We start from the raw sequence: 202048 nt of genomic DNA on the forward strand, positions 1-202048 counted from the left end.
AATTTAAAAAAGATTAAGGAACAGATTCTGCTTTTGATTGCATTAATGAATTTCATATAAATGGAGGCAGAACTTGGCTCAGTAGAGCTGTAGTTCATAAGACTATTTCACTGTTTTAATGTTACATTAAACAGAGTGGCATCCAGGCAGCTTTAAATACCACCCCTTGTAATCTGCAGAAACCAGTGCTACCGAGTAGCTTTGCCAGTGCTCTGACCTGGCCGTGCAGGTCCTTGCACACCATTATTTATAAACTGAGTATAGCCCATGTAAATTAATGTTTGCTAATGTCTGTACTTTAGTACTTGTCCCTTGATCTGTGACTCCCAATAAATTGTTGTTTCTGAGGTTTGTTTCACCACAGTTTTCATCCCAGTATGTGCAGAAGGCTGCCCTGCAGTGCTGGTGGGTTCTGCAGGAGAGCCCTGAGCTCCAGCCTGTGCCAGCTGTGCCAGGCTGGAGAAACAAACACACAGCAGCAGCTCCTGGGTGCACTCCTCCCCAGCAAACACAGGATGGCTCCCGGGCTGTGCTGAGCTGTGTCTGCCTTGTGTGCTGCTCTGTTGGAGCTCAGAGAGGCCCCTTCAGAGCAGCGACTGTGTCATCAGCAATTGGACCCTGGTGAGAGCCAGCGCTGCCGCTCTGTGTCACTGCAGTGCCACCAGTGCCAGGGTCAGGGCTCTCAGGGCTGGCACTGAACACACCTTCAGCGTGCCCTGCAGCCCGACCAGAGCCTGCTGCAGGGATTCACAGAACCCACCGGCTGTTTGCACATGAGAAATGTGGCAGGGGAGGCACCGAGGGGAGCGCTGGGGGTGTCACCTCTCCGGTGTCCCTTGGCCTGTGCCTCCCTTTGGACACAGCTCTGCCTGCTGGGCCACCCCACCGGGCTGTGCTTCACCAGGAATGCAGGGAGAGACACAGCTCCAGGCCTCTGGATCACAGATCTAGATCCAGATCTCATTCTGGATCAGCATTTCCTTCACGTGGATAAAGTGCAGCACCTCACTCTGGGAGCCCAGGCAGCCCTTTCCGAGCACAGAAGCCACCAAGGTGGTGAGTGCCACCTCCCAGCTCGGGAGGGTGCAGCTCCCTGCCGGCAGCAGGGCTCTCCCCGGCAGGTGATGGCAGAGCAGCCCCGGGCTGCACAGGTAACCCGGGATCCCAGCGCTGGTGAAGAGAGACCCCTAATGTTGGCTCTGGACACAGCCAGCCCAGCTGCTGCTGCTGCACCCAGCACTGTAAATTCATGGATTTACACCTTTACAAGCAGCACCTTCTGCCGGTGCTTTCCAAACAGCTTCCTGCAGCCACGCATGCCTCTGTGAAACAGCAGTGGGTGCACCTAGCCAGTGGTTCTGTCCAGCAGTTACAGCTCAGATTGCTCTGCAGGAGCTGGAGATCAGCCCCTCCTCGGGAGCTGCACAACCACAGCCTGCACCAGCCCTCACTGGGCAGCACTGGCACCACCAGGACAGGCCAAGTCCACGGCCCCAGGGCTGCAAGAACACATCACCAAGCCAAGGAGCTGGGAAATTATCTAAAAATATGCTTTTTAAACAATGTACTTAATTCGCAAAATAGAAAGGGAAATGCTTCTCTAAGCTGGTATAAATGTCTGTTACCAAAATGTCCACATTAAACTGATAGCTTTGAGCTGATACCCAATAGTTAACTAAAACTCCATAATTAATCCTTGGTTTCATCCACATCCACTCCTCTTCCCCATTTGAAAATGTGCTCTGATTGATACTAACTGAACATATACCCCTTATCTCAGTCTCCACAGCAGCACCAAAAAATCTAAAATAAGACCTCTAACCACTGTATTCTTTAGCAATATTTTATTAAAAATAATCACCTGTACAAATATAAAATATCCCCACAAAATTAAATTCCCCATATTTGTTTTTTGCTGCAAGAAAAATATGTGAGGGAAGGTCAGGGTGCACTTCTCCAGTAACACTGGTGGATGCAGGAACTCTGTTTGGACTTGGTTTCTTAATTATTCTGTTTCATATCCACCTTTTATCAAACTTTTTTTTAACAAAAAAGAGTTTACTCCCAGCTCCCCAAGGCATGGAAACACTGCAGATTTTTGAGCATTTTCTTTGAAAAATAAGTAAATGAACTAAGAAAGCTTGTCACTTGCTCTCCAGTTCCTTAGGGGTGTGTTTCACCAGAGGTTTCAGAGGAAGGGCTGGATTCTGTTAGTGAACACACTGAAATGACCCAGTGTGCATGACCAATCAGGTTAATGACTGATAATTACCACTACAACCATCAGGAACTGCACCCCAAGCTTTACAGCCCACAGTGCTGATCTGTAGCTTCACCACAAGACTGTTCAAGCTGGAACATACGGAGGAATAAGTTCATTATTCCTAAAAGGAAAAGGCAAAACCAAACCAGAATCCAAGAGGCTTTAGAAAACACCCACAACTCCTTTAATAAAACAGCCACTTGCTGTACTCCTGTTGTTCCCAGCTTTACAGTGCACCAGGCAAGTTTGGGAGGCAAACCGGGAAAATGAGGGGACACAGAAAACCAACAGTTCCTCTGCAGCTTGCTTGATTTTCTGGGTCCGCTCTCTGTCGTCAGCACTGGAGTGCAGCAGTGTAGCAGGAGAACTCTTTGAGAGGCTGGAGCCTTCAGAAAGTGACAACCTTGGGTCGCTTGGGCTGCGCTCTCTGCGGCGCCGGCGCGGCCGCGACATCCTCGTGGTCCGCGCTCAGGCCGGGGGTCCAGCGCCCGACTGTCACCTGCTCTGCAGGGACACAGGACAGCAGTGCCAGGCCCGCCCTGCCAGCTGCACAGCCTGGGCTGAGCCCCAGCAGGGCAGCACACCCAGCACTGCACATGTTGCCTCATCAACATTAATTTCAGCTGCAGAGTGGCCTCCTCTGAAAACACAGCCGGGGATTCACCCGGTTACCCCTCACTGTGCCCAGGTGAGACCCCACCTGCAGAGCTGCCCAGCCCTGGAGGAGCCCTGGGGCTGCTCTGAGGCAGGGCTGGGACCCCAAAGCCTGGGCTGGGCTGAGCCCAGAGCCCAGAGCCCCGTGCTGGGCTGAGCCCAGCATGGGCAGCAGGGCAGGGGGATTCCGCCCTGCTGCCCATGGGAAACGTCACGGGAACCCACATCAGCCTCTGAGCACTGAGGCTGGCCCAATGTGCCTGAGGAAACTGGAATCTGTAGTGCCTGAGCTCCTTTGCCAGCTCTCACCTGTCTTCCTGTACCTGAACATACCCTGCACAATGCACACATGATCTTAAATATCACAATTCTCACAATTCCTGCCAATGGTGTCACAGTTCCAAGAAACTCAACTGCTTTTAGCCAGAGGTGCTAGTTTTGAAAGAAGTCCCTTGGGAAAATAAACAGCACTTACAGCCCTCATTATGGATGCTAAACCTACCAGAAAAAGGTAGCAAAAGAATCTACTTACAGCCTTCTAAAACTCAAGTGGGCACAGCCTTGCTACTTGCAAAAGAGTTTGGGGAAATTTCAGAGTCTTTTGGTGTCATAAACTTCTGTCATACCAATTCAGACTGAATCTGACCCATTCTAAACTGGCAAAGCAGTACATACCTAGAATCCTACATATGGTCTCAGATCTAAAAATATCATTAATGTAGGATCAGATATAGAGAATGCCATAAATATTTCTTACATAAATTTCACTGAAGTGGCTTATTATTCAGTGGCACATTAACTAAATGTCATAGAAACAAAGTAGAAAAATGCACAAGTGTATCACTCTAGTAACAGGATCATTCTTCAAACCCTTTTTGGATGCTTTTCGTCCTATAGGACAGTGGGGGTTTGGGGTACCTAATTTAATTTTTCCACCCACATGGACAGCTGAGGAACATGTAAGGAAGCAGCTCATTAGCTGTGAATCCAGCAGGACAGATCTTCCTTGTCCTTGTCCTGGGTGCCTGACACACCTGCCTGCACACATCACCGCCCTGCACCTGGCACTGGGTTCAGCTCCAGCACTCCACACCACTGAAATCTGCAAAAAGCAGCAGCCAGTTCTGCTGTACAGCTGCCAGACTGTGAACAGCAGCAAATTACTGGCCAAAAAACCCCCCAGATTATTTCATATAGCTTTCAGATACACACAAGTTGAACTTTCCGTTTAAAAAAAAAGAATTATTTTAGTTTTGCACTGCAACTTGCTGCCTCCTCCACACCCTCCCTGTTGCTGTCCCAACAAAAGGTCACCTCTGCTGCTTCCAAGCCCTCTTCCCACAGCCTTTTCCCTGACCAGAGCCATGCAGAGCAGCAGCTGAACCCTGCTGGACCCACAGCCACCCCACAGCCCTGCAGCTCACCTGCGTTCTGCTTCTCCGGGCAGTCTTTCTTGAAGTGCTCCACAGAGCCACACAGTTTGCAGCCCCCACCTGTTCACACAGAAAGTTGTTACTCACCTGAGGGGAAAAACCACCATAAAACACCCAAAAAACACCCAACCCAACTCCCTTCCCGTGTCTGTGAGGGACAGAGCTGTTTGGGATCACACTGTGCTGTACAGCATCACATGCCACAAACTCCAGCCACTGCTCACTGGGTATTTCTGATTTGCTGGAAGCTCTCTTTTTGAGAAACAGGCTGAATTCTGCTGAAATCCACACTCAAATGAACTTATAAAATTGACAGGGGCTCCTGAGAGGCGGGTAATCCAACTGCAGATACTGAGATGTGAAATTCTACACAACACAAAATCCCACAATACAAACACTTGAAAGCAAGGTGATTTTTGTTCCACTTCAGCTGTGCTGCAAGATCACCCTCTGGAGTTTGCCAAGACTCCACATTTGTGCTGGGAAACACCAGGAGATGGAATGCTGGTTGTTGGAGCCAATGGAGGAGGGAAACCTTCACTTAGACCCCATTTCTCATTAAAGTTACTCAGACTGAAGATGCTCTCCCTTTAGTGAGAGCCCATGTTTTGTAATTCCCAGAATTTTAAGCTAATGTGTAAGAATGTTCCTGCCACCTACTCGGGTGCATGTAAATACACACTGCCTACATGCACACAGGATTTTGTTCCTTGGTGCATGTCCTGATGCTGAGGCACAAGCAAAGTCTCACACTTTGCACCTCATCCTGTGATTTAATACTAAACCTACCCTTAAAACAGAAACCCACAGGTAATTATTTGACAATGAATTCCCCAGAATTACTCTGCTTTTACTGAAAGATACACAGGAATTCCTTTTAGTCACATTCTCATTCTCTTGCAGAGTTACTTTGTTCTGTGTCAGGTAGGAAGGACACAGAAATTTAATTTCACTAAATTTAGTGAATCAGAACACTCACCTTCAGCATACAACCCCTTGGGATTATCTGGACATGACCTTGACAGATGTCCCATCTCACCACAGATGAAACACTTTGCATATGGAAATGGCCCTGCAAAATTCCACAACAGGGTTTATGGTCCACATCAAAACCCTGGGGAAGTCACAGACCCAACACAGTGCAATGACAAAATTTTAATCACTTCATGCTATAAATTACTGTCAGGCTCCCTGCTAATACTGCAAAAGTTAAATTTCTAGCACACAAAGCTTCGGGGTCAGCACTCAGACAATTCAGAGCCAAGCACTTCTCTACAGCAAAAATTCCTGAGACCCACCAGCAGCTGGATCCACCTTGGCTCTGCATTTGCTGAGGTCGTGCTCCGTGGATCCGCAGCGGTAGCAAATCCCCGTCCCCATGTCTTGGCTCTCCAGCACTGCAGGACAATCAGCCACGCCGTGGCCAGGTTCTCTGCAGTGGAAACACACCTTGGAAGAGGAGAATCCAGTGATGAATTCTGTGAGTGGCACTGAAAACCTGGAAATCCCAGCCTCACAGGGCCTAAAGAGCAAACACCATTTTGTCCCCAGGAAAAAGCAGCCAGGAAGAGACTTTATGCTCTGCCATCAAACCACAAAACATGGACACTTTTCTCCTTCAGCCAGCCACACACAGCTTCATGAATCACACATGGAAATTAGTTTCACCCAGGAACCAAGAGGGGCTGGGGAATCCTCAAAGGGGCAGGGGGAACAGTGCTGAGCCAGCAAAGCCATGCTAAAGGCTATAACTGGAGCTGAAAGCCACCTTTTGTTCCAAACTTCACATCTTTCACCTGTGCCAGGAAAGGGCTGAGCTCTTGATGAGCCCCACAGCAGCACCACCACAGGGAAAGAGAGAGAGCTGTACCTCTTTTAACAGCGTTGTGGGAAAACGACTGGGAGTTAAAAGGGGAAATTTCAGGGGAAAATACAGTGGCTACTCCCTGGATGGGTCCCCCCCCACACACAGCACAATCCAGGCAGGACTAACAGGAGGGTGGAGCAGGGCAGAGACCCCACAGTCCTGCCAAAATCCTTGCAGAGGAAGGAACCTTGCAGCTGATCAGCCACAGAGCAGCCGAAAGGCAGGGGAGATAAAGGAGGATGTTCTGTGGGATCAGCAGCTGGGGTGAAATCCCTGTCTTTGGACTGAGCACATCCCAGCCCAGGGTTGCCCTGAGCGACCCACTCCCCACGTACGACCACCCCTAACTAAGATGTGTGACTGAAATCACTGCATCTCCACCTAAAAGTAAACTAGACAGTACAAAAGTGAGTTAGGAGCAGGGAAAAGTTTGGGAAGACTCCATCGTAATCTGTGGGATCAGCTGAACCTACTGTCTCTTCCCCACAGAGTGAGGACTGTGCACTATGTGAGCTTTACTAGGAATCAGAGCTTGTTATTATTGCTTTGATTAGACTGCTTTGGACATGCTGTCACGGGCATCCCCCCAGCCTTAACCCGACACAATTTATTACAAGGTGTGTAACTGTGCTCACTGTTCCTGCCAGCTGACACACTCCCCAGACGCTGAGCAGAAAGGGTTTCTCCCTTTCTCCCGTGCCTGCAGGGCAGGACTCACCATGGCGTTCTTCTTCCTCTCCTGCCTCCTCAGCCTCCTGCTCTCCCGCCGCCTGTCCTTCCTCCGCGCCTCCTCCTCCTCCTCCTGCTGCTGCTGCTGCTGCCGCTCCCCGCAGTACGCCGCGAACCCGTTCACGTCCTGGTTCTCGTACTCCTTCTTCCTCCTCCTGCTCCGGGCTGCCCGCGGCGGCTCCGGCTCCGCGCCCGGCGCCAGCTGCTCCCAGGGGGTGGCGGGCAGAGCCCGGGCCCCGGGCGGGGCGCTGCGCCGGGCCCAGCGGGTCATGGCCCGGAAAAGGCTCCGGAAAAGGCTCCGGAACAGGCTCCGACACCGGCTCCGGCACGGCCAGACCGCGCACGGTGATGACGGACAGGAAGAGGAGGAGGAAGAGGAGGAGCGGGAGCCGGGGCAGGCGGAGCGGGAGCTGGGCGGGAGGCGGTGCGTGAGGGGCTGTGGAGAGCCCGCCATGGCAGGGACCCCTTTACACTGCCCCAGGCTGCTCCCAGCCCCAGTGTCCAGCCTGGCCTTGGGCACTGCCAGGGATGCAGGGGCAGCCCCAGCTGCTCTGGGCACCCTGTGCCAGGGCCTGCCCACCCTGCCAGGGAACAATTCCTCATTGCCAAGATCCCAGCCAGCCCTGCCCTCTGGCACTGGCAGCCATTCCCTGGCTGCTGTCCCTGCAGCCCTTGGCAATTGTCTGTGTCCATCTTTGCTGCAGCCCCTTGAGGCCCCGCAAGGCCACCCTGAGCTCAGGCCAAAGCTTCTCCTGCCCAGGTGAGCAATGGCAGCTGTGGCAGCCTTTGCTGCCAGCAGAGCTGCTCCATGCCTGTGCCCATGCTGGAGCCTCCTGTGGCCTGGCTGCAGCAGCTCCAGCTCCTTGCTGGGCTGGCCCAGGGCTGGGGCAGCTCTGCAGGTGTGGGCTCACCTGGGGACAGTGAAGGGTGACCGGGTGAATCCCCAGCTGTTTTCAGAGGAGGCCACTCTGCAGCTGAAATTAATGTTGATGAGCCAAATAATGCTTCCACCTTGCCCCAAACCAGGCTGCTGCATCTTGTGTTTTTAGCATTTCACTGGATTCCCATTGTGAAAAACGCCAGTCGCTTGTTTTTAAAATTTTAAAAGTTTAATAGGAATGAAATGGTTAGAAAAATAGTAATACAGTTAGACTAATAATAATTTGGACAATTTGGATTAGGATAATATGAGATAATAGAGACAAAGAGTTACGGATGTCTGGGTACCTTTTCTGGGCAGCACGGGCCCGAAAAAGGACCCACGTTAACAGAGGATTAACCCTTAAAAGCAACAGCCTGTTGCATATTCGTACACCTCATCTGTGATGCATAAATTCCATTCAAACACAGGATTCTGTCTGGTCATCGTCAACTTCTTCCTCTTAACCCTAACAGCACCCTCGACACGGGAAGAAGTTCGTTTCTTCTGATAAGAGGACAAGGCATTCTCTGAAAGATTCAGGTGTCCTGTGGCTGCTATCTCACTGCAAGTCCTTTCTTTAAAAAAGTATCCTACATAGCATCGTTTCTATTTTAACATTTTGTTATAACCTAAAACTATATTTAACACACTACTTAAGAGAAATAATACAGCATCACTTTCTAACACAACACATATAATATTCATTTTAATATTTGCGAAAAGCCAATCATAAAATACGCATTTTTCACACCCATGACGCTTCCTGGTTGGTGTTATAAATGTATGTGCATTGGACATACGCTATATAAAACATATAATGAATATTACACTTCCTCCGGTAGTTATCCCGAACATTTGAGTCTCCCTAGAGGAATTCGCGGATTTTGCCGATTTTCCGAGGTTTTGAGCCCACTAGAGGGAGGTGTGCACAAGGAGTTTTCTACACTGCACCGCTGCCTGGCAGGACGAGCACGTGTTTAAGAGCAATTAGCCCTGACTGCAGATAAATAAATAACTTATGAATGCCGTTTAAAAGCCAGGAAATAAAACCCAGTATGTCCAGTATGTCTTCTTAAAATTAAAACCACCTCCTTTGCTGGTGTAGTTACAGCTCAGCCACAGCATGAGGTCCTTGTTGCTCCTGCAACTTGCATTCTATCTGCTTTGATGAAGTCCTAAATGTGCTGTCCTGTCTTTCCCAGCCTGGAATTTTATATGTGTGTGTATCTAGGCAGGATCAGCCACCCTCAAGATCCAGCTTTGCAGGCAGTGGAAAAGGGTGTTTAACACCTTCCTGCTCAATCAGTCAGACAGCATTTACCTCCAATATCACCTATTTGGCAGAGGCCACACCTGTTTAAATTTGCACTGGTGTGGGATTTGTTCCAGGTTGACATTACTGGGCTGGGAGCTCCCCAGGGGAGTTATGAGCAAGCCAGCAGCAGTGCAAATAATTGTAACTTCTTTTTTTTTATTATTTTTTTTTAATTTTCCTAAGAAACAGCAAACTGTCCGAACACAGCACAGTGTTCATACGTTCATGATCCTCATACCCCAAACAGGAGGTTTTGTCTGCTGAAGGGGTACCAGAGGCTGTGGTTGCCCACACACACAACTGATGTTATCTTTGTTCACTCTTCTTTGCCTGTATGGTTTGGGTAGTTAATTGCAGAGCGTCAGGGTGACATTTTCCTGGTTGTTTTAATCTGAATGTAAGCCTGGGAAGAGAAAGGAAAATCAGGCCCTGTTCCCTCTTAAATTCTGTTACATCTGCAATAATCTGAGGCTCCTGGGCAGATGGTTCCCTTTGATTTATTCTCCATAAGATGAACAGAGTGCTTAGCATTTACTGCTCTGCTTTCTTGTCAGTGTTAAATGATTACCTATGCTATATTTAATCTTCAGGGAAATGTTTAAGTGCCTGGATGAACTGAAGCCTTTGAAGGTTAAGGTCTGTGGTCAGTTATTTTATTGGGCTGCTTTCCACTGCAAAGCTGCTGTTTGTTATTCTTGTATCAAAATGACAATCTGAGAAACTGGCTCAGGTGGGAATGTTAGACATGCACTGTCAGGATACCACAAGAATATTCCCTGATTTCAGCTTTAGGTGGCTGCCTGTGGAGCAGAAAACACTGTTTTCTCACAGGAAAGTGTAATTTTGTTTTTTCCAGAAAACCACAGTGAGGAGATGAATGAATTTAAACTGGATTTGCACAGCACTTCGCTTAAGTTTGTGTCTTCAGATCACAAAGTTGTAATTTCTAGGGTTGAAGGTATGGATGAACAAAGGAGGAATGGGTTATCCTCCTGTTTGGATACAATCCTTTTCTGCAGGATTGGCTGTATTTTGGAAAACTGCTGCATTTCACAGAGAAAAGGAGAAGGAACAGGCTGAAACTGCAGGCAGCAGCAGAGGTACAGATTCCTTGGCAGAGGGATCAGCAAGGGAGAGTGCTCAAGTCTTTTCAGTCTCATTAATTTCTTATATTCCTCTTGGTCAAGAAAGGATAAATTCCTCATTTCTACAGAAAAATAAAAATAAATACAAATAATTTTTTAAAAATATGCCAGTAGTTCATGCAGGTATGGCGAGGTACCAGGTAGATTATCAGCAATTTCAAAGCCCAAATGCTGGTTCAGAAAGCAGAGCATAAAACTGGAATGAGAGAATGAGAGCTAAGATACCTCTTAAAGGTGTACACTGAAAACTTACAGCATATTCAGAATAGACATAAAGTAGATAAAAATTAACTGGCATAATTTATCAGCTTTTTTTTCCCCCTCTGCTGGGTCCACCTAAGTTCCCTGAACAGTGAGTAGATAAAAAAAATACTTTAATTACCCTTGCTTACTGATAGACTTATTACTGTAATATAACTGATATTGTCTTATTAGGAGCCCAAATATTTTTGTGTAATAATTTAGAGTAAATTAAAAATGTGGTATCAATCATCAGCACTAGGCTGGGCAGTAGGTGACTCTGTGCCCTCTTGGGAGGTTTGGCTTGGTAGGACTTCTGTGCCATATGCAGTGCATTTTGGTGTTTCCCACAGGCATTTTTGCAGGCAAAAGAAGTGACTGTTTAAGTCTTTAATCTTTTAATTAAACCTCAGGGTGAAGGCAGACCGTAAGAGGCATTGCAGGAGAGAGATGAGCATGCAGCTCTTAAATTGCATTCCAGTGAATCTCATTAGTAAAAAAATTCTGCATATAAATATTAGCTATAAGTCATTCCTGATGTTATGTGCTCCCTTCTGGTTTTGATGTTTCCAGAGAAACATTATGTCAGGCACGCTCAGGTGTGTGTTGATCCTGCAAGAGTGACAGAGTCGTGAACCTGCAGAGCTCGTTGTCAGTTTTTGTCGGGGCAGCCAAGGATTTCAGGTGTGAAGTGTCACATGTGAGATCAGGTACACCTGCTGTAGCTACAGACTGGTTTGGGTTGGGAGGGACCCTAAATCCCACCCAGTGCCAGCCCTGCCGTGGCAGGGACACCTTCTCTGGGAATCCACAAAATCAGAGGTTTTGGGAAAGCTGCAAAAGGCAGGCCTCAGAGACAGCAGAACTGGGATTGGAGCTAAGCAGCAGCCATGAGATTGGTCAGCAGAAAAATTATTTAAACTGTAGAAAAGGACAAATAGAGCAATGGTCTGTGTATTAACGCTTGTCTAGAATAGCTCTCCAAGCTACAGAAAGTTTATCTAGCAAGATATTAGGAAGGTTGAAGCTTAATAATGGAGCTCTGTGTGTTGTGTTTGAAGGCTCACAAGCAGGTATTGCATTTGAAATAAGCAAGCATTGTTTAACCACAGGTACCTGTGCTTACAGTGGTTGGACAGAACTACTGTCAATATAGAATAGATACTGTACAGATATAAATACTGTCAGTGTGCTTGTGCCTTGTGTGATTGGGCAAAAAACTCATCAAGTGAGTTGTGCCATTGAGTTCTGTGTCTGCTGCCTGGGATGTGAGCTGCTGGCAGCTTCCCATTGTCATCACCATGGAATGAGAGTGATGCTGGAAAATCAAACAGCTCAAGGCACCTTCCCTGCAGTCCTGTCCTGTTTGGGATTTGTGCACAGACCCAGCCAGCGACACCTCCCACTGTGCCAGTGTCCAGCCTGGCCTTGGGCACTGCCAGGGATGCAGGGGCAGCCTCAGCTGCTCTGGGCACCCTGTGCCAGGGCCTGCCCAGCCTGCCAGGGAACAATTCCTTTCTAATATCTCATCTCAAGTGGCTGTTTTCTCTGGTCTTGTAATGGGAAATTCCTGCCCAGTTCTCACTCTTCATGAACTGCCTAATGGAGCACAGGTGGGCTTTGATGGAGCTTGACCTGAGAGATTATTTCTGCTGATCCTTAGTTGCTTTGTCAAGAGCATTAGAGAAGTGCTTGAGGCATGGCACATAGCTCCTGGGGCACGTAATCAAATAAATTTCAAAGATTTATAGAGAATCAGAGTCTATCAGCAAAGAGTTTTATTGGCAGAAAAGGGGCTCAGCAGTGCAGTACTTGTGCCATGGGGAAAATAAAAATGAGAAACAAGAAGTAGCATTTTATGTCAAGAGTTAGTGCACAAACCCAGCTTTTGAACCTTTAATATTTTCTTGTTGAGTCTTTCATTATCTGTATGCTTTTCTTCCTTTGTGTGGGCACACAGCCTTTCAGGTTGTTTGTTTCCTGCTGCAGTATTCAAGGAGCAGCAGGAAACAAACTGTGCATGGTGCATGGTGCTCTGCTCCACAAGGAGAAGTTCATTCTCCTGAACATATCCCCGTGGAGCAGAGCGGCCACCTTCCAGTCACTGTCCAAGTTTAATTTAAAATATTAATTAGGGATGTGGCGTGAAGAATGAAAGCACATCATTCATGTGAAGCAGCTGAGTTGCTGGCTGCATAGAATCATGGAGAGAGAGAGAGGTCTCAGAAGTGGAAAATGTGGATGACAACAAGCCTTTGCAAAATAATCCCTGTGAGGAGGAGTGTTTTGGTTGTGAGGGACATGCTTGGAAGCCAGCAATACAGAGAATGCCGCAGTTGGAGCAGGGCAGGGAGTAAGTCATACCTGGGTGTTCCTATTTTGTGCAGACTCACAATTCCCTGTCTGGTCAGAGCACAGCATGGCCAGGGCATTGCTCTGGGTCATTTGCTCATCTCAGGCATTTTGCAGTGGTTGTTTCAGCCAGGGATCACACCTTTGTGTAGGCTGGGGGTCTGGAGGGGTTCTGTCCCAAAACACCCACCAATCCTTCCCCAGCCCCAGTGTGGATCAGAACCTTGCTCCCTGGGTTCTGGGTGTCTCTGGGTCTGTTCCAACATTTGACCACCTTCACAGGGCAGAAACCCTCTCTAATAACTAACAGGAATTCCTGGTGTCCCATTCTGAGTCTGTTGCCTCCTGTCCTGTCACTCTACATCCCAAGGACAGCCTTGAGCCTGGTTTCCCCTGCTGCAGACAGTGGTGGGCATCATTAAGATGCCCCCTTAGCCTTCTCCTGCCAGGCTGTGCCTCTGCTGGACCCCACGAGGTTTCCAGCAGCCCATTTCCACTGTGAAATGCTCTCTGAAGGCAGCTCTGCTCTCCGGCTCTCATGTAGTACTGTCACAGACACATTTTATGAAGAATCCTTTCCTTAGGACGTTTTCTCCTGAGAAGCTGAGAGGCCTCAGGAACAAAATGTAAGCAATGATTATCTGCTGCTGTGGAATGCAACAGGTGCATCTGTGATTGGTCTCGTGTGGTTGTTTCTAATTAATGGCCAATCACAGTCAGCTGGCTCGGACTGTCTGAGGTCACAAGATTTTATTATAATTTCCTTTCCTTTTCCTTTCTTTCCTTTCTGAATATTTCCTTTTCCTTTTCCTTTTCCTTTCCCTTTCCCTTTCCTTCTTTCCCTCTCCCTTTCTGAACCTTTCCTTTCCTACCTTCTGGTGAAATCCTTTCTTCTATTCTTTTAGTATAGTTTTAACATATCATTTTCTTTTAATATCATACATATCATAAAATAATAAACCTGAAACATGGAGTCAAGATTCTCATCTCCTCCCTGGTCCTGGGACCTCTGCAAACACCAGCACATAGTTCCGTCAGTGGACTGGCTGGTAAGTGATGCACCTCATCCCCCAGGCTGTTAAAGGCACTGAAAGAGCCACCAGCCCCACAGCAGCCCCTCAGGATTGCTGTTAGCAAGGGACAGCCCACTGGACATTCTGCTGCTGCCCATCAGCAGGAGAAAAGCAAATACAGGCTAAAATTTGAGGACACTTGGCCCACAGCTGGATTTAGTGTTGACCTGAGAGTTTTGGAGGGCTAACAGTGAAGCCTTTCCAGTTTTGCTTATTTGCCTTCTATGTAAAATCAGCAATAGTCTGATTCCCTCCCCCAGAATTACCATTATTAACTACCATTTGGAAAGCCAGCAGCAAAATGCTAGGGAATGTGCCCAGCATAGATGAGGAAGTAACAGTAATCACACGGAAGCTCCAGCCTGCTCTACACTCAGCAGCTCTGCTCCTCAGCTGCTGATTTTCAAGAGCAGCTAATTCACCATCTAGCTCTCAATTAGCTTCCAATTGTGACTTTTAAAAGTCTGTAGCCAGTTATGGACCAGCTATCCAGCCACAGCTCTGCAGATATGACTCACCCAGGGACCTGCCTGGGAACTGGTGTTCTGGCTGTGAAACACTGTGTTTCCATATGCAAAAAAGCAGCAATCAGTGGGATTGTCAGCACTTGCTGGTTTTTTCCTTTCCTCTGTGCTGCTGAGCACGTGAACCGTGGTGAGCATGGAGATGTCCCTTGGAGTGGCAGCACATCCTCAGGGACTCTGGGGAGTGGCAGCTGAGCCAGACCCTGTTAGCTCTGAAGCTGAGAGCTGCAGGAGGGGACTGGAGCTGGGCAGGTTCAGGTGGGATGCAGAATATCAGCAAGCTGGTTTGCCTGCTGGGTTTTGGGCCAGGTTGCTGCAGCCCAAGGGCACAGGGCAGAAATGAGCAGGATGGCATTGTAAATATGTCCAGAAGTGCTGCACAGAATTAGAGATTTGTGCTTTTTGCACAGCTGAAGTGGTACTTTCTTATCACCAGCCAAGAGAGGGAAGCAGTCCCCCCAAAAAGAGCGTCCCAAGGTTGTTGTGTGGGTGCACCCCAATGAAGCTGCACCCAGAGCACTTTGTGCCAGTGCAGCCAGGCATGGAGGAGACATGAGGTGTCAGGCAGTGTTTTATTACACAATGCATTTATACAGAGATGTACAGGGGTGCCTTCCCATCACAAAGGCAGCCACATTTGCCCTCAGCTGCGGCCATCACCAGCAACTTCATCTCCTGCCAAACTGAGGCAGGGGGGGTGGCACCTTGATGTCTTGGCCTCTTTCCAGTTTCTTCTCGCAGTCAACCAGGTAATTGACCCCGTCGATGACAATCTGGACTAGCTCCACCTACAACAACAAGAGGAGAATTGTAGTAGCAGAGGGTTTAGCTCATCTGTTATAGCAGAGTGGGAAGCTGGCTTGTGCTGTCGCCGCAGAAGACAAAGCTGAAACTGAGGAGGGTCGCAGACTTCACACCTCCTCTGGCGCAGGGAGTACCCGCTGTGCAAAGCCACAGTCATTCCCTTCTCCTGTTTGCCCTGAGCAGCAGTCTCTTTCAGTTAGGTCCCTAAAGCTATTTCCACCAAACTGTGCTCCCACAGGAACAAACCAACCGCGCAAAAGTCCCTGTATGAAGTGTTCAGGCAGGAGCTGAGGGACCTGTTTCAAACATGACCCCGAGAGGGTGCAGGGGGCTGCTGAGCAGGGATGCCTGGCCCCGAGTGTTCCCCACTCTGCACGAGGGTGAGGGCACAGAGCAGCTGTGCTGTGAGTGTCCAGCCCTGCCAGCACTGAAGTCACTGCTGTGTCTCCCCAGCTCCCAAGCCCAAAACACCCCGTGCTTGCAGGATGTGTGAGCACAGACACATGCTCCTTGCGCCAGCATCCCTCCCAATTCATTTTCATGTCTCTGTGCTCACACATCCTGCAAGCATTAAACTGAGGAGCTGGGAGCAGGCTCAGCACACAGCTCAGGGCTCATCCTGCACCCAGCACTGCTTTGCTCCCAGCTCCTCAGTTAATGCCTTGGGATTTAGCTTTTATATTTTTTAGATCCTGTACGGCTTTATTGTAAAATTCTAAACTCCACACCCTGTTTTCGCATTTTAATCAGACAAAACAATTCCTCTCTAGGCCTGAAACTCAAGGACACATTATTGTCTCAGATGCAAACAACAGTGAATTGAGGGGGGCACACCTGGAGAAAATGACTTCATTGCCTGAAGCTGTAATTGGAGGATTAACCCCTGAAATGCAAATGGACCAAAGTTTTACCTTTATGAAAAACTCATGACCATCAACCACCTTGGGTGTAGCCCACTGGAGGCTTTTGACAGCCCAGACTGTACCTTTTGAAGGCCTCTAATAAATTGCTGCTTTTATTCCCTTAATCTTGTCTAGCCCCTGTTCTAGGCAGCCACTCCAAGCATTAGAGTGACACTGCCAGGGGTGGGATTCACTCCAGGCCCAGAGCAGCACCAAAATTCATAATTCTGTATGGCAAGGGGTGGTGGTGTCTTTGTAACCTGTTTCAACAGGGCCCTGTCCCCAGCAGACAGGTGACATTTAAGGACCACGGACCCTGTGGCACTGTGAGGCAGCAAGGTAAAGCTGGTATTTCTTAATCTCCATGAAATGGTTCATTAGCAACCTTTAATAACTGGCTTGTTGAGACTAAGTGTGAAGACCAAATCCCATTGTCTCTTTATTGTGGTAGTTGCTGATTTTCAAGGGATTTGTTTTTACTGTAAAGCATTTCAGCAGCTTAGCAGTTTATTTTATTGTCTTTTACAGACTAGCTGTGTTGGGAATTCAGAGGTCTGAATTTGCAGCCTCCATAAGAAAACAAATTTCATATTAAGTTTGCATTGACCAGTAACTGAAACAGAACAGGAATACAAACAGTTTTATCTTGCCCCTTTGGGTGCATAATTCAGTTCTGCAAACACATTTATCACATAATGGCATTTATTTAATTATGTACTGAAAAAATTTATCCTATGATAAAACTTTTCTTATCCCCTTGAGTATGTCTTGTCTTATTTAGATTTCAGAATCTCCAAGGTAGGGCTTGTGTCTTATGTGTTGCCTTAATCCTTTGGACCCTTGCTGTAGGAGGCATCACTGACTTCCGTGGAACTCTTCATGTAAGCAAAAATGTGTAGGCTTAGGCTGTCTGTCAGCAGGACTCAATTTGTCATCCTGTGTAATCCTGGTTTTTGTTATTAATGTTACTTTAATATCAAACACACATGATGATGTCTCAGGTGTTAATAGATGTGTTTGTCACAGGCTGTTTTGGCAAATAATACCGCTTAATAGTATTTCACTCTTACTTATTTTGTTTCCCGTTACTTATGTCATTCTAGATCCAAAGGAGCACAGAAGCTTGCATTAAACTTCCATGTCTGAAGTTTCCAGACATCTGTCCATGGCCGTGGGGACATCCAGAGGCACATCTGGATCGGAGAGCAGTGCTCACCTGGCTGGGCTGTCCCCGTGGCAGGTGAGCCAGGAAGGGAGGACGCTGTGGGCTGGGTTAACATTGCTGTCACCCGGGTGCATTATCCCAGGGATGTTTTCCTGTTATGAAAACCTGCCTAGAATGGGGCTAGCCCCAGGTCTTGGGCTGCAGCACCAGGACCAGCCTGCATCCATATCCAGCCTGCCACAGCCACGGGGTTTGGCTCAGTCAGAGCTGTGGGAGGAGCAGCACTCATTAGCTGTGCTCTTAGGAGCTGCTCTGGCTCATAAAATCATTAGGCATGAAGGTGGAATGAGGTGTGGGAGCTGAGCTGCCAGGAGGGGAGCAGCTGCTCCAGGCTGCAGGGTCATTTCCACACTCTGGCCCTACAAATGTTCCTTCTCTCTGAAATGGCTTTGCAGCAAACATCTGAGGTGCACCCACCTCACTGCAGCCTGTGCCCTACAGGGAAGGCTCAGGGCTCACTATTAAATCTTCGCCCTGATTTCAATCTCTGGTGTAAACACATCTGCAAGATGTAAGCAGAACTGTGTATTCTACCACCATCTGTTAAAAACAGGTGGGGCAGTGTTCTTTATCTGTGCCACAGCCAATCCTCCCTCCAGGAGATCTCTGCTGTCCGTGGGCCATTAATTATTAATTACCTTCTGTCCATGGCCACTGAGTGTCCCTGCAGGGCTGATCCAATTCCAGCATCCCATGGGGAGATGCTGCGCCCAGGGGAGGAGCCAAGCATTCCTACCTGGATCCAATCTGAGCTCTGGGACACCCCAGCAGCCTTTGCCCCCTGCATTGCCAGAGGAGCAGCTTTCTGCTGCCCTGCATTGCCAGAGGGAGCCCAGGCCCATCTGCAGCAGCCCTGGAGCTGCAGAGGAAAACTCCCCCCTTGTGCAGGATCCCTGCTGCAGCAGCAGCACAGCTGGCACTGCAGGAGGGCTGAGCCCCCATGGGATGGGGCTGTGACACCCCTGACACACAGGGGGCAGCTCCTGTTCTCACTCTGACTGTGGTTTGTTTTTGTTGTTTGTACTATTTCATTTTTATTTTATTTTTCCTAGTACAGAACTGTTATTCCTGCTCCCATATCATTGAGAGCCCCTTAATTTCAAAATTACAATAATTCAGAGTCAGGGGGTTTGCATTTTCCATTTCAGGGGAGGCTCCTGCCTTCCTTAGGAGACACCTGGCTTTTCACACTAAGACCGCACAGCTCTCTTGTCTGAGAGCCACAGAGGACGTGTGAAAACAGCCCCAGCTCCTCAGTCGCTGTGGGTGGAAGCCTTGTGCTGCTGTGTAACCGTGGAGGAAGCGTGTGACTCAGCAGTGAAAGGAACACAACGCCCTTCACCAAGTCTTGCTCTAGTGCCTGAGTCCCTGTGTGGGTTAGGACTGAGCACCTGCATACCCTCATGGAGATCCTCAGCACATGGCCATATTTGTGCAGCTTGCTCAGGGTTGGGTTTTTTCACTGCCAGGACAGGAGTATTTATCAAGCACTTCATGCACGTTAACAGTTCTCCTTTCAGTGAGCATTTCCACTGGACCAGATTCACGAGCAGTAAAAACTGCCACGGTGTCGCAGACATCTTTTATGAAAAATCCTTTCCTTAGGATTTTTCCTCCTGAGAAGCTGAGAGGCCTCAGGAACAAAATGCAAACATTGATTATCTGCTGCTGTGGAATGCAACAGGTGCATCTGTGATTGGTCTCATGTGGTTGTTTCTAATTAATGGCCAATCACAGTCAGCTGGCTCAGACTCTCTGTCTGAGACACAAGCCTTTGTTATCATTCTTTGTTTTTCTATTCTTAGGTAGCCTTCTGATGAATTCCTTTCTTCTATTCTTTTAGCGTAGTTTTAATGTATTAATTATCATGAAATAATAAATCAGCCTTCTGATGCATGGAGTCAGATCCTCGTCTCCTCCCTCATCCTCAGACCCCTGTGAACACGGTCACAGCCATGGATCCACTGAGCTCAGCAGAGGGAAACTGGCCCGTGTCAGTACAGATCTCAGCTGAAAAGCAGGGGGAAAACACAGAAGGGAACCCCAGGAGGAGCAGTTTACCTCAGAGCGCCCGAGGCGGTCCAGGTTGGAGATGTCGTAGATGTCAGCCACAGCTGCCGTGTCCACCCCGCCGGTGCCACGCTTCTGCAGCCGCAGGTTCTCCAGGATTTTGGAGAACCTGGGGTCCTGCCAGGAGAAACAGCCTTGAGTTTCCACTGTGCCTCCCACTGTGTGTTTGAGCAGAGTCACTGCGATGCTGTGATCCTTACAGCGCTGCCGCAAGGACAGGCAGAGCTGGAGCGTTCTCTCACTCCTTCAGTTTCAGCCCCTCTTTGTGGCTTCCCACTAAGCAGATTGATTTCCACAACAAATGCAGCAATTTGCAGGATTACAGCATGCTCCTTTAGCCATGCACTATCCCCAGGCCTTGTTACACGCATCCTTTTAATGTGCAGTTCCGTAAGCTGTCATTTCTCCTCTGCTCCCTTACACCCCAGGAGAGCTGGCTCATGTCGCATTTAAACCATGTCACTTTTATGTCACTTTTGTCCCATTTCAGAGCCGTGTACCTTGCTGAGCCTGGGCAGCTTGACGTGGACGCCTGCGCGCAGCCCCGTGCCCAGGTTGGAGGGACAGGTCAGCACGTAGCCCAGGCGCTCGTTCCACATGAACTCCCAGCCCCGCTCCTTGATCAGCCTTTCTACCTGGGTGGGCACAGAAACAAAACAGAAAGGGGCAGATTTACAAGTGTCTGATTGCCAGGTGCCAGTGGAGTGGCAGGAGTTTACAGCTGGGTGCAGTCTGGTCTAGGTGTGATACATGTTTGCACTCCTCAGGTAACCAGAAGGATTTATTCACCGCCTTCTCATGACTACTAATGTGGGAAATGGATTTGTAGTGTTCTCAAAGCCTGACAGAAGGCTCACACAGTGTGCAAACTTTGAGACAAGAAATGCTGGCTTGGAAATGCCATGGAATCGGACAGACACTGCTGAGAGAGAAATGAAGCTAGAAACAAGTTTCAAAGGGTGGCCTTGTAAATAAGATGCTTTGGAGAAACAGAACTGTGAAAGATGCACTGTAGTGACACCCACAAGGGGTGATTTTAGCTAATTGGCTTTAAGGCATTTACAGCATGGCGTGGCTAAAGCTGGCAGGCCAAGAAATGCTTACAGTGTATTGTAATTAGGAAATAGATGGCTTCTGATTGTGATGGAGTGAATTATAACATCTGTACTGTCTCACCCTTCAAATGAGACTGGAAATGGAATCAAAGTTTTGAAAACACCTCTCAGTTGCCCCATCTCTGGGTCAGAAAAAAGTATAATCCAAGAAATTATCTTGCAGGCTCTTGGCCACTTCACCAGAGAACTCCCTGTCGACGTGTTTTGGTAAAGCCTTGGCCCGTGGAGCCAGGTCTTCACTTAAGAGTTGTGGCTTTTGCCATTTGCTTATAACTTAGTAATTTTGAACCAAGTTTGAAACACAGGGCCCCAAAGGACTCAAACACTACAAAGCAAACAAAGGGAACTGAACATGAGTTTTGTGTTGTTTTCTAGCTGATGTCATGACTCCTTGAAGAGAACATTTGGCCTCTAAGTGCCACACTTCCATTATAAGGAGACAATACAGCTTGTAGATAAGACTTCTCATTAGTAGGTCTCTGACCAGAATTGACAGGAGAGTGAAAATCACAAGGGTCTACTGCCCTTTGAATAACCTGGTACTCTGTTCACCCATCTGTGCTTGTGCAAACCCAGTACAATTTCTGTTGAGTTCTCGTCTCCCCCTGAGGAGAACTGGATGCATAAACCAGCTCATGCCCACAGGAGTCCTATGAACGTAGCTAAACACTTCAGGTCTGCAGGAGGATACAGAATAAATTACTCTCCTAGGATAATATCTGTGTTTTGTGATGGTAACACGATGGATGTTGTGGGAAACTAGACCTGATTTTCTGCCCCAGACACCTGCTGAAGGCACAGCTCCCAAAGCTGCCCCACCACTTTCCATGCCCATGTCCACAGGCTGGCACGAGAGGCAGAGCACCTGGGGGCTGTGTCACCACCTGTGCACTGCTGAGTCTCACAGGTGTGCCTGCAAACCCACCCTGGAAACTCTCAGTAACCACCTTGCTGCCAGCAGAGCATAAATCAGATGGCTTTGTTTTTCTGTGCCCCAAAACCCACCGCAAACCCTAACCCTGACCCAAACCATTACAGGGTTCCTTGATATTACCTGTGGGGCACAGTAAAGCTCTATTTCTCTGGTAAATCATCTTTTTTTTGTGCTAGAGCAGGTCAGAGGGCTGCACCAGGCCCAGACCCAACCTGAGTCATACCTGTGTTGTCTGGGCAAAACTGTTTTAACCCACACCCTGTCCCAGGAAGCCTTTCTTATCATTGTGATTAGCTATACCAAAATAATACCCAGGAGCCTTGACTATCAGTTCTTAGTATTTTAATCACAAACCCCCATATCTCCCCAAAATAGTGGGTCCTGAACCCTCAGTCCTGTGCACAACCTCAGCAGCCTCCACTCTGCTCCCAGCCTCAGAAATAAGAACCAGCAGGATGGGCCAAAGGAAGTCTTCAATCTAGCAAATCAAACAACCCAAATAAAGTGCTTCTTTTATGATTTCCCACAGTCTGCAGGCACAAAATGGAAGAGAGAGGAAGGAAGGAAGGAAGGAAGGAAGGAAGGAAGGAAGGAAGGAAGGAAGGAAGGAAGGAAGGAAGGAAGGAAGGAAGGAAGGAAGGAAGGAAGGAAGGAAGGAAGGAAGGAAGGAAGGAAGGAAGGAAGGAAGGAAGGAAGGAAGGAAGGAAGGAAGGAAGGAAGGAAGGAAGGAAGGAAGGAAGGAAGGAAGGAAGGAAGGAAGGAAGGAAGGAAGGAAGGAAGGAAGGAAGGAAGGAAGGAAGGAAGGAAGGAAGGAAGGAAGGAGGAAGGAAGGAAGGAAGGAAGGAAGGAAGGAAGGAAGGAAGGAAGGAAGGAAGGAAGGAAGGAAGGAAGGAAGGAAGGAAGGAAGGAAGGAAGGAAGGAAGGAAGGAAGGAAGGAAGGAAGGAAGGAAGGAAGGAAGGAAGGAAGGAAGGAAGGAAGGAAGGAAGGAAGGAAGGAAGGAAGGAAGGAAGGAAGGAAGGAAGGAAGGAAGGAAGGAAGGAAGGAAGGAAGGAAGGAAGGAAGGAAGGAAGGAAGGAAGGAAGGAAGGAAGGAAGGAAGGAAGGAAGGAAGGAAGAAGGAAGGAAGGAAGGAAGGAAGGAAGGAAGGAAGGAAGGAAGGAAGGAAGGAAGGAAGGAAGGAAGGAAGGAAGGAAGGAAGGAAGGAAGGAAGGAAGGAAGGAAGGAAGGAAGGAAGGAAGGAAGGAAGGAAGGAAGGAAGGAAGGAAGGAAGGAAGGAAGGAAGGAAGGAGGTATATTGTGGCAGCAGCTCTCTGGCGACAGAGCAGTGCACCACTTTCCCAGGCATTGTCCTGGGGAAGGCTGTGAGAAGCTCACAGAAAATGATGATAACCAATTCTTATCTGCACTTGCTGCACCCGTTGTTGTGCACATGTGGAATGTGTTATGGAGATTTGTTTACCAAAGGGTGGTTTCCTAATTGCCCAATGGTGATGGTGTTTGGATTCAAGGACCAGTTGGGTCCCCCTGTGTCATGACTGTCTGTAAGGGTAAGGAGTTTCTTAATAATTGTGGTATAATAAAAGATTGATCAGCCTTCTGAGAATCGAGGAGTCAATGCTAATTATTACCCAGCTGGGGGCCTGCAACTACAGGATATTTATTTATTTTCCCCTACAACTCAGCTATTAATCTGCCCATGTTTCCTGCTTTAGCTGTGTTGATGTGGGTTGTTGCATGGATTGATGTGACTTCATTTCTTCATTTCATTGCCCCTGGAGATGTCAGCTCAGTGGGAACCACAGTGAGCAGGGGTGACAGCAGTGAACAAGCAGGAATGATGAACTCACTGAGACACTACCTCTTTTAATCCGCGGCAGAATCTTTCAAAGACACGCTTCATGTTGCCACCCTTCTCCATGGAGATCACCCTGGTGTGGTCCTCTTCATTAATCCAAATGAGAAATGTCTTCTCATTGTTGTGCCTAGCCAAGAGGGGAGAAAAAAATTAATATCTTTAAAAAGGCAAGCCCTGAGAAATAACTGTCAGCATCCTTAGCTTTATCACAGGCTTCCCAAGCAGCAGAGATGTTAAATGTGTCATAATCAAACTGCTGTCTGGAGTGAGGGACTGGGGCTGGTTCCACCACTGGATCCCTCATGCATCCCTGTGGCATTACAGGGCACAGTGTGAGGAGAGATTTCTGGTCAAATCATGCTGCTGGGACCCTCCCTCAGGAGCACAGCTGGGGATGCAGCCAAGGGAGAAGCCAAGCTCTGCCCTCTCTGTCCTCAGGGAAGGGTTCTGCTCAGAAAACCCAAACACCTGCATGCTGCTGGGACCCAAGGAATGTGTACTGAGTTAATTTTTAATTTAATTTAATTTAATTTTGTCCTCCCCTGCCTCAAACCCCAGTGTCCCTGGGAGCACTGGGTGTCTGCATCCCTCAAGGGATGTGTCAGGATCCCTCAGTGACCCTGCTCAGCCATAAAGGACAGAACCCCTGCACACCCACTCCTGCCTCAAACAGGCAGTCAGGGCTGGCTTTGTCAGGTGCTGGGTCACTTCTCCTGCCTTCTCCTCTGCTTGGCCAGTCTCCTACTCCTGCCTTCCTGTCGGGGCCTCTGCTGCTCACAGTGACCCCGAGATGTGCTAGGAAGTGTCTGTTCCCAGCCTGGCGCTTGAAGAAGGAGTCAGAGCTCTTCATTTCTCAGTCTCAAGGTTGTTTATTGTTCCTTATCTATAAAATTCTTTCTCCTGTCCTGCCCAGGTCTGCTCAGCAGGACAGTCAGAGGCACTCTGCCTGCCCCGGGGTGGTGTTATCTTTTTATACTAAAAACTACGTGTACAATATTTACAGTGACTTCCCAATACCTGTCACCTATGTTAGACAGTGAGCTTCTACTCTAAACCAATCCAAAAGTGCCATCATCACCCAGAGGATGGAGGCCAAGAAGAAGAAGAAGGAGAAAGGCTGGACATGCCCAGATCCCTCCATCTTGCCTCCTGAACCCCCATTCTAAAAACCCCAAACTCTTCTTTTCCACCCCATGATAAATTCACTAATATTCTACTTAAACTGTTGTGCCTTGCAGATCTTCATCTAGGGTTGGTAACTTGCTCCATGGGTCACAATCAAACCCACAGGGGCATTCTGGGCTCTGTGCCAGGGTCTGTGAGCCCCCTGGCAGGGTCTGGGCTGCTCAGGACAGACAGAGGGAGGTGCTGGCTCCTGACACCTTCCTACAGCGCGTAGAGGGGGATGGATGGGATCAGACTCATTTGTGCCAGCAGTGAAATACCACCAGGTTTGAGGCACATGAAAGTGAAAGTTCAAGATCACTGAGAGCCTGACTTTCAGCTGGTCTTTTGCTGCGTCTCCTTTTTCTTCTTGCAGCTGAAGCTGGCCAGGGCAATGCTGAGCAGGTGCAGACATCCTGTGCCCTGACACTGGGGTCAGGCCAGGCCCAGCCACCTCCTCCTCAGTGCACTAATGCTGAGGGAGGGTTTTATAAATAGTCTGAGCTTGGCCTAACTCCCTTCCCCTTTTAGTTCAGCAGGTGTCCCCATTGCTGTCAGGACCATGCATTTAAACTGTGCCATTGCTGACAGTGCTGTTGGTGGAAATTGTCCTGCGGCCCATGACATGGACAGGAGCATCAAAAGCAAAATTATTTCCACAATGTACCCGCTTTTTGACAATAATTTTTTGCAAGAGAAAGGCAGATTTTCAAGATGTGGCTTACAGAAGTACTTTCCAATCACACTAATTTTTTTCCTTCTGTTCTCCCTGATATGTCACATGTAAAAGAAGCCAAAACCCAGGTCTGTTTTATTCAGGAAATCCCTGGATAGCAATTATGCTGCTGGTACTTCTGTTTGTTTGTAGAGACAATGAATGGATGCCTCAAGCTTTATCCTTTTCCTCAGACTTCCGTGGGGACCAAGGAATCTGCACCTTGTTGAATCTCATAGGAAGATGGTTGAAATTAAAAAAATCCTCACAGTTTTCCAGCAGGTCGCTGGGTTTGGGGGTGATCAGGTTTCACACTAGGTGATTCCTCAGAATGCTTTTTGCCTGTGTTTCCAGGGTTAAAGCACCTGGCAATGCCTGCAGTGTAGCAGGATGGATGCACTGCACAGCTGTCCCATCCTCTGCTGTGGGTTTGGGCTCTCATCTCAGAGCTGCTACCCCTTCATCTCCACAGCAGATATTGTATTTGGGGCCAATATCAAGTGTGTTGGGGCAGTAGAAACAAACCTAGAACAGAGCAGGAAATCCAACTTCCCTTTTCATCCAGCTCGTTTGGAAGGAAAGGGGTGCTTTCAGCCCCAGGAATTAAAAGCTTTCTCTTTTTGAAGCAAACTGGGCATGCTGTGAGTGAGGGGCCTGAGCTCGTGCAGGGTTAGGACAAGCAAGGGGGTTTGTAAGACAATCCTTGGGCAGGACACAGGAGCCTGCAGGGCACAGAACCTACCAGATCCCCCTGGCGTCCGGCCAGTCACGGGCCATCCCAGCACATGTCAGCAGAGGGGACACAGGCTTGTCAAAGAGAAAGTGATCCTGGGCACAGGACAGGGCCAGAGGGAGGCAGAGAGACAGAGAAAACAGAACACAGCTCCAGTTTATCCAGGAAGCACTGTAATGCTGTCCAGTACATTCTTGTGAGGGCAGTGGAAGCACCAGCAAATCACACAGTACAGCCTGGGAATCTGGTTCCTTTGCTGAAAATTAAAATCTCTTTACCCGGGGGATGTTCTTAACTCTCACAGATGCTGGCTGATATGTTTTGCCAAAAACATTTTTCAAATGTAGAGAGGGATGGGTGCTGGTGCCTAAGTCAACATGGACACAGCAAAGGATGCTCTGGAGGACCTGGCTCCAGAGATCTCTGCATTCAGACACATTCCAGTATAGGAGACGTCAATGAGTTCTTAAAGATTGGGGGAAAAAATAACAAACACCAAACGATAAAAAGTGCTAGTTCTGAAAAGATACTTCTCCAGCATGGAGATTTAGATATTTATGCTGAGCATGAACTCAAAGTAGGAATGGAATCAGTGCTAACCTCAGCCTTTTGGAATCACAGGCTTGTTATGTTCCTTAACAGAGACGCTGTTTGTGACTTAATAAATGTAGCATATGCTGTGCCACCAGCTTGCCCCGTGCCTAATAGTTTAGAATTTTTAAAACTATTTGCTTTGGGTTCTTTCCCCCTCAAAGAAAAGACGTATTTTATATTGATTTTCATGTGTGTGCTAAAAAACTAGTATTTCTTAATTCCTGGAACACTGCCATATCAAATGTCGAGGGTTTTTTGCTAGCAGTGTTGTTGGTTTTATTCTTTTTTTTTTTTTTTTTAACCTAGGGCTTAACTAGAAATAGTGAGGCAATCTATCCAGAAGGCATATGACATGGTAGACACATTGATGTGCTTCAGTTAATTTTTCCCTTAATGAAGAATGAAATAATTATTTTCCTTATTTCACTTAGATTTTCATCTTTGAATGCTTTGCAATGGACACGGTGCATGCCAAACTCCAACCATGCAGGAAGAAAAGGTGCAGAGTTCTCTTTGTTCTTCAGAGGGACACCAGATTTCCTTCCTCAGCTTGCTCCAACTGACACTTTGCTTGAAACAAAAATCCCCCTTTTTGCGAGAAAAGAGATGTTACTTTTCCTCATGAGCATATGGCCCAAATCTGCAAAACACCGAACACCTTCTGTGCTGAGTGCAATTCAAGTAGCCCTGATTTATCTCACTGAAAAAAACTCTGATCTTGCAGAGCTGAGATGGTGCCTTTGAGGCTGGCAGGAAGCCTGGTCCCACAGAGGTGCCAGGTCCTGAGGTGCTGGAGGGGTAAGCGCTGGTGTGAGGTAAGGAATGAATCTCAGGTTACATCATCAGTGTCTGATCTCTACGAATCTGTGTTATCAATCATGAAACAAAACAAAATGAGATAAAATGCTGAATCAGTGAAGCCTATTCAGCTTCCCACAGGATTTAGCCTTAAACCATGAAGGAATTACATTTTCCACGCTCTCGTTTCAACCTCTACATCCTGAGGAGCTGTCTCCTGCTTAAAATAAAACCTGCAACAGGTCATCAACATCTTGTCATTAAACATATCACCAGGGACATTCAATTTAAAAAGTTATTGACCTTGCATAAATTCTTAACTCCTGGTTAATCCAGACACCTGGTTCCAGGGTTATAAATAGTTATGTTACTTCATCAGCTCCCCTTTGGTCGATGTTATGGAATAATGTGCCATGAGTATAGCTAAGAGGGTACAGCCATTCCTTTGGACACTTAAAATGCACATTCAAGCTTTGTTTGACACGTCACATGCTGTGACAAAATCCATGATGAAAATCCTTGTCTTTCCATCTGTGTGACCATGAAAACTCTTGTGATGGGCCTGGTCCTTCAGTTCCTTGAGCACAATGACAGGGCTGGGAAAGGGTCATCTGGGTGCAATAGGCTATGGCCACTTTTGGGAAATTAAAATTAGTGTAGTGTTCATTTATGAAATTACAGCCAAATTTTGGGAAAGTAGAATTAGTAGAGGAATTCCTCTACATTTTGATGTAGAGGAATCACAGGCAAAGCCCCCCATCCCCACAGAATGGAATAGAGATACCATGTAAAACCTATCTCAGTGTAATACATTCAGTTAGAATGGTTAATATAGAAAGTATCAGTTTGCTCAAGGAGATGACCAAGGAGATGATCCTCAATTTACCTCTTTACTTGTCCACAGAGGTGGCAGCAGCCACGTGGATTTGATTTGACACTGGCCTCACTCTCTGGAATATAAATCCACGTCTCAGACCCGCACACTGATGTGCTTATCAGAAACACAGACCCTGGGTGGCTCGCTAAATTACAGACCTTGACAGCCCATTAGGCACAGGTTAATGATGCTGTTATCCCACTGGGCTCCGCAGCGAAGTGTGCCGCGGGGCAAAGCGGAGATTAAACTAAACCCGAGCCTGCGCAGGCGCTGCTGGCGTGGTGGGGAAGATGAAACAGGAAAGCCTTATAAATGTGATTGTCTGGCAAAAGACTTTGGGAATATGGAAACTATAAGCGAGATTGAAATGAAAGCAAGCTTTGAGATCCCTCAGTTACTGAACAAGTGGAAAACAATGGTGTGGCTGGGTGAAGGTGATCCCCTTTTGATGGAACAACACCCTCTGCCTGCAGACAGGCCCAAGGGTCAGAGCAGACCCTGCCAGCTTAGCAGAAGGGGCCCAAAGAGGAGTTTTTAGGGTTTAAAATGTAACACAGTATGGTAATGTAGTGATTGTTATAGGCTGTATGGAAATGCTATATGAGTTGTATGTTGTCCTAGATTGGTTAGCGAGAATCAGAATATTCAACACAGAAGATTATTTATTGTATTGTAACGGGAACATCACACTCTTACCTCTTGTCTCTTACCTCTTGTCTCTTAGCTCTTGCCTTTTACGCTCTTACCCCTTTTACTCTCTTATGCTTTTACTCTCTTACCCTCTCATCCTCTCTCATCTTCTCTCCCTCTCTCTTCTCTCAGGCCTGCTCCAGCTGTGGCTGGCAGCTCCCAGCAGGGCCCTGCACCCAGGGCCCTTTGCAATAAACCCCAAATTCCAAGCCCTGGCTTCAGAGATCTCTCATCTCTATCCATCCCGACCGTGCTGCCCCTGTCAATCCCACACCTGGCGGACTTACATCGATGAGCTGCTGCTGCTCACGCTCGGTCATGCTGGTGAGGCTGTAGTACTTGCCGGAGAGGTCGCCGCGCAGGCCGGAGAGCGCGGTGACCACGACGTTCTCGACCTCGCGGCGCTCGGCGCGGCTGCAGGCGGGCGGCAGGCTCAGCCCGCGGATGCTGCGCCCCGTGCGCACCCGCGACGACAGCACGTAGCGCTCGTCGAACTGCCCGTGGGTGATCTGAGGGGGAAAACACGGTACTGGCTTTCACACTTAGGTGTGCGGTAAATCGGTATGATTGGTGCTGACAAAATCAGAACAGTGATCAATATCGATGCAGGAATTAACATTTGGAAATAATAAAACAGTTAAAAGGTGTAATGCCAAGAAATGCCCTTTTCCTGCAGATGTTCAAGGCAGGAAAAAGCAAGAGATAACAGTTACTAAAAATTAACAGAAAGAAAGGAAAATTTTGTTGGGTCCCAGGAAAATGTTAATTATATGAGATTTATTGCTTTGATGCTTAAATATAATATTATCTTATATTATGTTAGTTTTGGCTAACATTATACTAGCTTGGTGCGCGTGTGTAACCCAAAGGTGAATTAAAGGACATCGAGGAAGAGGAGAGGCCTTCATCAGTGACAACCCCCAAAGAGTGGTGCGACCACCTGAAAGAGTGGTGGAGCATGCGCGGCAAAGGTGGTGATGAGGATGGAGGTAGAAGTGTGATAAATCGAAAATGGGAGGAGATGGCATTGACATATGGCATAAAAGGGGGAATTTTTGCTTGACAAGCTTGTATGTGAAGTGACAAGGGTCCGAAAGCCCTGCACTCTGTACCCCATGTGGTTATTTTTTTTTGCTTATGCGCTATTATTGGAACCAAATTATTCCTTATTTTACCCAAATTATATTGTCAATATTTAAGTGTATCTGATTTTATATATTCTAAGCTATTCAATTAAAATTGCTGCTACCTTTAATATTGTTTGGGTTTTTTTGATGATGGGATAATTGGGCAAATAGAACATGTGTGTGATAAATCTGCGGTGGAAAACAACCCAATAATATTGGCTTTGCGTTCACATGCGTGATAAACCAGTGTGATTCACGCTAACCGTTGTAACTGTATCGGTTATATATTTTGGAAAATATTTGTTAAAAAGTGTGGCATTCGCATTTTCTGAAAAATCTCTTTTGTCACCCTGATTGTTAAAGATTTTCTAAGCTTTCTGATGTTTACATTCTTGTAACGAACTTTCTTGAGCACTTTCTGTAAATAACTTATTGTTTTGTGTTCTTTTATGGAGGAGAAGTTTGATGGACTGTTTGTTTGTCCAGTGTCATTGGAGAGGTGGCACTGTCAGCCTCCAATCCACTGTCACTCTCCAATCGACTGTCACTTTTGGAAATCTATAAATGTTGTAATCAGAATTAAACTTCCCTTTTTTGCCTTGAGAACAGCAGGGTGTCCACATCGTGTTATTTCATGTAGTGACACCCTTCACCCAGGATTTCTCTCTGGGGAAGCTGAGAAGCCTCAGGAAAAGGAAAACAATATTATCTGATTTGCTTCTCTTGTGTTTTGCTGCTTTGGAATGTGTTTGGAGATTGTTTATCCAACAGATGATTGTTTCATTGGTTTCATGTGAGTTGTTTTCACTGTTTGGCCAATCAGGGCCAAGCTGTGTTGGGACTCTGGAGAGAGTCATGAGTTTTCATTATTATCTTTTTAGCATTCAGTAAGTATCCTTTCTGTATTCTTTAGTATAGTATAATTTAGTATGGTTTAATATAGTATAGTATCATAATATAATAAATTAGCCTTCTGAGAACATGGAATCAGATCCATCATTCCTTCCTTCATCAGGGCACCCCGCAAATACAATAAAAAAGTAATAGAGGAAAAGGAGATGTAATTAGTGCCACAAAACAGATGTTTTCAGATGTTCACGGGAAAATAGAAGGCAGGATGTAGTATGACATAAGTAACATCCCAATAAGCCTAGGGATAATTAGAGAATCAGCCTTGAAATTGACAAAACTGGGATGATTCCAGGTATCTATGAAATAATGAGGCTTATTTTTGGAATATAATGCTGGCTTCTATAACACAAGACTTGGGGTGCATGTGCAGCCTGTGGGGTTGTTCAAAGGACAGTGATGATGAGGAGAATCCTTCATCAGAAGAGCCAAAAGACCCCTAAGCAACAACTGGAGCATGTGCTGTGCAGTACGGTGACACAGATTTCAAGAATCAAAAATAGGAGGAGATTTACAGGAGAATATTGATGAACATGTATTAGCATAAAGTACGTAAGTTGTGTTTGGATCATTTTGCCTTTTGTACATGAGTCAGAGTGAGAAAAAATCTCCCCCATGCCCCAATCAATGTTTTGCTTATGCTTTACCCAAACCACCACCAAATTTGTTTTTGTATCTGCTTGACCATTTTTGATTGTACCATTTTATATAAAATCACTGCTCGATCAAAATTGCTGCTAAATTTTAATTTCTTGATTTATTAAATTAGACATATAGGAACCTCATTCATAACATGTATTAGTCTATGCATGTTTTTAGTGATTATAACTCTTTCGATATAGTATCAATTTTAACTCCTTTTAGCTGCATGTTAGTATGATATAATCTATCAGCTTCAGTGTGCACTGTGTGGCTCGTGGAAGTAGTAGTGTAATGAATATAATATCTGGGAAAAAAGAAATTCACTTGTGTAAAATTTTAGAAGTTTAATTGTAATGAAAGCAGTAATAAAAATTAGGACAATAAGAGACAATAAAAAGCAAAGAATTATGGATGTCTGGGTGCCTGGTACTCTGCTACAAAGCACACCTTGCTAACAAAGGATTACTCCTTAAAAGCTATAGCCTTTTGCATATTCATATATCTCATACATGATTCAAACATTCCTTTCAAACCAGGGTGTTTCTGCTTAATTTTAGCCTCCCCCCCATCTTGTAAATCAACCTTCTTGGTTCCTCAAAGTCTGAGCTTTCCCAATAAGGAGGCAATCACTAATTCTTTTCTTGGGATCTTTGTGTCTGTTTTTGTTATCTCTATCCAGTTAGGATAATGCAAAGAATTTCTTGGTTATCTTTTCCATTCCTTGAGCTAGTTACAAAAAGTATCTTACATCACATAGTTTCTATTTTAATGTTATGCTATCACCTAAAAACTGTATTTACCACAATACTTAAAAAAGATTAATCCAGCATAACTTTCCAACATAACACATATAGTATTCACTTTAATATTCATGAAGAGCCAGTCATATAATATGCATCTATAACAGTATCTATGTATTGCTTATGGAAATAATAGTGTGAGGAATGTACTGTGTTGTTGGAACCCTGGATGCCGAGAATTTTAAATTTTCTGTGCTGAAAGGCACAGACCCACAAGGGAACACTGCATTTGACTTGAGGCTGTGGAAAAGGTTTTCAAAATTGATTAATAGCACAGGTGTGTAGTTGGTTAGAAATGTGTGATCTCACAGGGTGAAAAAACTTAGATTTGGGGTTTTAGTATATGGGAGCCAAGATGGAGAATTTTGGGTGTGGGCTAGGTGTCTTTTTTGCACCTTCTTCGTCCTTCCCCTTCAAAAATCTGGGTGGTTTTCTCTAATAGGGTGAAAGATGTCTGCATTGTGGATTTTGAGTGATCATAATTGGGTTAGAAGCAGAAATAATATGGATGTCAACTGTTTATTGGGTAATTTTCAATAATTTATTACTATTATTGGGTAAATGGGACTTAAATAGCCTTTAACAGGCACCGTTTTGAGGCACTTTCTCAACCTGTTAGGGAGAGCTCACATCTCATGAGTTTGTAATAGATAAGGATAATAAACTTCAGAGTGAGACTGCAAAGACATTTCCTGAATATTATTCACCCTGACCCTTGGTGCAAGAGAGAGCCTGGCATTCCAACACTGTGTTACAGACCTTAGCAAAACATCAGATGTAAAAAAGGCTTTTGTGTAACTAAAAGCAGTGTAAGGCCATCCACTGACCAACCTGTCCAAGTGATATTATATATATTATATATAAAACTGTGACACAAACCAGAGCACTGGAGGACAATTTGAGAATATCTTGTTAAATTTAAGGAGGACATACTAAAATCTTATCAGAGGATGTGAAACAGCAGGATGGAGACACGGGAAGAAATAAAATATATTGACCTGACACCCAGCATGTCATGCAGATAAGCTGGAGTGTGAAGTCAAACAAAGGAGTTCCCTGCTGAGAACAAGGGATGCAGCTGGCAGGGCCATGACTGGCATCCCAATTTCATTAAACTTGAAATTGAGCCTTCACAGCTGGATCAAGGAAAAGGAAAGTACTGCTGCACACAGCATCATCTCTGGAATAAGCACCTCAGAGCCTTTCCTGTCTCGTTGTTGTATTTCAGTCCTACCTTGGATGCATCCAGGTCCGTGTGGTGCCTCATTGTCCGTGGATCGTAGCCATTGTGCCTGGCTTTAATGACAGGGTCAAAAATCTCAGCAAACACCTGAGGAGGCAAGAGAATCTAGAGAGAGTCTGCAGCATCACAGAAACATCCTCACAGCAGCTGCAGGCAGGCAGAGTTTCCTGTCTGCCGTTACCACAGACAGGGACCCAGCTGCCAGGCTGGGGTTTGGGGTGCACTGCCAAACAGAACACACCCCCAGAGCCCCCGGCCTCTTGCCTCTTGGCTCTAAACCATGCAGGAGCACCCCTAGTCTTCCCTGCTGTGGGGACAGTCCTGGTTAGAGCCATTTGGCTCAGGTGTGCCCCAGCACAGCCGCTGCAGGGGAGCAGAGGTGGCACATCTGCACAGGCACCCCAAAGCCAGGGGCTGGGAGTCTGGAGTGGCAGATGCCCCAGGCCACCCTCACGGGGACACTGGAGAGGCTGCAGAGGAACAGGCCATAGGGTCAGTAACAATGAGGCCTTTCTTTTGCTTTCCACTTCTCATTGCAGAGCTAAATGACCTGTCCACCCTGATGCTGTTTGTCTTCAGTTTTCCTCGTGACCCAAAGTGATGCCTGGCACTGCCCAGAAGACATTTCTGCTTGCTTCTGCCTCTGCTGCTTCGCAATGTGATTTCCACATTAGGTTCATTTGGTGTGCCTCAGAGTTGGACAGTTTTCCCATAAATTGGGTTTAGTTGCAGGAAGGAGGAGAGCTGCTGGAGGCAGGTAGCAGCTGCTGCCAAGCAGGTTCATTTTATTACCTTCAGCTGCAGCACAAGGGGGCACCTGTGGTAATGCCACATGTTCCTGCTTTTCCTAATGTGGAAAAGTAGGGAGAAGTGGAGAAAACAAGCCTGCCCCCAGTGTACCCTCAGGGACACAACTTGTCTTAGGAGCATGTTCCTTCCTGGGAATCTGTGTCCATCTGATGGGAACAGCAGCACGAGCACAGACCCGGCCAGTCCCGCACAATCCTCTTACCTCGTAGGACTCCTCGTCCCCAGCCACCATGCCCACGGTCTTGATGAAGGGGTGGCCAGGGTTGTCCACCCCGGTCTGGATGCACTGGTCCAGGGTGTACCCGTTGGGGGTCATCTTGTCCCTGAGGCGGGAGTAGATGGCCGGGGTCAGGCACTCGGCCATGCAGTTGTTGTGCTTGCGCAGGTCGGGGTAGTCAGCGCTGCAGGGACAGAACGCAGGGTGTGATGTCGTGGTTTGCCTCAAATAACCCAGGTTTCTCCCTGAAGATTCCTTCCCCAGCTGTGTCAGCCACCTCTCCTTTCCCTTGCCCCCTCCCAGCACTGTCTGTCAATCCTGGCATTACAGAAGGGCGTCGAATTCCAAAGACGCCCTCTACCCCTGGGGGACATTGGGCCATCCAGGTGTCCTTTGTCCCTTTGTCCCTCCCCTCCTGTCCCTGCTTGGTGGCTCCCCACCCCTTCCCTGCCCCTCTCCCCGGGGTTCAAAGGAGCAGCAGCCACGGGCTCAGGGAGTTCTGCTGGAGCTGCTGCTGCATTCAGAGGCCTGTGGGCCAGGATAAAGCTCTGGATCCAAACCCTCCATCAGAACCGACTCCTTTCCTTCACCATGGCCTTAAAGCTTCTCCACCAAGGTAAAGCTGAGCTCCTGCAAGCCTGGGCTGGTCTCCATGCACCCAGCTGCAGCATCCAGCTGGCCAAAGGTGTCTCTGGGGTAAAACACCACACACCAGCCAGCCAAAGGTGTCTGTGGGGTGAAACACCACACACCAGCCAGCCAAAGGTGTCTGTGGGGTAAAACACCACACACCAGCCAGCCAAAGGTGTCTGTGGGGTGAAACACCACACACCCAGCTGGCCAAAGGTGTCTGTGGGGTGAAACACCACACACCCAGGTGGCCAAAGGTGTCTGTGGGGTGAAACACCACACACCCAGCTGGCCAAAGGTGTCTGTGGGGTGAAACACCACAGCTGCTGCCCTTGGTCAAGCAGCAAGGGCCAGACAAGCCAAGGCACATCCCATCCAGCTATATTGGTATTTTTCCAATACCAAGGGATTACTGTGTGCCCTGGACAGTCACCTGTGAGTCTCTGTCCGAAGTTTCTCTCATCTGCCTCACGATCTGTGAAAGGACAGAAACTGGGACCACCGAAAAGACCCTGGTGGGAATCCTGGATGGTTGCTTACCAAGATCCTGAGGCCTGAGCAGAGCTTCTGGCCTGCCAAGCTGTTGTTTCCAGGTGTGTTTGCTGCCATGGGACACTGAACCCAGTGAAAGGAGAAGGGGCACCTTGCTTCCTCCCTCTCTTTTCCCTATTCTTTCCCTTTTTCCCCCATCCCCCTTAAGGCATTTGCTGTGGTCATTCAATAAAGGTGCATTTTTTTTTATATTATTACTGCAAACCCCTGTGCAATGTCGGTTTTTTGCACTCTGAGATCAGTTAATGAACCATCATTAATCCCGTTCGTAAGGGTGGATTGTGACACCGCCCCAGACAATTTGTGAAGCTAAAAGTGTCATTATCCTTGCTTTACATGCTGCATTGGGCTTTAGGAGGGACGGAAGCTGCTGGTGCTGAACAAACCCCGTGTTGCACTGTGCTTTGTGCTGTGGGGCCGTCAGGGAAATGGGGCACAAAGAGATCTGAGAGGGCACCGAGCCCCACTGGGACATCTCAGCCAGGCAGGAAAGAGCCCCAGCACTGATTTGTTCAGCCAGACAGCGATTTAAGTCCAGGTGAAGAGGTGCTCTGTAGCTCACAGCCCAGGTGGAGATCAGAGGGACTGTGTGTCCTGCCAGCTGGGCAATGCCTCTTCTGAAATACCAGGGTTTGGTTTAATTTGGCATTATTATGTCCAGAAAGCAGCAGGGTGAATGAAGCCAGGGAAAATAAAGATATTAGGCTTTAGCAAGGGATTTTTCAACTCTGTCAGTCCCCAGCTATCTTGTACTGGTAGTGATTTGCTTTATGTACAACTGTGGCTAGAGGCAGGACCCTGAAGGTCAGACTCAAAGAACAAGGGATTTCCCAATGCTCTGGTGAGGGCGGAACACCCAGCTCTGCCCACGGACCAGTGGACAAAGTTGCCTCTTCCTTCTTCTCCTGGGAGGAGGAAGAGTGTGGTTTTGTCCACTGGTCAGGACGAGTCACTCCTGGGAGCAGCGGAGGCATGAGCATGGATCAGTTGGTTCTCTGCACCCAAGCTGATCGCCTTAAATAAAGGCATTAAAAAGGAGAAAAGTCTCCTGCCCGTGTTCATTTCAGAGGCGCTGTCAGCAGCGCTGGCCCTGCATCCCACACCCACAGCTGGGGCTGTGCTGCTGTCGCGGCCCCCCCTCCCTGCCCGCCTGTGCTTACCTGGGCGGGAAGAGCTTCCTCTTCTCCTGCACGGCGGCGCTGACGGAGTTGTGCTGGCCCAGCAGGTAGCCCGTGGCCAGCGCGCCCGTGCCCGCGGCGGCCAACAGCGCGGGCGCCGCGCGCCCGGCCAGCAGACGGCAGAAGGTGCCAGCCATTCCTCTCTGCAAGGAGCACAGCCGCGGTCAGCCCAGCCCCAGATCACTCCCTGCTCGCAGCCCGCGGGAGTCAGTGCAGTGCAGTTGGTGTGCAGTTTGTGTGATAGGTGGTTGGCACAGACGTGTGTTGAAGATTGCAATGCAAGATGTTTTCCATTACCATTTCTATGGCAGATTACCTTTGTCAAGTGGGCAGTTTGCCTTATCTCTCTCTCTGAGTGACCACATCACACCTTGCTCGGGAGGGGACATTGCTGATAACAGCCATTGAATGTCCCTGCATGGCTGATAAGGACTACAGCATCCCATTGGGAGATGTGAGCCCAGAGGGAGGGGCCAAGCATTGCTACCCGGATATAATCAGATATTTCAAACATTGCTACCTGGATACAATCTGAGGCTTCAAACATTCCTACCTGGATATAATCAGAGATTTCAAACATTGCTACCTGGATACAATCTGAGGTTTCAAACATTCCTACCCAGATGTAATCCAGAGGTTTTTGAGACACCAGCACGGCTTTCTCCATGGGATTCCCCAGAGGAACAGCAGCTGCCTCTCCTTCCCCTGGATCTCCAGAGGAAGAATACATCCTTCTCTACAGATCCCCCTTGCTCCAACAGAACCACCCCTGACACTGCGGGAGGGCTGAGCCACAATTCCAATGGGACTGCCACCAACGCCCTGACCCACAGGGTGTCAGGTTGGGTTCTGACTCTGTCAGTGCTGTTCTAGTGCACTGCATTGTTTATTTTATCCTTTCATTTTTTCCTTTCCCTATTAAAGAACTGTTATTTCCTGCTCCCATATTTTCTGCCTGCGAGCCCCTTAATTTAAAATTTATAGCAATTGGGAGGGGTGGGGAGGGTTTACATTCTCCATTTCAGGGGAGGCTCCTGCTTTCCTTAGCAGGCTCCTGTCTTTCCAAACCAAGACAATATATTTTATGAAAAATGTTTTTGCTGGGATCTTTTCTCTTGAGAAGCTGAGAAGCTTCAGCTTCTCCCTGTTTTGCTGCTTTGGAATGTGATTAAGAGAATTGTTTACTTAGCGTGTGAAACTGTTTTTACTTGATGACCAATGACAGCCAGCTGTGTCGAGGCTGTGAGCAGTCAGATTTTATCATTAACAAGATTAACAAGATTTTATGATCATTCTGTTCTTTTCTTTTGCTAGCTTTCTGGTGACTCTTTTCTCTTTTCTTTTAGTATAGTCTTAGTAAATATGATATGATATGATATGATATGATATGATATGATATGATATGATATGATATGATATGATATGATATCATGACATGACATGATATGACATGACATGATATGATATGATATGACATGATATGATATGATATGATGTGATACGATACGATATAATATAATATAATATAATATAATATAATATAATATAATATAATATAATATAATATAATATAATATAATATAATATAATATAATATAATATAATATAATATAATATAATATAATATAATATAATATAATATAATATAATATGCCATGATATGATACGATATAATATATATAAAATAAAATAATACAATCAGCCTTCTGAAACATGGAGTCAAGATTCTCATCTCTTCCCTCGTCCTGGGACCCCTGCAAACACCACCCCAGGTGATGTGTATAAATTCGTGCTGAGGCTGCATTAATCTCACCTGGTGGAAATCCTGGCATGCCAAAGGAGGGTTCTGGGAAATTCCCTCTGATGAGATTACAGTGATATGCACCAAAAAATCCTAGCCTGAATATTCATCTCCAGAAATGTTGATTCCAGAGGATTATTTGTCTGAGCAAACGCCAGCAATATGGGTTCGATATGCATCATCCGTAAGATAAATCTGTGTCTCCTAGAATGTATATTGCAGGAGATTTACATCTAACAAAGTGAATTATTTACCAGTTTCAGGAAACTCTCAGCAAGAGCGGCAGCAAGAAAGGAAAAACCACATGAATACACTAAAAGGATAGGATCAAGGATAGGAAAGCAAGAAACCCTCCCTGGCAACCCTTGGAGCTTGGAAATGTATAAAAAAGACTTTGTGAGAGTTGTGTCTTGGTGGTGCACAGAGGAGAGGAGCCAGAGTGCCCCACCTGTCTCACCCAACTCCATTAGCCTGGTCTGAGCTTTGCTTGTGGCCTTTTTACAATTGTATTTTAATTATGGAATAAATTCTCCTTATTAATCAAATTGGCTAATTCATTTATAGCAGTTTGCAATCACTTTTTATCTGCTTTTGATGTCGTGTAATTTGTTAATCCTGCGTGGATTATATGTTTTAGTGTGATGAATATATTGTGGTTTAGGCTCTCTCAAAATATCAAAATAGAGACTACATGCTGTTATTATGCCATTAACTGTTGCAGAAGTAGTTAATGCTTTTGTTTGTGTCACAAACTGACAGTGGTGAGAATATTTTGGATAGTTGCGTGAAATAGCTAATGTTGATTTAACGTACTGGTGGAGTATCTTATCTGTATGGTAAGATAACATTGAAAAGAATCAAGTAAATAAACATTGGAAGAATGCAAAGAGAAATTTACCACTGACCCTTCAACTATCAAGAGTTGTCTAATCACAGAACAGGGGGCCTTGTGAGGAAATGAAATTTATAAATTTCATCTGCAGTATGACATGCACTTTAAAAAGACCAGTCAAGAGTCAGACCAAGCAAAAGAATTCCCAGGACATGTAAACTCAAAGGAAAGTTTGAGTATAATACTCATAAATATGTATTTAACCAATACCATGAAAAAGTATATAAGAAAAACTGTTGCAGTTTACTGCATGCCTCTGGCAGCTGCCATGCACCCAGGGCTGCAAAAGTCCCTTTTATCCCTTATTAAACTTGTCAACATTTTAAAGAGTGAGCCTTGTTTCTCTCAGCTCCAGCGCTGCAGCAGCAGCCCGACCTCACCCCAAAAAAACTCAGCAAACTCATCTCCCTGAGCAGCTCCTGCTGCTCTGGGGTGCTCAGAGAAATTTGGGGGAAAATTTGGGGGTTTACACGTGTGCTCTATAACTTATATTTGTCCTGCTTGGTCCTGCTGGGACTGTGCCTGAGCTCTAAGGCTGGCCAGGAAATTGGCACCTGGGGGTCTGAGGGAGGCAGGGAATGTTTTTCCTTACAGGAATCAGATTTGGATGAGGATTGCTGGTGGCTGTGAGTTCCTTAGGGAGATACAACTCCTGTCCAAACAAAGGAAAATTCTATGAATCTAAATTCTAATTTGTGTAACTGACAGGAGCTTTTTCTTCAAGCTGGACTCTGGTGAGTTCACCTTTTGGAAATGAGCATGGAAGGTTTACAAGAAACCCATGACATTTCTCCCAGGATCTGCTGTTTCAGTTGTTTTACCAAAAGTTTTTTTCAAGTGTGATTATTTTTGCAACCTCTTCACCATTTTTTTGGAGGTTATACTAAACTCCTCAAAGCATCTGATTTTATTTTCAGTGAGAAAATTCCCAATAATTTTCCTATAGATTTGGGTTAGTTACACCCAAACTCTTTACTTTGTCTTTCTCTCTCTTGCCCAGACAGATGCAATATGTTGCACCTTTATCTTCTCACTTGGTAAAAAGTTCTTCTTTTTGTACTTGCATATTTTTAGTTCTATATTTTCATTTGTGTTTGCATATTTATAGTTCTTCTATGCTTGCATATTTTCATGTTGCAAACCAGTATTTTCTTTCTATGCCAGTCACATTTGTGACATGAGGAACACGGTGTGTTCCAAGTTTGGAGTAATTTGTTTCGTGTCCTCTGTTGTGCTTCTGCAATTTTTTACCAGAATATTTTCATTCTGTCCCCTCCACGCCTTTGAAACACAATATCCAGTTAATATAACTGCATTTCCAGAGAAAGGTGCTGATTGTTTGACAGAAATGTCAGTATTTTTTCACTGAAAGATTCTCCCTGGATCTATGAATTTGTTTAGGTGAGCTTCAGGACAGGCTCTGGTGACTGCGACAGGATTTCCCTTCCCAAAACGCAGTACCAGTGTGTTCGGCTGTAAATAAAGATCAGTGAGAGCTTTCTGGTGGAGGTTTTTCTGATGGCTTCTTTCCTGCGTGTTTAGCAGATCGTTCCTGTGCCTTTTCGCAGTATAGCACCCTCATCCCACACTCTGGAAATATTTCCTCCCGACTAACCTGCGCAGAGCCGTTGTTGCCATGCCCAGCTGCCGGCGAGGCACCGTGTGTGTTCTCACAACAGCTCCGTGTATTTACAGCTCTGTGTCACCATTGCAGGGAGCCGGCCGGCAGTCAGAAACCTGTCCTGAGAGCTGCCAGCCGCATCAGAATCCCACTGCAGATGATGACATCGCGACCTGAGCAGCCCCAGGCACCCACCAGCACCTCCACCAGCATGTGGATTTTTCGGAGCCCTGTGTTGTTCAGGGGACAAATGCGGCCTGTACATCTGATGAAATCAGAGGAATCAGGTGCAGGGTGGTTTAGGAAGGAGCGTGAGGCAGAGCAGGGTAATTGTGACCTGGAATCCCCAGAGCAGGCCCAACCCAAATCTGTAAGAAAAGTATTGGGAATTTGCTCACTGAAAATGAAATCGAATGCTTTCAGGAGTTTAGTATAACCTCCAAAAGAATGGTGAAGAGGTTGCAGGGGCTCCGTCTGCTCCCCCTGAGCTCTGCTGAGCTGCACTGTGGGACACAGGGTGCGAACAGGACCCAGAGCCTGTCAGCAGAGAGGGAGAGGAAACACCTGGGAGAAGGAAGAGATGAGCCCTGGAGGGAAAGGTGCACTTTGGAAAGGCAGAGAGACCTCCTTGGTGACCCCGAGGGCGCAGGCTTCGTGCCATGGCTGAGGTGGGAGGCTGTGGCCGTGCTGCTGAGTGAGCTGAGGACCCTTCCTCGCTCTTATTTCTCACGGGGCTTTAATCCCCACAGCTCAGGTTGATTTATCACTGTGTGGTGTCCCAGAGCCCAGGCGTGTCCCCTGTGGGCAGCACTGTGGCTGCAGGCTCAGCCCTGGCCCACGGGGAAGGTTTTCCCGGCCCTCAGGAGGCTCTGCTTTACCTGACAGACGCTTCTCTGGCAGCTCCTAGAAGCCTCCCACACTGGAGACACCGCAGACTGTGCAGGTTGTCTACCTAAAAACACATAAAACAGAGTAAAACAGGTTTTAAAAAAAACAAACAACACGGTGGCTAACCACACACCTCTTGTTACAGTGGAAGGTACAACCTCCTGATGGCAGCAGGGAATCGCCAGTTTGTGACTGCCTAGCGCCAAGGGGAAGGTGAAAGGACAAGGAAAACATCACCTGGAGTGCTGTGGTGTGAAATACAAAGCCGTGTTTCGTGTCAGGTTCATACAATGTGTGTATTTGTGATTGTGATACGTGTGGAGACCAACAATGGGACAGTTGCGAATTCTGATAACAACTGTGGCAAGTAAAGCATGGAGGAAGGCCTTTGAACCCATCCTTTGTTTGAAATTAACCCTGGTTAATTTAGGAGCATTGGAATTAAAGCGTTAAGGATGTTGCTTTTTGCTTGTAGTTAATCCATAAAGAGCTCTGCAATAATAACCATTTGAAGTATAATTTTAGAATATTGCTTGTATCCTTGAAACTATAGCTTTGGAATGTATATAAAGGAAATATGCATTTCTCACGCCTTAATAAAACAGAGAAAAGCAGCTTGAGAGAGGAAGATGAGCATCAACTGAAGGATTGATGGTTTCGACCAAGGGAAGCTGGACATCACTGTTATTAGATTTATAGTCTCTGCAGTTAAAATAGTGGACCCACATCTGGGGAGCTGGACTGCACCAGATGGGATTCTCCTCCTTCTGTTGGAAACTGGACCACCACCATCTGGGGATACTCCTTTAAAAACACATCCTGAGAAAAACTAAATCATAGTAGTGTATAGAATTGTGATGTAATAATTTGGAATAAATATTGCTGATGTATAAAAAATTGGGAATACAAACTGCTGAAAAAGCTGATGAGTGCCGCTATAAATACCTGTAATCCTCAATTATCAGTGTGCAGTTGGAGGGAAAACTTCCCCCACTGTACCCAGCGCTGTATGGCTCAAGCTTTACCATATTAATTAATAAATTGATTGCTGCTTGAATATTGGCCTAGTCAAGCTTCTTATTCATCACAGTGGGAAGGTGAGTGTGACCCTTCTCAGCCCAGGCCGTGGCTCCTGGCTCTCAGCTTTGGCCACACGGGTGGGCTCTACTCCTGAGAATGTCCTGCAGCCCAGGCAGCGCCACAAAAACTGCACAGAAACACGGTGCACAGCTCAGCAAAACCAGGTTTTTTACGAAATGAGGGCACAAAATGAATAAAAACTTTATTTGGCAAGAAACAATGTCATCTGTGTGGTGGGGGGTGTGGTCCATTCTTCAAGAGATAGAATTATTTTAAAGTAATGCATTGCTTCAAAACAAACATTTTAAAAGATTCATGTAAAAGAGTCCGAATGGAATGGCCCCAAACTAAGGAAAGATCTTCATGAAAGCTTTTTTTGTGAAGTCTGACCTCAAATCATTAATAAACTGTCAGCCTGCCACTGCAGCAGGCTTGCACCCTCATTACCTCTGATTAAAGGGGTCTGTTTTCCCCAGGAGCACTTTGCTGGAATTGCTGTGCTGCCATTCAGGTTTCACCACACACCATCCTTAGGCCTCCACTGCAAGGATTTCACTTTCACCAGGGTAATTTGACCTAAAAATTGAAACTTGCAGGACTTTCCTCTTGCAGGACTTTGCTGAGTGCCTTCCCTTGTGCTCATGATAGAAAATCCACGTTCCTGTGAGTGTCTGTGGTGCTGCCGCAGTGCAGCTGGAAGGGGAAAGAGCAATGTTTCACGACCAGAAGAATTTTTGAGGGTATCAGTTTTAACCCTTGGGAAGGAATTGAGTGTTTGCCTGAGCTGTGCTGGAAGGAGAGCTCCTCCCTTAGCAGCACATCTGTTCTGTGCTCAAAACCATTCAGAGACAGTGCGGACAGTAAAAGAGAAATAAATTCTAAGGATTAATCAACCAGAGGTTACAAAAAAACCCCAAAACCTCTAAATCCTGGCCTGCATATCTGTTCAATTGGAATCAATGGCCTGTGATGGGGTTGTCTGCAACCCTCTCAGTCCCACCAAGGCTTTTTTTACCATTACTTTCATTTCCTCCTTAAACTGGAATGCCTCCTCATAAGCAAAGGAGTTTTCTTCTCTGCAGGAGGATTCTGAAGGCACTGACAAAAAATTCTTACAGGGCTCTTGATGATGATTTATTGATGTCTGCTCAAAATTTTATCTGTGGTAAGTGGTTCATTAATTGCACCAAACTTCTGTAAGTTTCAAAATTTTTCAGTACGCCACAACTACATGAGAATTTGGGCTTTATTTTAGACCGGACTAGCTGCATCTAAACTTGCACTGATTATTATTACTGAGTCATTTGTCCAGGAGAGAACTGAGTCTTATGTCATTAGAGACAACACCTTTTTTGGGTATGAACTGTAATAATTTTATTTTTTAGATTTAGATTTTTTTTTTTTTTTTAGATTTTTTTAGATTTTTTAGATTTTTTTTAGATTTTTAAAAGATTTTTTAGATTTTTAACAAGACTGCCAGGATTCCTGGCACGAGGCCTCAGTCATGTAATCAAACTGGGCTGTCCCAGGGCTGAGCTGCTCTGCTGTGCCCTGCAGCCTCTCTGTGCTCCTGTCCTGGGCAGGTGGCACAGCCCTCAGCAGTTCCCCCTTTTTCTGCTGGGGAAGGAGGCTCGGATTTCGTGTCCCAGCCCATTTTCTGCACCAGGTGTGTTTCCTACAGCTAGGGCTGTGGTTGGGTTTTCCTCTCATTCCTCAAGCTTTTTCTTCCAAGGTGTTTTAGGCTGTGTGAGCCTGTCACCCTAGTTTTTAAGATCTTCTAAGTCTTCTGACGTTGGCATTCTTGTAGTGAACTTTCTCACATGCTTTCTGTAAATAACTCATTGTTTTGCATTCCTTTATAGAAGAAGAGAGAGTTGATGGACTGTTGGTTTGCCCAGTGTCATTGGAGAGGTGGCACTGTCCCCCTCCAACCCTGCTGTCACTCTTAGAAAACTCTAAATGTTGGAGTCAGAAAATAAACTTCCCTTTTTTCCTTCACCTTGCCAAAACGCTTGCAGGGCTTGCCTTGTGCATTTTCCCCTTTTTTGCCAGCCTGCTCTGCCCCAGGCTCCTGCTGGGGATGCCCCTGTGCCCCAGGCCAGGGGATGGAGCTCAGCTCGCTGCCCTGCGGCTGCACAAAGCCCTGCAGGGTTTCGCTCCCAAGGTCGCCTGAGCTCGTGCCACCTCTCAGAGAGGCACAAGGGCAGCTGCACAGGGGAGGGCACACAGCAGCTGTCCCAGAGACACCCTCCCTGCAGCAGGTTCCCTCCGCAAGGAGCAGTTCTGGGGCAATTCCATGCCGCAGACATCTTCTCATGAAAAATCCTTTCCTTAGGATTTTTCCTCCTGAGAAGCTGAGAGGCCTCAGGAACAAAATGCAAACATTGATTATCTGCTGCTGTGGAATGCAACAGGTGCATCTGTGATTGGCCCATCTTGGATGTTTCTAATTAATGGCCAATCACAGTGAGCTGGCTCAGACTCTGTCTAAGCCACAAACCGTTGTTATCATTCCTTCTTTTTCTATTCTTAGCTAGCCTTCTGATGAAATCCTTTCTTCTATTCTTTTAGTATAGTTTTAATGTAATATATATCATAAAATAATAAATCAAGCCTTCTGAAACAAGGAGTCAAATCCTCGTCCCTTCCCTCATCCAAGAACCCCTGTGAACACGGTCACAATTCCCCGGGAATCCTCCAGGTCAGGCAGGTGCAGCGCAGATCCAGACCAGCTCCAGGGTCTGCAAACCCAGGGCTCCTCCTTGCACCCTCCTCATCCTCACGGCGCCACAGAGGGGGAGCCAGAGCAGAGCCAGGGCAGCGCTGCCTTTCCAAGGCAGGACTCCCGTGGCCAGAGAGCCCTGTCCCTGCGCTCAGCTCCCTGTGACCTGCCCTCAGGGCACCGCTCTCCTGCCCTGGGACAGTTCAAACCCTGGGCTTCAAACTGCATTCTCCCGTCTGTGTCACCTGCCATGCGCTGGAAATGGAGACAGAGGTTTGGAAGGAGTCACTACAGCAAAGCTAGAGCTGGCTGAAGAGCAGCCCAGAGGACTGCAGGTGTCACTTCAGGTGCAGGGGCTCTTTGTAGCCACAGCTTGAACCCCAGGAACCTCAAAACTTCTAATATTTCTAATTCCAATATTTCTAATTCTAATATTTCTAATTCTAATATTTCTAATATTTCTTTAAAAATAACATAAAAAAGTTAATATTCTAATATTTCTTTTAAATTCTAGTATTTCTTTAAAAATAACATTAAAAAGTGTTTTTCCTCTTAATACTTCACTCTCTTGAACTTGGTTTAAAGAGGAAGTTTCCTGCTCCACCCTCCCCCTGGGTGCTTTTAAACAGGTATTGGCTATCCAGTATTTCTCCTTGCCCGGAGGGCAGGAAGGTGCCAGGGTTACAGTGACATTTCTAGAAATAGAGGCAGATTAAACATTTGAGCCGTGTCAGGGGTGGTATCAGTTGCCGCCCCATGTGATGCTGAGTGACATTTTGGAGGAATGGCAGAGTCGCAGCTGCCCCTCGGGGGCTGCGTGTGCACATCCCAGCCCACAGAGCCCCAGCCAGACCGTCCCCGTGCCCCACGTGCCGCGGGGACACGCAGCCTGGCCTTTCCTATTGGAGAAGCAATTCCTCCAAGCCATCCCTAGCTCGAGCTGAGGCCTACAGAGGGCACTGGAAAGCTTTTCCCCGCCCGTCCATGGAAGGTTCTGGAGCCTCAGAAACATCTGCAGTGACTGTCATGAGTCACTGCTGGCCTCAGAGGCCATTTTTAGACACCCAAAATCAGTTTACATCCCCCCTGGTTTGCTGCATCGCCCTGCAGCTCAGAGAGCACGACGCACATTACAGCAGCCAAGCCCAAGGAGCAATATTGGTGATTTTTTTTTTCAGTTTCTCCCCGCTCACCCTCGGCATCACTGAAACCCTTTTGACTCATCCGGCTTTGGGATGCAGTCTCCGAAGTGCAGAAACACCACCAAGGGCAGGCATGGCTCTGACAGTGCCTTAATCACAGCGAGGAGCATCTCTACCAAAAAACATCAACCACATTCCAGTTTCTTCCTCCTCGTAATTCCAGAGGGACAGCAAAAGGTTAGAAAGACTGACTAATTTGGAGGGGGAAAAAAAAAAAAAGGAAAAAGGAAGAAAAAATGATAAAATTCCAAACTATGCACCTGTGGCCAGATTCGTGTGGGTAGAGCAGGCATGGTAACTCTTCACAGCTCAGACACAACCCCTTGGTACCACCATGATTTTTGGTTTCTGTCAGCTGAAGGTCTGGCTGGTCACACCCGACCAGGTGAGACCCAGATGCCCAAATTCTCCTGCCAAAGCCCAGCCAAGGTGCAGGCACCGCTCACCCTTCTGAGCCAATCTGGTGCCATTTTGCAGTATAAACCTCTCATCTTCGCAGTGCAGAGAGCTACAATCAAAACCACAAAAAACTCATGTAATAACATTTTCTCTGAACTTGTTACACATCTGCAAAGAGACTTATCTTTCTCTAACTAAAATTGTTACTTAAGGGTCAGCATTAATGTCTGGACTTTATGATCCTAGGGGTCTTTTCCAAACCTTAATAATTCTGTGATTAGATTATTTGAAGCAGCTGCATAGTGGGGGCTGGCACATACTTCCCTGCACCAAAGTACTTGCACCAATCAATAAATTACAACCAAATTAGCACCACCGTCCTGTGGTGCTTTGAATCACTTTTTAACAACCCCTTGCATTGGAAATGCTACAGTTTGAGGCTAGAAAAGTAATATATGTGCAGTCTCACTGACCTTGGAGCTGGAGGTAGGGACGTCCTGCTGCCTGCAGCGAGCCCAGAGTGTGAAAGGAGCCGGAGCTGGGCACAGACAGGAGCCCAGGAAATCTGAGACGGGCAGGAGGAGGTGAGGAAACCAAAATAATTGCTGCAGGGGCCAATCCTGCCCGGCTGGGTTACGTGAGTGGCATTTGCCTGGGCAAGGGTGCCCTTGAGGGTGTGAGCAGAATGTGGCAGCAACCTTGTGAAAAATGTGTATTTTGTGATTGGCTTTTCACAAATATTACAATGAAAATTATATGCGTTGTGTTAGAAACTGATGCTGTATTAATTTGCTTAAGTAGTGTGTTAAATATAGTTGCAGGTTATAACAAAATGTTAAAATAGAAACTTTGCTATGTAGGATACTTTTGTAAAGAAAGGACTCACAGTGAGATAGCAGCCACAGGACACCTGAATCTTTCAGAGAAAGAGAATTTATTGCTCCATTATCAGGAGAAACGAACTTCTTCCTGCCTCACTCAGCCCTGAAGGCGCTGTCAGGATTGAGAGGAAGAAGCTGACACTGCCCAGACAGAATCCTGTGTTTGAATGGAATTTATGCATCATGGATGAGGTGTATGAATATGCAGCAGGCTGTTGCTTTTAAGGGTTAATCCTCTGTTAACATGGGTCCTTTTCCAGGCTTATTTTGCCCGGAAAGAGGTACCCGGACCATCTGTAACTCTTTGTTTCTATTGTCTCATATTGTCCTAATTCAAATTGTCCAAATTATTATTACTCTAGTTATATTGCTAATTTTTATAACAATTTCATTACTATTAAACTTTTAAAATTTTAAAAACTGATGCCAAGTGATTGACGTTTTTCACAAACATCATCCCCCGAACGCCTCTCAGTGCTCGGCACGGACAGACAGACGGACACGGGCAGGGATGGACAGAGATGGACACGGGCAGGGAGGCTGGTCCTCCCCCAGGGACCCGCTCAGGAGCAGCCAGAAGGGAAAGGGAAAGGGAAAGGGAAAGGGAAAGGGAAAGGGAAAGGGAAAGGGAAAGGGAAAGGGAAAGGGAAAGGGAAAGGGAAAGGGAAAGGGAAAGGGAAAGGTCAGTCCTGTCCAAAACTTTCCAGAGGGACACGAGGGCAGGGCAGTGCCAGAATTCCTCACTGCCGTCCCAGTGGGAACGGGTCAGGGCAGGGAGCTGAGCTGAGGTCACAGCAGGGAATTTGGGGCTGTTTCTCCTCCCCTTCACTTTTTAATTCATGGCATTAATTCCTGACTGTAAGGCAGAGGGACCCAGAAACGTGAAGTGGCCTCTGAAGCCTCTCATGTAGAATTACTGTTATTATACTACTATATTGCATTTAGAATTGCTGTATCTCTATAGCTTTGTAGCAGTGAATTACAGTAGGAAATAACACACAATGGTTTGGAAACCATGAAAGAATAATCAGTTTCTTTCACCTGGCTCTGCTCCCACCAGAGCTGAGCATGTGTCAAGGCTGATAGAGGAGCACAGAGGCCAGCACTGTGCAGATTAAAAAAAAAAAAATTTCCTTTTGTTCATTTATTATTCAATTTTACATAGGATTTTCCTAAACCTGCATTTCAGAATTTTGAAACTTTGCAAAGCACAGGCATCTCTCCCCTAAAATGTCATGCCTGCTTTGGGCTAATGGGAGCCATGCACACCCTCAATAATTAAAACCACAACAGCCATTCCAGATCAATGCATCTGGATACAGCCCGTTAGCCACACCAGTTTTTCACCAACCCCACAGTGTGTTCCTGGTGTTGATAGAGGAAAAAACAACTGTGGATCTCTTGAGGTAGCATGAGTAAGGAAATAGTAAGGAAATAGTAATAGTAAGGAAATCCATGGCTCGTGACGGACACACACAGCTACTTTTTAATTTTTCACCTTTTTTTCAGGAAGGCCTTGAACAGACCAGGACTTCCCCTGGGAGCAGGGCATGGCATGAAGTGCCTGGCTGGATTATGCACAGGTTCAAGCTATCTTGCCAGCTGAGAGCCTGGAAGAACAGGAGATGCAAACAAACCCCATACTGTGAATTTACAGCACAAACACCAGGAAAAACATTGTTAGCAAGTTCCTTAATGATTTCTGAAGAATCTATCATTAATACTTAAAAAATAGTTTGGCTTTACTGCTGGTCTGTGGTCTATTTTGTGAGAAACTCAGCTGCTGAAACAGTTGGGACGCCAAGGATCATCCATAAATAACCCCCTATTTTCATCTCCAATATAATTGCCCACCAACTGAAGTGCTGCTGTGGTTCCATTGCTGATGCTGGGGAGGCAGCAGCAGCTGAGCATTAATTCAGTTGCAGTTCACACCAATCCCTCTGCCCCTGCACAGCACCTGCAGTTTGGTGTGGGAGCTGCTGGACGGGGCAGTTACCTGCAAGGCAAAGGTTTCATGGAAGGGCCTTTCTGATTGCCACAATTATTTAGAAGAGAATTTATTTGAAGTCAAGTTTCTGTGTGCAGGGCATAATTTATTGGGAGTGAACGGAGCCAGGATAGGAGTGATGGGCTGAGCTGTTCTCACAAATCCTGTGTGTGGAATTGGGGTTGGAGGGGGCTGTGTGTGTCCTGAGGAGCTTTGCAAGGACACAGATCAGTGTCTCTCCTGCTGCCAAAGGCAGAGCTCTGCTAAATTAGAGCAGCAAAAAGCCACTGGACACAATGTCCTTCTGTACTGGAGGCTGGACTGTCCCCCAGTGTAATAGCAATTCCTGTTTTTCCAGCCCCATGGGTCTGTAATTCCTGGGATTCAGAATAAGGCAGAGGAGCAGAGCACAGCTGATACCCAGGGGTTACCCTGACCTCTCTCTGAGAATTCCTCGTGACTGTGGATGCTCAATATCCCCTTACACTGTGCAGCCACCGGGGGCTCAGGCTGGGCAAAAATCCCTTTTTGGGGGCATCCAAGCCCTGCATCCCCACGCAGGGGCTGGGGAGCAAAGCCAGCACCTGGTGTGAGCCATGGGCACACGCTGGCCAAGGGCACAGAGCAGCCATCCCACACTTGTGGCTCCTCCAGAGAAAGGCTCCCCAAGGTGATAATGCATCTCCACTAAATAAAGAGCTCAACGAGGCCCAACCAACCTTTTAAAAATAACCCCAGCTATTTTTAACTTATTAAAGCTGCTCTTCACAGGACATCCACTAGAGGAAAGGCTGTCTATAATTAGCAGTGTGTTTTCTGGCTAAAGGGAGGAGAAAGGGTTTTGCTACACATGGAAATGACCCTTTGGAAAAGCAGGAATCTCCAAAATCCAAAAAGTGTTCCTTTTTCTTTTTCCCAGCTGCATTGCAGACACAAGTGAATCAGTTCTGAGATGTTGATTGTCAGGGGGTTCAAACCAGCAATGACCAGAAAACCACAGCTGACAAGATCTTGAACCCTGGACACCTTCTCTCTTTCCACCATGGTGCTCCAGCATTTCTTTGTCACGGAAACCCAGGGAGGCATGGCTAGAAAAGGAAAAAGGTGCTCTTTTTCCAGATGGTTTTCCCATGGGATATGAAATTTCCACAGCAAACAAAATGGAATTAACAAAATATTGCTATTTCAAATGGAATATGAGGTGCTGATAAGACTTTTGTGTCTTCTCTGTCTGGAAAAGTTCTGGGTTTGCTCTGCATGAAACATGTCAAGGATCTAGATGTGATTTGTAGGTATTGTCCCCAGTGCTATAATCTTCCAGGGAGGGTAGGGTGAGAGAAGATGATAAGTTTTTAGCAATAATTCTGTCCACCCAACCCAGAGTGTCTCACAGTGGCACCTCTGAGAAAACAAACTTGAAGTGATTCTGCTGCCCCTACATCTGCCAACCCCCCTGTACAGAGCTGTGTCCAGCAGCCAGGAGCTGGAACAAGCACCAGTCACTGCTTCAGTCCTCTTTGAAACTGGAAATTTCAAGCAAAAATGTGGTTTTCTCTAATTTTCCTTCTTTAAAGGCTACACACGAGTTGGGCCAGAATACCGGGGTGTAGCTTCCAAGACATTATTCAGTTTTCACAATTCTTATTTGTCACAGACACATTTTATAAAAAATCCTTTCCTTAGGATTTTTCCTCCTGAGAAGCTGAGAGGCTTCAGGAACAGAATGTAACCAATGGTTATCTGCTGCTGTGGGATGCAACAGGTGCCTCTGTGATTGGTCTCATGTGGTTGTTTCTAATTAATGGCCAATCACAGTCCAGCTGGCTCGGACTCTCTGATCAGTCACAAGATTTTATTATCATTCCACTTCTTTCCTTTCAAGCTTACTGATGAAATCCTTTCTTCTATTCTTTTAGTATAGTTTTAATATAATATATATATATATCGTAAAATACTAAATCAGTCTTCTGAAACATGGAGTCAAGATTCTCATCTCCTCCCTCATCCTGGGACCCCTGTGAACACCACCACACTTTTTCATTACCTTTGCACAATCAGCCAAGACTCATTTCTTCGCAGAGCTGAGGATTTTGAACAGCCTCTAACCACGAGCTTCCCCTGCTTGCTTTGTGGCCAACAATAAAGAGGGCTGGGTGGCTCTCAGATTTATTTGGAGAGTCCAGGGAATGGCTGCCAGTGCCAGAGGGCAGGGCTGGCTGGGATCTTGGCAATGAGGAATTGTTCCCTGGCAGGGTGGGCAGGCCCTGGCACAGGGTGCCCAGAGCAGCTGGGGCTGCCCCTGCATCCCTGGCAGTGCCCAAGGCCAGGCTGGACACTGGCACAGTGGGAGGTGTCCCTGCCATGGCAGGGGTGACACTGAGTGGGATTTAAGGTCCCTTCCCACCCAAACCAGTCTGTGATCCTGCAATGATGGCCTTAAAATAAATATGTAAATCAGCCAACTGCTGGGCATAAGTAAAATGTATGGTTTAAAGTGTTGGGAAAACAACTTGAAATTAAATTATACTGCAGTACTTGTAAACAAGGCTGCTTGGGAAGTATTATAATTTATTTTCTTCCATTGACAGTAGCTGACAGCTTCAAGGGTAAGTTGCTCTCTCAGTTAATTTCAGTTTTTATGTGAAACACCAAAAATGTAAGCAGAATGGAGAAGATGTGGCCACAAGGTCACAAAGTACTGAATAGAAGCTGATTTTAGTATGTCCCTTGCTGCATCTCCGTCTTGCACAGAACTGCTATGCCATTGCTGTTTACTTATTTACAATGTTAATTCTTTAAACAAGTTTAAGAGGAATCTTTCTGTTTTCATGAAATTACTGAGTTCAACACAGAAGAGCTGTAACCAGTGATTAAAGCATGTAACACCAGCTGGAGACCTGGTTTTGAACTCCCAACCTCTGCCAAGTATTTTCTTCAATTTGCAACTCATTTTATCTCCATGTGACTTGTTTTCCTATCACACGGGGAGGGACAGGACCTACTTACAAACCACCGTGTTTTCTGCCTTTTCCTGTGTGAAAAATGTGCCTTTACTGTCCTTTTAATCCAGGGCAGGACACCAGCCCAGAGAAAGCAAGAGATGTGTAGACACAAGCCCAAACCCAATGTGAGTTATTACCAGCGATGCCCATGGCAGCTGCAAGGCATCATGAGTGAAAAAGAAGAATAAAACACAGTAATTCAAACCATTCTTTCCCATTACAGACCCAAAATTTTCACTTTTTCCCCCTCCTTCTTTAATGACTTCTTGTTTTTCTAAGAGACTCGGTAACTCAGAAGGAGTAGATTGGATTTTTCATGACGAGGGGTAAAATAATAAATTCCAGTGAGGACTCTTGAAACTCATGAAAGAAAAGGATGTTTATTAGCACACAGGCACAACAGCTTGCCTGGTATGCCTTACTAACAATACAAAGCAATAACCTCGGGCCAGAAGAGAAGTTGCAATACATGCAGAAACATCTGGATTGTGCACTAAGCAACACGTTCCATATAGGTACATCTGTCAAATAAACACACATCTACTGCCCTAGGTAACAGAACTTCAGAGACTACCTCAGGTACAACAGAACAACCATCACTGAGCAGCATTTTGGACATGAAGCATCCTAGACAGACACATTTGACCTTTGGAGGCAAAAACTGTAACAGGCAAATAGCTGAGAGCCAGATCCCCAAAGACTTATGAAAAGCTCTCGGTGAAGCCTAAGGTATTATCAGAATGAGGTCTGAAGGGTTTTGCCCTTGGTGAGTGAAATTATGAGTGGGTAAAAATGTCACAATGGGTGAGAGTTTTGAATCGTCAGGGTTTAGTGCTGTTGCTAAGAGTGAAAGGGTGAAAGACTGAATGTCCATACAAACAAAACAATGTCTTTGTAAAACCCTTAAAATAAATAATACACATGAAGGAAAATTTGGGATAATTAACATGTTGTGAAAACAAAATCAACACAGTTTAAGTTAATAAATAATTAAAATAATTAAGTTCCTTTTTATCCTACAGAACAATAATCATTATTAAAAACTAGGAAAGCAGAAAGAGAACGGGGACCTCCTCCTTACTCCGAAATCAGGGCGATCAGTGCCACTTGTCACCTCTCACCGCGAAGCTACGTGTCCGTGTGTCACAGGACGAGCCAGAGGGAAGGGACGGGACGAACACACACTGCCACTGTGAATGAACTCTACAGGTTTTCACCTACACCTTCATGAGCGCTCGGGGGCCACTAACAACAGCGGCTGGGTCGGGGGCAGAGGGCTGGGGGTGAAGGCTGGGGTGAAGGCAACTCTAACCCTGTGTCAGCGTGCGACGAGCGCTCTCCGTCGCCGGCGGGGACGTGTCTGTGCTGCTGCCCGGCTGCGGTGACCGCGCTCCCGGCCGGGCTGCTACGGATGCGGGTGAGAAATGCTTTATCCCCATCGCCGCCCGGGCCCGCCGCGCTGGGAGCAGCCCCCGGGCAGGCTGGGGGCTCTGAAGGCAAGTGGAGAGGCGCTTCGGCCCTTCTGTGTCCAGGGCGTCTCGCCCGCCAGGCTGCGATGCTCCCGCGGCCAAAAAGCTGCGAGGGACCTGAAAGACCCTGCAGGAGAGCGAGAGCCCAGAGACAGAGTCCTCAGCGGGAGCAGCGCTCCCCGAAGCAGCAGCGGCGATGAGCGGGATGTGTCCCTCCGAGCGCGGCGCCGGGCACCGCGACACCGCCGGGCTGGGCTGGGAGCAGGCAAAGCCTCACACAAAGCGGGTGCTGCTGCCTACTGAGCATGGCCAGAGCCCAAACATGCAGCAGGGCTCCGGCAGAGGCACTCGGGCCACTCAGAGGTGCAGCACTGAGCCCACAGCCCGGCTGCCAGGGGCTGCAGAACAGCTGTTTCCAGCTGCGCTCACGGGGTGCAGCCCCGGCAAGGGCTGTGGGTGACGAGGTGCACCCTCGCTTTTCCCTGTGCTTTAACAAAAGCATTGTATCCCCAAGCAAAAACATCGACATGAAGCCATCAGCAAGTCAAACATTACTGTGACCATAATAATTTTTTAAACAATTCTGCTGCTGCAGCTGCTGCTACGAACACAGATCAAGCAAACGACTCTCCCGACTATGACCCAAACCGGCCACCGGGGCAAGAGGCAACCTTTGGCATATGAGCAGGACGTGCTTTCCCAGAGGGGTTGAAGGAGCAGTTTCCAGTGATTTCCAGCTCAGCCCCAGGTCTGCCGCCGTGTCCTCCTCCGGCCACAGGAGCCCAGCACAGCCCTGCGAGCCAGCGCTGAATGCACGGAGCGGCACACGCGTGTGAAGCACACAGCAAGGAACTCTGACAGGAGCACGACGAGCATTCGGACCCTGTAACCCTAAGAACATCGAGATTTGGTAAAACCGGGTACAGGCAGATAAAGCAGCACTTCACAGCATATAACAGAGATGCCCATTCACACTGACAGCTGTTACACGTTTTCTTTGTTAACAAAGAAACAATAGAAACAACGTAAGAAATCACTTTTTGGACCACGTTTTCCCTGTTGCTCCAATACTTTCAAAGTGTTGTATGAAACTACTGAATGGTAACTGCTTTTGTACAGAGAATACACAGTCAGTTGGTTCTGTGGTCCAAAAAAACCATGCTCTTTTTTTTTTTCTCCTCATATCATGCATTGGGATGCAATCAGCTTCTTGTCAATCATTAGTCAGAAGAAACAAACACATTTTTTAACAACACAAATCTTCTATAAGTAACATTTTCTACAGCAACCATCAGCCAGAGCTATTTAAAGTGTTCCTAACACGTCCTTCTCTCCTGCTGCCTGCTTTTCTAATGGAGGAATTTTCCAGTCCCTGCGACACCTCCCCTGTAAATGCAGTTATTTACAAGGAGATGGTCCTTGTGGAGAAGGACCTTAATGAAATTTACAGTTGCTAAGGTACATTTGTAGATGCTGGCGCTCACACTCAGACAGAACAAATGGAACTCGTTGCGCAGCTCTGGGCTGGGCCAGCAATGTAATTAAAGTGCAAATAAAGACAAAAACCACAAGCCAGGCAGGTCCATTTTTCATCGCCAGCGTTAAGAAGCATCACGACTGTGTAAGAGATGTCAGATCAAATAGGCCTAAGTCACAATCTGTTTTAAACTTCAGTCTCCCTGAGAAGATTTAAGGGAGGTATACGGTGATATAGCCCTATTTCTTCAACTGGCTGAGTATCATTGGAAAAGTAAGGACACTTTTCCAGCCAATTTATGTTTTCAACAGTGCTAACACCTGTGTTTTATACTATGATGCCCTTTACAGCATTTGAGCTCACTTCCCATGCAGCTACAACAGGCCACTCTTGATGAGGAAAATACAAGAAGTACAACAGCTACTTTAGAAATGACATCTGTCCACCTGGTACGTCACAAAAGCAGAGGCTCTGAAAACATTTACAAATAGCACATTTTCTCGAACAAAAGCAAGCGATAATTACCAGCTCAGATAAAAATACATACTTTGTGTTTGCTGGCATTCAATGTTTGCCACTGACACGTTCAGTTTTACAGCTAAGTCAACGCCAAATGGCTGAACAAAACAAAACAAAACAAAAACAAAAAAAAAAAAAAAAAAACCAAAAAACAAACAACAAAAAAAACCCCAAAAAAGACGTCTTTCAAATCACCAATTCCACACAAAACAAAACTGCCACTGCAGCTCCAAGTGTTCACTGCTGATCACCACCTGCTGCCAGGTATTTATACAGACATCTATTTCTCTCCACAGTGTGTCCAGAATGTGCCCTGTAGCCTGACTTGTCAGAGAAGCTGCAGGAGGTGCAGGAAAATAAAGTGCCTCTTGCAGAGCTGTGTGCTCCCCATCCCCTGCACCACTCCTCTGGGTCCCTCACCCACCCACCCATAGTTGGCAACTATGTACAACTATTCCACCAGTCCATTTGCTTCCCATGCTGCAAATACTCTCACTGATGAAAAACATATTTACAAATACTTTTTATAGATACAATCAGTCACCTTAGAAAAGGCAGACGAGACATCTAAAGAAGAAAATGTTTTGTAACAAGTAGCATGAAATGTACAGCAGGTGTTTCGAACAACTGCAGATCTGAAGTTACTAGATGCTGTCTTAACATCACTCCAAGTAGTAGATGAGTGCTAAAATCCTGCTTTTTCAATGAAATTAACACAACGAGAACACCACAGCCATTACTGCCTCAGTGAACACATAATTAGCCATCAACCCAGCCACCTCACTTTGCCTATTTATCCTAACACACCCGAGTCTATTACCACCATTTAAATCTGTACCCTTGATTTGCCAGGTGAGATGGCTGCAGTGAGTGCCTGTTCACAGGAAAGTCTCCTGTTTTCCAGGAAATCATGGTCCCTAGTGCCAAACATGATCTTTGCAAAGCAGCAATCGCTTAAGCCAGGTAGGAAGGGTCTTTGCCTTTCACCTCCAACACAGGTTTGTGTTGCCTGAGAGGGAAAGGCTGCGAGACTCTGTATCTCTTATTGGCACTCTTGTCAGAGTGTCTCTGGCTGTGTTTGGGTGGTGGCAGGCGTGGTTCCCCATCCCAGAGCTGTGTGCAGGGCTGTGCAGGGCTCAGGCGGGCAGCCGGGGCTCGATCTTCAGGGACAGCTCGTACAGGGTGTCCTCGTCGATGATGAGGGTCTTGTCCAGCAGGTAGTGAGTGACCTGGCGTGGGGAAACACAGAGGGACAGGCTGCATGGAACTGACACAGAAATCTCCCAGCTTTCCTTCCCTTTCAGCACATTTTGGGTCCTGAGATCGCCTTGTGTTGTTTCCTTGAGAAACCCAGCAGCTGCTTGGAATGCTGCTGGCATGAGGATGCACCTGCAGCACTCTGAGAATTAATTAGGATTAATTCCTCTTAGGAATGGGCAAATCCTTTGCCAGGTTACCTCAGCCCAAACTGCCCTTTTGGAGTCTGAGATGAGCCTTCTCTGCAGGCACTGACCAGCTTTGGTCACAGCTGCATCACCCCCGAGAAGGGCAAAGGGACAAAGAATTGCAGGATGCCCCAGCAGGTGCTTGGGGCACCTCCTGACCCTCATCCCAGGACCTCAGGGCCGGGGGAACACACCTCCCTCTGAACCCCTCACACCCTCCAAGGCTGCAGTCCCCAGAGACCTCCCAAAGGAGCACAAAGCTTCTTTAGAAGGCATCAAACAAAGCGGTCCTGCGGGGTGAGGGTCTCACCACCCCAAGGACCTATCCATGCATCTGTCTGTCCTCTTCTCCATGCGTGGCAGCAGCGGACACCAGCCTCAGCTCTCAGTGGCAGCTGTGGCTCACAAGTCCCTGCTGCCACAGCCTGATTTCAGGAGCAGGCAGGAGCCTCACCTTCTGCTGGTGCTCGATGCGGTAGGAGGTCTGCTGGAACTGGCGGATTTCCCTGATGATATGGGAGATCTTTCAAAAGAACACATGCGTGTCAGCTCAAGCACAGCTCTGCTTCAGCCAAGCCACACAAAGCAAGAATTCTGCACCAACCACATATATATATATATATATATGTATACACACACACATATAACTTCAACTTATATATATAAAATATATAACTTCATTATAGGAAGCTTATATATTTATTTACTTGTAGACCTGGTAGGGATCACCGCCTGTCACAATTACAGTCACAACACTTCACTCCTGACAAGACTTTACTGTGTCTCTGCTAACCTCTGCTAACTCCTCCTCTGTCAGGAGGAGGGAAGGGAAGGGTAGAGATCATCTCCCAACAGCTCCCCAGGACTTCACTTTCCCAGAGCAAACATTTATCCCTCAGCCAGCCCTGAGTGAGCAAACACCCTGCCCATAATGAAACCTCCCCATTCTTTGCCTCGAGTGACTGCTGCAGAGTGTAGCCCTAAGATGGGCATTAAGCTGAGATTAGAGGAGAAATTTCCATGCCTCCCTCCGAGGAGCCGTTACAAAACAGCATTACACGGCGCTGGGAGAGACATCAACTTTGAAGTGCTTTTCAGATAGACCAGAGCACACTTTGAAAAGAACATTGTGATTACTGCTTCCTGGTGAATCACTGCATTCCTGTAATTCTGGTTATTTAAAAAAGCTTTTTCTTGCTCCTCCACGAGCTCCAGGCAGCTGCTTTTGCTGTCCTTTCTGAGAAAGTGAACTGGGGACAAATTCAGCCCGTGAAAACTCCCAGCCTGCCAGAAGGTGGGGATAGAAGACTGGATCGAGTAATTGCTCTCCCAACGCTGCCTCTAGCGCACAGCACCAAAGCAGCTTCTCCAAAGGTAAATTCAGAGGAGCTGCAGTGAAATCAATAATTAACTCACACAATTAAACACCTGTTGGTGAAGCATTTTCAGGAAACTGAAAATTACCATTCTCATTTTGGAGAAATTGACGAGGCCTTCCTCAGTGAAGTTGGGTGTTCCTTCCTCAATAAATGCCAGGTCAGTCAGGTACATCCCAAGGTAGGGAACAGCAGGTGGGTTACAGCTGTAAACCAACAAATCAGCTTATTTGCCCGCAGCTACATTTGCAAATGCATTTTTCTCTAACTTGCACAAACTCTTTATTACTTTGCCCAGTTCTAATCCATGGATTGTACTCCTTTCCAGGACAAACAGCTCCTCTGGCTCTGCTTGAGTTATGTTTGATCTGCCTGTGATAAATTGAATGCATTCTGCCCAATATCTAATATTAATGGCATCTTTAAAATAGACCATTAATTATTCTGGTTGTTCAGTTCTCAGCTCCTATCAAGATCACTTGAGGTAGTTATGCCACTCAATTCTGAAAAGCCTGCTCCCAATTACAAAGTTCACAAAAATCCAGGTTTTTGCACGGCTGAAATCAGTTCTACATAAACTGTAGAGCACTTGACATGGAATATGCTGGATACTAAAATCACAGAATGTCAAACAAAATCAAATCCGGCAAATCAATTAAAGAAAACAATATTCAAGGACTGCTGCACAAAAGCAGCAGGCTGTTTTGCAGCAGGCTGGGAGGTCACAGGAGAAGAAACATCCCTGTGCCTTTGTCCTGTCCCTGTGTTCCTCTCATAATGTTTTGACAGAATCATAATTTATTGTCATAGGAATGGGTCTGTGACCTGACACAGGCTTAGTCCCAAACCCTAAAATTCTTAACTAGAACAATCCAGTTTTTCATGAAAACTTCAGTTTATAAAGCTGGCTTTACACTTATTGAAAAAGTTTATCAGTGTAAGTGAAACCCCAACAGGGAATGTTCACACAGAAAAATAGTTTAATTTGTTTCAGTAATTCTCTGGAGCTACTATGTTGACCCATCAGGGGTATTAAATCACAGCATATGCAGCACAACCATATTGCCAAATAGAACCAACCTAGAATTTAAAAGGTTATTAGGCAAAAAAAAAATTAAAGCTTAATCACAGCCAATTAATCTTTACCATGAACTATCCACTGTTTATAAAAAAACACAGTTGTATACTGTAGGGAGGCTTACTTTTTGAGCATTTCTCTCAGGTTTTTAAATCTTCCCTCAGATGACACCGTCTTCTGCAGCTTGTCCATGAGTGCTTTTGTCTGGGAAGAAAATGCATTTCAGATGTCATTGCTGGTGCATGTAAATGACTGGAATTAGATTCTATCAAAGGTGTAATTCACTTATCATCCCCACCCCATTTCCTAGAGTAGTACAACAGGCATTACTGAATGAAGAACTCAGCTTTACTGCAGTTCCTTTTGTCCTTCTGCAAATGGAGATTAGGCAGCAGTATGAGTGATGCACAGAACCTGTGTTTATGCTGATATTAGCCTGCAAGTGGAGGAAAACTCACAGATTTATTACATTGATGGTCTGGAATCCAGTTTGCTGTGCGCACAACAACATTACAGACCCTACATGTGGCTGAGGATCCTCAGCTGCATTTGGTGACAGCAAGGGGTGGTCACTGCCTCAGAGCTTGCACTGCGCTGATTTTGCCTCCAAGTTCCAGAGAAAAGCGGAGTAGGTAAATGAGAATTTATCCATGTCTTACACAAATCACTGTCAGTGGGCATCACCAGACCCCAGTTCTTTCTTAAGTGAAATAAATTTGATTTTCGGCCCATTTATGCTACTGACTTGAGACTTGAGTGTAGAGAATGATGAGAAATTCATCCTATTTGAAACTGAATTTCCAATTAAGAGAGAGCTGTAGGCAGACAGAGTCACTTTCTTCTACTTGGCAGGCTGATGAAAAACCCAGGTTGCATTCCCAATAGGTACCAGAGGACTGTGCCACAACATCAGTCTGTGTGGGTTTGGTTTCTTATTTTTTAATTGAAAAGTTTAAAAATCAAACAAATTCTATCCATAAAAATTTTGGGAGGTAAACTCACTTATAAAAGTTTGTACTGAAAGAATTTTAAACAGATTTTAAAATAGAAGAACGTAGCACCAGCTGTGAAGCAGCTGAGAAAAACCTGACTGGAAAAGGTGCTACAGTCAGAATTTATTTTAATTGTATTTCTCTGAACCATTTAGAACACAGAACATAAAAAAGTGGATTATCTTCATCCTGACAGGCCTTTTTTAAAATGTGCATGTCTTGTTTTTGTGGCTGGCAGTTTTTGCTGACATTGTCAGCAGCCAGTAAGGGTTTAAAGGAGGTGTTCATTGCACCTAAACCTGAGCTCCTAAATGAGAAAGAAGATTTTTTATTAACAGTCTCTTACTGGGTAGAAAAGCTCAGGAATTTGAGAGGTCCTGACCTTCCTACAGGCTTTTTGCACAGGCAGTTCCTATTTTAGGCACACGACCAGACTTTAACCATAGCTTGTAACCACCAGATGTGTCTATCAGAAAATAGCTAAATTTAGTTTACTTGAACATTTCAGCCATTCAGGCCAAATAGTCTCTGGCACCTTTCAATTACCTTGAAAACATTTTGTTTCCACAGATTACAAAAGCTACATGCAAAATTCCTGGACAGGAAATGCCAGTCCCACTATTATCAACACCTTAATGAAGGGATAGGAGTACTGTTGGGCTAAAAGCAATTTATTACTCAGATAAACATCAGCCTCAAAGGCTGTGAGATTTTAGAGGAGTAAGAAGTCGGCCATAGCTCAAGGTAGTCACAAGTTCTTCATTACAATGCCACATAGAACATTCTAATGCAAAGGAAAGTTGTTACAAAGTTTCTTTTGTTTTTCTAACCTATCACCTTTACTTAATTCTGCTGCACTATGGATGCTTTTATCCAATAGGATAAAATTATATATAATTATATATATACTTATAATAATTATATATTATAATAAATATGTATTATAGACATATTATTTTATAAATTATATATTATATATAATATATTATAATATATAATATATAATATATAATATATATAATATATAATATATTATATATTATATATAATATATAATATATAATATATAGTATATAGTATATAATATATATCATATATAACATATAACATATAACATATATATACAAAATTATATATATAATTATATATTATTTATATATTATTATTATCTATAGTGTATAATAATATATAATAATAAATATAGTATGTAATATGTGATTAATTATCCATAATTATAGATAATAATAAAGTTATACATTAAATTACACGTACACACAAATGTTTCTATTATAACATCTAAACTCTTAGCTTACTCTATATAATTACATTACTACACTATAAAACCCTTCACCCTCTTACCCAACACAGTTTCTCACTTAAAGCATATACTTACTTACAACTATAGAAACACAAGTTTATAATTTTTCTGCTTAATTTCTGTGTACTTTTATTTTTTTTACATCAATCCAAGCTTCTTCCAAGGCTGCAACTCAAACCCTTCAGTATCTGTGGAAGTTTCTATATTTCCATTTCCTACATCCCAGGTGGTGGAAAAGCAGCAATATTCACAGGAGGGGCCCTGTCTCAGCCCCTGGGCACGGCAGGTGATGGGATCAGAACTGCCCACTGTCACTGTCACATTTTCTGAAAAATCCCTTTGCCCAGGATTTTTCTTCTGGGAAGCTGAGAAGCCTCAGAGAAAAATGAAAACAATAATTATCTGATTTGCTTCTCCTGTGTTTTGCTGCTTTGGAATTTGTTTGGAGATTGCTTATCCAACAGGTGGTTGTTTCATTGGTTTCATGTGAATTGTTTTTGACTTAATGACTAATCAGGGCCAAGCTGTGTCAGGACTCTGAGGAGTCACAAGTTTTCATTATTGTCTTTTTAGCCTTCTGTCTGCATCCTTTCTATATTCTTTAGTATTGTTTAGTATAGCATTCTTTAATATAATATAGTATCATAAAATAATAAATTTGCCTTTCTAAGAACACGGACTCAGATTCATCCCTCCTTCCAACGACAGGCATCCCAGCAAATACAAGAGCCCGCCGCGGCCGTGTCCCTCTCACCTGTTTGGACACCTTTGCCCAGGTTTTCTTGAGCCTGTAGATGGCACTCCTGTTGAGGGCCGAGGTGATCTCCAGCACGCCGTTGTAGTTGTGCAGGCAGCGGCAGATGTCGGCCACCGCCACCCACTTCTCGATGGCACTGGCGCGCGAGGGCACGTCCGCGTAGCTCATGATCTGAGAGGCCACCAGGTTGCTCATCTGGCCATGGAGAGAGAGGCAGGGGCTCAGGGTGATGGAGCACAATCCCTTCTAACGTGTCAGGAATTAACGGGCAAGGCAGGAAAACCCCCAGGTAAGCGTGACAGAAATGATGGCTCTTGGAACACAAACGACTGAGGGAGCTGGGGGTGCTCAGCCTGGAGAAAAGGAGACTCAGGGGTGACCTTATCACTCTCTACACCCCCCTGAAAGGTGCCTGTGCTCAGCTGGGGCTGGGCTCTGTCTCCAGGCACTGACAGATCCAGAGGACATAATTTCAAGCTGCACCAAGGGAAATGTAGGTTGGTTATCAGGAAAAAGGTTTTTACAGAAAGAGTGATAAAGTTCTGGAATCGCTTCCCCAGGGAGTGGTGGAGTCACCATCCCTGGGGGTGTTTAACAAAGCCTGGATGTGGCACTGGGTGCCAGTGTTGAATTGGGGGATTGGGGCTGGGTTGGACTCGATGGTCTTGAAGGGCTCTCCCAACCCAGTGATTCTGTGATTCATAAACCCAGGGAAAGAACATTGGAAACAGAGCTCGGGGCAGGTGGAAGGGATGGGGACAGGAAAGAAGGGTTGGGGATGCAATGGGAAGGTCTCCAAGCTATCAGCTTGGAAGTCTCCCAGTAAAGTTCAAGGAAAATGATAAAGGAGAAAGACGCGTAGGGAGACAAAGGCATTAAACAGGATTGGTGTTAAATTTCTCTGGAGAAATTGAAGTTTCTTCAGTAGGCTGAAAGGCACTGCGCTACAGTTTAAAATGTTCTACTCTCTTAAATTGCCACTAAAATGCTGAGTACCAATTATTGAAAATGAGAATCTTCATCTGCTTTGATTTAAATTGCTAATTACAAAGAGGCTGCAGCATTCAGTCACCAATAGATAACACATCACATCACATCGCAACACAACCCACTATTTCTGTTCCAGAGGTCAGAGACAGTCCATGGGGTTCCTAGAAAGCAAGTCTGTATTTGAGAGTACTTACATCATTAAAATGTTGACTCGTTTTCATAATATACGGCGTTCTCTCATTTTTATCCATTTTCATCCAGCCCTGCCCAAGGAACTCTCTAGAAATTGATGGGAGAAAAAAGCAAACAAAATCTTCATAAACACAGTACAGAGTCTATCTGTAACAGCCTAAGCAGATTTCAAGGATACCTCAATTTGCTGGAAGCTAATGACACAGCTTTACACTAATTCCAACATCTCACTATACCATTTTAATGCTGTCTGAAATGGTAAATATTGTACAGAAGATTTATTTTTCTCTTATCCCCTCTCCCCTGTCACCTCATCCCAATTTCCAGCACTGTGACCCTATTTACACCAGGTCATCCTTGTATGTGCGCAAACCCTTTTGCCGGGGGCTGAGTTGGCAGGGTGGTGGCCACCCCAGCCTGGTGGCCACTGGCCCCCCAAGGGACACTCTGTGCCAGGACTGTCCTCCCCTCTCTACCACAGACAGGGGGCGCAGATATGAAGAGATAACCCAGGCTGCAAGGCCCAAAGGGATCATCTCCAGCACCAAAAGGCCTCAGGCCCCAGCTAAGAACAAACATCTCAGTCTGGAGAGCAGATGTGGGAGGAGATAAAAGAAATATTCCTGACTGGTTTACAACTGTAAGACACACAAGTTACCACCGAGGCAGAAGCCTCCTACACCCTGAAAATGTTTGAGACTTTTCCCTGGAGTTTGGACACAGATTCCATGAATGCCTCCCTGGGGATTGAGGGAAAGGATCTCCATGTGTGCCCCACCAACAACTGGATGGGAAGATCCACTGAAGCAATGCTAAGTTGTATTATTTCTTCACTAGCAGTAACATTAATAGGTCCTTTAACCTCATGCTGTATGTACATATCTACTAATAGATATGTATGTATCTATTAGTAGTTTTCTTTTTGTCCTTATTCCTCTGTGGTATTAGTTTATTTTAAGTCTTATGTCTGTTATTTTAGTGTCTATGTCTCAGGTTTAGATGGGTGTGTATTCTATTTCCATCTGTCAGAGCTGGGGCAGTTCTGCTCATTGGGCAGTGTTCTTTATCTCCCCTGCAACCAATCCTCCCTCCAGGAGATCTCTGCTGTCCATGGCCCATTAATTATTAATTACCTTCTGTCCATGGCCACTGAGTGTCCCTGCAGGGCTGATCCAATTCCAGCATCCCATGGGGAGATGCTGCGCCCAGGGGAGGAGCCAAGCATTCCTACCTGGATCCAATCTGAGCTCTGGGACACCCCAGCAGCCTTTGCCCCCTGCATTGCCAGAGGAGCAGCTTTCTGCTGCCCTGCATTGCCAGAGGGAGCCCAGGCCCATCTGCAGCAGCCCTGGAGCTGCAGAGGAAAACTCCCCCCTTGTGCAGGATCCCTGCTGCAGCAGCAGCACAGCTGGCACTGCAGGAGGGCTGAGCCCCCATGGGATGGGGCTGTGCCACCCCTGACACACAGGGGGCAGGGACTGCTCTGACTCTGGCAGGGCTGGTTTTTGTTTGTACTATTGCATTTGTATTTTTAATTTTCCTAGTACAGAACTGTTATTCCTCTTCCCATATCTTTGCCTGAGAACCTCTTAGTTTCAAAATCATAATAATTTGGAGAGAGGGGGTTTACACTCTCCATTTCATAGGAGGTTCCTGCATTCCTTAGCAGACACCTGGCTTTTCAAACCAAGACAGTCTATTAAATAAATAATTCATTCTCCAATAGACTGAATCAGCCATTATTAAAGGACTTGTGAACAAGAGTGGCTTTTGGGGAGCTGGCCACCTCCATAAAGCTGCTGGCTGCCGGGAGTTATCCAAAGCCCACCCCCGTGTGCAGGAAGCTCACTCGTAGGGGATGCTGCGGAACACGACGTGGTCCAGCAGGGTGATCTGCTCCGCCAGCTCCATGGCCGACAGCGTCTCGAAGCACTCGGGCTTGGGGCAGTCTGCCTGCAAAGCAAGGACAGCTCTGAGGGGTCTCTCCGTGGGCAACAGGGCATGAGCAGCTGCCTGGGAGCCCTCAGTGGGGCTGTCATTAACTTCGGGATCAGGAGAAATGAGGATTAACAACAATCGGAGACAACACAAACACCCGGCTGGAAATTCATAGAACAGGCACACACCAGCTCAGGAGTATGAATGTGGGCTAATAAACACTGCATATTCTCCACTTGTATTTTCATATATATTAATATCTTCCCCTTTTTTTAAACCCTGAGGTTTTATCCAAATACTAAAGTTTTGACATGTTCATTTTTGATAGGGGCTCCAAAATCTTACAATCTCTAAACTGAAATTGACATTCCTGGTATAAAAACAGTATATCTATCCAGAAGTACTTTACAAGTGGCAGTTGTGTTACATTTTATTGACTCAAACACACAACATTTCTCTAGGAGTATTTATGTTTAACTCTCAAGATGAACTTACCATCTGAATGATATCCTCTATTTTCAAATGGTTATCATCTTGATCATCCTGAGAAAGAGTCCTGAAAAATAAACAGAACATCCTATATAAATATAATTGCCCATGGTTATGACAAAACCTTATCATGGATCAGCAAAATGGTTTATTTAAAATAAATCCTAAGGCTGCAATTGAGGAGGTAAAGGAAAAAAAAAATCTGTAGCCTAAGAAGTCATGTCTTGCTTTAAGTAAAATGTGTAAAAATGTGTAAAACAACATCAGAGACATGTAAGATGAAATATTTCAACGGAGGTTTAAGATCTCTCAGCTAATGAATCCTGGAAATTGTCCTGTTCAGTGTCCCACGGTTAGCTCAGTGTGCGGAATGGACTGCACACTGCAGCTTGTACTTGTAGCAAGGACATGATTTCCTTTCAGTAATAAAAGTGTTAATGAACGTTTCCAATTCTGCTACAGGAAACCTGTGATTATTATGGTTATTTCAGAGTAATGGGTCAAAAATTACCTACCCAAAAGTAAGTATTGATCAAACACCTACCCTGATGTAGCATATTGGCACATAATTACAGGATCTTACCCCTTCATGTGGGAAGTACAGACACAAAGAAACCTTGACAACACTGGATTTATCTAATATAGGGGTGAGAAGATTCAGGGAGAAGGAATAGGAGAGAAATGCAAAAGGCTGTCAGAAAGCAAACTTTTTTCTTTTTTCTTTTCCCCATAAGGGCTGGAAACACCTTGTGCCTGCAGGGCAAGGCGTGTTTACCTCTCCAGGAGAGCCCTAAGCTCCTTGCCCGGATAATAAGGAGTGCAGCCTCAGTTCCTGTAAATAGCCTGCCAATCTGTCCCGCAGAGCAGCTTATTTTGCGCTGCTCCCCGTGCCTGGGGGCCTGCAGGAAGGTGCCGTTCATCCTGTGACAACAGCCTCTGGCAATGAGAACCACACGGGCCCGCGCCTCTGCCCCAGGAATTCTCATCAGTCTTGTAAAATCTGAGTTACTTAAATGTAACTTCATGTTATGTTATGTTTATGTCGGATCAGGTTCTTGCCTTTGATACAGAAATTGTTGTATTTGCTTAATATGAAATAAAATATGAATTATGAAAAGACTGAAAACAGTTAACTTTAATCTTTGCCTCTTGGTACTCTCTACCATCACATCTCATGTTTTATGAAGGCTTTCAGTCTGTCATTCTAAACAGATGCTTTTTTCCTAGCACAGTGGTCTCATAAAAAAACCAAAACCAACTCTCCTTTCATCCATAAATATTGTACAATGAAAACTGCAGAGGACAACAGATCTGAAGACTGGATAATGGTAATTTTTTGACAGCATCAACAGCAGCTTCCACATCAGTCTGTGCTGTTGTCAGCCTTGGGACCCCCAGTTTCAGCAGAGGGCTGGGGACACTCACTGGGCTGCCCAGCCCTGCTTGGACAGCTCCTACTGCCCTCCTTGCAGAGCTCCTGGGAGCTGGGAAGAAGCAGATCCTTGTGGGAAGAGTCACAGGAGACAGCAAAGGCGCAGAGGGGCTCTGCTCAGCAGTATCACGCTTGGGGAGGACTGAACAGAGTCACTCCTCCAGTATCTTCAGAAATGAAGAAAATATAAAAGAAATATCTTTCTAATTCTCAGAATCACCAGTTAAGACTATCTCTTTCTCTCTCTCACTATTCCTCATGCCTGACCAGGCCAAATATTAAAATAATTTTCAACTTTAAAGTATTAAGCATGTGTCTTGTCCTTTCTTTGTGGTACATAAAGCATATTAAAAATATTTAAAAGCTAGGGCAAGTTAGAGAGCCTGAAATGTGTTGTTTAGTGAGATCCTACAAGGCAGAAAAATTGTTCATCCATCACATTTTGACATCTGCATATCCCTCAATTTCATTTATGTTTAGTCTGAGGAAGAAGAAGGAGGAGGAGCTGTTTCTGGAAGCAACCTGTTTTTCTCCAGATAGGATTATCTATCAACATTGTTAACTGCTGTTCAGTCTGAACTTACACCTTCCTGCTTCATTATCAGTTGAATTTTATCTAGATTTCCAGAGTTAGTAAATCAGGCTGACAAAATCTCAAGCAAAATGTACATTGGGAGGTTTGCCTAGCTTTCAGAACAGATACTGAATTTAAAAAAGCATTTTTACCCTGAAGAGAAACCCTGTCAGTCCACACAGCAGAAATCCCATCAAGCAAGAAATACCAGCTGCTTTGTTTGATGACTCAAGGCATGAAGCAGCTCAGCATCTCCCATCAACATTTTCCTTGTCATTCATATTCCAAACAGTGCCTTTCCCAGAGCTGACCTGATGGATCTTTGGAACACAAACCAACCCTTCCTGCTCCTCTGATCTCTGCTAACAAGGGGATGGACTTTCCAAGGATGTGTAGGCATGCAAAGGCTGGGGCAGTTTGTAAAAACACATATTTTTACCCAATATCCTCCAGGGAGACATAGAAAATACCAGTGTTAAGCCCAGAAAGCATGAAGGTTTTGTCATGAATGTTTGAAATGGAATTTTTTACAAGAAATGCTGTCCTAAGCCCATTCTGCATCTGTCAACCTTTCACACTCAAGAGTAGACTACAAAAACTGAGATGTGGGGAAGCCAGGGCCTACAGTGACAGATGACAGGCAACCCAGAATTCTGATAGAATACATGTTTTATACAAAATGCCTGCAGCAAGCACCTCTGCAAACAACAAAATTTTACAGCACTCACTTAGCAAGGGGGTGAGTGACTATTTTTATGAAAGACACATCAACTGGATTTCTCCTTCTTCCCATTTTCAACCCACTCCAGCGAAACCTTTTGAACGAAAGTTTCACCAAATCTTCCAGTTACAACAGATCTGTGCTTGCTCATGAAAAGCATGCTGTCAGAAAGCTTCAAACAAATTGGTTTCTAAATTTCTGTAACAATAGTAAAAAAAGCCCTTCACTTCCAGGTAATTTGTATTTCCCCTCTAAGCAGAATTAGATGACAGGCCTCAGCTGAGAAGGATGACATCTCTCCAAGGAGCGGGGCATAGGCTGAGCAGCTTTTCTCCAAGCCAGACCCTGAACAGGAGCCAGGAGAGAAACACAAGCCCTGGGACCAGCTCTGCACATTCTGCAAGGGAAGAGACCAAGGAGATTCACAACAAGTCCCTGCCTGGGTTCTGCCATTGTCCATGCAGAAAGAGCCAGGATGCCTAAATTCAGAGAATTTTGGTGAAGAGGATTGTGGCATTCACATTTTCTGAAAAAATCCCTTCGCCCAGGATTTTTCCCCTGGGAAGCTGAGAAGCCTCAGAGAAAAGGAAAACAATTCTTATCTCATTTGCTTCTCCTGTGCTGTGCTCATGTGGAATGTGTTTGGAGATTGTTTACCCACAGGTGATTGTTCCATTGGATTCTGCTGGGAGTTGTTTTCACTCTTTGGCCAGTCAGGGCCAAGCTGTGTCAGGACTCTGGAGAGAGTCAGGAGTTTTCATTATTATCTTTTTAGCACTCAGTAAGTATCCTTTCTGTATTCTTTAGTATAATTTAGTATAGTATTCTTTAATATATTATAGTATCATAAAATAATAAATTAGCCTTCTGAGAACATGGAGTCAGATTCATGATTCCTGACTTTGTCTAGGGGGAACCCAAATACAATAGAGAATCTCCTCTGTGACAGGGAGAGACTGTGGCAGGAGTGCTGCATTCCCTGCCTGACCTTTGTTTTGTGGTTTGGGGCTTCAGGTAACCACAGGGTCCCACCACAGGGCTCCTTGGTAATGCAAACCCTTCATAATGGCCCTGAGGACCTATGGAAGGCTGAAGGGAAAATATTTTTTTCCACTGCAGGCCCTTTCTCCATGCTCAGAACAGTGACTGTAGCCCGACAAAGGATCCCCAGTGTGCTGCAGAAGAGGGAGAGATGCTGTGGGAGGGACCCTGCAGGACGTGGAGCCTCTCCAGGGTGGCTCAGGGGAGCCTTGGCCCAAAGCTGAGCAGTTCTGGGTCAGCAGGAGCTGGTTCTGCAGCAAACAGAGATCCCTGCAGACAACAAACAGCCAGAGCTCTCCAGTCTAGGGCAGAGCAGGTTCAGTCCTGACTTACTGAACCAGCCAGGGCACCACGGGGCACAGAACAGACCCCACATCATCACAGCCTCCTCCTGCAGCACAGCACCTCTGCTTTCAGAGGAAATGTACAAAAAGCTGTGTTCCTCTGGCCCTGGAAACCTATGAACCTCCTGGGCTCCTGCAGTTGTGCTGTCAGAGAGGACACAGGCAGGTCAGTGCCACCTCTCCTGACTCTGTTCGTTTCTGACCCTTCAGAAATCAGCTCCAGAATTGTACAAGGTCATCCACAACCTGCCAGGAAAGCTAAGCCCCCTGACAGAAGCTATTCCCCCTTTTCATATCCTGATTATTGCAAAGTCGAGTTGCCAAAGAGCAGCTGGCTCTGCCTCTGAGTGCACCACCAGGCTGAGGAGCAGAGGGACCCCTGGATGCCCCTGGACTGAGTGCTCAGTCTCCACAGGGACAGCAGGTCCCTGCTCCCACCAGGAATAAAGCTTATTTTTAAATTTTTTAAAAACTTTTTTTTTAAAGCTTATTTATAACTATTTCTATTTGAAGAATGTGCAATAAAAATTAAGGACTGTGGAAGAGCAAAGGAACGTGCACTCCTGTGTCAGTATCACAGATAAAGTTACACACAAACAGCTGCTGATTATTCCTTATATCCTATAAGGATTATTATATCCTTATAGCCTGCAAAATTATTCTTTATATCCTATAACTGATTACTCAATTATCTGTATAGCCTTGCTGAGAGCCTGTCTCCAGCAGCAATTACAGTGTTTTGTTAAACTCTGGAAATCACTCTTAATTACCAGACATTTCCCAGGGGAGATGTGAACACCTCCCCCTTCCAGTGAAAGGGTAAGAAATTGTATTTAAATTTAATTCACATAGAAGCAGGATTGAAATAATTCACATCAGGTTGTCCAGTACCCACATATGTTTAACAGCACTGCCAGCCTTGAAAATCAATAAAAGAGTTTTTAGACAAGGCTAAAAGGAAAAAAACTCTTTTTCCTTTTTTTTTTTTTTTTGCTTTGAAAAAAAATAATTTAGAGAATGGTCAAAAATTCAGTCTGAATTTTTGAAAAATTTGTAAAAATGTAAATATCTGATGAACTGTATTCAGTGGTGTATCAGACACTGTGCTCAGGTACTCGGTAGTGAGTTCTAGGAGGGGAGAGAGGACAAACAATAACAACCACTTCCTAGAACAGCAGTAAAAGGATGCAGATGGGGACAATCCATTGTTTACACAGAAATACACAGGTCCATTTTCTGACGAAACTTCAAGTGGAAATTGGCTCATTTGAAACTGGGTACAAGAAATTGCTGTATGGTAAAGGCCTATAAATCCATTACTCTCTCAGGAGCAGACCAGGCTTGTTTTAAAACATTTCCTTAAGAAGCTGAAAGTTTTAGGGTAATTTTACCCACTGTGAGTAGAACCTTTGCTGTCACACACATTATCAAAGCCCACATCATCCTCATCCTTCTTGCTCTTTTGACTCGCCGTCTCTTCCAAAGAAACATAAACCAATGTTTTTACTTGGAATAACAGCACACACAGTATTAGTAAAAGGAGGATTATATTTGTTTATGTAACAAGGAACGTGGTTTTAATAAGAACTTATCTGTGTTTTTTATCTTCTGTTTGATATTTGTCCTCACAAGTGATTTTTTCAGACCTTTTTTTTCATATATCTGTTGGAAACCTGTCAAGTGATCTTAGAAAACTCAGGCATACTCTATGTATTGCACACTTATTGGTTTATCTGCAGAATACTTACATAAATGTTAATAAAGAGTACTGTAGATATATCTGTGGTTTTCATTATGTTTTATTTTAATCACTCCTTAGTCTACACATATTTCAACTAATTTATTTATTTAATTATTGCTCAGTCTTTAAATGTTTACAGCGCCACAGGATTGCAGAGCAATGGACTTGAAACCAGTGGCTGTAAAATATTCACACTTTGCAGACAGAGCTGTTTTTACTCATACTTGAGGGCTGAACTCAAGGCTGCCAGCTGTTCTGCAGCAAAGCTTTCCCATACAGGTATTTTTATGAATGAAACTTAAAACAGGCTCTGCTTTATGGCTCATGAAACACGTAGCAATCCTCCAAAATTAAATACTCTGGAGGGAAACCTAGCCCTGTGAATTCTATGACACACAGTCTGTCTCCTTCTGTGCTACAGTTAACGTGTGAAATAATTAGAAATGCATTTACCTCAGTATGTTTGCAGTGGCTTTCCTTTCTTGTGGCAGAAGGTCAGGGTCTCTCAAAACTTCCTCCAGCAAATTTAACACATTCATTTTCAGCTCGTTGTTCAGCTCAAAATCCTGAAAATGAAAAAAAGTTTTACTACCTTTACTCTTAACAGCATTGAACAAACAACTGAAAAATTATATTTTAATGGGTTTGCCTTTTCTTTTTCAATTAGGTTTGAATTTTTTTGTTTGGTTTTGTTTTTATACTACATTTGAAAATATTTGGAGAAAGCTGTGGTACAGCAACAAACTGGCGACAAAAGTAGGATCACCCAAAGGCTGGGATTTTTCTCCTTTTTGACCTTTGCCTTCTGTGTGAGACAGGATGATCAGGGAACCTTCCTTTTCTGAATTATCACTTGCATCTGGCCAAGACCCACGACATCCTCTCTGTGTTTAATTGCAGTTCTGGCACCACTGCCCAGCAGGGCAGGACCCTTCCTCTCACTGCTGCCTTGAGTTTCTCTGTTCATCTGCCTCCCCTCTGGTGTTTCTTATCTCATACCCACCCTGCTGAAAAGTCTGCTTTTTGTGGAGTACTAAAACCAATAAATTCACTAAATAATCTGTCCATACACTGAAGGGCTTCAGCATTTTAATTACCTCTGGGGCAGACTGATGCCTGACCCAGGACTGAGATTCAGAGACATGCAGCAACCTGATCTCAACCTGATAGATCTTATCTGATCTCTTATCTCATATGATAAAATCACTTATCTGAATTTGGAGAAATCAGACAGTATTGGACAATCTACAGACACAGAATGTACAAGCTTTGAGGTGGGAAGTTACAGGCAGCTCTTGGGGTAGACTCCAAAAATTCTTGTATTCAGGTGTTTTATAGCATTTTGATAGGAAAGCAAACCCCAACCCTTCAGATGCCTGGTGCACCACAGATCCTCCCTGATAACCCACAGCTGCCTGCAAGCAGGACCACGTGTGTGCAGCGCTCCCTCTCGTTTCCATGGCAACAGGAGGCACAAAGTTACTGAAAATGGGGAAGATTTGGCACCTCGGCACAAGAGCGTGGTGTTTCAGTCCCAAAAAATGCCCACAGCCCCTACTGTGGTGAGGGGCTCTGGAGATGTGTGCCTCTGGAAGCAGCAGAGCCAGCCCAGGTGAGCACAGCCCAGGTGAGCACCAGAGCACTCCCACAGCCACCAGGACAGGTGTGATGCTTTATCAAGGCTGACCTGGAACAGAGGCTGGAGAGAGTCACAGAATAAATCAGGGATTTATTCAAAAGATCTCCTCCATGGATGCACCTTGGGCAGCACCAGAGCCCAGCCAGGGCTGCACCCAAGATGAACCAAAATGGCCCCAAAATGCACGAGCGCTCCCGGGGTCTGTCCCTGGGATCAGTTCTGCTCCATTTGCACCTTGCAGTTCATTGTCCCATTCCAGCTTTAGCCCCTGCAGTCCCACCCTGCTTGTTTTTCTCTCTCCAGCCCACGGGGTTTGTGCTCTGGGGCTGAGATTTGGGTCATTTGTCCTTGGTGCCCAGCTGGAGCAGGAATTGTTTTGTCTCCCTGCTCTGTGCACAGAGCTCACCATGCCCTCATGTGAAGCCCAGACCCACACACTAAAGCAGCACAGAACCTGAAAAATACAAAAGCTAAAAGCTGAGGTGGAGCCCCATTTGGAAATGAGAGGCAACAGTTCAGAGCAGGAGGGGAATGAGTGCTCATCACAGGACGTGCCACAGCCACGCCCACAGCATTTCTGAGAAAGGTTATTGCTCCAATGTCAGCGCTCAGAGGAATGAGAAATTTGTCTTTCCAGACAAGCTGTGGGTCTGCTGGTGGACAAAACCAGCACTGGGAGAGAAAAGAAACAATGGGAAGGATTCCACTGATGGATGAAATGAAAAACATATTTGCTTCTACTAATTAACTTTAGGTTTGCTGAGAAATTAAATTAGACATTGAAAGATGACAGAAACAGTGGGGAAGAAAAACCCCTGAATTCCATAAGAATTAAAAATTGAAAGGGAGGGTTGTACATTAGAGGGAAATCTTTGGCATCAGGTGTTCTGGGAAGTCTGAACCTCTCAAGTGCCTCAGAATTGGGGAAAGAGAGAAGGGAAATGTGGCTGGGAAATTGGGATAAAAAGGAGGCTGCGTCCTCCAAAAATGTGAGAGACCCCAGGGAATGCCCCATGGCCTCTGCCTTGATTGGAATAAAGTCAAAGGACTCCTGTGTCTCCTTTTTGGGCATAAACCTCTGCTGTTTGTGGGTTGATTTTCCTAACAGCACTCAGACATCACCTGCTCTGGGCATTTCCCTCCTATTACAGCATGTCCTCCTCACTCCTCCAGAATCTCCTCACCTGGGCCTCAGCTACTTAACACTCTGGAACCGATTAATATCTGTGTTTTATTTTTTCTGGAGATGTTTACCCGTATTTGAGGGCGTTGGAGAACAGAAAGTTGGGGTATCAAACATTCAGCTCAAAGCCAAGAGAGAATTATGGCAGGGCACTGCACTCTGTTTTCTAAAGCACATTTTGTATAGCCACGCTCTGAAATGCCTCCCTTAGGAGCTGTTTTAGCTGTTTGCAAGGAAAGACAATGGAGCCTTTTCATATATTTGGGGTATGGAAATGGGATTAATTAGAGAAAACACGAGGAATGTAACTAAACTACATGACAGTACTGTGCACTCCGGTGGTTTTGAAAAGAAAATAATTTGAAATATAAAACTATCAAAACTTAGTGCAAGGAGAAACCTTGAGTCTTCACAAGCCTAAGCAACCAGTGTAATTAATGAGTTTTTCCTGCACCTCAGTGGCAGACACTGTGTGAAAGAGGATGGTATCTCTTGCAGCCTGTGCTACAGAAATATCCCAAATGGGCAGAATGGTGCCCAGGAGGTGACACATTCCCCATCCTCATCCAGCCCTGCTGGGTGAAACCCTCGGGCAGATCACATCGTCCTGGCCAGGATCTCATCTCCAAGCACAGCTTTCAAACCACAACTGGTTCATTCTTTTCATTACGAGGTATCTTCTCTCAGGATGACTTGTTTTATTGAAAACACACCTATGACCAAAAAAGTCTAGAATTTAAAAAGTTTTTTCATTTGCAAATAAGATGGGAGAACCTCGCCTATAATTACCAGATTCGGCCAAACTAAAGCATTTCCCGTTTTTGCATGGTTACATGCTAATTCTTCCAATAATGAGAATTAATAATTTGGTCATTAACATTACAACTTGTTTTACTGAGTAATCGCCATAAGATAGTTATGCTGGAATTGCTGGGGAAACTCAAATTTATGCTTTTCTTTTGTAAAGTAATGTAATCTGTTTCTCATAGTGTGATGGGGGAAAAAAAATCCTATGAATAAAGGTGGGAATCAGAAGAAAAATGAAGAACTAATCTCTTTTTCTGGTGAAGGCCGTTATCTAAATGGTACTAAGATTCCATTGTGATGAGCCATATATATTAAAAAAATAACAGGGAAAATATTGCACTTAAACATGTACATGCACTTAACTTCTGCGGAGAAAGGTTGAAAGTTTTGTATCATAAGAATGATACAAACACCAAAAGACTTAGCAACCGATTTTGAGTATAATTTAAAAATAACTAAATAACTCTAAATACATGCAGATTATCTCTAGCTGTATTTATGGGTGTCACACATGAATATTTATCTGTTTATACTGTAGGACACTTAGATCCACAGGCAGGTAGCTATTTATGGCCTTAGATACATGCGTATCGCAGCTCCCTACATAATTTTACACCACTTTTTCGACTTCTAGTTCTCATTTATGTATCAGAGAAGGAATACAGTGGGTCAGACAGGAATCCTTCAATTTCCCAGCAGCACATTTCAATCTGACAGTGGTTCAGTTCTCTATTAGAGGGTCACATACCTCTAATATATTTTAGAGTCTACAGTAGCCTAAAGATTTGTGGGAATTACTCAGATTTCAAACCATTGGCAGAAGAAAAGAGAGTGCAGCAGAGGCAGAAAGAAAGGGGAAAAAAAAACCTATGCTAGATGCATTTTAAAACTAAAACCAGTAGATTTACTGTAGGTGGTTTATACAGAGAATATATTTTCAAGATTTGACACGAGCTCAGTAAAACCCCAGAAGCTTTCCCTCTCCCCTTTCTTTAAGTGTTCCTCAGTGAGAGGAAACATTCTGCATCTAAACAATGTGGGGAACACTGAATAATCCAGACAGGTAAAATCGAGCTAAAACAGGAAACATGATTTATATTTGAGTAGGCCAGTGAGAAGAACTCCAAAAGAACAGGAGGGAGGGAAGAAAGAGGCAGGAGGGGAAAGAGGTCCACTGGATGATTTTTTGCAAGGAAATTGGAATATTTGTAAGTGGATGGGGATTGCCTTACAATTTTCCTGTAACTGTCCTCATGCCAAAAAGAAAGCAGGTAATTACTCCAATGGCAGCAGATGAGTGAGTCTAAATCTCGTGCACAGCAGATCAAACACTATCAGAGCTCAGTGAAGTTACTCACTGCTGCAGTCCTCCACTACAGTATTTCATTTTGAAGCATAAAACCACACTTCACCTACCACACACAACTGTGTTGAGCAAAATCTGTGTAAATTCACATGCAACAAAACGTTGGCACAGGTGGAAGGCAGAGATAAATGGAATTATAACTGGCTTTCAGGAAAATTCATCCCTGAGCTTGAAATAAATCTGGCTTACTTCAAGAAACAAGCTGTTTCAAGGCAGCTTGGGGTCAATCTCCAATGTAGTCAAAATACAGTGTATCTTGCTAAGTGTGGCTAAAGTGTAGTTTGTTCATGTTTCTGCAATTAACTTAGCATAAACTCACCAAATATCTTATTCATTACTTTATACCATTTAATATGAGGTAAGTGGGGCTCATATAGAGGATTTTCTACCTATTTTTTTATTCCAATGAAATGGAAAGAAATTGCATTGGCCAAATTCATGTGAGCTAACACAATTTTTAACTAACTGAAATAATCTATTCTGAGGCAGCCCTGTGTCTCCAGGAGCTGTGCCCATTCCCCAGGTGCTGTCAGAATCTCCCAGTGGCAATGCTCCTGCTGGAAGCTCACCACAGCTCCGTGGGGATGGCCAAGAGCACGAGCTGCAGTGGGGCTGGGCAGGCACCAGGCACACATCATGACCTGTATTCCCAAATATGAGCCACGGTTCTCTCCCCAGGCCTTGTGGTCACTCTGTGACTGTCGTGGGTTGTAAGATATGTGTGTGTTCTATTCCCATCTGTCAGAGCTGGGCAGTTCTCTTCTGCTCATTGGGCACTTTTCTTTATCTCTGCCACAGCCAATCCTCCCTCCAGGAGATCTCTGCTGTCCATGGGCCATTAATTATTAATTACCTTCTGTCCATGGCCACTGAGTGTCCCTGCAGGGCTGATCCAATTCCAGCATCCCATGGGGAGATGCTGCGCCCAGGGGAGGAGCCAAGCATTCCTACCTGGATCCAATCTGAGCTTTGGGACACCCCAGCAGCCTTTGCCCCCTGCATTGCCAGAGGAGCAGCTTTCTGCTGCCCTGCATTGCCAGAGGGAGCCCAGGCCCATCTGCAGCAGCCCTGGAGCTGCAGAGGAAAACTCCCCCCTTGTGCAGGATCCCTGCTGCAGCAGCAGCACAGCTGGCACTGCAGGAGGGCTGAGCCCCCATGGGATGGGGCTGTGCCACCCCTGACACACAGGGGGACAGGGCATGGTCTGACCCTGGCAGTGCTGGTTTTGTGTATTTTTATTTTTCCTAGTACAGAACTGTTATTCCTATTCCCATATCTTTGCCTGAGAGCCCCTTAATTTTCAAATTAATGTAATTCAGAGGGAGGGGGTTTGCATTTTCCATTTCAGGGGAGGCTCCTGCCTTCCTGAGCAGCCACCTGTCTGTTCACACCAAGGCAGTGACTGACGGACACTGCCGGGCAGCCAGGAGGCTGTGAGAGAGCTGCTCCAGCTGAGACCTGCAAGAGGGCCTTGGGAACAAGCCCTCAGCTGCCACTCAGAGCTGGGGGGACTGCAGGGGCCAGATGTGGACCCTTCCTCCTTGGACAAGACCCACTTCAGCCTGCTTGCCACAGGAGCAGAAGGAGCTTTGCTTTGCACCACGATAGATAAAAAGCAAGGAAGCATTGCTAAATAAAACCAGGCTGCAAGACCCCACTTGGAAAATTAAACTCCTACTGAGACTTTCTGCCCCTGGCCCCCTTTTGCCTCCCTATTTTTCCACCTCTACAGGAGCCAGTGGGAGTTTTATCCTCATGAGCCCTTTCTGTCCCCAGCAAAGCTCCTGCTCCCTGTGATCCTCTGCCTCATCACTCGTGTGTTCATTGTCTGCAACTGGAGAATCCTGCTCTGCTCCTCTCAGTCACATTTCAGAACCAAAATGTAAACACGAGCATTCTGCTGTTATTTAGGGCACAAAGAAAGATTTGCTGGCGTGCAGGTGTCTGAATGAAAAAAAAAAACAGAAAAAAGAGGAGGGGTATGGAATAAAAAGAACAGAAATGTAAACAAAACAATCTGGAATACCTAAAGCTACCTTTCATACTGTGCTGGTTTTGGATGATGAGCAGCACAGGTTTGGCTGCTCTTGCTCAGGGTGGTAAAAACAGTGAAGTATGTGTCACCTCACCTGGGGATGGCTTGTTCCCAAAATTTTATCTGTGCCTTGGCAGCTCCTCAGGACATTCATTAGCTCCTTGTGCCCTCCACAAAGGGCTGCAGATCTGGCACTACCATGTGTACATTTACTTGAATTATAAGTGAGGCTTCTATAGTGTATAACCCACATTTTAAGAGCAATTAATTCTTTTTAAAGAATTGTTTAGAATCGTTTCAAGACAACAAAACCACTTTATGAAAGCCTATCCTCACTGAATAGGCTGATTCACTAATTTTAATGATTCTGTTTTCTGCTCACAGACAATTCTACATTAAATGCTGTCCGTGCTTAGATAAATTAAAAAAAAATAGAAACAGAGCAACACTGAACCATCCCCAAGTGTGGTTTTGACACAGCTGCAAGGCAGTGGAAGCACAGCCCCAGCACAGACCTTCCAAACCCCAGCCAAGGATTTTCTAGAGCAAAGAGAGCAAACACAAGGCCCTGAACCATTTGTTTGGCTAACTCCTGCATCCCTGGTTCGTGCACTAAGCCTGACCCACGCTCCTACATGCAGCAGAGCAGCAGGCTGAGCCAGCCAAAGGGTTTCAGAGGGAGGCAGGGAGGGTAGGGAATAGTGAAGTGGGATGATGCATGCCAGATCCCTGGAGCAGATGGCTGTGTGTGAGTCCTGCACCAGTGCACAAGGCATCAGGACAGCAGTTTAGGGCCTGGTGAGTCAGGGAGCACAAAGACAGAGCTGCAGAATTGGTAGGAGCTGCAGCACTAAAGCAGGTCTGCAGCACCATCTCACAGCTGACAGAGAAATAAGGACCCACTTCACACAGCCATTGACTCTGATTCTCTTTGCAGCCAGGGATGAGGAAATGGCATTTTGCCAAAAGGGAGGGTGTGTGGTCGGACACCTTTAGTCGTGGTGGGGGCTGCTGATGACCACAAAGATCTTGGGACACTGCAAGGAGAACAGTCTCTGCACAGAGAGAAGTTTCCCATTTGGGGCTGGGAGTTTTTGCAGCAAAACCAAATTCAAAGCCAGGTGGAGGGAAAATGATCAAAATTGCACATTTGGCTTTGCAAACACCCACTTATTTTCACTTATTTTCACTTACTTTCACTTATTCTGTAAGCTGCTTTTTTTGTTGTCGTTGTTTTGGTTTGGGGGTTTTTGGGGGTTTTTGTTGTTTTTTTTTTTCTTTGGTTTTGTTTTGTTGTTGTTGTTTGGAGTTGTTTTAGAATAAAATCTGCCCTTTCTTTTGAGAATCAAACCTGCTCTTGGCTGCTCATGAAGATGAAGGCTAATTCAACCAAGGTTGCTGAGTATCCAGAGAACAATGCAAATACCTTAAAAGGTATAAAAGTTTTTGGCAGGTCTGTCGTTCTTAAAGAATTTCAATGCTTACATTGTTTTGTCATTTTGGAAATTGAATCAGGGATCCCTCACCAGACACTGGTGGCTCAGGATCTGCAGTGTGTGCTGTCACTGTAAAATAAGCTTGGAGCTACTGCTCTCCCAGGACTCTACATCTTTACTGACAACATTTCACATTGTTTGGCCAGACAGTAATTCTTCACTAGTCCTCATTAAAGTAGTCCTGTCCCATATTTTTTGGCAGCAACTAGTCAGTCTTTTCTGGTTTGCTCAGGCCTGTCCTTTCTCTCTCCCTAGTCTCACAACTAAACAGCACAAAAAATCTGATTACATGCTCTGCTGCTGTAGCATTTCTTACTTTCCATGCCAAAGCCCTTGCATTTTGGATTATTTGCTATATTGGAAGAACAATGGACAAGAAGAACTAAAGAATTAAAATCTCACACCTTTGCCATGGAAAAAATAAATGGCAGTGAGAGACCAGGGAGTGCAGGTAACAGCTTCCACTTTGAAAATGCACAATGAACTTATTATTTTTGTCCTCTTCATATTTTTAAAGGTATTTTTACAATGCCAATTGTAAACATGATGCAAAAGCAACTGCAAAAGAATTCAGTGAAAGTACTTGTAGTCATTGCCTAACATAGGTAAAAAGTTTCCACACTTTTACAATCACATAAATTTTAATTAGCACAGAGGATCCGCTCAAGTCACAGAAGACATTTAATATGAACTGGAACACAATAAGCACCTGGAGTAGCACAAAACTGTAATAAAAGCCTGCTGTCACTTCTGTTACAGCTCAATATTTACTTGATTCTGACTTTAATTTAACAGGGAGTCAAAACTTGGCGTACATAGGCTGCTCCCAGTAACATGAAATGATTAATCACTCCCATGATACCAAGATAGATTTTAGTAATCTCTTCTGGGCTGTTCAGCTTTTCAAACAAACCAATTTTCCCACTTACACCTCTTACTGAGTTAATTCTCTAGCAAACTTAGCCTCTACGAAAATTAAACCCTTTATATGGGAAAAGGGAATTGATTTCACATAAGAGAGTTTGACATTGCTGCAGGTAGCTCTTGAGATTAAGTGTCCTTTATTAGCAGCCTGAATTGACAAAGCAGTCTGTAAGCGCCATGAAGCACCATCTGCACAAGATGTACAAAAATTCCTTCCTTCCTTCCTTCCTTCCTTCCTTCCTTCCTTCCTTCCTTCCTTCCTTCCTTCCTTCCTTCCTTCCTTCCTTCCTTCCTTCCTTCCTTCCTTCCTTCCTTCCTTCCTTCCTTCCTTCCTTCCTTCCTTCCTTCCTTCCTTCCTTCCTTCCTTCCTTCCTTCCTTCCTTCCTTCCTTCCTTCCTTCCTTCCTTCCTTCCTTCCTTCCTTCCTTCCTTCCTTCCTTCCTTCCTTCCTTCCTTCCTTCCTTCCTTCCTTCCTTCCTTCCTTCCTTCCTTCCTTCCTTCCTTCCTTCCTTCCTTCCTTCCTTCCTTCCTTCCTTCCTTCCTTCCTTCCTTCCTTCCTTCCTTCCTTCCCTTCCTTCCTTCCTTCCTTCCTTCCTTCCTTCCTTCCTTCCTTCCTTCCTTCCTTCCTTCCTTCCTTCCTTCCTTCCTCCCTCCCCCCTCCCTCCCTCCCTCCCTCCTCCCTCCCTCCCTCCCTCCCTCCCTCCTTCCTTCCTTCCTTCCTTCCTTCCTTCCTTCCTTCCTTCCTTCCTTCCTTCCTTCCTTCCTTCCTTCTGCCACTTCCTTCCTTCCGCCACTTCCTTCCGCCACTTCCTTCCGCCACTTCCTTCCTTCCTTCCTTCCGCCACTTCCTTCCGCCACTTCCCTCTTTCTTTTCTCTCTTTCTCTCTTCTTCCCTTCCCTTCCCTTCCCTTCCCTTCCTTCCCTTCCTTCCCTTCCCTTCCCTTCCTTCCTTCCTTCCCTTCCCTTCCCTTCCTTCCTTCCTTCCTTCCCTTCCTTCCTTCCTTCCCTTCCCTTCCCTTCCCTTCCCTTCCCTTCCCTTCCCTTCCCTTCCCTTTTCAATACTCCTCTGCATCCATGTCAAATTGTCCCAGCACATTTCCCACCTGGCAGCCTGAAGGATATTTTCTTTATGATACTGAACAAACCACTTGTGTTTTTGCCCTCCCTCCCCTGCCAGCCGCATTTTGCCATCACAAAGCAAACCCACGCACGCGGTTTCCCGCGCACAATTCACCGCAAATAAATAAACGGATAAACTTCTGCATGAACACAGGAGTTGTTTACCACAGGCAGAGCAGTGTGAGATACTGACCCCTGCGAGTCTGAGGGGGTACCTGTGAGTGTTTGGAGACCCAGTGGCGCAGGACGTTGAGGACGCGGTTGGTGGCGGCCCTGCGGATGATGAACTCCTTGTCGCACGTGCGCTCCGAGTTGTTGAACCCTGCACACAAACAAACCCACGCTGCAGTCAAAGGGATGGGGAAAACTAAAAATAAAATTAAAATTAAAATACAATAGAGGTGACCTGGGTAAACTGAAGGCTTACAGGGTATTTCTGTGCAATAAAAGGAAAGGCGCTCAACAGATGGTGAAATGTGAACATCTACAGCAAAGAAATTCTGCAGCATCAGTGCAACACAGCCTTGCCCATCACAACACAGACACCTCCTGGGGTCACCACGCAGCTTTAGAAAGGTGAAGAATAATTGCCTGTGCAATTAAATTTCAAGGCCTCCCTTCAGCACGGAAGAAATAAAATAAAGTGTACCAAGAAATAAAGTGAATGAAGAACCTCTGAAAACAAAGAAGGATTTTATTTTTTTTTCAGTATGGAAGACATTTACAGCAAGGAAAAAGACCAGACCAAAGCTAGGCCTGTAATCAAACAGATTTGAAAAGTCAGAATGACTTAGGAAAGGGAAACAGGGTAAATTTCAGAACTAGTAAAGAACAAGGGGAGGAGAACAGTTTAAACACAGAGGAGAAAAAGGTCAGTGTGAGAAATCTTCCTTTTCAAAAGCAGTATTGTACAGGCTCTACTTATCAACACTTCAAATAAGTTATTTGGGGTTTTTTACCACTGGGATTACAAGAAAATGGAAAGATATATGGAAAACACATTTGTAGACCCAACTGCCTGAAAACTAAGATTTTCCAGATGCAGCATTTCCCTACTCATGTATTATGGACAATTATGGACAATTTCTTTTTATTTTTCTTTTCTTTTTTTTTTTCTGTCAGTAATATTTACTTATAAAGAAATAGTTTGAATAATAACTAAGAAACTTTTCCCCTACATTCATATTACTGCTTCTCTTTTCATTCTGCTGTAGCTTTATTAAAAAAATCCATATGCTAGAATGGTGATTATATTATTTTAATAATAATGAAATTGCTACACTAAGCCCCTGAATGTCTTTTTTGACAATGATAACCCTGAAAATAGACTTGAGAAGCTTGCATTTTTCTAAGTTTTTGTCAGATTTGCTCTTGCACTGTGCTGCTCTCCATTCCACTCAGTGCAGAGTCCAGGAACAGCTGGGCACACCCTCCCATATGACCGGTACTTTACTATTTTTTTGGCATAAAAGCTGCTCGAAAGCCCATGTTGTATAAACATGCTATAAATAGCACAGGCAGATTAAACTTCTATTTCTTCTGTGATAAACCCATTGGAGAGTTTTCTGGAGGCTTGTATTAGTTTTGCTCTATTCTTACAACAGACAATCCAGAAAGTCCAAATTGCTGCTCTGTATTTTTGGGAAGATAAGCAAGACAGGAAGTGTTTAACTGCAGTCTCACATATTTTACTGCAGGTTAGACCTCAATCTCAAATGTATTTTCTATCTACACTTACATTTCATGGGCATTTTTAAACTATAGCATATTATACTGTAGATGGCATCTAAAATTCAATATCAAAGATGGTTTAATATTGAAACATTTTAAGCAGGTTTTTTTGCCCATAAGGAAAAAAAGAAAGGAAATCTCTGAGGCTTTTTTCAGCAAAAGGTAACACAGGCATCATTTTGTACGTTAATTTTCTATGCCTTTCACAGTTAACCTATTGCAGAAGCAATTAGGAACAGACATTATAAACTGTTCAATTAGCCACTTAATTGCAGCAATGAAAGTCACAATGAAAATTATATATTAAAGCAGCGAAGTCTTTACCAAGGTAACATTAAGGAAAAAAACTTCAGTACGCTGGGAGGAAAAGAGAGAGAAGCCTACAGAGGCAGTTTTCAGTGAGCTACCAAAAAAAAAAAAATAAAAAGAGGGAAGGAAAAAATTAAATCCTCCAGAGATCACTTCAGCAAACCTGTATGGCCCTCAGAATTTCATCAATTTTTAAGCAGTAATTAGCTTGCTGCAAAGAAATGAGCCACACATTCACCCAGATCCACATTCTCTGCACTTCATGTTGATGCGCTGAACCAATAAATGGAGCTCTCCATTTGTGTGAGAGAGGAACTGAGCTGAGCCCAGCTGGCCCCTCCTGTCAGGGACTTGTGCAGAGCCAGGTTCCCCAAACCTCCAGGCTGAGCCCCCCAGCTCCCTCCACACCTCTACAAATCTTGATGTGCACGGTGACAATGAAAAATAATTTAACTGGGATTCTGGGTGGACCTGCCCACATCCAGACCCGATGGGGAAACAACCTGAAACACTCTGTGGTAAATATCTGTTCCTCTCCCGAAGGAAGCAATCTTTCCACATTAGAAATGCCAGCAGTATTTCTAATTATTAATCATCTAAGTGGGCAGCTGCCTCAGTGAGTGCTACTTTCAAGAAATGTTTTTCACCATTATCTGTTGAAATTAATATGCACTGCTGCCACAAATAGTATCTTCACATAATGGTGATACAGAACTTTTACCACAGGCTGTCAAACACAAAGTTAACCTGACAGCATTGCTAGTTTCACTGAATTACTTCTTTCAATATTATTTAATCATTCTGTTCATGTACTTGTCTTTAGATTGTGTTATGCAAAAAATCCAGTCTCACCTTCACATGTTTTCTTTAGTGCACTTCAATAAAAACCTGGTATTTTTATAGCTTCCTCTATTACCAAAGATTAAAAATATAGGTGCTGAATAGACATAAATCTCCACATTAAACACCTTATCAAGAAGCTAATACTTTTATAGCTACCCATTATTACCAAAGATTTTAAAAAGTATGTGCTGGATAGAGAGATAAATTACAGTATTGCACCTTTAAAATCCACCTCACCCCAGAGGAAATGTTTTATCATGGTGAATTCTGCACCATATACTTTAAAGAAATTAAACATGCACATTTTCTTTTCTATTTCAGTTAAGATGTCAAAACCTCTCACTCCAGTTACAGCGTTTCTGTATCCAATAGGTGTCCCTGCCCATGGCAGGGGGCTGGAACAAGATGTCATTGGGGTTCCTTCCAAACCAAACCATTCTAAGATTAGCCTGAGATTAATAAAACAGCACATGATTCCTGACCATAGTAATTAACTTGTCCAAAATTTTGATGGTATAATAATAATATCCACTTTTAAGGTTTTATCTGCACAAAGAGAAATCTGTTCACAAGAACTGGTGAAAGTTGTTCAGAGTCATGAAGCTTCTGGTGTCTTTCCCAGCAAAAAACTCATTTCAGAGGCTGATCTGATGTGCCAGTTTCAATGAATCACCCTGGAGTCTCACACTGAAGGTGTGTTAGTACCCCGCAATTAGAGAAAATCACACTCCAGACTTTGGGGAGACCCAGAGAGTCCCAGGGATGTGGAAGGAGAACATTCAGGGCCCACCAAGCACCTGACAAATAATCAATAATATCCATCAGATATTATCCATCAGGTATTATCAGAGTAATAAATAATATAATCTGATATCCATCTGGTAATATCCACCAGATACACCCCAGAGTTGTAGGCCAGCTTCACCACTCAGCCTGGCTTGATGCCTGACACCTCAGCAAACACCAGTGCTGCTTTCTGACCTGCATAAAGAACAAATAGCAAAAACCCCAGGCTTGGGGCACAGCAATTTTCACCCACAGATTAAAACTGAAAAGGCCTCTCCAATATATGCAGCACAAAAGAAAAGGCTTCCCAATGCACAAGAAGCCCCCAAAAAGGGATTATATCTTTCTTACCTCAACATGCCTAAAAAAATTTGGAGGAGTGTTTGTAGATTCCCATCCTTGTTGGTCATGCATTCTCAAGCAGGTAAATGGGTTTCACACATTTGCACACAAACATGTCAGAAAGTGACTATTTTAGTGTTGGTAAGAAATCTCAACTGCCTAATCCTGCCCTCCTCCATTTTTAAATTCATGGTATTGGGCTCATACATTAGCCAGCTGAAGAATGGCAGAGCTGGAAAAGGAAACCATATGAACTGTGGTGAAAAGAAGGATGAAGGCGGTGAGATCCCATTATATATGTAAAACACAGCATATTTGCTCAATAATACAGTCTTTTTTTTTCCCAATTATTATTGAATGATCTTAGACTTTTTTCCAAACCTTAACCATTCTGTGGGGTTTTATATAAGCAATCTGAGGCTTGAGAGCACAAACTGTAACATTTAGCAGCAGTCTTCTGTTCATAAGAGAGGAATATTTAAACATTCACTATGCCAGGCTTTGAGTTTGTTCCACAAAGGGTTACAAACTAAATCAGCATCAGAACTGACTGTTAGGAACCAGGAGCAATCCAGAGTCCAACGCATTTCAGGCATTTAATTTCACTTTCACTGGTCCTTGGAACATATGAAATCATTTTGTTCTAAGAAATATGCCACTGAAAATCCCTGTTGCAACCACCCACGTCAGAAATAATTCCAAGTATGTATTTGATTCTTCTGCCTAAAGCCTCTGCCACACATACAATCTAACTATCAAATCAAGTCAAGGGATTATGGTCTTAGTAAGGTAAATCCCAGGGATTCACATGGACCAGCTGATGTACGAGAGTGTAACACAGATAGAGACCTAGTGACTGCGTTTAATAATTTCTGCAAAATATTTATGGGAAAGGTGGGTAAACTATTTTTAAATGACCCTTGATTTAGAAAGGCTTTTTCAAATCAGAGAAATTTAAAGAACACAGCATTGAGATAAAGCAGTCGTGTCAAGATTATGCAGTAAACTTGGATTAAATCCAGAAGTCTAAAAATACATCAGTCCAGCAAAATAATTTCAGTTTAATAGCTGGGAGAGAAAGGTAAGTGGCTAAAGAATACCTTCCAGATCAAGAATGTATTTTAGCTCCTCATTATAACACTAAGGTTGCTCTGAGAATTATTATAATCTTTCAGATTATATGCTTAAAGCATGACTACCACAAAGAATGAAAATATTCCTTTAGGCTCACAGAAATATTCAAATTTGAAGATTTGTCCTTCAAAAGTCCTCAAAAACAGGATTGCTGCTATAGCTATAATTAGAAAACACTCTTGAGATTTCTGGGTTTTTTTAATAGAAATATTCTCTCAGGAGAGCACATCAACCTCACTCTTGAGAAAAATATATTTTAAAATTGCTAAACACCGAAAACATGAGTGCTGTTATGAATGACACAATTTATTATTAAAAATCAGTTGCTCATCTTAAAGTAAAACACAAAAATGCACCATATTTGGTTAAGCTAAAACTCAGCAGCAGTACGAGAACATTCTGTCCTTTTCTTCTCTCAGCGCCAGCAGAGAGACAACAAGGGGTTAATGTCATAACCAAAACCACTTGTACACATCTTCAAAATCACTTTTTTTTGCACACAAGAAGTGTTTGTGTGTGCATCCATGGGTAAACTCACAAGCCAAATTTTCCTGGTGGAGCCTTAGACAAAACCACCCAAATCTTGTGCCTTTGTTTATAGATGTATCTGTAGGAAGGAGCAGATCCTGAATTTCAAAGGCTGCTGCTGCCAATTGTGCTCTCAGGTTTCTGAACACCATGGAAAATGTGCAATGTGACAGCACTTTTTTTTTTCCTACAACTTACATAAAAAACTATAGGGAACAACTGACAAAGAGCCTTTCTGAGCAACCCTTAACAATTATATTGGCAAATCGTTAGTATACCTTAGACTTCCTCTTTTTCTTCACTGCAATAATGTTTGAATTATCTGCTGTGAACTGTGACAAGAATGGCAACACTGCAGCTGATATTTCTTATACATTTATACATTTGTCTGTGCTCCTTCTGCATCTCTTATCTTTCTGGGAGGAGATAAGCAATTTTTACCGACTGATGTTTTTCTGCATCTCAAATGATCCCTAGCTCTTGATTTCCTTAATGACACTTCATCTACACTTTTAACTTGCTCTATCATCAATATGAAGAGGAGTACAGCAGATATTTATTGCATAATGTTCACAGTCTTTTCAAGAACTATTCCAAGGAAGCTTTCAGATGCCTAAAGTGCTCAGTACCACAAAGAAAAAGTTAAAATACAGGTTGTGACAACGTACAGATAAAAAGAAAAAATCACATAAAATGGCTTTTGGAATTTTTACCTTTAATTCATTAAAGTTGAAGGAAGTAGTTTGTGAGATTATTCATATTTTTATAATGTCAATGGGAATAAAGGTTAAATGGAAAGGAGGCGATAATTGCAAGGAGCCAAATGTATCATTTTTCAGACCATCTGTGAACAGAGAGTTGACTGTCATGAAAAACAAAAGCTGGCAGGATGCACACCAGTCACCAAAAAAAATCTCTGAACAACATGTCTGTCTCACAAGCAGCTTTCAGACCATTTAGGACTGGGTCATATTGGAAGCTTAAACTAATATTAATTATGCATGCAACACTTGGGTGCAGGGGGAATGAAATGAAAGAAAAAAGGCATAAAAAAAACCTCCCCAAACTTCTCTCCCCACACCACTGCAGCTGCTCAGGACTTACTCCAATAGGTCAGGAAACAAATGTTTCTCAGCTCTGTAACTCAGGAAATGTCCAGTGAAAATAGTTATTTCCTGAATAGCCAGCTCCTCCAAAAGAGTAAGATATTAAATCAAAACAAGGAATACATAAGTAAAAGCAACAGATCCCAAATGTCTGCCAAACTGGCAGGGAAAAAAAATCATCATTTTCTCCTATTTCCTAATTCCCAGAGCAGGGATCAGTTTTGAAGCAAAATTTTAATTTTCAAGCCACTGTCTAAGCAAAATGCAAATAAGAATCAACTGTTTAGCCAATGCTCCAAAATTGCAAAGCAAAACTTTGTGAATGAGCAGCCCAGAACAGGGATCCCATTTGCCCCCTGGCAGGGCATGGACAGCCCCTGATGACCCCAACCCCTCAGAGACCCCACATCAGGCACAGCCCTGGTCACTCTGCTTTGGTGACAACCCCTGGGCGGCTCGTGACAACCCTGCAGCCTCAGAAAGGGACACTGCTTGGGGCTAAACTGACATTTTTTTGTCACACAACCATTTTCAGTGGAGAACAGTGTCAGCTGTGGAGTAACTCAGTGAACATTTTCCACGGGGAGTTTTTTTTAAATGAGATGGGAGCTTCAAGGAAGTTCAATGTGCAGGCCCCAGTGCCTCTCAAACCTCTGTGAATCTGCAGAAATGGGTCTGGGAAACTCATTAAAATGTGCTCCCAAGAGGGAACAAGCGCTCACCTCCCCAGTTCCTGCCCAGAGACATTAGTTACACAAAAATGACAAGGAGAAGGACTTGGCTGTCCTGTGTAAAGGCCCAGGGAAGGTTAACAGATCCTACATCTTTATTTTCTGGGAATTAAACACGTTAAATCCCTGACAGAAGGGCGGCACTGGGAGAGTCAGAACACGAGCAGGATTGATAAGCAGGACACGATTTCATGGCATCCTGTCTCTCTGACAGCGGATGAGGTGCCCCTAGACTCAAACCTGGAGTTTCACCATGACCTGAGGAAGAACAGATAAAATTGCAGTCTTCTACCAACTGCTTAGAAAGTCCTATCTTAACTTTTACTTGGGATATCACCACCAAAATTGTTTTCTTTCATGTCTGGAGTCAGAAGGAGGAAGTTCCACAAAGCTTTCCCAGTAGAGGACTGAAATGTTATAGCCCAGATTATTACTGGAGTGCAGAATTATTATTATAACCAGCAATGTTTGTGGCACCACAGTGAGAATCAACTACAAAATGACACACATTTTCCAGTTTTGCTTCAGACATGGATACTTTCAGGCAAATTCAGGAAGAAATAGATACCTTTCCAAAGGTCAGCATGTAGCCACTGATGCAATTTGAGGCATTTAGCACAGCACAGGACTGGATTACCCAGCCAGCCACACAATGTAGAATCCAGCTCAAAATCACATCAGATATTGTTTGCTTGCCTTCCATGTAACACAGCAAGGAAATCTCTCTCCGCCTGTCCTCTCACAATGGAAAAAAGAAAGCAAATATTTCCCTTAAAAGCCTCACTTAATTCTAACCTTTGCCAAATCCCATAGTAACTCAGCTGCGTGCACCAGAATCTCCATCTCAGGAAACGTGATGGTGTAATGCCACTTTATTATTCCTGTGCTCAGAATGAGGAAAATTCTCCCTGAACAGGACAGCTGATACCCTTGAAAGCAGAACTACACGTGTGTCTGTGTGTGCAAGACAGCGGCAGCCATGGGAATCCTGCATCTGTTTAAAGCATCAAGTGTGCTTGTGCACAGTTTTCCATCTCGGGCGCCAGCAGGATCCCCCTGGGGGTGTCTGCCCACGTTGTGCTGCCCCTCCAAGCCACATCACTGAGCTGAAGGCTGAGTGCACCTGGCAGCAGCAGGAGCAGCCACTGTGTCCCCTCCCAACACGCACGAGGCCTGAGCTCCCTGCCATCACTTGGCACGAGCTCTGTCGTTCCATTACTCCAATTAGTGCCCCTGCCAGAACAAACAAAACAAAAATATTGTCGCACTGGGAGCTGGCAAGTCGTTCAAATGACTGCACAACAGCTCTGCTGGTCACAACCCAAAATAAACCAAGCAGCTCTCCCTGAAAACTTTCGTGAAACTTTCTCATGATAATTTTGATGTTTTAAAATAAACAGCCTTAATCAAGCTGTGTCTGATTTGTCAGAATGGAAAGACCCACACAAGACCCACTCTGGATCTTTATGAAACGTGAACTACTACTTCCAGCTAATATTCATCCCCCTTAATATTGTGAGAGTAATCAAGCAGGGCTAAAGTGTGTCAGCCTGAGAGCTCACAGGACTCATCTGGCTCAACCTCAGTGCTTATATGGCTTTCTAGAGATTTGTCATTCTGGAAACCACAGCTGTAATTTACAAAGGTCCGTTTCTATTTGCTATTGCTGTTACAGTTGGGTTATGTTACAGCTGACAAACTCCTACAGCACCTCTGAGAGAGGAGAACTTTCCACGCTCATTCCAGTGGCTACTGAATTTGACACTTTCACAAAAGTACTTCCACACTGCTTATCTTCAACCACACTCAGCTGCTCCAAAATTGAGGTTTGGCAGCTCTACATCCCAGAAACTATTGAAAGGGCCTACAATGTTCCACCCCAGGCAGTGATCAAGAGTAGAGTAATAGCCAGCTCAAAATAAATCAGACATTTACAATGCAAAAGGATTACACGCTTCCCTTTGTACATCTTTCACTGATGCACAGGTCATGCACGTAGCTAATGCACTAAAAATCAGTGAAATGTAGCCTATAACTACCTTTTTTTACAAAATTTTAGATTAGGAAAGGAACTCTATCCCTCCCTAGGCAGCGACACCAGGGCAGGTCCATCAGTCCAGAACCCATAGGCTGCAATAAAGGCCTTGTCCAAAGGGCAGAACAGGCAGTGGGAGCACAAGGCAGCAGCACCAGGAGGCCCTTTGGAGTGCCCAGGTGTACTGCATTGCTCTGAAGGATGGTACCACTGGCATCCAGCACCTGCAGCAACTGAACAGAGCAGGTTTTGCACTGGCTTCAGTGAGAATCTGCTGCAGCTGGAAAGGTCTGGTTGCTTCTGCAGGCAGACTGTGAGAGTTATGCAGAAGCAGAGGATGCCAAGAAATGGTCTAGTCAACAGTCAGATCAGTTTTTCTCACCTAAAACTGAGGGCGATTTAGATTAAGGTTTCTTCTTTGTGAAAAGAGAAGAAGTTAAGAAACTCAAGCCAAAGGTTATTTAGCACCAGAGATGTGTGAAGTCAGTTAATTGAAAGGGGTCATATATATGCAATTCATTTTTGTGTAGCAGCTTCAAGCTGTCATTTTAATCACTCCTTTAAATCACTAAAATTGGATTAAACCTATCTGTCCTTCTCACTAGCCCAGGGCAGGTTTTCCAATGTGCAGATCATTATTTGTCAGAGATACTCCCCCAAAGACTCTTTTCCCCCCTGCATCTTTTTCACCCTCTGCCTCTCACAAGTGCCTTTAAAAATCAAATGCTTGCACTGAGGAAGGCAGGCCCTCGTGCCAACCACAGCTCCCATCCCACTGCCAGCCTGTCCCACAATGTCACCTTGCTCTCGTGAGAAATGGGACGTTCTCCTCAGCGCAGTCAGTGGGGAGGAGGAGGAGGAGGAGGAGGAGGAGGAAGGCAGCTTTGAGGCATGCTGGAAATACAGGGTACCAGCTAAAACCATGTGACAGAGCTGTTGAAACAAAGCTGCTGTGTTCATTAGGGAACAGCTCGTTTGTCTGGGTGGAAGTATTTGCTTCTTGTCTAATATTAACTGCCCGTGTGGGGAGATCTTCATCCTCCAGCTTGAGCTGAGGAAGATACAAAATTCTCAGAGTTCTTTTAACCTATATGGTACAAATGTTAAAGAAAAAATACCCTAGATTAGTTAAGGTCTTGAATTTAAGTTTTTGTCAGAAAAATATCCTTGAAGCTCATGTTTGATAGAACTGTTTAAAAATAAAATTACTGATTTTGGAATCAATGACTTTTCATCAAGCTGTATGACATTCCCAGGAGAGAAGAAATCTCTGTGTTTCCTATCTTTATGCAAATACTTCTTACTTTATTAACTGTTAACAAAAATGGAATTATTTTGCTAAGCTGCCTTCATCCATAGAACTGCTCAGATATTCCAAAATCAAATTTCCTCAAGTCACAGAAAGCACCTTCATACCTTGTGAGTGTCAACAAGTATAAGGGCCTGCAGGGAGAGCAGTTTTGGTAAATAAACACCAAAAGGTGTTTTTTCTTTAAAAATCAGTGCATGATATCTTACTAATGCTGGCACTGTGCACTGATTCTGCGCAGAACAGATGTAAATAAAATGATAAGGAATGAACAAAAAAAGCAACAACATGTCTCAAAGAACTGTACAAAAATAAACCAGGGAAATTCACAAGTTCCAGAACCCACAGGTGGAAGAAATAATTCTCCATGTAAATTGTTTTTATCTAGTGCCAGGGTTTGTGTGGGTGCTGTGTAGATTACACTGCTGTTGCTTAACTGCTGTAACATCTGTAGGATTTCTGCAGCAAGACTAGAGATGATTGGTGAGTATTTTGGCAGGAGGTTCCTCTCCCACGTTTCCAGTCTCTCTGCTTGTTTTGACACTGGCTGTGTGACAGACTTGGAGAGGGGAGGAATTCACTCCTAAGGAGATGGGGCTCCCTGCAGCTGCAGCTCTGCTCCAGGACTATTCGTGGCAGAGGTAAAACAAGGGATTAGCAGGATACCTGGTAGGATGAGACCACTCACATTCACAGTTCTGCAGGGACTTTTCCCTATTATAAGGCAGACGTGGGAGCAGATCTAAAGAACTTCTGTGTGGATTTGTCACTGATTAAAGCAGAAATCAGAACCAGTTTTATAGAGGCGTATAAACAGAGGGAGAAGAAATTGCTGAAGTCCACTCTTATGTTAGAATCTGCTAGTATTGCTGTACTATTTTTATAAATTGGGAAAAGAGTAAGGTGTGCAACAGCCAATTAATGGTGACAGAGCACTTCAGCTCCAGCAAGCCATGAGGCATCCCTCACATCCCTCAGATGAGAAATGACATGTAAAAGACAGAACCTACTCTATTTATCCTTACTGTGAATATTATAATCCATACAGGCCCCAAGCTGTGCACATGGGGTGCCTTATTTAACTCTCTGTACTTTCACTTCATGTTTCTTTTTATCTTTGTCATGCTGTTGAAATAAACAACTAAAATGCAAGTTTTCTCGAAGAGAACAGAAAGAATATTTTTAAGATAGGTAGAGATCAATATTTAACCAAGCAGATAAATTAAACAATAGGGAAAGCAGCGCAGCTTGGTTGACATCATCAAAGCAGTTAACTGTAAAATAAGTGGAAATAACAGCAATAAAATCAGTAAGTTAAAAAGCACCTGCTGAAAGGCATGAGAAATGGAACCATCCTAATTTAGAGAAAGGTTTCATTCACAATTCAGGACCCCCACAGGCAGCACTCCCCTAGGTGCTTATCAAAAGAGAGTTAAAGCCAATGTACATCACATGAGAGCTGTCCAGGGCTTTGCATACCTCTCACTTTATAAACTTATCATTGTAGGGGACAGCAATACTGAACTCTCCACAGAAGATAATTGCATGTCCTCCATGGCTGGTTCTGAGGGAGCGTGTGAGCACAGGGCCTTTGCTGGGAGTCTGTCACCCAGCTTGTCTCAGTGCATCCCAGCCAGAACTGGGAGATGGGGACTGAAGAAGAGCTCAGGCCTCAATACCCCAGGAAAACAAACTGAAACAACCAGCAGTAAACCCCAAAGAGCCCCAAAATAAAATAACTGAAGAAACTAACACATAAAATTTAAAAAACAACAGCAAAACACAAAATGGCCAGAAGACTTCGGGGAGCAGTGAGGACAGAAGACACACAGGTGACTTGTACCTCCTAATATTCCCCACAACAGCCAGCTGCTTTCAGCAGCTGGTCTTGTTCTACTTTGCCAGTCTGGTAACCTCAAACAACCCCTGCTTGCAGGTAACTTTCTACACTGGATCCCAGGTGAGTCTGTTCCCTTTGGGGTGTTCCTCAGCAGAACCTCACTGAGCTTCTACAGATGGCACTAAAAGCCACAAACTCCTGCTCATTCTGAAACCTGGCTCCATGAAAAGCATCTGAGGTCCTACATCCTGCATCAGAAAAGGCAGAAAATCTTGGAAATGTATAATTGATGGAGTTGGAAAGGACCTCTTAGAGCACTGAGTCCAACCCTTTACCCACACCACTGTTTTCACCATTGCTGCTATCTTTCCCTTTTACCCATCCAGCCTTTTACAGAATGTTGTCACCAACTCTCCAGCCCTCTCTCCTCTAAACTTCACATGCACAGAAGTTATTTCATGCCTCACCCCATCCCTGATTTCAAAATCCCAAACTTTTCCAGCTCTCACTCTCTCACCTCACTCAGGACTGTACATACCCTTCAATATTTGTATAAATTCTGCATTTGTACTATGGTACCATAGCAGTCTCTCCTGTTGCCTTCCATACAATTCCTGATGTTTTCTTCACCTTTCTGGCTCCTGCTGAGCACCCAGATCACTTCAGGAAAGGACCTGTTCTCATCCTCAGTCCTGAGCCAGTCCTTTCAGGTGCAGAGCTCAGACTGTTTTGCCTCATGTGCATCACTTGGTATGAACCAACACTGGATTTCATCTGCCACTCTACTCATGCTCCACGTAGGAGTATTGTAAATTACACACGTCACGGTGTCTGCAGCAGGGAAGCCAAGGAATGACTGAGCAGAAAACAAAAAACCTCACCAATGTCATTCACTCCCAGAACTGATTCACTGACTGGTCATGTCCAGCCTCAAAAACAAACAACTGCAGGAACCAGTGGGAAAAAGGCACTCTTCAAAAAAATCTCACAATCATGATAAAACACACAGGGGAAATAAACAAAATCTGGTTTAGCCAAATTTGAACTTCATGACTCTGCAAATTTAGTACTGTCTCTACCATGAATAATTGCACCAAGTTACAAAACAGGTGATTCCATGGTATAAGGTCTGGTTTGCAACCTTCAGTTTTTCTACTCATTTCAGGTGTACACTGGATAACTCTAACTTAATCTTCTGAGACTCAAAACCACACATTTTCTTGTCAAATTTGCTGCACAGCCTTCTGTTTTTTACATCACTTGGGAGAATGACCTTTAATGAAGAGCTCGGTTAAACAGCAACATGAAAAAGAACTTACAAATGTTAGGAATGTGGTTTTTCCCTTTCAACATTCCCAAGCTTTCATGTTCGTTCTACTGACTGCATAATTGAAGACTGTATTTTCTCTCATACTTCAGTATTATGAATACTGAAAAGCAGTGGTTTTAACAATACAAAAGCAGTATTTTTCAATTGAATTCGTTCGTAGTGGGAAAACCCCAGCATTTTCCATCCTTACTTTGCTTTCTAAACAATCTGTAAATGTACTGGGTTAAATCATAAAGCAAACTGTGTCAGTGTTTTCATGCAGAGTCTGATTCCAAAAGCAGAGAATATTCATCATTCAAATACAAGTTGCTAAACAGAAGTTTGTAACAGGTTCACCAGACAGTGTGATCACACATACAGGACAAGCACAGAGCCAGACCCAGATGCTGAAATCTGAAATGCAGGGAGCTCTCAGAACCTTGGGCCTGTAAGCCAAAGCTTAGAATTAAACCCAGGATTTGATCTGAGACCTTGGGAAAGCCTCCCAAACTCAGGTGCTAGAAGTGAGATTGTGGATTTGTAGTTTAAAGCAGAGACACATTGAGCTAAGTAAAGGCAAGTTTAGAGTTTTAGAGTGCAAGATCTAGAAAAAATAAAAGTAGTTACAGAGGTAAACAAGGAATTTAGAATGCAGCACTGTGGGTTTGTGTGTCATAACACGATTGGCTAAGAAAGCTCACGCTGTAGCATGGGTCCATAAGACAAAATATTTAAGGATTGGGTCAAAAGCATCAATATCCTTGTTGGTAGTTTTTTATTGGTCAATAAATACTTAAAATGTCTTGTAACTAGAGGTCTTGTGACCTTCTGAGCCATGTGGTGACAATGTGAGCTGAACTCACCTTTCCTGCCTATGTAAAAGATAAGAAAAATAAACCACATCATCTAAAAAACTCAGAGGTCTCATCTCTAACTCATTCAAAACTCCTTCACAAATTCCCACATACAGCCAGCAGGGGTGTAGGAAAGGCAGCTCCAACCGGCTCTCCTCCTGTGACCAGGTGACACCCCTGGCAGGTGAGGGGAAGGTGTGGATGTGTGACCTGGACTCCCACTGCATCTCCCGGAAAAGCTGCACCCCGGGGCCTGCAGAGGGACATCTCTCCTGGGATAAGGACTGGCTGGTGCCCTGGCCCAGGGACAGTGGGCACAGTGCAGACCCACTGGGGACAGTGGGCAGTGGAGACAGTGCTGGGACAGTGGGGACAGTGCTGGGACAGTGCTGACCCAGCTGCTCACCAGCAGTGTCCCCAGGGAGCAGTGCTGGGCCATCCTGTTCAAAACCTGGGCCAGGGGACCGAGTGCTCTGCCAGTAGGTTCATGGGTGACACTGGGGCGGGTGGCAGTGTGCATCTGCAGGAGGGCAGGAGGGCTCTGCAGCACTGAGGGCTCTGGACCATGGGCCATGACCATGGCTGTGAGGGACAACAAGGGCAAGTGCCAGGCCCTGCCCCTGGGTCCCACCAAGCCCTGGCAATCCAGGCTGGGCAGAGGGGCTGGCAAGCTGAGACAGGCTGGACACAGGGCGCTGTGACAGCAGCTGGACACCAGCCAGGGGGCCCAGGTGGCCAGGAAGGCATAGGGGGCCCTGGGCTGTGCCAGGAGCACAGGGCAGTGACTGTCCCTGTGCTGGCCCTGCCCAGGCTCCAGCTCTGGCCCCTCAGCTCAGGCAGGGCCCTCAGGGGCTGGAGAGTGTCCAGGGAACTGAGCTGGGAAGGGGATGGAGCCCAGGAGGGGCTGAGGGAGCTGGGAAGGGGATGGAGCTGGGAAGGGAATGGAGCCCAGGAGGGAATGGAGCCCAGGAGGGGCTGAGGGAGCTGGGAAGGGAATGGAGCTGGGAAGGGAATGGAGCCCAGGAGGGGCTGAGGGGGCTGGGAAGGGAATGGAGCTGGGAAGGGATGGAGCTGGAAAGGGGATGGAGCTGGGAAGGGATGGAGCTGGGAAGGGATGGAGCTGGGAAGGGGATGGAGCCCGGAGGGGCTGGGGGGGCTGGGAAAGGAATGGAGCTGGGAAGGGAATGGAGCTGGGAAGGGGATGGAGCTGGGAAGGGAATGGAGCCCAGGAGGGAATGGAGCCCAGGAGGGGCTGAGGGAGCTGGGAAAGGGGATGGAGCTGGGAAGGGAATGGAGCTGAGAAGGGAATGGAGCTGGGAAGGGGATGGAGCCCAGGAGGGGCTGAGGGGGCTGGGAAAGGAATGGAGCTGGGAAGGGAATGGAGCTGGGAAGGGGATGGAGCCGGAAGGAATGGAGCCCAGGAGGGATGGAGCCCAGGAGGGGCTGAGGGGCGGGAAAGGGGTGGAGTGGGAAGGGAATGGAGCCCAAGAGGGGCTGAGGGGCTGGGGATGGAGTGGGAGGGGATGGAGCCCCAGGAGGGAATGGAGCCCAGGAGGGGCTGAGGGGGCTGGGAAGGGGCTCAGGTGGAGAAAAGGAGGCTCAGAGGAACCCTCGGGCTCTGCACAGCTCCTGCCAGTGCTGCCAGATGAAGAATGGATTACACCTGGTGGGTTAATACAATGATCATTTAGGGAAATCATTAGACAATGGAAGTGCACAATCCAAAGCACAATAAACACGCACCAAGCAGCAGTGAGGAACCCACTCCCACTGATTGCAAGCCTGAGCAATTACTGAGCTAGGCCAGCTCTGCCAGCCTTTCTCCTCACTGGGCACAGCAGCACCAGATCACAGAGTGCTCAGACACAGCTGGGGGGGCACTGGCCAGAGACACCCCAGGGACAGGAGGACACGTGTGCCATCAGGGCCACCAGAGACACCCCGGGACAGGAGGACATGTGTGCCATGAGGGGCCACCAGAGACACCCTGGGACAGGAGCAGAGGGAACGGCCTCAGGCTGGGCCAGGGCAGCTCAGGGTGGGCACAGCAGGAATTTCCCCATGGAAAGGGGGCTCAGGAACTGCCCTGGCACTGCCCAGGGGGTTTGCAGTGCCCAGCCCTGCAGGTGTCACCTGGAGGTGGCACTCAGAGCCCTGGGCTGGGGACAAGGTGGGGATGGGGCAGAGCTGGGACTCCATGGGCTGGGGGGGATTCTCCAGCCTCTGTGATTCTCTGATAAAGTTTCTAACACTGAACATCACTGTCTTGTAATCTAAAGATCATGGGAAGTACACAAGACTAAGAGGAGCAGTGATGCATACTCATGCAGAAATTATTTTCTCCTGATGTCTTCTCACCCACTAGTTAATGACCAGAGCTCTAGACAGAGTGGATACAAAATCCACTGAGATCCACAGGGATAATTTACTGTCTTACACAGATTTTCATGGGTGATTTTGAGACTGAGGTCTTCAAAGCAATTCTTTGACATTCCAGTGGGAAAGAGGCAAGTGTGAGTTTACAGCTGGATTGTGCTTTGTCACACATAATCAAAATGAACTGTGGATTTGTCAAGCCAAAGGTAAATTGATTTTGCAGAGTTTAAAAAATTGTTGCTTATTTGCAACATGACCTATGAGAGGACCCTGTTAGTGGAAGATATTAATATGTCAAAGGGTACAGAGCAAGATAAGCAGCACATTCAAAACTTAAATCAAGTATTTTATCTTGCACTAAATACCCTCAGACAGTAGTTGCTTTCCTAGAAAAATACAGTATACACTCACAATAAGTAAAACTGAATACCACCTTTGGACATAGGAAAGCTCATTTTAAAAAATGAAATCTTAATCTGTAAGTGAATTAAAAAAAAAACAAACAAGAACAATCTTATTTGGATGCTTAGCAGATCATGTACATGTGAAATATTTATCTTCCAGTAACAGGCTGGATTAGAAATATTACGAAATCAACCAACATGGTTGGAAAAGGCATTAAAAATACCCAGTTCCAGCCCTGCCATGGGCAGGGACACCTTCCACTAGACCAGGCTGAGATGAGAACATCACCCATGAGAACACAGAGGAACATTCACCTCTTGAGCACCTGCGTGTCACCTGCCTGCACAGCACACCCCCTCACCTGGCGGGCTCCCGTGCCCGGCTGCAGCTGTGGCAATGGCAAAAGCAGAAGCAGGAGACACCGAGCAGTGGCTGTTGTCAGCAGTCTGCACTGTAAAGGGGAAGGACAGGAAAACATTAACTTCTACAAACTTTTCATCAACCAGCAACAAGACTTAAAATCTTCGGTAATGTTTGTTACTTTGTGGACATTGTATTTATTTAAACTGTCAGATGATTTTCTGTGAAAGACAGTAGAAGTATCATAATCATATTTATGGTTTATATTTCCACACTGGTATAATTAATGTTGCTATAGAAGAAACATCTAAGACATTGCCAAGGTGGAACAAGATGTTAACCAAATAGGAGGGAAAAAAAGAAAGATATAAAGAAAAAAATGGCATAAAAAATTAACCTAAACAAAAAATTATGTCAGAGAATTAAGGATATTCACCATCTTCCCGTAACTGGATTCACACATTTTCCCTGATGACTGCCCAGGATGAACAGAGTTTTACAGGTTTTATCAAGCTTTCTCTACAGGGAGTGGTGTGAACACTGTCTTAAACTAGAATTCTGATAATATGACACTGCCCACAGTTTCCAGCTCCCAGATCTTGCCTTCTTGCCACAAATGTACAATCACATAACATTACTATTGGTTTGAATCTAAAGTGTCCTGGCGTGTCTCACCTAAACAGGTGAGAAGGCTCTGCTCTGCTTTTGTTTTAGTCCCAGGTATGAAACACCTGCCCAAAAACCTGTCCTGCAGGAGCTGGCAGCACTTTAAGTCTTCATGGACGCAGCTCACAGCCCTGCTAATGATTTCAAAGAGCCACATGAGAGTTATTTGAGGAGATCCAGCTCTTTTTTCCTCTTCAATTGAGCAGCCTTTTCAAATTTTGGAATGAATAATGTGAGACCATCTGTAAATGTTCAGCATTACACAAAGAAACAGACGCAGTCCCTCCCCATTGACAACAATGGGTGTTGTGCGTTTCATGATTACAGATGGTGCCCAAAATATGTCCCCTCATCAGCTGAAAAAAATATGTCAGAGTCTTGAGAGTTCTGTGAGAACAGGACTGATTCGATATTAGTCTTGAACTTGGGCACATCCTGCTTGAGCTATTTCAGAACACTGAATCATACTGAAGCCTCAACGTGCTTCCATGCCTCATTATTGCTGCTCAAATTTAACAGGCGCACTTCACATTTTGATGGCTCTTTTATTTTTAACACCTGAGAAACAAGAAAAATACAAGCAAACCAGATGATTGGGACATTATTAGTGCTTTCTGCTGCCCTGCACAGATCACAGGCACAGTGATCAAACTCTGTTGGAAGGGACTGGCAGAGCCAGCACAGCTCTCACCTCCCGGCTGCCGGTAGCGGAGGTGACGCGGCGTCGAAGGGGACCTGCATGGGGACAGCTCTGCAGTGTCCACCACTGAGGTGCTCTCAGGAATGGTCCTGTCCACTGACACAGTTTCCAGAACTGCTGCTTTAAAAGAGAATAAATGTCAGTACTGATGATCATGCACAACTTGGTTTACAGTTGTTTCAAACAGTACTGCGCCTGTAACTTGCCATGAGATTTTGCCATTAACTCAGCAATAATTATCCTCTGGATGGAGTTAGAGGAGTGGGAAAGTCTTGTACCACTGACACAAAAGCTCAAACAACAAACAAATAAATAAATGAAAAACAACTTGGTGAAAACAGCAAAAACAAATAAATAAACAACTTGGTGAAAACCAGCAAGTTGTCAGTTTTAAAGTGTGTTGGATAAAACTGCACTTTCAGTCAGGAGAATATGCAGTGACATGCACACATAATAAGGATACTTGAACTCATAGATATTCTATGACCTAGGGAAAATAATCCTAGTTCAATAACAAAGGGTAATCAAAATCTGACCAATAGAATTGCTAAACAGCACTGGAGAGCAGACTAGTCTACAGCGGACCTCTTTTATCAGAAGAATAAAAAGAGGAATGGGATAAACACTACTTCCAAACTGAGGGAAAACAAGCTGACAAAATACATCCTGCATTTGATGTGAATGACAGCTCTGCCTGCAGCACAAGCATTGTGTATATAAGACTAAACATAAACAAAAACTTTGGAAAACAGAAACTCTGAAAGGAAACAATTTTGAAGGTAGGGAAAAAAGTTGAAAATCCCAGCTTATAAATGGACAACTGCTATAGAGAACAGCAGCCACCATAATAATATGTCCTTGGAAACAGATTTTGTACAGTTGTGCTGGACTTAAAGTAAGCCAGAGCTGGTTTTTTTGGGAACTCCGGCAGTATCAGAGCAACTGGACTACCTTTTTCATCCCCCTTATAGGATTTCTTTATAAACTTCCACATTTTCATCAACACACTGCTTGCAGCTGGACAGAGCTACTGCAAGGTAGAGCTCTCTACCTGCAAATTCCTCCAGACTGAGCACAAGCTGTTCAGCAGGAGATGCCCAAAGGGGTGGGAGACTGCACTGACAGCAATTTAGCATTTATATGGGCCTCTGGCCATTTCCAAATGCTCCTCGTGCTGCCCAGGTAACGCTTCCAGCTTTGACAGACCACAATGAGAAATGCGAATAACTCCCCAACAGTGCCCACTGCCTACACTTGGGCAGAACAACCTGCTCTTTACCAGTTCACTTTACAATGTGTAGAAAAAATGACAGCAGTTACCTGTCTGTGATTAATTTTAATACATGGCCTGTATTTTGGGATATGCTGTGCTATCATCACATTGGTTTTTAGCCATACTGGTGGTTAAAGTAGTGCACAAGAAGAGTATGTTCAACTTTGCATAGAAAAAACTCTCTCTCTCTCTCTCTGTATATAAGTATATATAAATATTCTGTTGTGCAATTAATGTAAAAACATCCGGCATACTGCACATATAATATCCATGATTATGCACAACAGCTAACCAGTATTTTTTGAAAGCATAAAGCATGAGCAAGTACCATAGAATCACAGACAGGATCCCCTGAGCTGGAAGGGACACACAGGATCACGCAGTGCCACCCCTGCCCTGCCCAGAGCCCCGACAATCCCACCCTGGGCATCCCTGGAGTGCTGTCCAAGCTCTGCTGGAGCTCTGGCAGCCTCGGGGCTGTGCCCATTCCAAGGGGAGCCTGGGCAGTGCCAGCAGTTACCCTCTGGGGAAGAGCCTTTCCTGACCTCCAGCTTGACCCTGCCCTGTCCCAGCTCCTGGCTCTTGTCCCTGTCACAGGGAGCAGAGATGGGAGCTGTCCCTCGGGAGGAGCTGCAGCCCCTGGTGAGCTCTGCCTTCATCCCCTCTGCTCCAGCTGAACACACGAAGCACCCTCAGCTGCTCCTCGTGTGGCCCCTCCAGACCCTTTACCATCCCCATGTCTCTCTTTTGGGCACTCTCTAACAGCTCTTGCTCTTTCTGACATGATGGTGCCCAAAGCTGTCCCCAAGACTCGAGGTGAGGCTGCCCCAGTGAGTGATGCTGGGCCTGGTACCCCCCAGGACAGAGATGTCCCTCCTGGCTCTGGGCCACTGCTGACTCACACCAAACAGGACATGGACCAGGATCCCCAGGTCCCACCCCACAGCTGCTCTCCAGCCCCTTGCCCCCAGTGCCTCCACACAGCCAGGGGTGCCCATCCCAGGTGCAGAATCCCTTGTTAAGCCCGACACACTTGGTGAATTCCCACCCCTCATTTGCTGACACCTCTCTGCAGGGCCTCTCTGCCCTCGAGGGAGCTGTCAGCTCCTCCCAATTTAGTGTCATCAGAAAACTTACTTAGTACTCCTTAGAGTCCTGTGTCCAGGCTGCTAATGAAGATGTTGAAGAGCAGAGGACGGAACCCTGGAACCCCAGCAGTGACCAGTGCCAGCCTGGTGTCACCCCAGTCACCGCCAGGCTCTGTGCCCGCCTCAGAAGCCCACTGCCCACGATGGTTTTATCCACCTGTGGGCTGGACAGTTTGTCCAGATGGATCCTGGGAGAGACTGTATCCAAAGCTTTGATGCAGCCCAGAAAGATCACATTGCTGCCTCTCCTGGGTCACCCAGGTGTGTCACCCTGTCATAGGAGGAACTCAGGTGTGACCAGCAGGACCTCCCCCTTGTGACACTGTGCTGACCTATTGTTGCCAGATGAATACCTGTTTGCTCAGCTGGTAGGGAAAAAACAATGATTATTTTGTAAAATCACTGGCCTGTGGAACTGCATAATGGGGATCACATTAAACACCAACCAAGAAGAGGAGCAGGAGAATACACTTTCATCTCAAAAATAATGAATTACATGGGTTGGGTTAACTCAGCTCCAGGTTTGGGAAGGCAACACTGAACTCATGGGATGGTCAAGGGTCACTTCAGGGCCTACAAGCACCAGAGACCACTGTTCAGACCCCTCAGACAGACAAACTCATGTGAAAAGGGAAGCAACATACATTGATGGCTTTGGGGGAATGATTACCATACATTTGTTTGCTCTGGGAAAACCTGTGAGCACACCTGTACAACACAGCCTGGGAACAGGCACCTTTTCTGTGCTCAGCATGCACACACAATATCTGAGAGGAGACAGCCCCTCGTGCCTCCAGCTGAGTGAGGAGTGGCTGCTGCTCAGTGCTGCACTGCTGCTAGAGAGAGGTTTTGTCCATTTTTCTGTAACATGACGCCTCAAGGTGTTTTCCAATACCTCCCAGGGTAATTTTCTCCATGACCTTACCAGGTGCTGAAGTGAGACTGATGGGCCTGTAGTTTCCAGGGTCACCCTTCCTGTGCTTTTTGAAAATTGGGACAATCTTAACCAGCTTCCACTCAACTGGGACCTGTCCAGACAACCAAGACTGTTCAAATATTGAGAGAAGCCTCACAATTGCATCAGCTGGTTCTTTGAGTAGTCTCAGATGAATCCCATCAGGCTCCATAGATTTAAAGGGATGCAGCTGGTGCAGCAGATCCCCACAACTTCAGGATCAACTGTGAGTTTATCATTCTCAAACCATGGTCATTCAGCTCAGGGCACTGGGACTCCCTGAGCCCATGCTGAGGAGGGGCAAAAAAGGAATACATATCCCTATCTTGTCAAATTCTCTATCTGTGAGTTGACCACCCTCATTCTGGAATAGGCCAATGTGACTTCTGCACTGTTTTTTGCCAATGTATTTTAAAATCCTCTTTTGTCGCCACCCACAGTTCTGGCAAGTTTTGACTCCAGTTATGCTTTGGCTGCAAAAATTTTCTTCCTGCAGAGCACCATCTCTGTGGCCCTGCCATGTCACCCAACCTTCTCCTGCTGGACATACACCTTCCTTTTCTGCTTTACCTCCAAAAGAAGATCCCTGTTCAGCCAAGGCAGCCTTCTGTCGCATCTGTTTGACTTTCAACATTTTGGAATTGCCGCTTCCTGTGCCCATAGGTGATACCTAAAAAGTGACCCACACTAATGGACCCCAGCACTTTCAGAAGAATTTTCCCAGGGATCTTGATCACTATTTCCCTGAGCAGCCTAAAGTCTGCTCTACTCATGTCCAAGGGTGAAAATTTTCAGACACTTTTCCTCCTAGCAACAGAGATTTTAAACTAAATCACTTTGTGGCTGCTGTAGCAAGATAGACACCAACCATGTCATTCATACAACCCTCTCCATTAATAACCAACAAATCAAGGAGGGCATCTTTCCTAGTCAGCTCTCTTAGTACTTGTACATGAAGTTGGCATCCAGGTGTTTTAATAATCTCAGACTCTAGAGAAGGGATTTAACCTGGGAGAGAGTTACATCACATTTGTCCTCCTAACTGGTGCTTTTTATCAATTATACAAATTTCCTAACACCTATAAAAGGTACTCACCCCTTTGGGGATGGGTTTTTGTGGACATCTTTCCATAACTGCCTCTGAAGGCCTTCAAATAAAGATCCACTCTTATATTACCTTCTTTCTAAAATTATTTCAAGTTCCATTTCCAGATTGGGAAAAAGGCAACAGTCCAGGCTGGGAAATCTCTAGTAGACTCCCACAGAGACATCTGCATCCTTTCACTGCCCCTTGATTCCTACCCAGAGGCTCTCAACTGTGATCTCCCTACATTCTAACCCTTCTGTAACATACAGTGCCTCCCTCTGCCTCATCTGCCCTGCCTATTCTGCCTAAAGAGTCTGTAACTGTTCAATAGGACACTTCAATCACAGGACTCATCCTGGTAAAGTTTCACTTATGCTACTGATGCCAAATCACTGGGACTGGGCCAAGGATCCGCGCCCCTCTCGTTTGTTCTTCATGCTGTGTGTGTTGGAACAGAAACACTTCAGCTCTGGTCTGTCGTAGCCAACACCTCCCACCAGCACTCAGTTCCTCAAGTGCATCACCCCACTGCTTCTCACTGTCTGGTTTTGTCCCTTCCCCCTTCCAAACTAGTTTAAAGCTCTATTGATGAATCCTCCTGGTTCCTATGCTAGAAACCTTTTTCCCCTCTGAGAGGTGCATCCCATCAGGTGTCAGCAGATCAGGTGTTGTATAGACCATCCCATACTCCAAAACCCAACATTATTCTAATGACACCAGCCCCTGCTCTTGATAGGCAGACTCCTAGAATGCTATAGTGGATAACTTCCCTGTTAAAATGAGGTTTTTTTGTTAAAAAATAGGCAGCATTCTGTAAAAACAATCCCCTTGCACAATGAAACATCTAATTTATTAGCAAGGGACTGCTAATTCATTCAGTAGGGAGCAGACATAACTCTTCAATCACATTTGTCTTACTTTGTATTTGGTAATCCTTTTCTTTTTTCCTCTCTTTAATTTTTTGTTATTATAGTACTGCCAACTAAAATTGAGCTACATTTTTCTCAGATTTACAGATCTAATTCCTCAGACTGTAAGCCCAGCCATGAACAACCATTTTAAAATATTAATTTTAGGAATAATAAAAGCATTTTTAAATTGCATCATTTTCTGTTTAGTGTAACAGCAATAAAAAAAAGATTACTGCTAACTTCTATTCCAATTAAGAAGATCATTCCTCTGTCCTCAAAGGAGAAATAATGTCCACTTCTGTTTCCTATGAGACTGGAGCTACTTCCTTGCTTTGCCATCTATAACTACAATGCTCCCAACCCTAGACACCCCCACTGAGGCTTTTATCAACCAGCTTCAGCCCTCTGGAAGTAAAATCTATTCCAAGGTGCCTTACAGAATCCCCAGAGGAAACAGGCATTTTCTCAGGAGCAATTAATCTATTTTAGACCCGTACCTTCTGGAGGGATAACCAGGTGACATTCACACCACCTGGAACAAATGTCACCAACGTTCCAAGCACATCACAGGCATTATTGATTTGGATTACTGATGGAATCTCCCTGGAAAACCAGCCCTCTATGCAAACATGTTAAAGCTTATAGGTCTTTCTTTTTAACTTAATATTTCACTTCCTGCAGTACATGGTACAACTCAAGAATCTCTCACCTCAGCAAACACAAGTGGCATCAAATACTCTCTTCTGCCTTTCTCCTTACACTGCACTGAAGTGAAAACAGAGAAGGTGCTGTGGGTTGGAACGAGATGAGCCTTAAGGTCCCTTCCCACCCAGACCATTCTGTGATCCTATGGCTTTGCTGTGCTGCTGCTCCTGGGAAGGAGCAGCAAAGGGCTGGGAACAGAGAGCACAGCAGAACCTTGACCGGAGGAGCAGCAGTGTGACAGGACTGTCCTCCCCTCTCTACCACAGACAGGGGGCGCAGATATGAAGAGATAACCCAGGCTGCAAGGCCCAAAGGGATCATCTCCAGCACCAAAAGGCCTCAGGCCCCAGCTAAGAACAAACATCTCAGTCTGGAGAGCAGATGTGGGAGGAGATAAAAGAAATATTCCTGACTGGTTTACAACTGTAAGACACACGAGTTACCACAGAGGCAGAAGCCTCCTACACCCTGAAAGTGTTTGAGACTTTTCCCTGGAGTTTGGACACAGATTCCATTCTCTGGGGATTGAGGGAAAGGATCTCCATGTGTGCCCCACCAACAATGGGGTGGTAAGAGCCACTGAATCCTAAGCTGTATTATTTCTTCACAGGCTGTAACATTAATAGGTACTTTTAACCCCATGCTGTATATATCTATTAGTACTTTTCGTCCGTATTCCTGTGTAGTATTAGTTTGTTTTAACTCTTATGTCTATTAATTTTCTGTCTATTAAATAAATAATTCATTCTCTTATAGACCAATCAACCATTATTAAAAACTTGTGAACAAGAGTGGCTTTTGGGGCACTGGCCACCTCCATAAAGCTGCTGCCTGCTGCCAGAGGCCTGGCCAAAGGGCAGGGACTTATCCAAACCCCCACATCCACTAGCACCAAGCAGCCAGCAGCACGCTGGATTCCAGCGGGTATGGAATACCTCTGCGGATGCTCCTCCTCAGCTTGTTGCAGAGGTCCAGGCGCGGGTTCTCCAGGCTGTCCTCGGCCGAGCCCGGGCTCTGCTCGGGGGACGACAGCCCTCGGCTCAGGTCCAGCGGCACCTTGCTGCCCGTGGGCGGCGGGGATGTGGCTGGGCTGTAGTTTGAGGTAGGACTGCTGGCCACAGACGAGGCTGAGAGGTCCAGGGCGCCGATCCTGGAGTTCAGCAGGGACGTCAAGGACAGTTTGCGGGTCCTGGCCGGCGAGGAAGTCCTGGAGAGGGACAGGGGAGGAGGAGAGGAAAACTTGCGGCAGAGGTGTGGCGACTTCCCGTCAGCCAGGTACTCCCCTCTGTTGTTCTGACTGGTGGCAAAGAACAGCTCCAAGGACCTGAGAGGCAGAGACACAAAAAGAGCAACACGGTTATTGTATTTGTGGGGTGCTCCGACGAAGGAAGGAATGATGAATCTGACTCCATGTTCTCAGAAGGCTAATTTATTATTTTAAGATACTATATTATATTAAAGAACACTATACTAACTATAGTAAAGAATACAGAAAGGATACTTACTGAATTCTAAAAAGATAATAATGACAACTTGTGACTCTCTCCAGAGTCCTGACACAGCTTGGCCCTGACTGGCCAAAGAGTGAAAACAACTCACAGCAGAATCCAGTGGAACAATCACCTGTGGGTAAACAATCTCCAAACACATTCCAAAGCAGAGCACACACAGGAGAAGCAAATGAGATAAGAATTGTTTTCCTTTTCTCTGAGGGCTGTCAGCTTCCCAGGAGAAAAATCCTGGGTGAAGGGATTTTTCCAGAGAATGTGAATGTGACACAGGCAGCAAACACTGAACAGAATTAAGTAAAAACACTTCAATTTTAAGCAAATCTGCATGGCACTGCAAAATCTGTGTGAAACTTCGTCCTCAAAGCTTGGGCATATAGCTGAGACAAACCCTTCATAAAACTGGCGTCCTGTTTACACACTAAGAACCTTTCTCTTAGATTATTTACAAGCAGAAAATAATGAGAAAAATGCCCACAAAACAAACAACGACCGAGGCTGTGATATCTCTCCCAGAAATCTGTGACAGAGAGGTCCCAGGAAGGTGCCAACCCCAGGCTCACCTGACAGGAATGGAGGTGAAGGGGCGCCTGTAGATGTCAGAGAGCTTCTCCAGGACCACGGCGGCGGTGGTGAAGATGCGGTAGGTGTGCAGGAAGGTGTTGAGGAAGTCGATGCTCAGGAACCGCAGGTCCGTCAGCCGCTCCAGGAGGCGCTCCACGCTCGCGTAGCGGATCTGGGGCACTTTGCAGGAATTCAGCGTTTTGCTGAAGCAAATATCGATGTCATCTCTGTGAAGACGGGCGTCAGATCTACACAAAAGTCAAATTTAAAATACTTTACCAATGAGTGATCATAGCTAAGGCGATGCCTTAAGTTTTAGCCTTCATGTTTCCCAGACTCTGTACTGCATTGGTAAATATCTCTGAACTCCATATAAATTGTCAGCAGTTCTCCTCACAGCTCAGTCCCACAGAACAATCTTTGTCCAGCCCCAGAACCAAGGGCACCGCTGCAGCTTCAGCCCAAAAACTGCAAACAGCAGGGAATGGAGGAGAGCAACCTGGGAGGGTGGGACTGCAGAACCTGGAGCTGGAAGTGGACACTGAACCCCAGTATGGAAATGGACCAAAACTCATCAAAGTGTGAAAACTCGTGACTCAGGGTCCATCTTGGGTTTGGCCACAGCTAGGCTCTTGTACTACCCAAGGTGTGTCCTTTGAAGGCCTTGTAATAAATCCCTACTTTATTCCTGTAACTCTGTCTAGCCCCTGCTCTAGGCAGCTTCTCAAGGCATCAAAGGAGTGGTACCCCTTTAGCCGTTCCTGTCAACGCAAAAGCAGCAAATATTTATGAACTATTGTGTTTCATCAATGCAGGAAAACTTTGAATTTGTGGTGACAAATGCTTCCATAACTAAGGGAACTTAAATTTTATTTTTGGCAAATGCTTTACACTTCAAAGCCTAAGAAACTGTTAATCATGTTTACATTTCTGAATTGGAACAGGTGGCAGAATTGTCCCCTCTTGTCTCTTTCAGGCTATTGTGGCCCATAGGTCAATATTACTAAAATCTCAGTATGGAACAATTCATTGCGATGTTTTCTGCTGGGATCAAGCTTTATCTAAAATAAAGTAATGGATCCTAAAAATTAATCCCTTAGCTAGGTTTAAGGCTTACCTGCAAATCAACACCTGCCTTCAGCTCCAAGACTTAATTTTGTTTTAAGAGAAGAAAGAGGGAACAGCACAAAACATCTCAAATTTCAAATCAGAAACCAAGAAAAAATTTTATTTTAGTGAAAAAATCAAAAGCAAAAACCAATAAACTTCTGCTTGGAAATTAAAAAAAAAAAAATCATTTACATAACCATACTGATAATGGAGGGGTTTTCCCCTCAAATTCTGTTTTGCTTAGTTTGTAAATAAACAGGATAAATACTAAGTGAAGCATCTTTCAATACATCCCATCTTTTTGTTATAAATTATTGGACTTTCTCAGAAGAAAGATCAGGATATTCCACACAACTCTACACTGCATTACATGAAAGAATCAGCAACAAAAAAATCTTGTTTCTTTAATTAGGCCCTCCAAAAAGTGGCAATTTTTTGTTTATATCATCCAATGACATCTGACTCTGAAAGTCAAACTGTGCTGCAAATCAGGCAAGTCAAATTTAAGAAGGAGAACACCAAATTTGTGTTTGTTGTGAAGGTCCTGTATGTTCTTCAGAATTAATATTCCTTTCTGTTGGCATGGGGACTGAGGTCCTGCTGTACTTTCAAAGGGGACAAATGTACTTTTAAAACTCAGCAGGTGACAGAAGTTTTTACGCACTGGAGAGTTCCTGGAATAAAGCTGAGGACAACAAAATGCCTTATTTCCTGGAATCAAAGGTGTGTGCCCTAACAGTGCATTCCCAGATGATTTCTCTCTCCCATTTCTAAGCACAGAGGAGAGGAAACAACTACAGAAGAGGCATTTGAGAAACCAAGAGATGTAACAGATAATAGTGAAAAAGGAAATAGTTATGTCTATCCCTGTGTTCCATTCACTTATATATTCATTGGATTCTAAAAAGTAAAACTCATGTAAATTGAGGTATGCAGAAGATCCAAGCTGTGTTAAAAATCTGGAATCATGTACTGAAAATATCTCACTAGAAACAAAAAACACTTATTACAATAAATAACTGAGAGAATCCAAAGGTAAAGGAAACAGCCTTATAAACAATGATGCTACTTTGATGTGATCAGTTAAAATCATGAGAGAAAATTTTTTAACTGAAATAACAGAAAAACAGAGAACAAAAACTTTAGCTAGTATAACAAAATACCTTTGAAAATGGTACTTGTCTGCAGTCACATAAATTCTGAAGACATTGTAAAAATATCCAATAAAATTATGAGATGACAAGGAAAAGCTGAGAACAAAATCATTCATCTGAGGCTTAACTGAAGCCAACTACTGAAAACCCAGAAAAACCTGAGTTGTGATCCAACACTGTGAATTGAGAGTTTACCACTCTGAATGATCCCTACAACTACAAGAAAGGGATTTGAAAATACATGTTTTGGAATATAGAATCAGTTCCATTCAACAAAAATGTGAGAAAAAAGAAATTAAAGGTTTGCACTCTCTAAACCCATGCTTTCTCTTGTTAAAATTTTTATGGAAGAAACACAACAATCTATTTTGCTCTCTGTTGCACTTACTTGATCATATGTGGCACTGTGACTTTGGAGTTTTCTTCAAACACTATTGTCATTAATCCATTGCACCTTATATTATCAATGCACTGTGGAAATAAACATTGAAAACTGTTAAAGGCAAAACACTTTTCATATGCCTATAAGCTCAAAGCACAGCTTTTGCAGGGTATGGGCTGGTTAAGACAAGGTATTTTCTCAAATGAAAAGCCATGATGCAAGCATTAGAGTCGACATGCTTCTCTAGCCTTTGCCTCTCAGGGTATTCAGTTCAGAAACCTTTTCCACATGATTAAGTGCTTTGAGTTGGAAGTGATATTTCCTTTGAAGCTCCTTTGAAAGGGAACAAAACTCATTGTTTCTAGTGTTTCCTGAAAGAGTGTAAGCTTGAGAAATCAAGACCACAAGAAAGTCAGAATGCTTTCTACTACAAGGGGTACAGTAATACCTTAACGTCTGCCTCTGTGCAAAAGACTAAAAGAGAATATAAAAGCTTCCATTTGTAAAAACAAATTCAAGTGGTGCTCCTTGTGAAACGCAGCTGTGAGGAAGCTGTCCAAGCTGCTGCCTGCAAACTCTTGTATAAATGTTTGAGGCTGGGAATTAGGAGGGACTTTTAAGTGTACTTTTATGTAGTTCAGATGCGCCCAAAGAAGGGAACAGAGCTGGGGAAGGGGCTGGACCTCCACCAAACCCTACAGGGCTCTTGTCTTCATTATACTTTCTACTTTTACTCATCCATATATGTATATACATATATATGTATACATATAAATTTATGAATATATATATAAAAAAATATATATGGACAATCTCTTTACATCATTAAAAAGGAGTCTCAGAAATTATCAAATACATATATCCTGACTTCAGGAATACATGACTTCAAGAATGAAATGTGGAACATTTCATTTCAAACCAATGACTGATATTGGATTGCTCAAACCTGATAATCACAGGCCTCTTCAGGTTTAGATTATATCTACAGTTTTAAATTTAAAATATCATCTATGCAGTTTTATGTGGGTTTCAATTCAGGATTTTAAGATTATTTGGAAAGTGCAGCTGCAGTAATTCACCATATGATTTTCTCAAATCATTATCTAAAAGCAGTGACAAACACATTTAATAGAAGTACTTATATTTCCCCTATTTGATCTTGAAATATTTCAAAGAAGACCTTAGCACCAATCACTGTATCAGATGATTTTTTAAATTATTATAATTTAGGCTAAGAATGGACTTAGTAGCATTCTTAAATGGTCTATCTGTGCCAGGAAATTACTCCAGTAATTTTACATATCAATGGAACAACAATAATTCCCTGAAAATCTGTTTTGTAAAAAATTCTCCAACCAGGTCTGTCTGTAAGACAGCAAGTTGTAGCTCATACTGTATTTTGAGATTTCCATTTGCCTATTTTTGTTCTTTCAAAAATGTTAATCTCGCACAAAATAAGTCAGAATTCTTATTTTTTAAGCAATTTCTCCTCATTATGATGATGATTCATCTGGAGATGTTGCCAGCAATGATAGCAACTTTGGAAATGCATAACATTCCATGCTGATATTCCTTTAATCAGCTATTTCTCTCTAAATTAATAGAGGATAGGACCTGAATTCAGAACTATGAGAGATGTATGTTCTTGTTTTTGTGCATAAACAAAACACAAATAGCCTTGATTTAGCTCTGGTTAGCTGGAAGTTCAGGGTTTTTGTTTTTGCCTTTTTTTTTTTGCATTCAACTTCTTTCCACAAATAGATTATGACAAAGTTTGTCTATTATGTTTTAAGTAAAAAGCAATTTAAAAAAACCCCAACAACTTATCCCTGACATTTAAAAAAATTTAAATACCCTTTTTGTTCATTCACAACATTGACAGTTCCTGCACACTGTCAGAATGCTCAGCAATTATTTATAATGGTTTGTTAGCATTCATTTTTGGTGGAAAAAAGAATTTATCCCATTTTCTTACTTCATTAGTGATGTGGTATGGTACCACTTTCACGCTAGGACTCAGGTGGTTTTGATCTGTATGAAAATCATGAATAAACCAGCACATGAATAAACCATCTTCTTAAATCAAAATATGTGTCTAGATGGGCTCTCTTTGGACAATTTCTCTCTCTTTCCACTATGTTTGTTAATGGACAATTTTGAAATTTATACCCCATCTCTGTTTTTGAGAAACACACTTCCCTGGTGACTCAAATGCAACGACAGAATTTTGAGGAGAACAGGCAGCATTAATGGTTTTTCATAGCAAATCAAAGGTGTTCATCACCCCTCTGTTAGGCTGGTTTTCAGCTCAGAGTGAAGGAAGACCTCACCAAAACCAGATGAGAAAAGGTCTTCAGTTGGAAATGGGGGTGTGGATTCTATTCTCATGTGTTAGAGGTGGGCAGTTCTCTTCTGCTCATTGGGCAGTGTTCTTTATCTCTGCCACAGCCAATCCTCCCTCCAGGAGATCTCTGCTGTCCATGGCCCATTAATTATTAATTACCTTCTGTCCATGGCCACTGAGTGTCCCTGCAGGGCTGATCCAATTCCAGCATCCCATGGGGAGATGCTGCGCCCAGGGGAGGAGCCAAGCATTCCTACCTGGATCCAATCTGAGCTTTGGGACACCCCAGCAGCCTTTGCCCCCTGCATTGCCAGAGGAGCAGCTTTCTGCTGCCCTGCATTGCCAGAGGGAGCCCAGGCCCATCTGCAGCAGCCCTGGAGCTGCAGAGGAAAACTCCCCCCTTGTGCAGGATCCCTGCTCCAGCAGCAGCACAGCTGGCACTGCAGGAGGGCTGAGCCCCCATGGGATGGGGCTGTGACACCCCTGACACACAGGGGGCAGGGCATGGTCTGACCCTGGCTGTGCTGGTTTTGTGTATTTTTAATTTTTCCTAGTACAGAACTGTTATCTCCATTCCCAAATCTTTGCCTGAGAGCCCCTTAATTTCAAAATTACAGTAATTCAGAGGGAGGGGGTTTGCATTTTCCATTCCAAGGGAGGCTCCTGCCTTCCTTAGCAGACACCTGGCTTTTCAAACCAAGAGGTACCTGGCTGATGTCACTTGTCCACGCAGCCTTCTCCTGCCGTGACGGGGCCAAAAGGACAACAGTGAAAGGAGGAGCATCCGTGGGCTCCACTATCAGCTTGAAATCCAGGTGCCCAAACACTTGCCCAGAACCTTTTGCTTTACAGCCAGAGGGGAAGAAAAAAGTCACACCATGAAATGTCACAGTGTAAGGCAAAGAAAACAGTGATATCATTTACAATGGAAAAGCTATAAAACATCTTGCTGACAAAGAGCAAACCCAATTAGGTATTCAGCAACTCATTTTGTTGTTCACATATTGGGATTTGCTCTTCAAGATAAAGTTTCTTATAACACTTGTATGCTAATACATCCTCACCATACTACAAGTATCACTCAAATTAATAAAACTACTTTCACAATTCAAGTGCAAAACTTGACAAACTGCAGGATGGAAGACAAAAGGAGTAACAGTAAAATCAGCCTGAGACTGTATTTTGTAATGCCATTTGAATAAACTTGTACTCCAGATTTGTGGGGATCCCAAGGCAAAAAAGTTCCCATTAATTCTTCCAAATCAGTCAACTCCCATGTATTCCAGAAAGCAAATTATTATGCAGCTTATTTAAGGCTTTTTTCAATTTTTTTTAATTTTCAAAAATATTAATTTTTTTTTTTTTTCCGAGATGCTCTGGGTGAACTTGAATACAAAAGCCACATTTCTCCAGCCAACCCTCTTGAAAATCCAGTAAGGGGTGTTAACAGCAGGTGCAAATACAACAAAACAATGCCCCATCCAAGCCAGCATGTCCATTATTAGAACAGCAATTTTAATGGATCAGTTTTACACTGTATTCTACTGGTTTCACAACAACATATCTATTTGCTCTTATGAAAGAAATAAAAAAGTGTACTAATTTTAAGAAACTAGAAACTGTACTTACTACTGACAGCTGAATTTAACTTACAATCATCATCACTCGCTTCTGTCTCCTCGACCAGAGTGCATTCTATCAGAGACAGAACACCTCCTGTCTGTGGAAACAGAGCACATTTCACACAAATGTTATTTATTCCCATTTGTTACAGGTGTTTTAAATGTTGACAGGCCTGACTCTAACATTTTACATTACTCAGAGCTCTGAGGAAGATACATCAATTTCATGATGCACATTTTTTCCTTAAAGAACTAAACTCAAACTGATTAAATATAATGTTTTTCCAAATCCAGAAGATTAACAGTACAATGCACAAAACTTCTTTGACTTTTACCATGTTTTAATTTATGGCACACACAGACTTGCTCACGAGTTCCAAAAAAGTTAACTAGAATTTCATCTTCTGAATTTAAGTGAAATGTATACAAGTTTTCTTAAAGGTTCTGTTAGATACTATTTATTTTGTGTGAGTACTTGAACTATGTAAGAGGTGCAAAGTGGGAAAGCACATGACCCTTAATAACCTCTTGGTATGCCAAATTAAAATTCCATTCAAACATAACCCACCCCATGAACTACCAACATCTCTTTACCCACAAGCCAGCACTATGAAAGACAGATTCTCAACAAACATAACTAGATTGTTCTTAGATGACATTTTATTTTAAGAGAACATGCTGTTCAGGAAAACTGAATTGACTTTGAAAATTAATTTTATTAGAGCTCTGGAAAATGTTCTTTGGCAATTCTGCAGGGTTGTACTGACTGATTTATGCACTGAAAACTGACTTAAATTCAGTGCTACATACACTGAATTTATTCACCACTTCAAACAAATAGATACATCAATGCATTGTTTCTAATCCCCAGTTTACTAGAATTAACTGAGTCTAATAAAAGAAAATTGGCTGAATTCTATAATTTGCAATGAAAAGACAAAACAGGTAAACATTGTGCACCACCCCACTTTTGTTTATAACCACTAATGCAAAGCTCACATGAAACCCATAAAACAGCAAAATGTTGGCAGTTCACCAAAGATGCGTTTTCATTTTGAAAATTGAATCATAATATGAAGTCCATACCTTAAGAAGATGCAGTTTTCCTCCTGAACTTCTTGTACAAATTAAGAAGTGTTTTGTAAACAAGAAGCATTGTCTTTCTCCTTCTTTCTTCAAAGATAATGAGCCCAGGCGAACTTTACTGAGCTTTCCCCTCTCAACTGAGGGGACCTGGATAAGGGAACCTGGTAATGAAGGTGCAAAATCCACTGTATTACAGTAATATTTAGTAGATAATGCTCAAACTGTTAATTCATCGAACACTCTTACATTAATTAACACAACCCTTCATTCCAGTATCAATGTGTATCAGCGTCTCTTTCAAGAACAAGTCAATCTCTTTTTTACTGCACAGATTCCCTTTTTTGTACAGTGTAGACTAACACTTGTGTACATGGCAAGATTAGATCCAGGGCTGATTAGGCAATTAAACACACTAAGAGGCCATTGATCAGAAAATGAACAGCAAACACCACTCTGACAGCCACTACACTTGCAAAAGACACTTCCAAACCAAAGAGATAGAGAATGGAAAGAACATGGAAAAGTTCTTTTTGATGGAAAAGAGTTTGTGTGTGTGCCCATGTGCAAGAGAGATGGAAATGAAGCACATTTCTTCTTCTTATCTTGTACTGCATAATTGTCAGTGCTCCACAGCTCATCTAAAATGTGTTGCCAGTAAAACACTCCCGAACTAAATTGAACCTGCTTACATAAGCCTGAATTTTGCTTTGCAGAGCTCCAGGCTGGGGACAGCTCTGCTTCTCTTGCTGTTCCACATCTCAGTCTGTGACCAGCTTTTCCAGATTGATCCCACCATGTGTATCACCTCCAAATTTGGAGCAGGAGTTAAATTTGGTGGTGAAGTGCAACTCCTCTGTAGATTAAACAGAAATATTTCTACCATACAACTTGCTGTTAGCAGACAGGGCAGCCAAGAGACCTCCTAGTCTCCTTCTCACACATCTCTCCTCACTATTACCTTTACACTGGCTCGTGCCTTGTTCCAGCATCAGGTACTCACACAGCTAAACCAGCATGAAAGTAATGCTGGGAAGAGGCTGACTTAGCTCCCTGACAGGAGCAAGGTCACAAAAGCACCAAGAAACTGATGATGCAAAGGGAACTGCACAGCAGAACAAGCAGGAGGAGAAGGTTTTGACCTGCCCCTTCCAGATACGAAGTGGCACAGCTGCATCAAAGCTCAAAGTAGTGGCGGCACCCTGACACAATGCCAGCCTGGCAGAATAATCCATGAAATATTAGATTAGCAATTCTTACTCTGTGTTGTCAAAAGGATTATCTTTCTCAAAGTTCACATAAGCAATCTTAAATTAACAAACAGAGAAATTGCAGTAACTGAGAAAGGTGCTATTTATCTACATTTTTTCCTACATTTAGCTCTCTATATATTTAAGTAGCTTCAAATTATTAATATATAAACTTCTACTGACATGGGAAATTACACAGTGTTCTCTGACAGACATTTCACATTTAGACTAAATGTATAACACAACTTGTGTCACCAAAACACAACAGTGAAGTTATGCTCTAGAATTTTGCAGAGGAGTTTGGAATATTTCAGATTCACTTACATGCTGACCCAAACCCATAAATATTTACTGGGTGTTGTGCATTTCCCCTGGACAAGCAGCCAACCTGCCTCAACTGTAGGAGAGAGGGAGGAGATCATTTCCATATGTTGGAACCGTGACTTTTCCATGTTACACTGACTGTCCCTCAAGCCACGCTGCAAGGCCAGCATGTTCAAAACAACTCCCAGACAAAATTCCCAGGGTACTTTTAGTCCTAAAATTCCATCTACACCTTTAGGGAAGCAACATTCAATCTGTACATTTTGTTTCTGCTTTGCTTAGTATAGTAATAGTACCTATAAATAAGATATGCTTACAGAAGTAAGGTCACTGGTAATTTTTGTTTATTTCTTTATTTTTATTTTCATTGGAATGCTTTCAGGACTAACATGCTCTGTTCTGCCATAATGGGCTGAGGTTAAACAATATTCTTGCACGGAGCTGAAATACTGTTTAATAAGGTAAAACAGAGCAAACCTCTCTCTAAAAGCAGAAAACAGAGAGTGCATTTTCTCTCTTTCAAACGTGCAGAGAGGAACACATCTCCTACACATACTGCATGGCTGACATCAAGTAAGGATCTTGGGCATTCTCATCAGGCTTTAGTGGTTAACAAAACTGGGCATTGGCTCTACCACAGATTTCCTCTTAAGGAAAAAAAAATGGTCACAATTGGCCAATGCACAGATGCAATGAGCAAGTGAAGCTAATTTTAAAACATTCATTAACAGTATAGTTTGGACAATAGTGTAATCCCATGAATTTTTATCCAGTCTCAGGCCTTAAGCACTTTCAGCACTTCAATGCTTCAACAGTCACCCTCTCAGCCTTTGCTCAATCCAAGGAATAAAAAAGGTTGGATTTATAAACAAACCCAGGCACTCAGAAGTCTACATTGAACTGTCTTGATTTGCCAGCTCAGTCTGGCTTTCCCCATGCTGGAGGTTTTGGGGCTTTTTTACTCTTTTTTGTTTGTTTTTACTGCTCAGAGGGTTAAACACTGGAAGAGCTTGCTCATTCAGGGAGGCTGTGGAGTCTCTGTCCTTGGAAAGAACAAAATACTGACTGGGCATGGCAGAAACCAACCTCCTCTAGCTGATGCTGCTTTGAGACTGGAATGGGTAATTTCCAAAGTCCCTTCCAGCTTCAGCTACTGCATGATTTTATGGTTACGATATCTTTATCAGCAGAGGTAAATTCACAGCAGCCTGTGGCAGAAGCATCAGAGTGTTTAAAGGCAACAGAGAGGTTGGGGTGCTCAGTCGTTTGGATGTCAACAGATTTGAGACTCCCTGAGTGTCCTGCAGCCTCACAAAGAAATCGTTCCTCACTTGTTTGTGTGCCTGACTATAAAATCTGTACCTAAGTAAGAGGCAGGGAAAATCAGACCCCAAGAAACTCGAATGAGAATTCACAATCTGCATTGCACAACACTGCCAGGGACAGTTCCTCTGGTCTCAACATGCACAACTCAACAGAATCAATCTCTTAAAAAGAAAAAGTCTGTAACACATTAAAAAGTTGTCATTAACATCCACAAAAAAAGGCTGAACAAAGGTAGTGGCTCCTCTCTCCTGTTTTAAGCTGGAAAAGAGGTTCCCGTGGCCATCTACATTAATCAACACAACAAATGGAAGCCTAACTGAAACGAGAGGAGATGGACACCACTGCCAAAGTGACCCCACTGTCAGATGTAAAAGGAAAATGGGCTCCATTACTTCAGTTGCTTTATTCAGATTTCTGCCCTTGCACAGAATCACAGGCAGTGGATGTTCCACCAGATAAGCTGATATAACCTTCTGTAACACAGACTCCTGTCCACTGCCCTCTGACTGTGTGCCTAGAAATAAATCTGAATTTAATTTACTTACAGGGTTTGGCCTGGGACTAACAAGACAACAGTAATTTGTGCAGATTGATTCCCACAGAAAAAATTCTGAAGTTTTACTGATGAAGCAGTGGGTACACAGACAAAACACTGACAGTCAGTTTTAATGGGAAAACCCCAATAAACAAAAATACATATTTGTATTACATATTGTAGTAATCTTTAAAAAAATTCTAAACTTTAATTAGATTTCATAGTACAAATCAACCTAGGATAATCACAGCATTATAATTTTTTGGCTGTGGGTGCCAAACAACTTGGTTTTTTTCTGAAAGCCATATTCATAACTCTAAAAACACCTCAGAGTTAAAAATGTATACATGTAATGAAGAATCAAGTAATTTAATAGGGTTTGTAAAAACAATATTGTTAGAGTATTGTAAAAATAATATTGGAAGTTATTACAGAAAATTCATAGTTTGGCCACATAACTACAGAAAGAGCATAAAATGTATTACAAAATGTACAGAAAGCCTATTAATTACCAGGTGCAATATGGCCCCATCAAATACCAGATGTTCTGCTGAGGTTATCTGGAAAAGGTTTCAGGAAGGAATGCACCTAAATTATATTCCTAACCTTTCCTGAGTATTTTTAATGCCTTTCAGCACAAAGGAGAAAAACCTGTCATAATCCTGCACTACAGATCTGTAGTTATTTTGTACAAACCCAGTAACTGGCTTCAAGAGATCCAAAAGTAAAATATTATATAAATGGGAGAAAAATAAGCAGCTGAAGTAAACACCACCAAGTAAGAATGGTAACCAATTTGCAGTTCCTGGCAAAAAAACCCTGTCCCTTATTTAAAATGGAAATGTTATTCTAGTAGAGTTTTTGGGAACTTAACAACACATTCCACCTCTGCTGTAACTGATTTTCAACAGAAAGAGTTTCCAAAGCTGCCATCAATAGGCAGAGAGGAGAAGAGTGCTGCTCTTCCCCTGCTCCATCCCCTTGGGACCACAGTCCAGGCAGAATGTGAATCACAGTCCCATGGGGGCTTTGCCACTCACGTGCTGCTGATTTTCCTGCAGAAACCAGCACAGAACTGAGGTCCAACCACAGCCCAAAATCACCTGTTTTCAGGGCACTTTGTGACTCACCCTGCAGGGACAGGGGGCAGGCTCAGGATGCTCACAAGTGCCCAGTGCAGTGCCCAGCCTGATGGTGGCAGTGTGAGCCCTGCTGCCTTCAGTGCAGTATTTTTCATGATCTTTGGGCAGCTTTGCAGAGTAATGTCTTACCTTGGCGTATAAAGGTTTGGCTGGTATCTAGCAATATGTCACAGCCCTCCACTATGGTCCTTTCTATGGCCAGGTTCTTCCGGATGTTCTCTGTGTCACTCACCTCGTCATGCATCACTCTGTTGGGGACAAAAATGCACTTTATCTCCCCAAAACGTGCCTCACACCTGCTGTGTCTCTGAAGATACAGTGCATGCCCTTCACCACCTGCTACAGATCTACCCGCCTCATCACTCCAGAGCAGGTCTCCTGCCTTCTTCCTTCTCCTTTTGAAACCATTCTTGTGATCATTTTGATTTTTCAGCAGTGGAGCCAATTTGGCAGATTAGTGACTGTTCCTGAGCACATATGACAGACGCCACCAAGCTACAAACACTTCACAGCTGATAGAAGAGAACCTGATCCTTAGTGCACAAAGTGTTGCCTAGAATTGTGTAGGGCACATTTAAGATTTCCTTTCCATGGCTTTAGGGTCCTCCTCTGTCCCTGTTTCATCTTTATAATTCAGTGTATCCTTTCCGGTTTCTCCTTTCTATTCCTTTCTTCTTTCCTTTCCCCTTTCCATTCCTTTCCCCTTTCCTTTCCCTTCCCCTTTCCTTTCCCCTTTCCTTTCCCTTCCCCTTTTCTTTCCCCTTTCCTTTCCCCTTTCTATTCCTTTCTCCTTTCCTTTCCCCTTTCTATTCCTTTCCCCTTTCCTTTCCCCTTTCTATTCCTTTCTCCTTTCCTTTCCCCTTTCTATTCCTTTCTCCTTTCCTTTCCCCTTTCTATTCCTTTCTCCTTTCCTTTCTCCTTTCCTTTCCTTTCCCCTTTCCTTTCCCCTTTCCTTTCCTTTCCTTTCCTTTCCCCTTTCCTTTCCTTTCCTCTTTCCTTTCCCCTTTCCTTTCCTTTCCTCTTTCCTTTCCTTTCCTTTCCTTTCCTCTTTCCTTTCCTTTCCTTTCCTTTCCTTTCCTTTCCTTTCCTTTCCTTTTCCTTTCCTTTCCTTTCCTTTCCTTTCCTTTCCTTTCCTTTCCTTTCCTCTTTCCTTTCCTTTCCTCTTTCCTTTCCTTTCCTTTCCTTTCCTTTCCTTTCCTTTCCTTTCCTTTCCTCTTTCCTTTCCTTTCCTCTTTCCTTTCCTTTCCTTTCCTTTCCTTTCCTTTCCTTTCCTTTCCTTTCCTTTCCTTTCCTTTCCTTTCCTTTCCTTTCCTTTCCTTTCCTTTCCTTTCCTTTCCTTTCCTTTCCTTTCCTCTTTCCTTTCCTTTCCTCTTTCCTTTCCTTTCCTTTCCTTTCCTTTCCTTTCCTTTCCTTTCCTTTCCTTTCCTTTCCTTTCCTTTCCTTTCCTTTCCTTTCCTTTCCTTTCCTTTCCTTTCCTTTCCTTTCCTTTTCCTTTCCTTTCCTTTCCTTTCCTTTTCCTTTCCTTTCCTTTCCTTTCCTTTCCTTTCCTTTCCTTTCCTTTCCTTTCCTTTCCTTTCCTTTTCCTTTCCTTTCCTTTCCTTTCCTTTCCTTTCCTTTCCTTTCCTTTCCTTTCCTTTCCCTTTCCTTTCCTTTCCTTTTTCCTTTCCTTTCCTCCCCTTTCCTTTCCTTTCCTTTCCTTTCCTTTCCTTTCCTTTCCTTTCCTTTCCTTTCCTTTCCTTTCCTTTCCTTTCCTTTCCTTTCCTTTCCTTTCCTTTCCTTTCCTTTCCTTTCCTTTCCTTTCCTTTCCTTTCCTTTCCTTTCCTTTCCTCTTTCCTTTCCTTTCCTTTCCTTTCCTTTCCTTTCCTTTCCTTTCCTTTCCTTTCCTTTCCTTTCCTTTCCTTTCCTTTCCTTTCCTTTCCTTTCCTTTCCTTTTCCCTTTCCTTTCCTTTCCCCTTTCCTTTCCTTTTCCTTTCCTTTCCTTTCCTTTCCTTTCCTTTCCTTTCCTTTCCTTTCCTTTTCCTTTCCTTTCCTTTCCTTTTCCTTTCCTTTCCTTTCCTTTCCTTTCCTTTCCTTTCCTTTCTTTCCTTTCCTTTCCTTGATTTCCTTTCCTTTCCTTTCCTCTTTCCTTTCCTTTTCCTCTTTCCTTTCCCCTTTCCTTTCCTTTCCTTTCCTTTCCTTTCCTTTCCTTTCCTTTCCTTTCCTTTCCTTTCCTTTCCTTTCCTTTCCTTTCCTTTCCTTTCCTTTCCTTTCCTTTCCTTTCCTTTCCTTTCCTTTCCTTTCCTTTCCTTTCCTTTCCTTTCCTTTCCTTTCCTTTCCTTTCCTTTCCTTTCCTTTCCCTCAACAACCACAGCTTTGATATTTCATCATTTCGTTTCCCTTATTGTTCTTTCTATAGCCATTCTCCCCTTACAGAGAAAAATACAGATGTTAAATTTTTTTTGGTGCTAAAACCAACCCAGGAGCTTATATGCTCTTGCAATTATATTTTCCTAAAGTGAGACTGGACTGCACTTTCTGGAATCTCCTCCTCCCTCAGAACTACCTTAAAGGGATGGAAATGAGTCAGTTTATTTTACATTTATGGTCTCTACTGACTTTATGAGCAGAGAGGATCAGTCAGTCTCAGACTTCAGTTCTGAGTGTTCAGCAGTGAATCAGTTGGATCAGCAGTGAACTCTGACTTATGTGATGAAGCCAGTCCAAAGCTGATTTATCTGCTCATGCAGATCTTTTACAACTAAATATTCTCCAAGCACATCTTTAGTGAATACTCCAGACACTGAATATTTATATCCTGGAGTTCACTCATGGTCTTTTGCTCACAGCAGAAAACTGCATTTCCCAGAGAGGAGAAATACATTTCTCACTGGGCTGATGAGAGGAACATCTGAGAAAGGTCTGGGGGTTCAGGGAAGAGCTTCATTGTGCAGGTTTCCACAGGGAGCAAAAGTTCCCAGAATATATCTTGAGTTCCTGCTTATCTGGCATTATTTGAAGCAAATATGAAATTCACTTTGCACACTAGCACAGTAAAATTATAACACAGATAGAGAACTAGGTACTTCCCAAGACCATAATTATTTAAAATGTCCTTCTGCCTTTAAATTAATAAAAATAAAATTTCTTTATGTAAAGAGAACTGCTCTGTTCATAACCCAGGAGTAGGTGGTTTCTATAGTGATTTCGATTCTCCCTAACCAAAATACAAGGAGACACTTGGAGATTTAAATTTGCCAAAAGGAAAAAAAATAGAACAGACAAAATATTACACTGAGATATTTTTGTTATTTTTCATTATCTTCTGTTTTGGGTTTGATCTTTTTCTTTAAAATGCATATCTTTTTAAAAGAGCAAAAACAAATAAAAATAAAGAAAAGCTGGTTTTTCTTTTCAAAACCTTTAATTCAAAATTATCAGATATAAGGTAGAAAAATCTTACCTTGAAAGTTCCTCTAGTTTAGATTTAGCAAATTCAAGGCTTTTTCTCTCAACGTGTTCATGTGGTGTGTGAGCCAAAAGTTCATGAAGTGTTATAATATATCTGGGAATCTTGAAACCAATAAGATATAATATCAGTAAATCCATATATACCTTCCCTCAATTTTAATAGATTATGAGCATGTAAATTTCTTTTGACATTGAAAATACCGGGTGACCTGTCTGCATTCAGATAACATTCACATTGCACAAAAGGAGATGGAAGAATGTCCAGTATTTGACTATTAAAGGCTACAGGGTAACAAGGACCCTTCAGAGCTTTTAGGCACAGAAAGAAGGACCCTTCAGAGCTTTTAACCAAGTGATGGTGCAGCATAACTGGTCTGACACAACAAGATTTATGTAGGAGGAGAGGCAAAACTATGCTCATGTGGAAAGTCACCAGCAATAACATAATAACATTCCTCATCACACAGGAACAGGACCATCTCCTTCCCTCCCTTGATCTGGCTTCAACTCAACCCAAAGAAACCCCATACCCACAAAACTTTAAAATATACCAATTCAAAAGTTAAAAAAGCATTGTTGCAGGTGCTAATGGCTCCTTAGGCGAATATTAATAACTACCCCTAACCTAAGTGTCACTGATGCCCCTTTTTAATTTTTTTTCCTCTATCTGGCTTTCCAATAACTGCACAAACTGAGAGGGTTCACTATTCCTCTGATAAGCAAAATGTCAGGTTAAATGAAAAAGACATAAAATTCTCAGGCCAGTGCTTCACAGACATCTTAAAACAGCAGAAAATGTCTACTCCAGGCAGATCACAGTAAAAATCAGGAGGGTAAGCACAGTTTTCAAAACTTCTGCAGTTTATTTTTCATTTTCTAAAGACCAAGTCACTCGAGAGCAAAACAGGGAGAAAGATACCAAATGAATTCCCAGTAAGGTGCTTATGGCTGTTCTAAGTTCCTGAAGATTGTCTCTCTCTGGGCTTTATAACCAAGGGTCACAAGTCAAGGACCTGCTCCTTGCCAATTTTCTTTGGTGCCATCCTCATCCCACACTCCCCCTCAACATTCCTGATACTGAACAAAGATGAGCCAGCATAGCTGGGGAGATCTCCACAGGCAGAGTCTTGGTGTAGCAAAAAAATAAATTACACCAAACTAATTTTCAGGAAAGTATTTCTACTTAAGCAAGATGAGCCCTCAGTCGATTGCAATGTCAGTAACATAAAATGAATCTACCAAACAGGAAAACCAATTATACACAAAAAATACACAGGGTGTACCTGAAACATGGGGTAGGTAAGGAAAGTTTCCAGCATTCTGCCCTCACATGCTGGGTTGGCTTCATATTGCTTCAAGAGTTTGTCAAAATCTCTGTTTTGCTTACAGTTTGCCAGCACTTGTAGGCTATATTGATGATTCCGAACAAATTCTTGATATATGTTCAGCATTGGCAGCAGAATGTCAAATAAGTCAGCTTAAAAAAAGCAGAAAAATGCCTTTTTTTCCCCCAGCTACTCGTGTATTGAAATACATTTTTAAAGAAAATGTGTTTTCCAGTGTTTTCTCTGGAAGTGAATTATTATAATCAGTTCTGTTTCCAATACACTGACAACTTAGAAATATTAAACATATCTCTTTCACCTGCCCAGTGATGGTTGTTCTGATTACCTAATGGGCAGATAGCATTACCAAAAGTACAAGTCTAATCAATGCTTAGGGCAGAGGAATTCTCATATACAGACCATTTCTGCCCACATGGGATTGCCACTACACCTGATCTTGTGGTTTTAACCCTGCATATGCATATTGCCTTCAAAATGGACTTTTAAGAAGTCATGTCTTAAGGAAAAAAAGAAATCCCTACTGATTATTCAAAAATAAATATGAAAGTTATACCCCTACAGAAAATAAAGTAACTTACCTAGTATTAAGGTAGGCCAGTTAGCTATTCTTGCTTTTAAGCCCTGGTGAAATATCTCATGAAGAAACATGATTGTTTCACTGAAAAACAAGCATTTAAACAAACAAAAAGACAATTCTGGTTTTATTTTCTGATTAATAATTCACAGAGAAACATCTCTTCCTCTTTTGCTCTTTGCTAGAAAAAAAACAGAAGACAGTTATTGTTATGGAAATAAGTGCTTCCTTTTATTGCATTGTTTAAATATACTAGTTCAGTGCTTCTAAAAAACTCATAGTATTCAATATAAATATTCTAACATCATATTCATATTCTAGCAAGGGAAAGGAAACCTGCCTCATGACTAAAGGAACATATTCTATTTCTCAGAAGTTTGGGGCAGGCTTGGATGCAATCCCAGTACTGTATCTAATGTTAGATGCCTCCTGGGCTTCTTGAACATGCTCATTACAGCAGTGCTTGGATGCCTAATGAAAGAACAACTGCTTTTTTGCAGGATATGAAAAGACAAGTGAGAGGGAAGGAGATTCCTTAGGCAGGACAACAGAAAATAGAAGCTTTGACATTCTCATCCTCAGGGTCTTATCAGGATCATATGAGGCCACTAAGTCCAGTTTTGCTCTCTTAAGAGAAAAAAAGAAACAGGAAAGGTGACAGAAAATTATGGGAACTGCCCTAAGAGGCACCATCTGTCTTTTTTTGCCTTTAGCAGAAGAAGATACAGAATGCAGGGAGGTAAAGAGGTCATGCTGGTTTCCAGCAGCATCACCTGCAGCACCTTTGCCTTTCAGCCCTGGAAAAGTGTCTGGCTTAGTGACACCACCTGCACCAGAGCCAAAACAGGAGCCAGGACTTTGCCTTCAGCTGAACCAGAATGGGAACAAGCAGTCAGGGACACCCACCAAAAAAAAAAAAAAACAAAAAGCCACAGAAATCTCCAAAACCAACAAAAAAGTTCCCAAAAAGGTCCCCTATACCTGTTGAGGAAAATGCTGCTGACATCGTCGTGGCTGATGGGCGGCTTCTTGGAGCTCGCTGCCATCCTCAGGGGCCGCAGGAAGCAGTTCACCAGGACATAAAGCTGGTGCACGTACTCAGACTCAGCCTCCACCATGTTGAAAACTATCTGGTTCCTCTTCCTCATGCTCTCTGCATGAGGAGAACAAATATAGTCTTGGACAATGGTTTTCCATTTTCTTCTGCACAGCCAGCCCCGCATAAAGCTCTGAACCTAAAAAGGGATCATGCAGGAAAAGAAAGTTAAAAAAAACATATTATGTGACTTATCATAAGCTCTTCACTGTAGAAATAACCCTCAAAATTAAAAGTCTTTGCTCAAAAATAAAAATGTTCCCTTATCAATATATAATTGTTTTGTAATTGAATATATTCTACATTTCTGTTTGTTAAGGGTCATAATTGTTGCCAGGAAACAGACTGTAAAACATGGCATACACAAAAGGGAATCTTTCACTGCCAGCTGGAGTGTTGTCCCCTTCCCATCAGCACGAGTGCAGTTCCTTCTTCCTCCCCCTAGAACATTTCTCTTGTACCCCAAAGGTATCCTGCAATACCTCCAGGTAACACAGTCCAGCACAGACTCAATATCATTATTGGCAGAATTCTTAAATTATTTTTTAAGCTCACTTTGCTTTCCATTTTGAACACATAACATTTGGCATGGGTATTTAAAGTTAGGTATCAATACATTGCTTGGTATCAGACACCAAGGTAACAAATATGGTATTCAAAAAGACAGATGTTTGGCATTCTTAAAAAGCACTTCTATGTCACGGAAAAATCTAACTAAGCGCAATATTTATTGAAGGTGCAAGTGGATTAAAGATTACAGAAGAGGTCTACATCTGGTCACAGGAAATTTCATTATGTCTGTGCCCTGATCTTGATGTGGAGATCATTTATCTTGAATGAGAAGTGCAAAATTTCACTGGTATCAGTTTACTCTGAAAAAATAACTTAGAATAAAAGGGGCCCAGCTTTCAAAATGACCAAGACACAGAATACAGTGAATTACATACAGATTCAAAGCTCTCTTGCTATTAAAAGGGGCATTCCCAGCTTCTGCAACAATGGCTAATCTACACGAAAAGGAAAACTCACACCAAGTTACCAGCTCAGGGCTGACCCTGGCTCAAACTGCACACCCCAGAAAATGACAGAAACCCGACACGTTCCATAAAGGATTTCATGCAAATACATCACAAGATTAAGTGTGACACAAAAATACATGTAATTGAAGAGATTTAAGTAGGGGCAGGGCAAAGAAAAACTTGCTATTCTACTGTACTTAAAAAAATAAAAAAAACTACAAAAAACTAGACCAAAAAACGGAAGCACACCCCTCATCCCACCCTCCTCCCTTTAAGCACAAAGACTTCATGTTTACCTTCTTAATTTTTTTAATATCTGGATCTTCATCTTCCTGGTTGCCTTGATAAGGTCGCATTTTTTCCTTTGTTTTATTCAGTGCTACAATCTGACAAAACCAAACACTCATTAAATGCTTCCTCAAGTTAAGGAAACCCTTGGTTGGAGAACTACCAGAACAACAATTTCCCCTTCTCCCAGCCTGTGGAAGGGGCACAGAATGACCAGCACACGTTCGGGGACAGGGACTGGGGCACTTCAGGCCAGTACAGATCCCTGTCCTGCTGGAAGGGGGACCCAGAACCAGCAGGTGCTGCCCCCAAAACTAACTGTGCCTTTTGGGCTTTATCAGCTTGGGACTGCAACAAGGTTTTTAACAACATCCAGGGAATCAGAGCGGTCCTGGACAGTCCTTAACACCATCACAGCCAAACTCAAACCTGAACCCAAGGAGGAAACAGTGAAATCAGTGACACCCACTCTGCAAAGCAGTGTGTCATCTTAGGGGGATGAAAACGTGACAGGATGTCAGGAAAAGTAACCCGATCAGCCCAACAGACCTCAATATTTCAAAGAAAATTATAATTCTAAGGAGTCACTGGGGGACTGCTATGTATTAACCTCACTGGGTTCTGCCATTTTCACAGAATACTACAGAAATACTGAATATCACTGATGCCTTAAGTTTTATCTTTCATATTTTCCAGATTCTATACTGCATACTCTGAGCTCCATTTAAGCATCAGCAGTTCTCCTCACAGCTCAGTCCCACAGAACAATCCTTGTCCAGCCCCAGAACCAAGGGCACCGCTGCAGCTTCAGCCCCAAAAAGTGCAAACAGCAGGGAATGGAGCAGAGCAACCTGGGAGGGTGGCACTGCACAACTGGAGCTGGAATTGGACAATAAACCCCAGTATGGAAATGGACCAGAACTTATAAAAGTGTGAGAACTCATGACTTGAGGTCCATCTTGGGTCCATCTTGGGTGCACCTTTGTAGCCGCAGCTCTCTTCATAGAGAGCAGGCAAGCACAGTTTCCCAAAGATATTTCCTGGGAATTGCAACAAGGAACCTCAGAGAAAGAGAAAACAATTCTTATCTCTATTCTCTGCTCCTGATGTTTTTGCACATGTGGAATATGCTAGGAAGATTGAAGGGAGTCCTTAATTGGATTCTTGTGATGGTTGCTTATATTAATTGGCCTGTTGGGTCAAAGCTGTGTCCTGGCTGTCTCAGACAGTCACAGGTTTCTCTTCAGTATTTTTTTTAGTATTCTTTTAGTGTTCCTTAGTGTAGTATGTCTATAATCTAATGTAATCTAATTTTAATAAAGCAATTGTTCAGCATTCTGAATCAATGGAGTGAGATGCCAACCATTCCCTGCATCAGGGGCTCCTAATTCTGCTATACACCTTGGGTGGAGCCATGGCCAGGCTCTTGTACTGCCCAAGATGCAGATCCTTTGAAGGATTTTTAATAAATCCTTTATTCCTTTAACTCTGTCTAGCTCTGCTCTAGGAGCCTCCCAAAGCATCCCCACAGCTCTGCACCCAGCAGAAGACTCCAGTCAGTGAGTGCCTGATGGCTCTGGCACTCACCTCTGACTTGAGCCTCTCAATCTCGGTGTCCTGGTCCTCCAGCTGGTGCCGGAGCTGGTTGGCCGCCACCTTCTCGGTCTCCACGATCTGCACCAGGTGGATGTACTTCTGCATCAGCACCTCCCGCTCAATCAGGATGTCTGAGTAGCTGCCAGGGAAAGAACAGGTCACTAAAGACAGCCACATGCTGGGTTTTAGTGGGTTTAGTTTAAGAAGGCTTCTGCTCCTCAAACAACTGTAAAAACAGAGACTGGTTCAGGTGAAAACATGTTTTAAATGATTCCTCTTCTGTGCCTAAAGAACTGTTCAGAATTATTGTATTTGCAGGGTGCCCTGATGAAGGAAGGAATGATGAATCTGACTCCATGTTCTCAGAAGGCTAACTTATTATTTTATTATACTATAATGTATTAAAGAATACTGTATTAAGTTATACTAAAGAATACAGAAAGGATACTTACTGAATGCTAAAAAGATAATAATGAAAACTCCTGACTCTCTCCAGAGCCCTGACACAGCTTGGCCCTGACTGGCCAAAGAGTGAAAACAACTCACAGCAGAATCCAATGGAACAATCACCTGTGGGTAAACAATCTCCAAACACATTCCACATGAGCACAACACAGGAGAAGCAAATGAGATAAGAATTGTTTTCCTTTTCTCTGAGGCTTCTCAGCTTCCCAGGAGAAAAATCCTGGGCGAAGGGATTTTTCAGAAAATGTGAATGCCACACATAATAATCGTTATTCTTCTTGGCATGATAGCCAACTGTGCAAAACATAACTATTGTTAGATATTTATTATTGTTATATGTTTACTGTTGTTATATGTTTACTGTTGTTAGATATTTACTATTGCTAGATATTTACTGTTGCTAGATATTTATCTATTATTAAATATCTATTATTAGTAGAAATTTAGAATAGAAATTCGACAAGGTAGAGGCTTTGTCAAGCCTCTAAAGGGAGGAAATGATGCCTTAAGATTTAGCTTTCATATTTTCCAGATTCTGAACTGCATCAGTATATAACTCTGAACTTCATATAAAGTGTTATATCTCCTCACAGCTAACTTAGACAAAACAATCCTTTTCCAGCCTAATATATTTTTAATAAATACCTACTTTATTTCTTTATTCTGCCTAGCCTCTGTTCTAGGTGTCTTCAGGTATCACAACCCCCTCATGGGACATGGAGAGATAACATAGCCCCAGTGGCAATAAGCCTGCAGAGCCACGCTTGTTTTGGCTTAAGTTATAATATGCAGCTTGATCATAAACCACCCAAATCATAATCACCAAATCATCCAGACTGAGACAGTTTAACATCCTTTTTTAGACACTGCTGCAACAGTATCCAGTTTCACAATATTCAGCTACTGAGAGCAAGATAACAGCACTTTTTATGAGCTTCTAATTCTCATGCTTGGCCAAAGAACTCAGTAAATTCATTTTGTTTTATGTATTTTAAGGTCTTGTTTTTTTCCCATCTTTTGGGAGGACTTGGGGGAGCATGTAGCACTTCATCAGAACTATTCCTCTCCATCTGCCAGATCAATTTATGAAAGAATTCCCATCAAAACTGTCATTTCAGTGCGCTAACACATGTTTTATTTTTTAGGCCTTTTTAAAATTACTGAAATAAATGCCTTTAATCCAATCAGTATCAGGAACCACAGTATCAGTCTTTCCTTTAGCTCTTGGGCAGCTTTTCCCTGCAAAGGGACAATATCCCTAGCGCAATCAGATGCCACAATCAGAGCCCCACATCAGAAATGCTTCCCAGCCTCAGGCAGAGGAGCAGTAAGTTTCTCCCTATGCAGCATCTTCACCAGACTGACCCTGAAGCGGCAAAAGCAAGACACTTTGCTGCCTCTTACCCTGAGTTTTAGGAAGGTTGTTCCTCTGAGAATAATGGAAATTTATGAGATAAAGACCAAACAAAACACAGCAGAATGGAGGCCCTAAATCATTGACAAGGGATCTCTCACTGTTTGATATCACATCTTTTTCCATTGCTGAGTTTGAGCACAGCATTTAACAGAAGGAACTTTGGGATTGCAAATCTTTTCCCTTTAAATATCTTCCTACTTGTTACAGCACTCATAAAACAATGAATATTTGCTATAAAATACTGTGAGGTTCCTAAAATTGCAGTAATGTGCATCATCTACAATGTAGTTTTTCTGTAAATATTTACTCGTATTTCAATCAGTGTTAGTGCATCTCCACACTGAAGGGGGCCAATATTAACCACAGCTATTGAATTCAACACCTAACCTGGAAAACAAGCTTGGATTTAAAATAATTAGAATAAGTTTCCACAGCTACCATAAAGCAAAGGTTTTTCGTCCTTGTACAGATTATAAAAAGAATAAGAAGGGAATTTAATTCTATTACATTTGCTGTTGTATTTTGACTGCTGCAGAAGTAAACAATACACTGGAAAAAGGAAGGTCAGGGCACCTCTTTCAAGAAGTAAAAACCACACATAAATAAATCTATCATGAAGCAATCCACTTATCATTCAGCTGCGCAAGAAACAGCAGTAAAGTATGAGATTAGTTCTTCAATTTTTTTTGTTTGTTTGTTTGTTTTGTTTTGTTTTGCTTTGCGTTGCAAGAATTCTGGGGTTTTTCTTCAGAAACCAGAGTACTTCACCTCTTTGCACCCTAAAAAGGCATTTGTACATTCTAAGAAATTGTCTGAATCAAAAGGACTAATTATGTCTCAGTTAGCACTAATTGTTTTACAATATTACTAAGATGAAACTATATGCAACATATGTAATGAAGTGCTTTGATTTAAATTTAATATAAATAGTCTTTCCCACCTAAAAGCAAATCCAGACCAGTGAAACACTCTCTTTTCCTATTTATCATTTTCAAAATATTCTAGAAGTTTTGCTACCAATCATTTTCAATAGAGAATTTGAAGGGTTTCACTTTGGTTTTATTCAAACTGAGGAAAATAGTAGGACATAGACTCACAAGGATGAACTGCTGATGTAGGATCCAATATATTGTTACATACACTGCTTCTCTTTCACTTTTTTGTTTCTTCCTTTAGGGGAAGAAATTTATGTGTATTTCTTGGATTCTTTAAATGCATTAAGCTGGACAGCTTTGCTTTACTGGGAAATAAGAAACTTTGCTCTGGAAGACTGGAGATTTTGTTCTTTTGAGATGCTCTTACAGCAATTCAGTGGGGGGCCTTTTTGCTGTCTAAAATGTCAGACCCAGCCTGGAAACCAAACAACATCTCCTTCACTCCCATAATTAGCAGTATGAAGAAGAGTTAATTAGAAAAGACTGTGTACACCTACACTAACTTATAATAGGCTAAATCCATTTTCCTTCTCAAAACTACTGCTGGGAAAGGAAAAATCAGAGGCTTTTGGAATAAACCTCACATTCTTCCAACAGCCCCTTCCATCCATCTCTCTGCATGCCTGAGTAGAGATCACCATGTCCAAATGTGTTAATCTGAACATCCAGAGTAATCCCAGGAGCCTTACAAGAGGACAGGGTCTCAAGACTGACATGAACACACATGTATAAAAAATCCTTGTAAGAGAAAATTGTAACAAAACGTTCAGATGTCAAAGCAACACAGGAAAACATATAAAACAACTTGTAAGCAGCCAGTCTAGGTCTGGTTTTCTGTCTAGGGTATCGTTTAATAGAAAGAAACAACTGCTGCAAACCAAAGCTTATATGACGTTTTATTAATATTTTTCTGAGGGAAGCAATTCTGTAATGTCTAAAACATCCTGAAAGCTGAGGCTGAACCTGTCTACTACCATCATCTGTAGGAACAGGGCTCAAACCAGGTATTTCAAGAACTTCTGATTGACCATCACCCACCACATGGAGAGAGGAAGAAATTAATAAAACCCTGATAAAACCTGCTGCACCATTCAGTCTGACATACTCAGAAAACCCAGGAAAACTGGAGAAATTTTAGCCTCTGGCAGCAAGCCAGGATACAAGTTCCAGTAGTGCTACCAGCAAATACTTTTGAGTTTTGTCCCAGAATGAGACCAGAGTTATGGTTCATTGGAGCAGTCCAAGCTAATTGCACTAAAGCTGCTCAGGCTGCTGGGAGAAGCAGGCATTTGGTCTGGCCACATCAAACCACCCTCTTGAAAAGCAAAATGCACAGCCTAACTCACTCCTTATGAAAACCAGGCTCTGGCTGTCTGCAAGGCAGAAGAAACTGCCTGCATTTTCCCCACACCCACCTTGAGCTGCTGCAGGACTCCTTAACAGAGGAGAAAGAGCTTCCAGACAGGTTTTAAAGCCTGATGGCACAGTCACAGCCACAGCAGGGATGGGAACAGTAAAAGCTGCACTAGAACATAACCAATCCACCCCTGTAGCTCCAAGCAAGGTGGCTTGGGGTGTGATCCAGGGTTCTGAGGGATCCCTGCACAGACAGAGCCACAGGGCACTTTCAGGAGGATTCCACACCCCAAATGGTTTTTACTACACGATCGTTTTAACTGAGAGGGGGAAATGCCAGCTGGGAGACAGAGCCTTTGGAAAAGTGGGACCAACAACCAAAGCACCCAAACCACATCCGTGGGGAATGGCTCACTCAGGAGAAGGGTGGGAGGGGAGGGAAGGCCACCCTGTCATGTGGGATGGAGACTGTGCTGGAAACACCTCTCACCAGCCAATGTGTCACCCACCAGGCTCACACCTCACACCAAAACCAGCCGCTCCCATTGTCCTGGCGCTCCAGCCAGGAAAATCTGACCATTTAGGAATGGTCAGATCTGAACCCTTTAGGAATTCATCCACAAACAAGCTGGAGGAGAATGGCACCCTACCCCATTGTGCAAAACTGAGACAGGACTCAAAGCATGAGGAGCCATGAATCACAGACTCATGGCATGGGTTGGGTTGAAGGGACATTAAATCCCACTCAGTGTCACCCAGCCATGGCAGGGACACCTCCCACTGTCCCCATGCCCAGCCTGGCCTTGGGCACTGCCAGGGATGCAGGGGCAGCCCCAGCTGCTCTGGGCACCCTGTGCCAGGGCCTGCTCACCCTGCCAAGGGACAATTCCTTCCCAATATCAATTTTAAGTCCTTTTTTTAGTTTAAAACCATTCCTCCTCATCCTCTTGCTATCTGCCCATGTAAAACATCATTCTCCCTCTTTTTCAGGAGCCCCCTTTCAGAGGGAAGCTCATGAAAAGCTGCCATGAGGTGTACCCAGAGTCTGTGGAAAGCCTCTCCTCATCTCCTCTCAGGCTGAGAGCAGCCACCAACCACAGGGGTGTGAAACTTCTTATGGGTTAGAGGGAAGAACATTTTGGGGTTGTACAAGGCTTGTTATGGAAGTGCAGGAACAAAAGGCAGGGAAAGGGAGGCATGGAATAGGTTTGAGGAGCAGCAAGCTTTGGAAAACACAGAGATAAGGGGATAAAAGGGGATAAAGGATCACAAGTAAGCACAGTGATCAATACACTTGTCTGGCCATGATCTGCACATCACCACCACTACCCATTGTGCCTTCTCACCAAACCCACCTCTCGCTCCTCTCCTTGGTGAGGGGACTCCATGTGTGCACCCCTGCAGCTCTCAGCGCCCCTTGCTGGAGCTGGGACCACGAGCCCACAGGTCTCTGCAGTGCCAGGGGCACACAGGAGCGCTGGAGGTGTGAGCCTGGCCCGGGTGTGTGACCACCAGCCATGGCCGAGCCGGGCCAGCCGAGCGCTGGGGACGCACCAAGGCCGGGCTGCACCAACAGGGACTCGGTGATTCAACTGCTGGAAAGGGTTTAAATTAAACTAAACCAAACTCTACTAAACCCAACAGTTTAGTGACTAATTAGAAACTCCAGGGTGCTCTGCTTGACACAATGCAAAGCAAACAAAAGCGGCTTCTGGGAACACCACAGGCCTGGGTGGTTGGCTGAGGGATGGCTCTGCAGGCCCCTGTGCACCCAGATGGAGCCGAGGCACAGCACAGGCAGGGTTTGATATTTTTCAAATCCTGTACTGCATTAGGGTATAACTCTAAACTACATACACAGTGTTAGTTGCTGTCTTCACATTTTGGTCAGACAACACAGTCCCTCTGGGCCTGACACTCAAGGGCACCCTACAGCCTCAGGCCCTGAAAGTATAAACAAAAGTGATTTGGGGGGAGCAAATTGGGGTAAATGACTTCATTAGCTGAAGCTGGAATTGGAGGATTAAGCCCTGAAATGTAAATGGGCCAAATTTATAATTGTGTGAAAAACTCGTGACCGTTGTCCATCTAGGATGCAGCCTCTGGGAGGTTTCTAACTGCCCAAAATGCACCTATTGAAGACCTTTAATAAATATCCACTTTATTCTCTCAGTCTTATCCAGCCTCTGTTCTAGGCAGCCACTCCAGGGCACTGCACTGCAAAAGCTGTCCCAGACCAGGACAAGCCCTGCAGCAGCATAGGGCTGTGGTGTCACACAGGGGACACTGGCCCAGCCCTGAGCCCAGGGTCCCCCAGGGCACGGGTTGATGTGGTCACCCAGAGCTGCTCCACTGCCCACCCGCAGGGCTGGCCTGGGAGAGGACAGGGCTCCACTCAGTGGCACCAGCGATACCTTAAGTTTTAGCCTTCATATTTTCCAGATTCTGCACTACATTAGGATGTAGCTCTGAACTCCGTATAAAGCGTCAGCAGTTCTCCTCACAGCCCAGTCACACAGAACAATCCTTTCCCAGCCCCAGAACCAAGGGCACCGCTGCAGCTTCAGCCCAGAAAGTGCAAACAGCAGGGAATGGAGGAGAGCAACCTGGGAGGGTGGGACTGCGGAACCTGGAGCTGGAAGTGGACACTGAACCCCAGGATGGAAATGGACCAAAATCATCAAAGTGTGAAAACTTGTGTCTCTGAGTTCATCTTGGGTCCATCTTGGGTTCACCTTGGGTGTACCTTGAGTGGAGCCTTGGCCAGACTTTTGTGCTGCGCAAGGTAGATCCTTTGAGGCCTTTTAATAAATACCCACTTTATTCCTTTAACTCTGTCTAGCCTCTGCTCTAGGCATCACCAGAGGAGGACATAGCTCCCAAAGCTGGCTGCCCAGGCAGCACAAGGCCTGCAGCCCCAGGGCCTCACTTCACAAGCCCTAAATCAAAAACTACGAGCTGCTCATGTTCAATTTTAGTTCTGAAGCAGAATCACTTGTGTTTACATGGCTCGTGTCCTAAGCAATTCGGGAGCTGCCTGGCTCCTTGTGCGTTACCATGGCACTGCAGATTAGCTGAGGTGAGTGTGGATGGGAGGAGGCTGCAGAAAGTGCACTTCGGCAGCAGCTTTGCCTCCTGTTATAAATGACAAATACAGTTATTGCCTTTCACATTTATGTATTAGCTTTTGTTTTGCAAGTCATTATTGATCACAAAGATCCCGACATGGTACAATTCGTGATTACTTTTAGCTGCTTTTTGGTATAGTATAATCTGTCCGTTTAGGTATGCGCTGTATAGCTTATAGAAATACTTGATAAATATTGAAGTAAAAATTTAAAATCTAAATATAAATATTGAAATATTTGATAAATATATTATATCTTAGGCCATAGTATAATATTAAAATAGAGACTTTCTGATGTTAACATGCCTTTATGTAACTAACTCAAAGAATGGTGTAAGATAAGTATGTGGTTCCTTGCATTTGTAGACTATCTGAGGGGTAAAATAAGAGTGACAAAAACCAGAACCCAATTTACTGGCTCCTCGTTACCAGGGAGTGTAAAAACAACAGGATGGAACCACAAGAAGAAATAAAATATATTGGTTTAATTTACAAGATGGTATGAAGACAAGCCAAAGGTTAAAACCAAGCAAAAGAACATCTAAACCCAAAGGAATGTTTGAATATATACATATCCAACTCAAACTCTTATGAATATGCCTGCACCCCTGTAATGTAACAGTACATAGAGAACATGGTTTAAGTTAGTGGTGTGCTTTTAGCAAATAGCCAAGCACCCCAGCACTGGATTTTATCCCTTTTATCCCTTATTAAACTTCTAAAAACTTTGAAGATTGAGCACCGTTTCTCACACTTCCTGCATTCCTCAGGCCTTCAGTGAGATGGCTTTAATTTAGATTACACCTAAACCGTGGCCACTTGCCACCCAGGCCTCTCCTCAAGCACAGACTACTTCATGGCTCAAGGTCCTACCACATGCCTTTTCACAACACTGTGGTTCAGGTCATTCAGAATTTCGGTTTCAAAGTCAAAATTTTATTTGTCACACTTCATCATCTTAATGGCTTGACGTCCTCTTTCTTACATTTATTTTCTGTAAGAGTTTTTAAGGAAAAACTCATTTATTCATCTGTCATATCATTAATTTCCTCATTCATATGACACACTTGTCTCTAACAGAAGACTAATCCTAGGGCTTTTTCTAATAAAATAATATATTCTTCCTGAACTAATTTCAACTGCAGCATAATTGCTAATGAAAGATAAAAGACAGTGAAATAAGCATTGAATGTTAAAGGTGTTTTTTTCCTATAAGGTACTCATGAATTGCAAACAACATCCAGCTAATACATGTAATCATTTCTTTCTGTTTGGAAGATGAGTTTAGGTTGTCAAAGTATTATCCATTTATCTATAATAAAATGGATCAGAGGGTCACAAATCGAGTTCCATACCTTGCTTGGTGAATAGCTTCTACCCACTCATCTCCATCAACCTCATCCTCACAACGCAGCTCCAGTGGCTTCTGCCCCTCATGGCCAAAGAGAACAGTAAAGTAATGCTGCAAATCAGAACAAAGGAAAAAAGGGTTCAGAAACTCGTAAATTAAAAAGATATATAAAATTTAAAAAATAAACAAAAAACAAACAAACAAAACAAAACAAAACCAAAAAAAAAAATTGCCATGCAGCAAATAAAAACCATCAGAAGACTTTCTATACTCAGCCCAGTGTGTTGCCAGCCCAAGGAAGGTGTGTTTTAAGTTTTAGTCTTGAAACATGGATTGAAGTTAAAACTACCCTGAAAATATTCCCCTGTGTATCAAGGTAATAGCTTTCATGTACTTATTGCTAAGTTATTGTTCTTAAACTTCCACATCCAAGACAACAAAATACAATTCCCTAAAGAGCTCCTACAGCCAAGTACAATAACAGAAATACAGTGGGGTGTCTGCAGTTCTCCCTCACGTTTTTTAACCTAAAACTTCCCTCAGCCAGTGTGGGGATCCAACTCTGGAGCCACCAACACCTCCTCCCAAAAATGCAGATTGTGCACTGGCTCCAGCTTATTGCCCACCTTCCCAGAAGAACAGGGACCCTTCTCATCCATCACACTCCCAAAACATGTTTTCCCCTCTCTCAAGAAGTCTCACCCATATCCATATGGCAACTACCTTTTTTTTTCACAAGAAAATGCTATTCACCCAAAATCCGGCACTTCTTGCATGAAGGGCATTGCCCTGGTGTGCTCCACAGAACTTTCAGGGAGGTTTCTGCCACTGTCAGAACACAGCATGAACAGATTTTGCTGGTGGGGAGGGGAGAGCCACCTTAGCTCCCACATGACAGGGACGGATATTTACAACCTTATTTTGCACAGCTTGTGTACCAGCTTACAGCCAGGCAGCAAACAGGCTTCTTCCAGCTCCGATGAAAACAGGTCAGAAAATATTCTACCTAAACACACCTTCAATTTCCACAAGTGCCCTAAACACACCCTTTAGAAATCCAGGTGTTTCACAGGCAGGAGGACAAGTAAGGGTCATAAAAACACCTGGGTTTGGGTCTGAGGTCATTCAGGAGCAATTCTGACTGAACTTATCTGGATCCCTCCAGTGTCCTCACTGCCCAGAACTCCCCCAGCCCTCATCCACCTCCACACCTGTGCACAGGGAACAGAAATTCCTGTCTGGGCTCCAACAGCCAAACTCGAGCACTCCTACATTTGGCGTCCATTTGAGCAACATGAGCACAAAAAAAGGCATTCCAGGAGGAGAAATTATTCACTTGTGCATTGTATTAGTTTGTTAAACACCACTATGAATATAAAAAGCACTCTTCACGCAGAAGAGCACCAGAACCGCAGGATTACAGATAATCACAACAAAAATGAGGCCAAATCAGAAGCAGCATTCACATTTAACAGGCTTTAACTAAATGAAGTTCAGGCTCAGACATGTTAAGTCTCAGAAATTAAACTGCTCTAGAGCCCAAATAAGGAATAATAAATTAGTACAAGGACAATCTTATAACCTGTGGGGTTTCAACAGAGCATATCACTTAAACCTGAATATCATGAATCAGAAGGAAAAACCCATTTAATCAGGTCCATAGGATTCTCCATAGCAGTGAAAGATAAAAACTTTTAGAACAATACAGTGCAGTTGAAAATAACCTACAGCACAGTAAAAAGTGCAGCAAGATCACACACAAATGTGCTCTGTTTATGGAGTGGAATAGCCTATTTTAAAAAGCATATTTAAAGATAAATCACACTGTTCAGCACTGCATATTATGTAACAAGTTATTTGCGTTTCATAAAGCTGTTACATATAAAATTAGAATAAAGACACAAGTGCAGACAAGCACTGGATTTAATCCCATTGTGTGGGGATTCAAGTTAAAGGGAGAGACAATATCAGAGTCCTCCCTACTTTTCAAGTGGAGCAACTCAGACCTCTTTAAAGCAAGACTTGCAGTGATCTCATGTCACAGAATTTAAACTCAGAGGTGTGCAGTTACCATGGTGACAGGCACGCCAGAAACACACAGTTAGACCAAGAAAATGCATGCATTTAAACTAACTTAGAGGGCAACCACAGCAGCTCTGGATCCAATGGCAACTAAAGCTAAATTACAGAAGGCATTTGTTTTGAAATCATCTACATCTGTCAGCCCCCCAAACAGGCATATTGCATTCAAGCATCAGCATCAGGTCTCACTTCATTTCATGCTCTAGAAATAGTCAATTCTAGAGCAAGAAAAGTGCAAGAAAAATACCATAACATGCCTCTAAAAAGAATCTCAAAGTCATCTTTAAATTCTTTTTTCAAAATAAATGTTGCTCATTTAAAAAACTAATTTACTACAACAAAATAAGATGGTGTCTGTGATGCACTATTACATTCTCCAGTAAGTGATGTATGTGAGTGGGCCTGTATATATAATTACACAGAGACAATATAATTTTAGCACTGCCATTCAATGCCAAACAGTTCAGCTTGCACATCACTGCAGCACAGCACAGGTAAAAAACACCCTTTTGTATACACACCATCCTTCTCGTGAAGGGAAAACAGTAAATATTTAAGCACTGTAGCACCTATTTACATCAACTACCCTCATCACCATCATTATCCCGTCTGTTGGATATCAGGAATGCACTTGTGTTTCAACTTCAGCTAGACAATTCTCTTGTTTATGTTTATTCTGAAAACCACTGGAATCATAGAGGGTAATATGAACAATCTGTGTTTTGACATAAAACAAATGAAGTAATTTCATTTCAAGGCGTCTCTTCACGGCAAGGCTTCATTTGCATAAAAACACCTTTGGCCGAGTTCTTGAAGGTAAAGTTGGAGAAAAAAAGAGGAGGGGAAGCTTCAGGTACCTGGCACAGGTATGAAGGCGTGACTGAGAGCCAAGGAAGGAGTTGAGGGACATCAGGAGCACTGCTGTGTGTCACTCCTTGGCTCCTACCTGGGGCTAACCAGAGTTTCTCCCTGCAGTGAAAGGAGCAGTGAGGGAGGAGCTGATGGGTGCCTGCTGCAGAGAGAAGGCTGGAGCCAGGCTCAGACTCTGGGTGCGGAAATCCTGCACCAGAGCTGGGCTGCCCAGCAGCTCACAGCACACCTCTGCCCTTGCAAACCTGCCCAAGGGATGGCAGCACTCAAAACAAGGCAGCAAAACCTCTGCAGCTCCAACATTTCCCTTTCAGAGGGGAAAGAACATTGCTCTGACTAAAAAAAAAGAAATCAATCAAACAAACTCTCACCAGAAAAAAGTGCAACAGCAAACAAACAAACAAACAAAAAACACACACACAAAACAACCCCACAAAAGCAAAAATCCAAAAGCCAACCCAAAAAACCCCATAAGAAAAAAAAAAGATTAACCCAAATGATAGATTTGTAACAGAAATTCTGCTTTTCAGTCCACAGAGGTCAATGAGTGGTGATGCCCCAGACAACTGCCCTTCCCTAAGACTTCCTTGCTAAACATAAAACTAATTTATAATAATGCACTGTGAAATTGTCATTTTAAAACTTAGTTGTGCCATGATCTGGCCAGGTGCTATTTCCTGATTTTTCACTGATTTATTACAGTCCTGGCCTAACTATTCAAGCAGGATGTTGAGAGTAAGTTAAAAAGCAAATTACAGGTATCAATATTGATAAGAACGGGATACAGTGATGAAAAACAATGGTGGAAATTTTGCCTGTGTACCAAGATTGCTACCAAAACATTAAGAGCCATAACAAAAGCCAGTCTTCAATGTGAGGCATTAGGAAGCTTTATCATTTGCCATGTATTTAAGGCTTACATTTACTGCCTGATGTTTGCAAGGGTGTGTTGCAAACCTTTGATGCTGGAAATGGTGGCAGAGGTGATTAATTAAAATTTAACATGACAAGCTAAAAATATTTATTGTTCTTGACTTCTAAAGGCATTTTCATTTCAGAACCTGGAAGCCTGCGTGCAGCCTGAAATGCAAGTAAATTACTGAGCAAAAGAGAACAATCGCTGCAGCAACTGAAAACTCCTCAGTAATCCCAGAAGGAAAAGCAGCAAATTGCAGTCTAAATCAAAGCAGCTTATGCTATCCAAGGACACATTAACTCATGGAGTTTTCAGATGTGTTCTACAGTATTTTGCCCAGCTTCTGAAACACAGAGCAAAATGTGTATTCTGTATTACTCACATCCTGGGGAAAGGGAAGGAAAAGAAGGGGAAATGAAGGGAAGAAGGCAGCACCTCTAGGAGGGAATAAGTGGGCAAGGATGAATATGTGGAAGCGAGGGAAATGTTTAGGGGAGAAGGCAGCAATCCCTCACAGAGAGAGATCATTTACAACAATGTGTGGCGTCAGGACAGGAGGAATGGTTTCAACCACAGGAGGGTGAGATGGGATATTGGGAAGGAATTGTTCTCTGGGAGGGTGGGGAGGCCCTGGGATGGAGCTCCCAGAGCAGCTGTGGCTGCCCCTGTATCCCTGGAAGCGCCCAAAGCCAGGCTGGAGCAGCCTGGGACAGGTGTTCCTGCCATGGAGGGGTGGGATGGATGGGCTTTAAGGTCCCTTCCAACCCAAACCATCCTGTAATTCCATGGCTGTGCCAGCAGCATGGTGGGCAGGAGAGCTCCTCTCTGCCAGGGAAGATTCCCCCATGCTGGGACTCGCTGTGCCACCACTCCTGGCAGGAAATCCACACCCCATTGCTGCTAAATTAGCATGAGAACGGAATGATGACAGGACTGAGAATTCATTTTGAAGTTTCCAGGGAGATCTTCTGAGCCAACACATTTCATGCTTGTATCACACCAATTAGTAGAAGCTATAATGAGAACAGGATTAGTGGACATCAGAATTAACACAATGTATTTGGGAAGAGTCAGATGGTTTTTGTACAAGGATGGCATGTCCTGTAAACCCAGAGGAGCTCTCAGAGAGGTCAACAGGTGTTTGAATTGCAATAAAAATGGTTTTCACAGCGATTTTGACAGACATTTAGGGACATGCTTAAGCATCTAGGACTTAAAAGAAAAAGGTCACTCCACAGATGAAAAAAAAAAATTAAATAAAAGAAAAACTAAAAAAAATCTGCTCAAAAGCTAGGAATCAGTTGGACTATTGGGCCATCTGTCAGTTCTTAGAATGAAACAAAGTCATCAAAGGACTTCCTCAGGGAATTCTGTTGAGGACTGGGACAGCCATGACAAAGGATGACAAAGTTTGTAAATTATTTGAGATAGTAATGATGAGAATCTATTATTAAGAACTTCAACAGGCCTGAGTTACTGGGAGAGCAAGAGGGCAGTCAGAATTAATTGTCACAAATGCAAAATGACACACATGAGGAAAAACATTCCAAGCTTCACGTGTGGGAAGATGGACTTTGTGCTTGGTAGCACCACTCAGGAGCAAGGTCCCAGGAAAGGTTTCATGGAAACACCATCCCAATGCTCAGACATGCCAAAAGAAGCAAGTCAGACTACAGGCATGGCTGGGAAAGAAACAGAACAAAGTGAACAAGGCAGTTACACTATGGAACATCCCAAGTACCGTGGGCACTTTTGGACTTTTCACACAGACATAAACTGGGAAAGGTTCAGAAAAAAACAGAAGCGGTGTGGAAAAGGTTGGGTATGTCCCAGCTGGATAACTAAAAATTTAATGTGGGACCCCTCAGCACAGAGAAAGGACAAGGGATGATGGTTTTGAGAAGAAGGAGGCCAATTCAGACTGGATATGAGGAAGGAGTATTTTACCATAGGGTGGTGAGGCCCTGGCACAGACTGCCCAGGAGAACGTGGGTGCCCCATCCCTGGAGACATTCAAGGTCAGCCTGGGCAGGGCTCTGACCCACCTGATCAAGGTGAGGAAATCACAGCTCATTGCAGGGAGGGTTGGACTAGGAAACCCTTAAAAAGCCCCTTCCAACCAGAATGTTCTGTAATTCTATGGAAGGAACAACGTTGGGGATAGAAAAGGAGCCTGCAAAACCAGGAGGTGTACAAAGTGGATGAATAGAGTGTCACAGGTCTACTTCTTTTCCAATTAAAAGTAAAGAAAATCTATTAAACAAAGGTCAGAGAAAACAGCTTCAAAACAAACAGAAGAAAGTGGTTATTCACAGAGCTGGTGATGGTCTGGGGCTGCTCTGTGACAAAGGAAGCAGTAAATGCAGTGGCAGTGATGTGCAGGGAGAGCAGAGGGCTCACTGTGCAGGATTTCTGGGCTACCAAACACACAGAATTCACATATTAGTAATGCAAACAGTCCTGAAGCTGAAAATAACTGGAAAGTCCTTTCAGAGCAGAGGGAAGGGAAAAGTAAAAGTATTAAATAGATGCCTTCCCCAGCATGTCCTCACAGCCACTGTGTGGCACAGGCAATTAGAGCAGTTGGACCTTTGGTCGAAGCCTTTCTCATAGTCCTAGAGGGGCTAATTAAAACTTCCCTTGGTGGCATGAGAGTCTTCTACAGCCTTCAGATTGCTCTGCACCTGATTATAAACGAGATGCGCTGGTGCCTTCATAAAATGCTGGCTCTAACAAGTTTCCTGGGGTTTTTCTTGATGGTTTTGGGTTCAATTTTGATTCTTTAAAAAAATAAAGAAGTAATTTGCAAACCTGGTAGAGACACACTGGAGTATTTCAGGTTCCGTGTTTCTTTCTGGTGACACCTGGGGATTAAGGAGGAGTTTTTTTACAATTTTAGTGTTACTTCATCATCCCTGATAGGTAGACATCTGATACTGAACAGAACCAGGGAGAAAAATATTTCAGAGGGAAATTAGAATAGGGCTTTTATCTGCCTAGAGCACATTAGAAGATACTGATTTGGATCTCCCACACTGAGAATATTCAGAGATGGGCTCTGGTATCTGCTCCAGGTTTAGCTTCAAACTGGACAAATACAAAATATCTTGTACTGGGTGAGGGATGGGATGGCTTGATGTCTCCTTTCTTCAGCCAATATTGAATTAATCAAGTACCAACCTGCTCCATAAAATCTATTCTGACATCTGACAGTGAATTGCCTTCCTGAGCCATCCTGCAAATATTGTCAGGCCAAGAACAACTGAGGTAATTATATGTAATTATGCAATCAACAGTTTTCCAGTTAGGGAGATTACACATAAATGCCCCCTGTGTTATAAACTCTTACTCTGTCAATTAGAAAATACCAACTTGCATGCAAAACAGAAGTCAAGGAATACACAAAGGTCATTGAGGACCTAAATTCTCCTGCAACACTGTTGACTTGCATTGAAATTACACCAAATTACAATGGTTACAGCACTTGTTTTCATGGATGAGAGAACCAGGCTAATATGGCCCCATCTGCTCTATTTTCAATGCAGACCATTTGTACTTCAGCAGCAGTTTATCAACAGGGGAAAATTCTGCCACATGAAAGGAAAATTTTAACAAGTAAAACCTACAGGAATGGGTACAACAAGTAAGTGCAGCTAAATTATTCACTCACAATAAACTGAACACGGGTACCTTCATCTCAAAGTGCATTTGACACAGCCCAGTGGGAATTTGCTGCCAGAAACCACAAGCCACTTGCTTCCCAGGGACCTGAGAGCTGCCTTGCAGTGACAGCACAGTCTCTAGTCAACACTCACAGCCCTGCCAGGGCTGCTGCCTCCCTCCCACGTGCACCAGGGCTCCTGGGGCTGCCACTGACACATCTCTGCATCTCATTTCCCCAGGTGACTGATGCTGAGATGTGCCCTGAGGACACTTCTGCAGGCTGCATTCCTGAAAAGTGGAGAGCGACTCCTACAAAGCACGGCCAAATCCAGCCTGCCCGAGCCCAGAGACAGACAGAACTGCTCCAAAGACCTGGGGGTTGGACACAGCCAGCCCTGTGCTCACCCCCGACCCCATTCCCAGCATTCTGATCCTCCCAAGCACCAGGAAAAGGACACAGCGCTCAGAGCTGCAGCTCACGCGTAAACACAAAAATATTCCAGCCACCACTTGTTGCCTCTGCTCCCTCCAGGCTTGGGTTCCTCTCTAAAACATTCCTTATGCTGGCAAAGGAACAACCACTCCCGGAAAGTGCTGGTTTGATGGTAATTTGGGAGGTTTTTCAGGACATACACACTCATGTTGAGAGCTGAACAAACGGGCAGGCACCTGCGGACACTCTGGCAGTGAAATGTTTGCAGTGCAAGTGATGGAGAAGGAGCACAGAAATCCCCATTTTTTCCCTGCTGCAGGTGGGATGGGAGCACAGCCCTTCACTCCTCACCCCTGCCCCATTTCAGGGTCTCAGCAACTTCCATTTGGCCCAAACTGGAGGGAATGAACACTCAACTCACTCCAAGTTTTGGTCCCCCCTCAAGCATGGCCCAGGTGACATGAACCAGGACTGCAGCTCTACCACATAACTGAACACAATACAAATAAATTAGTAGAAATATTTTTTTTATATATATAAACATTAAAATGTTTAAATATACATAAATAAAATAAATAAAATATAAATAAAACTCAAATAAAAATATAAATAAATATATAAATAAAAATATAAATATAAGTAAATATAAATATAAATATAAGTAAATATAGTAGTAGAAATAGAGCTGTATCAGTAGGAATGTGGCTGCATCAATAGAAAATGTGATGTTCAAGCTGACACAAAAAGGACAGATGGGGAAAACAGACAGAAACAGACCAAAGGGAGTACTGTAATCATTTGCAGTGTTAAACGTTTTTCAGGACTCAAAGCTTTCTGTGTTTTGCTCTTTATTTTTTTCACACTGTCTCATTTTTTCACCAGTTGTCACAACCTTAACCTTTCTCCTTGTACTGACAGTCTTCCCCCTCCCTGTCCAAAGATCAGCCAGAGCTCTCCAGCCCTTTCCTCTGAAACTGGCAGTGCTGAGAGCTCCTCCACACCGATTCTGACACAAACCTCAGCATCAGGTTTGCCCTGCAGAAGACATCCCTGTATTTTAATTAAAAGATCAGACTTTAAAGGCCAGAACAAACATTTATAACCTTCCATTTTGATTACTTATGTAATATGGACCAGAAAAATCTCTCCAGAGAGCTCCTGCATCAAACATACAGGATCAAGATGAGACACACACCCTCCTTTATCCATCCTAACACAGAAAATAAACACAGAAAACAATGAAAAACCCTCCTGAGCCCAAGTTAAAATTTTCTAGGTAACAAATTACCCTCACTGCTGAAAACATGCAGCTTCATTTTAAAGAATGCGCAGGCAGATAAATAATGCAATTATCTGAACAGCCTGGAATTTGGAAGATTGCACTCCTATACTGTGTGCTGCAAAAGTGAAGCCTGGCTTCCTCAGCAAACACCATCACATATGTACCAAAAATAAAAAGGAACAAAGATAAATCCACCCCTAAGCATTCACACAAACAATTTCTACAGAGCAAACAATTTTAATGTATTAATTTAGAGGAAGAAGATTAATTGACTGTCTTCTAATTATATTCTCAAAATATGCAAACACAGCATTTGACATTTTCAAAGCTCTTTACAGACAGTAACTAATCTCCAAACTCCTCTACAAGGTAAGAATTATGGTGCCCATTTTAGACACCAGGATATGTGCAAAGATGCCCAAATATAGATCTGCTGTAAAAGAGTTCAACTCAAGACTGCTATAAACAGAGCTTCTCTCCCTGAAGTGAGCCAACACACGATAGGGAGGCACGAATAAGAAGTCAGCACATCTCAGACCTTGTTACACCCCTGTTATATATAATAATTTCTATCTATAAACATTTTCAAGGAAAAAAAAACCAAACACTTGAAATTTCAAGCAACTGCAGTTTTGTGTGAGATGAGGGACAAGGCTGGTACAGACACACACCAACGCCAGAGACTGACAGGCCTCTGATGGAAAATCAAAGACCACAGCAAAGAGCAAAACACAAGGTTTTCATGACACCTGAATGAAATTTTACTGCACAGGAAAACACCTTTTGTTTGCACCATGCTCCCTGACAGCCACACTCTGTGGTTAAGCAGCCCTGAAGGGTCAGAGCCTCATTACAACTTTGTAAAAAAATTGGCAAGAAATGCGACAGACTCTGGTTCTGAGCAAGAAAAGGTAATTGCAACACCAGAGCCTCGACCTCCACCTCCCCTGGACTCACAGCCCGCCACTGGCTGCTCTGGCCACCTGGATCCAAGCCAGGAGGGCAGGGAAGGACATTCCAGAGGCCATGGAGCAGAACACAGAGCTGCTCCAACCACAGCTCTCAGAGGAGCAGCGCCTTCACTAAAATTACATTTCCCAGCCTCACCCCCAGGACTGTGAGGAGAATAGTTCCCGTTTAGGGAACCTGTAACTGCCTCTCTCGGCACATCTGGACGTTCCAGCACATCTGGACATTCCAGACCCCCAGGGGATGGTCTGGACTGCACCAACCCCCTGAGCAGATGGGGTTCACTCAGAGGCACAGGGAGATAAAACACTGGCCTCACCTCAGCGCATCAAAGATCCAGTGACTGAGTCCTGTCCTGTCTCACCCACCAAGAAATGTAGATGAAATTTCCATGACATTTCTACACACATTCTTCAATCTACTGACCTTTGAATTCTCCAAATTTGCAATGAAAGGAACCCCAAACTAACAAAACTAACAAAAAACAGAAACAAAAAAAACCAAACAAACCAAACCAAAAACCAAAAAAACATGACCATACACACACACACAAAACAAAAACAAAAGAAAAAAAAAAAAACACCACCCCTAACAAAAACAAAAAACCAAACAAACACAAACCAATGATGCACCTCACCTTGGCCATAAAACAATTAAGATGTTTCCATCATATGACAATGCTTCCCTAATCCCCAGGACTTCTGACTGTCCATTTTCAATTTCTGGTTTTGCACAAAGATTGTTTGACATTTCCTTAACTGTTGACATTATTTGGCCATGCTGTAACAGTAAATACTCCAGTACTTCACCTTGCAAATACAGAAAAAAATCTCACACTGACGAGGTTTACAGCCACCAACGTTTTATAAAAAGGGTAAGAACTGAGTTGCACTACACCAATTGTGAGCTGAAAATTAAGTTTTCAAAATGTGGCCGGAGATTGCTGAAATGTGTTCAGGCTTTATGTCAAATGAAATTATGCTAGGGCTGTAAAACCAGTGCCATTACAGATAGAACCCACATTTTATAATATTGACTGTCAAAGACCCACTTAAGCACACATTCAGTTTTTAACAATCTACCCACCTGGCACTACAGCACGTGTTTTCTTTTCAGGTTTTTACTAATATGTCCCCAGTCATACTAACTGTGCTACACTCCATAGCTTAGTAACAGAGATTTTGGAGTTGATTCAGTTTGAAGGTTTTTCAGTGTGGAGTATTTTAAACACTGAGACAATATACCTAATACTCACCCAAATTAGTGTCATGATATATCAAAGGACATGTTGAAGTTTGCTTTTTAAGTAATTCAACAATTACTCATATTCTCTGATAACAGGATAGAAATTCCTCCCATCTTACAGAGGATGCCTGGATTTCTGTTCCCCCACAAACTCTGGTTTCAGCCACACCTGTCATTCCAGCACTATTATTTCAGCAGCAAAGGTGTAAATTACTGACGGTAGGAAGTTTAATCCCTTCCCCACTCATTGCCTTCATTTTGCCCTGCTCTCACCCTGTGGCAGAACCTCCCACCCACCCAAACACTGAAACCCCTGAGAGAGAGGGGAAGGGGTTTAAACCAGACAGACCACAAGGAGCTACAGAATCGCAGAGATCACAGAATTATGGAATTGTTTAGGCTGGGAAAGCCCTCGAAGATCCGAGCCCAGCACTGCCACGGCCACCACTGACCCCTGTCTCCAAGTGCCACATCCACAGGGCTTTGAAACCCCTCTGGGGATGGGGACTGCACCCGTGCCCTGGGCAGCTGTGCCAGGCTGGACAGCCCTTTCTAGGGAGGAATATTCCCAAAATCCACCCTGAGCCTGCCCTGGCCCAGCCTGAGGCCGTTCCCTCTGCTCCTGTCCCTGTTCCCTGGAGCACAGCCCGACCCCCCCGGCTGTGCTGTTGTGAGGTCCCCAGGGTGAAGTGAGAGATGAGAATTGACTCCAAGGTCTCAGAAGGCTCATTTATTATAGAATTATATTATATTATACCAAAAGAAAATTATATACTAAAGAAAGAGAAAGGAGACATCAGAAGACTAGAAAAGAATGAATAATAAAAACCCAAGACAGATTCAGAGTCTGAAAAAGTTGGGCTGTGATTGGCCATTAATTAAAAACAATTCACATGCTGGGTAAACAATTGTCCAAATCACATTCCAGAGCAGCAAAACATGGAGAAGCTGATGCTTCCCAGCTTCTCAGAAGGAAAAATCCTGGTAAGGGGATTTTTCAGAAAATGTCAGGGTGACACCCCCCCAGCTGTCCCCTCCTGGCAGGAGCTGTGCAGAGCCACAAGGGCCCCCTGAGCCTCCTTTGCTCCAGGCTGAGCCCCTTCCCAGCTCCCCCAGCCTCTCCCGGGGCTCCATTCCCTTCCCAGCTCCTGCTGAGCTCCTTTCCAGCACCCTGTAACTGAGGATACCCTTCCATCAACTCTTTCTCCCAGAAAGCTGTTGCAGTTCTGGGTATCCAGCAAAGAGGTGCTCTTTTTAGGCACAGAATTTACAGAAGGATTTGTGATAGAAAAGTTGAATAACCTCCTTGTTGATGCATTAGCCTAATTTCCATCTGACAGGCATTTTCTGGCACTGCTGATTGATCCTGATCTCTGGAAGCACCTTTCTGGTAGCAGAGGTTTCCAGATGTGAGCCTGAGGCTCCTGTCCCCTCATAGGCCACTCTGATTTCAGGATTAAATGTCTGAGATGGTATTTTTTGTTTGGACTTAGATGCTTATTAGTTCTTCTTTATATAACACTCTCACAAACTGTGAGGTCTGCAGTGCTTCACTCTATCAAATTAAAAGTAGAGTCGTATTTCTCTTTCTGTAAGGTTTTTTTGAAAATAAACTTCTTAATTAAGAAATGACACAAATTAATTTTTTAACTAAACTAAGTATCCATGGCTTATAATGTGGACTTTTTTATCTAATTACACAATATTACTCAAACTGAAGAAGAAGGTGAAGAAGAAGCACTAGTCTTCATTTTAGAACTTCTATTTTGTTTTATATATAAAATAAATAAGATATTTTATAAATAATATAGATAATACATATAATATATATTATAATATTATCTATATATAGATATTATCTCATATATATTATATTAATATTATCTAATATATATTATAATATTATCTATATATTATAATTATAGATATATATTATAATATATATCTATTATAAATAATTGGTGTATTGTATTGTATCTAGTATGAATAATATATAAATAATATATATTTTTGTTATATATTATTATATTCTGAAACTTTGAACTCTAAGTTTTCTATTATGTCATATTATATACTTTTATTTCAATTATATACTCATAATCTCAGTTTTATCATTTAACTTTAGATGCCTTTTTTATGGCCTCAGGTCAAATACAGTGGTTTTTTGGGGGGAGTCAGTGTCTGTCAGCGCACAAAGTTTAAAACTCTCAGTAGTCAGGGTTCTAACATCCAGGCCAGAGCAGAGCCTGACCCTGCTGTGCACACACAGGGGATTTGAGAATCGCAAATCTCATGGATTTAAGAACTGGAGAATTCATCTGGGAATGTCTGCAAGGCACAGGTGGCAGTGGCAACCAAGGGCAATCCCAAGCAGGCAGCACCTCTCCAGTTCTGGAGAGGACAGAGTTACAGAAGGGTTGAAAAGGGGGGCAGAGAGGCACAGGCATCACTTTCTCTCTCCCAGAAGAGAGTAAATTGTAGGCAGAACAATGGGATTTTCTGTTCATTTTCCACAAAGAGAATATTTTATGTTCCTCCTTCTTATGCAACCTCAAATTTTGCTTTCTGTGTCAATACACATCCCCAGCAGCAAGAGCTTTCTCAAGCTAACCTGAATAAACACGGAGATTTTGGGCTCCCAGGGGACATCATCTCTGAGCAGGAAAGCCTTCCCATTGTTGTTCTTCCACAATAAATCCTGCAAAGCCCTGGCTTGAGAGGTGCAGAATAGCATCCTCATCTCTCCTCTGTGACAAGAAAAAGGCCAAATTTACTATTTCTTGCCAGTTTGACAGTTGTGTCTGATAGCTGCAGTTCATTAAGTCTTGAACTTGCCATACAATCAAAGAAACTTTTAAGTAAAGCTCTGCTTTCCACTATGTTTGTTTCACAGTGCTGTTCATTAAAAATTGCTGGAAAATCTGGAAAAGGGAATGAAGCAGAGTGGCAAAACCAGCTTCAGCTTAGATACAAACAGAATTATTTTGGGGATATGTTATTGCACTTTCTTTTAGTGGTGCAAATACCAAGTTTTAGAAGTTGGGATTTCTTCCCTTCTACTGGAGTTTCAATAAACTCTACTCAAGATCCACATATCTTATAGCATGTAATAGTACAGCCTGAATGATCAAAGAAGTATCCACATAGCAAACGCTGAAATTCAATTTGCTTCTCATTTATTTTTTCCATTTGCACATAAAAGTCTTCGTTTTAGCTGAAATCCCTCTCCCTGTCAAGCAAAGTATATTGCCTGTTTCTTTCTTTTAATTGTAACCAAAACTGATCTTTTTTTTTTCTTAAATACAGAAAAACAGCCCATCTTTAAGCCATCAGTTTCCATCAAAGTGTCTGAGAAGCAGTTTATCACTCAGAGCTGCATCTAAATACAAACAGTTTCTGTTGTTTTTTGTTCTTAACTCACTGGAATGTATTGTGGGAAGACTATGTCAGAAATTCAATTTCTCCTCTCAAAATCCTCTCATTTTTCAGAGCTTTGTAGCCCACATGAATATTACCCTTTCCAAAGGCAGAGAAACACACAGCAGTGTGTAAGGATGGAAAAGCCATCCAGTTTTGCTGCTGATAACAAGAAAGGGAAACCATATAAAACCTCATTTTCTGCATTAGCAGGCATACAGGGCATAATGTAAAAAATACTGTAGGAATTCAGCTATAGCCTTCAGGTCAGTTAAATGCCTTGATCATTTTCTTGCTGAAAATGTGGGGTTCTTTCTGCAGCAACAGATAAAATATTCCTTAAGTCATCTTTTCTTGTAAACTATTTCTAACAAGAGGAAAAATACTACTGAAATCTTCTGCTCTGATTTACACCAGAATTGGTGCAAGGCATGGGTAGGGGGTGGCAACAGGTTAAAAGCCCCACACCTTTCTATCCTAAAGGAAATTTAAATGCTTCTCTGTATCAATAGTTGCTCAGAAACATAAAATCAAAGAAAAAAAAAGAATTTTGTGTTGGTTGAACCAATTACTTTTTTTTTCCAGGTCTTTTGAAACTCTTATTTCCATGCAAAATAATTCCAACAAAAAGGTGAAGAGCAGCAAGCAGGGACACCCCCCTTGGATTCCCCCACTTCTCGCCTTCATTCTTAGAATTCTATTTCTGACACCTCCTCTCTAACTTTTGTAATGTAAAACATTAATAAACGTCTTTGTTCTAGCACTTGCATAAAATGGGATACCACTGCTACTACTGCAGGAGTTGTAGTAATTATGGAGATTGCCATCCTACTGCCTGACATGGTGTCAGAAAGATAACCAGGTTAATTCAGGTTTCTTAGGAAAAAGAAACCCACAAAGCAATCTCTATCAAGCGTTCAAAATTATCTTTTCCAAAGACAAAACAATGCAGAAGTGCTTTTGATAACTAAAGAAAGAAGTTTCAAAGTTCACATTTTTAACACAGCTGGGGAAACATATTGTCTTGTAACATCCCAGTTTTATATCCCCGTGTAAAAAAAGGGGAAAAAAAAGGCATAAAAAGAACATGAATTTATTTGCTTGCTGTAAAAACACAACTGATGTAGCCAGATGCAATAAGAGAGAGAAATGAGAAGAGGAAGAATATTGTTCAACCAAGTTCCAGCTGCCAAGTGACATTCCCATCACTGTCACCACATGCAGGCACATTCCCACCAGGAAGTTTTGGGGGAGCTCTGTGGGATCCAGCCACAGAGAACCCACCCAGAGGTGCTGCCCTGATTTTGGCAATCTGGGAGTGAAACCTTCAGTGATGCATCAGTTCCTGGCTGCTGTGGAGGAGGCAGGGGGGGTGCACAGAGAACCACAGAACCAACAGGGCTGGAAATGACCCCCAGGATCACCAAGCCCAACCTTCAACCCAAACTCTGGGCGCAGACCCAGTGTCCCAAGCCTTGTGTGACTCCCAGCAAACAGCTCCTGTGTCACTGTGACATGTGAGGGCTTCTTTCTCATCCTCCTCCTCCTCCTCCTCAGAGGAACTCCAAGTGCAATCAAAAAGCACAAAAACCACTCCAAGCTCCGTTGACAAGACCCACGGGATCGTTTTTTATTCTCCTCCCACACCTTTTCCTTACAACAGAACATTGCTGGCTCTATGAACACAAGTTGTCTCAAGAGCTGCTGAGTTAAACCACATATATAACAGAGTTATAAAATAATTTGTGTACAAACAGAATACAGCACAGAGGTGGGACAGGTAGCCACAAGCTGTGGTTGCAGGTCTTGGCTATCCTGGCTCAAATTAGCCACCTCTCAGTGGCCACAGCCACTTGCTAGTGCTTAAATGATCCAGAGAATGAGGGAAGAGCAAAGTGTGCCCAAAAATGGGCCATAAAATCACGAAAACACAACTTTTAGGGGCTGCTTTCAGTAGCTACTCAGTGATTGAGATGCCAGAGTTATTCTCTTTCTAATAATTTTTAAATGAAGGTATGTGCCATTACAAAATACAGCAGGCAAATGCTTTACTTGCTATCAGTGCTGCCTATCTCTTATTCTTCTCATTAGAGATATGAACCTAATTTTGTCTTGCAGTACAACAAAATAAGTTTGCTTTTCCAAAAAAAAAAAAGATGGTTTTCTAGTACCACAGCTTGAACAGCTGAACAAATCTTAACACTAAGAGACACGTCACAGCTCCCTACATTTTTTACAGGTTTGCCTTTTAGATATTTCAAGTTACCAGGGAAACCCATATCTTGTAAATATTTATATCAGATAAATCTTTAAATTTCCACAAGTGCTGGTCTATGCCATTGCTCCAGCTAAATGACTACCATTTAAAGGTGACACACTGAACAGCAACTTGCTGACAATTCCTCTGAAGCACAGAGCAGGGCAGTGATAATGTCATTCAGCTAAAGGGGTTATGCAGGAGAGTCCTAATAAAACCAGCTGCAGGGGATTCTGCAGCCTAACAAAGTGACAGATGTCCCAGTATAATGTGGGGCCTGTGTACAGCAAAAACACCATGTCCTGCTAAGAAGGTCAGTCATCCAAATACAGCTATTTACACTGCTGGCTGGAGAGTTGGGATGAAGATTTTCAATGTGCCAACCACTCACCCAACAGCACCAGAATAATTAAAGACAGTGGGTGTTTAACTGCCAGCAATGTGTCCTCTGGTTTAGCTGGCTGAATTAGGACCACCATGCTGAAACCTTATAATCACCAAAATAAATGCAAAGCTCCACCTGAATGCAGAGGACTCTGGGGCCCTCATGTCTGACTCAGCTGTCACTGAGGTTAAAAAGCCGCAATTCCAACCTGCATCACCCACCCTTCCCAGCACTTCTCCCTCCTGCACTAACTCCCAAAAAAGTTTCCAGGCACTGAAAACACACCACATGCTGAAGGTCCTTACAGAAATTAATGGTTCTTTTTGCTCAGCTTTTTGTTCCATCCCCACTGCTCAGTGAGTTTTCCCCATCCTGTGTGCAGGTGTGAGGAGCAGCAGGTCACATCACCTGCTCACTTGAAAAACTCAACAGACAACCAAAACCTACCAGCCACTATTTATTCAGTACAAAGAAGAGAAAACACATTATTACAAAGTACTGAAATTTTTATCTGTTACCTCTGAAAGAAAAGAAACCACAAGGCACAAACCAGACACAAACACAGATCAACAAACATGTTATCATTATGATGCAGGTACCTTAGGAATAGAAAATTTGCATTTTTCTCTCTGCTATCCTAATTCTTTTCCATCCTTGAATATTAAAGAAAATAAATACTACATGCTACATAAAACAAATCAAAGGGCTGGAAAAATAATAATTAGCATCCCTTTTTTAAGATTTTTATAGGCACAAAAAGTATTAGGAATTTATTTTTAATGTAATGTGGGAACGTACCACAATTCAAGAAAACAAAAACTCTTTCTGGGCCACAGGCACAGATTGTAATGCTGATGGGGTAAAACCTTTTCTCTCCACCTTTACACAAAGCCAGGGTGGAGAAGAGCTCGTTTCAGGTGAGCACAGCATAAAATTCTTACAGCAAATAATTGAAGCAACAACAAAAACAATCTGGTCCTGAGGAGGCTACTAAACTGTCTAATACTTTGAGCCACCACAGCTGCACTTTGCGCAGGTCCCTCACTATTCACCCCAGGGCCTTGCTGCCCCTGTGCTGAGGTGCACAAGTGACCTTCACACAGCTCAGCGCTGCAGTGACACAGGGAAAGGCTTTATAGTGATTTCTGCAATTCAGACACACTTCTCAAAAGCTGTTCAGGGCCACTTTCCTCCTCAGACCTTGCCAAATGCTTTTTCTTGCCAACCTGAGCAGTCCCCAGTGGCTGCTGGCAGCAGTTTGAGGGATCCCTCCGTGCTATTGATGCCCTTTGGGCTGCCTAAAAACAGGGGCCAGACCAAGGTTAAGGGAATAAAAAGCAGTGATATTCATTAAAGGGCCTTCAGGTACATGTTGGGCAGACAAATCCCTCCCTCAGGGGCTACACCCAAAAATGGACCATGGGATTTTCACATTTTTATAAGTTTGGTGCATTTGCATATTGGGGGTTAATGTTCCAATCACAGCTTCAGCTAATGAAGTCATGGACCCCAAGTTTGATTCCCCCAACTCATTTTTGTTTAATTTCTGGGCCCTGAGGCAGTGAGGTGTCCTTGGTTGCCAGGCCTGGAGAGAATTGTTGTGTCTGCCCAAAATGGGACAGCAGCAGCTCACACTGTGTGTGGAGTTTGGAGTTATACACTAAAGAACTGCAGGATCACAAATGTATGAAAATTATAAAAGCTACAATTTGAAGGCATCACTGTCACAAAGAAACAGCTTTTGGCTTTTGATCAGCACCTCAGTGTTGTGCTGCTCAGGGCTGATCGTGTCCTGCACCTCAGAGCTCCGGGCAAGGACAGGACCCACTGTGGTGATCACACACCTGGGCAGGCCAGACCGGTCTCTTTAATTAGCTTAGTCCATTATTTTCCATGCGTACTCATCCTTTCCCTGCCTTAGGTTCCTCCTGGAGTCATCCCATAGCAAGTCCTGTGCAGTCCCAAAAGCTCTTCCCTGCTTCCCATAACCAGAGCCCTATTCCCACAGGCACCACGCTCAGCCTCCAGCTGACCTCAACCCTTTTCCCTGACTTCTGCCAATTCTAGTTCAGCTGGCAATCCAGTCAAAAAATCCCTGGATTCTGTGTGATTAACTGCCTGGGAAGTCATTCATTGCCAATTTGTACTTGCTTACTTTCATTATAGGTGGCCATTCCAAATATTTCATGTATTTAAGGCGTATAACAAAATTTGGCAGAAGTCCAATGTGAAAATTTCCTGAACCACAAAAGAAAGCTCTCTCTGCTAAATAGGAAGGCTGCTACCATGTAGTTTCCCAACGATTTTTTAAATAAAAAAAAAGACTAAATGTATTGCACACATATCAAGAGAAACAGATTTTCCCTGAAAATTATTGTCCTCTTTTGTTGTGAAATTATTGTGTATGTTTAGGGCATAGTGTGGGACAATAACTGCTTATAAAAACAGCGTATTTCCATTGCATGCAATGTCTAAAATTCATGTAATTCCCTGGAAAACTCTACCCAGCCATCAGTTGCTGAGCCCAGGAGAGAGTGGAGATCAAACTCTTGGTGTGTGGTGGTGAAGCTGCTTTGACATAATCCACACTCAATCTGCTGCAGGAGCCATGCTGGAACCGTCCCACATTAATTACATAACAATTACGAATGGCAGGTAATTAATGCCTTACAGCTCAGGGCTGACACTCCAAGCGCTGGCGTCCCCTCTGCAGAGGCTGTCTCGTGCTCTCCGTCCCTAAATGTCCTCCCAGGGGTGCTCTGTGCCCCACCACACCCTCAGCCAGGCTGGGCTGCTTTGCCTGGGGCTCTGCAAACACAACTGAGCTTTCCTGGCCTCAAAACCTGGGGTATTTTTGGCCTCACTCATCTCTCAGGGCAGGCCATCAGCAGGCAAACATCGTCTGCTGACAAAAAGCTGCAAGTGCGTGGCATCACTGCAGGAGCACTGCAATCCCTTTTTCTTTTATTCCACCAGAAAGTGCCCCAGATGAAAGGTCTGCAGCCACACACAAGTCTCCAGAGGCTCTCAAACAAATTGCAGGCTCAACCCTCAGTGTCCTGGACATCAGCACTGCCCCAAGGGCTCACGCTCAGCTCAGAGAGGGCCGCAGAGCTCCTCTGTACAAAGGCAGGGGTGCAGCACTGGAACACAGCAATTCAGAGAAAATAAATTGGGGGTTTGGTGTTCATCTTGAAAAGCTGAGAGAGGCAACAGTGCCATAATTGTCAGTGATGTCCTGTTCTGCAGCCATCAGAGCAGCTCAGACCACACACCAGGCATCAGCTTCCACATCTGAGTGTGGGTGTCTGACCAGGAGACCAATTGCACTGCTGGTTTTCAACAGCTTTTTATTTTCTTTTAAAAATACAGTATTTGACAGTATATATTTAAAACAAAGATATTATTCCTGCTGGCTGTCAACTGATTCTGGAAAACCTGAAATTCTGGCCTGCTGGTGATGTGCCTAACCCTACAGGAGATGTGCAAGCATTATTTTTAAAACACAGCCTGTGGCAGGGACATGGCAGTTACATAAAAATTAAAAAAACTCAGGCCAACACTACTAAGCATGTGATGGGTGCCAAGCACAGTAGGAAAGAATTCTTCCTGCCACATTTGGAGGACCTTGATGATAGGAGTTATGTAGGAACACCTCAGAAAATACATTTAAATCCGTATGTTTAGGAAGCACATTTCAGGACTGCAAGAAGGAGCTCTTCCAGGTCATGAGAGAGGGTTAAATGGGCTTACTTTGGAAATCTAACTTATACATTTTCCAAAGCTTTGGGATACTCTGCCACACTCTAAAAGTTAATAAATTTAACATTTATTAACACAAAATATATTACATTTTATGTAATATTTAAGAACACTAAATTTAATAACACTAAATATATTTTAGAACATTTATGTTCACCTACAGACCCAGCATGTTCCAGCTCCAGAAACAACCTACAGTGAGAATCAGCAAACCATGCCAAAAATTAAGCCAGTGCTGCTTATCCAGCATGTAAGAAAATAACCCAACATAAGTTTTTTAAACAAATATTTCAACTGCTAAGCCTAAGGACACCCTCAGAGCTTTCAGTATCAACAGCCACAACAGAAAATGTGCATCTCTCCACCCTCCCAAGCCCGTGTTGTGTATTCCATGCTGGTGATGGCAGGGACTGGTGCTGTCTGCTCCGTGTTTGCTCTGCTAGCAGGTGCCAACACTTCCATTTAGTCCAATCTGGAATGTCTGCTGCATCTCCCTGTGGCTATGGATGGCAAGAGAAGCATGCCCAGCTCCAGGACGCCCACGGCCACACGGCTCTGGCTGCTCCACAGCCCACTGCACAAGCAGCATCTTGTGGTTTATCCACCCTGGGTGTGGAGCAGGGGGCACTGGGATGGGCTGAGGCTTTCCGTGCACCCAAAGGGCTCTGGGTGTTGTGGGGTTGTGAGGGTCCCCAGGACAAGGGGAGAGATGAGAACTGACTCCAAGTTCTCAGAAGGCTGGTATATTATATTATATTATATTATATTATATTATATTATATTATATTATATTATATTATATTATATTATATTATATTATATTATATTATATTATATTATATTATATTATATTATATTATATTATATTATATTATATTATATTATATTATATTATACTATACTAAAACTATACTAAAGAAAGGGAAAGGAGACATCCAGAAGGCTAGAAAAGAAAGATAATGAAAGCTTGTGACTGACCAGAGTGTCCGACACAGGTGGACTGGGATTCGTCATTAATTAAAAACAATTCATATGGAACCAACCAAAGATGCACATGTTGGTAAGCAACCTCCAGACCACATTCCAAGCAATCAGGTAATGGTTGTTTACATTTCTTCACTGAAGCTTCTCAGCTTCTCAGAAGAAAAATCCTGGCAAAGGGATTTTTCATAAAATATCATGGGGACACTGGGGCATGAACACAGGGGGCCTGGTGGATGGATGATGGATTGATGGATGATGGATGGATGGATGGATGGATGGATGGATGGATGGATGGATGGATGGATGGGTGGATGGATGGATGGATGGATGGATGGATGATGGATGGATGATGGATGGATGGATGATGGATGGATGGATGGATGGATGGATGGATGGATGGATGGATGGATGGATGGATGGATGGATGGATGGATGATGGATGGATGGATGGATGGATGGATGGATGGATGGAAGGATGATGGATGGATGGATGGAAGGATGATGGATGGATGGATGGATGGATGGATGGATGGATGGATGGATGGATGGATGATGGATGGATGGATGGATGGATGATGGATGGATGGATGGATGATGGATGGATGGATGGATGGATGGATGGATGGATGGATGGATGGATGGATGGATGGATGGATGGACGAATGGATAAGGGATGGATGGATGGATGGATGGATGGATGGATGGATGGATGGATGATGATGGATGGATGGATGATGGATAGATGGATGGATGGATGGATGATGGATGGATGGATGGATGGATGGATGGATGGATGGATGGATGGATGGATGGATGGATGGATGGATGGATGGATGGATGGATGGATGGATGGATGGATGGATGATGGATGGATGGATGGATGGATGGATGGATGGATGGATGGATGGATGGATGGATGGATGGATGGATGGATGGATGGATGGATGGATGGATGGATGGATGGATGGATGGATGGATGGATGGATGGATGGATGGATGGATGGATGGATGGATGATGGATGGATGGATGGATGGATGGATGGATGGATGGATCTGTTTCTCCGTATGGCACAGGAAGGTTTGCTGCCCAGGCAGTTCTGGTGACACAAATAAATACAAAGACCAGCCCTGTGTCAGCAGCAGGGCTGAGCTAATGGGTGCCCTAGAGACACCACAGCAGCACAGGGTGGCCCAGCTGTTACCCACTCCCTGCAGGGAGTTCACAGCACCCCAAATTTCCCCTCTCACCAGGCCAGGCAGCTCCAGGAACACCCAATGCCAGCTGCATAAATAAAACCTGCAGCTACTCCTGCCTGTGAAGGAGGACTTTATTGAGGCAGGGAGAGACCAAAGATTTGAGCACAGCCACCTGACAGAGGACAAGGGGCACACAAGGAAAATAGGAGAGGGATTGAAACTCTTTGCTGGTAGAGAAGGATATTGTAGCCTGCTGACAGTTATAGCCATACGAATTTATTCCATGAGACAGCTCTTGTTCAATTTAAACACTGCCAACAACCAAGCCTGCCCTCACCGACAAAGTGAGTTTCCAGTATCTCCCTAAATTATTTGTTGCCCTTTAAGTCCTTACTTTCAAAAAAAAAATTAAAAATAAATAAATAAACCCAAGAAACAATGTTATGACATACTCTATTGTGCCACATTGTGATCCCAACATTGAAAACAAGACAGGGTGCCAATAATTGCAGGCTGAAACTTTCCACAATTTTACCTTAGCAGCCCTCTGCCTGTCTCAAATGGCTCATGGAAAGTGCTGGTACTCTAAGCACATTTAACACACTCCAGTTTCCAAATAACAACTAAAAATTAACATATACCAACATTTTCATGGCATGAGTAATCTGCAATGGAAGGTGCATGTTATACATGAAATACATGCAGAACTGGATACTTTTATTGATATAAGTATTACTTAGTAATAATTAATTGGATGGGTTCATGATTCAGGGGGTTTTAAGAGGGTGAAGGGAGCAGCCTGAATCTAGTAAGTGTTTTTAATAAAATGAGTCAATTACATTTGAATACTGTTCTTTGGAAGCTTTCAAAACTCCCTTTCAAATATGTTTTCCATTAATTATCCACACTTCCCTCAGCACTCCACCCCACTCATATCCTTCCTGACCTGGGTGACTTAAAAATAACCTTGAATCAAGAAAGAACATCAGGAAATATAAATGGAAATGGCAGCTGATCAACCCTTAATAAAAGGTACATGGTATTAAAGCAGATCAGGCACCTGGTCCCACTTGGTATATTTAGAAAAGTCTACTGAAGTCACTTAGATTAAATAATCCACCGCTGTGAAATTGCATCAGGTAAAGGACAGACAATTTATGTCTTTGATGTAAGAAACACCATTTATGCATTTTTATGAAAGTAAGTGGAGTAGGAATAAACAAATCTTCACAATGCTGGGCTGTGCAAGGGGGTGTCCCGGCTTTACACATGATGCACCTTCAGTACCAGGTAGGGATTCCCCAAATATACCCCAGGGTGGGGAGATTAAATAAAAAAAGCCACCTGGGTGAACAGCAGGGACAAGGAAAGGGTAAGGGGAAAATCAGAAAGAAAATGGGCACGGAAGTGACACACATTGGAGTCAAGGTGAGTCCTGCCAGTGTCTGAACCTGGTGAAGCTGAACAACCATGTCCCCCTCTGTGCTTCCACCTCTGCAATAACGCAGCCCAAAGAATTTATTTTACATTCCCCAGGGCAGCAAAACTTGGTATTTTTTGAAATTTTTGAATATTGTTACTGCTCAGCGCAAGGAGAATACAAAAGGCAGAAAAACACTGAATTACAGATATATTCCAAGTAACTCAAGACAAGGAAAAAAGGCTTCAGCTTGAGTTAGCAGCAGTTATATCACATTCTGTTGATTAGTGCATAAAAGTTTAAAGTTAGGTTTATTCTAGTTGCACAATTTTTTCCTGCTACAATTTAAACACGAGCCAAGCCAGAATGAACTACTTCAAATTTAAATCAGATGGGAAGCGATTAAAAAAGAAAACAACCTCTTTTACTACCGCAGAAAAAAAAAAGAAGTGAAACAGAAAATACATGCCACATACATGGTGCACTAACATGTGCATTAAAGAAAAAAAAGCACATCAAAGGCACAAAAAGACAGAAAGAGTTTTCATCTTTTTATTTTGCAATAAACTTGTAAGAATTCTGAGTTTTTCATTATGATTCTGAGCCAATAGTAAATTTCTTCCAGAAAGAAGACGAGACTGATCACTGTACAGCAACTTGAAACAATGTCCTGGCATATAAATTTCTTTTCACACGTGATTCCACTTCCTGACAACAAGCAGAGAGGAAAATTTAAGAAGGCACAGTGGGAAGCCTTGCTGGTTTTCCTTACCAAAAAAAAAAAAAAATTCCTACTGTTTGGGCCAAAAGTCCCATCTTAGAACTGAATGTCCTGGGTGAAGGTTCAGTATCATCTTTCCCTTGTCCTTGGGGCCTGGTCATTCAGAGGTTTTTAATCCCTGTATCAGTGCTGAAGGGTATCAGGCTGGTCAGGTGTGATTTCCCCTTTGTGGATCCCACTGACCACCCCAAATCCCTCCTTGCCCCCATGTCTGTGGAAATGCTTCCCAGGAGGATTTTCCTCATCACCTTCCCAGGGGCTGCAGTGACACTGGTGGTCCTGAGTGGCATTCACATTCTCTGAAAAATCCCTTCGCCCAGGACTTTTCTCCTGGGAAGCTGAGAAGCCTCAGAGAAAAGGAAAACAATTCTTATCTCATTTGCTTCCCCTGTGTTGTGCTCATGTGGAATGTGTTTGGAGATTGTTTACCCACAGGTGATTGTTCCATTGGATTCTGCTGGGAGTTGTTTTCACTCTTTGGCCGGTCAGGGCCAAGCTGTGTTAGGACTCTGGAAAGAGTCAGGAGTTTTCATTATTATCTTTTTAGCATTCAGTAAGTATCCTTTCTGTATTCTTTAGTATAGCATAGTTTAGTATTCTTTAATATAATATAGTATCATAAAGCAATAAATTAGCCTTCTGAGAACATGGAGTCATATTCATCATTCCTGCCCTCGTTGGGCATGCCCTGCAAATACAATAGTCCTGCCCTGCCCTAGCCAGCCCTGGGCATGTGAGGGATGATATCTGGGAGACATCTGCTCAGGAGCTTCTCCCAGCCACTGTGACCACTCCAAACTTCTCAAGGTTCACTCCAGCAAAAAGTCTGGGTGCCACTGGACTGCACTGGGAAATCACTGAAGAATATGGGTGGATGTAAAGTCAGGTTTGCGTTCCTGAGCAAAAAAAATTCTGAGTCACTCAAATATTTAGAAAATTCTGAATTTTTGTATTACACCACAGTAATTTATAGAAAAAAAAATTGTCTGTTTTTACTGCATGTAACTGTCAAATGCTGACATTATGGTAAGGTGTGAAAGTATAAATATCAACACTTATCAGCAAAGATGAAAAACACAATTCAGAAAGATGAGGTGCCTTACACTGCACAGAATAAAAGGACTTGGTTGCTTACAGTTCTCCACCCACCCTAAAAAGAGCAGCAGAAAGTCAGGATCTCTCAGCCAGGAGAGAAGAGATGCTCACCGGAGAAACAAAGTGTGGCTGCCCTGGAAGCTGCTGAGGGAGCTGCACAAGCAGGACACAGTGAGCTGGAGAATCCATGGAAAGGACATGAATGATGAACAAAGTCCTGCACAGGTTCTTGTTCTGCTCCTGCTCACAGCTGGAGTCACTTTCTGTCCTGGTCCTGCTGAGAGCAGCAGGGACTGACCCAGAGCTCCCAGCACATGGGACAGCCTGGAGGCACCACACGAACACTTGTGGGGCAGAAACCAGGCCAGGAACGTGCACCAAAAGCAGTTAGAAATTTACATGAGGCAAAACAAGTGCTGGAGGGAAAGGGTCAAAGAGGGGGACACCACAAAGAGGGAGCAAATGTGTGAGCAAACATTTGATATTACCCTGGCAATGAATGTCAATTATTACAAAACTCATACATTCACCTTTCTAATGCAAGTGGTATTAAGGGGACCTGCTACAATTACAAATAACTTGCTCACAAAATAAATATTAGGAGTAAAAGCTCTCTCCAGTTTCAGCCCAGTGCATCAAACCCCAACTGCCTGAAACAATGTGGAGCAACTGAGACCGGCAGGACCAGGGAGAGCCTCTTCCTGGAAGGACAAACCTGCAAGGTGCAACTGAGAGATCCCAGAGGAAAATGCAGCCATGAATCAGAGGAGGAGCAGCCCAGACACAGGACAGGGCACCTGGCACTCTCAGGTGTTGCTGTGTGCAGGGACCTGCAGGTGACAGCTCGTGGGAGCCACCCCTGTGTCACCCGCGCAGCCACAGCACGGGGAGGGCTGCAGGGATAAACAAACATCCCCATGCAGATGGTGCCACCCATACACCAGCAGGTGGGATGGGATTCCACATTTCAGGCTGGTTTGTGCCTGCAGAAGTCACAGCAGAGACAGGAAACTGATTCACCAGGAGCCCACGGGGTGAGAGGGGCTCAAGAGGCAAGCAAGTTGGGACATAGATAGCCCAGACAAGCATCCTTCTGCTCTGGAACACCCAAAAATGAACACACATAAGGTATACATTCAAACACCCTCCAAAAAATTAAAAGTCAAATAAAAAAATCAAAGACACATTTGCAGAACACCAATGATCTTTAGGAAAACCTGTTTGAAACAGTGCTAGGAAGATACTTTATTTTTCCTCCCCTCCCTTTCACGGGAGGTAAATATATTTATTTGTCTCGCACAGAACCACCTGGCATCAATCTCAGTTTGTCAGATGCCTTTTGGCCTACCTGAAAACAGAGGCCAGGCAAAGTGAAGGGAATAAAAGCTGTTATATTTACTGAAGGCCTTCTCATACATTTTGGGCAGACCAAGCCCATCCAGAGGCTACACCCAAAATGGACCACAGGTCATAGGTTTTCATAATTTTATAAGTTTGATCCATTTGCATATTGGGGGTTAATCTAACAATTACAGCTTCAGCTAATGAAGTCATTTACCCCAAATTTGACCACCCAACTCACTTTTGTTTGCATTTCTGGGCCCTGAGGCAGTGAGGTGTCCTTGGTTGCCAGGCCTGGAGAGGAATTGTTGTGTCTGCCAAAAATGGGACAGCAGCAGCTGACACTGAATATGGAGTTTAGAGTTATACACTAAAGAGCTGCAGGATCACAAATACATGAAAAATATAAAAATATAATATATAAAAATATAAAGTTAATATCGTAAGGTATAAAGGTGTCTCATCAAGGGCCAGCTCCCTTTGCTGGCGCACAGCCACGGGGATGCAGAGCAGCAGCCAGGCAGATCCTCTGCTGTAAATGACTCCAGCATCACCCCAGGGTGCAGACACAGCTCTGGCCTGCAGCCCTGTGGCAGGGTGGCCCTGCTGGCAGCAGAGCTCTCCCAGGTGTGAGAAATAGCTACTCACTTTTCATAAATTTAGAAAGGTTTATTACACCTTATCAAAAATACAACAGAAGACTGAGTAGAGAAAATGTTACGGCGCTGGGAGCAGAGGATTTTCCCCACCATGTGTTCATCCACACAATGGAGATTTTGCCTTTAAGCCTTTGGCCCCTCTCAGAAGTTCTGTCCATTGACTCCTCCTTCACTGTCCAGTGGTGGAGCTTACCTCCTCAAATCCTGACTGGAGGTCAGATGTCACCAAAGTGACAAGCCAGCCCTCCCAAACATCCCAAACCCAGGCCGTCCCCTGACAACAACACAAGGGGGGTAAAACGTAACACTAAATCTATAACACCTCTCTTAACCTGAACACATGATATTTGACATGATATTTGTCTGTTAATGTGGGAGTCAGCCATGGCATTGCTCATCCATCACGCAGGTCACTGCACGTCGGGGCTGGAAGCGCTGGACACCAGCGAGCCCTGGGGCCGGCAGGCGATGCTCCCGTGGAGCTCCCGCCTGCAGCAGGCAGCCAGGACATGAGCAGACATCCCCCACTCAGGGCCTGCAAGAAGCTGGCACCCATCACTGCAGGAGATCTGCACCCCAACAAACTGTCTCCGTGTGGTTGTTCCCACAACCGAAGCCGTGGGTCGAAAATGCCGTTTCTCAAAAGTTTTGTACATCAGTTTAATGTTCAGTTTGGGGTTTTTAGTGGGTTGCTTCTTTGGTTTTGTTTTTGGGGTTCTTTGGTTTTGGGGTTCTTTGGGGTTTTTTGGGTTGTTTTTCGGGGGGTTTTTGGGGGTTTTGGTTTTTTTTTGTTTTGTTTTGTTTTGGGGTTCTTTTTTTGGTTTTGGCTTTATGTAGCAAAGGCAGGTACAGGAGCAGTGTGTTTGAGGCTGCCTGGTGCAGTGAATGCAGTCCCAGTGTGCAAACACAGCAATGCAGCCCTTTCTGGGAGCTTTCTCCTCTCAGCAGAGCCTGGCCCAGCCACCACACACGAGTGGGACCTGTTCTGATGCACATGCACATCTCCTGCACTCTGATCAGCACAGGTCAGGAATTCTTACACCATCTCCTGTGACACCTCTCATTACATTTCATCATTCACCACTCCCCTACAATTAACACAATTATCTTCACAACAGCCAATGAGGTAAGAAGGAATTACTGCAGCAGTGCTCAGCACAAACCCCAGCAGGTTTTATGCAACTCAGTTTGGATGCCTGGTGAGATACAGCCATTGATCTTTGGCGTTTAAGCGGCACTTTTCTATTTTAGCCACTACATTCACAGAGGTTGGTTCTGCCTCCCTCCTGAGCCAAAATGGGTCCCCAAAACAAGGATTAATTACCATTATTAATCACAATCACAATTCCTTCCCGAGTACTTGACAAGAAAGGAGGCCCTGCTATTTCCCTCAGCCATCAGGTACTTGTTGGGCCAAGAAAGCACAACTGCAAGACCTCACAAAGTGACACAAAACCGACATAAAAACCTGGAAAATCACACACACAGGGCTCAGTTCCACCCCAGCAGCCCTCCCTTGCCTGCTGCTCCTGACCAAGCTCTCACAACAGGAGACAATGCTTCAGAAATCAAATGCCATTGATTATCAGTTGGTTATCAGCTCCTGCATGGATCACCCCAGGGCCATCAGCTCTGCTGTTCCCTTCGCCTGCACACAAACACTGTGGAAACCCAGAGCACACAGGGAATATTTTCTTTTATTTATATATAATTATATCTCTGTCTGCTCTGGGGTGCCCCCAGGGGAGCACTGACTCTGACCCTCATCCATGGAGAAAGTTTCCCAGACTTCAAGACAGACTGGAACCCACAGAAGTGGGAAATAGATTATAGAGAGCAGTGCAGGTGTGTCACTTGGTGAGAAATTGAGGTTTTGGGATTTTTAGTGTGTTGTGGATGGCAGCAAGATGGAGGGCACAGGGTGTCATCCTGGGTTTCTTCTTCATGTTTCTTCTTCCTCCTTCTCCATGGGTTTGGGTGGCATTTTGTAATTGGGCAGAAAAGTCTGCATTGGGGGCTCTGTGGGATCAGTTACTGGGTTAAAAGGGAAAATAATCCAGGTGTCAGCTCTTAATTGGATAGTTTACTCTTAAAAGCCCTTGTACCAAGACATTGTTGGCCATTTTGTGCCTTCTAGTGAAAAGCTGCTGAACTCACAGCAGTGAGACTGTTTTACTGATTAGAAATAATAAACACCTGAGTGTGAACATGAAATAACATCTCAGGTGCCTTCAATCCAGACCCAGAGAAACCAACAAAACACCTGCACGGCAGAGCTGACACTGCACAGGTGTCCCTGCTGGAGCCCTCCACTCCTCCAGCACTTCTTCTCCACCATTTCTCTCAAGAGAGCTCTGCAGCTGGCCTGCACAATTTCAGTTCTCCCCAGCAGATTTATTTATTAGGAGGAAGCATTTTTAATAGTTCACTGGAATTGTTCTGTGAGCGCCAAACTGAAGAGAACACGACCAGTGCAGAAGAAGGTTGCAATTTTCTTGTCATGCCTGATCCTCCACGAATGCACAGGGTTAAAAATAAACTCTGACTCCACTCTGGAGGACATCAGAGACATCCTGCCAAAGGTGCTGAGCATGATCCCCACAGTTCCAGAGAAGAACATAAAATCTTTGGCATTTGCTGAAACAGGAGAAACAATTTGCGTAAGGCAGAGGAAGTGAGGAGAGATCAGAAAGAAACAGAAACAGCCATCCTAAATTTCCAACAGGTGGGGACCCAGCAAGTCCTGAGACATCAAAGTTATACATTAGTTATAAATGAAGAATATAGTTTTTGGCTTTCACATTTACGTATTGGCTTTTGCAAGTTATTACTTATCATAAATATTCTGATATAGTGCTATTTGTAGTTCCTTTTAACTGCTTTTTGGTATAGTATAATCTGTCAGTTTATTTATACCCTGTATAGCTTATAATATATACTTTTATACAGTATATATTATATACATATAAATATATACTTTATAAAAGTATACTTATAAAATATACTTTTAGAAATATATAGAAGTATATTTATCACACTACACTTATTTAGAAAAAGTAGCATGATAAATATATCTTAGCCCTTAGCATAATATTAAAATAGACACTATGCAATGTTAAAAGGCCTTTATTTGTGTAACTAACTCAAACAATAGTGTGAAATAGCAATGCTGTTTCTCACACTTTATCTGAATGATAAGATTACAGTGACAAAAACCAGGACACCAAGGGAGAAATTTACTACCAACCCTCCAGTTATCAAGTAGTGTCAAAACACCAGAATGGAGCCTCGAGAGGAAATAAAATATATTGATTTAATCTACAGGATGGCATGCAGACAAGTCAAGGGGTAAAACCAAGCAAAATAAATTCCTGGAACATCTAAACTCACAAAAATGTTTCAATATGCATAACTCTCATTAATATGCCTTTCACCACTGTAATGAAAAGTACACAGGAAAATTGTTTTAAGCCAATGGTGTGCCTCTGGCATTTTGGCAAGGCACCCCAGCACTGGATAGTGTTCCTTTTATCCCTCACTAGACTTTTATTTAAAAACTTTAAATAGTGAAATTTGTTTTTGACAAGAGAGAGAACACCAGCAGGGTGATGAGGCTCAGGACCCAACATGGGAAATGCCAGAACAGAGGCAAACACCCAGTTTGGGATGGGGTGACCAATTCCCCAGAACTGGCCCAGGTTCCAGCTCAGGTGGGACTCCCAAAACGCTGTCCTGCCCTCCCTGCTCTGCACAGGTACAGACACCTAAGCACAGCCACAAATCCACTCACAGAACGCCAGACAGAGGCACAGCATCCCCAAAATGCAGCATAATGAACTGCACGCAGTGAGTTACAGCAGTTCAGCCAGGCTGCTGGGCTTGAAGGAGTGCAAAGGGCAGCTGCAGTGCAATGGAAATCCTGCAGTGATCCAGAACCCGAATCACACCAGCTCAAGCCTGCAGGACAATTAATCAGATCATTTCTGTTTCTTGGACATTGTATCACAGTCAAACATCTCAGAAGGCAAAAAGATGGGCAAAAGTCACAGTACCATGAGAAAAAGGGAGAGAATGTAATTCTGGATTTTTTTTTATAGTTACAGCAGTTCCCTCTTAAAACACAACTTTTTTTTATAAAAAAAGATGTAGTGGAGATGATAAGATCTACCACAAAACAAAACAAACAAAAAAAAAGAAAAACAAACAAACAAAAAAACCCACCCCCCCAAAAAACAAACAAACAAACAAACAAAAAAGCAAAAAACCCCACCAAAAATACCACACAAAAAAAAACACCAAGAAAAAAAACCCAACACACTTGTAAAAGTAAAATTAAAAATTATAATATAGCTCTTTTCAGAACTGGCAGCTTATAACACTTCCTAAAAAAACCTCAGTTGGTTCTGAGCTCATGGCAAACACCAAAAGAAACTGAAATGGCTGGACTGACTTGGGGAAGCCTCTGCTTCTATAAATACTGATTCTGTAGCTCAAAGAGAAAACCTTGCAGGATTGGTAAATCCAAAAAAAAAAAAAAAAAAAAAAAAAAAAAAATTGGAAGCTCAATTGGAAGCATATGTTCCTACACATTTAGTGCAGAGGCACAGTGTTAAAAAAACCCATCCCTCAATCAGTAATGACTGGAACACAGAAAGATCTGGGAAGAGGTGCTCCCCACAATCTCATGTTCCTGACCCACAGCCCCACCAGCACTGTTCTCCACCCTGACAAACCCTGCGCAAAAAAACCAGTGAAAAAATAAAAAAACAAGCTTAAAAGTTAAATCAAGGTAAACTAAGATAAATGAAGTACAATTACTCAGTAAGTTAGGGACTGAGTTGCTATTTCTGTGCTCAGAATTTGCTTTGCACAGATCTCCTGGTACATCTGAGGAACTGAGCAGATGAGGCCAAATCGATGCAACTCCATCCAGAAGGGAGACAAAATGAAATGAGCAGCAGCGCTGGCTGTGAGACAGGTGGAGGGACGAAATCCACATTAAACTGTTGGAGTGCTTTATTTGAACTTTATTTGAGTGTTCTCACCACACCACGAGCTGCCCTGCAGCAGGAGCCTCTGGTCCCCCTGGCGTGGCTGAGGCTGGGCCTGTGGCTCACATCATTCCTGCAGGGAAGTGGCTCAGTGACATTTTGGGTCTCCAGGCTCTGGGATTTTGCATTTCCAAGCGAGCTCTAACCTGTGCTCCCAGCCACTGACATTTCACCTGCTGGCCAAGAGCATTTCCCAGCAACTCCACAAACAAGCCCTTGCCAAATGTCATTTGTCTTGGGATCTAATTATCATCCAATAACTTAATTACACATTATGCACTTCTGTTAGAGCACATTGTAATGTTTCAGGATCTTACAATGCCTTGCAGGGGAAAGGCGAGGACCTCAGTCCATGTTTTCTGTCCAATAAAACTTTGCCTCACCAAAATCTGATCTTATTACCCTTACTCCTTTTAATCACTCTCTCAAACATTCAGGTGGGGTCTCGTGCTGCCTTTCACCCTCAAGGGTGGCCAAAAGTCAAGAACAGAAAACAAAATGGATCAGGCTCAGGTGCCTGACCAAAGTCCCTTCACACACACGAAGGCTGCCAAAGGTTTAGTAATGAACTATTAAATGTCATCAGTGTTCTCCAAGCTATGTCTGTGCGGATCCAACTAACCCCTGAGGAGGGATGTCAGAAATAAACCACCCCTCCCTGCAGCTCCATTATCAGCTGTGTGGGCTCCCCACACATGCACAGCTGCAAACAACCCACTTGGCAACACAACAGAAGAAACATGCATCTTGAAGAGTTGGGAGGAAATGCCTAAATTGTGGCAAATCCACAAATAAACATGGCTGTGAGATTTTCCTGTCCTTCTCGTTATTCACAAAATGTGCTCACAAAACATTTCTCAGAGAGCAGAGCTCAGTCCCTGGATGGATCACAGGGGGGTTTTACTTGTTTGTTTGGTCGCTGGTTTGGGCTGGGTTCTTTCCCATTTGTTTGTTTGTTGGTTTGGGGGTTTTATTAATTTCTGTATTTATTTCCCACCTGTTGCTTTAAGTCACAGGGGATGTAAATTCACTTTTCATTTCTTCCCAAGGAGAAGGAGGGAAGCTCAGTGCCAGTGGCTCTGCTGCCCCTCAAAGAAAGACCACAAGTCTGAAATATCTGGGGACCAAGAGCAGGTCACCCCAAAGGTGTCTTCACACAAGAACCATTTAGAGACTCTGCCATCGAGAAGATCTTACAAAAACATTAACCCCAAGAGCACTGATAGCCATCTTTTCTAATTAACTCTTTCTGTTGAAGGTAATTCCTTAAAAAAACCAAAAGTTTGGAGAAGACGAAAGCACAACTCATCTTTTTATTTCTTGTCAGATGATGAGAAGAAAAACTCATCTATTATTTATTAATTGCCCCTGAAGTTTTTAAACCATGGTGGTCTCTGGCCTACCTTTCACTGGAACAGCACAGGGAGCTCCCTGCCCACATGCAAGCACTAAGATTTATGGGCAATACAAATCCTGAGGGTGCCAAAAAAACCCCCAACACTCCTCAGCCATCTACAGCATTAAACATGCACGGGATGCTGAGCAGCTCAGGGGGGTCGCCCAAAAAAAAAAGTGAGTAAGTTTTAATTAATTTAATCTTCATTTAAAAAATGCCCTTTAAGTGCTGTTGGTTGAACATTAAAGCAGGGGAAGGCACAGCAAAGCTGTTGGTGGCACGTGCCAGGCTGTAAGTGTAAAACAGAGAGGATCCACAAAATCACTGTGTCCTCCACAGAACCAGAGCTGCAGCAGGCAGAAAAAAATTCAAATGATTGGATTCTGTTAATCTGTGGCGACATGGACCTAATACTGCATTTAATTTTGCTAAGTGGGAGGAAGATTATTGCAGGCAAGACACAGAGAATATCTCTGCTCCAATCATGCAACATTTACAACCTTAAATACTCCGAGGCAGTTATTAATAACAGTATCACAACATTTCCATGTATTCAATGCACAGTTATGAAAGAAACTAAACACACGGGCCTCCTCCCAGTGTGGACAATAATAATAATGTTAATATTTACATTCCTCTAATCACTTGTTTCCAGAAGTATTTTAAAAAGTATCTGTGAAATTGCTGGGTAACAAGTGCCAGCCTTCTGTGAGGCTCTGCAAAAAGCATAATTTGGGGCATTTTTACTTTTTACTTCACTTTTGAAAGAGTCTAACCCCTCACTGAGACAGAGCCAGCCATTCTCTTTCCAGAGTTTTTGACAGAAAAGCAGAAATGTGTTCTCATCAAGAGCCCCAGTGCCACAGTGAAGGACTTGTTGGGAGCTGCACTTGTTTACAGCCCTGGGAAGAAGCAGTTTAACAAAAATCAGAACCTATCTGCATGTGGTATTTACATGTCCTGATCTGCTGATTTGAAACTCAGCCCCTTCCACATTGTTATTCCTTCAATAAATCTGTGTCTTTTTTTCTGCCTGAAATGTGAAATCAGAGTGTACAGCAACACCTGTTTGGTGTTTACAGAAACTCCTGTAAAATGTGAGGGAGATCAAAACACTCTTCTTTAAAAACAAGAATTCCCTCTGCAGATCATTCACAGGATATGCAGCACGCTCAATTTGATCACACATTTCCAGAGTATCAGTTGATTCACTCTTTGTGCAGTCATTATCCACACAGGTTCTGTACTTTTAACAGATTTTCCTTTGAAGCAAGTATCCCTATGAAGGAAAAAAAACACACTGATGTGTTAATGGAAAAGGCAAAATAAGCACATTCTGCCATGGCATTTGTTTCTCAAGCCCTTAATGCTGCAAATCTTATGAAAGCATTTGGATCTTCCTCAGAATGGTGGTTCCTGTCACACCTTAACATCCCAGCAGGGTGGAATGTGTCGCTGTCCAGCACCTGGGCTGGCCAGGACATGGACACCACACCTGGGCACATCTGGTGGCCAAAATTCTGCGTGCTGTGCAGGACAGCACAGCCCAGCCCTCACCCCCGCACTCAGCTCCGGCCATTTCCAGAGTTTCAGCTGGCACACGACCTGACAACAACTGGAAACCAACACTGAAAGGATCTGCAAGATAAGGAAAGCAAAATCTATTTGTCCTACAAGCATTTTCCATAATCTTTATTATGTAACTTGGACAAAATGCATTGCTTTTTCACATATCCACTCCAGGTATGCTGATGAAGCTCTCGCGCGTGATTAATTCCTCTTGCTCTCCCTCATTTGTGTAATTTTATAGCACATATCACTCTAATATCTATCATATCAGTCGAATTTACTCAGGTAAATAAAACTCAAACTAAAGCAGATAACTTTTGTCTTTTGTCCCTTCTTTGGAGCAAGCTGATTCTTCAAAAACTGCCACAGAGCATCTCTCTTTTTTCCTTTTTTTTCCCATTCCATTAATACATTTGTGTGGTGAAATCAAAGCAAATTAAATCTCTGCAGTATTTTTTCACTGCCAGGGGTTAGCATGTGCAATATCGACTTTTCATTATCATCTGATTAAAGTTTGCCTGCCTCTGTTAATAAACTGAAGGTTCATGGCTTATTGCTTTACACCTTTAAGAATGTGAGCACATTTTCTAAATGAGACTGCTTAATTTTCAAATCTTTTTATTCTTTTTTTTTTTCTTGCAATGGATCACTTTTGGCCACTGAGGGGATTTCCTGTACACCTTAGCAAAGATCTGTGTCTGTACGTGTGTTTACAAACAAGGGTGCACTTCAATGATTAAACATCTGTAAAAGCTACTAAGACTCAAGAGCTTTGTATAAAGCTTGGGATCGAGCAAAAGGTGACCAGAAAAGGATATTTCCTGATGATCTGTCTTGAAAATTCAAACAGCATCCCATGAAAAAAAACCAAAACCTAAGGCATTCTTCTGCCCCTTTAATAGCAGTCTGCTATTCTTGAAAGCACCAACATAGCTGATGTCTGAAGCAATAAAAGCTTAGCTTCCTGCCCTGTAATTATTACTAGATGTAATTATGAACAACTCATTCATCACTATAAAAGCACAACTTAAGGCTCGCTGAGAACAGACACGGAAGGGATTTGTTTTCAGGCAGTTCTCTTAGTGAAGCTGTAATTTAACAACACCGCCGATAAACAACCGTAGTAAGCCAATGTAAAGAAGGCAGGGCAACATCCATGTTTAATATCTTCTGGGATCCTCCAGCACTCCATTTATAACGCTATGAAAACATGCCTCGGAGCAGTAAGCAGGAATTGGAGGGTGAACATGACATAACTACCAGCACCCCAGCTCCCCAAAGTTTGCTCGCTTAACCACGGGGCTCCCGGAGGCTGCCTGAGCACACCAGGATTATTTACAGGTGGGGGAAAAAAAGCACGAATAAAAGCCGAGGCTCTGAGCTGTCCTCGCAAAGTTACCGCTCCAGGACAGCTCAGTATGCGCCGGGTTTCAGGACACGGCTGTGGTCTGTGTCACTTTCTCAGAAGCGTGGGCAAACACCTGCGGCCAGCCCGGAACAGCGCCCAGAACCGCCCAAACTTCCCCAAACCCGCCGGGCCGCTCCCGTGCGGGGCCGAAGGCACCGGGGCACGCCAGGACCGGCTTCGAGCGCATTTCCAACGAGATCAAGAATTCAGATGAGGCAACAGGAGGTGTGTGGGTAAGACACCCGCTCTCCATCCACGCCGAGCAAGCAGAGCGTCCTTCCCTTCCCGGTTATGTAATACACGCGAGTCTTTAACCACTGCTGCTCTGACACACGCATGTCACACAGATCAGCTTTGGGCAGATCAGCTGGGCCGGCAGCGCAGGAATTGGGCAGGAATTGGGCAGGAACTGGGCAGGAATTGGGCAGGTCACGGTCGCCCCCCGGGCAAGGAATCCCGCCCGAGCCCCGGGCGGTTCGGGCCCCGCGGCAGCCGGGCCGGACCCGGCTTGGGCTCTGTGCCATCAGCGCCATCCCAGCTCGGCCGGGCTGCCGCACCTGCCCGGCAGGGACCCCCGGGGATGTCACAGGCTGCCATCAGGACACGTCCCCAGGGCAGCCGAGAGCCCGTGTCCGCCCGGAGCATCGCTGGGAGAGGCGGCAGCCCCACAGGGAAGGGCTCGGTGACTCCTCAGAGTGCCCCCGTGCTGCTCTGCGACTTTGGCCCCTGGCAGCCTGGCTGCGCCGAGTTAGCCGGGAAATGCACAGCTGCATTTCTCCACACGGCACAAGTGTTGGCACCGAGACCACTGAGCACCTGCCTTGTGAAACGCCCCTCTCCGGGCAGCTCACCGAAATTCGGCGGCTGTCACAGGGGGTGGAAACACAAGGCTCGGGGCGGAACGCGGAGTCACCAAGGAGGACCCAGAACCGCCGGCTCCGGCACTTCGCCCGCGCCGCGGGAGCCGCCGGCGGGGCCGGGCCGGGGGCGGCACCGCCGGGGGTGCGAGGGGGCGGCCCGAGGGCCCGGCTGTCCCTCCCCGCTGCCCTCCACCCGCGGCTGGGGCGGTACCTGCTTGTCCAGCGCGGCATCCTTGGCGCTGCCCGCGGCGCATCCCTTGGGAGCGGGCACCCGCTCGCAGTTGCAGCCCTCCAGCATGTACATGCCGGCGGGGCGGGCGCTCTGCTCGCCCTCGAAGTAGAAGAGCACGTTTTGGTAGAGGGCGAACCACTTCTCGTGCCAGCGGTTGGTCTCCGCCGTCTTCTTGCTGAGGTAGCCGCGCTTGGTGCCCTCCTTGCGGGCCAGCAGCGCCAGGTACAGGGCGTGCCCCTCGTTGTACCGCACGCTCTTCTGCATCGTGCCCGGAGCCCGCGGCCGCGGCGCAGCCTCGCCGGGCGCTCTCGGAGCAATTCATGGGCTCCGGCACGCACCGACGGGGCGGCCCCGGCCCCGCGCCCCGCCCGAGTGTCCCTCGGCCCCCGCCCCGCCCCGCCCCGCGCCGCCTCCCACCGCCCCAGGCACCGGCACCGCCGGCGGCGAGCGGCCCCCCGGGCGCTGACGTGGGGGATCAGCCGTAAATCCGCTTTGGAGAGCGATTTAAAGAGCAAAGTCGCCGCCGCCGCAGCGCCCGGGTCCCTGCCCCCCTCCACCCTTCCCCCATCCCCGCATCCCTCCGCTCTCCATCCCCCATCCCTTCTTACCCCCATCATTCCATTCCCCCATCCTTCCATCCCCCCATCCTTCCATCCCTCCATCCCCCATCTCTCCATCCCCCTCCATCCCCCCATCCCTCCGCGATGCGGAGCGGGGATGCCCGCGGGCCCCGCAGCGCTGTCCGGGCCGGGCCGGGAGCCGCGGGGTGATTTGGGGCTGCCCCGTGGTTTCTCGATAGTTTCTGCCTTTTCCCGTTCTTCGAGCGAAAATCTTGGAAAGCGGCAGGGCCGGGCGAGCGCGGCCGCCGGAGCCGGGTAACTTCGCTCTCGAGCTGTGGCGAAAGAATTAAAGCAAAAGGCAGCAGGGAAACCCGTGAGAAATTCCAGAAACCTGTCGCTTTTAACCCGAAATTCAGGCCGATAAAGGCGCGGGCAGCGTCCCAGGTGTCACCCCAGCCCTGCATGTCCCTGGGCAGGGCGGTGGGCACAGAGAGAGCCCCGGCTCGGGCTGCGGGGGCTCTGCCGGGGCTCGCCTGCCGCAAACGGGACCATTTACAGATCCCAAGCGGCGGCTGCAGCGCCGGGGAGCTGCACACGCCGAAAGGAACATCTCGGGGGTGCCCGGGTGTGCTCCCAGCCCGGGGTTGGTTCCTGCACCCCGGCACCTGCACGCCTTCATTACAGCCAGTAAACTTCGGCCAGCGAGCCGCATCCAGAACTGTTTTACATGAAACACACCAGTATGGAAATTCAGCGACTCAAACTTGCTCTTAGGGCTCTTTCAGGAAAAGCCTTGGAAGCCTTTCATTTGAAAACATATTTTGCATATGTAGCTCTCGCTCTCTTTCGCTTTGCTGCGTCTCGTGAGTAAAAGAGAAAAAGGAATGAAAATGTGGAAGTTACAATATTCAGTACTGCTGTGTAATGCACAGAATGAGTTAGAAAATGTTTCCTGTGTGATCTGTGTCAGCACCCGTGGTTCTGTGCATTATCTGCAGGAGCTACGGGCCTGTGTAGGGTTGTAAGGCTCTCATCTTGTCGACAGACAGTTTTGTATCAGAAAAACACAAAGAGATACACAAACCCTGCTGGAACCTCCTTTGCCTTGTGCCTTCTCAAAGCGAAATGTGAGCCCAGCACATCAAGGCCGGGGAAGCCCAGGCTCTGGGCAGGGCTTGGGCAGCACCTGGGCAGGTGTGCCCGGGCTGGTGCCTCCTCCCAGCCAGGGCTGAGCCAGAGCATCAGCTCCTGTGTGGAATTCCGTGGAATTCCGTGCAGCAAAGGGCAAGGCAGCCAGAGCAGCAAGCTGCCACTCAGGGGAGCGTGCAGACATCTGACACTCAGTGAGGAGCTGCAGCTTTCCAGAACAAGCACGTCGTACATCACGGTGAAATCCTACAGCAAGAGCCCATCCTTGCCAAGATAAAGTTGCAGGCTTTTGTCCCAGCTGACGTAATTTGTGCTTTAATAAAGCTGCTGCACAAGTCACGAATGATCACACGTCATCTGTTCCACCAGGTCACCTGAGACACACAGAAAAAATAAATTACAGGACTTAAATTTTATTTAGAAAGAAAGAAAGAAAGAAAGAGAGGGTTTTCTTTGACTACATCATTTTCTCCTAGATATGCAGGCACTTTTCCTCAGCTGAAAATGTTGAATATGTCATTGCACAGCAATCTATAGGAGCTAAAAGGAGTGTAATATTCCTGGTCACTACAGTGAATGCTGTTTGTGTAACCATCAGCTTGTCCTTTATTGTTCAAGTATGATTTAGTTCTCTCCATGATATTATCTTTACTACTTATCACTGACCATTCTCATACAAGGACAACCTACTTTTTCTTGCTTTAAATGTCTACAACATATATATGAATGTATATACTGTCTAATACATCCAAATGTATCTATGTATCTATATGGGATTATTTCTTTAAATTCTTCAGTATCAACATTAAAGAAGGGCGCTTTTTTGCTTTAAAAAAAAAGGAATTCTAGGCCAAATTCATATGTATGAACACGATAGAGTTATATGTGCAAACAGATGTAAAGGAATCCGTGGATGTAATTTATTCCATAGGGCTCTGAGGAAGAGAACATACAGATAAGCACACTGTTTTACTTTATTGTATATCCCAATCTTCATTTTATTGTATTTTAATTCCAGGGCATTCATTTATAAACACACATTCCCAAGTGTTGCCAGGATGGGCTCCGAGGACCTCGCTGTAGAGCTACAGTGGAAAGCTGTGGTCCTGTATCAGCAGAGATAATTTGACCCAATTAGGCTACATTTAACCTGAAATTTCCTCTGGGAACTAGTCCAGTGCCAGGTGTTCAAAGATGCCATAAGCAGGGAAACGCATAGAGTTGTGTTCCACAACAGTGGAATTGCTGAGTCCCAGACCCAGAAGAGCCCCTGGGAATTTGGGGGACAGGGCAGCGAGTTGTCAATTCTCTGTGTGACAAAAAAAAATCTAGAAAGTCTAGTTTACAAATCATGTCAAATTTAGGCCTCTATCCTCAAAAGCACTTCAGAAAAAGTACTGTTAATGTAAAGGAAATAAAAACTGACTGAAATAATGGAGGAAAAGTTGTCATACTACTGTTTTTATGTCTGGTTTTGTATATACGTTCTCTATTTTTTATATGTTTATTTGTCACTAAATCCACTATTTGCATTTTCATATCAAGGTAATGTATCAAATACAAAACGATTTAGTAAAGCTGTTGAAGAAGTGCTGCAATAACTTCTGGGAAAAAAAACCCAGTTTCACTAAAAATGCCCCTCTGTGTCTCCTCTTGCAGATTGTTTGAGAAGCAGAAACTGAACCAGTCTCTTCTCTGTGCTTTTACTCATTTTTGCTGATCTGATTGTTTGCTCTTCGAGGCACAGGGTATAACTTGGCTACTTGAAAGGTATTTGTGATATTCAGCTAAGATTCAGCTATCTGATAAAGCAGGAAAATTGTGAAATACACACCTCACATCACTGCCATTCTAACTCCTGAATATCTTGCAAACAGCTTTGAGTTTAATACAGCTGATGACGTCCTTTGAGAGTTACTATTCCTGTTTTGTGGAGACATTCTGGGGAGGGATTTCCTTGTGAAATCAATTTTAAGTCACTGTGTATGCCACCGTGGCAATTCATTCCGGATGGATTTACCTGTGGCTGCTCAGGGGGGTGAGAGAGGTGGTGACACAGGTGTCCATGAGATTCCCTCCTTCAGGAATCCCAGCCCCACACCCAGTGGGAGCTACAGCAGAAGGCAGACAACTGCAAATCACCTGTTATGCAGGTGAGGATATCATCATCATCATCATTATTATAATTTTTTATGATCTTGCCTTAACCTCTTAGTGCAAAATTGTTGCAGAACCACAGGAAAACCTTCCAAGCCAAGAGCCACTCAGCCTGAGCACAAGGTCAGATCCCTGGAGGCAAGAAAGGAGTGCAGGGACTACATGCTGCCCTTTGTGACAGGCAGCATCCCCAGGACACAGCTGGCATATTTGCTGCTGGTATTCTGGGAGAAGAATAGCTAAATAAGGTTATAGAGCAACTTTTGAAAGAAACAGTTTGGTGTGTCTGCAGAGGTCGTTGGTGAGTTCTTGCCTGTGGTCAAGGACAGCATGAGAAAATACAAAGAACTGTTGAAAAGAAACGAGAAAAATAAATGCAATGTGGAAGGTGTCTCACAGTCAGGCTGGAGAAAATCAAAAGCGGAAGTAAAAAAAAAAAAACAAAAAAGAGAGAAAAGCTGGAATCAAGGGACTCAATTAAACTGGAGAAATACCACTAGTAAGGCAGGAGGCAGAGGGAAGGGAGAATGGTAATGAGAGCACGGTGGGCAGAGAGCAGAGGGAAACCCTGTGAGCTGGGCGGCTTGGAGGAGACACAGCAGGGCAGGGCAGGGGAGCTGGGGCAGGGTGGGCAGGGAATCCTGGAGAAAGCAAAGCAGCCGTGGCAGGAGAGCCCTGGGCGCTTGGCATGGCTGGAGCAGGGCGCAGAGGAGCTGGAAACAGCCACTGGGGTGCTGGGGGTGGGAGCAGCACCTGGAGCAGGACAAGAGCTGGGCAAAGAGAGAGGGGTGGGCAACAAATGGGGGAGAAACAGCAGGATAGGGCTGGGTAACACAGCAGGTGAAGGGAAAGGTTTGGCTCCAGGGCAGTGCTGGGAGGGAAAGTGGCGTTTCAGATGTGGAAATGCTGATAGTCCGAATCAGCACTGAAATCACGTGGGGGAGAGAAGACAGCAGCTTTTCTCCTTAAGCCTGTTTTCAGCTGGTTCCTTTTCAGCAAAAGGTTTGCCAGCTGGGATTAAAAGGGAAGAGCCAGCATTCAGCTTGTTGACCAGACATGTTAATTAAAAGTTCCAGGACTATTTTATTTAATACAGATGCAACAAGCATTGGCTAAGCGCTAAATGCAAAATATAGTGGCAACAATGCTTCAAAACTTCATTCACATGACTGAAATTTTCATATGGAGACGCGCACTCGCTTGTTGGAAACATGACTGCCAGAGCTGAGCCCTGAATTTGAAAGTTAGCAGAGATTTCTCCCTTTTGCCCTGTTCTGGGGGATGAGTAATGATAATTTCACAGACCCTGTGATTAGCGTGGTGTCCTTAAGAAGGGTATTGTCCTGCAGCTCACAAATTGCTAAAGCATGAAGCTGTCTCGACGTTCTGGGGAGATATCTCAAATTAGTGCTCTCAGTGTTCCAGAGGCTTTGGCGTGTCCCAACACAGATTTCATAATGCTCTCCAAATGTGAGCTGGGAGAGGCAGCGTGATGGCTGAGCTCCTGAGAGCAGGGGGATCAGCAGGCTCTGGGCTCTGATTGTTCTCAGTTTCAGAAAGCCCTTGGTGGCTGGGGAAATTACTTTACAATTAAAAAGACCTAGTGGGATAAAATTTCCTTTCTTTTTTATTTTTTTCTTTTTTATTCCTTATTCCATGCGAACCGAGTATAAATGCAAATCACTCTTTGCTTATTCTGTCAAGATACTCTCACATATTGGCATACAAATAGGAAAAATGTGTAAAATATTAAAGCACTCCCATTTCTTGGGAAAAAGTAAGCCCCACAGATTGGAGGAAAGATACAGAGAGCGCAGCGGGTGCCATCTGGAATAAGTAAGTAACCCTGGGAAGAAATGGTGATGTTTACAAGGCCTGATGCTGATACAGAGAATTCTCTCCATCTGGCATGAAGCCTGCAAATAATCTGCCACAGGGGTGCATAACTCAATAGAGGCAGGTTTGATCCTCCACCAGTTGCATTCCCCGTGGGAGCCTCAAAAAAGGCATTTAATGTCTGTTTTGTGCAGCTGAGCAGCTCCTCCCTGCGCCCAGCCTGGGGGCCACAGAAACGGGGTTTGTGGCGAACGGGAGCCACGTGCCACAAATCAAACCCTGCAGGGCACCCACATCCTGCCAGGGCGGTGTGACAATCCAGGGACAATGCCTTCACACTGCTTTTGTTGTCGGTACGGATGCAACGCGCTGAAAATCATTGTAATGAATCCGTTCAAATGCAGCTGGGGCTGCACAAACGCCTGGAGAAAATGTGTGTAACAGCAGAAACAAAAAAAAATAATAATCCTAAAAGGCTGTAGGCAGAGCAGCCCTGACAACAGTGATCTGAGCCAATGTTTTCACCCCTCACATGCAAGCAAAGATACACCACACAACCTCTTGTTAAACAAAAGCAAAGAAATTGAGCTTTACGTCAGGTCCCCGTTTATTTTGGGGATTTCTGGGCAGGTGGGAAGCGCAGAGCAGGTGTCTGTGACTGCGGACCCACTGTTGATAATGTATATTCTTCCTGGCACCATATTTGTGTGGTTCACATTCTCAGCTGAGGAGTTTTGTAGCTGCCTGGGAGGTGTGGGTTGCAATTCTATGTGGGGGGAAAAAAATGAAGAGGGGAAAAAAAAGTGAAAAAATAGCTCAGAGAAATATAATTTAAAAGCTAAAAAAGCAGCAATATCCATCTGTAATTGTATCAACAACTTCCATAAAATTTGTTACTTTATCATTAATAGTAGAAAGCTTTTCATGGGATATGTATATTAAATGCACGTTAAATTTATGCATATATATTTTTTTAAACAAAATACAAAACTAAACATTTATTGTACTTGTCACAAAGCCTCTACTGCTACATGCTAAAACGAGCAAAGGCCTGAATCCATATCAAAGCACACTTGATGCTTTTAATGCAGAAATGGAGTTTATTTCACAAGTAGGGTCCCCTTGGACACATAGTAAAAACATAAAATAAAAATAATTTTACCAGAAAATTTTTAAAAAATTGTGTTCACGCCTCTATTATTTTGCTTGTTTTTGATTCTTGGGTCGCTTGTATTGTTTCAAATGCTAGCACATCCCTTTTGTCATACACTGGTGGTTGCAAGTGGTGCTGAAAATTGTATTTATTCCAATTTACCATCCTGTGTAATTGTATCAATAATAAACTTAGATTGTCAATATTCAAGGATTTTGAGTGAGATTATTCCTTGTCTGAGCGGTGCTATTTTTCACCAAGGAAAAAGGCTGCATGAAAATACTTCTCCTGATGATCTGAGCTCTTTGTATTTCTCGCTCTGGTGTTTAATGGCTTTGGGGAAATAATTCTAAATTTCTGACACATGTAGACACACAGATCAGACACAGGTATTGCATAGTAGTTTTTTGTCACATATTAGGAAAGGCTAATTAGATAATGCCCTTAGAGGATTTGTGAAGAAGAGTAAAAAATATCTGGGTGTAACACATGCTATAGGCATGGGAGCCCACAGCAGAGGAGGAGCAGGGGTGTGCAGAAACCTCTAAAAACAATTCTCCAATACCCTGGGGAAGGAATGGATCAGGGTAATTGTATTTTTCAAGTTTTCCTCATTCTGGTGGAGAACACATCCTGAGTAGCTCTCTGTGGCATCTGCAGTGCTGGTGAAGTTCAACCTGTACCCAAAAACATCATCTTCAATAACTTCTGACAGAAATCTCTCACATTTGTGCATTTCACCTATTTACTTAATATTGGGGGACACAGGACAGATCAGGGACTCTGGACCGGGTTGACATCAGAGACTTGATAACAGGATGCCTTGGCAAAAGCAAAAGAACTTTGAAAATTAGACCTGGATTGCAAGGAGATTCAATCAAACAGGTTTACTGGAAAAAGAAAATCCCATCGAACCCTGCAGGCCAGAGATGCTGTTATTTGCATAAGTTTGTGTCTGTGACTGTGACCCACTCACTGCAGCACACATTGCTGGTCTCCCTAAGACAGCACATAAACATTTGTGTGTGGGGACGCTGGGGGCATCCCCTAGGCCCCTAGGACAGAAGCAGCGTCCCCAAAAGCTGTCATACCTTGGTTTTGGGCACAGGATTGCCCTGTCCCTGTGTCTGTGCCTGTGTCCCGGAGCTGCTCCCTCCCCATTCCCTGGTCTTTGCCCTGCCCTGACACCAGGGTCACCCGGCCCTGGGGACAGACAGACCTGGACCCTGCACGAGTGTGTGCCTGGGAGCTGCTCACCTCCCTGCACGGCTGCAGCAATCAAACACCTGTGGTACCATGCAAGGCCCTTTGTGCTGCCTTAGCTGGGCTTTAGCAGCAGCTGTGGGGGCTGAAACATCACTGTGTCCCACAGTGACATGGGATTCTGATCACTGTCAGTGTCCCACAGTAAATGGGATTCTGATCACCATGAATTGTCACATTGACATGGGATTCTGATCACCATGTCCCACAGTGACATGGGATTCTGATCACGTCACTGTCCCACAGTGTTTTCCCACAGTTACATGGGATTCTTCACCGCGTGTCCCACAGTGCATGGATTATGTCCCACAGTAAATGGGATTCTGATCACCGTCAGTGTCCCCACCTCTCCCCATCGTTGACACCTCAGCACAGATTACAGTCACCCTCACCAGCTGCATCTCTCAGTTTCCCTTGGCACGTTCCTCAGAGTGATGTTATCTTTTTATACTAAAAACTACGTGTACAATATTTACAGTGACTTCCCAATACCTGTCACCTATGTTAGACAGTGAGCTTCTACTCTAAACCAATCTAAAAGTGCCAACATCACCCAGAAGATGGAGGCCAAGAAGAAGAAGAAGAAGAAAGGCTGGACATGCCCAGCTCCCTCCATTTTGCCCCATTGTGAAAAATGCCAATCACTTGTTTTTAAAATTTTAAAAGTTTAATAGGAATGAAATGATTATAAAAATAGTAATACAATTAGAGTAATAATAATTTGGACAATTTGAATTAGGACAATATGAGACAATAAAAACAAAGAGTTACAGACAGTCCGGTACCTCTTTCGGGGCAGCAGGAGCGAAAAGAGGACCCACCTTAACAGAGGATTAACCCTTAAAAGCAACAGCCTGCTGCATATTCATACACCTCATCCATGATGCATAAATTCCATTCAAACACAGGATTCTGCCTGGGCAGTGTCAGCTTCTTCCTCTCAATCCTGACAGCGCCTTCGAGGCAGGAAGAAGTTCGTTTCTTCTGATAATGGGGCAATAAATTCTCTTTCTCTGATAGATTCAGGTGTCCTGTGGCTGCTATCTCACTGCGAGTCCTTTCTTTAAAAAAATATCCTACATAGCATAGTTTCTATTTTAACATTTTGTTATAACCTACAACTATATTTAACACAGTACTTAAGAGAATTAATACAGCATCACTTTCTAACACAACACATATGATATTCATTTTAATATTTGAGAAAATCATAAAACACATGCATTTTTCACACCAAAAACCCCCATTCTAAAAACCCCAAACTCTACTTTCCCACCCCATGATAAATTCACTAATATTCTACCTAAACTGTTGTGCCTTGCAGATCTTCATCTAGGGTTGGTAACTTGCTCCATGGGTCACAATCAAACCCACAGGGGCATTCTGGGCTCTGTGCCAGGGTCTCTGAGCCCCCTGGCAGGGTCTGGGCCATCCAGGACAGACAGAGGGATGTGCTGGCTCCTGACAGACAGATTTCGGGGTTATTCCTCACAATCCCCCCCAAAAGCCACACACAGAGGTTTTCCAATCTCTTCTCAGGAAAGCTTTCCAATGCTCTGAGTGAGCTGAGAGAACGGCAGGTGGGGTTAGCCATGGCACACAGAGATTTATGCCCTCCAGCCACCGGGTCAAGTTCAGCTAAAGGCAGCAATTAGCACAAATCCTGCTCTGACTTTCGAAATTACACTGCAGTAAGTGATGCTCATTTATCTCCCTTTGGTTACTGGTGTCTGCTGAGCTTGGGGACACGCACAGCACCTTCCTCTGGCCCAGGGCTCAGAAAATGGGGAGAAACACTATCACTGGCCAGGGTCATTTCACAGACCCAAACAGGACAGGGCTGCAGGGAAGGTGCCTTGAGCTGTTTGATTTTCCAGCATCACTCTCATTCCATGGTGATGACAATGGGAAGCTGCCAGCAGCTCACATCCCAGGCAGCAGACACAGAACTCAATGGCACAACTCACTTGATGAGTTTTTTGCCCAATCACACAAAGCAAAAGCACACTGACAGTATTTATATCTGTACAGTATCTATTCTATATTGACAGTAGTTCTGTCCAACCACTGTAAGCACAGGTACCTGTGGTTAAACAATGCTTGCTTATTTCAAATGCAATACCTGCTTGTGAGCCTTCAAACACAACACACAGAGCTCCATTATTAAGCTTCAACCTTCCTAATATCTTGCTAGATAAACTTTTCTGTAGCTTGAGAGTTATTCTAGACAAGCATTAATACACAGACCATTGCTCTATTTGTCCTTTTCTACATTTTAAATAATTTTTCTGCTGACCAATCTCATGGCTGCTGCTTAGCTCCAATCCCAGTTCTGCTGTCTCTGAGGCCTGCCTTTTGCAGCTTTCCCAAAACGTCTGATGTTGTGGATTCCCACAAAACACCCCAAAAGCCCTTGGGTAATGCTCCAGTTAGTGAACAGGCTTTTCTCCTGTGCTTTTGGGATCTCCTTGTCCCCTGCCAGCCCTCTGGGGCACTGACAGCACTTTGGCAGCCACACCATGGCATTCCCAAAAGCAAAACATGCCAGGAGTTTTCCTGCTGTTCTGAGATGAATCCTGTGTTATTAATCCTACCTACACATGTGCAGGAGCTGCAGGCAACTCTCACAGCTGGAGTGGTTTTGTCGTGTTCACCTACACCTGCAGGAATACTTTACACCTGTGCTAAATGATTGACTCACATCTGGATTTGTCACATAACATACAGATGGTTAGGGATGAAGGGTTTATTGTTTCAGAGTTCTATAAAGGCTTTTTTTTGTTCTGTGCAGCCTGTCCTTTCTTTGTAACAGTTAAAAGATCTTAATTGCCTAAAATTAGAGCCATCAGATATGACTGAAACTGAGTATTACATAAAAACGGGTATGAAATATAGATGAAATATATATAATTTATATAAGAACTATTGTTCTGATTTCATTCCTCTGCACCATTTCTGTGCTCTGTTGTCTTGGATTATTATTGCTCCTGCTTCAGCAGAGCCCTGAGCTGTGCCTTGTCAGCCTAGCAGGGATGTACCCTATGAATTATATAAGTCTATTAACATATATGCATCAGAATAGCAGTTAAAATTAGAAGTACAAGCACAACTGAGGAACAGTCAAGAAAAAGAGTTGGGTAAAGAAGTTCAGTGGAAAAGCCTGAAACAAACTTATGCTGCTTTAATTTGGATTTCTCAGTAATATTCACTCTTGCCATCCTCTCTGCTGCTTTCTTCCCATATGGAGCAAGACACTTTGTAAAGAAAACAATCAGGAAAATAAAATCTCAAAGTGCTTGTGAATTCTGCTACTGGTAAAACACGCTTTTCTCAGCTTATCTTCTTAATTAATCTAACAAAACACACAGGTTTCCTGCAGTGCTCCTCTACCCAGATTAAAGTTAAAAAAAAAAAAAAAGTAAGAGCAGAAGTATGAATCTATTTGCATTACAAACAAGAGTTTATTCCCCAAACACATCTTTCATTACAATCAATTATATTGGCAGTTCAGGCCAAACACAGCTGGTGGTAAAAACAATCATACGCTCAAAATAAGAACTGGTTAGGGAGGAATAATTTCGGGCAGCGTGGCTGTGGTGTCACCGCGCCTGTCACAGCCCCAGGGCCCTTGGGCAGGGCGTGGTGGCACCAGGGGCCACAGGACCTGCACAGCCTCGCACCCGGAGATCCCAGGGCTGCCCTGGGGCTCGAGGCACCAAATCCAGCAGCAAAACAGACATCCCAAAAACAGGCATCCCAAAAACAGGCATCCCAAAAACAGTATCCAAAAACAGCACCCCAAAAACAGACATCCCAAAAACAGGCATCCCAAAAACAGACATCCCAAAAACAGGCATCCCAAAAAACAGATATCCGAAAAAACAGACACCCCAAAAAACAGGCATCCCAAAAAACAGACATCCCAAAAACAGGCATCCCAAAAAACAGATATCCAAAAACAGACACCCCAAAAAACAGACATCCCAAAAACAGGCATCCCAAAAAACAGATATCCCAAAAACAGGCATCCCAAAAAACAGATATCCAAAAAAACAGACATCCCAAAAACAGGCATCCCAAAAAACAGATATCCAAAAAAACAGACACCCCAAAAAACAGACATCCCAAAAACAGACATCCCAAAAAGGCATCCCAAATCCCAAAAACAGAATCCAAAACAAACCAAAAACAGACATCCCAAAAAACAGACATCCCAAAAACAGGCATCCCAAAAAACAGATATCCAAAAAACAGACATCCCAAAAACAGGCATCCCAAAAAACAGATATCCAAAAAAACAGACACCCCAAAAAACAGACATCCCAAAAACAGGCATCCCAAAAAACAGATATCCCAAAAACAGGCATCCCAAAAAACAGATATCCGAAAAAACAGACATCCCAAAAACAGACATCCCAAAAACAGACATCCCAAAAAACAGACATCCCAAAAACAGGCATCCCAAAAAAATCAAAACAACCCAAAAAAGAACCCAAAAAAGTCATCCCAAAAAGACACCAAACAGACATCCCAAAAAACAGACTCCCAAAAAACAGATATCCAAAAAACAGACACCCCAAAAACAGACATCCCAAAAAACACATCCAAAAAAGACATCCCAAAAACAGGCATCCCAAAAACACCCAAAAAAGACATAAAAAATAAAAAACAGGCATCCCAAAAAACAGACATCCCAAAAAAGACATCCAAAAAAAATCCAAAAAAAAAACTCATCCAAACACACCCCAAAAACAGACATCCCAAAAACAAAAACAGACATCCCAAAAACAGATATCCCAAAAAACAGATACCCCAAAAACAGACATCCCCAAAAAAAAACAGACATCCCAAAAACAGGATCCCAAAAAACACATCCCAAAAAACACCCAAAAACAGACACCCCAAAAACAGACATCCCAAAAACAGACATCCCAAAACAGGCATCCCAAAAAAAGATATCCAAAAACAGACACCCCAAAAAAACAGCCCAAAAACATCCCAAAAACAGATATCAAAAAGAACCCCAAAAAAGACACCCCAAAAAAAATCCCAAAAAAAGGCAAAAAATCCCAAAAAACAAGATATCCAAAAAAACAGACACCCCAAAAAACAGACATCCCAAAAAACAGACATCCCAAAAAACAGGCATCCCAAAAACAGGCATCCCAAAAAACAGATATCCAAAAAACAGACACCCCAAAAAACAGACATCCCAAAAAACATCCCAAAAAACAGATATCCAAAAAAATAGACACCCCAAAAACACACACCTCAGAAAACAGGTATCACAAAAAACAGACACCCCAAAAAACAGAAAAAACAGACACCCCAAAAAACAGACACCCCCAAAATCAGACACCTCAAAAACAGGCATCCCAAAAACCAGAGACCTCAAGAACCAGACACCTCAAAAAAAGATATCCCAAAAAACAGTCACCCCAAAACCCAGACACCTCAAAAATCGACCCCAAAAACAGACAACTCAAAAGACAGAGATCTCAGAAAACAGACACCTCAAAAACCAGCACCCCAACACCTCTGCTGCTCACTCCTCACCTGGGGTGAAGCTCGAGCTGAAAAGGTTCAGGCAGCAGTTTTATTGTTTATGTCGAGACACAGGAGATACATGACAGCAAATTCATGTCCCACAAATACCAACACCTCTCTGATCTTTTTGTCCTTAAACCATTCCAAATGGTTTTGTATCTTATGACCAAAAAAAAAAAAAAAAAAAATCACTCACAGCCTCGAGCCTTAGAGGAAGGGTCTTACAGGACAGCAGGACAGCAATCCTCCCTGACTCCTGAAATCACAGAGTGGCTAAAACCCAGGAATACCATTCATGATGCAATGCTGTGTGTGTGAAATCTCAAACCAGCCTGGAACAAGCCTGGCAGGAGCAGAGGAGCTCACCCCAGCAGCAGCAGTGCAGCCTCTGTGCAGGCTCAGGGGCTGCAGGGCTGTGGGTTTCCCCCAGGAGCTGCACACCATCTCTGTGAGTGCCCAGCCCCGCTCACCTGTAGGAGTTCTCCCCTGGCACAGCCCAGGGCTGTGCAGCACTGCATGCTCCGTGCCTTTCCTGCTCAGGATTTTCCTGTGGGATCTCACCCTGATGAGGTTTTTGCCCCAGATGCTTTCACAGAGGGATTTGGCCATAAACCATGGCAGGCAGGCACTGAGGGGAGGGGACACCTGACCAGGCCACCACAAAAACCATTCTGGGAGCCAGTCCTGATAACAGAACCTTCCTAAATTTGATCGGGTTTCCTCTTTTCCTTCACTGTTGGTCAAGACCTTTTTCTTATAAGGTCGTGTTTGAGTTCCCCTTTCAGATTGGGTCTGTGCCCCTGTACCTGGCTGTGCTTGCCCCACCCAGGGGTCCTTAGAGCCTGGCTTCTCTACCTGCACCACGTTTGTTATTTTCACTAGTAAAGTCTTTATTTTCTGGCTAGTTCCACAGCTTCTGTCCCTCTTATTTAGCCAGCTCCTCCCAGCCAAGCTGAAGCAGTGTCAGCAAAATCAACCCACAAACAGCAGAGGTTTATGTCCAAAAAGGAGACACAGGAGTCCTTTGACTTTATTCCAATCAAGGCAGAGGCCATGGGGCATTCCCTGGGGTCTCTCACATTTTTGGAGGACGCAGCCTCCTTTTTATCCCAATTTCCCAGCCACATTTCCCTTCTCTCTTTCCCCATTTCTGAGGCACTTGAGAGGTTCAGACTTCCCAGAACACCTGACCCCAAAGATTCCCCTCTAATGTACAACCCTCCCTTTTCATTTTTAATTTTTATGGAATTTAGTGTTTTTTCTTCCCCACTGTTTCTTTCACCTTTCAATGTCTAATTTCATTTATCATCCAAACTAAAGTTTATTTGTAAAAGCAAATATCTTTTTCCATTCATCAATCAGTGGAATCCTCCCCATTGTTTCTTTTCTCTCCCAGTGCTGGTTTTATCCCCCAGCAGACCCACAGCTTGTCTGGAAAGACAAATCCACCATTCCTCCCGCAAAGGCCCACAGTGGGCTCCAAAGTCCCCACTTTGCTGGGCCCTGCAGGAGGCTGCCCAGCCCTGGGATGTGCTGGATCTGCAGGGATTCAGCCCAGCTCCCAGCTCTCCTTCCCTGCCCACAGCAGCCCTGGCTCCCAGCTCAGGTTCAGCTGGTGAGGATGAGGAGCTCTGGCTCTTCATCCAGCCTGGTGACAGGACAAGCTGCTGTTAGAGTGTCCAAATTGCAGCAAAACCTCCCAAAATCTCGTGTGCAGTGGGTGGGATCCCACAGCAGCATGTTTGAAATTCATGCCCTTTAAGGTCCCTTCCAACCAAAACCATTCTGTGATTCCATGATTCAGTTTTGGGGATATTAACGTATTTCTGAAAGGACATAAATGCATTTCATGAAACGAAACCTTCCTTGCATCAATTGCCAACAAAACGTCACTGCCAAATATCAGTTCTAAAAACCTTATTGACATGCCTCAGACTCCTATTTTCCAGGAGAAAGTCAGCATTTCTGTAACACCATTTTAGTGCTTATTTCTCATGTAGGAATAGTCAAATCACAGTCAGAGTGAGAGGGTGCTTATAGGTGGCCTTCTTTTGCCATTAATAATAAAGGTGACTTTGAACAGCAAGGAAAATCAGTTAACAGTTGTTGTAGTTAATTAATCTTACTTCAGGAGCCGTATTTATTTATTAATTGATTAAAATGCCTTCCTGGACATACAGAGCAATGGCCAATGCATCCTACATACAATTTGATAAATGGATGCAGAAGAAAAAAACTAAACTTTTTTTGTTCATCTCGTTACCTGCCTGAGAAGGGAAAATGAATGAGGAAAGGGACCTCGGGCACTGAAGAGGTGGAAGATGATGCCAGAATATTTTGTGCCATTTTTTCTCCAGCAGGTTTCAGGCAGCAGAGGGGAGGTGAACACAGGGAGGGGATGTGAAAGGATCCCAAATAATTTCTGTCTGCTCCTTGCAGCCCAGCAGTGCTGCAGGGACACTCCTGACAGCTGGAAAGTGCATGGGAAGAGCAGCCAGACGCTCCAACAGCTCCTCTTCCTCATTCCCTGTGGGGAATTCCCTGAGCACATCAGCAAGGTCTGGGTAAGTGCTCCAGGCAGCTGAGCCCTGTGGCTGGGCTCCTCCTGCAGCCCTTCCCTCCAGCTGCCCCCGGGACACTTTCACGCGGGAGATGCTCATGGAAATTGAGTTTTACCCCCTGGAAACTCTGAAAACTTTGCTCTCTGTCCCTGTGGCTGTGCTGGGTCAGCCAGATGGGGAGAAAGGAAAACCTGGTTGCTGATGTGCTTTATTCATGAAATAAGGGAAGGCTTGGGCTGCCGTCTAAATATTTCACACCCCATGTGTGAGAAGCCACAAAATCAGAGGGTTTTGGGAAAGCTGCAAAAGGCAGGCCTCAGAGACAGCAGAACAGGGATTGGAGCTAAGCACCAGCCATGAGATTGGGTCAGCAGAAAAATTATTTAAACTGTAGAAGAGGACAAATAGAGCAATGGTCTGTGTATTAACGCTTGTCTAGAATAACTCTCTAAGCTACAGAAAAGTTTATCTAGCAAGATATTAGGAAGGTTGAAGCTTAATAATGGAGCTCTGTGCGTTGTGTTTGAAGGCTCACAAGCAGGTATTGCATTTGAAATAAGCAAGCATTGTTTAACCACAGGTACCTGTGCTTACAGTGGTTGGACAGAACTACTGTCAATATAGAATAGATACTGTACAGATATAAATACTGTCAGTGTGCTTTTGCTTTGTGTGATTGGGCAAAAAACTCATCAAGTGAGTTGTGCCATTGAGTTCTGTGTCTGCTGCCTGGCATGTGAGCTGCTGGCAGCTTCCCATTGTCATCACCATGGAATGAGAGTGATGCTGGAAAATCAAACAGCTCAAGGCACCTTCCCTGCAGCCCTGTCCTGTTTGGCATTTGTGCACAGGCCCTGGCCGGGGATTCATGAAATAAGGAAAGACTTGGGCTGCTGTGTTAATTATTTCACACCCCATGGACCCCAAGGAAAGCTGCCAGGACTGAGGAGCCTGCAGAGCTCAGGGTACACCCTGTCCCCAGGCCACAACCTGCAATTTCAATTTGGGAAACTCTTAAGGCAGGAAGTGTAGCTTGTACAACTTATCTGAACCTATTTCCCAACAATAACTATTGTTCACTCCAGCAGCCTGACATAATATAATTTGTTTTGTGAAAAATAAATACAATTTGCAGCCCGTAACTGTAGTGAGACATAGTGTGATTTTATTAGCAGCAGTAGATGGATTTTTTTCATTGTTTCTGAAAGAAATCAACATGATTCTGTTTGCAGAATGCATTAAAAACTCATCTTGAAACCCTTGAGATGGTATTGCATTGGTTGGTTTCAGTTCTTAACCAACTTTAGCTGAGTTATGAGAACCTATGGCTTCCATATGCTGAAAAGATAAGTTAATATCCCTTTATTTTCTCTGAAGTACCACACACACAGCACGGGTCAGTAAAAGATTCTGCTTTCAAACCAGGAGAAACACGGTTGTTTTTTTCATTTGTGTCCTTATACTCAATCTCTGTGTCTTTTGTTGAAGTAATCCACCTGTGAATCATCTGGGCCAGTCAAACAAGCTGATTTGTTAATTGAGAAAATGTTGATTTGCGGTCTGAAAATCTGAGAAATAAAGCTATGCAAAAGTAAAAATCAAAAAAGTGGGGAAAAAATCAATGTATATTCCTGCAGAAGTACTTGTATTGTGTTGTGAAAGTTTATTTTCATCTTTCATTTCCTACAGAAATTTCCCTCCATGAGTGCTGCACTCTATTTACACTGAGCTTGCCTCCAGCCCTCCTTTCCACTATTCAGTGTTTCCCTTGTTACTGATTTTATCTGCGCTTTTGATTCACAAATACAATTCTGCAGGAAAGGTAGCAGTGTGCTCTTCCAAAAATCACAATCCAGAGCACTACCTTACATCAATTTGCCTCTCTCCTACAAAAGCTTCCTCTCACATGCTGGCAAAAATTACCCAAAAACAGAGAATTCCCCAGAACCACCCACGACTCCTGCTCTCCCTGTGGAAGGTGTCCCTGCCCTGGAATGAGCTGTGAAAAACGCCAATCACTTGCTTTTAAAGTTTTAAAAGTTTAATAGCAATAAAATGGTTATAAAAATAGTAATACAATTAGAGTAATAATAATTTGGACAATTTGAATTAGGACAATATGAGACAATAAAAACAAAGAGTTACAGATGGTCCGGGTATCTTTTCTGGGCAAAATAAGCCCGAAAAAGGACTCACGTTAACAGAGGATTAACCCTTAAAAGCAACAGCCTGTTGCATATTCATACACCTCATCCATGATGCATAAATTCCATTCAAACACAGGATTCTGCCTGGGCAGTGTCAGATTCTTCCTCTCAATCCTGACAGCGCCTTCAGGGCTGAGTGAGGCAGGAAGAAGTTCGTTTCTCCTGATAATGGGGCAAGAAATTCTCTTTCTCTGGAAGATTCAGGTGTCCTGTGGCTGCTATCTCACTGCGAGTCCTTTCTTTAAAAAAGTATCCTACATAGCATAGTTTCTATTTTAACCTTTTGTTATAACCTACAACTATATTCAACACACTACTTAAGAGAATTAATACAGCAAAACTTCCTAACATAACATATATAATATTCATTTTAATATATAATATTAAAATGAATATTATAATAAACACATATAATATCAAATAAATTTAAAATCAAATATCCTATAAATCACATTAAAAATAAAATAAATAATATTAAAATGAATATTATAATGAACACATATAATATCAAATAAATTTAAAATAAAATATCATATAAATCACACAAAAAATCAAATAAATAATATTAAAATGAAGATTTTAATAAACACATATAATATTCATTTTGCCAAAAGCCAGTCATAAAATACGCATTTTTCACGGAGCCCAAACCACTCTGGGATTCTCAGCCTCCTTGTTAAGGAAGGTGCTACTGGCACCAGCCTGGATTTTTAACTTCAGGATTTCACATGAGCCTCTTCCCCTGGCCTGGGCAGCTGTTGGTGATTCCTGCCCAGCCTGGAGCCTTTTCCTCTCCATGAGCTTTTCCTGCTCCACACCTTCCCGAGCTCACAGGTCTAGAAAATTGGTAATTAGCAACTTGGAAAGGCTAATATAATTTTTGGCCTAATTACTGGAGAAGGTGTGGTGGGGATGACCCCCAACAGAAGTGACTGGTGGCATTTGGAATTAAATCCTGCTTTTAGGGGGATCAGTAGCAGTTGCTGAAGCAAAGGACTTAAAGGCTGGTCATTTTAGAATGTTTTAAATGATAACGAGGAAACAGCAGCAAAGGATTTACTTCCTTGCTCAACAAATGCAAGAAGTGCCCCTCCTTCCTTCCTCTGGTGCAGGTGTTATCTAAACCCTTAGGAGGAAAAGTTTCTGTTGCACTCAAGTGTGCTTGCATAAAACTCACCATGGAGCAGATAATCCTGGGTGCCATCCCATGGCGCATGGAGCACAGCCAGGGAACCAGGCCCAGGTGATGAAGGGGGGGCAAGTAAGAACTGATGCCATTCACATTGCCTTGAGGAGCTGCTCCCTGCCCTCACCACTCCCAGAACCCACAGAACTGACCTCATTCCCCAAAATGCACAAAATTGATGGTTTTTAAGGTGTGGGAGCAGAGACAGGCTTTATCTCGCTCATAGCTGTAACAGCATGAATAACAGTCTCTATGTATGGCTAAGAAAAAACAAATGATGCCTCTAATTATGCAAATTAGAACCCAAATGAGCTATCCCTTATCCCACATGTACACAATAGCACCTTTTTCCTCATGTAAAGCCACGAGACCAGGGGTTTGTCATGAATTTCTCTGCAGCAGAGCTGAGCAGCAGCCCTGGCTGTCCAGGCAGTGAGGCAGCACCAGCAGCCCCTGTGCCCCCAGCCCTGCAGGGCTCAGGAACACCCTGGTCCCCTCCTCTCAGCATCTCTAGGTGCTCACAGTGACCCTAAGATAAGTTAGAAAGTCTCTTTTCACAGCCCGGCTGTTGAAGGAGTCAGAGCTCTTCACTTCTCGGTCTCAAGGTTGTTTATTGTTCCTTATCTATAAAATTCTTTCTCCTGTCCTGCCCAGGTCTGCTCAGCAGGACAGTCAGAGGCACACTGCCTGTCCCAGGGAGGTGTTATCTTTTTATACTAAAAACTACATGTACAATATTTACAGTGACTTCCCAATACCTGTCACCTATGTTAGACAGTGAGCTTCTACTCTAAACCAATCCAAAAGTGCCACCATCACCCAGAAGATGGAGGCCAAGAAGACGAAGGAGAAAGGCTGGACATGGCCAGATTCCTCCATCTTGCCCGCTGAACCCCCATACCAGAAACTCTAAAATCTACTTTTTCACCCTGTGATAAATTCACTAATATTCTACTTAAACTGTCGTGGCTTGCAGATCTTCATTTAGGGTTGGTAACTTGCTCCATGGGTCACAATCAAACCCACAGGGGCATTCTGGGCTCTGTGCCAGGGTCTCTGAGCCCCCTGGCAGGGTCTGGGCTGCTCAGGACAGACAGAGGGATGCGCTGGCTCCTGGCACCCTCCCAGTACCGGTGCCCTGCCAGGAGCTGGCTGTGCGGGACCCCTGCAGAGGCCCTGGCGGCACAGCACCCGCTGGGCAGCTCTGGCTGGGGAGGTGATGAATCCTGACTGTCACTGCCCTGGGCTGACTATGTGACGCTTTTATCCCCAATTGCCCTGTTCTGTTTATGCTGAATAATAAGTTTTGCA

At 44.1% G+C, this 202048-nt stretch overlaps 3 protein-coding genes across 3 annotated transcripts; all 3 read right to left on the bottom strand.

Annotated features, from left to right (window-relative positions):
• Window positions 1-1864: 1864 nt before the first annotated feature.
• Window positions 1865-7288, bottom strand: ZCCHC9 (zinc finger CCHC-type containing 9). The gene is made up of 5 exons (XM_030968728.1): window positions 6936-7288; window positions 5649-5799; window positions 5330-5422; window positions 4342-4410; window positions 1865-2767 (listed from the first exon to the last, which is right to left on the bottom strand). Exons 1-5 carry the CDS (start codon window positions 7215-7217, stop codon window positions 2652-2654), a joined length of 711 nt encoding a protein of 236 aa, XP_030824588.1. The 5' UTR covers window positions 7218-7288; the 3' UTR covers window positions 1865-2651.
• A 7897-nt stretch (window positions 7289-15185) lies between these two features.
• CKMT2 (creatine kinase, mitochondrial 2) lies at window positions 15186-37238 on the bottom strand. The gene is made up of 9 exons (XM_030968905.1): window positions 37084-37238; window positions 34727-34925; window positions 33706-33801; window positions 29281-29502; window positions 26044-26129; window positions 23426-23549; window positions 20019-20153; window positions 19510-19635; window positions 15186-15305 (listed from the first exon to the last, which is right to left on the bottom strand). Exons 1-9 carry the CDS (start codon window positions 37236-37238, stop codon window positions 15186-15188), a joined length of 1263 nt encoding a protein of 420 aa, XP_030824765.1.
• Window positions 37239-58121: 20883 nt separating this feature from the next.
• RASGRF2 (Ras protein specific guanine nucleotide releasing factor 2) lies at window positions 58122-181437 on the bottom strand. Its single transcript, XM_030968655.1, has 27 exons — window positions 181098-181437; window positions 141849-141955; window positions 133185-133332; window positions 131606-131695; window positions 130176-130429; window positions 129199-129278; window positions 128558-128751; window positions 127267-127376; window positions 123957-124075; window positions 119254-119414; window positions 118175-118265; window positions 117253-117389; window positions 114208-114290; window positions 111555-111803; window positions 110419-110807; window positions 103396-103524; window positions 102040-102129; window positions 84256-84362; window positions 73926-74038; window positions 67626-67686; window positions 67042-67145; window positions 65195-65279; window positions 64008-64205; window positions 61068-61147; window positions 59954-60071; window positions 58944-59012; window positions 58122-58273 (listed from the first exon to the last, which is right to left on the bottom strand). Exons 1-27 carry the CDS (start codon window positions 181380-181382, stop codon window positions 58181-58183), a joined length of 3744 nt encoding a protein of 1247 aa, XP_030824515.1. The 5' UTR covers window positions 181383-181437; the 3' UTR covers window positions 58122-58180.
• Window positions 181438-202048: the final 20611 nt, after the last annotated feature.

Source organism: Camarhynchus parvulus, chromosome Z (genome assembly GCF_901933205.1).
Source record: "Camarhynchus parvulus chromosome Z, STF_HiC, whole genome shotgun sequence".
Taxonomy (NCBI): domain Eukaryota; kingdom Metazoa; phylum Chordata; class Aves; order Passeriformes; family Thraupidae; genus Camarhynchus; species Camarhynchus parvulus.

What these genes read in the sequence shown, in the direction of transcription:
- ZCCHC9 (XM_030968728.1), bottom strand. Translation starts at nt 7,217, where the DNA reads ATGACCCGCTGGGCCCGGCGCAGCGCCCCGCCCGGGGCCCGGGCTCTG. An exon ending in AGAGGAAGAAGAACGCCATG is followed by an intron (nt 5,800 to 6,935) that starts GTGAGTCCTGCC and finishes TCCTCTTCCAAG; the next exon opens with GTGTGTTTCCACTGCAGAGA. An exon ending in CCCGGAGAAGCAGAACGCAG is followed by an intron (nt 2,768 to 4,341) that starts GTGAGCTGCAGG and finishes GTGTCCCTGCAG; the next exon opens with AGCAGGTGACAGTCGGGCGC.
- CKMT2 (XM_030968905.1), bottom strand. Translation starts at nt 37,238, where the DNA reads ATGGCTGGCACCTTCTGCCGTCTGCTGGCCGGGCGCGCGGCGCCCGCG. An exon ending in AGGAAGCTCTTCCCGCCCAG is followed by an intron (nt 34,926 to 37,083) that starts GTAAGCACAGGC and finishes CTGTCCCTGCAG; the next exon opens with CGCTGACTACCCCGACCTGC. An exon ending in AGCAGCAGCAGCTCATCGAT is followed by an intron (nt 26,130 to 29,280) that starts GTAAGTCCGCCA and finishes TCCTGTGCCCAG; the next exon opens with GATCACTTTCTCTTTGACAA.
- RASGRF2 (XM_030968655.1), bottom strand. Translation starts at nt 181,382, where the DNA reads ATGCAGAAGAGCGTGCGGTACAACGAGGGGCACGCCCTGTACCTGGCG. An exon ending in GAGGAGGAGCATCCGCAGAG is followed by an intron (nt 103,525 to 110,418) that starts GTATTCCATACC and finishes TCTCTTTTAAAG; the next exon opens with CAGCAGTTCTGGAAACTGTG. An exon ending in GGGTCTCCAAACACTCACAG is followed by an intron (nt 74,039 to 84,255) that starts GTACCCCCTCAG and finishes TTTCATTTTCAG; the next exon opens with GATTTTGAGCTGAACAACGA.